General features: G+C 34.9%; 1 long non-coding RNA gene across 1 annotated transcript; it reads right to left on the reverse strand.

Annotated features, from left to right (window-relative positions):
• LOC110256451 lies at nucleotides 176,563-192,016 on the reverse strand. The gene is made up of 4 exons (XR_002337962.1): nucleotides 190,167-192,016; nucleotides 187,731-187,889; nucleotides 183,008-183,093; nucleotides 176,563-178,420 (listed from the first exon to the last, which is right to left on the reverse strand). It is a non-coding gene; the product is annotated as an uncharacterized LOC110256451 (long non-coding RNA).

Genomic DNA, 288,358 nt, shown 5'->3' on the forward strand with positions numbered 1-288,358 from the left:
AAATGGCAGCTCTTTTCTCCCTTAGGTTAAAAACTTGAAGGCATAAGGAAATATGTCATTTTGTTAAGTGATAAATGACTATTATTGTGGCATTGCATTAATGTTTATCAGGCTGCCTACTTGGCAAAAATATGACATAAAATTTGAAAAGGAAATGAAAATGACTTTGGACTACAGTAGCTAATAATTTGTGATCTTATTTAGACAGAAACCATAATTTGAAATTATTGAAAATACACATCTACTTTTGGACATGTGTATTTTTCTTCCAAACTTTTGTCTCTGTTGTAGACGCTTAGTGGAATTAGGGTGGAAACCCCACAAATGTGTTTTAGATGTCAAGCCTGGTGAGGCTCCACATATACCAAGAGGGTATGAAAAGGTTCATCACCTGCGTAATGAGGCTTTCTAGGAAGAACAGGGCAGACCCCCAAGGCTTATCCAAAAGTTGTTTGAGAGAGCAAAGAGATGATAATGGCTTTAGGGTTTTTATGGTAATTAGGTGATGGGTTCATAGTGGGGATTCTCTGTGTGGCAGAGGTTTGATTTGTGTGAATCTCCTGTCATTATCAAAAGAGGAAGCACTGTGATTTCCTACCAAGTTGCCCAGATGTAGAGCAGGAGAGGGCAGGGGGAGGAGTAAGAATTAAAATCCATCAGCAGTTAAATATCAAAATGTGGAATCAGATTGTCAGCAGTCTCTATAGAATTATTAAATGTTATAAATATTGATTGCTACTCTCTGTCTATTCCTTTTGCTATAGTGATGGGTTTGTTTTCCCTCTCCACTTCAACTTCCTTAGTATATTTTCTTCTGACTATGGATTAAGACATCCACAGCTACTGGCATTTTAATTAAGAAATTGAGGCTGAAGGAGATCTTGACTTTGCTTCTAAGCGATAAGCACTGCTTCCCCAGAATCAGGAGGTCTTTGACTTCCTCATGCTTACTCATGCATGTTTACACTCCTTTCATGCACTTATCAAAAATACAAGTAATCTGGTAATCTGTAATTATCTGGCAGACTAAAGCTTTCTGTCCTATCTTGAAAGTAAGTATTGCAAGGTGGCATAAATATGTACCTGATCAAGTGAAAGGTCTTCTGAGTGTAGGATTCCAATTTTATATAATGATGTTCAGTCATTATCTGATGCCACTCTATATTTTATCAGCCTCAGAAGATGCCTGAGGTGCTTTACTGTCTTCTCTAATAGCTATCCCATCAGACAAATGATTGTATCTCATTGGGGAAGTAGAAATGAAGGAACCAACCCTGTATTCCTCAAAGATTGAGAAATTGTCTGATTTAGAATAAACCAGATGGTTAGGCTATCTTGCTCACCATAATGATGCTGCAGAGGAGAGCTTCTAGTAGAACATTGTTGAGAGAAATGAGTTAAACTGATTGCTCATGGAGTAGTTTCTGTAGTTTCATGATGTGCGTATCAGAATGGGTTTATGCATTGTATTGCATATCACCGTTCTTTTTCCTGTAAAAACATTTTATTAACCTAAAAGCAAATAACTGACATGTTAATGCCCAACGTCACAGTCAATGACATTTATAATAATACACAATAAATCTATAAAACTCTTCACTACAGTAACATAATTAAATTGGAAGGAAGTAGCAGCAGTACAATGCAGGATATCTATTAATTTCATCCATTTAGAAACAAGGATACTTTCCAATTTTAGGACTACCAGCAAAAAAAATATAAATACACATGCAAGTATATATGCTTTTAAAAGCATATATATTTTAAAACATTTACTTTTGTGGTAACAATGGGAATTAACTATTACTCAGTATTCAGAAATAGAGGAAAGGACATCAATAACATACTTTTAAATTTTTGTATGTTCTCTTTTAGTAGATTGTTGATCTGCAGTTTTTTTGTCATTGTATAATCTTTATAGAGGTAAAACCTCTACTTTGTTTCATCTTTTAATTTTATATATTATTTTGTTATTTTATCTTACTGCTTTCATATTTTTGTTTTAGTGTTTCTTGAAGTTTATTCCAAAGAATATTTTGCTTCTCAGAGGTAAAGTCAGAAAAGATGAATAAAGGAATCCACAGTAGATAGTCAGAGGGCTTTATAATTACATATAATTGAGAGAAAAATTAGAAATTTCATAAATCATACTAAAACTATGGGCCATTGAATGCATAGGTTTTAAAAGACACATATACATCAATTCAGTGTAGGTGTAGCCGCTTAGGAAATTATATATAATTTGGTAGAGTCTGTGGTATAGACAGAGTACTCTCTCCTTCTTACCTTTTATTGGTTATATCTGAAATGACCAATTAAGTACTGGGCACTTTGATTATATTTTGTTTAAACACAGATATATTATGTCAGAAGTAAAAGTACTGATAATGATATGTCAAATATTCTAGACTTATATACTCGTGAAATTTTAGAACTAGAATGAAATTAGCAACCATGTAATTTAGGAGACTAATTTAGAAAAAGGTATAGTGACTTGGTGAATGTTAACACAGTGATTAGGTGGCACAGCTAGGATTTGAAATCTTGTGGTTTAACTTTATTGCTGTTTTAATAACTTGGAGTTATCTATTTAAACATATTGAAATTCTGTGCTATTGTAGTTCATTCGTCAAGGAAATAAGTTAAAAAATAATGTTTATGGGAGTTCCCATTGCGGCGCAGTAGAAACGATTCTGACTAGCATCCATGAGGATGCAGGTTCGATCCCTGGACTTGCTCAGTGGGTTAAGGATCCAGTATTGCCATGAGCTGTGGTGTAGTTCGAAGACGCACCTTGCATCTGATGTTGCTTGGATCTGGTGTTGCTTTGGCTGTGGCTGTGGTGTAGGCCAGTGGCTATAGCTATGATTTGACCCCAAGCCTGGGAACCTCCGTATGCCATGGGTGCAGCCCTAAAAAGACAAAAAAAAAATGTTTTTGACTGTATAAATATTTGAAGAAGATGACTGGAATACACTTGAAGCTAGAATATCCTACTGGTAATTAATATGCAGTGCAGACAATTATATGCAGAACTTAAGTTCAAAGTGCTAAATATTATTCAGGTTATTTCATTTAAAATTTTTCTAAAAATGTGCTGTGTGTCCCTTTTTTTTTTTCTAATCTTGTGCAAATCAAGCAGGAATGTGGCTTAGAAACCGGATAATAATTAAAGGATGGTGGGTAGAAGGTAGAAAGAGATGGAGAGAAGGAAGGATGGAGGGAGAGAGGGAGGAAGGGGTGATGGGAAAATATAGGAATAGTAAGCCTATCTCCAGAAAAACTCACAGGCAGTTATATAAACATTTGGATAAAATTAAGGCTGTTGATATAAACCCATAAATCACAGATTAAGAGACTCTTTTATCTTAATCCCATAATCAAAAATCTCAGTGATTCAGACATTTAAGAATTGTATGATAATTTAGAGTGCACTAGCCATTTTCCTACCTATTCAAATCTAAATCTCTTATTTCAGCATTCAAGAGTCTCTACCATCTGTCCCAATTTCTCTATTTCTAATTGTGATTGTGTAATATTTTATATTAATTAAAAAGTGCGATTCTAGGAGAAAGTTCCTCTTTCTCATTTTATTACTGTTCTTAACCCAAAGGTTTCTCAATGTTTAGAGTGCCTGACGTATAGTAGTGTGGTTTTGTTTTGTTTTGCATCTTCACGCTGAATACCTCAATAAGTTGAGCTAACATGTAGGTATTAGACTATTTTACATATATATCTATATTCTAGTTTCTTTCTTTTTTTAAGGATACTATTTAAAACATTTTAGGAAGGAAGGCAGGATATATGTATCCTACTTCACTGTAGTCTTTACAGTCCATTTTATATCCAAATTTGTAAACTGCACCCACATTTGGTTGCAGAGACTCAAAAAGAATCAAAAATTTTATTGCTCTTGATCTCTTTCTTAACTGAGCTTTCAAAGTTTGGTCTGATTGGCTCTTGTTCACAGCAGCATGGCTCTCGGAGATTTTTGAGTTTGCAACCTCTTTTCTTTAGTAATTTTCATAGAATAGGAACCAAATGCATGATTGTTCAAGGTGAATCTGGTATGATTTGTATGGTATGATGTGCAGGCCTCAAGGAAACCTTTTTTCTCTGCCATAAAATCCTGCTTAAATAGGGAATTCTGCTACCTGTGGATTCATTCTGTTAATTTAACAGTTTGATCCCCATTATATTGCAAATATCACAGGGAAAAACAGTGCTTAGTTTTCAATAATTTGGGTAGTAAAGCTAATAATAAGTATTGAGTTCCATATTCATTGTGACATTTGATTCACAAAACTGTTCTTTGTAATACTTAAGACATTTCTTTTTAATTGGCTGACTTCTGTGACATTTGGATCCAGGGGATCATACATATCATCAAAATATGCTGTCCTTTCACTGCTCAGGTCAGCTTTCCTCTGTTTAAGTACCATTCTCAGATATTTTTGCTCTGGGCCCCAGGAAGCATCATGCTTACAGCCTTTCGGATTTCAACTTCCAGTGGGAGGAAGATGCCATTTTTCTCTTATCTCATAGGGTTATTAGGAGGATTACAAAACAGAAAGAAGGAAAAACACTTAGGATGGAGCCTGACATTCAGTAAGTACATATGTGCTGTTATTATCACTGCAGCAAAAATCTCAGCCTCAGTGGTACTGGCCTGACTAGTACCATATGTATATATCCATGTACTTAAGTTCTTATTGGTCAGATTTCTTTTCTTTTTCTTTCTTTTTTTTTTTTTTTTAAGGCTGCACCCATGGCACATGGAGGTTCCCAGGCTAAGGGTTTAATCAGAGCTGTAGCTGCCGGCCTACACCACAGCCACAGCAACCCCAGATCTGAACCATGTCTGCAACCTACGCCACAGCTCACAGCAATGCCAGATCCTTAACACACTGAGCAAGGTCAGGAATCAAACCTGCATCCTCATGGATGCTAGTCATATTCCTTTCCACTGAGCCACAATGGGAACTCCTGGTCAGATTTTATCTCAGTTACTGAGAAGTGGGATCCAGCATCCAAAACCTTCTGGAATAGGAAAAGTGAGAAGATTGGACATCAGAGTCATGTTATTAAAAAAAGAGAGGAAGTCATGAAAGAAAAAAAATATACATAGATATGTATGTTAAACCTCCAACAAAAAGAGGAAACTAATTCTAGCATTTGTTCAGTCCTTAAAAACAGGTCCTCAATAAAAGAGAAACTTACTGTCTTTATGAAATATTGACAGAAATACTAACATGCCTAGATGACTATTTACAATAGTTTTTGTACTTTTTGTAGCAACACTGCACTTATTGCTATTCCACTTTAAGAAGACTGTCATTACATATGCAGGTAATGAGATTTCAGGGAATTCCATTATCTTTTGGCAGCCAAAATGAGTTACACATTTCATCACCACCTTAAATCTGGAGAAAGCTAATATCTGGATCCTGACCTTTTGTGCTTGATGCGGAGATATGCAACATCCTTTATACAACATGAATTAGTATTTTGGGAATATATTTAATGGTAGTAAGAATCAGAACACATACTGTATAGTTCTGTTAGGTGCAGAGGTATTTTAGAATCAGTAGTGATTTATGAAACAGAAGCAAAAACTTCCTTAATGGTTAAACTACATCTTTCATAGGCATAAACTCTTACTCTTCTGCAGATACTGGAAAAAGTTACTTGTATTTCTGTCAAGCAAGCAATTGAAAGCAGTATTGATTCTGAATCTGACATTATTGTGGCCAGAAAAAAAAGTGTAAGTGCACCCTGTATCTATTTGGCATGTGGTTTAAACTGTTACGTGACTTTCTGTATACTATCATGGGAAATGAGTAGCTATTTATAGATCTTGAATATTAGTAAGTTTTACTTGAGTTTATTTTAAGATTTTAACATATCTATATGTCATGTTTTATTGTTCAAGGCTGCTACCACGTTTGAGCTTAGTTATTTCTATTTTATCAAAATAAAAATATTACTAAGTATACACTTGATAAAAATGTATAATGGATTAAGAATATAGTTGATACAAGTATCAGGTTGATATATATGTTGGAGTTGAAAACAAATCCGACTAGGAACCATAAGGTTGTGGGTTTGATCCCTGCCCCTTCTCAGTGGGTTAAGGATGCTGTGAGCTGTGGTGTAGGTCTCAGATGCGGCTCGGATCTGGTGTTGCTGTGGCCATGGCATAGGCCGGCAGCAACAGCTCCGATTGGACCCCTAGCCTGAGAACCTCCATATGCTGTGAATGCAGCCCTTAAAAAAGAAAAAAAAAAAAAAAAAGATATACACTAAAAAATTAAAGTTGTTTTTTTATACCAAAATAGGATTTTATCGTAGCCACTGATTCCTATTTCAAGTAGCATTAGGGAAACAAGATTTATTTTATCCTTTCCTATAAGGCAAAATTGCAGTGGAGATAATATGTGCATGTTAGGGAAATTATTTAGTTACAGATTCTCTTTGATTAGGAGTTATTTTATTTAAAATACTTTTTCATTTTTCATCTGTTCTGAATTATTTTCAAGTATGTAACATACTATCCTAAAAATTTATAAATCCTCTCGAAAAGCAAGTCAAAACCATGTTTTAAATCATTGAAATAAAAATTTTCACCATTAACTCCTACCCAGTCTAACATATGGACCCTCAGCATAAAACATTTTTATTAACAGTTTGTAGAGCCCTTGTATCTGCTGGTTTTAGGCTGAATAACCCCTTTCACATAGGTCTATAGTTCTTTATAGATTATAAAACATTTTTATATGTGTAATTTCTCCAGAACCTGTGTCAGTTCTGTGGAATTAAGGAAGTATTTGAAGGGGCATATTGCAGGCTTTATATTCCAAATTACAGTTTGCTGCCAGCCATGCACCCTCATGATTACAAGAATCCATGTGTCTGCCTAAGCATCTACCACACTGTTAGACAGTGATGTAAAATGGGACTCAACCATCAATTAATACACCCATAAGATATTCTGTTATTTTAGTCATGTAGTTTAATTCTAATTTATGTATAAATTATTCATGAGGAAACATTGTTTTTCAAAACTTACTCATGTGTCTGTGAAACATTAATCTATATAACTACACTCTTTATATTACTCTATTAAGTGACTAGTGCTGTTTACAAGTAAACTATCATTTCACATATTTATTGTAAATATTTTCAACAATTTTGATTATTCAGTTCTGTCTAGATATTTAAACCTAAGGAAACATGTGTCTGTTTCCTCCACTGCATGAAGAATACAGAGCTTGCTTATATTTGGCAGCACAGGCATTACCAGTTTTCTCTTTCATTGCTCATTAATAAGATAAAATATAGATAAATATACAGCAATAATGTATGAATCTTATCTGAGCTTCAATGTTAAAATGATCAAATAGGAAAAAGAAAAAAACCTTGCAAGCTAAACTCATCTGCCATTAATAAACCCCATCTGCCATTTTATGGCACATAACACAAACTGCTATAGGAAGATGCCAAGACAATTTAGAATTTCCTTCTACAAGGGCCTGAGCCAGAACTAATTTCATCCAAAGGATAAATGAGCAAAGTATTCCTTTGCCAACTGACAAAACGTAATGATTCATGATTAATGGATCCTTGTTTTTTTCTTCGAAGACCTCTTCTTTCTGCATGGCAATACTGTAATCAGTGCAGGAGGAGAACCTGAAACTTTAAATGTGAGGGCAGCAAATCTGATTTATATTTTATGGTTAGGATTGGCTCATTATTAGCAGAGAGAATGATTGATGATAGAAAAGGCAGTCTTTTGAACCTTATAGGGTATATGCTAAAAATATTTTAAAACATTTGTCTGCTGTAGATGAGACAACATTAAGTTTTCTTAGGAAACAAGTTTTTGCTGTTAAAATGTTTTTGCTCTGACGATAAAATCTAATTACTTAAAAAAACCATTAAGAGTTGTTGACTCAATCACTTATGATTTTTTTAAATTAGAAAATTAGAATCACTGATAGAAGTAGCATTATTTTTAATGTCAACTCTAGGGTTAAATAGTAGCTTATATGTTGTTAAATAATTTAGGAAAAACACTTCTGGTGGAAAACAAGAAGATGTTCTATTTTTACCCATAACAATGCATGTAAAATAAGTGTATTTCAGAAAAAAATTTAATCAGCACCCATTTCTTTACAGTCCTTATTGTCAATGATATTCATGCCTGAAGCATATGAGAATATTTCGCACAACTCTCTCAGAACAACAAGGCAAACAACATTGGTAATGTACTTGTGTTTCTCCTTCAACTCTGGGCAAATATTTAGTGACAAAAGTGCCAGATGATAGCCAGTATAATTCACAGACATCTTTCTCCTGAGTAATAGGGAGATTTGGTAAACCTGAGATCAATAAAAATGTAAAAATGTGTTGCTCACATTGTAAAAGGATCATGAAAGGATAATTAGTGTTTAATAAAGTTATATTAATAAGCAGTGTACACAGTCTGATTAAAAGTCAATAAAATGGCCACTTTTTAAAATATCACATGAAACAAAATTATAACATACATACAAAAATTTTATTGGCCAATAAAATTCTTGTCTGAATAACTTCTGTGGTTATAAAATTTACATGGATATATATTTGCCTATGATGTGCTTAAATGTTGTCATCATTAAAAGTCAAATAAAACTAAAACATACTATGTATTAGAATAAACCATATGAAGTTTAGTAATTCCAGATTTTTCACTACAATAATGAGAATTTGATTGATTTAAATTATAAAAGGACCAATAAGAGTTCCAGCTGTCTCTTCTAGTTCCAATAATGAAGACTCAAATTATCCAATATGTGTTTAATAAATTGTTTGGAATAGTAACTGGCACAAATTATATGCTGAATATACTTAATATATGATAACAAATTGTATACTTGACATTGGTTCTTATTATTTTATCATCACCATTACTATTATTATTATCAAAGAGAACAAGTGACAGGATTTCCAATATAAATAGCGGTGGATTCAATGGGAAAATCTCAGAAGTTATACAGTGGCAATAAAAAAAACAATTACCCACAACTGGTAGATCTAGAGAGAAATGGTAGGATGAAGGCTAATTTACTCCTCAGTAACATAGGACAGTAGTGTCTACCTTTAAGGTTCTTCTTTTGATACAATGAGATCATGTATAAAAAGCTATCAGGGAGTTCCTGTCATGGTGCAGGAGTTAACATCGTGGAGCAGTGGAAATGAATCCGATAGGAACCATGTGGTTTCGGGTTCGATCCCTGGCCTCTCTCAGTGGGTTAAGGATCCGGTGTTGCCATGAGCTGTGGTGTAGGTCTTAGACGTGGCTCGGATCTAGTGTTTCTCTGGCTCTGGAGTAGGCTGGCAGCAACAGCTCCAATTGGACCCCTAGCCTGAGAACCTAGGGCCACAGGTGCGGCCCTAAAAAAGGACAAAAGACAAAAAAAAAGAAAGAAAGATTACCTGTTCTTTTGTTTGTAATGATGTCCATTAATTTTTTTTTTTCCTTCAGGACACAGACAAACGTTATGTTTTTTGTTACGATAAGTGACATGCCAACTTAATTTAGTATATTTTGAAAATTAAAGACATTCTTATTAGAAAAATAAAAGGGAAAATTCATATTAAAATTCATATTGGGAAGCTGTTGTTAAAGATTTTGCATTGGGTTGCTGGTATTAATAATGATCATTACACTGATGTTATGATGTATATCAGGAAAAACTATTTAAATTTGTAAGTTAAGATGGACACTGCTGCCAAGTTAACAGTGAGGCTTATTCAGATACAACTAATTTTCCTGTTTTGTCTTGGTAGTTACTGTGTTCTAATTTGAGACAAGAAGTGGATAGGTTCTCAGTACTTTTTTCAGAATTGTAGGACATCTCAAAATATTACACTATGGGTAATCATTTTAAACCCTGATGCTTTCTACAAGGCTTTTTGAGGGATTTTTTCATATGCGTTTTTTATTTTGTTCTTAGGTGTTTGTTCATAATATATAAAAAGAGAAGTTATTATTTTGCAATCCAGCAGTATATTTAGAGGGCTTCACGGAGCAAAAGTACACTTTGTGCATGTTTAGGTAAAATAATAAAAAAAAATTTCCTTTACCTTTATTTTTCCATTGCTTCACTTCCATTCCTTACTACACAGAAAAAGGGTTTAATTTTGTATTAAACATTCTGACATTCTTCTCATTCACCCAATAGGTTAAATACATTAAACTGTTATTAGCAGCTTTAAATTCATTGTTGAATCAAATGAATTTTAATTATTCTATTTCAAATTTTCTGTTTTCAACTACTTATTTAAGGCTTAATAACTATGATGGCATAAAATGTATTCATTGTGAATGTAAGAAAAACAAGAAAGAAAGGAAAACTTTGATCTGATAGTTGAATTGTAAATATAAAGTTTCTCAAGACATGTAGTTCTATTTGGTTCATGGTGCAAATGAGTTAAGTCAGTACTTCGGTTCTGAGAGTATTTGTTGGGTGAGAATCTTTTGAGAGACATTATGTATCGTATTAATTCATAAAATTTCAGAGAGTTCATTTCATTTTTCCAACTGCAAGTAGGATAAACACTGACTGCAGTACCTAGTAGTACCCAGTAAAAAAAGGTTTTCCTTTCTGTGTGGGCTATGGTATTTTATTTTTTCACTTTTTCGTTTAAATTTTTTTCACAGTAAATGTAAATTGAACACAATGGCATAATGTTGATTCAATTTAATCTTGACTCATCTGTTTAATTGTTTTTCATGTTTTCACTATAAATGTATTTCCCTATTTCCTTCACAAGAATAGCTAAAGGCAAAATACAAACCTGTTCCCGTTCATACCCATGATATTTCATTAGAAGAAGCCTTTTCCTTTTGCTCATTGAGAGTTGTATAGCTGATTTGTAAAGAAATATATAACACTGTGATAGATGTGAAAAGCCTCCAATATGTAGCCCTAGAATTTCATGCTGAATAATTAATGACAAAGTCCTCTTAAAACCTTTTTCCCCCGTCAGAAAATGTTTCCAAAATGCATTCCTAAATAAAACCTCCCTCAGGGCACTTCTTTCCCACAGACATCAAAAATGTACAAAACTTTCCTTTATAAGAGATTCTCAGATTGGGCCTAATGCATTCTGAAAAAGAGGATGGAGATTAAGAAGAAAAGAATTACAAAGAGCATGGGGGTGTCTACCCATTTAGCAAAACCCACAAGGCCCTGACACCTATCTTCTTGCTTTTTTTCCAAACTATATTCTTTTTTCCCTGTGATTTCCATCAGAAACCCCTCCTCTCTTCTGAGGATGTCTCTTTTGTTCACATGCGTGGTTGACCACATAACTGAGATTTAGGCTGAAGCCAAGTGACAGTGCAACTAAGTCTGGATTTTCCATCTTCCATTTTCCACCTCCTGTTGCCAGGTCTTTGATATTTGGAAATTTGGAAAGAGAAATGAATTGCTTTTCAGTATTTACTTTCTCAAAAATTCTTTCGCTTGTGGGACCAAGGTAAAAATATTAAACAGAGGAAAAATAAAAATTTGTGGATATAAAATAAAACTGTAATAAGTGAAGAAAAAATAATTTCTATGAAATTTCATAAAACTTTTGTTGCTTAATCCTTCAGAAGCTGCTAAGTATTCATTTGTTCTAAATGTATCACATGGCAGGATATTATGCTATATCTAAAATATACAAATTAAGCCTCTGCAGAACTAACAGTACTCAAGGAGCACCTGATGGGACCATCATAATTAATAAACAATATGCTCATTAATACACAGGACTTTTGTTTATTTCAACAAAACTCCTTCATTAAAAGCACTTTAGTGAATTGAAATCTGTGAAAAAATGCTTTCTGTACAGCCCTAGGAGGAAAAATTAACTTTTATTTATTTATTTACTTATTTATTTTTTATTTTTTTAAGGCTGCTCCTATGATGTGTGGAAGTTTCCGGGCCAGGGGTTGAATCAAAGCTGCATTCAGGGCCTTCACCACAGCCATGGCAATACCGGATGCGAGCCACACCTGCAGCCTACTGCAGCATACAGCAACACCTGATCCTTAACCCACTGAGCGGGGCCAGGGATCGAACCTGCATCATCACAGAGACAGTGTTGGGTCCTTAACCAACTGAGCCACAATGGGAACTCTTATTTTTATTTTTAAAACTAAGGTTGAACTAGGAGACCAAACATTCCCAAAACAGTTTATCAAGGAATGGTATAAATAGTGCTAAACATTTGTGTTTGTTCACTCATTTAGTCATTCACTGAAGAGATATGGGTAGAGTATCTACTGAATGACAGATGTTGTATTAAGATGCTGAGCAAGGTGCATAGATTTTTATCTAATTTCAAAAGTACTTCCTTAGACATTCTGTCGTTTGATACTAATAATATTTTCTAGTAATGCAGCAGATGGCATCCATTTGCATTTACTTTTTCAAAGCAGGGGGAGGTCCATGACTCCATAGAGCTTGGACGGATGACGGTAAAGTTCGAACTAGAAACTAGAGCTCTTCTGTCTTGGTCCAGTGTCATTTTTACTTACTTGGTAACCTTGAGACATTGTGAATTTGGACTTTCTGATTACATAAGTGTTCAAGGCCACCAGACAAATTATCCTATATAAAAAAAGTAGAAAGCCCTGAGGATTTGTTAAAGAACATACCCATGAATAAATGATCAAAAATCATTGATGTACCCTGCATTTCCAGTTCTTGGATGATATTAATCATAATTTTAATATTCATTGTAATTTGTGCCACCCTTCTCCACTCAAAATATAAGCTCTAAGATGTGAATGCTTAGTATATTATTCAGTGATGTATCTCAATTTCCTAGAAAGACACCTGCGACTTAGAAAGAACTAAATAAATATTTATGGAATAAAAGTTGAACTCATTTGCGAGCTTTGATGCAAGTGATAGGGCATGGTGGGTTTAGCATTTTTATTCTCTTAAGGGATAAGAAATAAGAATTTAAGCCACCAATTCTTTTCTTCATACCAAATGGTAGTAAAAAAATACCTTTATGTCCTGTAATGCCAATTTAGTAAAATCAAACTAGTTCATTGTTAATCATCTTCTTTAATAATAGAACAGAGAGAAGAAAAACAGTTCATGTATAGGACAATTCAGAATCTTATTTTAAGCTCTGTTGTTAAAGTCCTCCTAATTCTTTTATACAGATAACACAAGCTGACTCTAGTTCATTTCTTTCTATAACCCTTTGTACCTTCTCTGGGACAGCTGATTAAGGAAAAGAAACGGTTATAGATCATGTCAGAGGAGAAGAAGCAAAGAATGAAAAACCCCTACAATTTTATCATTAGATCTTGGATAAGTTTTGTATCAAACCCTAGCAGAGAAGGCTGTGGAGATGAACAGGTTTAATTTACATTGGTAGTGTGTTTGTGTGTGACTGTGTGTGTATCTGTAGACATTCCTTAAACATTTGACCTATCCATTTTGGAATGTTGTCTCTGTCTTACACTGTCAGAGGGGGGTATTTTTGTTTACCAGGCTTCCTAAAGAAAATATGTTCCATTTGGTAAAGAAAAAGTGAAAATTCAAAGCAAATGTAAGTAGGAGGACAGCTTAGCCAGGAAAATTGAAAAACACACCAAGGCTATCATTTACTTGTTACTCTCTTCCCCACCCCCCTTTTTTGCAGTGATTTATTTTCTCTTGCATAATGTTTCTTATGTTATGTTAGGGTATGTTCTTGTGGAGGCCCCCTGCCTTCAACCCGCAGGCATAGAAACTTAGCTAACTCTTCAAACAAAGTATATACATTTTTAAGAAGATTTATAGATTGCTTCTTTTTTGAAAATATAAATTATATTTCTTCTCTATTTTGGGTGTATTTAAATAAATTCATTAATCCTATAAATAGCTCTCATTAACACATTTCAGAAGAATTAATGATCCTTTAGTATCTTTCCATATGCTATAGATGTAATAGTTTTAGGAATATGCTAATCAGATTTTAAAAAGCAAACACAAAAATAAAGGAAATAACATTTTAACTGTGGAACTTATTGTTCAAGTAAATTTTTGTTAATGGACAAGATAAGTAATCATAAGGGTCTCAATCTTTGCATCATTAGGCTGTAACATGTCCTATTATGTGTTTGTGTTTGTTTTGTTATTTCTTCTTTGCTTTTAGTACTGCATAATTACAACAATCCTTATTTTGTGCAGGTGTTATTCATTTTCAATATTTGTATCTTTGAATGTGTTTATTCTGTGGCTGTGATTTTAGGTGTATACACAGGCATTTTAAAGTCATGACTTGTAAACAGGAAGTTTTCTTGTTTGAAGGATACTTGAAGTTTCAGAACAGTAATGGAAGAACTGTATACATGAAAAAAAATTCTGTAGAGAAAAAGTTATATAAATCCTTACTTTTGGAATAAAATAATTCATTTGTCTTTTAAGTATGGGAGAAAAAAGAAAAAACATTTTCTAGGGGATCGAGAGATACAATATCTGTGAAGCCGCTTTAAATAGATCTGTTGCGTTTATTCTCCTCTCATTCACACAAGTATTTCAGAAAGTTTTCTGACTGATTTTTATTAAAGTGAAAAACAAACCACAGTGCTTAGAAATGTATACCTACACTCAAATCCTAAATCCAATATATGAATTTAGATTTCAGTTTTTTTTTCTTTCTTTCCTTCCTTCCTTCCTCTCTCCATCACTCCATTACTGCTACATTCCATCTATCCATAGATATTTTGGAGCTAAGTATTATGTTCTAGGAGTTGAGGAATATGTAACTGAGTAAGTCAATTAGGCTCACTTCTGTAATGGAGCTTATTTTTTTCAGTGAAATACGAATAATAATATCTATCTGACATGGTTCTTTTCCATAATAAAATAAGTATGTTGCTTGAAAGAATTTAGCTAAATACCTATCATCCAGAATAAGTCTTGAAAGAGTGGTAGATTCTTTAATAAATTAGTTCCTGTTTTCCAGTTGGCCTGTTATGGGAATTGCTAATATCCCCTATTCCTACTCTACTTTCAAACCTAAGAAACTAGATGGATCCTTGACCACTCCCTGGTCCAGACCAGTGGGACCGTTGAAACAAGGCTCTTTATAATTCTCAGTCTTTAGATCTACTGAGAATGGCTGACTTACTATATGAATGAAATATAGTTGGATCCCCTTCCTGTTCAGTTCTCAGGCTTCACAATGCTCAGCGGGCTGTAGTCAATTTAGTAAGGTCTTATCCATCACAACTGAAAAGATACCAGGCATTGACTTGATGAATGGAAGATAAATCATGAGAGGGTTATCCATTCAGGCAAAGCTGAATGACACTGACAGAGCCCTGCGTGAGAGCTCATTTTCTGTTTGTCTGTACTGTTGTGAGCTTCACTTGCCAGTGATATCAGTGGCTTCCGCTGTATGAAGCCTTCTCTCTTTATTCCCTTCAACAAGTCACCCAGTTGGTAAAATGAAAGAAACGCTAAGGAGACAAGATGATATTATGATCTAAAAATTCAAGTTCAAAATTATATTTTGTCTTTGTTCTTTGCTGTAACAAAAACCAAGTGCACAATTTTTGTTGTTGTTATGTGGAAACAGATGAAACAGCTCCAGTAAGTGAGACTTAGAATGTTAATAGGGCCCAGAGGAATTACTCCATATTTAACCTTAAAATTCTCACTAATGCATTTGATCACCATGCTATTCTATTTGGAAAATGTTATAATTTTCTTTATTTGTTAAAGCTTTCAGAAACAGAGGGCTAATTTTGGGAAATTAAACATTTTGAGCATTTCACTAAATAGGATAATTTTCATGTATGATATTAAAATGGAATGAGTAAAGTTATTCTGTGTTTTCTTACACATTTTATAGCTGTCTGTTGAATATTGAAAATTAGTGGACTATTCTATAATACGTACATATCATGTTAAAAATCAAGTTAATTTTATATAGTAATTTGGTACCAAAAAATCATCACATCATGATACAGGAATTTGTAGAGACCTCACTAAAGGCACCTCAGGTGTTAAGCCAATCAATGTAGGCCTGCTATTTTGTATTCTTAATAGTATTCGAAAGAATTAAAATGACTTAAAATGTCAGTTATCAGTGATTCTTCCATACATTCTGATAATGTAGATGAGGAATTTGAGTCATATAAGATTTAGCCATTTTTCTCCAAGATGTTGGTAAATCTGTAAAATACTCATTAAAAATTAAAATAAGGGAAACTTCAGTTTATTACTGCAATTTTTATATTAATCATTGCTACAGTGCCAGAAACACTAAGGCAAATATAAATATATACCACTCTAGGGTAAATTTAGATGGGATTAAATTGAGATTATCTTCAGGAGTTCTCTTGTATTAATCAGAATAAAAGAGAAAACTTAAAAAAAAAATCAAGTATGCAAATTGGCACTATATTTTCTATATCTTGCTTAACCGTAAGTGTAACAAATAGTATAAAAACCCCTTTAAATGATCACTCGTCTCTGAATTTGGGAAAGAATAAAAAGAGTTAAAAATTTTTATGACTTCATTCTAAAATACATAAATAATTACTTCATTTCAATATAGAAAGAATGAACAAAAGTCTTTTTAAAATGTCATTTTAACAATTTTGAAGATTTTTATTTATATGCTAACATCTTGAATAAAGGAACTAAAACATGGCCTTTCAGTTGAGTGAAATAACAGTGGATCGATAGTTATGTCAAAGTATTCATTAAAAAAAACCTTTTTTTCTGTTTCAGAATGCCTATGGTATTTTCCCTATGGAAAGTTTGATGATAATCTTCTCATCTCTTATTCTACTTCCCATAGTGTCAAAATTGTAGTTTTTATAAATTTATTAAGATGATGTGTGTTGTATTAATCTGATATATTATTATAAGAAATGTCATATTCTATATAAAAATAGAAGTATTATTTCTTTATGGAAGGACAACATAAAGAAAACTAATCTTTAAAGACATACTGCAAAGGCTAGTTTATAGTATGTTTGTATTTATCTGTATTTCTAGTGCAGGCTTTATTAAAATCTAAGGAATTTTTTCATTTTCTGATTTTTCAAATATTAACTTGGAAATAAATCCCTCAGTGTAATAAATTATATTCTTTACTGAAAATGACCAGTTGATTTAAAAGATATATTGATTTTTGTCATTAAAGGCAATTTAACTATTTTTGAAAAAGGTGTAAAAAGTTTTTTCTCTTGATAATCTACCTCTCTAACATTATAAGTACCTTTTTTCATGGTTGTTATTAGGTTAAAACAGTTGGTACCTCTCTCTGTTCCTGTGTATTCAATTGATTCAATATTAATTTAGTGTTAGTATGAGAAGGAAATTTATTATGTACTCTTGGGAATTAAAATACATAATTTAATCATGCATGTATTATATGAAGTACAGGCTTGTTTAGCATAAAAGACAATGAACGTTCAGAAGGCACTGCTTGCAGATGAGATCTGGGCAGATGTCTTAATAGAAATCATATTTGGAAGTAAGTAGAGATGCAGAGAGGAAGAGAAAACTTCAAATAAAACAAGATGGTCAGATTTGGAACATATTTGTGGTACTAACAAAACCATGGAATAGAAATCCTCTTTTGTAAAGATGTTAGGTTTGTGCAAAAGAACGGAGAATAAGTTTGGAAAGGACATTTGGTGTGGGTTTTGAAGAGCTTTGATTACTTGCTTGAGATGAAACATTTTTAGAAGGTGATAGGGAGATGGGAACATTTTTGAGTATGAGTATGACCTGAACGTTAGTATAATTAGTGTATGCAGAGTGGAATGTTCAGGTAAACAGTGGAAAGAGGGAGCGATTTCAAGCCTGCAGCTGTTGTCAGATGAAGGGGAGTGAAATGGAACTGAAGCAACAGACACAAGAGACAGGAAAAATCTACAGAGATTAACATCAAGTAGTAGAGAGAGGAAGGAAAAATAAAGGTGTCAAAAGGGAGCAGCACTTTCAAAAACAGACGAAATGGTAGCACACAGTATATAGAATTAAATGATTACAAATTCCATTTAAGAATTAGTGTGACTGAAGGTCTCAGGATGCTCCCATTTTCAGTGACTTATCTTATCAGCTGATCATTTCCCAGCTTCTAAATTATATGTAAAAAAATTACTTTAAAAATATGCATTATATAGGAGTTATATATATATATATATATAAACTTTAGACACTTCTGCAGAATAAGGTATTTGAAAGCAGTTTCCTCATTCACTTTCATAAACTAGTACTTACCTTATTTTTTCTCTAGGACACTCTTAAAATTGCCTGACTAAATAAATATGATGATTCATCAAATTGATTTGCATAGGTTTTTTTTCAAACTCTTTATAGTCTATTCATAAAGTTTGCAATTTTTTCTCCATATAAGTGTATGAATTGATCTTTGAAAAGTTCATTTTCTCATACAGTTTATTTTCAGCTACAGGCTTTCCTTGTGATAAAACAAAATGCCTTAGAAGAGGCTTAAGATGAAGACTTAAATGGGAATATGAATTAGATGAAATGAATCACTGACAAAACTTGGAATTTCTCTGTAACTATACTAGTGAATATAGAATTATGAAAATCATGGCTGTTCATATTTGTGAAGCATAAGTTTTCTTTCTGTCTCTTCCCCTTTATTTCTTTAAGTCCCCCTCCCCCACCCCTCAGCCACATCTGCTTCTCCCACCCTATCAGCCTCTCTACCCATTTCTCACTTATCCTCTAATCCTCTGACTTCTCTCTCACCCACTTTCCCTCATTTCTCCATTCCTTTGCTTTATATGTTTAATATTTTTTGCCATGATTTGTCAATAAGAACATATTCTTACTGCAACATCAATATCCTATGCAGTTGAATATAGGACAGCAATTATATGAATTAATATAACTTTCATTATCAGTCAAAAAGTATATTACTAAATGTTCACATTTTACTCAAGGTGAAGCTGGTGTCTTAAAATGCACACACATACAACCTATCTGCAAACATTTACAATGATTTAACATAGCCTTTCCTCAGCTTTTTTTTTATTTATTCATTTTTTAGCTTCATCTTTAGTATTCCCAGGCATAGTTTTCTTTTCATTGATTGTGGAATCGGACAGAAGAGAGACTTCTTTACCATAGCACATTATAAAATGATTATCAACATTTGAAAATTAAATTGGGGTTTTTTTTAAACGACAAATAAATCATATTTTGCAAAATTTACTTTGGTGATTATAAACAACATTCCTTTGAACTATTTCCCTTTAAGATATTTTAAACCACGTTTGGTCTAGCTCAGGTGGGCACAGTCCTTTATAAGTAGTAGGTTGTCATTACTATTTTTTTAGCTCTGCTTGTGGCTTGTGGAAGTTCCTGGGCCAGGGATCAAACCCATGCCACAGCAGCAACCCAAGCCACTGAGTGACAATGCTGGATCTTTAACCCACTGTGCCACAAGAGGACTCTCTCTCTCTCTTTTTTTAATTAGTAAATGAAGGAATTATTTGATTAAATTTATTTACCATCTTAATAGAGAAGGGTAGGAGACAAGCCATATGAAGATTTATTTAAAATAAATTTTATGTTATAAAAACTGTCATAGCTAAGCAAACATCTTAATAAAAGGAAAAGCATGTTCATGGTTTTGCAACAGCACAGAAATAGTAAAATAAATAATTCTACATAAAAATCAATTGGATGTGAGAACAGTATGTTTAATTGAGAACAGTATGTTTAATTATAAGCTTGTAAATTATCTTGAGTTAATGACTTAAGTTTAATACATAAAATTTTAGCAATGTTGATTTTTAACATTTATAGTATTTAGTTTTATCTAAAGAAATGTTAGAAATGTACTGCATTCATTAGAGTTTTCATTATCTTGATTGTTGAATAAATGGCTTGACCATAATATGCTGCACTAATCCTGTGTATATATATGAACATTATAAAACACAAGAGTTTTAGAACTAAACATGTATTTTTCAAAGTGAATAATCAGACAAATATGTAACTCCTTGGTTTTTTATATTTAAAACTATTTGCAAAATAGTCATGTCATAAAAATACAGATTAAGGGTCTGTGTTAACTCTTAAATTATAGAGTGTACAACATACCATAATATTGCCACATAACCAATGTTATTAGGTGACAGGAAAACAAATTGCTAAAAATATTCAAATGGTACATTCAAGAAATGAACAAATGGATTATTAGGAAGTCAAAATTACTTTGGAAAGTTTAAAATTAAGTTATAATTGAGCCCTTTAATGACTACAGTAACATATGTTTTTGTTTTTCTCATTTAAATGAGTTTATACTTAAAATTTGTTGTTTGCTGGATAATAAAAGTACCATTTACATCGGGGAGTCAATGTATTATTTAAAAAAAATCTGAAAATATTAGTGTGTAAAGATTATGGATATGCCAGTAATTCTAATGGAATTCAATTCCAAATACTTAAGCATTTATCTTTCACATAATTATTACTGAACACAAGAAATACTCACCTCCAAACAAATGCCTGTGTCCTAAAAAGGGAAGAATATGATATTTTCCTGTGTGTAGTAAATATCATAAAGAATAGAATACCTTTCTTTTAATCTCCTACTCATTTTTACTCATGAAACATGAGTTTACTCTCAAAGCAAAATATTTCATTGATATAATAATTAGTAGATGTTATAATTTCATAAGATCACTTTCTCGTAATTAAAGCAATTTTAAAGTTGGTGAAATGAACATTCCTGTGTCAAATCACACCAAATTTAACATTAAGATCATGAATAAATCATGAACATGTTTGATCCAGATTCTATTGCCTTGTTTCAGACTATGATCATTTTCTTTTTTTAAAAAAATCTCCTCAAGAAAAATGTTTTGCTAGGTTATCTCCCAGGCATCAAACATGAAAGGTTTCCCCAGTGGTTCCTTGCATGAAGTAGAAGATTAAGTACCGACAATATTTTGTTTGAAACTGAGCATACATGTTTAGGAAACCAAGGATATTCAAGATTATAGTTGTTTGGGATTAGGGCACCATACTGAATTAAATCCAAGAAGGATTTTAAATATTACAGCACCATTTTTCTGTTTTACGGAATAATTGGTAACACTAGATTACAAGATTTGCAAGCTCACAAGCTGCTGTATTTTCACAGGGAAAAGGTTCCTTTCATTCAAGCTTAATAAGCTTGGCCTATATCAGCTTTTCTCACATCAGCCCAAGTGTCACATTTGGGCTGGGGGAAGCTTGTTAGCAGTAATTACCAGCAGTAGGTTCTATTATTTGCCAAAGTAATTTTCACTGCTAAGTACCACCAAAACTGCCTCAAGCCTTTAATTTTTTTCCCTTCCTCTTGCCTTCCTTTGCTTTCTTTTAAGTTAGTGCATTTTCCCATGATACTGCTCTCTGTGGTGTGGGACAAGGCAGAGGGACGGCCCTGGGTATCAATGTGCTCTTGAGACACGGGGTCAGGTCTAGCGAAAGCCTTTCACAAACAGAGCCTGAACTCTATTAGAGATGCAAATCCACTTTCTGAGTAAGGATTGTTTCAGCCACATAATGGAGGCCAAGGAATTCCACTGTAGCCTGCCTTTCAGCATGGGCCCTTTGTCTTCGTCTTAGCAAATTTCAGCAGCCTGTTTAAACTCCAGCTATTGTCCCCTTGGCTTCATTGATTTCTCTGCCTGCCACCAACTCACAATGGCCTGATATGAACATCTTTGTTACTGCTTTTGTACTGTATATCAGAGTAATGTTTCAGCAGATTGAGGCCTAGGAGGAAGAATTAAACCTGTACTACACAGAGCATGATGAATTGCAGGATTTACATATCATTTTGAGACTTTGGGGGTTGGAAGGGAGAGGTTGTTGGTGAATGCTGTTGTGTCTCAAAGGATGTTGTCCAAAGACAAAGTGACAGAAAAGGAAGTGATTTAGATAGTCCCTGACAGCTTAATACACAGAATACAGACAAATTGTGGAAATTCACAAGCATCCTTCCTTTTCCTATATGTAACAGATTTGGATTCTGAATCTCAGTGTGGTTCACATAAAGGAGCTTTATGTGGTTGTCTCATTTTACTCTTTCAGAACTTAGGTGGTAGTAATACTGATATTTTAGATCTTCTTATTCTTGGTTGATGTAAAAACTTCCATTATTTGGAGACTTCTTCACATTTTGGAAGCAAATCTTTCAATGTTAGCAGCAGTAATAATTTCCAAAACGTACTATCACTTTATTAAAGCATTTATGTGATCCTTATTTATTTTTAAGCTTTTCTAACTATGTAGGTTTTTAAAGATGTATTCAAGTGGTCCATAAGCTATAGAATAATTTTCCTCCCAATATTGAAAGAGAAAGAAATATCTAGTTGTGTGCTAATAAATGATTAATAACTGGTTCTCCCAGGGGAAAATGAAACTGATTTGTTGCATTTGCTGATTTCCCTGATGTACATACTTCCACCATGGCCAATTTCTCTTGCCAATGTGACATCACTAAATGTAGAGTTGAAAAAGGAATATACTTGGTTGGCTTCTGTGACCTTTATAAGGTAGCTACAGTATAAAACTGGGAGTATCTGATTGCTTTTACTATTTTGTTATAAAACAATGGCCTTCTCAATAATCTTAATAACTTGGATAAATGGTGCTATAGAAATGCATAGATAGCAGTGTTTAAAATACTATAATTATGGTGGGTTACCATCTAAGAGATATCTCTGGTATGGTTGACCTAATATATGTGTAAATTATGTTTTTTTCTCTAACTTTTTTAACCAGTGTCTGTGTCTATAAGATATGTGATTGGCATCAAAATGAAGGGGTAGAAATGAATCTGAATAGACTCATTTTATATGCTTCAACTTTTCAAGAAGTACATAGGACAGAAGGAAGTTTTCATGTCTTGATTATAAGAATCATTTATTTGATGGATTCTATAATTAAAGAATAAAATATCATAATTTCTATTCATATGCACATTAGGATCACAATACCCCACAGGGATATCTGCATATTAAAATATGAGATTAAGAAAATTTAAAAAAATCTCATGTCATATCTCCCAAATTACTGAATTGCCTATAAATCCCGGAATACACAATGCAGTTTCACACTTTTATACTATTCCATCTGCTGTTCTTTCTACTTTGAGTGCTCTTATATAACATTTATAAATTCTTTAGTGAGCTTTCACCTATTTTGTACATGTCTATTTTGATATACATCTTACGTTTGAACACTTACCTCTCTTCAATTAAGTCTAAGCTCTTTTAAGAGAAGCCCAATGTGTTATGGAGCTTTCTGTCACCAATACACACAGCAGAATGTCTTAACAAATTGTGTTTGAATCAAAATTAATTTAATCATAAAGTACTGGCCTTTTTTTCCCCATGTCTAGGCCTTTACACATTTTGTATTGATGCCTGTTTTATTTTCTCTTTGCAATTCAGAATTTTAAATATTCTCTCCAATTTGCTCTCACAGTGATTTTTGTCTAAATAAATGATAACAGGGTTCATCCAGCCTATTTTTATCATCCATGTTTCCAGTTTTCTCAATTTGCATTTTCTTATATGACACAATATGTTAAGTCCACCCAAAGCCTATAAAAGCAATTTTCCTAACTTCCTTACATTCATACCTTTAACCCTATCATTGATTAGCATCAAGATATGTTTCTTTTTGGTAATCATTGTTTATATATCACTTTGCACAGTTTAAAAATATTATACTATGCAGTCATTTTTGTTACTTTTTTGTCTTATTTCATGATTTCTTTAAAGTATACCAAATCATTCGTAACATCTAGACATGCAAAATTCACATTTTATATTATACCCTATAACCTCCCATTAAAGAAAGAACTCTACACAGAGATCTTATAGTCAGAGTTCAGTAATGTTTGTGCCAACTAATTTTATTATATGCCCCACTACTTTCTAAACATTCCATCATGGGAGTTCCTGTTGTGGCTCAGCAGAAATGAATCCAACTAGTATCCATGAAGATGCGGGTTCGATCCCTTGCCTTGCTCGGTGAGTTGGGGATCTGGTTTGCCATGAGCTGAGGTGTAGGTAGCAGGTGGAGCTTGGAACCCGCACTGCTGTGCCTGTGGTGTAGGCCTGCAGCTATAGCTCTGATTCGGCCCCTAGTCTGGAACTCCCATATGCTGCACGTCCGACCCTAAAAAAACAAACAAAAAAATTCCATTGTGAATCTCTTTGTTGATCATTTAAACTTTATCTCATATGCCATTTGCAACCGATGTTTAAAAAGAATCTTGATGCAGGCTTTACATAGTACACAAGAGTTGACTCAAAATGGATTATAGTGTTAAAATATAAAATGAAAAATTATAAAATATCCAGAGGAAAACATATGATGATATCTATGTGAACTTGGGCTTAAAAATTAGCTCTTAGATATAATACCGAAAGAATGGTCCTTGAAAGAAAAAATAAAGTTGGACTTAAGTAAAATTAAAAATTTCTGTTAAGAGGATACTATTAAAAGAAGGAAAATTCAAGCCACAGACTAGGAGAAAATAAAAAAATCTGAAAAAAGGAATTGCTTCTAAAATAGACAACCCATAAAATTCAATATTAAAGAAACCAATTTTAAAAAGGAAAAGTTCTGAGCAAATATCTCTCCATAGAAGACATATAGATGACAAATAAGCATAAAAAATTTCAACGTCATTTGTCATTAGGAAAAGACAATTTTTTTTTTTTTTTTGGTCTTTTTGCCTTTTCTAGGGCCACTTTCTGTGGCATATGGAGGTTCCCAGGCTAGGGGTCGAATCGAAGCTGTAGCCCCTGGCCTACACCAGAGCCACAGCAACACAGGATCCGAGCACGACAACCTACACCACAGGTCAAGGCAACACTGGATCCTTAATCCACTGAGCAAGGCCAGAGATCGAACCCGCAAACTCATGGCTCCTAGTCAGATCCGTTAACCACTGCGCCACGACAGGAACTCTAGGAAAAGACAAATTTAAAGAACAAGGCAACACTATAGACCTATTCTGATATGTAAAATTCAAAAAAATCCGACAATAAAAATTGCTGGAGAGGGTGCAAAGCAACAGGAACTCTCATTTATTGCTGGTGGGAATGAAAAATGATACATTCATTTTGGAAAAAGTAATTTCTTACAAGCCTAAACATTGTCCTGTCATACAGCTTAGCAAATGCACTACTAGATATTTGCTCATCTGATTTAAAAACTTAGTATGCCCCGCCCATACAAATAGAACTTGAAAGACATAGAAGATTTATTCATTACAGTCCCAAACTGGAAGCAACTAAGTGTTCTTCAACAATGCATGGAAAAATAAAATGTAGCACATCAATACAATAAAATGCTATTTGGTGATAAAAGGTATGTGCCATAAAATTCATGAAAAAAATGTATAAATCTTGAATGCATCTTGCTAAGCAAAGGAAACTACTCTGAAAAAAATGCATACTGCATTATTTCAATTATATGACATTCTGGAACAGGCAAAACTCAACAGAGGTTAAAAAGATCAGTATCTCAGTAGTTTAGGGAGTGGGAAGAATTGAAGAGTTGTAGCATGGGAACTTTGTAGGATAATGGCAATATTTTGTACAATATGTTAATGGTAGATACATGACATAATGCATTTATTAAAAGTGTTGGAACTTTATGGCACAAACACTGAATCTTAATGTATGCAAATTTTTAAAAAATCATATGGAAGTTGAGAGGCTCCAGGGTGGAAGGCATATTGAGACAAGAAATCTAACTGTAAAAGTAATACCTCAGAGATATTGCAGGTTCAGTTCCAGATAACTGAAATAAAGCAAACATCAAAACAATGCAAATCACAAATATTTTTTAGATTCCCCGTGCATATAAAACTCATGTTTATACTACACTATGCTATAGTAATATTAAATGTACAAAAAGCATTATGTCTTAAAAAATACATACCTTAATTAAAAATACTTTATTCCTAAAAATACTGAAATAATTACAACATTAGCATCAAAGATCACTGGTCATAGACCACTATAACAAACATAATGATAATAATAATGAAAAATTTTGAAATACTGCAGTTACCCAAATGTGATACAGAGACACGAAGTGAGCAAATGCTGTTGGAAAAATGGTGCCAAAAGACTTGCTCAAAGAGGTTGCCACAAATCTTCAATTTGTAACAAACAGTATTTGCAAAGCACAATAAAGCAAAACACAATGAAACAAGGTATGTTTGTATAAAAACTGTATTAAATAACTTCATTGATGAGATTGGGTGGAGGGGAGGAGTTGTGGTGCTAACCTAACATTAGAAATGAGTACAGACTATAGTACTGAGGGCAAAAGTAAATGTATATAAGAACTGTATTTTAGTTGATAAAACTATTTCCCGTGGAGTAAGTTAACAATTCTAATACCTACACAAGTGTGTTAAACAATTAAGTAAATATATGACAAGTGACAGTGGCCACGTTTCTTAGAGTGGAAGGTTATGGACAAGCAGGAAGAGAAAACTAGAATAATTCATGGAATACAGAAAGTTGAAGACATGGATATGAATTCATGTTTAATATAGATACAAATCTAATTCTAAAATATATATGAACATAAGTTAGTCTACACACATGTATTTCCTTGCTCTGTCAACAGAGAGGGTGAAAATGCAGTAACACTCTGGTATCGATGAGTACACTTAAGTCATAGATCTTGATTTTTTTAATACTAGTCTATAAGAAAAGGAACCAAGGCTCCTTGGAGATGTGGCTAATTCTAGGACTGAAGAAGAGTATATAAAAGATAAATCTAGAGAATTATATAGTTCTAGGTAGTAAGGGACCTCTGAATAATAATGATAATAATAATAGCTATACATCAAAGAGATAGAGGAGCCAACTGAAAGAGTTCTCCATGGTAAAAACTGGAACAATTTTAGCAGCCATATCAATGGATTACCGTTAAAGCTATAAAATTAATATACATCATGCCATACCAATAAATGATCAAATAAGCAAATGAGTAGGGGAGAAAACACAAATATCCAGTGCAGAAGAATTCCAAGTAAGTTACAGAGATAGTTTCCTCAAGGAGGTGCAGGATTACTCCTCACTCAAGTGTGATCTGTGCAGTGAATTCCTTCCAAGTATAGAATGGAAGAAAGAGAAAAAGCATAACTTTCAGAAGAGAAACTTGACAAACACTATCTCATCCGGGTGATCATTCAATCATGAGAAAAATGCTAGGCAAATCTCAATTGAGTTACCTTCTGCAAAATGCCCACTGGGTACTTTTCAAAATTGTTAGGGTCATTAAAAACAAGCAAAATCTAAGAAGTTCTCACAGCAAAGACTCTAAGGAGACATCGCAGTTGCTATGATTTGAATATTTATGTCCCCGCTCCCTCCACAAAATTTGAAATTTTAACCACTGATGGTGATGGATTAATAGGTGGGGGCTTTTGGAGGTACTTAAGTCTTGAGGTGGAGCCATCACGAGTGGGATTAGTGCTTTATAAAAGTTTCCTAGCCCCTTCCATTTTGTAAGGAGATAGTGAGAAGGCACCAGCTATGGACCAGGAAGAGGATCTTCACCAGAAAGTGACTGTGTTGTTGCCTGCATTTTGGCATTAGACTCTAGAACTCCCAGCAGTAAATTTCAGTAAATCTACCCAGTTAGTGGTATTTTGTTATCACAACCCAAAGGCATTAAGACAGGAAATAAATGTGTTGTGGTATTGTGTACCGGATCCTGAAACATAAAAAGGAAATAGGTAAAAACTATGAAAACCTTAATAAATTACGAACTTTCGTTAATAATAGTACATCATTGGTGGTTCATTAATTATGACAAATATACCATGGTACTATAAGCTTATAATAATAAAAGAAACTTGAGGTGGGTACATGCAAACTCTCTAATATATTCTTAAACAGTATATGCAAATTATCTTCTTAAATCTCTGTAAATCTGGAACTATTCTGAATTTAAAAGCTTATTTAAAATACAAACAGAAAAAAACTTCCTCAATATTTGGCCAAAATATAGAATCTTGTAAAAGTTTATGTGAACCTGAGATACAGAATTTTCTGTCCCACTTCCTTTGCCTCCTCACAAAGTAATCCTTTCATTCCATTTTGAACAGTGACATAATTGTAATATTCTTTATCCGATATCCTCCCTTATGCTTTTTTTTTGTTAGATGTGGTTCTGTAATGATGTCTTTGATTTTGTATTTTTTCCTTATATTTTCTAAGATAGTATTTTTTATTTTTTATTCTGTGGACCATTTTTTTTAATGATTTTAATTTTTTTCCATTATAGTTGGTTACAGTGCTCTGTCAATTCTATTGTACAGCAAAGTGACCCAGTCACACATATATATGGTTCCTAGTCGGATTCTTTTCCATTGCGCCACGACGGGAACTCCAGATCTTTGTGGCTTTTAAAGTATATTCCTGAATTTAAATTATTTCTCTTGTATTTGCTTTTTTTTTCTCTTTTGAAAGAAATTTACTCAATTATTGATCCATCTTCTGGATTTCTAGTATTTTAATCACACTATGTCATTTACAAGGAACTTCCGACCATTTCTACCTAATAATATACTAATGTTTCAAATTAGATTGTGAAATATTGACTCAACCTTTTTCTTTTTCAACTCTTCTCTTTTTCTGGTGTTTATATTTCAGTTGATGGCCACGCTAGTCTCTTAGCCCGAAGTCTCAAAACCATTTTTGTGATATTCCTTTTCCCTTGTCCTAAATATCAAGCTCAGTACCAAAGTATAACACAGCTTTCTCACCTTACTCTTCTTTTCCTTGATGGGCAGTATTATAACTCAACTACTTATTTCTTATCTAAATTTTCTTGATATCATATCCATTCCCAAAACATAATAACTCTGATCTGTCATCACTCATAATGAACACTGTAAATTGTAAATAATAGGTAGTGTTGACATGGTTTATTAAGAAAGTGACAACTGTAGGGATTTGTAGAACTTGGTGAACTGCATCATCACCTTTCCCAATTCAAAATCAGCCAAATACCAGCTTGAACTACTGGTTTAATGATGGCTAACCTATCCAATTATCCAGTCAGGATATGCACAAATATACATAAATATGTAATACATATTATGTTAGCTATGGCTGCCATAATAAAGTACCATGGATTGAGTGACTTAAGCAACAGAACATTTACTTTCTCACTTCTGGAGACCAGAAGTTCTAAACTAAGATGTCAATATGATTTGTTTATTCTAAGGCCTCTCTCCTTGGCTGTCTTCTACTTGTGTCCTCATGCGTCTTCCTTCTATACCTTTCTGTGTCCTAATATTCTTTTCTTATAGCACACCTATCATATTGGGAAGAGGCCATCCTAATGACCTCACTTTAACCTAATTACGTCCTTATCTCTAACTAGTCACTTTCTGAAGTTCTAGGGATTAGGACTTCAATATATAAATTTCAGAGACACAATCCAGCAGATACAAATGCAGGAAATGATTGAATGGCTATGCATACAGGGAGGGTGAAAATATCTGTTGAGTGTTGGTCTTGTTAAGTACTTGGAAAATCTAGTTAAATAAGGGACTAAGACATGGTGTTAGTGTAAAAAGGCACAAACCTTTTGAAATGAAAGTAACATAGGCACTATCCTTGAGGTAAATGTAATGTATCGTGAAACACACACATGAGGAAACTACCTGAGAAGTTCAGGCAGGATCATCCGGACTGAAATCTTCTCCTTGTCTCTATCTTTCTACACAATTGTTGCAGAAGCTGTCCACTGTGACACCCTCTGACTGTCCCATTACATTTTGCCTGCTAACTCTTACTCTAGTTTAAGAATCCTCGTCTCTGGTAATGTACCTTGTGTGTCCCCTGGCACCTACCTTTTCACTTCTTCTATAAAACACTCATTGAACTTTATTGTAATTTTAAGAATGAGTTTCCCTCTTATCTGAAATGTAAAATTCATTGTTTTACTTATTTATTTATTTATTTATGGCCATACATGCAGCATATAGAAGTTTCTGGGCTAGAGGTCGAGTTGGCATAGTGGCTGCTGGCCACAGCAATGCTGCAACTTGAAGCAATACTGAATCCTTAACCTACTGAATGAGGTCAACGATTGAACCTGCATCCTCAGGGACACTATTTAAGGTTCTTAACCTAGTGAGCCACAACAGGAATTCCATAAAATTATTTTAATGGTGTGTTTTTATTAATGTGTGTCAATAATGATTTTGTACCCAATAGTTGGCAGTTCAGGTGGAAGAAATGGTGCTTAGAGAGTATTTGTGAAATAAACATGAACAAGTGTGAGTGATTTCATGAAAACCGCCACTGGATAACAAATTGACCCTTTTCATATTTAACAGAACTTTATGTCAAGTTTTCTGAATGCTAAAACTTGAATAGCAAATAACAGCCACAGTGTTTTTCTCTCTTGAACATACTTCATGACTCCTTCAATGTTATAACTCCTTTGTGCTTTTAAGGAGATAGTGGCACTTATTTTCTGTTCAAATGTGTGTATGAATCTCTATTTAGATATGTACTATACTTGGATTTCAAAATTTATATTTAAATATATTTTTAAAACATGGAGTATCACTCTTTTGAAGTTTGTTTCCTTCTGGGTAAAAAGGCCTTCCTTCCTAGGGTATATCTCAAAAAAAATCTGTGGAAAGATGGGATTGGAGGGTATGAAATATGCTCTATCTACAAATAGATCTATATATGGTTTCTACTCTTACCAACACAGAGCTCCTAAAACCTTTGTAGTGTGTCCTGAGTGATAAAGGTGCTGGGAGCATGTTACACAGAACATCTAAATCCTTTGAAGTTCCCTGAGTGATAGGACTATCTTTTGTTCCAGAGAGGATTCTTGGTGGGCTCCTGAATGGGAGCTGGTCACCAGAAAGAGCAAGACATGATTAGAAGCTTGGAATTCTCAGCCCCACCCCACTTCCCCAGGGAGGGGAGAAGGACTTGCGATTAGTCATGCCTTTGTGATGAAGTTTTCATAAAAAACCCTAAAATCCAGGGTTCAGAGAGCTTCCGGATTGTTTGGCATATCCATGTGCTGGGGGAAGTCACACCCCAACTCCACAGAGACAAAAGCTTTTTGTGTTTAGGACTTTTCATATCTTTCCTTATGTATCTCTTCATTGGACTTTTCCTATGTATCTTTTTTTTTTTTTTTTTTTTTTTTTTTTGTCTTTTTTGCCATTTCTTGAGGCCATTCTTATGGCATATGGAGGTTCCCAGGCTAGGGGGCTAATCGGAGCTGTAGCTGCTGGCCTACACCACAGCCACAGCAATGCTGGAGCCAGGCCACGTCTGTGACCTACACCACAGCTCACGGCCAACACTAGATCCTTAACCCACTGAGCGAGGCCAGGGATTGAACCTGCAACCTCCTGGTTCCTAGTTGGATTCATTAACCACTAAGCCATGACGGGAACTCCCCTATGTATCCTTTATTATATATTTTATTACGTAATAAACTAGTAAACACAACTGAGTATATCCCTGAGTTCTGTGAGCCATTCTAGGAAATGAAATTATCAAACTTAAGGAGAAGGTCTTGGGAACTTTTTACTTAAAAAAGCTTGAGAGGCCTGTACCTTCTACTGACTTCTGAAGTCAAGGCAGTCTTAGGGGATCTGATGCCAACTCTAGGTGGTGTCAGAATCAAAATGAACTGGAGGGCACACAGCTTGTGTTGGAGACCACCAGGTTGATGTGGGAAAAATCCCACACATTTGGTGGCACAGGTGTTGTGAGTAGTAGAGAATATAAAAGAAACACAGCTTTGTTTGAGTTCATTTAATCTTTTGGTTCATTGTAGAGTTGGTTGTGGGGGTTGCAGGATTACATTTATGTGTAAAGAAGAAATTGTAAAAATAAATGTCTTAAGAATTGATTTGTGTAGATTTCTGCTTTCTGGTAAGTTTCCTTCATTTCTTGCAATTTGCAAATCATTAGTAATCAGGGCATGCTTCAGATTTTTTTGTCTGTAGGCTTTATCCACAACACACTCATCATTAATGTCTTCTCTTTTTATTATAAACTTGAGTAACTCTAGTGATTAGAATTCCCAGATATTTTGTCTCCTAGAGGAGGGACAACCTGGTTCTTGACCTATGTTTTAATACCTCCAGTTTAGCCCCAGTTTTCTGTAATCTCATTCAGGCTAAATATTTCTTGCTCAAATCATCAACTTCAAAGTACTTGTAACTAAAGGTCTCAAGGTGAGACATTAAAGAAACAATCCTACTTGCAAACGGCAATCCCGTTTGCCCCCAAAATGAAAGTTTATAGAAAAAGAGATTGAAAAATTCTGCATTTCAGAAACATTATCTTATATGCTTGCAGTAAATTTTTCACTCCTTCAATTCTAACTAAAAAAATTCTGTGGTATACTATATATATCATCAAGGTTTAAACTAAACTACTCCATGGTATTGCTGCTTCAACATCTATTGTGTTTGGCCAGGTGGCCACCAGGGACCTTGAATTGACCCTAGCCCCTCCTGTGATAACAACACACAGAATCACAAGCAAAAATGTTTATGGTATGTCTCCCCCACAGCCCTTGCAATGAACAGCCTTCCCTTCTTCCAGTGCCTTCTCCTCATGTGCCCCTTAAGTAAGTCTGCAGTGGGGCTTACGAAAACCCCACACTTTAGGTTGAATTGACTGATGTGGTCTTAACCTGAGACACCCCAATGCTCTTCACCCACAGACTCTAATAAAAGCACAAACCCTAGGTCCTATAGCTCCCTCTGTCTGCATCCTGCCTTAACTTCCCTGTGTGAAACCCTCAAGGCATGCATGTGCTTCATGCAGAACCTGTGAGTAATAAGCTTCTCTGTTTTTTTTTTTTTTTTTTTTTGGTGGAGGGGGTGATTTGTTGTTGAACCACAGCTTACAATTTAGCTCCTTGGGCTCCACTTTACAAGTATTAATTTTGATACATTTATAACACATCATAAATATAATTATGTTATAGGTAATAATCAAAGACAAGGTAGACATATATGGCACTATGATTACTCATTATTGTTTCTTGATCATGTTAGCTTTAAAAACATTCTGTAAAGTTCTTAAGGATAAGAACTTCTGAAATATTTGTGTAGATTTCTATCCTGCAACAACCTCACAGCCCCTACCTGTAGCATATATAATGGTGTGAGGCATGAATTGGTTAAATGTTTAAAAAATATATTAAAAGATGATTTTTATTATATCAAGCCAGATAAGTTGTGAGCATGTGGAATAGTCCCTTCGTAGGGAAGGAAGTTACTGATTACCTTCAGCTTTAGATAGTTTTAAAGAATTTGAACAGCCTGTAGAACTTTATTCTACAGACACTGCTAATATTTGCATTACTTGATGTCTTAATGGAAATCCCTTCATTCTTTGTCTTTTGAGTTCATTTTCCTTTTTGTTAGCATTTCCTGATGCTTCCTTTTTAGCAGTATTTTATGTGGCTGTCTTGGCACCTGATCAGAAGAGGAAGGCATAAAATTTATACAATCTTCTAACCTTGTTCTCATTCCAGAGACAAATCTTCCCTTAAGGACCAATTTCTGAGAATTTAGACACCTGGTTTCTTGAAGTGAACCCTGGAGGAGAGCTCCTAATCATCATTTTTCAGTGTTCATATAAATGGAGTATGATTTTAAACTTTTAAAAATGACATTAGTATTCACACACATAGTTGACTTTTTATATAATATTCTGAACAAACCTAGGCTCTTTTTGACCAGAATATGCAGTAGAATCCTGGAACTGAAAGAAAAGGAAAATAATGCCTCTTTAATAATGGTTAGTACCTCAATATTGTCCCTGCTTTGGGACCAAATAGGCCATGTATTACAAAGGTTTATATCAAATACCTTTGCAAAGTATAAGACCACATAATTATAACCTCATAAGCATTTATTAATTAAGTGGCTACTATAGGTGAGGTACTATAGATGACACCATGAATGTCAGAAATGAACACAGTTGGTAAAAACAATTTGTCTAGAAAATTATTTCATTTTGTGTTAATGACAATATTTATGAAAATTTTAGAATCTCTATTTCCAGTTCAAAATGAATTGTATGTCAAGACATTAAAATTAAATGCCAGTTTTTTGTTGTTACATGTGAAAGAAAGGATGGATGGCACACAATTTTCACAGTCACTCAGTAGATAATTAACCTGCATTTGATTATTTCTCTACCTCTCTTCTGAACAGGTACTATAATCAGACTGAAATTCCATAACATTCCAAACAGATCCCCAAATCTTGATATTGTTCTATCTGATATAAATACTCTTCTGGTTTTCCTGTTTATGTTTTCCAACTTCTTCTGGCAAATCTCAGAGGTAGTGGGTTAGTATGAAATTGTTTCTTACAGTCGGATTACTGAAGTTCATATAAAAACAAAGTCAGTGCCCTACATATTGACAGCACTTCCACCTTTTGCTTTTCTGTGTATAATATATAAAAAATAAGAAAATTTCTGAGGAAATTAAATTCTTAACCTTTGGGCTTCATGATAGGTACACCATTGGTCTACCCAGGGTTCTTAGGGAACTTCTCAGCTCTGTGTCAGGAAATTAACACAAAAACTTTAAGTAAAATAAACTTTTTTCCTTTTGCTATGAGAACATTTTCTTTCTGCTTTCTGTCCCTTGGACAAATGTATTTCCTGTGATGCTTACCACAATAGGATATTTTGTTGTAAGTTTCTAAATTTCATTTGATCTCTTCAAATAAATAGTGCTGAGGACACTATTATAATAACTAGCACCATCTTCATCATATTGTAATTATACAGAGGATCAACTAAAAAGAAAACCAATCATTTTAAATGCAGGCATTTAAGTCCACTTAAATTCTTTGTGAGTATATTCATGTACTATACCAGCTTTCTTCAGGAAGAATCACTTTCAATTATAGGCATGCATATACTTCTTCATCAGTTCAAAAAAAAGCTACCAGATAGGTTAACCAGTAAATGACATTTTCTTTTTTTGGGATATATAAATAAACCTCTCATGAAAAGACCTGCTCAGACATTTATGATGGATTTCCTTGTCATTCTGTAGCTGTATCACCATCTTTTTGTGAACATGACATACCAACGTTATACTACCATTAAAGACTCATGCTTTGCTGTGATGGTACTCACATGGTTGGCCTCAGAATTCTAACTTTGAAAATCCCCAAATTACAATGAGTTTGTTAACAGCTAAATATTGTATATTGACAGGGACATAATTCATAAGCATTATTCCTGAGATAGAGACAACAATTACTTTTTTTAATTACTCAATGAATTTTTATTACATTTATAGTCATATAATGTTCATCACAACCTAATTTTATAGCACTTCCATCCCAAACCCCCAGCACATACCCCTACCCCCCAACCTGTCTCATTTGGAAAATGTAAGTTTTTCAAAGACTGTGAGTCAGTATCTGTTCTGCAAAGAAGTTCAATGTGTCCTTTTTTTAGATTCCACATGTAAGTGATAGCGTATGATGTTGGTGTATTGCTGTCTGACTGATTTCACTTAACATAATTTCTAGGTCCATCCGTGTTGCTAAAAATGCCGGTATTTCTTTCCTTTTAATGGCCGAGTAATATTCCATTGTGTATATGTATCACCTCTTCTTTAGCCACTCCTCTGTTGATAGACATTTAGGTTGTTTCCATGTCTTGGCTATTGCAAATAGTGCTGCAATGACATTGGATTACATGTGTCTTTGTGAGTCATGGTTTTCTCTGGATAGATGCCCAGGAGTCATCTATCCAGAGAAAACCAGTCATCTATTGCTGGATCAAATGGTAGTTCTATTTCTAGTTTTCTGAGGACTCTCCATACTGTTTCCACAGTGGTTGCACCAAATTACCTTCCCACCAGCAGTGTAATAGGGTTCCTTTTTCTCCACACCCTCTCCAGCACTTATTATTTGTAGACTTTGATGATGGCCATTCTGGCTGGTGTAAGGTGCGGTAGTGGTTTTGATTTGCATTTCTGTAATAATGAGTGATGTTGCACATCTTTTCATGTGTTTTTTTGCCATCCATATGTCTTCTTTGGAGAACTGTCATTTTAGATCTTCTCATTTTTTGATGAGGTTCTTTGTTTTTTTAGTATCGAGCTGCAGAAGGTGTTTATAAATTTTGGAGATGAATACCTTGTCAATCGCTTCATTTGCAAATATTTTCTCCTATTCTTTGGGTTGTCTTTTCGTTTTGTTTAGGGTTTCCTTTGCTGTGCAAAAACTTTTAAGTTTGATTAGGTCCTATTTGTTTATTTTTGTTTTTACTGTCATTACTCTAGGAGGTGGATTCTGAGAAGATATTGCTGTGGTTTATGTCAGAGAGTGTTTGGCCTATATTTTCCTCTAAGAGTTTTATAGTAGCTATGGAGTTCCCATTGTGGCTCAGTGGTTAATGAATCTGCCTAGGAACCATGAGGTTTTGGGTTCAATCCCTGGCCTCACTCAATGGGTTAAGGATCTGGTGTTGCTGTGAGCTGTGGTGTAGGTTGCAGATGCGGCTCTAATCCCGCATTGCTGTGGCTCCGGCGTAGGTTGGCGGCTACAGCTCTGATTCAACCCCTAGCCTAAAGACACAAAAGACCTATACTCCGAAAACGAAAGTTTCTCTTTTGGAGTGGACAGAAATGTGAGAAGGACGAACAGGAAAGAGTTATTTTCCTTCTTTTTAAACACACTGTAGATTATCTTAAATCTATTTTGTCTTTTTTTTTTTTTTCTTTTCCTTTTCTAGGGCTGCTTCCCACGGCATATGGAGGTTCCCAGTCTAGGGGTCAAATCAGAGCTGTAGCCACCGGCCTACACCAGAGCCACAGCAACGGAGGATCCGAGCCGCGTCTGCAGCCTAGACCACAGCTCATGGCAATGCTGGATCCTTAACCCACTGAGCAAGGGATCGAACCCGCAACCTCATGGTTCCTAGTCGGATGCGTTAAGTACTGCACCATGATGGGAAGTCCGTGCAACACTTAATATTTTAAAAGCAGTTCCATAAAATTACACATTTGTATATTGCTTCTGATACAAAGTATAATGTGTTTTCAGAGGGTCAAATAATTTATTTATTTATTTTTATTTATTTATTTTTTTGTCTTTTTGCTTTTTGCTTGAGCTGCTCCTGCGGCATACGGAATTTCCCAGGCTAGGGGTCAAATCGGAGCTGTAGCCACTGGCCTACGCCACAGCCACAGCCACATGAGATCCGAGCTGCATCTGCAACCTACACCACAGCTCACAGCAACGCTGGATCCTTAACCCACTAAGCAAGACCAGGGATTGAACCTGCAACCTCATGGTTCCTAGTAGGATTTGTTAACCACTACGCCACGACAGGAACGCCAATCAAATATTTTAATCACCAGGTTTAAAATGTAAGAAGTAGGTACAGCTGTCCTTGTATTGAGATAAGAAGCACTTAATAATGATTGTACATAAGTTAATATTTTATGAAAAATTAAAACATCAAAGACATTAGAAATAATGCAACAGCTTAAATAGAAAAATATTAAATAAGATAAAAAGCAATTATACCAATATTCCAGAAAGAAGGAAGGAATGAAGGAAAGGGGGAGAAGGAAAGAAAGCGACAAGAAGAAAGAAAGAGTAAGAAAGAAGTCCTTATAACAGATGCTTCTTTTTATAAGGTAGAGTGTTGACTGGGTCAGTAATTAGGAGAAGCTACTCTATGAGCTGGGAGGTGCTCCTGACATGCCATGTGTGTCATGATACTCCGATGTGCTGGTACAAGGACCCCGTTATTTGTAGAGAGAAACAATGCTGTGGACACAGGAGAGAGATCTCAGTGTCTCTCCCAACCTTCTCATTTGAGTGAGGAAGCCAAGGCTCCTGGAAGTTAACTGTCTTAGGAAACATGTTCTTAATCAATGGCAAAGAGTAGAGGTGGTGAGGCGGTAGAGAGAAGCTGTCTTCTCTTGACCTCCTAAATGTGTTGAGCATTGTACCAAGTACTACTTATGTTTCATTTTATGGAATTGTTACAACTCTAAAAATAAAGGTTTTAATTCTGATTTTATAGGTGAGGACAATCTACAGACAGGGTCAGCAACATAATTCGTGGGCCCCAGTACAATATAAAAATGCTAGGCCCATTGTTCAAAGAGGAGGAGAAATTTTTTCTTTCTCCTGCAGTTTCTTGGTTGACCAGTCACAGTCACGGTGTTTTTGTATTTGCTGTTTAGTGTCACCTTCCCTTGGGGACAGGCATTAATGCTTCTTTTCATTTAATTGTTTAATGTCTGAATTAATTCTCTAGTATATAAATTTCGGGAGATCACAGACCAAGTTAACATGAGTGGGACATTTTGATTTTTTATAAACAGATTCAGAGTAAACAAATTAGTCACATTTACCAAGTTCTGATAAACATACACCAAACGTAAGCATTGCCTCCCTGGTGGTAATGTTGGCATTCGTCACTTACGATATAGTTTCTCAAATGTGTCTGATCATAAGACTCACTTAATTCATTTGTAAAAATCATTCTTATTTTCCATCTCCCAATTCAGGACATTTTCTTAAAATTAGTCAACCAGAAGGATTCTTTATGAATGGAAATCCTGTCATATTATTCCTCTGCCTAAGGCAATCCAGTGGCTTTTTATTCTACACAAAACAAAATTTAAATCCCTGTTCTGGCATATATATCAGTTTTTAACTTTAACTTAGTTTTTTAAATCTATCATTCCTGCTTGTGTGCTCAGTCTACAGCTTTTTAAATGTTCTGTGCTTTGTAGATACCAAGCTTATTTCTGCTTTTGTATTAGCAGTTCCATGTGGCTGGAATATCCTTCCTCTTGACACTCTCCTGGAAGCGGTTTCTGGTCATTTGGGTCCCCTCTCATCTTACCTCTTTGTAGAGATCCTCCCAACCACACAAACTTGAGGTTTCTTAGAACTCTTATCACATCACTCTTTCATGTTCTCTTGTTAACTCTTTAACATATAATTATCTGAATTTATCTTGTTATTGCTTATTTACTGTTATTGTTATGATTATCCTTCTAAAAAATAAGCTCCAGGATCTCCTGGACCTAGTTAGTCTTATTCTCTTTTCTGGCCCCAGTACCTGGATTGTGTCAGTCAGTCAATAAAAAATATGAACTCATACTTCGTCTCATTCTTGAGCTTCACTACATCCTTTACATTCACCCTGATAATTCCTGAGGATGCATTTGAGGAAGATTATGACATTTCTTGACCACCCTCTCACCCCCACATGGCTCTGGTCAGAATATTTAAACAGTACTGAATGGTATAAAATATTGACAAGTTTTGCTCTAAAACTATCATACCCCAGGTAAAATATTCAGTGTCCTCTGTTACCATGACTAAGTTTTTGAAAGGGATAAATTGGAGAGTAGAGTTTGAGTGAAGACCAAATATTTAATCAGATTATCCACTGCATAAATTACTTACTCTTAACTACACTAGTTAGTGTTGGTAGTCAAGAAATGGTTGAATTCTTTTTACTATTGTAGAATTTATATCTTTTGCATATTAAATGCCAAAAGTTTCAAAATTTTTAAGATATATAAAAACAACATATATAAACTATGCTTCATTAATAGGTAGGAAGACTCTCAAAATCTAAATATGGTCTTGGCATTAGAACTTGAAAAGCTTAGCTTTGGAATACAGCATATTTATTCAGAGTTTTCCAAAATCTGGAATATGTTATCGCTACATAATGTAATGCTACCATTCATTTCCTGGAAGTACTCACTTGCAATATTTTACAGTTTGGTTAAACTACATCTAAAAACTTCAACAACTGCTCTTTTGTATTATATAATTAGTACTTTTAGTTATGTAAAACAATACAGTTAAGCCTAAACATTATTCTCACCAATGTCATTGATATTTTCATATATATACCCATACTGGACATATTTTATAACTCATTTTTATTTAACAATATATATATTAATATATGATTTATTTTCTCATTTAAGTAATTATTATTTTTAATATTTGCATAGAAATCTGCTAGATAAATACAGCTATAAGAAGTCTACTCCCACTTGATTGTTTACTTCAATTTATTTGACTTATTTATTTATTACTATGTTGAGTCTTCTCCATATTAGTCTACTTGGGCTGTGATATAATAAAATACCACAGATTGGGTAACTTAAAAATTTATTTACTCACAGTTCTGGGGATGGGAGTCTGAGATCTAAGTGCCAGCACATTTAGGTTCTGATGAGACTCTCTTCCTGGCTTGCAGATGCCTGCCTTCTTGTTTTGTCTTCACATGAAAGAGAGGGCAACAGAGAGATTGAGGTAACAGACAAGGACCTTGGTGTCTCTTAAAGCATATTAACCTATTGGATCAGAGCCCCACCCTTAAAACCTCATCTAAACTTAATAACCTGATAAAGCCTTATCTCTAAATCTCTAAATAATCACATTGCGGGGGTGTGGGGCTTCAATGTATGAATTTGGGGGCAAGGTAATTTGGTCTTCAGAAGTCTCATGACAAGCAAAATTAAACTAATGCATCTCACTACTACTTTAAAATCTCAGAAGTTGAAACTTAACATTATTTTCTAATAGCTTGAAAGCATATTAAGGGTAGGTTAATAAAACTTCTCTAACAAGGAACAAGTACATAAGATTTATAGGAGTCTTGTAGGTAAAACAGAGGTTTAGAAGCCACAGAGGTTTGCCAAATTCACACACTAAACACATAGATTTACATATTCTGAGTCCAGGGTCTGTACAATAGTATCTAGTTTTCACATTTATTGAGTAGCTAAATAACAAGTTTGTAAAGTGAAATCAAAGAAATAAAATATACCTATACCTTTATGGAATATTACATTGGTTTAAAATATAATAGTCTATTTTCACCCAAAAATATAATCTTTCTTAAAGATTAGATTAGATTAATTAGATTAGATTTCTTATCTAATCTTTTTTCATTTTTTATTTTTTTGTCTTTTTGCCTTTTTTTCTAAGCCGCTGCTCACAGCAATGCTGGATCCTTAACCCACTGAGCAAGGCCAGGGATCGAACCCGCAACCTCGTGGTTCCTAGTCGGATTAGTTAACCACTGAGCCACGATGGGAACTCCAAATCTTTAATATTATTAAAATATCCAAGAGTCTTTTTTTAAAAATGTATCTTCTGAGGTACTCTGTTGAACTTAGTCATGATTTCAAACTTTGGTGTTAGAAAGTGAGATTTGGATGTGTGTATGTTGTACCTGATTTAAATTAATACAGATAATTTTTAATTTTCTCAAAAGTTATCCTGTACAAAATACTGTGCTGATTCCATGAAATAGTTGCAACCTTTGTCCTGTATTCCCTTGTGTCTCTGTATCCCTAAGCCAGAGATGAGCATGGTATAACATCCAATTAGCCACCCTCATCATTCTTGGCAAGTACCAGACCACCAAAGGGAAGAAAGTTTCCTGACACATCATTATAGTACCAAACGGCCAGCATCAAGGTTTAACGTAATATTGCAAGTATGAATATACCAAACCTGTGTGATATAATTTGGCCTATGCACTTCATGGTTTTCTTTAAAAAAAAAAAAAAAAAAAAAAAAAAAAAAAAGCTTCTCTCTTTATTAGTCTTCAGTGATACCTTTAATGCTATAATTCTCAAATGACGTACAAAATAGAATATGTGATTTCTTCACACAAAGTAAATCTTCAGAAAAAAATCAAAAGGTTCTAAAAAGCCTCTAAATTTAGTAAGCTCAAATATGATGGTTGTTGATTATTGGTTCTGCCCTAAAGAAGATGAGCTTATTTTGAGGGAAGACATAATCCTCTTTATATGTTTGCTAAATGGAATTCTAAGTATATTTAAATGGCATCATTTTAAACTAGAGAGCAACTGAGAATTTGAATGGATTTTGTCTAGTACCTTTCTTCTAAAGAATAAGACTTTGAGTTGAAAATTAAAAAAAGAAAATTCTTTCCATTCTGAAATAGTAAAAAATAGAAATAAGCATGATTTGACAGGTCTTTGAGGATTATATTCCTTATAATTATATCCTTTCTCATGAAAATGTTACTAATTTTATTTTTCTTAAGAGGAACTAGTTGTGAACACTCATAGCAAGCAGCACTGAGTTGATGTAGTAGCTAGCATTTATACAGATTCTTCAAATGATTAAAGGACAAGCATTTTCTATCATTAGCTTGTCTTATTTGCTAAAAGTGTTTGGTGTGTAATTATTCTATATAAATCATTAAGTACAAAATACAGTAGGAGAACATACATCAAACAAATGGAGATTCCCTCTCTGTGAATATTCTAGGATAGTTGGAGATCTATTTCATGAATATTAACTATACTAAGTAGAAAATAATACCTGTCATAGGAAGTTTAAGAATTAAATACGATGATGTAGAGGAAGGAGAGGGATTATCTAGCTTGGAGAATAGGACAGTTTGTGGAATAAGTGACATTTATATTTGTATTTTCCATTAAAAATGGACAAAATGAGGACATGTAGGGATTGTGGAGGATATGGGGCATACATGTGAAGAATGAAAATTGAAAAAAAGAAGGTAATTGTTCATTTATATGAAATAAAACTATAAAAATGAATGGTTCCACATTCTTGATTTTAGAGTGACTTAGAGAAGTTATGTGAACTATGGGGACAGAAAAGATAATTTTTGGCCTGGGTGAAGGAGGAAATTGAATCCAAATATTGGTGGTTCTGCCATTTGTGAGCAAAGAATAATGTGAAGATTTTTTTGCTACTGGGGGGCGGATATCCAGTAGGTGACTTCTGGGTGGCATTTTATTACTTGAGTGAATTTTGCAGATGCAGTATCTGGCCTTAAGTTTTGGATACTCAGAAGCTGGGTTAATGCCTTCCTTAAGAAAGGGAGAGGGACACATATTAACCAAACCCAAGAGATTTTTTACGTGAAATTAGAATTCCCAATCATTAACTAATTTCTCATTATTAGTCATTATTAGCTATTTCATGACTTTATTTTCCTGGTAGAGAGTTGTAAAGAAAAAGTCTTAAGTTTAATTCTGTAAGCCATAGGATCAGAATTCAGGGAGTTTAATATTTTAAATAATTAGTAATATTTATTAACATAACTTGGTATAGCTGTTTCACAAAGGAAGGTTCTGCCAAGGAAACCCAATTTTAAAAAGCAAAAAGCTTCCCCATCAGTGTCTTATTGATACTGGAAAGTTTTATTTTTCTGATTTTTTCCCCCCGTTCTATGCTTGCTTTCTTGACGTACCAGTCTTCCTTCAGACATTACATGTCGATCTTTTCAGTCATCTCTTAATGGAGTCTAGGTGGAGATTCCATGTTGATTTTACTAGAAAGCTCAGATTTCAGTTCTTTAGTATGTTATAAAATAGACTGTACAACCTGATTTAATACATATGCTGCAACTTTCCATTACCTGCATTAAGCTTTATACTGTACTATTTGGTTTGTTAAGAAAGGGTACAAGCTCTATTTGGATGTATCAAAGGAATTTCAAGCTCAAGTACAAGGAAAAAAATTTTTGTAGACCCAGCTGCTCAAGATTTCCATTGTGTATCTCACCAGTGAATGAACCACTGTCTATCCAATTGCACATATCTTAAAACCAGGAGTCTTTGTCGACAATTCCTCTTCTTTCATCCTTAACCACCCCCCCCCAATTTATCCAGCAAATGTATCTTCTTTTTTTGTCTTTTTAGGGCCGCACCCACAGCTTATGGAAATTCCCAGGCTAGGGGTCGAGTAGGAGCTGCAGCTGCCGGCCAACACCACAGAATGTAGTTGGGGAGGAGTGTAGACAGGTAGCCAATAAAGAATTAAAACATGTGAAAATTTACTATGTCAGAAATTGGTAAATGACAGTCCCTAAAATAAAGCTGTATGAGAGAAGGGGCTTATGTGGGAGAAGAAAGGTGCTTTTATAGACAGAGTGGTCAAGGAAGGCATTTGTGATAAGTTGGCATTTATACGTTTTAGAAATCTATAAATGTATAAGATTTTAGAAATCTATATAATCTATCTTTATAAATCTATATAAATCTATATAAATCTATATATAGTGATGTTGATTTTAATTCTTGAATCTTAATCATATCTGTCTTTCCTTCTTCAAAGTCAGCACAGTGTGTAGCATCCATGAAAACGAACCTCTCAGATCTTCTATGTGTATTTGACCAAAGAGCACAGTTGCTGTACTGCGAAATTCATCACGCAGTTATGCTTAGGCCCGACTTCTCACGAATTGCTCCCAGCCAGCAACTGAACACAACAGGGATGCCAAGATAGGCCTATTCCTGGGCGATATTAAGACTTACTTTGAAGATTAGCTCAAGAATTTCCCATCGGTGTGCTGAATGATGGACTAAGACTTTCCCATTCAAATGTCTTCCTTCCCTCTCTCCCTCACAAAGGTGGGTAGTCTGACGACTATCACAGCCTTTTTCAATTCTCTCGCATTTCTTTGCACTAGATCTGATCTTTGCTTCTCTGAGGACTCATGCTTCTTGAGCCCTCTCACATTCTCTCTGCCCTCTATCCTTCTCCCCATACTTAGAATATTTCATACAGTGAAAATCTCATCATGTCATCACTCCTGCTTAGAACCCTGTAGTTTCATTCTGTTGCTCTTCAAAACTCAAATCCATAGAGTAATCAAAACTCAGAATGTCTGTCTATCCCAGGCTACCTTCCTGACTCCACCTCATACTCATACTCCTCTCCCTCTCACTTTCCCTGTAACAATTAATGTGTCTTTTGTTCTGGGAAGGTGTCTTGCTTTCACTCGGCTGACACAAACCTCTATACATTTTGTTCCTTTTCCAGGAGTACTCTGATCCCCTCTTTCTCTTTCCAGTTTTGAGCAGGTAACTCTTGTCTATGCTATAATTTACCTATACAGACTTGCTCTGATCACCATTCTTTTTTATCTAAATCAGGTTCCTTTTTTTAACTTTTCAACTTACCTAAAGAACATTTAAACCTTCATTAGTGTGATTACCTTCAGAGACTTGGTCTCAGTTTGCAATCACGCATTTATTAGTATGATTATTTGATTAATACTCTCTCCCCCTACTGGGCTATAAATTCACCTTTTTATCACCATTGCATCCCACTATTTAGCTCAGTGTCTGTCCTGGAGTAGACATAAAATAAATATGTATTAAATGAAAGACTAAATCTTTTTTCCTAGGAAGTCTGATTAAGCAGCACACTTTCTGAAGCTTGATTTTTCTCAATTCTAAATAATTACAAATATTCTATATTAAATCAAAACCTACATAATGGGAATATAGTAATACAAAATTGACATTTTTAAGATTGTATATCATACTGAAAAGACATAAAACACATTTACTGTGTATTAAATACTTAACACATGGTAGACACTACTGAGGACTCCATAAGCATTAACTTACTTAATTCTCACAATAGCCCAAGGCAGTGCTCCCATAATTTCCTCCTTGATGAATAGCCTGAGGCTGAGAGGCCCTAAGTCATTGAACAGTGGTTACTATGTGAAGAAGCCAGGGTTCAATGGCTCCAGAGCATTTGACTCCAGAGCACATTCTCCTCATTGCTGTATTATGGACCATTTAAAAGGAATTTTTAACTTTCCAATTATACTTTCAGACTTTTAAGGAATATAAAATACATTTATGCTTTGTGAACAACTTGGAAAAGCACTATATACTTTAAATTGCTTTTGAATTCTGGAACACACTGTAAGATGCTTCACACTGCCACTCTGTGAAAATCAGCTTGAATTTTGTAACTTCTGCAAACCTCCCCTGAACCTATGGGTGTCTGAGACCCTCCCTATCTGATTTGCACAGCATCCTGGACATAAGTCTAATTTAGCTTTTGACACATGTTTTTAGTACTTTTGGTTAACTTGTCTGCCCTTCCTTAGACTATAAATTCCTTGAGAGGGTAGCAGTGTCTTAATGAACGTGAATATTTATTGAGGTTTTTGTTTGGCCAAATGCCACATTAAATGCTTTAATAAACTCAGTCAGCTCTAATGACAAAACCACCTATGAAGTAAGTACTGTCATATCCACAATTTATAAACCTAAGACAAAATAACTAGAAAGTAGCTGGGTTTAATTTCAAGTCTGTCCAATTTGAAGATCATTCTCTCATCCACTCAACAGAGCAGAGCAGTTCTTTGGATTTTCAAAAATAACCACATATACCTGGTATTTACTAAGGTCACAGTAGTCTCTCATTCCTTCCCTCTCCCTCCCTCCGTCCTTCTGTTTCTCTCCTCTAACCTGATGGGTGTATGTGCATGTGTGAAAGAGACAGAGACAGAAGAAAGGGGAAAAGAAAATATAGTTTTAATTAAACTTTTGTTTCTCAAATACACTTATAATTTCCTACCAAGGAAATTAATTTTTTGGGAAATTTCTTTTTTTGATAGGGAAGAAATAGATTTATTAACATAGGATGCTTGGAAGAGAAGAAACAGGCAGGCAAGGAGGCTCTGCCGATTTTAGGAAATTTCTATTAGAGGAGAACTGATGGAGAATGGGCACATATAAAAAGAAAAAATCATATGAGATACGAACTTGAAAGATGGAACATGTTGCTAGGATTTGGAAAGGAGCACAGATTGATCAAAAAAATACCTGGGAGTTCCCGTCGTGGCGCAGTGGTTAACGAATCCGACTAGGAACCATGAGGTTGCGGGTTCGGTCCCTGCCCTTGCTCGGTGGGTTAACGATCCGGCGTTGCCGTGAGCTGTGGTGTAGGTTGCAGACGCGGCTCGGATCCCGCGTTGCTGTGGCTCTGGTGTAGGCCGGTGGCTACAGCTCCGATTCAACCCCTAGCCTGGGAACCTCCATATGCCACGGGAGCGGCCCAAGAAATAGCAAAAAGCCAAAAAAAAAAAAAAAAAAAATCTGAGTATTTAAAATTAGTAGGCAGATTATCTATAGGAAAAAACGCCGTTTTTTTTCCTGGTAAGATTGTCTCTTCATCAATGAAAACTGTAGAAAACCACTGAAATGCATTTTTTAACCTTTTAATTAAAATATAGTTGATTTAAAATATTGTATTAGTTTTAGGTTTATAGCATAGTGAATCAGTATTTTATAGGTCATATTCCTTTAAAGGAATCATGTATGATTTAAAAATTATAGTTGTATTTCCCTGTGCTGTATAATGTATCCTTGTTGCTTATCTATTTTACACAACATAGTTTGTATTTCTTAATCCCATACCTTTTTCATAACCCTCACTCTTTCCTCCCCCTGGTATCCAATAGTTTGTTTTCTATATTTGTGAGCCTGTTTCTATTTTATTTTTTAGATTCCACTCATAAGTGGTAACATACACTGTCTGTATTTCTCTATCTGACTTATTTCACTAGGCACAGTAATTTCTAGGTTCATCCATGTTATTACAAATGTGCAGAATGCCATTCATATTTATGGCTGAATGATATTCCTGAGTTATTTATATATATACACTATATGTATATACATATATAATGTATTATATGTATTTTATATACAATATACACATATAATGTATTATATATATACTTATATACATATACACATATATGTATCACATCTTCTTTATCCATCAATTTGTTTGATGGACCCTTGGTTTGTGTTCATATTTTGACTATTATAAATAATGCTGCTGTGAACATTGGGGTGAATGAAACTTTTCAAATTAGTATTTCATTTTCATCAAATATATACCTAGCAGTGGGAATACTGGATCATATGGTACTTTTATTTTTGGTGTTTTGAGGAAATTCTGTACTATTTTCCATAGTGGTTATATCAATTTACATCCCAACCAACAGTGTACAAATATTTTTTCTCCACATCCTTGCCAACATTTGTTTTGGTAGACTTTTTAATGTTAGCCATTCTGATATCCCACTGTGGTTTCAATCTGCATATTTCTAATAATTAGTGGTGTCAGGTACCTTTCCATGTGCCTGTCAGCCTCTTTATATCTTTTTTATGTCTTCTTTGGAAAATTGTCTATTCAAGTTTTCTCTCCATTTTTCAATCAGGTTGTTTTTTTGTTATTGACTTGTATGAGCTGTTCAAACATTTTGAATATAAACCCCTATCTGTTTGTTATATCATTTGTAAATATCTTCTTCCATTCAGTAGCTTATCTTTTCATTTTCTTTTCTTTTATTGATGGTTTCTTTTGTCGCACCAAAGCTTTTAAGTTTAATTAGGTCCTTTTGTTTAATCTTTGCTTTTATTTCTTTTGCCTTAGGAGACATATCCAAAAAAATACTGCTACAATTTATGTCAAGGAGTGTTCTGCATATGTTCTCTGTTAGGATTTTTATGGTTTTAGTTAGGTCCATCTTGAGTTTATTTTTCTATATGATGTGAGGAAATGTTCTAATCTCAGTGTTCTTTGGTTTTTTGGTTTTTGAGGGTTTGGTGGTTTTTTTTTTTTTTTTTTTTTTTTTTTTTGGCTTTACCTATGGCATATGGAAGTTCCTGGGCCTGGAATAGAATATGAGAAATGGCTGGGACTTATGGCACATATATGGCAATGCCAAATCTTCAACCTACTGCAATGGGCCAAGGATTGAACCAGTGCCTTGATGCCTCAGCAGTGACCCAAGTCACTGCAGAGACAATGCTAGATCCTTAATCTGCTCCACCACAGCAGGAACTCCATAATCTCATTGTTATTTGATTGAAAGAATTAATATTATTTAAATGTCCATACAGCACAAAGCAATCTACAGATTCAATCTTTATCCCTATAAAAATACCAATTATTTATCACAAAACTGGAACAAATCCAAAAATTTATATGGAACCACAAAAGACCCTGAATTGCCAAAGCAATTTTGAGAAAAAAGAACAAAGCTTGAGGTATCACATTTCCTGGCTTCAGATTAAACTATAAAGCTATAGTCATCAAAACAGCATGGTATTGACACAAAAACAGACACATGGATCAATGGACAGACTAGAGAGCCTAGAAATAAACCCACATGTTTTTGTTCAATTAACTTTTTGGCAAAGGAGACAATATATAATAGATAAAAGATAGTCTTTTCAATATGTTATACTGGGAAAACTGGACAGCTGCTTTTGTTTTTACTTTAAGATCAAATTTAGTGTAGAAATTTGTTTTGAATTAAATGTTTATTGAAATGTATAACTTCTCATGGTGTGTTGATAATTTTCAACCTTCTTAGCGTGTCTCTGATTTTCATTACATTTCAACCTATCTGTAGAAAATTAAATATGTGGACATGAAGACAGAGGGAAAGAGATTTCGCATGATGTCCTTTATCTCCTCCTAGAAACAAATGTAATTGATATAACTACATTAGCAGAAAACAAAAACAGACACTCAAATGTTCCTATGCTAACATGTCATGTTCTTTATATCGTTATGACTGGTGGAATCAATAGTTTATTGCAGGAAGAATTTCTCATCAATGTCATTTACAAATGACAATTTATGACATGTGAAGCATAGAGATATTTCCTGTGTCCTTCATTTATTAGTGAGCCAATTCTAAGATGAACAGTTTTAGTAAGAAATAAATTTTTCCTCATAAATTTTGGAGTTTAAATAAATCATTTTATTATGTATCTAATTATGAGGTATATTTATGTGGTTTTCTCTCAGAAGTGGCATTACTGATCAGTGGCAGACTAAAGGCAGAGAAATGCTCTACATTTCTAAAAATATAAAAGCCATAAAATTTTCCTCTGAGGGAACTTGTATCAAAAAGGATTATAATACAAGTCAGTCAGAGTAAGTGAGAACAAATGAAATAGTAGACTTGGAATGTCATGTTATATGATAATGACATACACAGAACCACTCCTATGTGAAGGTTGGGTATCAATCCTTGACAGAGATAGTCACAGAAATCATGTCACTCGGTTGAGAGATGTTGAATTAGACTATTCTATATATTTTCAGTGTATTTCTAGGTTGATGCATTTCCAGGGAAATTAATAGCTATAAAAGAATAGTAAGTGGTGAGTTTATTTGCCTGTTTGAGAGGTCAAGCAGACAAAGTTTGTAATGCTGAAGCTGAATTCTCACGAGTTGTAATTATCATAATTTTTATTTTTTTTTTCATGGCAGTGTATGAATATTTTAAATCCCAGTAAGATGAGCTTCATAGGACTGTCCATGTACACTTAGCAGGGGTAGGTGATTCCACAGGGTAAATACTGTAAATACCAGAGTAGATAGTGGTTATCTGCAGTCTTTTGACTCGAAACTCCTTAGGAGGTAGGCAAAATTTCTAAGTGATTGGTATGAAAAACTTCCCAGGGGAGTAGCAACAAGGGAAATTTTCATTTTTTGTGGAGGTCATATGATCCAGCCACTTAGAATAAGGGGGCACAATATGAAAAATAGGAATAGATGTGTCAAGTAAAAACACTGCAAAGTAATACAGGTACTGTGCTTTTTCATGTGTCAAGTACATATTCAAATGCCCAGAAATTTCATTCTTCCTGTTGAACTGTCAAATCATTCTAGAAAGAAAGCTTCCAAAGACAAAATGTCAAGAAGTGATGGTATAATACTAGCAATGGTATTCATCCAGAAAGAACCAAATATGTTGTCAGTACCCTTTAGGTGCATCTATAAGCAAGTTGAAAAATTACTTCCAATATTGTCATGAAAATTGGACAGCATAACCTTTCCTCTCTCTATGATTGGCAAATAAATATTTATAGCTCTATAGTGATGTATCATGGATAATAGAAGTTTTTCATTATAAATGACCTTAGGAATGACCAAATCCTCGTTTATGAGTTGGGAAAAAAAAAAAAAGAAAAAGAAAGAGAAATCAAACGACTCATTCAAGGTCATCACACAAATTTTTAGAGGTGTGGGCAGAAAGCAGTAGTATTTTTTTCACTTTAAGTTCTGTGCTTCTTTTTGTAATACTTATGCCAAAGTTAATTTTTCAAAAGGGAAAGTGATTTTGGTCATTTAAGAATGTAAAATATATTGAGGTTAACACAAAACTATCTTCCTATTTAAATTGTTTACAGTGCCCCAAACAAGTGAAATGGATAATTGTGGGAACATAGAAACATAAAGTATGTGGCCAAGTATTTGATACAAAGGACCTAGCTTGCTCCAGTGATTTGTAGATAAAAATACATCCTTTATTTTTTATTTTAAAAAATGCATAAATAAGTATAGAGATAGAAATTTGCTTAGGCAGGTGTGTTGATCAGCAGTGTTCCAGTTTAAAAGTAGTTATTGTTTGGAGTCTTCACAGGAAAAAAACTATTGAAAGGTCAAGTTTGGGTAACATAGGCTGTATTTATTTCTGTCTAAAATAATTACAGTAGACTAGAGAGTACTACGGTCTTGAATTCCTCAAAAATTTATAAAATCTCTATAATATTTCTCATTTTTATTCTAAGATATGTGTACAGATTTCCCTTTGATTTATTTAGTTACTGAGTGGCTCCATACAATAGTGAGCTAATGTTTTGTTTTTATCTTCTCTTGACCAGTGTAGAATATGCTTTAAGAAAAGCATTTGAACTAAGATATTGATATCAGACTACAAAAATATACTATAATTTATAAAGAACCAGAACATAGATAAATTAATAATACAGTTCTTCTCTCAAGAGACTCTGCATTTCTCTTTGAAGGATCATCCTCTGGGGGGTCAAGGTCATAGACAAAGCAGCATGGGAGAAATTCCTTTGCAGCTGCTTGCTCTGAGCCAGCATGTGGAAAGTAAGCAGATGACTTCAATTTGCAGTGTCATTACTCACCTCATTCTTGACATTGTCCTAGCATACACACACGTACAGAGCTATAGTCCCAGGTGCCTGATATTTTAACTATGCTATGTCAAAATAGATTTGGAGAAGAAGGTGTTTGCTGATAGATTGTGTATATTCATTTTACATAAAGATGGGTAGGTCTTCACCTCAGTTTCCCAAGGTACCTAGATACCCTGGTTTCTATTTTTTTTTTCTTTTTCATTTTTTAAAGTTTTATTGGCATATGATTAATTTACAATGTTGTGATAATTTCTGCTATATACCAAAGTGATTTGGTTATACATATACACATATCTGTTCTTTTTTTTTTTTTTTTTTTTTTTGTCTTTTTGCCATTTCTTGGGCCGCTTCTGTGGCATATGGAGGTTCCCAGGCTAGGGGTCAAATCGGAGCTGTAGCCACCGGCCTATGCCAGACCCGCAGCACCGCGGGATCCAAGCCACATCTGCAACCAACACCACAGCTCACAGCAATGCTGGATCCTTAACCCACTGAGCAAGACCAGGGATCAAACCTGCAACCTCATGGTTCCTAGTCAGATTCGTTAACCATGGAGCCACGACAGGAACTCCCATATATCCATTCTTTTTCAGACTTTTTTTCGTGTCTAGATTATCACAGAATAGAGACACTATCCAAACTGCATAATATATGGGATTTGGCCAATCAACCACATCAATGATGTTAACTATTTGACAAGGAAAAATTTTTTTACTTTTAATACTTTTGAACAGTTTTTTTTGTTTTTTTTGTTTGTTTGTTTGTTTGTTTCGTCTTTTTAGGGCTGCACTTGTGGCATATGAAAGTTCTCAGGCTAGAGGTCAAATCAAAGCTACAGCTGCAGGCCTACACCACAGCCACAGCAACACTGGATCTGAGCCGCGTCTGCAACCTACACCACAGCTTGGACACCAGATTCTTAACCCACTGAGTGAGGCCAGGGACTGAACTCAAGTCCTCATGGATACTAGTCAGATTCTTTACCGTTAATCCACGATGGGCACTCCTTAAGTAGATTTTTGACAAAATTTATCTACATATGAGTAAGTACGGCATTGGGAATTTAGAAAAATTCTCCATGAAAATATAACAGAGAAGATTTTAGACCTGAAACATCAAGCTTTCTTTTACATGCTCTGGTTATGTATCACAAAATGTAAGCCATTCCATGGCTCTACACTTATATTACAGAATTGTTTTCATCTCAGTTCAGAACAGGGTCCATTAGAGGCCTTCATCCTAACTAGCAACGGGTTTTTTTGTTAATATAAATTAGAAACTCTCCATGATGTCAAACAGCATGCTCAAGATACCTGTTTTTATGAGAGTAGTTTCTCAACTACATATTTATGGACTTTTAAAGAACTGGTTGTTTTTAAAGTAAATTTCACTGATGTAAATTTCACAATAAATAGCATGCACTTTGAGCATACAATTTTAAAAGCTTTAAATGTACGCATTCCCTATAACCACCACTACAATTAAGACATAAATTATTTCATGATCATTTGCAACAGAGAAATCTATTTAGCTCTAAGGGCTAGGATGTATATTCATATCTTAGAATGTTAAAAACTTAAGGCAAAAGGATCAAGATTTCTTAATCTAGGGAGTTCCTGTCATGACTCAGCAGTAATGAACCTAATATTCATGAGGACAAGGGTGTGATCCTTGGCCTCCCTCAGTGGGCTAAGGATTCAGCATTGCCATGAGCTATGGTGTAAGCTGCAGATGCAGTTCAGATCCAGTGTTGCTGTGGATGTGGTGTAGACCACCAGCTACAACTCTGATTCGACCCTTAGCTTGAGAACTTCCCTATGCCACAGGCGCAGCCCTAAAAAGACAAAAAAAAAGAGAGAGAGAGAGAGAAAGAGAATTCTTCATCTAGGGCCCTTTCACCCAGAGATATATCCATGGAGACAATTAAGAGTGTCTGAATGGAGTTCCCGTCGTGGCGCAGTGGTTAATGAATCCGACTAGGAACCATGAGGTTGCGGGTTCGGTCCCTGCCCTTGCTCAGTGGGTTAACGATCCGGCGTTGCCGTGAGCTGTGGTATAGGTTGCAGACGCGGCTCGGATCCCGCGTTGCTGTGGCTCTGGCGTAGGCCGGTGGCTACAGCTCCGATTCGACCCCTAGCCTGGGAACCTCCATATGCCGCGGGAGCGGCCCAAGAAATAGCAACAACAACAACAAAAAGACAAAAGCCAAAAAAAAAAAGAGTGTCTGAAGACTCCCTGAAATTATATGAAGAAATATTATGCAAATGTACATATGTGAATTTTTCAGGCAAAATCTTTCGTAATTTCAATCATAATCTCAATGATGACTCCAACCTACCAAAATTTAAAACTTACTATAATTACCTTAAAGCCATCATAAAAAGAAATACATTTCCAACTCTTTACATTTCTCCTTTATGTTCTGGCCTAATGTAGTTTTTCTCTCCTTGGATTTTTTTTTTTTTTTTTTTCATTTTTTTTTGGCTGCACTCACAGCATGTGGAATTTCCAGGCCTAGGGACTAAACCCTTGCCACAGCAGCAGCTCAAGCTGCTTCAGTGACAATACTGGATCCTTAACCTGCTGCACCACAAGAGAACTCCTGGAATTGATTTCTTAATACCACTCAAGTAATAATAATTTATTTATCCATAAACACATATTAACTTTCTATTATATGCAAAGCACAGTGCTTTAAGATCTGAAAGATATAAAGAGAAATAGCTGCATCTCTAAAAACCTCATAGCCTAGTAAACCTTATAGCATCTTTTATTGCATTATAACAAATTTATTAATTGGGGGAAGTTTTAGATTATAAGTTTTCCTACAGTGGGTATAAATTGACCAAGATAGTAATGATTCTAAAAATGGTTTCAGATACTCATCTGAAATATTTTACATATCTATATGTTTTTCTACTTTTATATAATTGCCAATAAAATAGAATAATAACTCAGTCATTTTGGAAAGATGAATTAAAAGAAGATCTCCAAATTCTGTAATGTCTTGAATTAGCACCCAAAAACAGAAAAACTACACATGGAACAGATTTTATTTGTCAATAAAACCATGAAATCAATGGGGATAACTATGATAAAAAATCCTAATTTGCAAGTGTGGTTTCTTTTAATCCATCTGAGATAAGCTGTCTTCTCTTTGGGAAAGATCTTGTACATATAATTACTTTCAGACGCTCTTCTAACTTCTTATTTTTTCAAGACAGAAAAAGTTCTGCTACTAGTCAGAGTAGTGGTTTAATTGATGTAATTGAGTTAGGAAACTTTTCAATCTGTGTGCTTCCTCAGTAAATTTTTCATTCAATATCAATAGTTATTATTGTTATTTCTATACTAGAGGAATTTCAGACACAGCAGACAGAATGAAAACAGAATATGAAGAGGAATGGGCAAGATTATAAGGCATTTTGACAAGTGCCTAAAGAGAAAACACATTCTAATTTTTATCTTTCTTTATCATTTCAAACCTTGTTCAGTATATAGTAGCATCAGAGAGCATAGCACTGGACCTGGTGTGGTCCAGTTAAAAGAAAGTCTCAAGTGATGAATATCACTATTCCGGACTTTCCTACATCAGAATTTTCACAGATAAAACCAGACATATATATCTTTATAGAAATTTGCAAATAGATTTGATTCAAACTCATTAAGAAACACTGAGTGATATGTGCACTGCATTACATTCAGACCACACCTATATTGTGAATGAAAATGAGACATATAATTTGCTAAATTGTTGTTGTGATGTCTAGTAGTTTTCAATTCTGGCTGCTTTTAAAAAATTCTGGTGATCAGATACTAGTCTTTCATAAAAGATTCCAAATGGTCTAACGTAAAGGCAAGGCTGAGAATCATTTATATAGACAAACTATTTATCATATAATTAATAATACAGTTCTTTTGTTTTTCTTCATTCTACTTAGATAATTCTGATTATTCATGAGAGTAAAAAATTTATTTCTGTATTCCTCTTTAAGATAAATGAATAATGTATGCACTATTTGGTCATATTTCCCTTAACACAGTACTTAATAGGAGTTTATTGTTCATATTAAGAAAATTCTTAGGAGTTCCCGTCGTGGCGCAGTGGTTAACGAATCCGACTAGGAACCATGAGGTTGCGGGTTCGGTCTCTGCCCTTGCTCAGTGGGTTAACATCCGGCGTTGCCGTGAGCTGTGGTGTAGGTTGCAGACGCGGCTCGGATCCCGTGTTGCTGTGGCTCTGGTGTAGGCTGGTGGCTACAGCTCCGATTCAACCCCTAGCCTGGGAACCTCCATATGCCACGGGAGCGGCCCAAGAAATAGCAACAACAACAACAACAACAACAACAAAAGACAAAAAGACAAAAGACAAAAAAAAAAGAAAGAAAATTCTTACAAATTTTATCTATGTGTAATATATATACTTTCATTGAATTAATTACTTGGATTTTCTGTCTCATTTTTAGTAAGTAGACAAAGAGGATAATGCTATTACAATTAGGCCAAAGGTATATAAAAGCTCAACCATGATAGAACTTTATTCTTACTTCTGTAAAAGTACAGAGTGAGTTTTCAAGTTAGCTTGGTAGTGCTACTTTATGTAGTCATCCAAGGACTTAGGCTAATGGAGACTCTGTCGATTTCAACATTTGATTTCTAAGACGATTCTGGGTATCCGGGTATACCAGTTCTCAATAACGGGAAAAAATGTTTGGGATGACTTTATATTTTAGGCCTAGAAAAGGTACACATAAACTTCACCCACATTCTGTTAGCTAGAATCAGTGACTATCACTAACCAAAATGGAGGCCGAGATATAGTTTCTCTGTGTAACCAAAAACAAGATGTAATAACTAATATTGTCTGCCATGGTCTGAGCTTGTGCTTTCTTAATAACAATTTGCACTTTTTGCACTTTCTTCCTGTAAAAATAACACATCATAAACCTGTTTTCATGAGAGAGAACTCATAGCCCCATCTACATGTTTTTTAACTCAGTGTATGGGATCTCTGCTGGGCACCCTTCATATGATCCATATGTGCTTCCCAGGAGCTAAATTGCAAATTCTCTGCCCACCCCAGGAGACACACACAGTGAACATTGATGGAGTAGGTGTAGTGGGAGCCTAACCTGAGAAAAAACCTTTTTTTCAGAAAATGATGAAAAAAAGACATTCAGCAGTCACTGGTCAACAGCAATGATGAGTTAATATGTATATGTTTGTGTGTGTGTGTGTTATGTACACACACCACAAGAGCTTCAAGTGCTGTTCTCTCTGCAGCATCACATCCATTATATTCAATCCATGTTGATTCATAGATCTGATCTCAGAATTTGGTCAAATTCTAGACATTGAAATTGGGCACAAGTCCTAATACAGGCCAAGCCAGGGTATCAGAACATATTATAAATAACAAAAACCTTCATCTAACTGAGAAGTGACTTGGTAGTTCCTAGGTGATAGTGTAATTTTTTACGGTATAACTACTGTTTATCACATTTTAATCCATCAAAGAACATTTTTATCATAGAGTAAAAACTCATTACATAGTCCATTCTATTTACTCATTTATAATGCATTGTCTGTTTATTTTCTAAAATTTCAGCAATGGTCAGGTTATGTGTATCTCTGATAGCATTTTATTTTGACTGCCAGAAAGTATGTTCTCACATCTGACTCATGTTCAGAATAAGGAATCTTAAAATAATACCAACACATGAGCCAAAACTGTGTTCTTATTTCAAATACCACTCAACTTGATTGATGACAGCTATAATAAAGCTCCTTATTGTTAACTAATTATCTTGCATCTGATTTTGAATTATATAGAAATATTCTAAAATATTTCAGAAATATTATTATGTTTAGAACAAATAATGCTTGGGAGTCTCTCAAATAATTTGTACACAATTTATTTATTTATTTTTGTACACAATTTAAAACTGAAATTTGTGTTCTAAGACATAGATGTGTTTAAGCAGTGAAAGAGTTGCATTTTTCCCAAAAATTAAAAATAAGAATTGATATTCTCATACTTAGACAATAACATTCCCCTAATAAATGTGTTGTCTCTATCACTTTATCTTACTTTAATTTGAACTTCAGTGACTTAATGGAAGTTAGTACAAAAACATTTTTGAGATTCATGTATGTTAGAATTACCATATTTCAAAAATAAATGTTTACTTTTAGTATTTGTTTAAAAAGAAGAACATGAATCCCAAAATAGAACTACTCTTCTAACTGGTCTTACTTAACTCTGCATGTATTATGATTTATTTCACTTAGAATTCATTCTGATTCTCTGGACAACCATGTTTACAATATTATTTCATCTTCATACACTTATTAAAGTTGAAGTTGGCTTGACTAGACTGAACTCTGAATAGACAGGATTCACAGTATTATATAACTTGCTTAGAAATCATCTTCAGTCATATCTACACAGTAAAATTAATTCTGGCACCATTCTAATTTTTCTTTTTTATGATTTTTATTTTTTCCATTATATTTGGTTTACAGTATTCTGTCAACTTTCTACTGTACAGCAAAGTGACCCAATCATATATTTATATACATATATATATAATTCTAATTTTTCTGATAATCAAATTGTATAGCCTCAGCAAAATTATATTACTTTTGAGGGTATATGGTGAATGCTTGCATAGGTGACAAAATTCATAAGGAATTATCAAAATCCTCTTGTAAATAAAAATGGGAAATTTAAATTTCAATAAAATGACAACATATAGTAAGCTTCTATTCAGAAAAAATCTATTTTGCAGTTTGAGTTTTCCATTGATGTATTCATTTATTTTCAGATAATACAAAACATACTGAGTCTATGCGATGTTCCAAGCATTGTTGTAGGCTCTAGAATATAAATAGTGAACAAAAATAAATGACTCTCTTTTAAAGTTCAAATTATGTAGATAAGACAGGTAGGAAACAAAATACAATATAGTATCAAATTGTTACTGAAATTTATTTGAGTTATGAAGGACAAGGAGCACTTATCCAAGTAAAGACTAAGGCTGTAGACATTTCAGGAAGTGGGAATACAGAGGAGTAAAATACTTTCTGGAAGAAATGAGTTTGGTGATATCAAAATACTTAAATAAGTTGGCATCACTGGCTGACGTGAAAGAGGGAGAGGAGTGAAATGAAGATGCAGAGATATTGTTAGACAAAATTGGGCTTCTACAGGTCATTGTAATAATTTGCCATCCTGCTCTAAGTACAATAGGTGATTATTAAAGATTTTTCTTTATTTCTTTTTAAGAAGAGAAATTACATGATGACTTCTATATTTTAAGGATCATTGTGACATTTGAAGTATTGAAAAAATGATAACTGGACCAGAAGAGAGAAAGTCAACTAAGGAGTAAAAGGTTATTATTGAATAGAGTAAACAGAGATATGGTAGCATAGACAAAGATGGTGAAATGAAGAGAGATCATAGTAGACAAATTGCAGTGTATATTTGATCAATGTGACATTGATGATACTTTGTACTGCATTGCATAAGTGTAGGCAAATAGAGGTGAAAGGAAAGTACAAGACATCTGAGGTTAGCAAATGAGTTAATGTCACTTACTAAAATGTAATACATGGTGGGCTGCTTATGATGCAGTGATTGAGCAAGTCATGTTAATTTTGTGATGTATGTGAGATAGTCATGTGAGGAGGTGTATGAAATAGTAGTCTGGAATTCAGGGACGATATTGAGATTACACAATATAAAATATTAATTAAAGCTCTGTGACTGAATAAAGTAATCAGAGTAAAAATTGTAGGGAATAAAAAGAACTTTAAGCCTAAACTCTAAAAAAAAAAAATGTGATATGTGGCACTCCTATTGAGGGAAGAACCTAGTAATTGAGTCTCAAATATGTACTAATAATGATACAAGGGAAACTAGGAAAGCATGATGTCATGAAATCCAAGAACATATTTTGAAGGACTTTTAAAAACTATCTTCAGTGCTAGAAAACAACTTAGGAATATAATAAAGCTGAAATATTTGCATTTTATTTAGACAGTATAGAAGTTCTTGGTGATTTACATAGAATATTTCCTGAAGGCAGCATGATTAGACCGTAAAGAGTTATGGATAGAAAAGTGCATTGAGATTAGGAATGTGTAAGTTCATAATTATAGAAAGTAGGAAAGTAAATTTAATTGAGAAACAACATGTTGGAAGAATGATTACTTAGAGGTTATGGATCATGAATTCATAATGATACCAATCTACATAGTTGTATAATTTTCTTTAGAAATCAGTTGTATCCCAAACAGGCTGATACTTCCAAGGTTAGAGCACAAAAGTAAGATGATCAGACACACTTAAAGGAAATAAGTTAATGTATTATGGAAATAATTACATTGATAAATTTTAGTATTTAAACTGGTAAGAGCAGAATTGTTGAGAGAAGGTGACAAATTGTCAATTGTCAGTGCATAAGCCTTAATAATGTTTAAGAGCTGTTTTACTGAAATACTGTAGCCAGCAAACATTAGGGCACTTTCAGCAGAGAAATGAATATTTGAATTTGAATTATTTTAGATTAGTAGAGTCTCTGTTAATGAAAAGGTGTGGTTGAAGAAGTGGATAAATTAGAAGGTGTAAAGTATGCCATCACTGGACAAAGGAAGTCAAGTAATAGGCAAAAATGACAGATTGGGAGTTCCCACTGTGGCTCAAGGGTTAAGCACCCAATATAGTATCTGTGAGGATGGAGACTGGATCCCTGGCCTCAGTGGGTTAAGGATCTAGCATTGCTGCAAGCTGCAGGGTAAATCACAGGTGCAGTTCAGACTTAGTGTTGCTCTTGGCTGTGGCATAGGATCCAACTGCAGTTCTGATTCGACCCCTAGCCTGGAAACTTTCATATGATGCATGTGTGGCCATAAAAAAGAAAAGAAAAAATACTGATAGGTTTTCATGATTGTTGTTGAAATTACCCAGAATGATGGCACAAGTAAGTGTGGACAGGGAGCATGAGAAAGAAGTCAAAGCCTTCACTTATTTAAGTTGGATGAACCGAAAGTTGGAATGTGAGATCAATGAGAAGAGAGGGTGTTGTAGCATCATAGTGTGAGCTCAAGGGAGCAGAGTGTTTTAAAAAGCTAACATAATGAGTTCTCTATTCCTTTTTGATTATCAGTTCATGATATAATTTATTGTAATTATAAGATAATAGTTAATATTTAAAACTTTAAATAAACTAGGTTTTTAAGATATAGAAAATACTTAAAAGGGTTCCTCATTTACATTCATAATATTTTAAATAAACATTTTTAAATGTTTTACTTTAAATAGGGCTTTGTTAGTTTGGGGCATCTAGGAAAAGAAAAAAAATAAGTCAAAGTAAAAGTATCCTCAGTGTACTTATTTCAAAGTGAAAAATGACTGTAGTCATTCTATCAGTATTTAACTTTGCAATAAGAACACATTCTGACTACTGCATTTAATTCTTCCTACTGTATTTATAGGAAGGACACCACCATGATTGAAAAGGTCAAGCAAAATGACAGTAACTAATTCAGAAATGAGATGTCAAGATTGAAGCTATAAAGCAGGGATTAACCTATAAGTAATTCAAGTACGTTTATATAGAAACACACACACATAGGCACATACAAAACCTAGTTTAAAAAGTATTTGAAAATAAATTGACAAGGTCAACAAAAACAGCAAATTATGTGAACTGAAGAATGAACTTTTGTAAAAAAGGGAAAGTGAAGGTAAACTCTAAGACAGGAAACTATTTGTATGTTTTAGAAATACATTTATATTATATGCACTACTATTGAGCTATACTTATATTTAGGAAAAATACGTATTTATACCATTGATATAGATTAAGAACTTAATTACACAGTTAATTTTTTAATTATTCTATATTTGTGATAGTTATTTTTATGAGTGCTAGACTGTGTTGCAGTTTGGGCTTAAAAATGATATTTCACATTAAAAAAGCATTTGTTAGAACATAGGTAAGTATTTTCTAATACCATCTGAAACTAAGATTTAGAGAAAGAGCTGAAAAAGAAAGTAATATATTTTCAAGTGATTCATAAAATCGCAATAATTTATTAAAACATTTTCAAAGTACTAAACATTGTTCTGGCAATTTATCTCCTTTAATCATCACCCTATAAAATTAGTGCTGTTATCATCCCCTTTGACATACTAAAAAAGCGAGGCATGGTAACTCAAGTTTAAATGTACATAATATTAAATATTGTACCTGGGTTTCCAACCCTTTTACCAAGCTTTATAAATATCTTGGATTTCAATGAAACACAGAGAATGAATAAAATTGGGCCTCTCACCTAAAATATGAAGGTAGACTGAAAAAAAAAATTTATAATGAAGCATGTTCTAATATTGTGCCTTTTCCAGTCTGTGACAGAAATTTTATATCAGTAGCAACAAGTATATCAGTATTGGTAAAATTACAAGGTTAAGACCCAAAAGGCAGCTCAACAGAGGGCTTAGAAACTACCATCAACAGGCGGAAGTTAACCTTTGAGATGAAACACTTGAAGACCACAAAGATAACTCCAAGCTTTCTATCTCCAGAGTCAGACACATTTCTTAGCACAATTTTAGTATTCATTGGTGTCTCTAATGTGATCAAAATTTGTGACCATGTTATAGACATGTAACTAATAGTAATCACCAAGAATATTTATTTAAAGCATCTATGTGATAATACTTCTGTAGTAGGAAAGGCATTGCAACTGAAAACTCAGATAAGAAAGAATTATTGCCTTTATTTTTATTTTTTTAACAAATCAGCCTATATCTGATTCTGAACGGGAATTTTATTATGTTGGAATGATATTTATTTAATCTTAAACATAATCAGATGCTAAGATCAGGAACAAGGCAAGCATATCCTATTCACCACTCCTTTTCAGCATTATCCTGGAAGTCCTAGCTAATTCAATAACACAAGAAAAACAAATAAAATATACACAGATTGGGAAGGAAGAAATAAAACTGTGTTTATTCATAAGTGGCAACATTGTCTATATACAAAATCTGAAAGAAGCAACACAAATTATAGAACTAATAAGCAATTATACCATGGTTTCAGGATAAAAAAGTCAATCACAAGTCTAAATACCAAAAATAAGCAAGGGGGGATTTGAAATTAAAAACAGTAGCATTTACATCAGAACCTCTTAAATGAAATATTTAGGTATAAGTCTAACAAAATGTGTACAAGATCTGTATGAAGAAAACTGTAAAACTCTGATGATTAAAATCAAAAAACTGTAATACATGGATAGATATTCCATGTTCATGAATAAGAAGGTTCAGTATTGTCAAGATGTCTGTTCTTCTCAAGTTGATCTATAGATTCAATGCAATTACATTAAAAATCTCAACAAATTATTTAATGGATTTTGACAACATTCCAAAATTTGTATGGAGAGGCAAAAGACTAGCATAGCCAAAGCAATATTGAGAAAGAAATTTGAGGACTGACGCTACCTGACTTCATGAATGTTATAAGGCTGCAGTGATCAAGATAGTGCTAAAATAATGAACAAATAGATCAGTAGAACAAAATAGAGAGCCAAGAAATAGACCCACTGAAAATATAGTTAAATGGTCTTTGACAAAGTAGCAAAGTCAATATAGTGATGCAAAGACAGTCTTTTCAAGAAATGGTGGACATAAGCATCCATATCCAAAAAAAGAAAAAGAAAATCTAGACACATACTTTATACCCTTTACAAAACTTAGCTCAAAATGGATCACAGACTTAAATTTAAAACACAAAACTATAAAATACCTAGAAGATAACATAGGAGAAAATCTAGATGACTTTGGGATTGGTGATTATGTAATTTAATTAGATATAACTCTGAAGACATGATCAATGAAAGAAATAATTAATAAGCTGAACTCCAATTAAAAACTTCTGCTCTGTATAAGACAGTACCAAGCAAATAAAAAGACTGCCACAGACCTGCAGGAAATATTTTCAAAAGATATATCTGAGAAAAGACTCTTCTAAAACATAAAAAGAACTCTTAAAAACTCAACAATAAGAAAAAAACATTTAAAAATTGGACACTATGTGAGAAAACTTTATACCTTCTGCTCAGTATTACTGTAAACCTAAAACTACAAGATAAAGATTATTTTTTAAACTGGGCAAAGGGTATATTTAAGATATATTTAAACTGGGCAAAAGGTATGAATATATATATATCTCCAAAGAAATCACACAGATGTCTGGTGAGCACATGAAAGAATATTCAGCATTTTCTCATCATTAAATGAATGGTGAAACAAGGAAGGAAACTAGATAGTGCAGTAGGAAAATCCTGGGTTTGCCTCCTCTTGCAACTGAGAATAACCTGAAGACTAGCAGAAAAGATTTTCTATAACTCAGGACAAAAACAGCAAGACACATTGAAAAAAAGTAAGAGTAGTGGAGATGGAATATGACTGGGACCCATACTCCCAGTGCAGCAACACACAGGTGGGAAGAATATCACAATCATGGCAGTCTTCCCTGAAGAGAAAATGCTTCGGACTTCCCAGTGGGCTCCCCAGCTTGAGCGATATGCACTGAGAAGATGAGCTGGTATAAAAACCAGCTTTGAAAAACAATAGGGCTTACTCCTGGAGAGCCAGAAGTCTGTAGGAAAATGAGACTCTGTTCTAAAAGAACACGCACAAAAACTCATTCGCTCCAAGTTTTAGTGCAAAGGCAGCCGCATAAGTGAAGGAGATGCACTGATGGATTTTAGAGTATGTGCTTGAAGGTCAGGGATTTGCTGGAACTTGATTCAGGTTTTGAGGAACTGGCTTATGCCAGTTATTTTACTCATCTTTTACAGACCTGGCCTGATGCTTTTAGGTACATTTGTCATTCTCCCCACCTACCTTATTTGCATTTTGCCTTAATCCCAGGTTGCCTGTGGACCTATCCCACTTGGTGCTTCTGCAAAGCAGCTACCCACTATAGGGGCTGGCTTGACAGGCCAGACCTCCCACAACAGTTGCAGTTAGGACTTTCAGCCATCCATGCCAGGACTAGCACCACACTAGCGTATTTGCAGCAATCATGGACCAGCAAGAATAGGAGCGCATATGCAGCAGACACAGAGGACATACCTAGAGCACATGGCTCTTGCAAACCAGGGGGTATACTTTTTACATAAAGCCACTCCTTCAAAACTTGGAGATGTAGCTGATCATCTAAAAACAGAAACAAACATGGAGAGTTGGACAAAATGAGAGACAATAGAATACATTCCACTCCAGAGAACAAGACAAAACCTCAGAAAAAGAATGAAACAAAGTGGAGTTAAATGATTTAACAAAGAGTTCCAAATAATGGTCACAAAAATGCTAACCCAAATCAGGAGAAGAATGAAGGAACTTAGGGAGAACTCCAAAAAAGAGATAGAAATATTTTTTAAAAAGAACCGATCAGAGCTGAAGAAAAATACACTGGCAGGAACCTACAGCAGATTAGAAAATGCAGAAGAATGGATCAGTTGGAACATAGGTTAGTGGAAATCACCCAAATGTGACAGCAAAAAAGAAAAAAAAGATGATGCTACTTTAAGGGACCTCCAAGACAATATCAAACTTATTATCATCTGCATTATAATGATCCCAGGAGAAAGGAGAGAAGGAAAAGGGACAGAAGATATATTTGAAGAAATAATGACAGAAAATTTATCTAACTGGGCACAGTAAAGAGACTTCTAAGTTAAGAAATTGTGTGCACGCACTCACACACACAGACACACACAGACACACACAAAAGAGCCCCCAAATACCCACACCACGACATTATAATTAAAGTGTCAAAAATTACAAAGAGAGAATGGTAAAAGCTAAAAGAGTAAAACACCTAGTTACATATATGGGAGCCCACATAAGAAATTTTTATTTTTATTTATTTTCTTTTTTTTTTTTTTTATTTTTTGCTTTTCAGAGCTACACCCATGGCATATGTTTCCCAGGCTAAGGGTCGGGTCACAGCTACAGCTGCCAGCGTATGCTGCAACCTCAGCACAGCAACACCAGATCTGAGCCGTGTCTAAAACCTACACTGCAGCTCATGGCAGTGAAACTGGATCCAGCCCACCAAGATCACCCCTGGGTCCAACCCCCTGCATCACCAACCCAGTAAGCAAGGCCAGGGATCGAACCTGCATCTTCGTGGATATCAGTTGGGTTCATTTCTGCTGTGCTACAACAGGGACTCCTTCAGCATAGCTTTTACAGGCCAGAAGGTACAACATAATCAAAGTGCTGAGAGGGAAAAAAAAAAAACTTAAAATCAGGAATACTCTATCTGGCAAAGATATTATTTAGAATTGAAGGAGATACAGAGTTTCCCAGACAACCAAAATCTAAGGGAGTTAATCACCACCAAACTGACCTTACCAGAAATAGTAAATGCATTTCTTTAAACAGAAAAAAAATGCTATAACTAGAAATAAAAATTATGAAAGAAAAATTCTTACTGATAAAGGCAAACAGACAATAAGGGTAAAGAGTCAACCACCTACATAGCTAGTATGAAGGCTAAAAGACAAAAGCAGTAAAATCATCTATATGATACTTGGTTTAGGGATGCATAAAATTTAAAAATATGTTTATAAAATATAATAGTGATTAGAAATTACACTGAAATTTAAGAGACCATCAACTTGAAACAGACTGCTGTATACATAGGTGGTTATATCAGAACCTTATGGTAAATACAAACCAAAAAGTAATAGTAGATGCATAAAAAATAAATAGAAAGGAATACAAACATAACAATAAAAAAGTCATTAAATAAAAAGGGAAAAGAGCAAAAGAAAAAGAGAACAGAGGAACAACCAGAAAAAAATAACAAAATGGCAATAATTACATACCTATCAATAATTACTTTAAATGTAGATGGATTAAAAATCAATCCAAAGACATGAGTTGGTTGAATGGATAATATAAATATGGCTATATGAGAATCCCTTCAGATTTAAGATACAAACAGACTCAAAGTGATGGGATGCATAAAGATATTCCATACAAATGTAAATGAAAAGAAATCTGGGTTAGCAATATTTTAACAGACAAAATAGACTTTAAACAAAGACTGTAATAAGGTTTAAGAAGAGTATTACATAATGGCTAAGTGATCAATCCAACAAGAAAATATAACAGTAGTAAATATATGTGCACACCGCATAAGAGAACATAAATAGCTAAGCAAATATTGACTAACATAAAGGAAGAAAATGACAATAAAACAATAATAGTAGGAGACTTTAACACTGCACTCACATCGATATATACATCATGTAGACAGAAAATTGATAAGGAAACAGTGGCCTTAAAGGACATTAGTTTCGATGGACTTAATAGACATAAACAGAACATTCCACCCACAAACAGTAGTATAAACTTTTTTTCAAGTGCCCATGGAACATTCTGCAGAACAGACCACATGTTAGGTCATGAAACAAGTCCCAATAAATTTAAGAATATTGAAATCATATCAAACTTTTTTTCCAGGTGCAATACTGTGAGACTAGAAATCAACTGTAAGATTAGAAATCAACTACAAGAAAAAAAGCTGAAAAACACAAACACATGGAGTTTAAACATGCTACTAAACAACCAGTGCCTCATTAACAAAATGAAAGAAAAAATGTTAAAAATTCCATGAGACAAATAGAAGTGGAAACACAGTATTCCCAAGTCTATAGGATGCAGTAAAAGCAGTTCTAAGAGCAAGTGTATAGAGATACAGCCCTATCTTAGGAAATTAAAAACAAAACCAAACAATTGAAACTTATACCTAAGGGAATTACATAAAAAGAACAAACAAAATTATAAAAGGAAAAAAATATTAAATATTGGGGTGGAAATAAATGAAGTAGAAATTAAAATAAAAAGTAGAAGATATTAATAAACCTCAGAGCTGGTTCTTTGAAAACAGATAAAATTGATAAACTATAGCCAGACATCTAGGAAAAAATAGTAGAAAATGCCCAAATCAATAAAATCAGAAATGAAAGAGAAGTTACAACTGATATCACAGAAAAACAAAGGATTGTAAGAGATTGCTATGAATAATTATGTGCCAACAAATGGGTCAAACTAGAAAAAATAGTTTCCCAGAAATGTACAATTTCTAAAGCCTGTGTTAAGACTGAAAAAGAAAATATGAGAAGACAAGTCACTGGTAATTTAATTTAATTATCAGTCAAAAACTCCCAACAGATGAAAGTCCAGGACCAGGTGGCTTCACAGGCAAATTCTACCAAAAGAAGAGTTAATACCTATCTTTCTCAAATTATTCCAGAATTGTAAAGAGGAAAGAATGCTTCCAAATTAATTTTATAAAGCCAGCGTTACCCTGACACCAAAAAGAGAAAGACACTACAAAAAAAAAAAAAAAAAAAGAAAGAAAGAAATGAAGAAAGAAATTACACATCAATATCTCTGATAAATATGGATGCAAAAGTCCTCAATCAAATATTAGCAAACCAAATTAAACAACAAATTGAAATGATCATATTCCATGATCAAGTGGGATCTATCCCATGGATGTAAGGATAGTTTGACATCCAAAAATCAATCAAGGTGACTGTGACACCACATTAACACTGCAAAGATTGACAATCATAAGATCATCTCAATGGATAGAGAAAAAGCTTTTCACAAAATTAAACATTTATAATAAAAATTATCAACAAAGGTATAGAGGGTACATACTTGAATATAGTAGAAGCTATATCCGACAAACCCATAGCTAACATCACATGCAATGGTGAAAAGCTGAAAGCATCTCCTCAGAGATCAGAAATAAGACAAAGATACCCACCATGGCCACTTTTATTCAATGTGGTATTGAAAGTTCTAGTCACAGCAGTCGTATAAGGAAGAGAAATAAAGTGTATCCAAAATGCAAAGGAAGTAAAATGTTCACTGTTTGCGGTTGGCATGATATTATAAATAAAAAACTCAAAAGATTGCACAAAAAAACCTGTTAGAACTAACACAATAATCCAATAAGCATGCAGGATCCAAACTTAATATACAGAAATTTGTTGTTTCCATACCCTAAAAATGATCTATCAGAAAAAGAAATTAAGAAAACAATCCCATTTACATTGCATCAAACAGAATAAAATCCCTAAGAATAAATTTAATCAAGGAAAAGGAAGACCTGTATTTTGAAAACTGTAAGACACTAATGAAAGAAATTGAAAAGGATACAAATAAATAGATAAAACATGCTCATGGATTGGAAGAATTAATATTGTTGAAATGTCCATATTATCCAAAGTAGTGTGTAGATTCAGTGTAATCCTGACATTTTTCACAGAACTGGAATAAATAATCCTAAATTTTGCATGAACCACAAAATATCTCAAATAGCTAAAGCAATCCAGTGAAAGGACAAACCTGGTGGTATTTGAAGTATCCTTTCAACATCCCCTGATTTCAAACTATACTACAACACTATCATATTCAAAACACTGTGGTACTGAAACAAAATTAGACACAGATCAATGGAAAAATAGCCCAGAAATGAATCCACATTTATAGGGTCAATTAATCTATGACAAAGGAGGAAGAATATACAGTGGGAAAAGACAGTCTCTTCAATAAAGATCACTGGGAAAACTGGACAGCTACATGCAGAATAACCAGCCCGAACTACTACTGTTTTTATACCATGCACACAAAAAGATTCAAAATGGATTAAAGGGAGTTCCTGTTGTGGCGCAGTGGTTAATGAATCTGACTAGGAACCATGAGGTTGCGGGTTCAGTCCCTGCCCTTGCTCAGTGGGTTAACGATCCGGCATTGCCGTGAGCTGTGATGTAGGTTGCAGACACGGTTCGGATCCCGCGTTGCTGTGGCTCTGGCGTAGGCCGGTGGCTACAGCTCCGATTGGACCCCTAGCCTGGGAACCTCCATATGCCGCTGGAGTGGCCCAAGAAATAGCAAAAAGACCAAAAAAAAAAAAAAATGGATTAAAGACTTAAATGTAAGACTAGAAATTATAAAACTTCTAGAAGAAAACATAGGCAGTATGCTCTATGATATCATCTTAGTAATTTGTTTTTTTTAATATGCTTCTCAGGCAAGGGAAACAAGAGCAAAAATACACCAAAGATTACATCAAACTAAAATGCCTTTGCACTGTAAAGGAAACTATCAACAAAATGACAGACCACCTACTGAATAGGAGATATTTGCCAACAATATATCTGATACAGGGTTAATATAAAAAGCACATAAAAAACTAATCCAACTGAAAGTTAAAAAAAAAACCTGATTTAAAAATATGTAGAGGATCTGATAGACATTTTTCTCCGGAAAACATACAGATGGCCAACAGGCGCATGAGAAGAGGATTAACATCACCAGCCATCAGGGAGATGAAAATCACAACTACAATAAGCTATCACCTCACACCTCTCAGACTGTTTATCAACAGAGACAACAAATAACGTTTTGACAAGGATGTGGAGATAAAGGAACCTTCATACATTGTTGGTAGGGTTATAAACTTGTAGTGAGATTGTAATTAGGTATAATATTACTGTGTCAAACAGCATGAAATTTCCTCAAATAATAAAAAATAGAACTATCGTATGATCTAGAAATTCCACTTCTGGGTATTTACCTGAAAGGAAAAAAAACCCAATAATTTGAAAATGTATGTGCACCCCTGTATTCACTTCAATATTATTCACAATAGCAAAGATATGGAAGCATTTTAAGTATCGATTGATAGATGATTGGATAAAGAAGATGTGGTGTATATTATATATTATGTATGTATATAAATATTGCCCAGCCATAAAAAAGAAAGAAATCTTGCCATTTTCAATAACATAGATGGATCTAATGGTGTTAGGCTAAGCAAAATAAGTCAGACAAAGACAAATACCATATGATTTCACTTATATGTGGAATCTAAAAAGCAAAACTAATGAACAAACAAAATAAAACAGAAACTTAACCATAGAGAGAACAAACTCGTGGGTGAGGGTTGTGCCAAATAGGTGAAGGGTTAAGATGTACATACTTCCAAATAGATGAAGGGTTAAGAGGTCACAAGGATGTAATATGCAATATAAGGAATATAGCTGATAATACCATAATAACTTTGTATGTTTACAAATGGTACCTAGACTTATTGTGATAGTCCTTTCAAAATGTACTTAAATTTTGAATCACTATGTTATACAATTGAAACTAACCTAGTATTTTATGTCCATTACACTTCAGTTAAATAATCAGTAGGTTAGTAGATGCAAACTGTTAACATTAAGAATAAGCAATGAGGTCCTGCTGTATAGCACCGGGAATTATGTCCAATCATTTGTGATGGAACATGATGAAAGGTAATATGAGAAAGAGAAAGAGAGTGTATAAATGTACGACTAAGTCATTTTTCTATACATCAGAAATTGACAGAACGATGTAAATAAACTATAAAAACATTTTATAAAATCAGGGCACTGGAAATCAAAATGGCAATGAGATACCCAATAGGATGAGTGTAATCAAAAAATAAAAATAATGTTTTTGAGTTGTGAAGAAATGAATCTTCATGTATTTCTAGTGATAATATAAAATTGGGGCCCTCTGCAGAACTTTTTGGCAGTTCCTCAAAATGTTAACCATAGAATTACTATTATTACTCAGCATTTCACTTTTAGGTAAATACTCAAAAATGATGAAACAGTATCTATGCAAACGCTCATACAAGAATGCTTACACTGTCATTATTTATAGTAGCCAAAGAGTAAAAATAATCCAAATGTCCAACAAATGATGAAAAAATAAATAAAATGTGGTATATCCATATACTGGAATATTATCTGGCAAAAAATTAAATGAAGTATTTGTACATGCTACAACATGGATGAATCTTGAAAACATAATGCTAAGTGAAAAAAGCTAGTCACAATAGACTATATTTTATATGATTCCATTCATATGAAATGACCAAAGAATACAAATCTGAAGAAAGTAGATTGGTTATCGCCAGAGACTATAGTTGGGGTTAGGAATTGGGAATGACTAATAGATATAGGATTTCTTTTTGGGTGATGGAAATATTCTGAAATTAGATTGTGATAATTGTTTCACAACTCTGTGAACAAACTAAAAACCATTAAACTGTAAATGGGTGAACTTATGGTATGTGAATTATATCTCAATAAAGGTATTAATTAAAAAAAAGATCCAAAGACTTTAGACACTTGACCAAAAATAATTTATAGTTGACAGATAAGCATATCAAAAAGATGCTCCCTCTGCATCATATGTTATCAAGGAAATGCAAATTAAAACAGCAGTGAAATACTACTACACACCTATTGGAATAACCCAAATCTGGAACACCAACTTTCCAGACCAAAGCTGGTAAAGATGTGGAGCAGCAGGAACCCTCATTCACTGATAGTGGGGTTACAAAATGGTAGAGCCACTTTGGAATATGGTTTGGCAGTTTCTTATAAAACTAAATATATTTTTTTTACCATATGATCCAGTAATGGCACTCAAAGGAATTGAACTTATGTCCACACAAAAACCTGCAGGTAAATGTTTATAAGATCTTTACTCATAATTGCCAAAATCTGTAAGCAACCAAGATATTTTTCAGTAGGTGAATGGATAAATAGAATGTGGTACATCCAACAATGAAATAGTATTAATCAGTAACAAGAAATGAGCTGTCAAGCCATGAAAAGAGATGGAGGAAGCTTAAATGCATTGTTACTCAGTGAAAGAGGCCAATTCAAAAAGGCTACATACTGTATGATTCCAATTATATGACATTCTGGGAAAGCAAAACTATGGAGGCAGTAAAAACATCAGTGGTTGCCAGGTGCTAGGGGAGAGAGACAGATGAATAAGTGAAGCACAGAGAATTTTTATGGAAGCGAAACTCACTGTATGATATTGTAATGTTGGATACCTGTCATTATACATATTTCCAAATCCATAGAATGTACATCAAGTGTGAACACTTTGGGTGATAATGATGTGCCAGTGTAAGTCCATCAATTTCAACAAAGGTGCCTTCTGGCAGCAGATGTTAATCATGAGGGAGGCTGTGCATGTGTGGGAGCAAAAGATATATGGGAAATCTCTATACCTTATGTTCAATTTTACTGTAAACCTAAAACTGCTCTAAAAAATGAAGTCTATTAAACCATTAACAAATAATCAGAATTATTTTTATGTAATACGGCAACCACAGTGCTATACACAAGTCCCAACATTTTGTTGTCCAGTGACAAGCAGTGGAGAGATTTCTCTAGCTTTAGGTTATAGAGGTTACTGGTGTTAGAGCACTCATGGCTCTCTGGCCTGAACTTATAGGGTTTTGCCTGGGCTGTAAGAATCTTGGGTGAGCTTCACATGCTCTGGATTTGGGGGTCTAGCTTCTCTAGGTCTTGTCTCTTTTCAGGTCTTTCCATTCTCATAGGATTCCCCAGTGGGACATTTTACCTTGATCTTTTGGATTCCTTTCCTAACACTGAAGTACACTGCTGTTGCCCTGCTTTGTCTGTGTTGTCCATCATAGAGCTCAGTGAGCTCAGGCATTTCTAAAAGGGGACAAGTGCATTTGATTACAAGGGGCATTTTTTTATTTCCCCTTCTAAATTTCCTAAGGAAAAAAAAAATTAAACCTGTGTGTTTGCTTGAGTCTCTTTTCTCAGCAGGTCTTTGATTAAAAAAAAAAAACAAAAACAAACCCAAACAATAGGGAGTTTCTGTTGTGGTGCAGCGGAAACAAATCCGACTAGTATCCATGAGGATGCAGGTTAGAATCCTGCCCTCTCTCAGTGGATCAGGACCCAGCATTGCTATGAGCTGTGATGTAGGTAGGTCACATACCCGGCTTGGATCTGGCATTTCTGTGGCTCTGGCATAGGCTGGCAGCTGTAGCTTCCATCCAACCCCTAGCATAGGCCAGGAGTGCAGCCCTAAAAAGTAAAAAACAAAACAAAACAAAAAAACAATGTCAACAGTGTTTGAAAGCCAGAGCTCAATATACAAAATGAAGAGATCACTTGACTTGACTTGACTTGACAATTATTCAAACAAAACCGTAAAGAATTCTGAATGGATTGAACTTTTAAGTTTGACTATCCTTGCTAATCAAACCTGACTAAATTAAACCACATAATTTTCAAAGACATTTTGGGATGATCTCATATTAATTCTTAAAAAAAAATGAAGAGTCATATTTTACAGATGGAAGGGATTGCAGAGATTTGATTCCCAACATTTGAACCTGTGTTTTCTACATCTTTCTAAAGTAGTTATAATAACTCTCACTGCCTTTGAATTACAAATAAAATCTACTCTTTAGATTAAAAAAATCAAAATAGCTCCAAATATTTCCTTGTTGTTCCTCTAAAATATTCGTTAACCCAATCCTTCTTTTAGCATATCAGGCATTCAGCCTTAAAGTCACTCATTTCAGAATCTCTTCAGTCAGTCTACAAGCTTGCATTAGGAACAGACTTTTCTTGTTTAGAATTTTAGATTCTGGGTGGGAAAATTTTTTCTACTGTGATCTCTATTTTACAGCTATGAGAGAGCCTCAATTCCCACACCATCCTGTATGGAAGATAAGTGGATACTCCTTGTATGTAAGCAACATCTGGAAATCATTGTGTGACTATTATTAGCTAATCATTTGAAGATCCGTGGTAGGAAAAAGGGAAACACTTTCTATTACCAAACTAAGCATTCTGTCCAAACCATTGGGAGCAATGGATAAAATTCTTAATAATGAGAAACAGGTTGTATTATTACTAAAGGGTTAGGTTAGTATTCAGTTGAGCCTACTTATAAATAAAGAAGTCCTCTTTCTTGTTCTCTCTTTCTTTGCTTTGCTTTTTGGTTTCAAGGCCAATTTATCAAAAGTGAATATAAATATTAATGATAATTAAACATAATTTGCATATTACAGGGGTTTTTTTGAGTTATGCAATGATAAATAATAATGTTGTATTTGGTGTTAAAGTTAAATTTGATTATCAGAATAGCAACTCTTAGAAATTCAACTGACAATGAAAGCTTAAAGACAATAATATGTATTTTATAGTTTTTGACTGAAGTTATAAAAGATAACATCATGTGTTTATCCACATACATTGTTTTTTTCTATTAAATCTATTGATTTTATTCATATTTACAATTGAGACATTGCCAAAAGCACAGGATTGTTGAGGTTTTGTAGTTTTGCCAACGATTCATAAATCATATATATCAATCTTTTGATAATGAGGACTTTCATTTTTTCCCATTGAATGATGTATAAAATTTTGAAACTTACTGTTGGGATTGTAACTATATGATCTAAGTAGGTCAAAGAAAAAGTAACAGTCGCAACACATAATGTGATGGTTTGATTCATAAATACAAGTACATCAGTCATTCTATGGTTGAAGATTTCTAGGTTTATTAGAATTATTTTTATACAGATTTTAAGACATACAAGTAAAGTAAGTAAATGTGATAAGTGAGAAAATGTTTTCATTTATAAGTGGTTTATTTAGTAAAACAATGAAATTCACAATTCCAAAGTCTTCCAACATTGTGGACATTTTGAATCTTTTGCACTAGAACTGTAATCTACTTGATTTTATACATTTTAAACTATAAACATTTAAATTTAATATTTTATAACTGGGGGAATAGATCTCTTTTTTACATACTGAGCATGTCAATATACATTTCTCAAATGTCTAGAACTTATATGACCACTAGAAAATGGTACATGCATGAAGTTTAAAAGTCAGCCAAATATTTATTAAATTATACTATAAAAAATAGGATGTTTAGCATAGTAGTTTTATTTATAGTCTTCAAAAATATATTTTGGGTCAAATAAATTATTCAAAAGCCAGTAACTCTCATATTTCTTTAATGTTACCTGAAATACATTCAGTGTGAGGTGAATCTGAGTAATTGCTTTGGGATGTATGTTTTTGCTGAGCAATGATTTAGGAAGGCAGTCAATTGGGAAGAAGGGTATTCCTATGCCTGCTATTTCTGTAATTGATTGAAAGCACATATTCATGCAATACACACACATGTAAATGTGTGCATGTATATGTATATGTGTATGTATACACACACATCCACACACAAACACATACTTATCTTCCCTAGTGCAGATAAAAATTCACTGTGTTTATTTTCCTTTACTGAGTCATCAAGGCTTTATATTTAGATATGCTTTTTTCCCTTTAAATCTGTCTTTGGCATAATTTTTCTTTCTTCAAATATTGTCAGCATAAGTGAACAAATTTTGTTATACTCCAGGTTCTCTGCCCTCTTGAGCACTGTACTGAATGTAATAATTTCTTAGATGTGGATACTGTGTCTTAGCCAAAGTTTTTCCTTGCTCTCCCTCAAATATTTTAAGGATGGTTATAATTCTAGAGTTTCTCATTCTCTAAGTGGGGAATTTCATTATTGTATAATTTAATTAGCTTGCTGTTGTTTCTTCTATTTCTCCAGTATGTGATATGATCACACCCAGATATATTGCTTCAGCTATGCTTCCACATTGCTTCAACATATAAACAGGTGATTCCCAATTCTTTAACTCCAAGATCTCAGTCTTAATTTCCTGTCCTTTATATCTAATAACATTCAGAATTTATTCAGTCAGATGTTCCAGGCACTTGAAACACAAATCATCACAATCTACCCATGTCCTTCCCTCTTTCAGATGTTTTCTTCCTTTTATCATTCTAAATCAGTGAACAGAACTGAGTTATCACTCAGTTGCTCAAGTAGGAAGGCTAAGTTTTAGCTTTTACTTCTTTCTGACCATCATTATTCATATGCCATCAGTTTTTGAATGTCTTTTAATTCTCTGTTGGAAAAGTTTTTTTTTTTAAACTGTGTATTCACCATTCCTATTATCACTGTCATTGGATGAAGCATAGAAATAACCTCATATTTTGTCTCCTTGACAGTGGTTTTCTACATTGTGTTCAGAACGGTACTTTTAAAGTATAAACCTGATCATTAACCTTAAAAATACTTCCATTTTTCCCTTTGTCTATAGAATATATTCCAGATTTCTTAACATATAAAGTGTTTCTGCGTGTTCAGGATCCTGAATTAGGGATTCAAGTAGGTGATTTATAAAATTTACTGTAATAATTTTATTTCTTATTGTGAATACCACTGCTGACCATCACTCCCTGACTTAGTTTAATGGTCACTTACACTCAGATAAACTCAAACACTTTAGGATTTAAGCATGGTAAACTAAGTTTTGTTTATTTGTTTTTTAATTTAAAAAATTTTATTTATTTATTTTATTTTTTGGCCACATTCACAGTATATGGAAATTCCTCAGCCAGGGATTGGATCTGAGCCACAGCTGCGACCTACACCACAGCTACAGCAATATTGCATCCTTTAACCTGCTGCTCCTGGCCCAGGATCAAACTTGCACCTCCACTGCAACCCTAGTGGCTGCAGTCAGATTCTTAACCCACTGTACCACAGCAGGATCTCCTAACCAAGTACTTAAACTCTCAACTTTAGATACATATTTATTTCTGAAAAAATTTTGCATCAAGAACAAATCTACTTATGATATAAATTGGCTTTTCGCTTGCAGTGGAAATGCAAATAAAATTTCTTTGAAATCTTTAAATTCAGCTTACAGTTTTTTCTTTTTCTTTATGAGAAAGTTGGAAACTCTTTGAACAGCCAGATACATTTAGTGTATAAGGAGTTAGGTACAGATGTAAAATATTTGTGAGTCTACTTTTATTAGATAAATTTGTAACCAGTATATAAATTTCAATCTTGTAATTGGGTACAAACATTTGCTTTAATAATCAAGCAATATGTATTTACCTGTGCCTGTTTTGATAGTAAATAAGTAGATTTTATATTTTTTTGCTTTAATAATCAAGCAATATGTATTTACCTGTGCCTGTTTTGATGGTAAATAAGTAGATTTTATATTTTATCAAGCTGTAGGAAGATTTTATATTTTATCAAGCTGTAGGAAGCTTATATTTAGAGAAAAATAAGTTCCAGCTGTGGTGGTTAGTAAAAAATTCACTGGAAATGCAGTATTTGATCCATCTTTGGAATGTAAGTGGGAATTGGGCCAATAGGTATGGGAAAATGGATTTTGTGTTTTTATGAATGTGGAAAAATTACCAACAGCCATTAAAAGGCTATAACTAGGGCTGGACAGGTTAGCAAAGAGTTAAAAAGTTGACAAAAGCAAAGAAAGCTTTGCTTAGTATAGATTCTTCAACTTGCTACTAAGGAAACTTCAAAATATGACCACCTCCTATCTTCCACTGCTCTAGATATTGTAGGAACACACCAGGAGACTTACTACCTCAAAACCCTTGTTGTTTCATTTCTTCCTCTGAAATGCTTTATCCCCTCTTTGTCCTTCAATACCAACTATGCTGCAAGCCATATGTTCTTTCACCATTAGGTAAACATTGACTTTTGTGGTAGTCACTGTGCTCAGCAAGGGGCATGATAAGTTATGAAGAGGTAAGTGCTATGTCAAGTGCTTCAAATCTATTATATCCCAAAAGCATACTAAAAGGATGATGATGAGAGAATTCTGTTCTCCAGTAACTTGTCTCCTATAGAAAAAAAAAAAGCAAATGCATAAAATTTCTACGTAATAAGGTGATATTATATCAAATACTGCATCTTTGTGATATCGTCCTGATATTCAAAGTAGATGTGATGCATTTCACATCCATATACATCTATACCATAGATTCTGCCAGCAGTAGATCTGGTCACACCCTTAATTTATCCCTTTCTATCAGGCAAAGAGTATACTTATTTATCTTTCCACCCAATGTTAATTTAAATAAAGGCCATCTTTAAATAAAGATGTTAACTAATGTATTGGTTTAAAAAAAAAAAAACTTCAAGGATGTGCTCAGCAGCATCAAATAATTTTGAAAGGTTACGGAGACTGAGAATGTAGACAAGACCTTCAGAATCAGAGTGTCCATTGGTAACTTTAGAGGTAGAAATTTCAATGAAATAGTGGACACCTATATCAGATCACGAAGAACTAAAGACAAAGTACAATCCATTCTATCATAATCCACTTCATGCATTCCTGAAAAATCACTACACCAGACAAAACAGCAATACATTCTGTAGCACTTACAGAGTAAATGAAGATAGGATCATGACACTCAAACTCTGTCAATGAGACAGTAAAACAAAACAGAGGAAGTCAGAAACTGCAGGAAACTAGTAAAAACTGTGGTGCAGTTTTAAACCTATTAAATAAGCCAGAACTATGTAAACTATAATATATAAATATATAGCACATACTACAATAAATATGGCAGTAAGCCTTGAAAAAGACCTGAAGTTGCTTGTGGAAGTGGGTGTAGTGGGATGTGGGTGGTAGGTAGCCTGAGTATAATAGTGAAGTGATGGCAAAAAGATTATCTGAAATAGTACATTAAGTTTTAACAGTATAGGAGGCCAGATATGCTCGTAATCTACGTGGTAGATGGAGGTGTTCATAGATGTTTGAGGTGAGCGCATTGTGTTGTATATGGCTCTGTTGCTGTGTTCAGCTTGGTGAAGTTTTTTGCACTCACCTAGTGTTTCTCCTGGACAAGGTCACATATGCATAAGCAAACACAAAATCTGTGTTTTGCTCAAACTGTTCCTTAAAATATCAATCTTATTGGAAAACATTGCCATTTTTAAAACAAGCATTATAACAGAATCAACTGTGGGTGGTGAGAAAGTATGATGGCTTTGGCAGTGAAAGGAAGGAATGAGAATGATTGTTGCAAAAGTGTCAAGAGAATGAGAAAGTTAGCATTTAGAACCAGATGAGACCAAATTAAGAAGTATATGATTGATAAGGTTTTAAAATAACCTATCCAGGGGAATTTGTGTTCTGTCAAAAATCAAAACTTAAAGTGTACAAACCAAGTTCTATTGATTGCATATTAAGGAGAAGGGAAGATTATGCTTGGAGGCCATCAGGATTCTTTCTGGGGTCCCTACAATTCCATTCTAACTTAGCACCCTGCTATACTCACAAGCAAAACTCTTTCTGTAATCGAAAGATGATTAAATTAAAATGTAATATTTTTTTCACAACTTTTTGAAATTCTTTTTATGGGAATATTTCATTTTCTTTATTGTCAAAAGGTGCTAAATATTGGCAAGTTTAGAATATTTTATTTAGCAGGACAAGCTATATTCATTCAGTTTTCGTCTGACTGCTTTCAGATCTGTTTGGGCAGGAAAATAATGTGTTATCATTCCCACATCTAGCGTTCTGTTGATTTCTGTTTTAACAAGGATAAAACCTTTACTCAAAATGGGTGAAGTGTAATTTCTGAGATTTTTTTTTTTTTTTTTTGGAAGAATTGGGAATCACTAAGTCTTCTGGAATAAAGAGTTTCCTTTGTTGTTGTTGTTGTTGTTGTTGTTTAACCGAGGCCAGTGCAGGGAACATTCCTTTTTAGCTCCCCGTAGGAACTTATTTATCTGGAACTAAATAGCATAGAAAAGAGAAGCAGAGTGAGGCTGACAAAACTTTTTTCACAAATTTGACTGACTCATTTCTTATGAATGTATTTTGAGTTTTAAAGAAGATAAAGGGAGATCAGGTCTCTATTTTAAGCTAATGGGGTCTTTTGTTCCTCTTTCTAAAATATATCCTTTAACAAAAGTTACTCAGACATAGCTACAACATAGTATTCTGTGAGCAAAGCAATATTTTCATGTAGGAAAATTGTGAAAACTGACATACGTAGTTCAGTTGAATGAAGAAAGACACGAGGATCAAATAAATTTTGATTTTGTAGAACAAGAGACTGCAAACATGTATATGTATCCTCAGGTCTCACACAAAACCCAACATGACATTTCTGTTGTACTTAAACTCCAGCATTGTATCCCTAGCACCTTCAACGATCAAGTTAGGAAAGCTCTCTGACCCCACCTGATTTTCATATTTTGCTTAAGAGACTCAGGAAAGTCAGTGAAATTTCACTTCTAGTTTAATTTCTAATGCTTCATTAAGAAGCCCTCATTCATTCATTCATTCATGAAAGCGGTTGACTTTTCTCTTTTCATAGCAATAATTGAGCATTTATTCTTTTTTCTTTTTCATTTGAGTATTTTGGTTTAGGAATATATATATATATATATATATGCACACACACATACATACATAGAAGATGATATCATGGCAAGCATAGGTGGAGTATATGTATATATGATATATATAAAATTTCATATATATACATAAAAGATGTATAAATTTTTTCAAAATCGTATCCCTAGAAAATATGAAAATGAGATCATGAAGCCCAGGGACTATTAAGTTTAGTTATACAAAGGCAAACTTCTGCTCTTATAAAATTGAGCAAAGCTGTGAGCAGGCACATTTGCATACCCAAATCCCCTGGCAATATAATTCAACCACACTATAGTTATTAGAAATGAACAAGGGCATATGCTTATCAGAGTATGTTAAATTCTTTTATACTGATAGTCTGTTTCAGCAAAAGCTTAATTTCAGATTACTGTAAATTGCATATGGAATGTATCTGGTGGTGTATTATGGTAATGACAGAATAAGAGAAATATGCAAAGAAACATTTCTCACAAACTGAAAGACACCATGGGTGATTGGTACTCTTTTCAGTTGAAATGTATTTTTAAGAAGACCGTAAGTTTGTTTTCATTATTTCTTTAAAACCTCATGCTATTTTGTAGACCAAAAAATCAAATTTCCACTGCTAGGGAATTATTACTAATTCAAATGATAATAACATCAATTTCAAATGATTTTTACACAAAAAATTGCAAGTAGGCTTTATTATATATCATAATGTGAGAGAGAGAAGGGAACACATCTTAGGTAATAGAGCTACATCATGAAAAGTTATAGTAATTGTATCTATTTTGTATCTGAAACATAGTGCATAACATTCAATTATGAGTTAAATATAGTGAAAATTAGCAAATGAAATTATGAAAACTGCTTATAGTTACCCTCAACATGGTTGTTTTCTTGTTTCTCAGTTATGATTTTCTCTATTACACATAATAATCCTCTTTTAGAAATACCATCTCTAATACTCCTATATGAAGAGAAAACCTTAGGTCAGGTTATATCATTATCTATACTGTTTTTAAACTCTATTTCTTATGAATCCAGTTGTATTCTGTGGTAAACTAAGCATTTTTATGAACTCCCAAGTAGGAAAGTAAAAAGCTGGAATTATTTGAGGCTGGAAAAATGTTTGAGTTGAGTGGAACCTGAAACATAATCTGCAAACCACGGTTCCTTTTCATTTTATGTATATTTTAAGGGAAATTTAATTCAGATGTTTCTGATTAATGTACACTTAGCTCATCAAACTTGTTGTGCAAGAGATATTTGATTTCCAGGAAGATTTTTTTCTTTGTAAGACATTTTCCCCTGTACAAGGAAGTCTAGTAGATGTTATGTAAAACTGGAAACAGTTCTGTTGATCTCTTTTTTGATGTATCAGAGTTAATACTTTTATTTGACAGAAACTTTTAAAGCATCCACGTCTCTTGTATTATAAAAGTAGTAACAAAAAATGACTGATATACCAGAGGTGACATAATCAAACTCCACAAATTAGAAAAATAATTTGTGAATTTATATTACATCGACCCATACAATCTTTGACTGCAAAATGGTTAACATATGTCAGAAATAGTAATGGAAAAAAATTTAACCAAAAGTCAAAGTATCTGGTTTCTAACCTCAATTTTGCCACACACTTTCTAAGTGATTTTAGAAGAATCACATTATTTTTCTTTATCTTTATTTCTAAAATGAGGGAGTTGGATAAAATTATTTCCCCAGATGTAATTTTTAAAGGTCTGATGAATTTCTGAGTTCAGCGTACATGTTTTTTTAATATGAGTTTTATTTTTTTCCATTATAGCTGTTTTACAGTGTTTTAGCCCCGTATAGCTTGCAGCAGTGTACGTTTTATCAGTATTATCAAAATATATTTTTATGTATGATCTTATTGTGTATAAAATAGATATATTTTATGCCCATAAAATATAGCTGTCTCTAAAGTATCACACACAAAAAAGATTTACCTAAAGTAATGATCTTAATTCATTTAAGTTTATAGCAAAATATATTTTATTCAAAATTCAGTTAATTATAATCTCAAAAATAATTTCTTTGATTTTTTTCTGTTACATAAGAATCAAAAGATATAATAGTGACTGAATTATCTGTTGTTATTAACATTTTTCCAGATTAGATTATGGTGTTTACAAGTAACCACGTATAGCTATTACATCAATTTTTTTTTTTTACATGAGAAATAGTATAACAATGAAAACTTTGAGATTGTTTTCATTAGTTGTGATGGTTTGTTCTCTCCTGCAATAGCAGATAGCCCCCATACCTCAGTGGCTTAAAAACAATCATAGGTTATTTCTTGCTGACATTATATGACTTTTGTGAATTGTCTGGAAGTATATATTTCATGTCATCACTCAGGGATCCAAACTTATGGATACTTCATCTCAAGGTTTATTTCACAAACATGGCATCAATCCAAGGGACATGACAAATCATTAATTGGTTCTCAAACTTTTGTAGAAGGTGACACATAATTTCTGCTCACATATTAGTGACCATTGCAAGTTATCTAGCTACCAATGACTTTCAAAATGACGAGGAAGCATAAGTCTAGCCTGTACCTAGGAAGTAAATGAGAAATGAATGGTAGAGGAGTTCCCATTTTGGCTTAGTGAGTTAAGAACCTGACTAGTCTCCATGAAGATGCAGATTTGATCCCTGGCCTCGCAGTAGGTTAAGGATCCAGTGTTGTCACAAGCTGAGGTGTAGGTTGCAGATGGGGTTCAGATCTGGCATTGCTGTGGCTGTAGTGTAGGCTGGCAGCTGCAGCTCCAATTTGACACCTAGCCCGGGAACTTTCATATGCCACTGGTGCAGCCCAAAAAGAAAAGAAAAAAAAAAAAGTAAATGATAGACAGTATTAATAACCTTCACAGTCGCACATATAAAATGTTAAGTAATATTTATTGTAGCAGGCTAAGTAAGAAAATAAAGTTGACTGACTTATCCTTAGGCCTTTGAAAACAAGATGTTAAAGGTTTTTTTCTAACTGAAATAATTTTAAAAATTATACAATTAAATATCCCCTAAACTTAATTTATTCAAAATGCTAATTTGAATTATTACACTCAAAACATAAAATTTCATTCCTTTTAATGCTAAAAACTACTTTTTCCTCATATTTCTATAAAATCCTTTTTTTCACTTAGTAGTGATATCTATGGGTGTAGAAAAGTATATAACAATTTTAAATAATTATAAATATGACATTTATTTTATACATATCTTATGTACTCTGTTTCAACAGTCAATGTTATTACCAATCTTTGCCCCCCAAAGAATCAGTTTATTTGTATTGCCTTTACTTATATATCTTAAAAATATTTATTTATTAGCATTCTAGATATATCAATTTTAGACATGACTTACCAGAGTCTTCCCTTAATAGAAGAATTGCTAACTCAAGACACCCTTTATCCTTCCCTCAAACCTTTTCAACATACCTAGTGCTCAGTTTTCAGTCCCTATCCTATTTAATTATTATAACTAAAAATTAATAATATTTATATTGTTTGGACTATTTTAAATAGACTGTTTACCGTAGAGTTAAACAGTGTAATTCTATTAATCTTTTGATTATATTTTTCTTTTTGTACAATTTATTAAGTCTCAATTTAGGTAGCTAGAGTGGATTATCTAAACTAACATGATTCTTAGAACATCGAGTTTTCTAAATGAGCACTTGTAGTCTGTTGAGTTTAGGGGGAAACATCTAAAGTGTTATCTATTAATTTGGTTTGTCTATTTATTTGCTTGTTTGTAGGGTGGAAAAGGGTCTTGGATCAATCCCATATGGACTAATGGTATATGAAAAAAATGTGACTTCAAAGGTATTCATTCCCTTCTGCATATTGTATTGCTTCCTCTTCTGTGCTACCACAGTGCATAAGTATTGATACACTATTTGTTTTGTTGAAATTAGAGGTTCTGTACTACATTGAAAAATTATTGGAGACAGGGAGAATATCTTACACATCTCAATAGCTCTAGAACTTAACCCCAAATTGGCTGAAATTTAATCTTATTGAGCATGAAGCATGCGCCAAGCACTTCATAAAGTACTTTAATTTATTTCATATATATATATATATATATTTAACCTCTTCAAATGCTCAGGAAAGATGAGCAATTTTACCCCCATTTTACATATGAGAATATTAAATCTTAGATGATGTAACTGAAAATATCCAGTGTTGCAACAGGAGCAGAGATAGGATTTAGACCTGGTTATTCTGACACCAAATCTGATCATCTCTCCCGATAACCTGCTGTTTCACATATAAGGAATATGGTACAGAATAAGTGGTCAGTAAATATGTGTTAAATGCACCAACATGATTTTTTATTATAGAATTTTTATGCATAAGAAATATAACTGCTGGGGAGTTCCCGTCGTGGCGCAGTGGTTAACGAATCCGACTAGGAAACTAGGAACCATGAGGTTGCGGGTTCGGTCCCTGCCCTTGCTCAGTGGGTTAACGATCTGGCGTTGCAGTGAGCTGTGGTGTAGGTTGCAGACGCGGCTGGGATCCCGCGTTGCTGTGGCTCTGGCGTAGGCTGGTGGCTACAGCTCCGATTAGACCCCTAGTCTGGGAACCTCCATATGCCGCGGGAGCGGCCCAAGAAATAGCAAAAAAAGACAAAAAAAAACCACAAAAAACAAAATATATATATATATATAACTGCTGGTAGGGAGTTATAAAAAGTTACTGAGTGGGATCCAAGGCACCAAGAACAGAGAGCATTGTTACTTCTAGTTAATCACAGAAGGTTCCGGAAGAAAGGGAATCTACCAAAAATGAGGATTCTAAAGAGCAAAGCAGCTATATAACCATTAGCTAATTTGTCATGAAAAAAAAGTCAGTCATGTTAGCAGTGAATTACTCTGATAACCTCAGAGTATTTAGAGGTAAGTGATTCCTCCTGTTAATGATATTTTGCTCTTCTATTCTTTCCTTCTGTATAGCTACTTTTCAAAAATACTGATGTAATTCCTGTCACCTTTCTAACCTAACCATGACAATAAATGTATATATTTCTTACCTAATGATAATCAGAGTGTGTCTAATAGAAATTAGAAACCAAACACATAAAAGAAAACCAGTGCATTGCACTTAGATTTTTCTTTGCAGTATTTCTGGTTTCTTTTTCATGAGTCTTCCTTTTGGTGGAAAACAATAATATTTACATTCTTTTAATTTAGTAAACTAAGGGCTTAGCATAACGATAATAAGCAATAAGAAAGACAGAAAGATGGATGCCTCTCTGATGTATTTTGATCCTTATTTTCTTCTGGTTGGAATGTTTTTATATTTTCTATAGCAGGGATTATGACAGCATATAATTCTCCTATACTTACGTCTGTACAATTCCCGTTTATATTAGAGTCTGTTTTTTTAATATAACTATCACTTTGATATATTTTGTTGTGTTTCTCATGTAAGTTTTTGACATGGTCTGCTCCCTTAGTTTTTTTATGCATATTCTCCTATATTTAAGAATGTTTCTGCTCACCTCAAGCTCATTTTGAATTCCGAACTCATTTTCCAGAAGGAAAACAAGTATCTCCTCTATGAAACATCCTCTCTCGCTTCTCTCAACAGCAAACTTAATAAGCTTACTTCTAAGACATCACTTAGAACACTGATGAAAATGCTAAATAGCTTGTATTGTTGATCCTGGAAGCATTATAAAATCAACTCTGCAAGGCTGTATTTCTGTCATCTTTAAGCTCATCACTGTGACTCTTAGATGACATTTAATTGCCTTTACTAGGTGGCGACAGATACATCTGTTTATTACATAACACAAATGTGGTCTTACCTTACATCACTCTGTTTCCAGGACAATGTAAAGTGTACCTGTATTCCTCAAGCCATTTATTTCAAGACTTTCAAACTGTAACTAATAAGAGGCAAAATTATTACTTATATGAATTCAACATTTTTCAAATGAACTTAAAACATATTTTGATAGTCTTTAAAGGAACCAAAGAAATTTGTAGAAACACATCATAAATGAGCTAAGAGGAACCTATCTTGATTTATTCATAATAATTTTTCAGATTTTTTTAGTTGGTATTGTAGATCAAATGTTTGTGTTTCCCCAAAATTCATATATAGAAGCCCTAACTCCAGGTGTGTTGATTTTAAGACATGGAGATTTTGAGAGGTAATTAGTTTCAGATAAGCTAATCAGAGTAGAGCCCCATGATGGGAATAGTGCCCTTAAAGGAAGAAGAGACAACAGAGCATCCTCTCTTCGCCATATGAAGATTCAGTGAGAAGGTGCTGTCTGCAAACCAGGAAAGGAACCGTCACTGGAGAACTGAATTGGCTAGCACACTGATCTTAGATTTCCCAGCCTCCAGAACTGTAACATATGCATTGCTATTATTTTAGTCATCTAATCTATGATTTTTTTCTAATGACAGCCTAAGTGGACTAAGAGAGTTGACAGAGTGTTTTATGACTCAGTCATAGGCTAAAAGAAATACTAAAAAAAAATAATAATAATAAAGGCAGGGCCTTAGTAAATGACATTTTAAATGAAAACTCAAGTAATATGGCAGAGTGAAAAGAGCCCTGATCAAGGAGATAGTGGACTTGACTTCTTACGTCTTTCTCTGCCACTAGCAAGCCACATGATCTTGTATCATCTAATTTATCCTTACCTCAATTTCCTTTTTTAAATAAATAAAGTGGTTAGGGAGTTCCCTTCGTGGCTCAGCAGTTAATGAACCCGACTAGGATCCATGGGCATCTGGGTACAATCCCTGGCCTCACTCAGTGGGTTAAGGATCCAGTGCTGCCATGAGCTATGGTGTAGGTCGCAGACGCAGCTCAGATCCCATGTTGCTGTGGCTGTGGTATAGGCCAGCAGCTGTAGCTCTGATTTGGTCCCTAGCCTGGGAACTTCCATATGCCACAGGTGTGGCCCTAAAAAGCAAAAAAGAAAAAAAAAAAGTGGTTGGAGGAAATAATTTTTAGATTCTTTTCAGTGCAAAAGCCTTACTATTTCAAAAGATTAAAATAAAAGCAGAGCACTTAGTTATATGCATTTGCATACAGCTACACGCATTTAAATTTATGTACTTGATAGGTATACGGTATAATGTATAATATTTCTGCTTTCTCCTATTTATTTATTTATTTATTTTTGCTTTTTAGGGCCACACCCATGGCATATGGAGGTTCCCAGGCTAGGGGTCTAATCGGAGCTACAGTTGCCAGTCACAGCCACAGCCACAGCCACAGCAATGCCAGATCCGAGCCATGTCTGTGACCTGCGCCACAACTCACAGCAACACCGGATCCTTAACCCACTGATCGAGGCCAGGGATCGAACCCACAGCCTCATGGCTCCTAGTCAGATTCATTTCTGCTGCACTATGACAGGAACTCCACTGTCTCCTCTTTAAACAAAACTATAAAGATCAATGGCAAGAGAATATATATACATATATATATATGTATATATATAATATGATAAGAATATGAAATGCATTTCACGATGGATTCAAGAATCAAGAATTTGTATGATAAGCAAATGACATTAAACCAAGTAAAGAAATTAAATAAATCTCCAGACATAACAGAATGTACATATTGATGGTGGGAAATTTTTGGAGAGATGGGCATGAGAAGGAGGATACTACATTACCATATCACATCTTTCAAAAAGATGACTGATTAATGTAATCTAATTTTAGATTGAATATCCTTTATTTTTCACCTGACTTAAAGATCTCTTGGTATAAGGACTTACAGCTACCTTTCCTCACAAAATATGTACATATTTCATGAGTTGGTGAACTGGAAAATAATTCTTAATAAATATGTATTTGTCCATCCCAACTTTAAGGTGTGGCTGCAGCATTTTGAGGGCCATTGCTTGCTAAAGTGGCATGTGGATCACACACCTACTTTTCTGCTTTGGCATCAACTGATGGAGTAGGCAAAGTGAATTTTCCTCATTCATGTCAGTCTGCAGAATAATCACTACAGTTGTTTTTTATTTTATAGCATTTACAGTTTTAGCAACCTAGCCTTCCTGTCACCCCGTCTAAGCTTCTTTGAATGGTAGAAAAATTGTCTTTTTCATTAAAAAAACTCTCTTAGGAGTTCCCGTCGTGGCGCAGCGGAAATGAATCCGACTAGGAACCACGAGGTTGTGGGTTCGATCCCTGGCCTTGCTCAGTGGGTTAAGGATTCAGCTTTGCCGTGAGCTGTGGTGTAGGTCACAGATGCCACTCGGATCTGGCGTTGCTGTGGCTCTGGTGTAGGCTAGCAGCAGCAACTCTGATTAGACTCCTATGCTGGGAACCTCCATATGCTACGGGTGCAGCCCTCAAAAGACAAAAGACAAAGACCAAAAAAAAAAACAAAAAAAAAAACAACACTGTCTTAAATTCGTTTTCCAGTTTTGAGGAAGAGAGAGCAAGGAGAGAGAAAGATTGCTAGTGAGAGGAATAAAGACAAGCAGAAACAGGGAAGTAAGGAAGGAAAGGAGGGAAGAAAGGAGGAAGAAAAAAAGAAGTCAGATACTAAAAATAGCATATCAGATGGATAGGAAAGATGGATGCCACTGACATGGATAGTTTGGAACAAGATCAGTTCTACCAACCACAGGAACTATGATACCAGTTTACTCACAAAATTGGTTGTAATTTTGAGTTTAATGAGGACAAAGTATCTGAAAAGTTATGGCATGTAAATTTGGTATTTATTTCAACTTTTGTCTGTCATCATTCTTTTTTGTGTGTGAAATCTATTTCCCCACTGAGTGCTTTTCCACATTGACCACATATACCCACCCGCTCCTACCCTGGAACCTATGGTGTATTTTTCTTTTACAAACTTTGACAGAAAAATTGGAGACTTTTTTACCAATTAGATAATAAAATTAACTTCCTCTGTTGCTCTCTATTACTCAGGGAAATCTCAATTGTGCTGTTTTCTTATTTCCTCAAGTTATATATGATCTTAATATATGCTCATTAATTCAGACACACTGAACATTTATTTTATTTACTATTTTTGCTCCTTGGTATTCTCAGGAGATGCACATCTCAATTTTATGAGAGACGTGGGGGTACGTTGTTATGCAGTCTTGCTCCAGCCTGCTTCAGTGTCACACATGCATAATGTTGAACACTCAATCTACAAACCCGCAGCAACACATCACAGTCACAGTTCCAATCACACAATTTCTTACTGCAATATTTCATGTCATACCTCTGAGACAGGCAATTCCTGATTAGTCCCTGATTTCCCCTGCTTTTAATGTCTGGACCCATTTGGCTGCTAACCTAGAATAAATAGGGATGGCGAGTATGTCTTTGGTCTCCTATAGCTGCAGAGGGCTCAGAGCAGACATAAAACAGGCCTACAGCCCTACAACATCTGAACAGTGTTTCCTGTCTGTAGTTCTCATTTTTACACTTGGCATGAGCTGAAGTGACCTTTACCCTATTCTTTAAAGGATGCCTTTTATGGAGGTTAAGAGTGACTTGGCCCCCAAGTGAACAAAGTCCTAGGCTCCCACTGAACTCCAACTGTGCCATATGTGCATGGTGCTGCGAATGCTGATTTAGTGGTATGGGCAACAGTCCACCAGAACGGAGCACACTGAGATCACCACAATTATGTGACTTGAAGATATTTGTGTACCCCAGTGATCATTACCAGAGTTATGAGAGTTAGGCTTTGGGCTGCTCTTATCTGCCAGCTCGGCAGCATTTTGACCACATGAATTAATGATAGCACAGAACATACATTCTACAGCTACTTGTAACTACTCTTTTAAAGTCGAACATGGGATTTGTACTGAAAATAGAGTCTCAACTGCTTGCATCTGGGTAGAGCTATACAGAGTTACTGTATCCTGTTCTGTACAGTTTTCACTGCACATGTATCACCACACATGCTGGGTCATTTGACCTAAAAATTTTTAAGCTGAATGGTATGTTTCTGCAGCTTATTACTTAGGAATTCCATTTGTGAGAGATGGTGAGAAAAAGAAACATTTCCCTTTACTTTCCATTAATATGATAGTTTGGGTACTCCTAAAAAACTTTTGTAGGACAAAATCCCTAAGAAATAAGTGTAATGTGTATTAAGTAAAGAATTCTCACTTTTACAAAGCTGCAGTGTAATAGTTTACTATACAAACTCTTTATTGAGTTTGTAAGGGTATTTGTTATAAACTTATTTGATTCAACTTTATTTTTTTATATAATGATTTTTATTTTTTCCATCATAGCTGGTTTACAGTGTTCTGTCAATTTTCTACTATACAGCAAGGTGACCCAGTCACGCATATATATGTACATTCTTTTTCTCACATTATTATGCTCCATCATAAGTGATCAGACATAGTTCCCAGTGCTACACAGCAAGATCTCTTTGCTAATCCATTCCAAAGGCAATAGTCACTGTATACAGATGACGTGACACTATATATAGAAAACCCCAAGGACTCAACCCAAAAACTACTTGAACTGATCAACAAATTCAGCAAAGTAGCAGAATATAAGATTGACATTCAGAAATCAGTCACATTTCTGTATACTAACAATGAAATATTAGAAAAGGAATACAAAAATACAATACCTTTTAAAATCGCACCCCAAAAATCAAATAGCTAGGAATACATCTGACCAAGGAGGTAAAAGACTTATATGCTGAGAACTATAAAACATTAATCAAGGAAATTAAAGAAGATGTAATGAAATGGAGAGATATTCCATGTTCCTGGGTTGGAAAAATTAATATTGTAAAAATGGCCATACTACCCAGAGCAATCTACAGATTCAATGCAATCTCTCTCCAATTACCCATGATGTTTTTCACAGAACTAGAACAAACCATCCGAAAATTTATATGGAATCACAAAAGACCCAGAATTGCCAAAGCAATTCTGAAGAACAAAAACCAAGCAGGAAGCATAACTCTCCCAGACTTCGAGCAATGTTACAAAGCCACAGTCATCAAGACAGTGTGGTACTGGTACCAAAACAGACAGACCAATGGAACAGAATAGAGAACCCAGAAATAAACCCAGACACCTATGGTCAATTAATCTTTGACAAGGGAGGCAAGAACATAAAATGGGAAAAAAGACAGTCTTTTCAGCAAGAATTGCTGGGAAACCTGGACAGCTGCATGCAAATCAATGAAACTAGAACACACCACCACACCATGCACTAAAATAACCTCAGAATGGCTTAAAGACTTAAATATAAGACAAGACACCATCAAACTCCAGGAAGAGAACATAGGCAAAACATTCTCTCATTCTACTTTAAATGGAAGTCAACTGGATACATATAAAACTTTTCTCACCTTACACATTTATCTCAATTTCTAGTTATTTTGAAGATGTTATTTTAATAAAGCCATTTCAGAAAATAAGAGACATTGTTATTTACTCTGATAACTGTTAATCCATTATAGACAATTTAAAAATATACTTTTGTCTGCTTTGTCTTTACTTTTATCCTTCAAGCAAAGCCTTTAAAATAATAGAAACAATTCTTAAGCTAATTAGACCATCGTGGCCAAAAGCATCTATCTGTGCTAAAGAAGTACTAAATGAATGAGCATAACAGAACACTATGCCACCTCTGTTTTCCCTCCCATTGACACTATTTGGGCTTACTTAATTAGTTGCTGCACCCAGTCATGAACACTGCAAGAAGTAGGGTTGAGGATGTGGCTTTATTGCTTCTGATATACTGTCAAAAATAAAGTCTCAACACCCAGTATCATTGAGGTCAAAAAAATGAAAAACTGACAAGAAATTTTTATTCCGTAATTTAGATTTCTGAAATCTACTTAGATAAATGTTTAAGAAAAGAAAGAAATATGAAACCCTGGAATTTGGTATTTATCTGAAGGATTTTTTGTTTGTTTGTTTTTTCAAGGGCTGCACTGGCGGAATATTGGAAGTTCCCAAGCTAGTGTTGACTTGGAGCTGTAGCTGCTGGCCTATGCCACAGCCACAGCAATGCTAGATCTGAGCCACCTCTGTGACCAACATCTCATCTCACGGCAACACCAGAACCTTAACCCATTGAGCAAGGCCAAGTATTGCACCCGTGTCCTCTTGGACACTAGTCGGGTTCATTACCACTGAGCCGCTATGGGAACTCCCTACCCAAAGGATTTTAAAATGTGTGCCCACAAAAACCCTAGACTTCCATGCTTACAGAAGCTTTATTCATCATTGCCAAAACTTGTAAGTAACCAAGATGTCCTTAAATAGATGAATTGATAAAAAAAACTGTAGTCCATTCACACAATGGAATATTATCCAGTGCTAAAAACAAATGAGTCATCAAGCCATGAAATGATATGGAGGAAACTTAAGTACCAAGTGAAAGAAACCAGTCTGAAAAGGCTATATACTGTATGATTCTAACTATATGATGTTCTGGAAAGGGCAATTCTGTGGAGACAGTGAGAAGATCAGCAGTTCCTAGAGGCTGAGGAGGGTGAGGTAGAGATTTCAATAGGCTGAGCACAGATCTTTAGGGCAGTGAAAATACTTTGTATGATACTATAATGATGGATACATGTCATTGTACATTTAACCAAATCCATAAAATGTGTAACACAGAGAAAACCCTAATGTAAGGTATGAACTTCAGGTAGTTATGATGTGCTAACATAGGTTCATGAATTGTAGCAAATACACCACTCTGACGGGGGATGTTGATAATTGGGGAGGCTGTGTATGTTTGGGGGCAGGGAGTATACAGAAAATCTCTGTACCTTCACCTCTATTATGCTATGAATCTAAAAGTGCCCTTAAAATTGTGTATTTAATAAAAAAGTAAAAATTGGCAGAAGTTCCCATTGTGACTTAGTGGTAAAGAACCAAACTAGTATCCATGAGGATGTGGGTTTGATCCCTGGCCTTGCTCATTTGGTTAAGGACCTGGTGTTGCCATGAGCTGTGGTGTGTGTCACAGATGTGGCTCTGATCCTGTGTTGCTGTGGCTGTGGCATAGGCTGGTGGCTGCAGCTCAGAATGGAAATTCCATATGCCACAGGTGCGGCCCTGAAAAGAAAAAAAAAGTTAAAAAAAAAATGTAAAACTTGGTAGTGATGTCCAAGATATATTATCACAGTATTCAGATTTATTTTGGAGGTAGACTATGAGCAACTTGAGAACAGGTGTGGATTTTATTTGTTCCCTATACCCAATATCTAATTAATAAAGTGTCTGACACAAAGAAGGTGCTCAATATATACTTGTTAAACTAAATTGAATAAAGAAAAATAGGGGGAGGGAGTGGGGTGGATTGGGAGCTTGGGGTTTAAAAGATGCAAACTATTGCCTTTGGGATGGATTAGCAATGAGGTCCTGCTGTGTAGCACTGGGAACTATGTCTAGTCACTTATGATGAGGCATGATAATGGGAGAAAATAGAATGTGTAAATGTATGTGTAACTGGGTCACCATGCTGTAAAGTAGAAAAAAAAAATTGTATTGGGGAAATAACAATTAAATAAAAATATTTGGACATGACAGTAACATTGAAAGGACTTAAAATTCTCTGATCAAATGGGAACTACTAATAAAAATAGAATGAGAAATAAGACAGATAAAAAAATAATTGCTATTAACTCCTTAAAATGAAGGAAAAAGTAAATTTTATTTTTTCTTTTACATTTATCTTTACCTTTGCAAGTTTTTTCCTTTATAGATATATTTCCTGTAAATTGGTATCTGCATTCTTCTTTACTTGCCCAGAATAAATTATCAATAGCCATGAAATCCAATTTTTATTTTTACTATCTTTATTTTATTTCATTTTATTTTTATTTTTTTGCTTTTCAGGGCCACACCTGCAGCATATGGAAGTTCCCAGGCTAAGGGTCAAATTGGAGTTGTAGCTGCTGGCCTATACCACAGCCACAGCAACATGAGATCCAAGCTGTGTCTTCAGCCTACATCACAGCTCATGGCAATGCAGGATCCTTGACCCACTGAGTGAGGCCAGGAATTGAACCCTCATCCTCAAGGATACTAGTTGGATTCGTTTCCACTGCAGCACAACAGGAACTTCCTTACTATCTGATTTAGTAGATCATTCTTACTTTCTCTTAAACAACATATGTTCTCGACATAGAAAATATGTGGTATATGCCTCTGTGTGTGTGTGTGTGTGTGTGTGTGTGTGTGTGTGTGTGTGTGTGTCTGTCTGTCTGTTTTTGTGTGTGTGAGAGAGAGATGGAGGGAGGGAGATCTGTGAGGTATAATGCCCTAGACAGAATATTTAACTAGTACTTTAATTTGTCGCATTTTGTCATCAAATTATGAGAGACTTTATAATACAATAGCAAAGAATGAAAAGTATTCTCTCTACCCTTGATTCACTTAAAATCTAACAGTGGACAAACCCAAATTGTAAGTGACTTAGAATCCATCTGTAGCAATATTTTTAAAAGGTTACACTGATTGCATAAATATGGAGAAGCATTAAAGAGATTCTGGCAATGTAAATCCAAAATTAAATTGCTCTGCATTATTGGGAAAAACTAACTCTTCTCTTAGCTATCAACCTCAACATTTTAAGTTTTAACATATAGATTCTATAGGTACTTTGCTACCTACACAAACTCAGAAAGGAAGATGGAACAGAGTATAATCAATATGCTCAATAAACTGTTTGCTCACCTAATTGAGGGGAGGGCAAAAACAATGTAGGGCATTTCATTTTGTTGACAGCAAGCCTTGAATATATAGCCTGCTTGCCTTTTTTAAGTAGAGGGCCCTATACTGTCTCCCCTGGATGATCTTTTCAAGGGTTGTATAAATAGGTTTCTCTCCAAATCCTTAACCCCAACTGAACTGTGAGAATAAAGGAGAAAACATGTTGCTTTCTTAATTCTTTCAGAGAATAGTGATGTGCACATTCATGCTTTTTTTATTAGAAGCCCTAAGCATTGCTTCTCATTATATAGCATGTCTCTTTCAAGTTGTATCATTTTACATTTTCTTTATGAGCATATCTTAGAGAAGTAGGGACAGCGGAAGGGCTTCCCATGACACCCTGTGCCGCTGAGATTATGATTGATTAGTGAGTAGAATTTTTTTTCTCTATCACTGCTTATTATAGGAAAAAGTGTTGTGTGTTATTGAATGTCCTAGGATAAGGTGCTGTCACCTCAGTTATTCAAAGCCATAAGGCATGAAAAACAATCATCACATTTTTTTCACAAATATAAAATGATGGGACATCAAAAACTTTACTTACAGGCCATTAATAATGCTGTAGTAAATTTTTAATACTTGTTTTATTCTGGCTTCACTTGACCATTAGAAACGTATCACCAGTGTGTCTGGTACATTTCAATTCAAGAACCTCATCTGAATGGGCACCATTTTACCTCATTATCCTCCAACCAAAAAAAAAAAAAAAAAAAATGGTACTATTGCTAGGATATGTCCAAAAGTGGTTTGGAGAAGTTTAGGCAACAAGTCTTGTTTGTTTTCTTCCTTATTTCTCCACATTGTGTGATCTTTGGCACATAAGCCCTTCTTGGGCAACAAATTGTCACTGCAAATTCAGAGGGTATTATACGTATCCTACTTTACACTTTAACTTCCATTTTTCATTGTTACTTTAAGAAACCAAATCAGCCCTTTTTATTGATGTATGTATTTATTTATTATTAAAGTGTAATTGATTGACAGTGTTTGCCAATTTATGCTGTACAGCAAAGTGACCCAGTCATATATATATGTGTGTGTGTGTATGTGTGTATATATATATATACATTCTTTTCTTCACATTATCTCCCATCAAATTCCATCAAGTTCTGTCCCAAGAGATTAGATATAGTTCCTTGTGCTGTACAGTAGAACCTCATTGCTTATCCGTTCTTTTTTTTTTTTTTTTTTTTTGGCATTTTAGGGCCACACTCATGGCATATGGAGGTGCCCAGGCTAGGGGTCGAATCAGAGCTGTAGCCTCTGGGCTACTCCACAGCCACGGTGATGCCAGATCCGAGCCAAGTCAGCAACCTACACCACAGCTCATGGGAACACCAGATCCTTAACCCACTGAGCGAGGCCAGGGTTGAAACCCGCATCCTCATGGATCATGGTCAGATTCATTTCCACTGAGCCACAACACGAACTCCCCGATTATCCATTCTAAATGTAATGGTTTGCATCTACTAACCCCAAGTTTCCAGTCCACTCCACTCCATCCCCCCCCCCCATTTCTGTTTCAATTGTTAATAGAGAAGAATTTCAGGACTGTCCACCAAGCATAACTAAAGATCAAGGGCTATATTGCTTCTGTATAATCTTGGTGCATACCCAAAGTAAAATGCTTTGAGGCACTCTTCTCAAAGCCTTGTGGCAATTGATTTCAGCTCTACCTCAAGTAATATTTACCAGAGTTGCAAAACATAAATAGTAATTGTTTTTTTCCTAGATACCAAATATGCTGAAATAGTCTTACCCTGTCTTATGAAACAAGATAAAATATTTTATAATTGAGTTTTATGTTTTATAACATTTTATATTTTATATTTAATAACATGTCTGTGCTCTGAGAAATGGGAGAATACTAATATAGTAGTACTAGCAACAGAGAGCTGTAGATAAAAGTCTGAAGTTAACTCATATTCCTTGGATTTACTTAAGGGTTGTTTTAACTGTTTTCTGTATCCCAGCTGATCTGCCAGCACAGAATTCTGGGAATGTGACTTAATTCCATCCCACTAAGAGTTTTGTTTTTTACCTTGTGACAAGAAATGGAAGCTTCTTCATAAGAATATTTGTGAGGCATGTTTGCAAGGCAGATTTCAATTTGACCATAATATCAATTTTTTGCTTATTATAGTCTTTGAGAACTCATAAGGATGTCATTCAGTAAGTACTTTGGCAATCAATTTGGATAACAACTCCATTGACATAGCACGGCTGTAATTGACTTCTTGCATTTACAAATATTAATGAATATTGGTGCTTTTATGAAAATGTTTGAAGAAAGAGTTTGGAATATATGAACTTCTTGCTTCTTTGGCTTGTACACAATCAAGGACCCCTGAGTCATGCAAAGAGACAATTAAAAAATAAGAAATACAATGACTGTGAAATTATGAATTTTTATATGTAATTAATAAATTCAAGTGCAAGCAAAGATATTATTGTTCACCTCTGTAATTGATATACATTATATCTTAAAGAAGGATATCTGGTATTAGAAAAGATTACTTGCGTACTATGCTAATAAAGCTTAAATTGATATAGGTGCTTTTGAAAGCAATTTAGACTAATTCTAATCATTTGAAATACTTAACTCGGCATTCACAACTCAGCATTCACCTTTAGAAATTTCAGAGGAAACGAATTTAATTTGCTATAAAAGTAATCTATAATTGTGAAAGCATAGAAACAAAATAAGCAATGATAAAATGGTTGATTGAATTTTGTAACATCCATATGATGCAGCACTAAAAGTTAAAATTTTCAAGTTTTAGGGTGAGAAAATGCTTATGCTTATAACAAATTCACATATAAAACTGCCTTCAGATTTTAACTCATAGTATGTAAAATATTTCTTTATCAATATCATCTAGATGACAACTGAAGTGACCCTGTCATTTAATATATAAGTTAAATTGTTGGTGTCACTTCAACATCAAGTTCGAATCTCTCCAAGATTTTTTGGCTTCCAAGAGATTTAAGTCTTTTTTTGGCCAGGGGTGGGGAATAGGTTACATATATGGAAAAGTATTTTTGTAAATAATTCAGTGAATTTTATTATATGTATTGTTGTATAATCATCACAACCTAATTTTAGAATGTTTCCATCCCAGACCCCCAGTCCACCTCTCTCTCCTCCTACCTGTCCCTTTTGGTAACCATACATTTTTCAAAGTCTGTGAGTTAGATGTAGAATCTAAAAAAAAAAAAAAAAAAAAAAAAGGTAGAAATGAACTTATTTGCAGAACAGAAGAGGTTTAAGTCTTAATATTCCTCAAGCTGTTTCTCCTCTCAATATACTGTCATAAAGTAATTAATAATATTCCCTATTTCCCTTTAATTTAGCAATATATTAGTAATACTCATTTTTTACTTATGATACTGGTCAGTTGTATTTTCTGTTTTTTATCTAAATTGTGTTTTTTATATTTATCAAGTCTATAGTTTTTTCAATGAACCAGTATTTGTTCATTTTCTATTTCACTGATTTATGTTATCTTATTATTTTCTTTGTATTTACTGGGGTTTTTTATTCATCTTCTTTAGAATTTCCTAATTATTAATTTAAATTAATGATGTTACACCTTTCTTCTTTTCAAATATAGACAAAGTATAAATTTCCACTATGCATTATTAGGTGCATTCCACAAATATGCTCTACTTTCATTACCATTCAATATAATATATTTTCTAACTTTCATTATGTAATTCTCTTTGACCCTTGGTGATTTAGAAGTAATTTATTTGATTTCAAATGGGCTGTCCAGGCCCCCTTTCAAGGATGAACTTGCTGGGAGTGCCGTCCATGGAGAATGCTTAGATGTCAGATCCTTCAGTTCTGCCTCAACTGCAGGAGTCACCTCCCCAGCGGTCACACGTTTCCTGGGGAAGCTCACATGCGGTAACTAAAAGAGGTGTAGGGATAAAGGCACCTCTGTTTCAGTCTGATGTGGGCAACTCTTACAGGAAATATTTTCTCCAGAGCCTCTCATTAAGCTGAGAATTTGCCAGACCTGTGCCAAAGCTTGACTTCTACTTTTACCCCATTTTGTCTCCTTCTTCCTAGCATGGGTGTTGATACCAAATGCTGTCTAGCACCCCAAACCCCTGCTCAGAGTTTGCTTTGAAAGGCCTAATCTGAGAGTATTGTTTGTATGGTTTCTGATTTTTTGTCAGCTATTATTTATTTATTAATTTTTGTTTTTTTGCCATTTCTTGGGCCACTCCCACAGCATATGGAGGTTCCCAGGCTAGGGGTCAAATCAGAGCCTGTGCCAGAGCCACAGCAACGCAGGATCTGAGCCATGTCTGCAACCTACACCACAGCTCATGGCAATGCCGGATCCTTAACTCACTGAGCAACGCCAGGGATCGAACCCGCAACCTCATGTTTCCTAGTCGGATTCGTTAACCACTGTGCCACAATGGGAACTCCATTGTCAGCTATTTTTATCAATATTCAGAAGGGACTGTTAAAAATCTTTAGCTATGGTTGTAGATTTCTCCATTTCTCATTTTTATTCTGTCAGCATTTCTTCATGAATGTTGAAACTCTGTTATTAAGTCATACATATTTAGGATTATTGTGTCTTCCTGATAAATTGCCCCTTTAGTCATTATTAAAAGCCCCTCTTTCTTTCTTATATTCTTTGGCTTGAGTCTAACTTCTCTGATATTAATACAGACAGAACATCTTTTTATGTGTGCAGTTAATATGACAGATCTTTTCCCACCGCTTTAATTTCAACTTTTTTTTTTCTTTATGTTTAACATCTATTTCTTTCAGAGACATTAGAGTTAGGTCTTGTCTTTTACCAACTCAGTGCATTCTATTCCCTTCGATTAAAGTGTTGTGTTCATCTGCATTTAATATAATTATTAATTTAGTTGGGTTTAAATATATCACCTTGTTATTTGTTTTGTATTTTTTCCCCCTATGTTTGGCTTTCCCCTAGCTCTTTTCCTAATTTCTCTCTGGACAATAGAACATTTTTAAGCATTCCATATTATTAGCTCTATTAGATTATTGCTTATAAGTTAAAAATTTTTATCTTGATGGTTGCTTTAAATATGCATTCATAAATTTTCATTGAAAATAAAATCAACTCAGAGGCTGAAGGATCTCAGGAAGGAATGCAGGTGGAGACAAAATAATCTAGCCATGGTAAATGTATTATGTACCTCCACTAAAGATGTTGTGGAGGAAATACTGATTGAAGTAATTTTGGAAGAGTAGAAATTATAAGAGTAAAAACAAAAGAAATTGTACGTGAGCATTATACTTTAATTGGGAAATTTGCTTCTCATTGAGGTATAGGTTAACAATTCTGAAACCACTGTGCATTTTACTAGGAATGAACAAATAAGAGAATGGGTATGGTCAATGGGAGGAGCCAGGACCATTGGAGAGGAAAGTAACAGATAAACAAAGGGGAGAAGCTAAAATGAAATATCCTGTGTTGGGTTAGAGACAGAGACATCAATATGAGCCCAGGTATTGCTTAATATAGATGTAGGTGCGTAGAAAGAGAATTATAGATGCATGTGTATACATGTGTTGGTATTCATACAAATATCTGCAGAGAGGGCCTATAACAACCACAATGAGCCCACCTAGGGCCCAGAGACTGGAAGGAACCAGGCCTCCTTGAAGAAATACTTGGAATAAGATAGGAAATGTACAGGATATGCCTGGATCATTTTATGGTGCCAGAAAACAAGACAGTTCTGAAATGAAAAATGGAGATTTTTCAAGGGGATGTAGGAGCCAAGTGGAAGAACTCCCAGTGGATAAATCTGAAAAATATGAATAAGAAAGTAATGTAGAGTTGTGTTATAACCCCCAATATAAAACAAATATCCATAAACCCAAGCTAATATAAGTAAATTATTGAATAAATAAGTAGATAAAGTGAAGAGATACATCACCCATCAAGAGAAGACAGTCAACCCTCAAAAAAAGAAAAAAAAAAAATAGAATTGAAACCACCACTGTCTTTAAGTGCAGCAGCACAGAGTGAATTCCTTCCAAAGAGTACTGTATGAGACTCCTATTGTTAAATACTGCTTCAGCTACTATATTATAAAGTTACTGAGATGATACCTGGTTTATCTTTGTATTCCTCTGGACTAATACAATACTTCACATAGAGTATGTAGCTTATAAGCTGTCTTGCATTTTTTGTTGTTGTTGTTGTTGTTGTTGTTGTTGTTGCTATTTCTTGGGCCGCTCCTGCGGCATATGGAGGTTCCCAGGCTAGGGGTTGAATCGGAGCTGTAGCCACCGGCCTACGCCAGAGCCACAGCAACGCGGGATCCAAGCCGCGTCTGCAACCTACACCACAGCTCACGGCAACACCGGATCGTTAACCCACTGAGCAAGGGCAGGGACCGAACCCGCAACCTCATGGTTCCTAGTCGGATTCGTTAACCACTGCGCCACGACGGGAACTCCTGTCTTGCATTTTTTTAATGACTGTTCTTTAGACTGTGTAATGACTACTTGTTTCCTTAAATTCCTAAATGACCCTGAATTTCTCTGTGCTAAGCCAGTCCCCCCACAGCTGTTGATTCTGCCTAACCTCTAGGAGCTCAATCCCATTTTTAAACCCAGTGGAAACTGTTTACAGATAACCAGCCCTGCCTATGTGCAAGCCAGCTCTCTGCCCAGAATGCAGGAAAGAAGTTTGTACCTCCTCCTGCACAGTTCCTGCTCCAGTCACATCCATTGTCCCAACCTCTGATCTCATCTCAACAGGATGTATCTGCCCTTCTTGGATTCCAGGTTAATGTACTGCGCATAGGGAACTGGCCAGGGGAGACATGGGGCTTTCCTTGTGGGCTTCATTCTGTCAGAGATCAGAGAGGTTCACTGTTGTCAGCACTTGTTGTCTCTATGCGAGCCCAGACAAAAACCCTCAGTAATTACACTTTGAGTATTTGTTTCATATGTTTTGTCCAGTTTTATGACTATTTGCTGTTAAGATAGTTGATCCAGTACCAGTAACTCCATAATATCCAGAATTTGAAATTCTGTTAATAAACTATTAATCTCCATGTCATCTCATCTCATATGTCATGATTATTCTCGTCACTCCTTTATGTTGACCCATAAATGAATTCAGACACTTTTATTTGGATTTTTCAATGAAAAGACAAGATATTTGCATTTGTTAAAGAATTTACTAGGTTTTAGAAATAGGTGGCTTTTACATCACACAAATGCAAGTAATTTTAAATTATTTATTAGGAACTCTTGGTATTTAACACATTTTTGGTCACTCTGCCATTGTGAAATTATGCCCAGGTATCATTCTGTCTAGTCTCCAGTCTCCTCACACATCTCCCCACAACATTCATTCTCTCTCCTTTCTCTACTCTTCCAGTCCCAAGTTTTTCATCTTCATTTTTTTTTATGTAGGGAAGTTTAGCTGTTAGTTTTAGTTTGCTGTTTATTGTTATAGTACAGCCTTAAGGTCTCATTTACTACATCAAAGGAACTTAATTTTCTAAACAACATTCCCTCCTTCTGAAGAACTTTGGTGCCAGTTGATAAAATAATTATATCTATAAATGCATATTTGCATAAATTAAAAATATGAATATTCAAATACATTGCACAGTTATCATTTTAAGTTGTTTATTCATTTGACAGAATTTCTATATTTCATGTGCTGAGATTCAAAGACAAAAAATATATAGCCCATCCTGCCTCTGAAACTCCCCATTCAAATCTGGAAGTCAGATCAGCAAAAAAACAATTGATCAAGTTCTGTGACTGATGCATACAACATGGTTAGATAGTAAGTCAGACAGAAAGAAAGATTGTGACTGATTTTGCAAAGTGAAAAATGATCTGAATTCAAATCTCTTTCTCTCTGAAGTTTTTCTTGACTCTCAGTTTGTACAGCTATGGAATTTGCCTTCATCCCTTTATATTTTTCTTTGAGATTTTAATAACATTTATATATTTGCCTCTACCACAACAACCCACAACTTAGTAAGTTCTGGGTTGTTGGCTCTGTGTTCTCAACATTTGCACAGTGTCTAGCATACAGTAAATTACCAGTGATTGTATTTTGAGTTAATAAGTAAATGAATGGAAAGGCTTACAATGTGGATCTTTTGATCTTAAAATGTGGACTTATTAGCTATTTGGGGTAAATCATGACTTTAAAATACAGTCTTATTTTTTTAAACATGTTCTTAATTTCTTCTCCCAAAATCAAATGCATTTTCTTTGCTTTTCTTAGTATTTGTGTAGATAAAATCATGGTCTTAATTTATTGCACTTTTTTTGTGAAGAGATATACATGCTTTTGTTCTCAATTTTTGGTGTGTGACTTAAAAAAAAAATTTATCCTTTGTATAAATGTTCATTCTGTCTCAATATAGGCAGTGTTTTAGGTCTTTGAGGACACTGCTCATTGGTGTATACAGCAGATAGATTATGTGTCTCCTCAGCTGACTTAATGCCTATGATTGCAGCAGCAGGAGGAAAAAAAGTATTTTTAGGTGTGTTAGAAATAAGTGTTAAAGCACCTCAGGCTGAGCAGACAGTCCAAGATAACACTCTTGCCTGATGTTAAAGACAATCTGTTCTTACCTTCTCCCCACTCTGATTAGAACTTATGCACCTCGATGTTTTGACCTGAGAAACTTCAACACTGATAGGCTCATATTTAGATAAGTAAATAAGGTAATAGGAAAGCTGTTATTTTTTTTTTTTTTTTTTTGCTATTCCTTGGGCCGCTCCCGTGGCATATGGAGGTTCCCAGGCTAGGAGTCTAATCGGAGCTGTAGCCACCAGCCTATGCCTGAGCCACAGCAACGCAGGATCCGAGCCGCGTCTGTGACCTACACCTCAGCTCACGGCAACGCCAGATCGTTAACCCACTGAGCAAGGGCAGGGATCGAACCCGCAACCTCATGGTTCCTAGTCGGATTCGTTAACCACTGCGCCACGACGGGAACTCCTGTTATTTTTGAAAATTATGATAGTGAAGGTGCACTCTCTGCTTCTATAACAAATGAATGTTTAACTGTTCAAAACCTGTTTAGAGGACTGTATATCTTGGAAGATTTATAATGATACAGAATTGTCAGCAGGAAGAAACACCAAGACTCATTAGTTAGTTCCCCAGTTTCTAGGCAGGACTGGATCCAAGCCCACCCCGACATATGGATAGCCTTAGGAAAGAAGACTTCTCAGATCATTTCCTTACCAAGTTAAAGTGCCTTGAAATGTGTTGTGGAAAGAATACTCTGTAAGAAGTCACAAGATCTGACTTCTGTTTTTAACAGTTATCTGCTCCATAATGTCATGCTTACAAAACCAACTTGCATTTATTTATTTTTTAATCTATAAGAGTAGTAGGCTACAAGTTTTTGAAAAAATTCCCTGGAAAAAAGGTGAGTCTGGAAGAATGTTATCACATTCAGCATTTGTGAAAAATAATCCTGGAAATTATAAACAACAAATAGCAGACACTTTTAATATTAGGATATCATGATTTCACTTTCACAATCCTTCTTAACATTGATGTTCAAAGGTGTTTTTATTTTGTAAAATTATGAATTTTGAAATTGAAAATTAATTTTGAAGTGTGAATAATATTCTTGTTTCTTCTACGAGGGGATTCATTATACCTCTGGGCATTTAGTAAGAAGAGAGAAACCTTGAAACTTTCAGAAGAAAGAAAATAAGCAAATACAAATTATTATTATATCTAATGCACCCAGGAATAGAAGGAAATGTTTTCTGCATGGAAAGAAAATTTGCCCCTTTTAAGGTGATATTTAGTATATTGAAACACTCAGGGCTGACCTTGAGTTTTGCAAATTCAGTTTGGCACCACACACTCTTGCTCTGTAGAGCTGTGTTTCTTGTTTATAGAATAATGTGGGATGGTTGTTACAGATCATATTACTCACTACCATCTTTGTCTTTCTGAGTCAAAGCCTCTGAGAGTGGGACTGGGGAAGCTGCATTTGTCACAAACATCTGGGATATCATCGAAGTACCACCACAGTTGGTCCAGAGATTGTATTTGCAAAATACGGTATCTGGATGGTATAAGTAAGAAAAAGAGGTTGGTCATCTGTCACTATAGTAGAAAGCATAAAAAATACAATGAACACATTCAAGGAATCCAGTCAACCTGAAAGCCTCTCACACTGCTTTGCCCTTCTCTGATACTTCATCCCTGACATTTGTATTTTGGCTAGATCAATCAAGCTGCTACTTATGCTCATTTTTCTCCTCTGCAAAACATGGAAGTTTAAAAAAGGAGGTCTCTTCAGAAAAATGTAAGTCTTTGGGGATGATCTTTGTGGTATTGTTCAAAAGAGATCACAGATGTGCCCCCTCTTCTGCATCCATGCTCATCGTAGGGCTCTCCCACTCTGAATCCAGGTTTGGGTATGTGACTACTGTTAGCCAATGGGGCTGTAGCAAACGTGACACTAGCAGGGACTTGAAAGTGCCTGTCTCCTTTCTGCTACTGGAATCCTGTGACCACCGTGTGGAATGCCTGATAGCCACCTGTAGAGAGATATGTGGCCTCGTAACCCCGTTTACCCCACACCTACAGCTTTCAAATGCTACCCATGTGAAAGAGGCCATCTTCTGTCACCCAGCTTCTAAGAGATTCAAAAGAAAAGTTGCTTTGTATATTTAGGATGAAATTACAACACTAGGCATTAGATTCATTCATTCATTCATTTAAATAATTAAGATGTTCAAATAATTAAAGTTGTATGAGACGAGTTATTGAGGTATTTTCAAAAAACAGAAATGGTTTCTTTTGGCTTCTGGTTGTGAAGTAGTCTGACATCCTGCTGTGATTGTGTTTATAATTGAATAATTTATATATTTAAATTAAATAATTGATCATCCCATTGCATAATTCCTAAATCTCCAACTAGGGAATATGAATGCCTGCAAAACAAGTGATATGTATGACAAAGAAGCTTATGTATGTGTATTTTCTTAAGTACTTACATAATAAGTTTATGCATACTCTATATGAGGTGAATACATTGGAAAATGAGCATGCGTATGGTTAATAAGGTTTTTAAATGTGTCAAAGGGTATAATTACTAAAACGATTCAAGTTAGGATATTTTCTATGCTGTATAAATAATACATATAAATTATATATTAAAATTCTAAAAATGTACTTCACAGTAAATACTACATCTTTGCCAATGCCTTTACTTAGTAATAAAGACAATGTAGCCCCACTAAATGCACCTCTTAATGCTTAAATTATTGTGCTGTTGTAAATTTAATACTTGGGCATTACATTTGCTAAAGCAGTTGTAAAGGCAGGTAGCTTAGCTGCCTAATGTTCAAATAGTGGATTCTTTGGTGCTTGGGAAAATTATCTAATTAGAAGAAAATGTGCTTTTGCGTAAATGTTTGCATATGTGTATGCGTGCACTAATATATCAGATATTATTTATAATAAATAGTTGTAATATTTATGTCATTTACTAATTATGCAGCAGCAGGAGCAAAAATGTTTTTTAAGTGTGTTAGAAAGAAGTGGCAAAGCATTTTTGGTTGAGCAAACCTGAATTCACATATCTATTTTAGTGTATAGATCTTGTACATCAAACCATATATATTTGAGTTGGCCTCTCTTTAGTGCTTACTAAAAAATCTTACCAACCAATAAACAGTTCCTAAATTGACCAGAGCTTGTCTAACTCCCAAAACATATGTCAAATCCATATCCTTATATGTCACACTCCTATCCCAAATCCCTTGAAAATATTGAGTATGGCCAGTAACATATGTATGGAAACAAATTATAGAACAACTATTATTTCTACATACCAAAGAAAAGTATGACAATAACTTTTCCTTTTTAAATAAATCAACTCTCTCTCTGGCTTCATAAAATTTTAATTCACACTGGGACATGTGGACACCTGTTTATTTACAAAGCCTTCAGTCATGGAGACATAGATTTGGAGAATTGAGACAAGAATAAAATGAACTGGATGGCCTCCTTTTAAATCCAACTGTGACTTTCATCTTTGTCACAAAATAAGCACAACACTTGGCAAGGTTGGAAGTTTCAACTCCAGGCAGGTCCAAGTTGGCACAGAATCACCTTGACAGGTTCCCAGATCAGCAAGAAATCTGCTCTGAAAGGCTCCTTTTGCTAAATTTAACTTTCCCTGTATAAAATGAATGAGACACTCCTGATGAGAAGAAAAAGCTTCAAGATCAAGTAAAGAAGGGTTCAGGCTAAGTCAACTCATCCAGGTATATACGATAATAACAACCTGCACAAGAGAAATACAGAGTGTACATAAATGATATTCCTCTAAATTTGGAAAGATAAATGATTCATTCTGTTCCATTTCTCTAGTGGGTACACATCATTTCCATTTTTTTTGGAGGCATTTGGGCTCAACAGTGGAAAGATGTTAATTATGTTGTGTCTCAGTGTTAGCAATTCTGGATGTGAAGGCCATTTTCAATGTTAGGTTTTATGATTGGAAAGGACTCTAACTTTCTGCTTAAATTAAATCTCTTCCTAAAACAGAACCCAAAGAAATACCTGTAATAAAAAAGTTGCAATGCTGGCAAGCTGTGACACTACCAGGCTGAGTCATGTACACAGCACGAACTTTGAAGTCAGTGATTTTTTGGTCTTTATTTAGTTCATGATTTGCACAGAGGGCTTTATCTCTTCCCACGTCACACAAAGTATGTTGGAAAAACCTTGATGAGATGGTATAGCATAAGTGTGGTTATTTTAGGAATCATTTTGGCTCATGTCATTGTAGAGTCAACCAAGCTGTCAAGCAGCATAAGAAAGTAGGTTAAATGAATGTGTTTTAGTAAATTAAATATTGATGAGAAAGAGTCCTTAATTTCCTTCTGCCTCTGGATGTTCATTTACTTAATTCCAGCTTTATTTACTTAAATTCTCAGTCCCCTTTTCTTTATTAGATATCAGAAACAGAGAAGTTTATTATCCTGCCAGAGACAGAATTCTGTGCCATATAATGTAACTAGTTCTCTTCTCCTGGGCAAGTATAGTTCATTATATGAGCCCAGCTTTAATATCTTTAGTCTATATTAATGGACCTTTTCCTAGGTTTCATTCCTGTATCAATAAAATACTGTTTTTCAGCATTGAAAATGCTGTAGAATTCTACAGTGAATTTCTTACATACTTTACCAGCTGGCATTTTTCTCTTGTTCATTTTACTCTTCAGAATGCAATAGTCAGAGAAACTTAGGAAGCATGTGTTCTAAGCTGTTCATTTTGCAATTGAGGGAATCAAACCTCCAAGATGCAGAAAAACTTATCCATATACAGCTAATCAGTAAAATCAAATCGGAAATCAAGACTACTGACTCCTGGGGATTTTTCTCTGATAAATCTTCTCCCTGGAAGCACCCAGGGCTTTTAAAATTTGCTTTCTATGCTCCACATCAAAAAATGGAGGTACATCCTATTTATCATCCCCTGACCATGCATGAAACTCTCTGCTAAAAAGATAATGTTAAAGAATGATAAACACCTGCTATTGATATCTCCAGGCCTATTACCTTTCAGAAGGTGACTTGAACACTGAATGTTTAGATTTTACATTATTTCATGTTTTAATAATTTTTATTCTTTCGTTTGTAGGGCCTATTCCAAAAGAGAAAAAATAGGAAAAAAGAAAGCATGAATGTTTAATGTTATTTTTTAAGAAACTTTTTTATTTATCTTAAACATTTTTCATTTGGGGGGGAAATTTAGTTAACAAAAATTCAGTTCATTTTAAAATTGAGAAAAAAATATGTTGAAAATATATAATGTAAAATATATTCTATCAGAATTTTCCATTCTGTGAGGTTATAACTTTCCCAAAGGATTGAAAGTTCCCTTTAGATTGTAAAGTAGTCTAAGAATAAAGGTATTGTCCCCAGTTTTTGTTTTCCTATGGAGAAGAAAGCCTCACATATCCAAATTTTCCTGCAGTATTAAATTCTAACTTTCTTAGTCTCCACATTTTAAAATCATTAGACAGTAAAAGCCTCTGTACTTTGAAAGTCGAAAGCCCCAAAAGTTTAGAGGTACAGATGAGGTGTGGGGTCCAGGAATCATCGTTTTCACCTTACACATCCTAATTGGCACAGATTTTTCAAAGGCTTATCTTTTATCAAGTATGGACATAGATGGTACTTACGTAACAGGAAACATTGAATTAAGCCAGTGGCAATACCCAGAACTCGGATATTTTGTGGATTTTAAGTCACATGAATGATTTGTATGTAAAGCATTTCAGGTATGAAGCAATTTCTTTTGTACCCTGAAAACACTATGTATAGTGTCAGAACCAAAGATTTGAGATCTAGTAAGCCTGAATTTTAAACATTAGTTTTGGTATTTATTAAGAATAAGGTTTTGAGAAATTTATCTGACCAATTTTAAATATCCTTCTCTGCCAATAAAGGCATGATAAGTTAGTTATTAGTGGTTGAGAGGAATGATGCAACACATGCAAACTGCCTCTCTTAGTATCTGTTTCATAAAATACAATTAAACAAATTAGGTGGCTGTTGTTCTCCTTACATGAAAAGCCATTTGTATAGAAGTATTGTGCTAATCACAATTCTTTTGGTTCAACTCTAAAAATTTAAACTGCCAGGCTCTAATCTCTCTTAATGTGTATGTTTTGGGTATCTAATCCTAATATATCTTCTTCCACCTTCTCCTCCATGTGCCCAGTCTTCATAATTGATCCTCAGTCCACCTAGAATATACCTTGCCTATCAGTCTTGCTCTCCTATCAGGCCTGTATATGGACTATAATCACGAACTTTCAGAAGGCTTGGCAATCTCATTATACTTGCTCTGAAGATCAATTTTGCAACATTTTCCTTGGACCAACTCAATAGGCAAGGCTAGATGTCACCCTCAGGACCACAAACAGTAGACCCAGTGGCCAGCAACAAACTCTATTTAGGAGAAAGCACTGACACATGTAATAAAAACAATCAGGTTTATTGGAAGTATTATGCCTGCATCCCAGGCCATGCTATCCAATCAATAGATGAAGGAGATGTTCTTTTCTTTGCTGTTCAATGTGACAGCTTTGGCTGTCAAGCATTTGGCTATACAACTTGACTATTATGCACTGGAAAAAAAGTTATTGCAACTAAAGACTAGCTCTTATTAATTTTAATACATGATGTTTAAATTTAGATAATTATATGCAGCTAGTACCTACTGCATTGAACATTATAGTTCTAGACTTACTTTTTAAAATAGCAATTTTTTTGAGCTTTAAAAGGCTTTTGTTATTTAAAGTATCATGATCTGTGTTCCTTAGATAGGAATTAAAACAATTCAAGATCTAAAGTTAAAATTATAAATAGTATTTTATGTTGTTATAATTCATGTATCTTTTTCTCTCTTTCTCTGAAGTTTTCTTTGCCTGGAAATAATATTGTCTATTCTCTCTTGACTTTTTTCTTCTCTGTTTCTTGTCCAGGATGCTACTTTCTACAGTAGTGAAGAAAGTGAGAAATTCTAATTCAGGCATTTTAAAGTATCATCTATAAGAATAAAAGTACATAATAACCAAGGCTACATGAATTAGGAACTCCTAAACTCAAATTAAATGGAAAAATTGTCTTAAGTGTAAAGGGTCAGAGTTAATAAACTGAACATAATCTCCTGTGTTCTGTCCCTAAAGAAAATTAAATTTTAATGATCCTGAGAACCCATTGTTCAGGAATGTCACTCTAACTAATCACATAAATGACAGTTGAACTCCGAAATTGCGTTAGAAGTTAAACATCCTCTACAATTTCTACTTAAGTCCAGAGTGTACCAGTTACTTCACGCGAGCTCTTAGGAAAGTCAGAATATTGACAGGTTATACCATGATACAAGAAGAAGCCTTGAGATCTGCAAAATCAGTCACTGCTAAATGCCTTAATGAGTCGCATCTTTGCAAAACATTACACTAAAAAGTATGTTACACGCTGCAGATTGATTGATTGATTGATTTTTTGCCTTTTTATCTTTTTAGGGCTGCACCCACGGCATATGGAGGTTCTCAGGCTAGGGGTTGAATCAGAGCTGTAACCGCTGGCCTATGCCACAGCCACAGCAACGTATCCAAGCTGCGTCTGTGACCTACATCACAGCTCCTGGCAATGCTGGATCCTTAACCCACTGAGTGAGGCAGGGATCAAACCCACGTCCTCATAGATGCTACTTGGGTTTGTTAACCGCCAAGCCATGATGGGAGCTCCAGACACTGCAAATTTATATTGTCCGTCTCTAGTTGTATATTTCAGGCACCATTATGCTCAATGATGGGGAAAATTGTGTCAAAGACTTCAGAAATTGATTCAGAGATAGATTCTTAGAGTTCTCATTTTCTCTGTGATTATGGGAGAGAGTATCTGAATGAGAGAGGGAGACAGAGAGAGAGAGTTATCATCAGATAATCTCTGGAACTAAACTCCTAGAAGGTTCTCAAAATTTCCCAGACTGGACATTACCGTGGGGTCTGTCTGCTCTCTGTACTTCAGCACAGTACAGAGCTCTGGATTTTCTAGTTGAGTCTAGAAAGAAGTGAGTATTACAGAAATATTCCAGGGGTTGGTTATTGCTGTTTTCAACAAATCTTTTGACTAACTTGGATAAAGTTTTTTTTCTGGTGTTGTGAGTTTATGTGTTTAAAAGGAAAACATTAATATAGCATACTGTCACTGAACTTTATAAGGAAAATTAAAGGAAAAGAAGAAAATACTTGGTCCATTAAAAAAAAGTGTTAATGGCAAGATTATATAAAAGAGACTAAGATGGCAATAAACCCAATAAAACCATTTTACGTCATCAAAATTATATAAATTTAGATTGATATACTTACCTAAATGTAGCATTCTATGAACTTAGAAGTTAAAAATAAATTAAAAAGAAAAATGAGGGAAAACATTTGAAAATGTAGTTAGTAAAATAGACACTCAGTTTTGGAATCATTGTTTCAGAGTTGAGAGCTAATAAAAATATTTTTAAGATACAAAAATATAAAGAACTATGCACATGAGCTGAATTTGTAATTAACAGGTGATTTGAGGCATTGAACTTGGAAGAAGGAAAACTCTGTAGGGCAAGGGAAGGGAAGGGTTCTCTATTGGAGGCCCTCAATGATCAACTGTCCTGCTGGCAACAGCGGTAAGTAGACTTACTGCCCACAGAGTCCTTGCATTAGCTGTAATTTTAGATCATCTTTTATCTGACAAAAATCTTTAGGGAAAGCAACAAAATAACAAACTGGAGTGTAAAATAATTAGGACATCTAACAAGACATCTAAAATACATATATTAAATGATTGCATGAATGAAATAGGAACATCATGTTTTTCAAATAAATGCATATATTGTATGACTATGCTGTTCCATAGTCTATATAAAGACTGTGCTATTCCACAATAAACTTTACATCTGAGAGTAGAAAATAATTTATTTAAAAAGTTAATTATAGTGATTAGGGAGAAATTGTAAAATATTTCTAAGAGTTTATTTTTTCTGAATGTTTCCTTTCTTTCAGTTGAATGTAGAAGAAACCTTTACCCTCTGTATCCAGAACTCTGTACCATTTGATCAGAATATATTTTATAGAAATTATTTTACCATATACATTCAAGTGATGAGAAACAAGACTTTCTAAGTTTCTTGGCTTCAAATAGAAAAGCCACTAGAGAGGACATAATCAGTGTAATTTCATATGAGTCTTTTTTTACAAGTAAGACTATAACCGTATTCTTTTCAGTAATTTCTACTTGGGGTTGGAGTAGAAATGGGCCAATAACACTCTCATTTTGACTTAAGAGAATAAAACTTGCCTTTAAAGGCATAGTGGTCAGAACACTGAGCTCTGTTTTAGGTTCAGTTAGGTTCAGGCTGCACTGGGTTCAAACTCTGGCTCTTCCTGGCAGTTGTCTGGGGGTCTTAGGCAGGTTACTTAATCCCTCTGTTCCACAGATAACCTCATTTTCATTTGCAGGTAATAATAGTACCTATTTCCTGAAATTACAATGAAAATAACATGAGTTAATATTTCTAAAGTTCTTAGCTCAGTTTCTGGCACATCTACTATATTACTATTTTTTAACCAAATTTTTCCTTTTAGAGTCTTTCATTTTAACCAGATATTTACCTAGCTAAACTATCTGACTTGGAAAGCACATCTGAACTTCACATTTATAACACACTGCTCCCTAATTGCACCACCAAAAGTCATACCTAAGAAAATAATCTAATTCAGTTAACCGAAGTGGGAAACTAGGTACACTACATGCTTGAGAGCCTAATAGCCCCTTCAGTTCTGAACTTACTGAAGTAGTCCCAGCCTGGATGGTACACTAGACCACTAAGCTGTTTGCTTCTTTTCTTTAAAACCATTGACATTTGTGGCATTGAGAGTCACGGTTGCCCAGCAGCCTAAATGTAGTGAATGCCTATAATGATATTTCCTGCTAATAATGAACATCTTTATCCAGGTCCCAAATCAGTTCGCTGTTTTGTTTTAATAGCTTCCTGAAATAGGTAGTATCAATCGAATCAAAGGAAAAATCTTTGAAACTGAAATATTTCCTCTAAAGTTGGAATTTGATTTAATATGATGCTTTTGCCAAACATCCCTAAATAAGTAGTGTTTATATTGCAACTTATTTCTTTGCCTCAGTTTTTTTGCAGTGAAGCAATAATAAACTGATCACAGACAATGTGAAATTAATTCTGCTTTTTCAGAGTCATAGCAGAGAACATACTATATTTGCTCATGTAGTTTTCTTGTTTTGATATAAATAATTTTAATAACCAAGATCTCATATATCTGACAAAGTGGAGACAGTTCTAAATATCAACTCATATTCTTTTTTCTGAAGAACACTATAATTAGAGCAATTTTTTTTCTTTTTTAAAATAATACTTGGATACCCAATTTGCTTGAGCTTTTTTTTTTTTCCCCTGGACCTGAAGAAGACACATTGTTTAGTAAATGAATGGAGAAACATTTTTGGCATTATGGTCAAATTGATGCCTCATCCTGAATTCATCCAGTTTTCAGGAAGTTTATTGTCCATCCTTATTCTCTCTCATTAAGAGTAATAGATTTAACAATGCCCATCTGTGAAAGAGAGTCTTCAGTTTTACAGCCTTGCTCAAACCATTGACCCTTATAATCTACCAGTAATTCTTTTTCAGAAGATTTCAGTAATTCTTTTTCAGAAGATTTGAACAAGTTTTCTCAAGTTCCTCTTGTTCAAGTCTGGCAACCAGTGGTAACTGGTCAGATATTGGGAAACATGACCAAAAACAGGCAGATGTCACAGCTTTTCAAATAGTAAATTTATATAACTATAAGATAATAAATTTAACATTGATAAAAAATATTTAACACTTTAAAAATACATGAGTGTTATGAACCAGAATAGACTCTGTAAGAAGATATGGTTCTAAAATAAATTTATTTCCTTTTTATTCATTTTACTATACTGATTGATCAAAATAACAGTGCATATGCATTTGAATTTTACATCAATATTACACAAACACATGGATTTCCTTTTTCTAACTGCAAAGAATCCTAGTATCTGTTTTCATCCTGTTAGAGATATTATCCCTATTACAGATGAGTAAATTGAAGCTCAGAGACATCAAAGTTTCCCAATATGACAATGGATGCATTTGGATTGAAATCAAGATAGACAAGATGGAAAAATAAATGCTTTTAATATAAAATATAGTTTAGCAAATACATAGATGATAGAAACTTTAGCCCCAGATTATTATGCTGAGCCTGAATTTATTCAGTCTGAGAACATGATCTCTTTAACAAAGGAAAAAATTAATCCAAACTCCCTTCCATACGTATTCTCTGCGATGTGCTTTATGATTTAGAAATAGAAATTTTGTATTCTCTACACATATTCCTTTTTTATTTATGGAAAATTTGACTAATCCCTCCCCCTAAATACATATTGTATGCTTTTTTTAAAAAAAAAGTTAATACATACCAGAATTAAATCAATTGTCTATTTTCCGTTCTAATGAATCAGGTCACATAGATCATTTGTTATCATCAATAGAAATAGGAGTATCTCAGAGTTCCCTCTGTGGCTCAGCAGTTAATGAACCCGACTAGGATCCATGAGGATGCAGGTTCGATATCTGGTCTTGCTCAGTATCAGTGGGTTATGGATCCGGCGTTGCCATGAGCTGTGGTGTAGGTCACAGAATGGCTCGGATCCCGCATTGCTATGGCTGTGGTGTAGGCCGGCTGTAGCTCGGATTAGACCCATAGTCTGGGAACCTCCTTATGCTGTGGGTGTGGCCCTGAAAAAAAAAAAAAAAAGAAAGGAGTATTTGATTCTAAATCTTATTCCATATTAGATGACAGAAAATAACATACTTTTTAAACAAGCTTCCTTTAAAAATTGCCCATGTCTGTCAGAATCTCTTACTCTATGGATATTTCAGAAGTAGAAGCTATCTGAGTTCTCTTTCTCTTTCACTTCTGATCATGCTATCAGATAGATTATCCCATACCCAGTCAGTTCTTCTTTGACAGTAATTCTTAAATCTGACCATTCCTCTCTCCTTGCTTACTGGCTGGTGCAAACAATCCCATCTATAGTTTAACAAAAGTTTATTTCTTGGTCACAGTCTGATTAAGATGGTATGGCTTTTCTGGAAAGTTCTCCTTTAGGGGTATATATAAGAATCGGGTGTTTCTAGAGTCTTTGAAAAACTGCTACTTTCATGGGAAGGTGGAAAAATGCATGACCCAGTGGAACATTTTATATTCAACACTAGAAAATCACATCTTCATTATTCCAATTATTCCACTGCCCAGAAATCTGTCACAAAATCCAAACTGATAATTGATATTTGGCCTAAGAAATTATAGTTGATTTGTTTCTAGGAGACACAGATAAAGAAAATAAGTTTGTTGAGCCATGAAGTTACCTTGGCCACCCTACCCCAAGATATATTTAATACTTCCTGGATTACTGTGTTGTTATTGCTGTTGATTTTATTTTTAATTGATCATTTAATTTTGCAGCAATGTTCATAATGATTTATTTCTCCATTCAAATTTTTTTCCTGGTAATTACCTATTTGTATATGCAATAAAGTATATCGCCCTACTTTAATTACATCCCAGTAACAGTTGTATCTAATGTATATGCAAGTTACTTAACTACCACTATAATCATGCACTATATAGGTGGCAATAATTGAAAAATCCAACTATTTATATATGTAACTATATACATTTACATATGTACAAATATATATTACTAATAATTATTTTAGTATAAATGTGCCCACACCTAACTTAGCATTCAGAAAGAGGTCAATATTAAGCCTTTCTGAAGTATCACAAATGCTTATTTTGAACTTTTTGAATATTTTCACGCTAGGGAAAGTCTCTAGACAAAAAGAAAAAATAGAATGTTGCCTATATCATTTGATTTAAGATGGAAATTAACTCTTCTATCTGCCTAAAATAACTTAGGAATGACTCCTAATTCTCGCTGCTAAAATCCTTATGTTGAAATAAGATTTTGTTTTCCCAAAATAAGCATTTTTCTTTGGAAAGTTTAGTGTATTAATTTGTTATCACTCATGCTTAAGTTAGCATGATGTACAAGAACATCATGCAGAGGTGTGAGGTCATGGGGATGCGGAAAGTGCAGGAAACTGATAGGAAGTGCCAAGAGCACTTGACCATCCTGTGAATCTCTGGACAGCCAGGCTCAAGGGTAGTACATTTTATCAATGGAAATATGAAGTGAAGTTGTGAATGGGAAGAGACATACCATTTAATCCAAATCTTTTTTATATGACCGAGATGGGTAATTTGTGTGTTAAATTAATGACTGTCTTAGCATTTACCTCTTTTTTCTCTACATACTTTCACTTCTCTATAAAAAGATGTATGCCACATGCAAATAGTAAAATCTCCAGTATGTTAATATATTAGCCATGGGTTCCTGAGAAAAAAGAGCCCAAGGCACAGATCACATGTTAATGCTTTACTGGAAGAAGGGAAGAGGGAACAAAAAGTTTCAGACGATGGAAGTGAGGGAAGAAGGAAAATCCAAGGACAAGATGCTGCATTCCCGAGAAAATACAGAGACGATTCAGTCAATGAGAATGTCTCCTGAGGGGACACGGGGGAACACCTTCCTCCCAGAGAATCCATTCATGAAGTGGAAGGATCAAAAATTGATCTGCTGACCGCTTCTCGTTTAAGTCTCTTATTTAGTCAAAGTTTGCCACATTTCTGAGTTGTGTTATTGCTAAGGTAGTGGCTGCATGTGTCCAGCAGGTGCAAAAGCTGTGCAATGGCAAGTGCAAAGGAGAGGGTGCCACCCTCCCACTTTGGGAAGGCAAATAAAGGGCATGTACTGGGAGAACAAGATGACTGGTAGCAGCCACAGCTTTTGAACCATAATAGCGGGGTTAGTATCTGGGATCACTCTGACCAAAAAACTTTTGAATGACAATTCTCTATGGATTTCTCCTATTTCTGCCCGCCTGCTTTGCACTTTTGGAGTAAAGGTACATTTGAATAATAATAATGCCTTGGAAACTAGTTTCTCCCTAAAGATAGAGATGCCAGGATATCCTAGGATAATAAACCACCTACCCAACCCTGGAAACATTTTGTTACATTCCAGAGGCAAGGAGTAATTGATTTCTTTGGAGAGGTGGATGGGCAGATGTGCCAACACAGATAAAATCTTCAGTCTTTTAACTGTGGGGTTCCTTTCCGGTGTTACAACCCCCTGCATGTGCAGCTAAGCACCTGGCCTTTTTGAAATGCCCTGTGGGAATGAGGGCTTAAGAATGTGGCTGTTACTCTGGCTGCTGTCCTGTACTGTAATGTATTATCTGTGTCTCTCACCAAGGTTTGGTGTTCTTTTGTCAGTATGTGTATATGAATCTGTAGTAGGCTTACTTATTAGTTTGCAAACCGTATAAATTCTTAGGAACTTAATGGTTCCTAACTCCATAAGAACAAGGGAAGAGAACAAGGCCTTGGGGAATCCAGATGTATGTATAAACATAGACGAATACAGTTAATTATGGATCAGGCTGTGTTAATAAATAACACATTATAATTAAAATTAAAAGGAAAATGTTACATCTATGCACTAATTTTATAATTTTACAATCATTTTGTATTTACTTGGGTCTTTTTTTCTTTTCTTATTACTCCATTATGGGTTTCACTTGTTCAACGCAATTTATTAAATGTTACTTTAACAACCCATGCTACGGATTATGTGCTTTTAAAAACTGGCAAACCACAATTCAAATATGTATTAGTATGTATTGGTGTGCAAGGTATTATTCTCTTTGAATTATTTGATTGTTGAGGCTCTCATAGTAGAATTGTTCTTATCTGCATTTTAAGGAAGGAAAAACAGAGCATCATAGAATTTAAGCATATTGCCCAGGGTCCCCTAGTCAGTAAAGGATAATGTCTTAATTTGAATCCAATATTGCTTAGATGTAAAGCTTTGCAATTTTTATCTTAATTCTGTCACATGATTTTAAAATTAAAGGAGAGATAATGAGATATTTCTACAAATATCTATAATGCATTTTAACTCACAAAAGGTTATTTTGGGAGATTCTGAAGTCTCAGAATTTGCACCTCTTCTCACTTCTAACACTCTCCACAGGCATCTCATCAACACTTATAGCTTCATTTGTCATCTGTCAGCCAATGACTTCCTAATGTGCTCAACAGCCCAAAGCTTTCTTCTGAACACATGTATTTGGTCTGTTTAAAAGTCTGTGAATATCTCTTAAGGTACAAATCAAAACCCTAAAAAAGACCTGTAATATTCTAAAGGATGGTATACTTGCCTATCTTTTCCAGACTCCTCCCTGTTTTCTCACCTTTGCTTTTCAAAATTCTATGGGTTCCTAGCCTGTGCTGTGTTACTTTCCAACATCAGTTACTATGCCAGGAACTCAATCCATTCTGTCTGTATCCTCCACCAACATCCTCCCCCCACACACACATGCCTTCAGATAGTTAAATTTTATTTTCAGACCTCAATTCTAATAACACATTCTCAGGGGATTTCCCACTAATTCATCCAAGATGAGACCAGATCCGCTTGTTATGGCAGTATTACAGCATCAGTAATTTTTCAGAGTACTAACTAGTTTATAACTGAGCATAATTTCTTCATAATTGTCATAGTGGAATGAAAATTCATGAGGGTTGAGACTTGCTTTTTGCCCCATTATTGTGGGCCTTGCATTGATCACATGCTTGACACATGCAATAGTGCTTGAATGAATGAATGATTTAAATAAGCAAATGATACAAAATACTATATTTTTTCAAAGGTGAAAGTGATTTACTTACTCCTGACTTGAGTGATTTGAAAGTTTGATGGAACAGGTGACAATTGATACCATCTTTAAAAGGTGTTGAGAATTTTGACAGAGATAGATGAAGTGCATTTCAGTTTGATCAAAGTCTTAATTTGGCAAAAACGAAAAGTACTGCAATAAGAGTTCCTATTGTGGCTCAGCAGTAACTAGTATCCATGAGGATGGGGTTTGATCCCTGGCCTTAGCAAATCCAGCATTGCCATGAGCTGTGGTATAGGTTGCAGATGCGTCTCAGATCTGTCCTTGCTGTGACTGGTGGCATAGACTGGCAGCTGTAGCTCTGATTCAGCCCCTGGCGTGGAAACCTCCATATGCCACAGGTGCACCACCCACCGCCAGAAAAAGAAGCAAATAAATAAATAAAAGTACTGCAGCAAAGCAGTGAGAGATTAGTTAGGAGATCTTATCAAATGCACACTCACTTTAGATTAATACTGAAAAGCTAACATCAAGGAGAGAAGAAAGCATAACTTTGTTATCTAACAACTGAACTGAAGATAATACTTGTTAGCTTAAGATAAATGAATTTGCTAATAATTTAGAGACAGTTCTTTATTGAATCAATAGTCAATTTCTAAACAACCATGAAGAACAGAATATGTGATTTGAAATAGATTCTGAGATCATCTACTACTGGTTTTTAATTGGATAGAGGAGTATGAGCTCTACCTTGTTGGAGAGACATGCATTAATTTGCAAAATAAATGGGTGATAGAATTGGAACTAGAATTTAGGTCTCTTTGTCAGTCAACTGCCTTTAGGGAAAAATACTCTGCAAGAAAAACACTTGTCAATTGTAAGTTCATATCATGCTTAGCAATACTCATCAATAAAAATAATTGTCTACTGCCCTCTGCAAGTCATGAATAAATCTCAAACATTATGTCGAATAATAGACCCCACAGAAAAGTGGATATAATGCATGATTCCCTACATAGGAAGTTCTACACAGCAAAAACAAATCTATAATAATGTAAATGAGAACAGTTGTGTGTAGAGTTAGGATAGAGGTATTAAATGGCGAGAGAAGTAGTGAAATACCTGGGGTAATGAAATCTTGCATAGGTTGATTGCTGTGGTTGTTACGCAGGTTTATACATTTTTTAAACTTGTGGAACTGAAATATTAAAATGTATGCTTTATAGGTATGTAACTTATACTTCAATAAAAATATTCTATCGCCATAATAATGTAATATACTAATTCAATTTAAATAAAGGCTAAAAGAAAAATGAACTGATTTGCCTGACTGTGACTAGTTTAGCCAAATATTATTCAGATAGATGATAGACATGGAAAATATAAATATGTGAGTATATATAATAATATATTTATAATTTCTATTTCTGTACTTCTAGTTTATATTTTAACCTTATTACAAGCAATGGTCCATTTTGATAGGTGGGTTATTAAGTATTTAAATTATAAAAAATAATTTAAATGATAAAATTATAAATAATTTATAAACTATTTAACTATTTAGTCTTTTTAAAAACTTAAGATTCACTTCTTATTCCTGTTTGGACCAATGATGGTTCTTCTCTTGTGTAGTAAAAGACAATTCAAATAAAACATAATCTTCCTTTGTACTCCATGTCTGATAAAATTCTTGATTTTCCATTCACTTGAGAATGAGCTCATCAAAAATGTTTGTGTAGATTTCTAGACTACTCAGAAAACTTCCTTCTACTCTAAACATGGTGTTGTATGTATTTCTCCCCTTACTGTATCAAATCTATTCACCCGCCCCCCCAAAGTATAATCAAGATAGAGGAGATATAACAGAGGAGGAGGCAGGCTTCTCTTCACCATTTGTGAGCATAATGAACCCACTCATTTGACTTTATTATAATTATGCCACCTCTGGCACTGATCTTTGGATCTTTCCCCAGTTGTGGCAACATCAATTTCTGGGCACACTGATGCTTCATCTCTGTTGGCAAATCTCTCCATTTCGGGCTTCTATTTATTGTAATATTTATGAGGTATTCTTTTCATAGCTTCTTTTCATCAGAGGTAAACAAATTAAGGAGAAATATAAAAGAGACTATTAATTAGCATCTTTCTAAAAAGAAAGCTATTTTATGCTGCTTTTTAATTCTCTGATGTATACCACTCTTTCTCCCACTGCCTCTTTTTATTTCCATGAGTGTTTTTGTAAAATTCACGCCTGTTAACACAGATTATAACAAGAGATAAATGTCTTCTGTGTGTTTTTTTTTTTTTTTTGAAGCTCATTCTGACATTCAAGAATATGTTCTATCAGTTGAGCACAGTTCTTCCTTTTATCAGGCTCAGTGTTAGAAATGGTATTTATCAGTTACTAAATCACAGACATCGGTGTAGGCATTTAACTAAAAAAAAAAAAGTGTGCTGAGTAGCATGCTCACAAAGACATCTCCAGCTCAGTAAAATGATAGGTCATTGTTGCCTCCTGTGTGGGAGGAAAGATAATTTTGCCTTTCCTGTTTTTTAAGATGAAATGTCTAGGATAGTCTGTAGAGTTTCCTCCCTGGATATGTAAAACAATTTTCCAAAGGCAAGAGGTAGGGGAGAAATTTATGTAAATAAAATAACTATTTGACAGTTCTGTCTATTTTAGTTATCCTTGATTTTGGCTTGTCACTCTGTTGCTAATCAGTTGCAGAGATTTTTAGTTGTTTAGATCAGTGACTGAAGTTTAGAGTAGTCCTTAGGCATATTACTGACTTCCAAATTACAGGAAAAAAAATGTATGTCATTTGCTTCTCCCATGTAAATTCAATGAATACTTTCTTACTATAGCTTTAAATTATTCATCTAACAGTGAGGAGAAGAATCCCACAATTCATTAAAGAGACTGTTCCTTGACATTAGTGAAGTAGTTCCTAAATAACTTTTTCTTCACAGTTTGGGCATATATGCACAGTACTTAACAACTTAGGTACACCCAGAAGGAAAGTATCTAAAATGTCATAAGTAAGCACATTTCTAAGTTGATGCACAATTGGAATCTGTATTTGTTCAGTGAAAAGTACTGGACAATTAATTTGGGCTTAAATAGGCAATATTTTCATTGCTCATTTTAATTCACTTTAGGTGCTAATTTGGAAAATAGACCATATTAACCTACTGCTCAGAGATAATTGTTGAATGTATTCCAACAGTTTGAAATTACCCCCTTATGTACAGTTCTATTTTCTTATTTCCATGTGAGTCGGTGAAAGGTAAAATGTTAAGTACGGTGAACTAATTATTCCTGAACATTTAAAAATATGTTTGTCCGCACATAGTCAAGTGTCCTGCACGTAATGCAATAACAGACTGCTTTCTGATGGCTTTGATTATTATAATCAGATTGAATGGTGTGGTATTTCTAAAACGTTTCTGGAAAAGGTTGCTGTAAGGAAAGGTATAGGTAAAAATAAATCATGATTCAAAAGGTTGTCTGGCTAGTAAACTACCATGTGATAGCTATTTATTCAAAGGTGCAAATTGTTTTTTTTCCTAAATCTTTAGTGACTCCTTGTCAGTTCTTTACCTTCTCCAGTTAACATTTTATGTTTCATCATATTAAAATATTAAGAGTTAAAACATCATTCAATTCAGATTGAAATATGTTTTTTGCTGATACCGATCTTTGCAATGGTTTCTTACTTTAAAGTTTTAAAACAAGCTTGCCAAAGTGAAAGAGACCATATGCCCCAGGGGTATAAGCAATAAAACAATTAACTTTCTCATTAACAAGTTTCACAAGGCATGTGAGTTAAAAAACAACAGTAATAACAAATCCTTATTTCTGAAATGTTAAATCATACTGTGTTGCCTGTCATTTCAAGTTATAACCTGTACCAAATTCACAGAATCTCAAACATGCCCTGAAAATTGAAAATAAAAATGGCTTTGAGAAAGTAAATTGGACTTCAGATGTCTAAGCAATCATATTACTTAGATTTTAAGCAACAAAACATAAAATACATGATCAATACCTTATATTACTTAGAAATTATCCTTAATCAAGTTATATTAGAATCTAAAATTTAAGAAGAGTAGTATAGAAATCAACAGTTGTCCCTAACCCTCACCTTAAATTCATTTGGGTGCAATTATCAGATTTTAAAAACTGTGTGAAATAGGAAAGGAACGAGTCTTAACAATTGGCAGCTCAATAGATGGACAATGAAGGTAGGGATAGCTGGAAGCCAAAACCTAAAGTCCAAGATAAATTTGATTAGCAATTGATATTATGCAGGAAAAAATCAAGAAAGAGTAGCTAAGCAGTTAGAGAAATGGAGGTCATCATATATGGTTACCAGTTGAAAGCAAGCAGGTAAGCAGAAGTATATAAAAATATTCAAGATTCTTATTAAATGGAGTTACTTGAAATTCAGAGAACAGCTACTATTCAGACTGAAATGTTCATTGATTGTTTTCTATGTAATAATGCTGGGAATAACAATGAGTAAATTAGACTTTCTGCCCTACAAATATCTCACGATTTAACAGATAACTAACATGTGTATGACTCTTTAAAATTCAGTGAACGAGTGTGGCTTTACTGCTTCTTGTGTTGGCTGATCAGATTAATCAGAAACAATCATCTTACTGAAGATAGTAAGAAAACTTAACATTAAAAAAATGTGTACTTGGAGACCTAAAAAGGCAAAGGAAAATAACAGGACCAATATCCAAGGGAACGCAGAAAACCAGAGATGTGAACCCAGCATTTGGAGCTAATTTTCCCTTAAGACATCTTTGAATTCCAGAAAGAGTGTTCTGGAGGTTGGTGAGTTCAGTCAGAGTTTATAAGATAGAAAGTAATAAACCTTCCTGCTTTGAATGGGACTGAAGTGAACTGAGAAAGAAAGGTTCTTGAAGGACTTCCCAGAGCCAGGTCATTATTTTAGACCACAAATTCTTTTATTAAAAAAATAACAAAGAGAAAACTAATGTAAAACAGCTTCAGAAAATGAGTTATTAGACATAATACTGAGCTAGTTCTGACATAGAGATAAATAAGATTGGAAATTTTAGCAGAAAATTGGAAATTATAAAAATGAAACAAATGAAGATCATAGAACTGAGTAAATACAGTGAATCAAAATCTTAATGGATGGACTTAGTAGATTAAACAGAGCAGAAGAAAAAATGGTAAACAAATATTCAAAAGAAGAAAATGTCTAGAAAGTATCAAATATAAGGGGAAGTTGGAAAACAGGGTAAGATACATAGAGAAGAGAGTAAAAAAAACTATATGAAAATAGAATCTCAAAAATAAAAGGAAAAAGGATGGTAATATAGAAGGTATGTAAAGAAATAATGGTTAAGTATTTTCCAAATCAGTGAAAGACATCATGCTTCAGATTCAAAAAGTGGGGCAAACTTCAAGCAAGGTAAACAAAAAGAAAGCTATATCCTGGCATTTGATAGTGGATTTGCTGAGAATCACAGTTTAGTTTGCTAAGAAAAAAAAAAGTTTTTGGTGCACGTTAATAGCATAAACATAAAGTATGTGAGCAAAAATTCACAGAACTAACAATAGATGTAAATGCACAGTTAGAGTCAGAGATTTTAACATATCTTTTCCTGTTCCTGATAGGAAAAAAAAAAAAAAAAAGGCTAATGAAGAGCAATTTATAATTTGCTTGTGTAACTACTACCCATGCCGACAAATATTTAGTGAAGGGACCAGCCTAGATAAATGCTTGATACTTACCAGAGAGTAATTAAAATTTAGGCACGGATTATTAAAAAGTATGCGTGTTTTATTTTTATTATTCCATTGGTTTTTATCATTTACATCTCTATCTATACAATACTATTCCTACTTCCATTTTTTTCTGATTTTCTTTGACAATATATTGCTGTCCTCATCTAGACTATTTTTCATCTAAATACCTCTCTCATTTTCACAGTCATCACCTTCAAAAAACTATCAAGGATTGCTATTCTTCACCGTCATCTTATTAACCCTTTAGTTTCTGATTATGTCCTTCCCACTCTACTAGAACTCCTCCTTCAGAAATTCCCAGTGACCTAAAACACACTAAATCCTTTCCCTCACTAGCCTCCTCCTGATATACCCACTGTATATCACATTATAGATCATTTCAGTGATGAAATTCCTTCATTTTCCTAGAGATCTGTTGGCTTTTCTGACATTAAATTGTGCTGATTATCTTGGAATCCTCTTAGTGTCCCCACTCTTACTCATACATACTCATCTCTTACCTCTATTTTTCTATTATACTAATTTCCAGAAATCAACTGATAGCCTTTTTTTTTTTTAATGTGCATTTTCTCCTTTGGAAATCCTAGCTAATTTACAATTTCAGCTAACTCCAAATCAGTGGTTTCCAATTGTTTTCCAAGAAATAGCTGACTCTCTAATTTTCTAATTGTATATTTATTGCTATCCTAAAGTTGATAAGCCAAAAATTAAGTAATCTATCACCACCTTTTACACAGTTCTCATGGGTTTTATATTTTTCTTACTGCACTTATATTTTCAGTCTCTCTAACTAAAAATCCATTAATTATTCTTATTTTTTTCTCTCCATTGTCTCTACTCATGTATTAATCATACGTATATGATTGATATATATATACATATAGTATATATACAATTATGTAATTTTTCTGCAAGGAATACTTGATCCCAACCTTTTAGTAAAAATAATCACTATCATTTGAAGCCATTGTTAGTCTTTTTGAAATACTTTCGGTCATATTCACTTCAAGCACTTGGTAGGAATGTCCTTCCCTGTGTCCTCTGAAGATGGACCTCATCATAGGACTTCCTTTGATGTATGAGGTGTAACAAAAGTGTTATGTGCAAATTCTGGTTGGAAATTTTACAAGCCAGGGCATGTTTCACCCTGTCTCCCCTTTCCCTACTGCAATGACACTGGGTAGCATTCTGCATAAAGTATTCATCACCCTGGATCCATGGGTGACAACAATTAGCAGAGCCTGCTGATGCATGCTGGATAAGTTGTGTGAGTGAGAAATAGACTTTAAAGATCCTAAAATCTAGGACATTATTTCTTTGCAAATTAACTTTTTGACCCAAAACTTCTCATCTAAACTTTGTTTAATATAAATGTTTTTCTCATTATGAAAAAAATGCTTCTGGTGGACTACTAAGTAATAAAAATATAGAGAAGAAAAAATTCACATGTGATGTCACCAATGAAAATCCCATGTTATTATTTTAATATTTATAAAATCTTTGAATGTACCTATAAATATTATTTTTATTATTTTACTCTCATTCAAATAAATGATGAATTTTCCCTGAGAACATATAAAGGCAAAAATATGTTAAATATAGAAATCAATCAAAATAAGGATAAAATAAAGTGAGAACATAAACTGTAGCTAGAAACAAAACTAAAGTATTTAGAGGACTGATCGGTTGGTTTATAGTGGGGAAGGTGTTTTTAAAATCTAATATGTAAAAAGCAACTCAATAAGTTGTATAACATATTTCCTTTTTTTCTTTCTTTTCTTTTTTTTTGGGGGGGGTGGCATATGGAAATTTCCAGGCTAGGGGTCAAATTGGAGCTATAGCTACCCATCTATGCCACAGTCATAGCAATGCAGGATCTGAGCCGCATCTGCAACCTACACCACAGCTCACGGCAATGTCAAATTGCCAACCCACTGAGTGAAGCTAGGGATCAAACCCACATCCCCATGGATACTAGTTGGATTTGTTTCTGCTGTGCCACAATGAGAACTCCCTAATTTATATTTTCTGATACACAAAATCTGTTCAATTGCTCAAAGTTTATCTTTGGGTATATAAAATAGATAATTTCTTTCCCCATTCAAAGTGATGCTTTATTTAATGTGGTATGTGTAACTCTTAGATAATTTAGTGATTTATTGGCAGCAGTTTTTCAAGATCACAGGTCCCCTATTGAGGATCATGAGAATGGGGGGTATCAAATCTATAACTAAGTCTTACATGGGTTCCTTTATTGACTTTTAATTTTTAACATGGTAACCTATCTGCTAAATAATGGTATAACAAAGAAGTAATATTAGGTGGGAAAGGCAAGGTGATGAGTTGGCGCACTTTGGTTTTATTATTGGATTGTTACTTGGAGCTTTTCACTAAATATACTGTTTCCTCCATCCCAGGACATATCTTCACTCAATTTCAACATTCATAATGTAAGTCAAATTCATATTTCGTGATCATTGTATCCTCATTCTCTACCCTTTATGTCACCTTCAGAAGTCTCCCTCAGATAGGTTATTAGTTGGTAAACAATAAACAGTGGTGCATCAATGTGATTTATCCTTCAACTCTACATCACCACCTTTCAGTGATATCACTTGGTTTTCCAAATGTACTTTGGCTTCACTTTTGGCTCACAGCCTCGCCAGATCCCCTTGCTCGTACCCTATCTGTGACAACTTTCTTTAACTTCTTTTTCTATTCAAGTTTTAAAGTATGAATCAGATTTCAATATTCTCTTTCATTTGGATCATGAGATACACATGCAATTTATAATTTTGGATTGTAGTTGATTCCTTATGGAATGAGCACATCTTTTACAAGTAACAAAATTCAGATGTACAATAAAGACAGCTTTTTTTTTCTATAACAATTTTTATTTCAAGTTTAAACTTAGTTCTAAAAGTTAATCTACTTACTTTAGGTGTATTCATAACATCAGGCTTTAAACAATGTTTTTCACTCACCTAGTCCTCTTCTCTACATAGTGACATTTAAATTCTTCCTGGGAATGGGCATCTCCAGGGCTTATAAGGCTTCCTTGTCATATCTGTAGCAGGCATTCTTCTGCCTGCCACCTCTCCATGTATGTCCAAACTCTGCCTGGTTGCTCAAGTTGGGCAGTCTGTAGCCTAGGAAGCTTTATGTGAAGACTGGATGAACTGGATGCCACGCCCTGGAGCTGCCAAACTAGAGGGCAAATGGGGGAATTCCTAAGATGGCAGAGAAGTAGGATGTGAAGCTTTCTACTCCCACACATACATCAAAAATACATCTACATGTGGAATAATTCACACAGATAATTTACTAAATGATGGCAAAAGACCTCACGATTATGATAGAATAAGAAAATCTCCACATAATGAGGTAGGACAGAAGAAAGAAAGGAAAAAAATAAAATGAAAAAAAAAAAAGGTGGATGGGACCTGGGCCCCTAGGAGGGAGCTGGGAAAGAAGAAAAGTTCCTACACCCTGAGACATCCCCCTACTGGTGGGGAGGTTAGCCAGGGCAGAGGAAGAACTTCCTCCGAGGAACACAACAGAGAACACAATAATTGCTTTGTGACAATTAAAACAGAAAGAGTCTTGCACAAATGGTCAGTGCTACTGCCCTGCACTTCCCACCCCAAGATGACCAGCTGCTAGTACAGGCAGGGGCTGAAAACCAAAACTCAGGCTTTGGAGCAGACTAGGGGAGAGAACTGGGGATGGCTGTGTGGGAAAAAAATGGGTAGGCAGTGTGGACACAACCTGGATTGACTAGATAAGATGAGGAAACTTGGACAGGCTTAGAGGCCAGTTACCATTGTTTGAGGGTGCTGGAGGGAAGTGATCAGATCTGCCATGACAGCCCTATCGCCTGCACATGCTCTCAGGTGGCAGGATACCACCATAACCAGCTCCAAGAGCTCTAGCCCTGGCAGTGGCCACCTGGCAAATGGAGGGGCTGCAGAAGCAGTTGCCAACATTGCCAGCTACAGGGAGCAGTCCCAAGATCTGCTTGGTAATGAGAGGGGTCATGGGAGAAACTGCTAGCTACCCCCTGCTCCGGAAGTCCTGTGAACTGTGAACTGCTGCCACCTCTCTCATGGACCTTGTTCCTAGCAGCCACCTGGCTCCAGGAGAGGTAGGCATGATGCTGCTGCTCCCATCACATGCTCTAGTTACATGAGAGCTGCCACCACCCTTGAGAACTCCAGATGCTGCAACTGTATACCTGCTCTCAAGGGAAGCACAAACAGAAAGTTAGACATGTGAGATGTCAAAGAAATATGTTTTGGACAAAGAAACAAGATAAAAATACACAAAAACATCTAAATGAAGAGTAAATAGACAATCTACCTAAAAAAAGAAGTCAAAATTATGGTAGTAAAAATAATCCAAGATTTAAGAAAAAGAATGGAGGTACAGATCGAGAAGTTACAAGAAATATTTACCAAAGAGCTAGAAGATTTAAAGAACAACAAAAAAAAGAGATGAATAGCAAAATACCTGAAATGAAAAAAATACACCAGAAGGAATCAATGGTAAGATAAAAGATGCAGAAGAAAAATAAGGGAGGTTGAAGACTGAGTGGTAGAAATCATTGCCACAGAAAAGAATGAAGAAAAAAGAATGGAAAGAATTTTGAGAACAGTCTAAGGTACATGTGGGACAACATTAATCATACCAACATTTGAATCACAGGGGCCAGAAGGAGAAGAGAGAGAGAGAAAGGTCCAGACAAAATATTTGAAGAGATTATAACTGAAAACATCCCTAATATGGGAAAGGAAACACTGAAGTTGAGGAAGCACAGATAGACATAATTGATATTTATAGATACTTCATCTGAAAGCAGAAGAATACACATTCTTCTCAGGTACACATGGAACATTCTCTAGGATCATATCTTTAGCCATAAATCAAGCCTCAGTAAATTAAAAAAAAATTAAAATCATATCAAGCATTTTTTCCCCAACCACAATGCTATGAGGCTGGAATCACCCACAGGAAAAAAAAGTTGCAAAAAATACAAACCCATGGAGGCTAAATAATATGTGAAGAAATCACAAAACAAATTAAAAAAATACCTGGAGATAAATGACAAAACATGACATCGAAACCTATGTGACAAAACAAAACAAATCTAAGAAGGAGGTTTTTGCAATACAATTTCACCTCAGAAAACAAGAAAAATTCCAAAGAAATAACCTGGCCTTACATTTAAAGTAACTAGAGAAAGAACAACAAACAAAATCCAAAGTTAGTAGAAGGAAAGAAATCACAAAGATGAAAGCCTAAATAAGTGAGATAGAGACAAAGAAACAATAGAAAAAAATCAAACTAAAAGCTGCTTTTTCGAAAAGATAAACAAGGAGTACCCATCGTGGCTCAGTGGATACAAATCTAACTAGCATCCATGAGGACTCAGGTTTGGTCCCTGGCCTTGCTCAGTGAGTTAAGGATCTGGCATTGCCATGAGCTGTGGTGTAGGTTGCACATGTGGCTTGGATCCTGAGTTGCTGTGGTCGTGGTGTGGGCCAGAAGCTACAGCTCTGATTCCATCCCTAGCCTGGGAACCTCCATATACTGTGAGTCTGGCCCTAAAAAGACAAAAAAATAAAAAATAAAAGGTAAACAAAATTGATTAAACTTTAGCCAGATCCTTGAAGAAAAAAGGGAAAAGGGCTCAAATCAATAAAATTAGAGATGAAAAAGGAGAAGTTACAAAGGACATCACAGAAATACAAAGGATCATAAGAAATTACTACAAGCAACCATATGCCAGTAAAATGGACAATCTAGAAAAATGGACAAATTCTCAAGAAAGGCTAAACCTTCCAAAACTGAACAAGGAAGAAATAGAAAATATGAATAGGCCAGTCACAGGTACTGAAATTGAAAATGTAATTCAAAAAGTTTCCAAAAAACAGACTCTGCTGGTACAAGGGAACATATAAAACTCTGGTGCCACCAGGGTGCTGTAGGATTCTAATGGGAATTGCTTAAGAGTTTCCTGCACTCTCAGATTTACCCCCACGCATTCAGGTAGCTCCTTCATCATATCCTCTCTTTGGAACTAGTTCCTTCCCAGAACCCACATCTCTAAGACTTTCTTTTCTCCGTTCATGGGATCTTTATTCTGTTTATGTTGGGAAAACTGGCACTTACATTGGTATCCATTATTCGCACATCTGTATTTATTCTGTAGATATTGGGTCCTACATAGTTCAAAATATTTTGTAACTAAAAAACAACATTTGACAAATTCTTTCAAATTATATTTTTTACAGTAAATTTCAGAAGACAATTTGTGAGCTCAAAGTCAAGAACTTGACACCTTTTCTATGTTGTTCAACTGTTCAGTCTCTGTTGCTTTGTCAGTGTTCCTGAACTCACATAACTGTTTGGTAAAAGGGGGAGAGATGGTAGGAGCAAAAAGAATACCAGTAATGGAAAACACATTGATGAATATCCAAATATCACTCTGATATTCTAGTTTTATTAAAGATAGAATTGTTCTCTGCTTGTATTGCTTTTGTGATTTTATTCTTGTTTTTGGTGGTTGTGATAATGGGGAATAAACTAAAAATACTTTTCTTTCAGTATCGTTAGCCACAAATCCCATTGGATGGGAAATATGCTGATGTCTCTGCCAATCGAAAATACTTCTCATCACACTGGTAGTACCTTCCAGCTACTACTGCTTTGGTTCCTTTCTTTTACTGCCAGATTTCTCCAAGGACTCTTCAACACTGTGTTCATGTCTTTGCCGCCCTTATCTTTTGAAACAAAGTATTTACCCTCAGAGCAATTTTTTTTTTTTTTTTTTTTTTTTTTTTTTTTTTTTTTTTTTAGGGCTGCTCGGTGGCACATGGAGATTTCCAGGCTAGGGGTCTAATCAGAGCTACAGCTGCCAGCCTATGCCACAGCCACAGCTCACGGCAAAACTGGATTGTTTACCCAATGAGCGAGGCCAGGGATCGAACCCTCAACCTCATGGTTCCTAGTTGGTTTCGTTTCTGCTGCGCCACAGTGGGAACTTCATCCTCAGAGCAATATTAAATAAGTAAAGTATTTAACACTGCAAAATTAAATACTTCAAAATGACCTACTCAGTCCTGTGTGGTCTGGTTATCTACCTCTTTGGTTGTATTTCATATCATGTTTCCTCTTGTGCTAAATGTCTAGACACATATCCTCCTTCACCTTTTAAATTTCCTTCCTACCCTTGGCCTATGCATATCCAGTTCCCTCTGTCCAAAATGCTCTTTCTCTCCTTGCTTCTCTAATTTAAATAGTAGTTGAACTGACACTCTTTTGTGTAACCTATTTCTAATATATGATCTCTTAAAACCACATCTCTCTTTAATACCACTATCACAGTGTCCATTTTGTATGCATTTGTAATTATTTGATTAAGGTCTAACCTTCCTAGACCAAGAAACATGCCTGCCAGGTGTCCTGTTTTATTCCTGGAAGTTTGTGTGTTTATTGCTTCGTTACAGACATGCAGTAAATGTGCTGAAAGAAAGAATGAGTCTTTTCTAAGTGGTCCTATGAGAAGAATTCCTCTGGCATAGTAAAGTGACTATTCAGTGGATACAGATGTTATTGTTCTTTCATATTACAGACTGTATTTTTTATTTCAACTACACACTACCTAAAATTTGTAATGTAAAATTCATTACTATTTTGTTTTATTTTATATTATTTTATCATTCTTCGTAGTAATTCTGTATTTCCCTTTCCATAAATCTAATGGATAGAAAGAGAAACTGTTCGGTTACCAAGCCCAATGGACAGTATCAGTTCTCTTCAACTTAGCCCAAATTGCCACACCACTGCAGAACAATGGAAAACATTATAAAAAAACCTCCATGGTGAATAGTTTACAACATTAATTTTATGTTAAAATGAACAGATGTGTTTTGCAATAACAAATAATTGTCCAAGATTTTTTGACAAATTATAGTCTTCAAAAACTACATCAACTTCTACTTATGATTGTCTCATCATTTATCTAACTTCTACTGTTGTTGAATATTTAGATGATTTTCCAGCTTTTATTAATATTAATGATGGCTTTAATAAATACATAGGTATACCAAGTACATTGAACAACTAGTACTCAGAGTGTAATGAAAAGCAGCTATATTTTCTCCTATTTTCCATCTAAAACTGCTCGGTGGTGAAAGTTCTTGACTTTTCCAGTCACTTTTAGGTAAGAGAAAGTCCTATTGCTACTTTATTTATTGTCTTTTTGCCTTTTCTAGGGCCGCTCCCATGGCATATGGAGGTTCCCAGGCTAGGGGTCGAATCAGAGCTATAGCTGCTGGCCTACAGCATAGCCACAGCAACACGGGATCTGAATCGCTTCTGCAACCTACACCACAGCTCACGGCAACACTGGATCCTTAACCCACTGAACAAGGCCAGGTATTGAACCCGCAACCTCATGGTTCCTACTTGAAATGTCAACCACTGCACCACGACGGGAACTCCTCCCCTATTGCTACTTTAAACTGCTAAAGACACCCTCAGTTCAGTAACTGAATGCATGCAGCCTCGGGTAATTATAGAAAACATTGAAGTTTATTCATAGGTAAATATTCTCTCCAGCTTTTTCAGATCTTGCCGATTATAGGTGGATCTTCTGACTTTAGAAATAGAAGGTGGTTGGATCTTTTTTCTGAATCTCGTCCTTCACTGAGTGAATTCTGTTGAATGTTTTTCCTTTGTTGTCTGTTTATTTGTTTTATATTATTTTGTTTAATTATCCTCTGGGATTGAAGCAGAAAGAGAAATAAGAAGTAAGGAAAATAAGACATTCTTCACTTGCTTGGCATTTTTTGTAAACTAGCTTGTTACTCTCAAGACCTGAAAGATATTTGAAGACTAATCTTCAGTGAATATTTTTCTAAATTTACTAGAGGCCACTACTGGGTAATTTCATTGCATTTTGCATAATGTGTCTCTGTTGTCTCTTTTATTATGCACCACTATGAATATGCCTAGCTCCCCTCCAGCTTACAAAATGGTGAGGTTTCATTACCTATTGAGATGAACTGCTGGATAGTATCCGACATGACCCACGGCAGTTCTTTATTTCTCGTGGCCCATTTATAGATCACAACAATTACATATTTCATTGCTTTAATTGTTTTTATTTGTCGCTTCTGATTGTAAATATATATTTGAAACATTTGTTTTCAATCAGTGATTCTTTTTCAGAGAATTTTCATCACATTCTTGCCCAGTTTTCTATTGGAATAATACTGTTTTCCTATTAACTTTCAGACCCTCTAAAAATCTTGAGAATATTTATTCTGCACCTATCACATACACTGCAAGTATTTGTAATTTGTCCTATAGTCCCCATAAGTAGTTATACTGCCCCTAACCCCTGAGAGTGCCCTAAGTCTCCAGTTTCTGTATAGAAATTTCATGACCCTCGACATTGGCATATCAAGTTATGACAGTGTAACCTTGCTCTTCAAATGGTCAGGTTTTCATTGCCAAATAAGATTGGTAAAACTCAACCTGGTATTCAGAACCCTCAAAATGATAACACCATTAACAGCACCAGCAGTGGTAATAACAATTTTTATTAAGTGCATGCTAATTTTTTTTTTTTTTTTTTTTTTTTTGTCTTTTTGCTATTTCTTGGGCCGCTCCCACGGCATATGGAGGTTCCCAGGCTAGGGGTCGAATCGGAGCCGTAGCCACAGGCCTACGCCAGAGCCACAGCAACGCGGGATCTGAGCCGCGTCTGCGACCTACACCACAGCTCACGGCAACGCCAGATCGTTAACCCACTGAGCAAGGGCAGGGACCGAACCCGCAACCTCATGGTTCCTATTTGGATTCGTTAACCACTGCGCCATGACGGGAACTCCGCCATGCTAATTTTTAATGCTCTTTTTCTCATTTGATCCCCAGAACAACAGTGTGAAATATTATCTCTATCTTACAGTAAGAAAAAAGTTAGGCTTTAGAAATTAGGTGATGTTCCCCAGGGCATAGTAGGTTAAAAACAGTCCCTCAAGGATGTTCACATCCTAATCCCCCCAAAATGTATTTTTTTATTTACCTTATATGGCAAGGGGACTCTGTTGATGTGATTAAGTTAAGGATATTGATGGGTAGATGATCCTGAATTATGCAAGTAGGACTAATGCATTCACAGGGGTCCTTATAACAGGGAGACAAAGGGTCATAATCATAGAAGATGTGGTGACAGAAGCAGAAATTTGAAGATGCTGTACTTTGCCTTGCAGATGAAGAAAGAGGACGTGAACCAAGGAATGAAGTAGCATCTGCCAGCTGGAAATGGCAAAGAAATAGATTTTCCCCTAGCACCTCTAGAAGGAATACAACTCTGTGATCCATTTTGGACTTCTGACCTCCAAAATGCCAAATAATACATTTGTGTTGTTTTAAGCCACTAATGATGGCAATTTGTTAGAGCAGCAATAGGAAACTAATACACAGAGCCACAGGTCTGATAAGTACTGAAGCAGTGACTTTAGCTCTTTGTTTTATTTCCAATTTTCTGATTTTCCTTCTTTATATTGCCAGCCTATCTTTACAACTACAAGTGAATCAATGACATGAAAGTTATACTTTCAGTATTTTAAATTATCTTCTTCTAAAAATATGCAGCTTAGAATCCTACTAAAATGTTGCTCCCTGAAATGCTAACTTCAGTTTTTTAAATATATTCTGAATTTACTAATTTTTTGAGCTGGAATCCTCTACCCCTCCCCTAGCTTTACACATACACTGGTCATGCATAATTTCATCAGCACCCAGCTCAAAATGCTACTTTCCCCATAAATGTAGTCCTGATTGTTTCAGTATCTGTAACTCCCAGTTGCATTGTATACCAATTTTACAATCTTTTATCATATAATGCCATGGGCTACAGTTATTTATATCTGCCTTCTTTCTCTACTAGATTGAGAGTTGCCTGAGTCTATAAATGATATTTGTCCCTTTTTTATAATTATGAGTTCCTAGCCTAGGATATGGCTCCAGGTAGGTGATCAGTAAAACTAAGTCTAACTATGACTTCTTAGAACTGTGTCTTTATAAAGCCAGCTCTCACCCATTTAATAACCTCTAGGTCCGCCACAAGGCTTTAATAAATATGGTGCAAGCCCCAAAAATGCACTTTTGGGTCAAATATATTGAGTTCAATCCTCTTCTCCACAAATATTGCTGAAATGAGCCTGGATTCCATCCCAGTTGCTGTCAAAGAGAACTTTATAGGCAACTCCTGGCTTTGGCTGAAGCCTTTATCCCAGGGACTCAAAGGCCATTACAGCTGCAAATGCTTCAAATCATAACAGAAAAGGAGGTTGTATTACTAAATTATGTGAACTTTTTTCAAATTCAACACATCAATCATTCTCCTTAAAACTGTAAAATCTCTGTACAGTACAACACATTTCTGAAGTAAAGAAAAATTATTTTGTATTTTGCTGGTTAACATTGGAAACCTATAACTATTTTTAAAATTTCCTATCTAGTATCCTTACATTATTAGGTTTTGATTGGAAATGGCTTGTTAGCAGATAACTTTATTCTTAGTTGTTATAGGTGCTCCTTTGCCTCTTCTCAAAGTAGACATCTACATTCAGCTATTTTGGAATTTTATTTGAATTCTTCTAAAAGTGAATATATGAAACTCTGGATCAAATCCTAATAGGTGTTTTATTTGTCTTATACTTTAACATATAGTTTCCTTATACTACGTTAGTGCTTGTTGAAAAAACTTAAACATGTATGATCCTTATGAGATGTCTGAAAGTCTGCATCTAGATACAGTAGATAAAATTTTCTATATGGAGTTATCTTGATTAATGTATATGTCAACTGAAGAATTCCAAAAATATAGCTAGACCAGTATAGACACTTTATAATTGTGAAAGGGTTCTGTCATGTTGCAATTTTATATTTCAGTGACTCGGGTAATTTTTAAAATACTTGATATTAGTCATTTCTTTTTATACTTCAAGCATCCTATTCAATTTGCCGTCCTAGGCCACTGATGGACTCATCTCTAAAATCTTCTGATTTGAAGAGTTTCCACTGTGGCTCAGCGGAAATGAATCTGACTAGTATCCATGAGGATGCGGGTTCCATCCCTATCTTTGCTTAGTTAGCTAAGGATCTCCTGTTGCTGTGAGCTGTGGTGTAGGTCACAGACATGGCTCAAATCCGACAATGCGGTGTAGAGTGGCAGCTGCAGATCTGATTTGACCCCTAGCCTGGAAACTTCCATATGCTGCAGGTGCAGCCCTTAACAAAACAAAACAAAACAAAACCAACTTCTGATTTGAGTGTTTGTGATGGAGTGTTTATGTAATGGCATGTTAAGAAATCATATCTTCAAAGCTCATTTTTCCCTAAATGGTAACTAAAGGTTGCTGGTCCTTCACAAGCACAAGATTTCCAGGTGAAAGCAATGGATGCTGTCTTGGACATTTTGGCATTCAGCAATTGGGGATTATTCCTAAATTGACTATTTTAGGATATAAAGGCACCATTTTTTGTGGGGCGGGAAGAGAAAATAGTCAAACATATTTTGTGGCCTTGGAACTTTGTTGTTAGTATTGTTGTTGGCCAACTTATTTTCAAGTGCCTGTGCTCACATATTCAAAATATGCTGTTGTTACTGCTTTATGTAAAATCATTATAATGTAGTGAAAAAAGCTAGAGTCAGACAAACTTGGTTTAAATTCTCATCTCTATTCTTAAGTATGTCAACTTCTTTGTTTGTTAAAATAAAGAAAAGTTTAAAGTTTACCTACTCTGATATTGTGAGGATCACAAGTGATATTTTACCCTCAGTTCCTCATGTGTAATGAGCATTTCACAAAGTTATTATTATTGCCTAATTACATATAAAGAGAAAAATCACGTATATAAAGAGAAAAATTAGACAAACACTTTTCCATTATCATTTGGGAATTCACAAGTGAATTAAGGTTCTTCATATCATGCTTGACTGACAAAGAGAAGTCCAAGCTTTAATGAAAGGCCAGGTTTGAATATTGTCAAACACTTTTTCACTAATTTTTAAATTGTGGTGTTGGATGTATTGCAGGATTGTGGAGTGGGATTATGGGTATGTTTCAAATGGAAACATTAAGGGAATAAGGACAAAGGACAAGATGGAGAAGCTGAAAAGCAGAAAAATTTAGATGGGAGTTTCAAAAACATGTGCAGTGTATCCTCAATATTAACTTCCCCTCCCCCAGATAAAACTCCAGAAAAGTCTACATCATTTCTCAATGTATTTTATTTTAATTTGTTTGTGTGCATGTGTGTGTATGCCCACAGGCAATTGTGTCTGTTTTCTTCACTATAATAAAATACTAATGTAGGATCTAGTGTAGTTCAAAGACATCCAATTCCATGTAGGTTATACTTCTTGGACCCACCTAAAATGATTTTATTATATATTCGTACTTCAATAATGTTCAATGTACTATTATTAAAAATCAAAAAGTAGAGTTCCCTTGTGGCACAGCAGGTTAAGGAACTGATGTTACTGCAGTGGCTCTGGTCATTGCTGTGATGCAGGTTTTATCCCTGGCCTGGGAACTTCTGTGTACCGCAGAAGAAGCCAATAAAGAAAAAAAAAAAAAAAAAAGCATAAAGACAGGTAAAGAGGGAAAGGCAAACAGTTAATTTGGTGATCCACTTCTAATGAAGTTCAACTGAATCAGTGTATGCTAACTAAACCCATGAAGAAAAACCATCCTTTGAAGTAGAAATGTCACCTCATGTAGGAACCCATCAGTGGACAAACCCAGACAAATCAGTGTTCTCTCCCATCTGCATTGCAACCATCAGGACACAAACATATCATGTAGAAGAGCTGCTTATTTCCATCCTTTCAGATTGTGAATTTCCTCAATGTGGAGACTGTGTGTTATTCATTTTTATATGTTTAGTTCAACGAATATTTGTAGAATTATTTGCTTTAACAAAAGTTTAGTTTATGAAATACAATACCAATTTTTCACATAGAACAGAATTTTTTAACATTCCTTTCTAGTTCCTGGAATAATTATATTTGCAAACTGTGGCATCTTTTTCTTTCTGTAAAAATATATGCTGAGCATGCAATCCAGGCAAAAGATCTGTGTGGTCTTGAGGCATATTTCATTCAGGCTGTGGTGGAGTTTGGAAAATCATCTTTGCTTTTCTATAGAATAGAGCTTTCTAATGTCTCAAGTGCTGATGCCTCACAAATAATGTCTTGTTCTCATTTCAGTAGTACTAGGAAAATACTGATTTCTTTTTAAATTTATTTTCCCAAAATTCCATACAGAATGCCATGCTCCTGACATTAATAAATTAAAATTAATTAAATCATGAATTTCTTGATTTACAGCAAAGTTACAAACCATCTCTTTGGGTGGGTTACTTGCATAAATTATTAATCTCTTTACTCTGAATTTATTTTTGTCCTAAGAGAATGATGTTTGATGACCTTGTCCTCAGATTCCAAGTGCATGCTTCTTGGAGTCTGCAGATGCTTTCCTAATCATGAAGACAGTATCAGATGAAAGGTGATGTTATAGGACTTTGGCTGTCTTCTAGATTTGGAAAAGAAATTGTTAAGAAATCAATCTCAGAGCTCCTATTGTGGATTAGCAGAAACGAATCTGACTAGCATCCACAAGGACGCATGTTCTATCCCTGGCCTCAATCACTGGGTTAAGGATCTGGTGTTGCCTTGAGCTATGATATAGGTTGCAGACATGGCTCGGATCTGGCTTGCTGTGACTGTGGTGTAGGCCAGAGGCTACACCTCTGATCCAACCCCTAGCCTGGAAACCTCCTTATGCCATGGGTGCAGCCCTTAAAAAAAAAAAAAAAAAGAAAGAAAAGAATTCAATGTCTTGTATGTGTGTGTGATGTGTATGTTCATCTTAAAAATCAGGCAATGAAATAGTTATTTTCATGTATTAAAAAAACTAAATTGAATGAGTTTACTAGTCATTATAGTTTCATGTAAATTTAAGTTAAGGGGAAATAAAATTTGGGGTACCTACTGAGTTAATTTCCATATTCCCGTTAGATCTTGGTTTTATGCCTTCCAGCACTTTTCAGAACATCTGTAACTAGTGAATTGGGACAAAATAGTGAAATGCAGCATCCAAATGGAGCTATGGAGGTTTGGATTTCCTAATGGAAAACTAAAAAATACATTTTTCATACTTAGCAAACTCTCTTTCATTTGGCAGAATATTATACTTTAGGTCATAAATGAAAGAATTAAATACTGCATCAGCAAATGGTGACAGGGAAAAAACACACAGACATAAACATATTCTTACAAGAAGCTTTTGGGTGGCCCAAGCAAAAAAAATTCAATTAAAACCAAATGTTTAATGTGTATCCAAACTATAAAACTTACCTGTCAAAGTTAACCCCATGCTTAGTCATTTAAAAACTTCAACTCTGACAACAAAAAAATAATTAATTCCAACTTCAAACCATGTAATAGTAGACTATTAAGTTGCCTTATCTTTTTATCATCTTAGTGATTCTGTAATATCTCTGAACAGCAGCAATATTTATGCCTTTAGTTTATTAAAACATTTCTATTTATGTCATTACTGTGAGAAACACAAGAAGAGCAAAGATGCTTAAAATCTCACTCCTTTTATTTAGAGAATCATAATCCTGCAGGGTAGGAGGGGGTGGGGTTGCAATTTACTTTTTTAAATCAATGAGATTGATTGTAGTTTCTAAATACAGTGTTTTTTTTTTCTTTTCTTATGCTTATTGGGTTTTAATAAGATGTGGAAGAGATTATTTAATGAATAAATTATTTGAAAATGAAATTACTCTCACAGCTAGTCTTAGATTGTGCTTACATGCATGAGAGAACAGAGTAGATCTGTCACCTAACTAAGTCCAATTTACCTCTTTTCCAGAGGCATACTGTTAGCAAGAATACACTATGTACATGAAGAGCAACCTATCTCGTAGTTTATTCAGATTTCCAAGCTTTGTCTTTAACTCACACCAAAACCGTGACTGTCCTCAAATTAAAGCTGCAAATCAAATGGCCAGACCTCAGTCTGCAACAGATGTTAGCACCTAGGTATTTTGCATTCAAAATCTTTATCTCTAAAAGAGGCATTATATTTCTTTTATATTTCTTTTAAAAAAAAATACCTTAATAGCAGCTACATTCCAATTGATTTGGTGAGATGAATGTCATTTACACTTCAGTTTGCACCTTTTTGAAAATGCTCATAAGGGAATAAATCTACACTTTCCAGAATGATTGTGCATAAGGAAGTCTGGGGCTGTTAAGGAGAGGTGTTAGACACGTATGGGAATGTATTAGTTACAATCACACCTAAACCTCAGTGATTTCCAAAGTGATAGAGCTAAAGCATACAAGAGAGCTGAGAGTTGGCCAAGATTAATTATACTTTACTTTTGTTAATTATAAATAGCAAAAACTTCATAAATTTTATTGGTAGGACATTTGATTGTAAAGCTTTGTGGAAACAGATCTGAGAGATATCATGCAATTATATATTAAACACATTTAACTTGCTTCTTTGTACAAAGGAATATATGGTTTATAGTATCTTGGCATTAAAATAGAGTGAGTTTATAAGTAAGCAGGTTATCTAAACTTATCAAGAAGTTGATATGAATCTTCAACCTTTGTGACAATCACATGATTGTCCCAGCTGCTTTCCTATAGTGACTTGCAGAGCAAAGTGTTCAAACAACAATACAAAAAAAAAAAAAAAAAAGTAGTGAACTTGAAAGACTATGTGCTACTCAAAACTAGGCATGTATGAGGTGAAAGATAAAAAACATAATGGGTAGAATATAGATTACGTATGGGTGGAAGTATCCCTCAAGAACAAAGGAAAGCTGCTGATCTGATCAGGGAAAGAGACAAGCCTCAGAGCGGCCCCAGCTGTGGTTCAGCAAGGCAAAGTGTGGATTTAAAAATTCTGATTTTGGAGACATATAGATTCAATTCAAATCCTAGCCCTTGATGTTTATTATTTATGTAATCTTAAGGCATCTTCAGAGCCATCGTTTCTAAACTAGTAGAAATAATACCTGCTCAATGGAATTGTCATAAAGAACTAATAAAATGAAACTCATGTATAGGAGAAACTAACATAAAAGATGAGAAGCAGTGGTCAGTTAATATAGGGGAGATAATCATGATGAATGCTGAAAAATACAGAAAAAAATGCAGTGTCTAATAATGAGTACATAATCAACCAGGGAGCATCTTATGATGTAATAGAATGTTGTTGAATGTTATAGAAACTGGAAGGTATCCATAGGATTTGGTATTAGATGAGTGAAGATGCTACAGTCTATAGTCCTCCCTTAGTATTCACTGGGAACTGGTTTTGGAACCCCTTGCAGATACGAAAAACCCACAGATCCTTAAGTCCCTTATATCCAACGATGTGGTACATTGAGTACAGTCAGCTCTTCATATCTGAGGGTTTCAATTCTGCATATATGAAGGGCAGACTGTAAAAGTCTTCCTGTAAATAAGGGCTAACAGAGGAGGGGCTGTGGATCCAATCCAGTCTATAGTGGAAAGGACAGGGAAGTGGGCATGAAAGGGACCAATGTTAGTCAGAGTAAAGGAGTGGCTGACGGGCTAGATGATCAGTAAGAATGTTATATGATCCCTGCATTTATTTTATCATTCTACTTTGAGTGTTCTATTACAGTATAACAACTTTTTATGAGACAAACTCTTTTAAATAATCTAAAGACAGTGTTAGTAATTATTATATGAAATTATTATGTGAAATCCTTTGGGAAAGCATTGGAGATTTGGAACCCACATAAATATGCTACATTTGGACAGTGATAAGTTTGGCATTGTATATTTTGTTATATTCACTTTGGTATTCTTTGTAGAAATGCAATTTATATTTGAATATTAAGGCAATCAATTTTTTTCAGTGAGTAAATGGAGTTAATGATAGGCAATGAGGCAGTTCATTTGGGATAAAATGTTGATAAAACATTTAATTTCTATTTTTACTTTTGAATAATCTCAATAAACTAAGAAATTATGTATAACAAAGTAATTATGATTCATATAACATTTATATATAGAGCGATTGGGTAATTATTTTCTCCAGGCTTCTAACAGAAGACTGTATAAAATGGAGATTCAAAAAGGGTCATCTTAGAATAGGATTGATTGTAATAGCAATGTATATAAAGGAAAATTGCAATGAAATGCAACATTCATGTGGCAGGAAGTAATTTTGAACATAGCCTTCCTCGAAATCCGTAAGTATGTCCTAAAGAGAAAATTGGGAGTTCCTGTGGCACTGCGGAAATGAATCTGACAAGTATCCATGAGGATGCAGGTTCAATCCCCGGCCTTGCTCAGTGAGCCGGATATCTGGCATTGTTGTGAGCTCTAGCGTAGATTGCAGATGCTGCTCAGATCCTTCTCTGCTGTGGCTGAGGTGTAGGCTGACAGCTGTAACTGATTCTAACCTAAACTTGGAAATTTCCGTATGCCACAGATGCACCACTAAAATGCAATAAATTAATAGATAAAATAAAAGCTATAAAAAAAAAGTGAAAGAGAAAATTGGATATATCTGTCTCACACTCTTTCTTATGAAGCCATCATGATACTCCACCTGTATATCATCCTTTGAATTCAGGAGAAGTTCCAAAGGAAGAATTGTAGCTTGGTGTAAAGGAAGGAACTCAGCTCTACATGAATAAACTCCAATCAATGTTCTAAAAACATCTTCACAAAGAAACTTCCAAAGCACCTACTATATGCTTTAGGGATAGGAGAAGAGAGACTGCCAAGTTTTAACATCAATTTCTAAGAGGTTTCTAGCTTTGCAGCACCCTTGAAGTTTAACCAATGAGACATCTTCACTTAGTGGTGGGGGGGGGAATGAATAAACTCTCTCACAAGGATTTTGGATAGCTCTTATGAAACTATATTTTGATGATCTAATTTTAAATGGATTAGAAACATGCAGATTAAATTTCTCTAGAAAGAAGCTACTTAGGAATCGAGAGTAAGTTGCTAGGCCAAGGATAGCTTGGCACTGGACAGCCGAAATGGCAGCCAAGTTCCCCAGAAGTATTGAGTGGATAGTGGTTGCTCAAAAGTAAGGTAAATCTACTAGTGGATTTACAATCACTAGGATTAACTATGAAATAGGGAAGGGAAGTAAGAAATACAAATAGGGCTAGATGTTCTTTTGTTTTATACTCAATTCCTAATTGACTTTGTCCCTCATGCAATACAATGTGTATGTGTGTGTGTGTTTCTTTGAATCCAGCATGCATGTTGGACTTGGTTCACTATTCATAGTACAGTACCCTATATTCATGTTTTGACTCGCATTATTATTTTTGTTTTGCAGCCTAAGTTTTTGAAAGAATAAAATGTAACTTATAGTTCTTTGAAAGCTTATAAAAGTTTCAATCCATTTTAATTTTATTTTTATATTGTGAAATACATAAAGAAGGGCAGAAATGACATGCAGAAAGAATGGGAAACCATATGAGGTGAAATACCAAAGATCCTTTGAATTTCCTGCATAATCTACCATCTCTACCTCCCTCCTCTTATGTTTCTTCATCTGTTAACTAGCTTCTGAGCCTCTAATGTCTTCAAATGTGTTATATCCTGTTTTAGTGGTAGTTTTTCTAAATAATAGTTTATGTCCCCTCCAAAACATCATTCAGTTGAACATATCGCTCATCTTTCAGCCAGCTCTCCATACCTGTGCCCCAGCCTTTTGGAATTACCTGGCTTTAATACCTCTGCAAATCATAGTCACTTTTTAGAATATGATAATTTTCCTTTTGTGTTGGTGAACTGTGCTCATTTATGATGCATCTGTGGTGTCCACATCCTCTTTAAGACATTACTTGACCTCCCCAGACTTAATGAAGTACTTCGTCTCTTGGTTTTTAGCCTGTGTACCCATGATTTCCTGGATAGATTAGAGTAGGTCTTAGGTTCTTCCCTGTGTCATTGTGTAAAAGAAGTGGCTAACCATACAACAAAAGTTGTTCTCCTTCTTCTGTAGGATAAAGTTGTTTTTCACAGCCACTACACATACTCTATTTTTATTTCCCACCTCTTCTTGCATTTGGATGGAAACTTGTCAATTAAAAAAAGTTGTGGAATTTTTCATTTTCAGAACAAAGAAATTGACATGCAGTGTTGCCATATCTACTCTTTTCTATTCCATCTTGTGATTAGAAGCATAGTACTTTGAGGCCCAGGGAATAGTGGAGCCACAGATGTAAAGGACCTAAATCCTTGAACTACCACTTGAGAAAACCTGTGTGCCAACAGGAGCATCATCATTGGATAGTTGCATGAGCCAAAAAAATCAAACATGTATTTTCTTACACCATTGAAACTCTGAACTTTATTTGTTATAGCAACCAGAATTACCCTATCTAGCATGCACAGGAAGGGCAGGTAACTAAATCATTGCTGAGAGAATAATGAGTAATTGAATAGGGTAATGAATAAAACTGCCCAGCTCTCCAAGAGCTCTCCTCTACTAGGTGCAAGAAACATCAGGCAGAGAGTTTATTTATTTATCTTTAATATTTGATCTTGCTAAAAACACAAATAGCATGAAAGAAGGCAGACCTGTTATCGAATGCTGTCAGTTAAAAATTTTAATTATGCCTCTTAAGGCTTCTTGGAATTTTCCATTTTCTCCATGTTCCAGTATGTAGCATGCTACTGGGACACTACTACTACTACCGCCACCACCACTACTGGTGTGCATTTCCAATGTACTAGACCCTGTTGTAAAATTTAATATGTATTCAGTCGCTTAATCTCACAACAATCCTATGAAGACTATAGTAGATAATGAAATTGAAGCACTGAAAGGTTAATTCCAGCAATCAGGCTCCAGAGATTATATTGCTCAAAAAGTCTTAGTTTGAATTTGTACAACAATGTATTAAGGGTTGCAACTGGAGAAGGGCATGGCACTAAAAAGCTAGTGACAAGGAAGACAAATGCAGTATATGACAGCTCAATCTAGGGTATAAACTGAGGCATAAAGTTAAAATTACCTTTTACTGAATAATATTCTAGATATTTACCAGTAAATAATGAAGGGATTTTAAGGCATGCTAACTCTGTTTTCAAGCAGTATATAGTCTCTTTTGCCAGTTGGTGGGGCCCGACGGATTCCATTTATTTAAAGAGTTTTCTGAGAGGGTGCATGGATCACTGCGCCCTCCAGAACTGAAAATAGAAGCACCCCGAAGATATGTGCACCTTTGCAGAGACTCCTTTGAAATGTTAGCAATTAAAACACAAAGTAAAAGAAAAAAGAACAGCAATGGTAGGAAGAAAACAGTTTCCATATCTTTAGAATTCAATGCTTTTATCCCTTTATTTCAATTTCAACAAGAACCATTAGTTAAAAGCCTTAGTTCTCAAGCGCTCTAAGCATCTACAAATGCAACTCAGGTGGTTTCCTCTCTGGGGGCTCAAAATCAAGTAAAGGAGAGAAGCGCCAGGCCAGCAGGTCTCGTGGTTTCCATTGTTGCGTTTGGCTACAGTTTCAGCCTTTGGCTTGTTCCATACACTTATGGAAAGGCAAACCTCAAAGATTTGGCTAGAACTTTACAAGTTGTTTGTGAAATTCCCAAAGACAGAAAAATAAACCACAGAGCTTTGGGTGAAAAATGTAGCACTGTGTTTTTAATGGAAACACTCATAATAACTATCCTCCTTCAAGTATACAATTTCCACCCTGAAGACCTGTTGCTTCACAGTATGCATTTTCATATATGTCCCTCTTTTTTTCTCTGAAAGAGGCTTTCAGCACAAAAAGGAGAAAATTAAAACCTGAAAGTAAGTATGCAACTGTAGCAAGAGTCATTGGTATGGCTTGTAGTTCAAGAGATCAGGGTTTTGGTGCTAATTTGCCACTAAGAATATGTTTAAACTTTAATAGGTCACATAATTTTAGTCTTATACACATAGATTTTTAATTTGTCATCCAAGATGATCAGAATTCATTATACCCTTTTATTTATAGTACTTTCTCTTCAAGCTCCATCTTTTGTATTACCTTATAGTTTTCCTCTTCTATTCTGATACGCTCTCTAGTTATTATCTCCCACATAGTAGAACCTCACTATAATTTGTGTAGATTATATATTTGGGTATATATTGTATAAGTCAATAGCTTTTCAGGACAATGGAAGCCATCTAGTGTTTCAAATAGAGGGAATTTCCTGTAAGGAAATTGCTCTGTGGGTGGATAAGCCAGACAAAGCTGAAACAAACAGAATTAGGCAATAGCCAAAAGCCGTCACATTATTCAGTAACTTCCTTGGAGCAACACAGCATATGTGGCATATTTTGCCTCCAAAATCTAAAGTGATCTTTCAATTTAGAAGAATTATCTCAACATGCCCCAGTCTACAAGATCCATAGAGACATCATCGAAGTAGCTAGGATCTAAGTGTTGATGGTGTTTATCTCCCAATATAACACTGTATCTCATTAAGGCATATGAGGTGCTTGCTTCTTTCTTTCTGCATCCCAGGAACAACCTGAATATCATCAATATAACTGACCTGTGGGATGTTCTGTGGAATGTGCTGATAATTAAAGTCTCTGAATGCCACATTGTGACAGAGAGCAGGAAAGATAACACAACTGTGAGTTTCTCCTTTTCTTTCAGTAAGCCCTTGATCACAGTTAGAAAACCTGCAGTCCTGTAGCCGTCACTGTTATCAAGATAGTTACTGCATCCATTACTTAATCCTCCAAATATTTCCTTTCAACCAGTGTTACACTTCAAGTAACTGTATTTTGTGCCTCTGCATTACGATTATTTCAGTTTCCATCCGCAGGGAGATTATCACTTTGTTAAAGATGAAGCAGATGAATCTCTCCTACATTAGGGTCTGTTTCCTAGGAACACTTCCAATATCAGATATATCAGATTCCAGTCAGGAAATGGAAATCATTCTGGTATTTTGAGTAAGACACTCAGCATTCTGAAAACAGGACAGTGAAGCAAATTGGAGATTAGCAGGAGGAGACCATTAGGAAAGGAGAAAGCAGGAGACCACTATACCGCCATGGACTGGAATGAGTGTAAGAAAAGAGAGGTATTCACACAGAATCCAGATGTCAAGGAAGTCTTAATGATTCCAGAACCATGTCAGGAATTGCTCTAACTAGCGCCACAGAAATAGGTCCTGTTTAGTGAAGAGTGAGGACCATGGAAAAGATATGGCTAATGTTTAAAAATGCCCACACAAAATGGAGGGGGGAGAGAGAGAGAACTAGAGGGGAATGCTAAGGAGAGGAATAATTTTCTGATTCCCTTCTTCCTCTGCAAATTTAACCAGTTCTTCCATTAGCCAAACCTAAACAGAGAACACTCAGCAAGAGACCTGTGGAAATGTGGCTTGTAGCTGAAGGATGGGGCATGGATCTGAGACCAAATAACAAAAACAATGGCCTATGTGTGTCCTTACAAAATAGTGCCAAGTAGAATAAGTGTAGAAAAAATTTAAACGTTTAAAATTTTAAATGTTGTAGTATAGATTTTACTCTCTTATTTGCTTTTCTTAGTATCTATTTTAATGTTTGTCTCTGTGGTGACATATACACTGCTGTACTGTCTAGTGTACTATGGAGCCACAAAAGTTTACATATTCATTTTCTGAGTGACGATTACCTAAACTATCTTCACATATCTGATACCATAATCAGTGCTACAAATAGCTTCCCTTTTGGACTTTGTGACAGTTAATTTATGAAGGGTGGATTTTGGGAATGTTAGGCTATGTGAATAATAATCTCATCAAGTATAGCACATTTCTCCAGAATGGACCACTCCACTTTATATTGCACCAGAACTAAATATGGTTTTCCCATGTTCTCACCAGTAATTAGTTCTGATCAACTTGAAGGTTTTTGCTAATCTGAGCTGTAGAAGATATACTCATCACTGTTTTAATTGCATGGCTCTATTTACTTATAAGAATATATCTGTTAACCATGGTTTTCCTTCTGTATGTTGCTTAGTCATATCTTTATTTCTATTTTGTTACCTGTCTTTTGGTTTTGTTGTTTATTTTACACATTCCTTTAGTATTCTAGATATTAATATCTAGTTGGTTCAATTCATGGAAAAATCTTCTATTGTGATACTTATCGAAAGTAAATATTTGGATATATATATAGTAAAAACTGTTTTTATGGTTTTTGTGTTCTTTGGTCTTAAAGAAAATTTTCTCTAACATGGATGTACAGAAATATTCTCCTGTATGCCTTTCTTTAAATTTTATTATTTTGTTTTTACTCAATCTATCATATTTTACCTTTGTTTTGTTTAAACATAAACCCACTTTCACTCTAATTGCTATGTGCCATTGCCCCACATCATATGCAAAACACTCCATCAGTTCCCAAATGACTGGCATTTGCACCTCAAGTTTCTCTACTTATAAGACCTTTCATTCTGTCCTCTTGATTTTGTTCCACATGTATATTTGCCTATAACTGGCACAGTATTACATTGTTTTAAAATGTAATAGATATGTAGTATGTTTTATAACATCTGATAAGGTAGATAATGACTCCTTGGCCTTTTTCTTTTATTTTTAGTAATTGATTTAGCTATTTATGGATCTTTGTTACTATACTTACATTTTACGATATGTTTCCTAGAGTACAAAATATATGCCCATAACACAGTGACTTCTTGTGTAAACATTGCAGTAGCACTTTTCATATTATACACTCCTAGAAACTGGTTAAAAGACCAACCACATATTCAGATAATCAGCAAACTGGAAAACAAGCTTATGGGCTTAAGAGATAAAAAGAGGACTTAGTTTATTATCTCTTCTTCATTCTTAAATACACACTTACCTTAAAAAAATTTAAAGCACTGCACATTAATGCTCAATGTCAAACAGAAATAAGATAAAGCCTGCCTCATACTGAAATAAAAACTTGAAGGGAGTCACTGAAAAAGCTGGAAAATGTTAGGTCTACTACCAAAACTTTAATGGTGGCAAAGACAGTTAAACAAAATAGTCAAATGAAAGCACCCTGTTACCCCCAGAAAAGACTATAAAGGTCTTATAACAGCAGTTCTGTCAAGCTGGTGCTCTGACTGAGGCAGTTCTATGCCTTTGTTTCAAAGGTCCCCCAAATAAAAATAATGACAATGTAATAGGGATATACATGTGCATGTAGATGTAACTGACAACACCTACTATTTCTTCTTAAGAAAGTCTGTTTTTTAGATTACATCTTTTTGTTGTCCAAAAAATCCTCATGTTTCTGAAACAAATTATGGTTGAAAATATTTTTAGTGTTTTTTTTTTCTTTTCTTAAAAAATGGCTATCCTTATTTGGCAAAATAAAAATGTCTTAATTTCAAAAATTCCTTAAAATTTTACTTGTATTTCAGAAATAAAAAATTCTGAAAACTGTTGCTGTTTCTTTGCTATGCCCGTGAGTGTATCCAAACACCTCCTTCTCCTGGGCTATTACACTAAATCTTCAGCAATGTTAACCTGAGGCTGAGTGGAGCTGTGGTCACATCCAGGGTGACTGGCCTAATTTTATCAATTCTTATGATCGCTTTACTTAATATCCATTGTCTATTAGGAAAGGTAAACTTTTGACCTGTATCTGAGCTGCTTTTCTCCTCTGTGGCTTCTGGCTCCTTTGATGCCTTTTTATTAAATTATTTTCTGAATTGATATTTAGTTCATATTTTCTCAAAAGAAAATAAAGAATAGAACTATCAAACTGTTCAATTCTTGGATAGAATTTTGAAAACAATCTATTAATTTTACACATTTTTTTGACTGAAGCAAATGGTTCTAACAAACCTAACATGTAAGCTCTTTCAAAATGATGAATTTCTCATTGATTTGCTAGGCCGCTAGCCCTGGAAAGGTGGAGTGATAAGTAATCAGCTACCATGAAAATAAATCCCTGGCACTGTATTTTTGGAAATTCACAGTGAAAAATAGCAAATGAAGAGATGATTATCAATTGCTGTAGGTTTCTGTATTTGAAAAGAATTTATAGAAAATTAATTAAAATGGTGATTTATTAAATATAATAAATGTTAACATTCATCTGTATAACAAAAGCACTAGCCATATATTTTGGATTACTAGACAAGGAACACTACAAATGCATTTCCAATATATTCATATTTCATGAAATATAACACATCATTTCATCCATTTTATATAGATTTTAGCACATATAAATGTAACGCATATCTTTTTCTCTTCATCAAGATTTGAATATTTAAAAATATATGTATTTGCTCTGGGTTTACTTGATGTTAAGCTAAATCATTCTAAGTTTATCATTCTAAGTATATCATTAAAAATAACTAATACAAATTCACAAAAAATTTAATATTTGAGAAGGAACCTGGTGTGCAGATGGAATGTATTTTCTTGGGATACATCCATGCATGTTATATTTTCTGGATATTTATTTCTTCTCTGTCATCATTCAAAACTTATTACATATATCATGAAAATGTCACTGATCTTGTAAATGTGGATTAGTGAACAGTCAAAAATATGACCTTTTGATAAACCAAGAGAGAGAGAAGAGAAAGAACCAACATTTCTTATTTCATTATTATTTGCCAGGTTTTCTACTATGAGATTTTATATACATATTATATATGGGTACACACACGTATATTTAGATCATTATAACAATCTCATACACTATCATTATTATCCTCATTCAAGAAACAAAAACCTGTGTTGAGAGATTTTTTAAATGCCTAACCAAACACATTTATTACTGTAGATAGAAATTCAAACCTATTTTCATTTTCTAGTCTTCTACTTCTGTCTGTGATTAACTTTTATCAGTCAGACTCTTTTGCCAAGAAGCTATTAAAACTCACTAAAATTAAAACAAGCAAGCATATAACAGTTTGAAGGATTTTTTTTTTTTTGACTACACCCACGGTGTAAGGAAGTTCTCGGGCTATGGATCAAACTCGTACCATGTTAGCAGCCAGAGCCACTACAGTGGAAATACAGGGTACTTAACCTTCTGAGCCTCACAGGAACTACTGAAGGAATCTTTGAGTAGACAAGGAAGGAGCCATAATCCTGAAGAGAAGGAAAATATAATTTTAAAAAATTCTTCCATTCATCTTTTTTTTTTTCACTTTGGACATTTGCAACTCCTGTGATTGGATAAAGAGGCTGAACAGAAAACAGCATCACAGATTTTGAACCAGCTCACTAAGATGGCATGGGAAAAAATAGTAGGGAACATGATTACCATGGCAGCAAGAATTAGAGGAACCAAACTGGGAGAAAAGGGAATTGTGGAGAAATGAAGTGACTTTTGGTGTACATTTCCCCTCAAGTCTGAACCAAGTCCATCTTTGCAAGAAGGGGTGAAAAATTAAGAAACTAGAAGGAAAATGTTGGTGAGAGCTGAAACACTCAAGAGTGCTCACCAATCTAGAGTGCTAGGCTGCTCACCAAAAAAGGAGGAGCTCTGAAAAGTCCCATACTCTCATTTAAGACCACTGGGAAAGAATAGAGTAGAAGTAGATCAGTCCTGCCAAAGCCTGAAAATAGTTTAGAAAAATTTTAGTCTCCAAATGGATCAAGGTGTTCTGCCCATCTGTTACTTTCCAAACAGATGAATTCTAAACTTTCTCTGAAGAAAAGTAACATCACTCAGGGTCTTCATCATTTTTTACACACAAAGATTGACACTGAGTCAAAAATTAGCAGGCATAACAGAGACAGAAATAAACTATCAAAAACCAAGAGGGAAAAACAGACAATAGAAATAAACCACTACTGATCATGATTTTGGAGTAATCAGAAACCAATTTGAGTACAACTTTTATTAAAATGTTCAAAGTCATTACAAAAATAGAAAAAATGACGAACTTTATTAGAGATATGACATCTAAAAAGAAAGCAGATGAGTGTTTTTTTTTTACTAAAAGTGCAATTTCTGAAACTTAAAACAATGAATACATGTAACAACAGAAAAAAAAGAGGTAATGACTAGAATATTGCTCAGTAAAATGGAGAGCAACACCTATTTCTCTTGTTTAACATTATTACACTTGAGGTTACTTTTCTGTGAAAAATCTGTTGAGTTCCTTATGACTGACCCTTCACTTTAGGTCTCAACATAAATAACATTTTCAGAGGGGCTTTCTAATCACCCTGTTTAGCAGATCTTCTCCCACTCTGCCTACTTATTCATCACACTTTACTCTTCTTTCCTTCAAAACACTTCTCAATGAAAAAGACCTTTGCTAATGAAATTGATGTGGTAAGAAATATATTTTTTTTCTGTATAAGTTTAAGCAAGTTTCTCAACTTCTTTGAATCCAACATTTTCCTCACATAATAATAATACTAAGGCACAAGTTAGATATTGTTAAAGAGTAAATGAGATAATGTATGTAAAGCACCTAGCTCAATGTGAAGGCAGTTTTCACTTTATCAAAGAGTGAAACAATGTTTTGAAGATTTGAGGCTATTTGGGACACTAACTAAAATTAATAGTTAATTTGAAAATAGCTTCATCACCGTAGAAACCATAATGAACCTGATGTCAGATGCCTTAGTCCCAGTCCTCATTCAACAGCTTTCCTGTGTGGTGGCACTATTCTGTCAATTTTGAGAGTTATAAGTTGGGAGTAATGTTGTACATATCATAAGCCTGAGGAATAAGGGGGGGAATGTTCAGTGTAAACTGCATATTATAATTAAATCTGCCCACCGCATAAACTTCTGACCATTCCCTGATATAGCAAACATTCCAAATGCTTCATTAATTGATCATCATTTCTGTTTTGATGTTTGGTAATTTATATTTGGATAATATCTTTCTGTTTTACTCCATCTTGATCATGTCTTTCTGCTGTACTCCATCTTGATCAACTGGAGAAAAATATAGACATGAGGCTCCTGTCTGGGAGTTTGCCAAAATTACATTGATTTTATAATTAAATGCTATTTCCTACAAGAAGTGTTTAATTCTAGGATGCTCAGGTATTAAAAATGATGTTGTCAAGTTAAAAAGAAAGTACATCATCATTTGCTTCCTTAAATAAAATATTATTGAGGTTGGCTTGAGATCAATGAAGAAATCATTTATGGAGAGTGCAACATTTTTTCATTCACTATCTAAAGCAGATATATATATATCTGTGTGTATATATATATATGATATTTAAATCAGGAGTGTGCAAGCTTTTCCTAAAGTAAATATTTTAGGCTTGCTGACCATAAGGTCTCTGGTAGAACTACTTAACTTTGCCATTGTATTTTAAAAGCAGTCACAGATAATAAGTAAACAAATGGAAATAGCTATGATCCAATAACACTTTATTTAGAAAAATAGACAGCTACCAATGGAATATAATTTGCTGACCTTTTTTAACTGATTAAAAAATTGCTATGATGGAAAATAAATGTATAGACAAGGAAATACTTTGCCTTTTTAAGAAAAATAATTTATCATAAATTTATGACAGAAATTTTTCAGATAGCCCAAGCTCTAATGTAGAAAAGTAAGAGGTCAGAGTTCTCTCATAGCCCAGAGGGTTAAGGATCCAGCTTTGTCACTTCAGGGGCTTGGGTTGCTGCTGTGGTGTGAGTTTGATCCCTGGCCAGGAGAACTTCCATATGTGGCAGGTGTGCCCCCCCCCCCGAAAAAAAAATAGAAAAATACAGGGCTAATTCTTACTTGCAGCAGAAACTTAACAACTGTACATACAATTTGCTCTTTTTCTTCCTGGACACATAGCATTCCTTGCAGTGAAGTATAGCCTGCATTTTGGCCTGTGGAATTGGGAAAACGTTTTTAATATGTTTCATTTCTAGATTTGGATCATAAACTCCCTAAGTTTTATCTTTACATACTTCTCCATCTGTCAGCCAGATGCAGAGGATCCACGAAAACATGAGGACTCCAGGAAATGGAGGAGCTTGAATCGCTAAGTGACTATATGAAATAAAACCTCTAGCCCATTTGTGCCATCAACTGAACACTATATGCGTGACAATTAAATTCCACTTTACAGATTCACTGAAACATCAAAACTGACATTTTACCAGCTAGTATTAACAATCATAAGGCATAAATTGGTACAAGAAAACCTAAATGCATAGAACTGACAATGTGTTGGCAGCAGGTGGTTAAGGACACAGATGTGGTAGACCTTTGAGTAGAGACCCTTGCTCGGCCACGTGAAACACATAAAACGGGGAGCCTAAGATACTTTAGATGTAAGACCATGTGACATCCAGAGCTCTGATTTTAGAGGAAGTTGCTGAAGATTCAGAATGTGCCTTGATTACTCTTAGCTGCCTCTAACAAGGTATTATAAGATAGAGATGAACTCAGACAATGACTGGTTGACTTTCATGATGAGATGAAGGCCTTTAGAGTTTGAAAAAGATGATGTTGATGGTCAAAAATGGATACAACTGAAAAAAATAATTTGGGTACCACAGGCTCAGTAAGACTTCTCAGTGGATCTAAGTACTCAGTCTTGTAGCAAAGATTAGATGATTAGATTAAGGATGTTACCTTCCCTCTCAAGACCAGTTTTTTTTTTTTTTTTTTTTTTTTTTTTTTTAAGAATCTTTAACTGTTTCCTGTTATGGGGAGGAAGAGAGGGAAAGGGGGTGAGGAGTGAAAGAGAGAAACGGGGATGAGAATGAAATAAATAAATCATGCTTGAGAATTTTGTCTTGAAAAACTTGGATGTGATTACTGGCACGTAAAACTGGATGGCAGGAAATAACTTCCAAGTTCTCCTAGTTTTGAGGGGGTTTTATTTCCAAAGAAACCACAAACCTGGACCAAAAAATGTTTTTGTATCCATGCCTTAAAACAACCTGTGGGCTCAAAGGCAGGAAGGAGATGTGAAAGCTCTCCAGTCCCCAAGGGTGATGGTGATGAATAAAAGAGGACAATGCTGAGTATGGGGCTAGAAGGCCCAGAGAACTTTGCTCAGAAAGCAGAATCTAAGTTTGGATTTGTTGCCCATTCCTCTCTTTTCCAAATGGGAAACGTCCACAAATCTTTGAAATGAAAAGGAAGGTTTCAAATAGATGCAGTTCAAACAAAGGAAAAGAAAAAGGCATTTTCATCATTACTGCATAGAACAATGATACACCTTACAAAAATATGTATCTGTATGTGGGTGCATGCATGTATACATGTGTATACATACATACATAGCTTTTAAAAGAAACAATATTTGCTTGTAATTTTTGTAGCTCATAGTCCATGATCCTAATCTCAGTAAGTGTAGCAAATGCCTTGGGTGTATGTCCTTGCCTTTGGCACATCGCGGGTGAATTCCCTCTTTGGTCCCCGTACCTTCTCGAACAGTACTCTCTTAGGATCTGCTATTGGACCTTTTCTACTTCTGACAATATTCTGTGAGGTGAGTAGGGCAAAATATATTCATCAATTTTGCTTTGTCATTTTTAACACAAAACTACCTTCTGAGTGACTGCTGAGTTATTTCATTATAGATTGCAATACTTAAAATCTATTCTTCATAAAAATAATGTGTATGCATTTAATATGTTTGTAAGTAGAAGCAAAACAATAATATCAGTGTTTTATTTCCTCGCATGTAATAGAAAAAATATCCCCTCTACTAGTGTATAGTAAAGAATATATCTCATCTCACCTACTGACTTTTAGTGTGGAAGAGCACTTTTTATATTACCAGTTACTCAGATATAGTACATTTGTAATTCCTTTATAGTGACTGAACATCTCAGATAATTAAAAGTTAATGACCTGAAAAAACAGCAGAAGCTTAAGTAAATGTATTATTTGTTTTCTACCGTATTTGGATTGCATAATCCAAATTACTTATAAATGGTACTATTATTTATCATAAAAAAGGTGATTTTCACTTCAAAATTATTATGTTCAAAAGCCATGATAGAGGAAAGCCAGGGAGGCCATAGCATATATTATACTTTGTGGTGACATGATTCAGAAAATAATTGCAAAATGCTTATGTATTTCTATAAAATTTTAGTGTAAAGTATGTTTATATTGTTTCATTACATATGCAATTATAAATGCAAATAAAACCTCTTTAAATCTGTCACTAAGAAAAGTACAACTGATTCTGAGAAATTTATTGTTGCATATACTGCTCTTTTCATTTAGATATTCTCACAAACCAATAAGCCAATTCATATGATTATTAAGTCATGTTGGAACAAGGGCTAAGATTTAATCCACAAAAGCACATACTTAATATTTACCAGTTGCATTGATTCAGAATACTCCAGGACGCGAATTATGGGAGTTTTCAACATTGTCTCTTGGAGCTTTGAGCAGAAAACACTGGAACTGGTTTCAGAATTCACTCTTTCTCTCATCTTTATTCTTTGCTTTGGTTGTGGTTTGATGTGCTTGAAAAGCAAAACACAGCTAAGTGGCAGTGAAAATAAAGTAGATTCATTTTTTGGTTTCAGATTTTTAGGTGGCTTTTAAAAGTCACCATGTTTGAAAAAGAAAATTAAAAAATAGAAACATCACATGGACTCAACACTCATCTCATACAAGAGATGACAAAGGCCAGTGAAAGAAAGGATTTATAAATAGAGTGCAATAAGAAAAGTAAAGGCAAGAATAAATGCATACTTACCTTAGATGCCATATGACAGTGCACTGAGATCTTTGACAGCTGATAAAGACACAACTTGGCACAATCAGCAATTATTTTTGGCACCCACAAAAGAAGTAGTGAAGCAGAAAAATCTGTCCAAGAATTAATCTGTGGTTGCACAACCCAGTGCTTCATCAGCTCCTGGCTGTGATACAAAGCACAGTCAGGTATGTGAAAGTTTTTTAAATATCAGGCCATCAAAATAAAGTTTTAACAATTGAGTTACAGATATTAATAAGTAGATGCTGTATATAAACACAGATACATTTTTTCATATATTTTAATAGCCTTAATTGTAACATTAAATTTATTAGCAAAACAATTTTAAGAAATCTTATTGTGTACAAACCCTAATAATTTCATCTTTTTTCAGCACCACAGCTTTTATTGCAACAGGATTCACTGCCATAAGGAGATTCTGTGCACCCAGGTCAGGCATTTGGTGAAGCCCTTGCTTGAAACACAGGCATGGATGCCAAATCATGGGTACCAGTCACTCTTGTCACGATTAATTAGATATTGCCTCCATTTTCCAGCTTACACAAAAGCACATACTTATATACGTGCACAGGATATCCTGCCCATAGTGCTATCCTGTATACATTAAAACTCACCATCATTTCAGGAGGAATGATCAAATTACTTCCTATGGACAATAACCCTTGGCCTAGTTTTAACCAAGTAGTTGATGCTTCAGCTTGATATCTTGTAACACTTTTTAAGAAAATGGGAAAAATCAGAACTACTATTAGTAAGAATTTGTAGAATCTCAAATATACAGTAAATTGATTTTTAAGTAAGTGAAAAGGATATGGCATTGGTATGATTTTTTTTGTATTATAATTGAATCATGCTTCACTAAAAGTAATTTCCTTTTGCAAAAACTAATCAAGTATTATATCCTTTTGGTTTCTTGTTTTTTCCTAGTGAATCATTATTGTTTTAGGCAACCTGACAATATCCATATCTCAGGATTAAATCCAATGATGAATTCATACCAAGTTGTCACGTCATGCATTTAAATGCACCGATAAATCCTGGTAGCTCTGCTGCACTTGATTTTTCTTAAAATCATGTAAAAAGTTCAAATGGCTTAACAATTGATATTCAAGAGAGTAAATGTTTTCAGATTTTTTTTTCATCTGCATAGTTTTAAGTTGGCACATTGATACTTTATTTCCAAATTTACTTTTCTTTGTTTTTCTCAACAAACCATAATATAAAATTATTTATAAATATAAGAAACCAACAACTCAAAAAATACTTCAATGTTACCTAATTCCTTGGACTTGCACTTTAGTGTTTGTGTGAGGACTATAAACTGAGCCAAAAATGCAGGATAATATCTCAAATTTCATCATATGTGAGTCTTACTCAAATCAATTGAAATTGCTCAAGGGTAATCAAGTGTACAACTGGAGTTAATAATTTTCATTTAGCCTTAATATCATTGCTTTTTGAGTGCTGGCTTCTTGCCTTGTGCATTATGTATTTTTGTTATGCTTAGTTTGCTTAAAATCATAAATTTGAATCACTTGCAACTGAATATCTTAACTAGAAAATATTCACTCTTCATTCTCATCTTGACCCCAATCTCAGACTTCTTATATTCAGGCTTCATTTGTCTTTCCAAGTCATTAGAATCATATTTTAAATAAAATTTACAACCACTCTAAGATGCCTTATCTCTGAATCAGTGGTTTCTTCACCAAACCCCTTAGGAAGCACCACAGGCCTCTCCTTCCCCAATAGGAAGCTGCTGAGCATTGTTGAAGCAGTTATAATGTTAGCTAATTGGGCCTTCTAGAAATTCATGCTATATAAAAAATACTACTGTTTGACAGTTTTAATGATGCTCCATAAGGGGAGGGTTCGAGGTTGACCTCTCTGTTCTCTTCACTGTTGTAGCCCCTATTGCCTGGAACAGAAAGTCCTATTTGGCAGATACTCAGGAAATACCTGATAAATGGATATATTGCAGCTGTTGAGATCATCTCAGATATTTTCTATCCCCACTGCCCTTCACTCTCAGGACCATTTTTAACTACTCCCATTTCTTCCTCCTGTCTTAAAATCGTAAGCATTTTGCTTCCAATTTCTGAGAAACTTTTCTCAGCACAGCCTCACTACCTACATATTTTTTTCTCTTTTTCATCTCTGGTCTCTTAAGAAAGGCTGGAGTTTGAGACTGCATTTTTCTATCCCATTCTGGTTCCCCCCCCCCCATTTTTTTCCTCCTTACTCTTCATAGAAGCAGATGGCCATAAACATTAAAATATAATTTATAGGTCATCTGATTCATCTGTCCCATTTAATCAATGATGTAACCAAGACAGAGAGGAAGAGTAGCATTTTGAAAATCACAGAAAAAAATAGTCACAGAACTAAAATTATAAAGAGTGTACCTGACACCTGTCCTAAATTCTTTTTACTAATCCACTACGATTTTCCCTTTTCACCCTCTTATGTTTCTCTTCTTTCCAATAAGCATCTAATGATGTCTACAACAGACAAAGACGGCTCAGCCTAAGAAGTAATTTTACACGTATCCTCAAAGAATAAAGAAGACTTACCTAGTTAGTGAAGTCACAAAACAACTTATATAAAAGCAAGCAGTCCAGAAGGTCTGAAAAGTATAAAGAAATAGACCACCAGAAATTTCTTTAGTAAAGTTGGGTTTGTTTAGGATTGGCAGAGAATTGCAATTTGGGGTCTGCAATTATGGTGAGCCACATGCAAGTGTCATCACAGCAAAGGAAGAAGGCTTTTAAGGAAAGGAAAAGGAAAGTGGGAAGTCTTTGGTAAATAAGAAGTTAGTCATGGCTTTTCATTGGCTGAGTCCTTGCCAGGAAAAAAGAGTTTTCTTCCATTGGGCTCATCTATGGTAGGGAGACATGAGAGCCCCCAACCCCCACTTCTGGTCTCCCACTCCATCTAGTTGAAATTTCTGCTTATTACAATTTTTTTCAAACTGGGTGATGAAGGAGATAAGTGGGAAATGAAACAGCCAAATTTTAAAGTCCTTTTATGCCATGCTAAATAAATTGACAATTTTGTTGAATACATTAGAAAGGCATTGACGTATTTAGAGAAAGGTAGTAACAAGATCATATTTATGTTTAGAGACATGCCCGTGAGAGCTCTGTGAAAGAAGATTGGTAGAGACTGGGAAAAAGAAAAAAAAAAAAAAACTATGTTACTTATATGTGTATCCAAGTTACTTGGCACTACTTTAATAGGTTGTCACAATTTTAATTATCCCCAGATAAATTTAAAAACTTTAGAAATTGTTTCCTTTGTCAAAAATATTCAAACATTTCGAAGTTTTTTTCTTTTTAAATTATGAAACACATTTAATTATCTGTAGAAAATGATGCTGAAATAATTAGAACAAGAGTGTGTGAAACTTTTCAATGTTTTGCTTCTTTGGTTACTTTGGAAATAATCTGGTTTCATATAGCTATAATAATATGTAAATTTATTTTGAACAGTTCAAGTAAACAGATCCATCTGCTTCTTCCATGATATACAGTAAAAGCTTGCTAATTTTCTTCTCTTCTTATGAGATTGCTTTATTTCTAAGAAACTTTTATGTGGCTTCTCTTTAAGGTCCACCTCTGACAACGAATCCTGAATTATTTCTTCATTCCTTCTTTCAAATTCTCAGTCTCTTATAGGAAGTAAGGTGTTAAGTCTTTGTATTTTTTAAGTTGCTAATCCCTGCTGAATTCTGCTTTCAAATAATAGAAAGATGGAATAGCATATTTATTAAACTGTAGGTTATGTCAACTCCCAAAAAAAGATAAAGAATCAGAAAATACTCTCATCTCAGATGCCCATTTAAAGTAATTCGAAAAATCAGACCTTCTCTGAACTAACTCCTGTATTTGCCTCTAGACCTCAAATTCATGAGTAAAAGATCACTCCCAAATGTGGCTGCACATCAAAATCATTTCTAGAATTTCTTCAGCATGTGTATTTCTGGGTCCCAAGAAAGACTTAATCAGAATCTCCATGAACAGGCACACGAATCTCTGTTTAACAATATAGGAGGCTATGGTGTATGTTGGGTGTGAGCTCTCCCTAGTGGGCATGGCATGGCCATCTTCACCCAGGCTTAGCAGTACCATAGGTGTTAGGTGGTTGACTCTCACTCATTCCCAAAGCAGGTAGCAAAGTGTCCTGGCTTCAAGGTTGCAACCCCTTGGGGGTTTCCCAACCTCTGTGGATTGGGGTGGCTGGCCATGGGAGGGGAAATGGATTCCCTTACTACATGAAGACACGTACGTGGGGTCAGGAGTTAGAGCCAGGAAGATGCCTGAGAGTGTGCACTCGCTCACCAAGATTATCCAATACAGGGAGAGAGGACATTAAATAGCAAATAAAAATTACCATGACAAGATGAAGGATAGAGGACTGTGGGAAAAAGAAATGTTTTATACTCTAGTACTTTGACATTTTTTTTCACTTGTCTTTTGAACAATGGTCCCTTCATTTTCCCCTTTTGGTGGATCCCACAGTTTGGGTAGACACCTCTGCCTGGCATTGATCCTGGGTGATTTCCAAGTTGGCCTTTCATTAGCCTAAATTCCAAAGATATGGCAATAGGGTTTTATTTGGGTGTGTGTGTGTGGAAATTTTCACATATATTATTAATGAGAGAATAACGTTCTACTGGTCAGTTAACTCAATTGCCTATTGAGCAGGCTATATTCTTTTTATTTCTGACAACTTATATAAGTAAACTGTACTTCTCTAAAATGGCTTCTTTAAAAATGCTTCTCAGCTAATATTATAGCAATAAATTCTTCAAAGTTCTAGAACTCATAAGTCTTCTCTTAGTGTGTGTTGCACAAAAAAATATTGCCTTAAGAAGTGTACACTCACTGGAGTTCCTGTTGTGGCTCAGGAGAAATGAATCTGACTGGTATCCATGAGGATGCGGGTTCAATCCCTGGCCTAGCTCAGTGGGTTGCCATGTGCTATGGTGTAGGTCATAGGTGCAGCTCGGATCCCACATTGCTGTGGCTGTGGTGTAGGCTAACAGCTATTGCTTTAATTTGACCTGTAGACTGGGAACTTCCAAGTGCTATGAGTGCGGCCCTAAAATGCAAAACAAAACACAACAAAAAACCAAAAAAAATTGTACACTCACAAAAAGAGTCCCTAGATTTTCTTCATTCAGAACAATCAGAGTCTTTAACACATTAATGTGCTTTGTGATTCTCCAAAATGGAGACAGTCTCAGTATATCTTCAGTTCAAAAATATACCTTCTATACCTAATTTATTGATGTTTTGAAATCAAGATCTACCTAAAAATTACATGTATTTTTACTGTAATATTTCCATGTTTTAAAACAAACAAAAAAATCTGTTCTTAAATCTGCGATGTATCATGATGAGCTTAATTTTATTCATTTAGACAAATATATATAGTTGGAAAACAGACAAGCAATCAAGGTATAGAACAGATTAACTTCATATCCCTTTGGAGTTAACCCCTCCCCCCACAACCAGGCACTTACAACCATGGATCTACTAACTTTCCCTACAATTTTGCCTTTTGAAGATGTGATATAAAGGGAATCACATAGTATCTAACCTTTTACATCTAGCATAAAGAATTTGAGATTCACCCACATTTTTTTGTAAAAGAGTAGACACTGAAGTAAATAGTGTTGTACCTGGAAATGGCCACACATGTTCTGCCAGGCCTGCAGTGTGGGGTTTGTGTTAATCTAGTAAGGAACTGCACTGAGTGCAGATTGTATTATTATGTTTGCCTTCAGTGTACCACAATTTTTAAATTTCCCTCTTTCACTTGTATTTTGGATAGGAACTGTGTTAACCAGAGGATTTTTGTCAATGTCTGCTCAACACTCAGGGTCAGATCTTTATCAGGCACTTTGTCTTCTTTCTCTTGTCCCTCTCATCAAACTAGGCTGTGGTTACTTATTCAGTGCTTACTGTCCTCACAGTAGAGGGTGCAGGGGGAGGAAATTCTCTGCTGATCTGATTTGGCCTCAGTCTTAAGCAGGTACATACAGTGTCTGGGTTTTAGGAATGAAGAATTCTCAGTGATGTTTCCTTTCCCAACCTTTCATTGTCTAGGCCCAGGGTGTATCCATAAGCTCTGCCCCTCACAGAGAGGATGCTTTTCTTTTCCCTCCCTGCAGCTGCCATGGTCTTTTCCCAGCATCACAAGATCACAGTGTTGGCCATCTTTCCTCCAGCATGGTGAGGCTCTTGTTCTCAGAGAGGAGAAAGGTAGATAGATTGACATGGGACTTTTGCCTTACCAGCAACAGTTTCTGTTCCTGTCCACAGGAGGAATACCTGTACCATGAGGGATGCTTACTCAGGACTCTTATGTTGCCCAGTTGTTTCTTATGAGCACCAGCTGAGGTCAGTGGAAAAGAGCCCTAAGTGAGAGTTAATTTGCCTTGTGAATTACCTGGTTTAGCTCTTAGGGCTTCTAGATTCTCATGCTCATCCACACTCAGACTTTAATAATTTGCTAAAATTTTAGCTGAATTCTTCTTACAGCTTGTATGGCACCTGGAAGAATCTGCAGTACTCCCTCCTTTACTCTGTGGGGGGACTATTTTCATGGTTTCAGAGTTATTTGGTCATCCTGCATCCTCAGCCCTCTGTTGCTGTAAAGATGAAAGCAATGTGTGTTTTAGCTTGCTAACAACTTTGAAGAAGCCAGAAGCCTCAAGTGAGTTTTATAACTAAGACAAATAGTAGAAGTTTGTATTTTCTTAATATTTCTACCATTGAAATAACTTTGAGAGACTAATGTGCTGAGGAATATATTTTAGAATTTGTTTTACTATCTATAGTGTTTTTTTATTAGAGAAAATATTTTAGTGGCAGCTTATCCTAATAATAACTCATATAAATTTTATTTTAGGTGTAAAAGCATTATTTTAAAAAGTTATATGTACAATTTTTCAATTTATCCAAGGGGAAGGAGGGGAAAAGTTTGTAGGAGAGAGCAATTTAAGAAAAATCTGGTATTTGGAAAAGAGATAACATCCTGCTGGCTTGTAGCTCTTGATAAGCTCTGGCCAGGCCAGCTGCACTAATGCCTGCCATAGGGCAGGTATCTACGTGGAGAGGGCATGGTAGCTATAAAGTAACTTTGGCATAACAAGAATGTCCATTTGTTGCAATCAGGTGAACTTCTGGTTTAGGATTCCTTAGTCCTGATGGACTCCTCAGACCAAGCACAGCCCTGAGCCCCTGGAATTACTTGTGCCTCCCTAGGGTAAAAACGATGGGGGCATGAGTGATACTGCTTACTGTATCCTTGATCTTGTGTTTGTTCCCTGCACAGCTTGTTGTAAGTTTGATGATAAACAAAGGAGATAATCAAATCATCATCTAAGCTTGTCCTCAACCCAAATCACATGCATATTTATATGGAAATATTTTTGTCTTTGAATTTTAGTAGATTTGGGGGTACATTATCAGTTTTAACAGTCTCTGTATATTTAGTAGTATATAATAGACTATATCAGTATAGAATATATTTATCAGTATATCATATCAGTATATATATACATTAGTATAGATTTGGGGGTACATTATCAGTTATAAATATATATAATATATGTATTTAAGCAAAATATTGAGAGGTTAATAAAATACCACATTATCAGTTATAAATATTATATATAATATACATATTTAAACAAAATATTGAGAGTAGCTTAATAAAATATTTAAGGGTTATAAATGTCTTTTCTCTAATTTCCTTGCAAGAGTTTCACTGATACTTAAATATTTGAATGTAAAAAAAATTGAGTCCAGTTTTATTTCTTTTCTACCTTTTTCAGCACCTTAGCATAATAAAATACTTTTAAATTCTTGGTCTTCTCTTGTACCTGATAGGACTAAGAAGAAAAAAAGAAAAGATATAGAAATATATATTAATTATATAAAATATTAAAATATTTTATATAATTAATATATTAATTAAATGCTATTTAATATTTTAATTAAACTATTTTATATATTTAGTACAATAAATATATAAAAATATGAATGTATAAGAAAAGAAAAATATATACACATATATTGACAGATGCTCAGTATAATTTCTGTATCTCTTTTTCTTATATAAACAACATGAGTTGAAAACACTAATCCATGGCAGGTAAAGTGACCCAAAATCATACTCCAGAAAAGCCTTACAGAAGAAATCTTTGATAGAGGGTGAGTTTATGGTGTAGAATTAGCTTGTTACCAGAATCCAGAGCAAATATTTGGATACCAATAAAGCAGAAAAATGGCTACTTTCAAGGTAAGTTCATATACTGTACTCTCAAACTATTAATTATTTTGAGATGATTTCCAAAGTAATATGTTCTTTCTGCACATTTATCCATCCTCGTTGAGCCCTTAGACTTTAAGGAATGATTGATCTATACGCATCGTGGGCTTTTTCTTGTAGTGTATGGATAAACATTAAATCCCACACTGGCATTCTGGTTTTCAGTGGTGAAACTGAGTAACAGACATAATTCCAAGTTCCTTATAATGACAGCACCTTCTCTCCAAATTTGGTGAGTGGAAGCACTTTTACAACTCTGCTTAAGCATCCAGTAGTACATAGCAGTTTGTTTTTGCTTCGCAAATTAATATGGCAGCTTCTGAGCATAGAGTTCTAGAGGCATTTGCTTCTTGTTGTAATAAAGCCACAAACAGTTTTCTTTGGCTGGTATTCAAAAATAAAAAAAAATTGTTTCTGTTGATTATGCCTTCAGCACAAGCCCAAAGAGTGATTATTCATTCACACACACACACACAGTTACTCATGTGGATATAAATGACAACAGTAAGTGCTAGGAAGAAAATTGTAAAAGACAGCAGTAGAAACAGAGTGCCATCTATTATGCACAATTTTTAATTCTCAGCTATTTGAGTAGTTTTGTGTGCTAGGCATTGATCTAGATGTAATAGTGTCCATTGTGTCCTTTTATCATCACAAAATTCCATTGAGTGACTATTGTTTCCATTTTAATGGCTGAGCCATATTAAGCTTGGAGAGAGAAAACTATTTGCTTAAAAACACACAAATCTTAAATGACATTGCTGACATTTATTCAGCTTCTCTAAGTCTGAGCCACAACCCTACTCAAGGTCATTTGAGGAAAGCAGTCACACCAGACAGAAAAACAAATGTGTCTTTCAGTTAAAATAGTATGAGGTGTTTTTTCTCTATTTTTATATAACCAAAATTTATTGTGATATTTATCCCATCCAGATAGCTGTATAAGATAATACAGAAATAATGTTTTAACTGTGAATATATCAGAAGTGTTACAAAACCTTCTAGGAACCAAGTTCTGTGATGAGAACTGCAAATAACATATGTGTAAAATGAATTATAGAAGATATGTAATAGATTTTGTCATCCATCTTTGGCTCCTCATCACAAATCCTTGATGATAATCTTTACTCAGTAAGAATCAGAAAGTAATTTATTTCCAGTTGTACCCTCTTCTGACTAGTCTGCCAAGATCTCCCATTTTTGCTCCAAGGCCTGTAGAACTTATTACTAGTAGTTCTTACTTTTTGCTTATTAATCCTGGTTTTGCTTCTCTGACTCTATAAGTGGAGCATGCTGTTATGTTACCCTACCAGGGCAGTAACATTTTTTCCCTTTTTGACATCTGGATCTGAACCACATTTGAGGCTATCTGTGGGTTTCTACATAGAAGAAAGAGGTTTTTTCCCTTTGGGGGAAGGAGTCACTTTCTTTTTGAGTACCATGTCATGCCCTAAGTAACCCTGTGTACACCCTTGAAATAGTTAAGGAATTTGTCATTCATGCCCTTGAGTATGTGAATCGGAAAGTTTACATAGCTTTGTCTTCTAATAAGATCAGTGTCACAGGAACAATCTTGATCCCAATAATGCTTTCCCATAACTGTACATTTTTTTTCTATGATCTTAATAAGATGAAAAGACTGCAGACTCCAGTTACCAAAAAAAAAAAAAAATTCTACTATTAATTCACATATCTTACAAGATTATAAGATTGTATGTATCTTTTCACAGGTCATATTTGGTAGATTTGAGTCTGTTGTTTGCTTTTCATATATTCTGAACTTCTGCTAATGTCTAAATGTTGGCTATGAAATCCTTGGGGCTAGCACTTGGGCTTTTATATTTCATGCCTAAAATGAGGAGTGTGTTTATGGGAGTTCTACAAATTAAAGAATATATTTTAGCAAACAACAAACAAAAAACTGACATTATTGTTCATTGAAGCTGTCTTGTGAAAAAACTTCCTGATGGCAAAGATGATAAAGCTACAAAGGGAGATCACGTAGTCTCTGTAATTAAAAACAGGCAATGCATCTGTCTTGTAGTGTTCTTTGCTTGTAAGCAAGTAGACGACTTGATTGTATAATTGCTTTAGGTCCTTAAAAGTATATACTCTATGATTTGGTTTATATCACAGCCTCTGTCATTTCAAGCTTTTTTAAAAAATGTTCTACTAAATCTGCTTCTTTCCATTTGCCTTAATTTTTTATATTGGGTTTACATAAATACCAGTGGTCTAATATTTAATAATGCACCAAGATTCATGAGTAATGTATTATGTCAAATTAACACCAAAATCTAACACTATTTATACTTCCCCATAGTTCATTTTAATTAAAAATGTATTACTAAATACTTCCTTGATTAGGAGCTAATGCTCTATTAATTTGAAACACATCTACTGAGAACAGAGTAAATTCAGAGAGAGGAACTGACATTACATGAAACATAACTTATCACCCTGAAGAATACATTATGCCGCTATTCACAATGCATGCAGGTTTTCCATTATGCATTAAAATGCACAGTGCAAGCATAATGAAAGATATGGGGAAAGGGCTGTAGCAAAGGAAACTCATGAGGGATACTGTGCAGGTATGTATGCTAATAGTAGAAAAATATTTGCAGTTTGCAATACCAAGAGAAACACAAGCAAGATAGATGAACAGACATCCCACTGAAATGTTTCCTAAAATGTAGTCATTGATTTCTTAGTGACTGAAAACTTATACCAATTTATCAGGGACTCTCTTAAGATTTGTTAATCATCAATTGTGCATTAAACACTTAAAACTTTGAAAAAAGTTTTTACAAAACCCTGTAAAATCAGTTTCATCCAGCAAGTGTTTACAATCAAACCAAAGAGGCAAACAGCAACATTCAACAACCTTTAATATCTACAAATAATAATTTTTCAGAACAGGAGATTAAGAAAAGAATATTTACTAGCAATAAGAGTAAAGAGATAGGTTTTAAATTAGAAAATGAAATTCAGTGAGAGCTTTCTATTAAGTGAGAAGAGGAACTAAGCTATTCCACTTATAGTATCATGTCCAAATCAGATTAAGAATTTAGCAGATTTGTGAGTGAGTAAAGTGAAAAGACATTTCATGGAAAATATGCTTTATAAAATGAAAAAAAAGTGAGTATCAGCAGAAATAGGCAAAATGATGTGGAGAATGAGTAACTGAGGAGTCAGTGATAACTGGTGATATTGGGCTTTAATTTCAGACTAAATACCATACTAAAACTGATATACCACTACCATACTTTCTAGGTTTTTATTTACTTTTTCAAAGTTTTAAGTGTTTAATACAAAATTAGCATTTAATAAATCTTAGCAGAGTCACTGACAGATTGATGCAAGCTGCTTTTTTGTGAGCCGCATATAGTTTTCTTGCTTGTTTTTTGATTGAAGTATAATTGCTATATGATATTATATAAGTTATAGGTGGACAATATAGTGATTCACAATTTTAAAAGCTATACTTCATTTATAGTTATTATAAAATATTGGCTATATTCCCAGTGTTGTGAAATATATTCTTACAGCTTATCCTATACAAAATTGTTTATACTTCTTAATCCCATACTCCTTTATTTCTCCTCCTTCCTTCCTTCTCCCCACTTATAACCACTAGTTTGTTCTCTGTGTCTGTGAGTCTGCTTCTTTTTTGTTTTATTCATTAGTTTGTGTATTTTTTAGATTCTACATATAAATATCATACAATATTTGTCTTTGTCTGACCTATTTCACTTACCAAAATGTCCCCCAAGTCCATCCATGTTGCTGCAGGTGACAAAATTTCCTTCTTTTTATGGCTGAGTAGTATTCCATTCTATGTATGTGTTGTGTTACATCTTCTTCATCCATTTATCTGTTGATAGTCAATTGGATTGCTCCATATCTTGGTGGTTATAAATAATGCTGCTATGAACAATGGGGTGCACATATTTTTTTTTAATTAGTGTTTTCATTTTTTTCAGATATATACCCAGGAGTGGAATTGCTGGGTAATATGGTAGTCATTTTTCATTTTTTCAAAAATCTCCATACCATTTTTCCATACATTTTCCACAGTGACTACACCAATTTATGTTCCCACTAACAGTATAGAAGGGTTCTCTTTTTTCCACATTTTTACAAAGATTTGTTATTTGTGTTCTTTTTGATGTCAGCCATTCTGACAAGTGTGAGGCTTTATCATTGTGGTTTTGATTTGCATTTCCCTGATGGTTACTGATGTTGAGCATCTTTTAATGTGTTAGTTGACCATCTGCAAATCCTCATTGGAAAAAATGTCTATTTGGTTATGTCCATTTTTTAATCAGGATGGGGTTTTTTTGGATTGTTTTGTTTTGTTTTGTTTTGTTTTTTGGACCACACGTGTGGTATATGGAAGTCACCAGGGTAGGGGTTGAATTGGAGCTACAGCTGCTGGTCTACGTCACAGTTACAGCAACATGGGATCCGAGCCAAGTCTGTGACCTACACCAAGAACTCAAGGCAGTGGGGTGTTGCAAGGCCCACTGAGTGAGGCCAGGGATCCAACCCACATCCTCATGAATATTAGTGGGGTTATCACTGAGCCACAATGGGAACTCCTGATTTTTTTTATTTTGAGTTGTATGACCTGTGATATGACTGATAAGGGGCTCATTGCCTTTTTAAAAATCCATACTGTCAGATATTCATCTTTTAATTATTATGTTTACATTGTTTATGTCTAATGTAATTTTTGATATGACTAGGTTTAAATCTATAATCCTAAAATTTATTTTCTACTTGGTTCATTTTTCCTTCATTCCCTTTGTGCACTTACAGGTTATTAAGTTTATTTTATGATTTCATGCTGTATCTGATAATAGCCAATTTCTATAACTATTATATTTATTTTCATTTGCCCTTGTGTTTACAGTATTTATCTTTAATTACAGCCTAATTTCAAATGATATTATATCACATAATTATAATATGAAGGAATACACAACAGTGTACTTCCTTTTTTTTTTTTTTTTTTTTTTTTTTTAACTGCGTTCACAGCATGTGGAAGTTTCCAGGCCAGAGACTGAACCCGCACCACAGCAGTGACCTGAGCCCACTGAAGTGACAAGGCCAGATCCTTAACCTGCTGTCCCAAAAGGCGACTCCACAACAGTGTATTTCTAATTCCTTTCTCTCTAAGTTTATACTATTGCAGCTATGCATTTTACTTTTACATATTATGCAGATCCACATTGCTATAATTATTGAATTAGGCACAATTATTTTTAGAGGTATTTAAAACTCTCTGTGTCTATTATTATTAAGGATTCTATGCTCTAGCAATCATTTCCATTCAGCCTTGAGCACTTCCCTAAACATTTTACCTGTATTCTTACATGACTGTATGATACCTAGAATATTTTCCTAAACTTTGTCAGAGGTGAGGCAAAGCTCACTTCCTATTTCTTCTTAGAGAAGTTTGTCTTTTCTTAGCTTTAAGACTTCTTATTTACTCTGCATCCTGTCTCTGACAGGTTTATGAAAAGTTACTTCTCCATTTTTTTGTAAGATTGGTAGCAATGCTGTCTTCTTTTTGACATTTTACATGGAAGCAGACCACCTACAACTGAAATTTAAGAAAGAAGTGTTGCAAAGGTAAAAGGTATACATTTTGAGCTTATTATGAGTGCATTATGTATACGCTGTAGAGGAAATGAGTTAATTTGTTACTCTTATATTTTATGGAATATTCAATTTTAAACTGAATGCTATATTGCTTTGTCATTTAATTATCTGTGTTCTATAACTTGAATAGATCATTCAATTGATGGAGATTATTGAGATGAATTGTCGGTATGGTATAAAAAGATAGACAAGAAATCCATTTCAAATGTGTATTCAGCTAATAATTATTCAACTCACTATTGAAACTTAGGATGTTAATGTGATAAAGATTATTCACACTCCTCTAGATATACCTATAATTTCTACTTAGAGATTATATTGGCAATAAAGGAATGATAGACCAGATATATTTTTTTAAGTTGTGGATACAAAATACAGAATGGAAGATTTCCTGACATTCGTGACATTCTGAACAAAAGAAAGTAAGACACTTGAGCATCATCTACAAAAAAGTAAACCGAATGTTATATCTTAAGTGAATGCTAGAGACAGAGAAATAATGTGTAATAAATATAATAAATATTTTCAAAGAAATAAAAATTAGTATTAGTACATAAGAGCCAACAGAAAAGCACTGTGTGTTAGTTTTAGAGCAATAGTTGAAAATGAAAAGCATGTTGAGCAATTCTCTAGTAGGTGGGTACAAGGGTTCTAGTTGGGCTGGGACAAGGATTCTAAAAAGGATGGAGAGGTCTATTAACTAGCAGTTTTTTGAAACAGACCAGCAAAAATTCCCTTCTAGGACATGACTCCACATTGAGAAGAAATTCATGAAAATAAAATTTTTAAAAAGTAGAACAGAAAATATAGAAGGGATGAAAGGAAACTTTCAAGAGGAATGTGAAGAACCAGAGCAGACAAATCTCAGAAATCAAATCATCATATTTCTGAAATCTGTATAAAGACAATATAAGGCAACTCAAGTGAGAAAAGATGTCCTGAACCAGCCTGCTTTTAAATATTAAAAAAAAACAACAACTGATTTCACATAACAGTAAGCAGTAGGAAATGGTTATGGGCCAAACCCCATATAAAGTTGTTACAAGGAAAAAGAAAGGTAGCAGAATAGCATGCCTACAGAAAATAAAGGTATACCTTAAAGATAGGAGTAGAAAACTAGTCAAAACTATGTTTAATCAATGGTTTCACCATGATACTATATGAAAAAACATCTCACTCTTGAGGTGAAAATTTTATTACCTTGTGAATGCATAAGGAAAGGGAAAATATCTGTATTTTCTTTGCTAGATGAACTTTTCCACTGGGTAACAAACTATTGCAAGGAAAAAATAATCATCATTTTTTCCAACTCAATCTAAATAGATGGATCTAGGCATTAAGCAGCAACAGACACTAACATAGTAAAAAGGGAGACAACCAGATATGCAATGCCTCCTGATGAAAGAACACAACCCCATCTAAAGTTGCTAAAGTGATCAGACCTAAAACACTTTATTTCTGGATCCATCTGCAGAAGATGCAAAGGAGAAGCAGCATGCAATCATCAATGTCTAGACTTTTGGAAACTCTGCAAGTCAGATAATCTGGGTTCTTCAGCAAATTAATCATAAGGAAAAGGAAGACATAGAGGAAGATTTTGGCATAATGGAGACCCCACAAAGTAAAAAATAGAAAGGGATGGACTGAAATATGAATCTTGGGATGTATATTTGACTTGTTAAACTATGAAGAAACATAAGGAATGATAAATATGAATTTCAGAAGATTAAATGATTTTTAGGGGACAAGGTAGTTGTGATTAAGATGTACATGGAAGACTCTTAGGATTATACTAAGCAAATAACTATATTATAGACACACCATTACTAAAATTCAGAGTTAGGGTGGAGTTGGTTAAGGAGGTAAGGTTGCAGTATATTACAAAGTCTGTGGCAGCTTTAAATGTGGTAGTTTAGTGATTGGATGGACTGTGGAGCCAGACTGCTGTTGGGTTCAAAAACCAGGAACCTTCTGGCAGCAGAACTTTGAACTAGTTTCCTCATCTGTAAAATGGAGATAGCTGCCCTCACAAGTTGGCCACGAGGATTCAAATAAATCTTGTGAAAAAAATTAGTTTTACATTTTGTAGATGAGATACTTGTTGAATCTTTGTGTGTTTATTCAGAAGTGAACATGTACATGTTTTTTTGACCATACCTGCAGCACATGGAAGTTCCTGGGCCAGGGATCGAACCCATGCCACAGAAGCAACCCAAGCCACCACGGTGACAACACTGGTTGTTCAACACACCGCACCAAAAAAGAACTCCGGTACATTTTTTAAAATTGTCATTCCAGCAAGGATCTCAATGTTTTTTCCTAAGTAAAATTCTGAAAGTAAGATTTAAATCTTATGAGTTGAAATTTGAAATGCTCATTGATTGAATTAAATTCATAAAGCATAATGTATCTTCCAGGTGAAGTGGCAAATATTTCTCAAATGCTATTGAATTCTTTAGACTCTATCAGTTTCAGTACTAATTTTTGTTCAATATTATTATTGCCGGGTCCTTCTCTTTCTCTCTTTTGCTCTTTCTCTCTCTTGCTTTTTTTCAGGATCACTTACTTGAAAAGTTTTCAAGAAATATTTTAGAAAAGGAAAACTATTGCTCTGGCTGCTATTATTTGTTGGGTCAAATAAGTATGCAATATTTTTGATTTTTAAAGAATATTTTTGTAAAAGCTATGTTGAATAAACAAAAACCCAAATTCGATGAAACTGATTCTCTTGAAGATGAAATTGAGCTTTTCATAGTTACTTTTTAGATTAAATTTAGGTATAATTGTTGTATCAAATATGTAGAAAATTGGCACATTTGGCTATAGTTTTATTTATAGGTTCATTCTTTTCAAATAGTATTTCCAAAACAGGTTTCATATTTATGGTATTTTTTTTTGCAAATCAAACATTTAAACTTAGTATCTTTTACCTTATTATCTTTGAAAATATTAATTACGTCCTGATCTGAAAGATAAGAGCTTAGATACTATTTTCATATTTTAAAAATTATTTTGTGGAGGTAAATTTTTATTATTTATTTTTTTATTTCCCCAATATGTTATTATTATTTTTTCTACTGTATAGCATGGTGACCCAGTTACACATACACGTATACATTCTTTTTTCTCATATTATCATGATCTATCATAAGGGACTAAACATAGTTCCCAGTGCTACACAGCAGGATCTCATTGCTTATCCATTCCAAAGGCAATAGTCTGCATCTATTAACCCCAAGCTCCCAGTTCATCTCACTCCCTCCTGCTCCCACTTGGCAACCACAAGTCTATTCGCCAAGTCCATGATTTTCTTTTCTGTGGAAAGTTTCGTTTGTGCCATATATTAGATTCCAGATGTTAGTGATATCATATGGTATTTGCCTTTCTCTTTCTGACCTACTTCACTCAGTGTGAGAGTCTCTAGTTCCATCCATGTTGCTGCAGATGGCATTATTTCATTCTTTTTTTATAGCTGAGTAGTATTCCATTGTGTGTATATAAACCACATCTTCCTAATTCAATCATCTGTCGATGGACATTTGGGTTGTTTCCATGTTTTGGCTATTGTGAATAGTGCTGTAATGAACATGCGGGTGCATGTGTCTTTTTTAAGGAAAGCTTTGTCTGGATATATGCCTAAGAGTAGGCTTGTTCTGTCATATGGTAGTTCTGTGTATAGTTTTCGAAGAAAACTCCATACTGTTCTCCATAGTGGTTGTACCAGCTTACATTCCCACCAACAGTGCAGGAGGGTTCCCTTTTGTGGAGGTAAATTTTTTAATGTTAAAAACTTTGGGGATTTTTGTGTTTCGGCATAATTCCTTCACTCTGTCACAAATGGTTAAACGATCCATCATCATAAAGACCTACTGCTTTAGAGTTCCCATAGTGGCTCAGTGGTAACGAGCTTGACTAGTATCCATGGGGTTGCAAATTCCATCCCTGAGGGTTAAGGATCTGGTGTTGCCATGAGCTGTGGTGTAGGTCTCAGACAGCATTGCTCTGGCTACTAAAAGTTGCTCTATTTTGAGATATTTTTTATTGCCATTTCCTTATAGACAGAGTTATGAAGAATGGAGATATTGGAATACATTTATTCATTCAAAGTATTAATTTATCCAATAAATATCCCTCTAACAACCACTATGTGCTGAGCACTAGATAGCCACAAGAGACACAGCACTGAGTAAAGACACTAGACCTGCTCTCAGATATGTTTATTTTTGAGAGAAACAAACATATCAAAAAATCACAAATGAATGTTTAAAGATGAATGATATACCAGGTACCTGCTAATACAGAGGAAATTTAAAAGATTAGTCTCAATCAAAAATATTTACTACCTAATGCCTGCATGAAAGGAATAGCGACATTGCAAAAACACCTGCCCTCCATTACCCCAGAGTCTCTGAAGGGAAGTAAGGAGTAAAAAGATAATGACTAAGCAAGACAATATGTTGGTACCACATAAGCCCTGAGAGCTGAATGGGCGTATCATAGGCATGACTAAACCTGCCAAATGGTTTTCTAATGTAATGACAGATGTAATGCAAAACAATACACTGCTTCATTATGTGTATACCTCCTAATATAAAACATCTACATCTGAGCTATGAGAAAAATACATTGAAGTTGTATCAAGCTACACATACTCTTTTCTTTTTCACATAAGCATTGATTACAAGTCTTTCTGACTAGTGGTTTCAGTCACAATTTGAAATGATTTGACTTAAATTATATCTTTCCTAGAGAAGATTTGTCCAAACACATAGAGAAAATCTTCCCAAAATATTCCAGGTTTTAAACCAATCAGTAAATGGAATTTTAACAGAAGTAACCACATAACTTAGATTTCCAAAGTCCAACTTATTATTGTGAAGAAATTGCTGAATACTCAGGATAAGTTCAATCAAAGCTTGACTGAGTTCATTCTAAGGTTTGTTAATCTTTTGGGGAAAATCTTATTGTGATTGTAGAATGCACTGGAAAACAAAGAAAGTCTTGTTCACCCCTCTCTAGGAATGATGGTACAGAGAGATAACTTGACTTTTAATCCAATGGTAAGGGTTTGAACTTTAGGATGTGGTAAATTTGTATTTAGTGGCATGTGAAAACTCTTGTCCTAACCTCCAGAGAACTGGAGAGCTGGAATTCTGGAAAGTAAATAAGACATTCATATATAAAGATATATATGTAATTATATATATATATTATATAGGCACATATATATAATTTAGTGGTTTCAATAGTGGTTTTACAGATATTTAGTGTTGAAAAGTTGGTTAAATTAAGATGTCTCAATTTTCAAGGCTCATGATATTAAATCATGATGCTATGGACTGAACATTTATGTCTCTTCCAATCCATATGTTGATTTGGAGGTGGGTCTTTTGGAAGGTGATTAGGTCAAAAGGGTGGAGCTCTCATTAATAAGAAATACTCACATACAAGAGACTTCAGGAGCTCCCCTAGCCCCTTCTTCCATATGAGGACACAGCAAGAAGATAGCCTTGGTATGAACAAGGAAGAAGATCCCCACCAGATACCAAATCTGACAACACCTTGACTTTGAAATTCTTAGTCTCTAAAATCATAAGAAATAAAATAAATCTTTGTTGTTTAAGACACCCATCTATAGTATTTTTTTTATTACAGCAATCCTAAGGGACTAAGGTGCATGCCACTAGGAAGAATGCCTGTTTTTCTCCCAATCAGCCACTGATTTTCAAAATAGTCTTTGTGGCATACCTCTTTATGCAAATTTTCAGTCATCCACATAAAGCATAATTGAAGAATGTACATTTTCCAAGCCCTCTCAGAAATTTCTGAAACACATTACTTACCAAGTTACACTGATAAATTTAGTTCTAAAAAGTAAATGTTACATAACATATATGTTAAGATTGCACCTATACCTACAGTGTTACTGTTAAATCTCAGCCTTAGGTTGGAATTTTTTTTTTTTTTTTTTTTTTTTTTTTTTTTTTGCTTTTTAGGGCCACTCCTGTGGCATATGTAGGTTCCCAGGCTAGGGGTTGAATCTGAGCTGTAGCCGCTGGCCTACACCCCAGCCACAGCAACATCAGATCTGAGCCACTTCTGCTACCTACACCACAGCTCACGGCAATGCCAGATCCTTAACCCACTGAGCGAGGCCAGGGATCAAACCTGTGTCCTCATGGATGCTAGTCAGATTCATTTCCGCTGAGCCACAATGGAACTCCCTTTACGCTGGACTTTATTCCTTTTTCTAGGTGGACCTGTGAGATCTTGGTGTGCATACCTCACAACCCATATTTTCTACATGCACTGATTATTAGAGATGGCCAAGAATTCTCTCCCAGGTCTGACTTGGTTACCATATCTTATTGCCTGCCAGCAGAGCTGATCTTTTCTAGTTTCCACACATATTAACAAGCCCTCACTTTTTTCCCCATTTTTTTAAATGTCTAATTGAAGTAAAGTTGGTATAAAATGTTGTGATAATTTCTACTGTACAACAAAGAGATTCATTTATATACATACATATAACCCTTTATTTTTCAGATTCTTTTCCCACATAGGTTATCACAGAATATTGGGTAGTGTTCCCTGTGCTATACGGCAGGTCTCTATTGACCATCCATTACATATACAATAGTGTGCATATGCCAATCCCAAACCACCAATCCATCCCTCCCCCAGCCTGTCCGCTTTGTACCATAAGTTTGTTTTCTGAAGTCTTTGAGTCTATTTCTGTTTCGTAAATAAGTTCATTAGTATCATTTTTTTTTAGATTCCACATATAAGTGATATCCTATGATGTTTGTCTTTCTCTGTCTGACTTACTTCATTTAGTATGTTAATAATCTCTAGGAATCAATACCAGAATTCATGGGGCAGAGGAACGAATCAGTGAAATGGAAGACAGACTGGTAGAAGCCCTCACTTTTTTCTGGTTTTGGAGAGTAACTTCTTTAGGGGTCCTTTACAACCACTAAACAATGCCCGCATACTAATTCCTTTATCACTATCTAGGTATATATTATTGGCTCACTTAATTTTGTTATTATATTTACTCATTTTGTTGAATCAAACTTAATTTCTTATTTAATTCCTTATCTTTGGAAATTCTATATCTATGCTTTAAAAAAAGGAAAAAGTAGATTGATTAATTTCTAATTTGGAGTAGATAAACAGTTTTTCTGGACTTCTGTATGAAATAAAACAAAAACACAGAAATCTTTCACTGTACATTGTGGTCTATTCCAAAAGGCTATGTAAATCAATGCTATTCCTAGTCAATTAAAATTTAGTGCTTGAATAGTTCATGATTTGTTCTCTAACCTTGATGGACCAACTTGAGAGATGTCAAAAGTAGCTGCCAAGTTTAGGGAGGAAAGCAAGATAAGCATTATCCAGTCTCATAGATCTCTCAACATGTCTGTTTTTTATCACTTGCATTGCCAAACAATTCTATGTTCTAGAATGATCTCAGTGAATAAAAGAATGAAAAGATGCACTCTGCCTCTTTTTGCCAACACTGTTATATATCGGATTATCTGGACTTTAAAATTATGGCAGGGCATAAATAATGACAAGTATAACTACATGTCAGAAACATATATTATGTAGTCCAGGTGGATTATCATAGAACTATGGAATTTTAGTACTTCAAAGAACTTTAGAGACAATGTAACTGTTCACCTTTCAACGTATTTCCAAAATTTATTTTCTCTACCAATCAGTTGTAATACATCCTTTGTATAGACAATGTTAAGTGTAAAACATTTTTACATGTCATTTCTTTTAGGTGAACAATTGCTAGTTATACTTTAAGGAGAATGACTGAAATGCCTCAAGTAGGCTGTATATTCCGTAGATATAAATACCAAATCCTTCGGATTTGAAGCTGCTGCTGGAGCGTTCTATGTCCATGTTAGAGTACATACTTTTAGGAAACAAGACCCTCTGTCACTTACCATAATTTCAAAATTCATGTTAGTGATAAACATTCTAACCATATTAGAAATTTAAGGAAAAATATTTCTCAGTGTAGGTTAAAATATTAACTTCATCAACCAAACAGTCTGGGTCCTAGCACATTCTTCTGGTACTGAGGGACAATTGCAAAATAGATTATTCAGTTGCTCCCCTTTGACTTTAATTTGGTAAATTTCCACTCCATTAATACCTACAAATTTTTATCTATTTGCTCTCTTCCATTTTGTCAATAAGCATACATGTTGGAAGAAACACAGATATGTGATGTAAAGATTTTTTGAGCACAATTAATCAGTAAGCACAAATTAACAATTTTAATAATGCCAATTCTACCTAATTTTAATGAAAATTGTTTTGTGGGGTGTTCTTTATCAAAGTGTTAAGCAACCTTCATCAAATCACACAGCCTTTGCTTTGCCAAAACATTTTGCCTAATTGAATTAGCTGCTATAAGTTTAGCTACCTTCACTGCAAGTTGTCATAGGCATGGCTTTGTTTGAAAAGGAGTGCAGCTTCACAACTTCCACCTTGGCTGGCAGAAGGATGAATACACTTTTTTTAATGAATCTTTTTTTTTCTAGGAGACCAGTGGAAGTTTAAATTCAAAATGCTTCCAAAGTCTGAAAAAATATTTAATGTTTAAATATATTACATTGATGCTATACTTTGAAGAAAACAGAAATTAACACAAATCTAAAGTGTACCTATAATCCTTTTTTAGCAAGGTATATTTTAGTTTTTAAATTGACAAATTTTTTGTCTAATTATAAATTTGATTGAAATCTGTGTCATTTTAGAAAATACTATTTTATAGCAAAATTTAGAAATTTCAGCAGAATGTTTCCTGTATTATTATTATGGCATATTTGACTAATGACAACTGTAACTATACTGCCAAAAAACTTTGATTCTGTAGCTCATTTATTTAACAGAAGTCGAATTTGAGAAATCAAAATTAAAGTGAGACAATAAGCTTCTATATTCACTTTCAGCACTAAAAAAAATTTATGCTTTAGTATCAGGTGGCCCTTTTTAATGTGAGAATACTCAAATGTGAAATAACTAGGGTTATCTTTCTTCTGGCAGAGTAAATTAATTAATATATTATGAGCACATTCTATGAATGCTGTTTCTAGACATCTTCCACCCCATTCTTCCACCTTTCCCCATAAAAGTTCAGAAGAAAAGGCAAAAAATTACAGTGGAAACTAAGTAAACTCTGTCAGACGTAACTTTTCTTTTGTGTGACAAGCCGACTTCCAGAGGAGCTGAGGCTTATTAAGTTCCAGTACCTGTTATCTTATTGTAGTGAACACTTCATTCCATTTTTACATTCAGACCCTGTTCACCAAGTTTAGCTTCCAGCTCAGGTTATTTACTTATTTATTTTCTCATTTAGAGTGAAATATATATCCTTTACTTTAATTAGCCTGTGATTACAAGTTCCTTTTCAGCAAACTGTCCTCCTCCCTTTACATGCATCTTTATGCAAGGACCATTATTATGGCTGTAGTTTAAGTCATCCTCTCTCTGGAGTGAGTGTAGATATCAATGGTTTTAACTAGTTACTTGGAAAAAGGGATATTACCAATTTCCATGCTAGCCTTAACAGATACTATATCTTTTTAAGCTAATTTCAGGGCAATTTCATTTTCCCCAAATTAAAGCTTCTGAAGATCAGGGAATGCTAGCTATTAGGCTTGGGTTATGTATGTAGTATTCTTTCCCTGCTGTTTATGACTAAATTTTCTGGAAGAAAATAACTAGATATATCAACTAGTCACTCTTCTTTCTCTTGAAAGAAAGAAGCAAATGCTCAAGTTATCTTCCCCCCCATCACTTTTGTGAAAGAATTTTTAGATGAAACTGCACTTGAAGAATATTTCAGTATTTTGTTCAACACACTCTTTGAAGGAAAGCGAAAGAAAATTAAGCTCACACTGTTTCTTCCTTTGCTATTAACAGAAGTTTTGAGAATTTCAAGCATACTTATAGTCTACTCATTGAAAAAAGTTTTTTAAAAAAAATCGAAGTTTTCCTGGATATCAAATATTTCCTTGTCTCTGGATATATTTGTTTATGTAAAAAACAAAACTTTTGGCAATCTGGACATATTTAGGATTTTTTTTTCCTTTTCCTTTAAGTTTAAAAACACATGACAAACATTTGTCATAAATCATAAGCTTACCTTACGTTCTTGGTTTTGATCCAGCAAGTGTTCTCCATCACAAACTCTTCATCTGGCATATTTAACTGATGACTCTACAGATAAAGCTGAAAGAAGATGATTAATAATTCCTTTCATGTTCTAGTCTCAGGTTAAGTTGCCTTTATTTTACATTTATTTCAAACATTTTTCCCTTATTTATAAGCACTTATAAGTTTTCCTTCCTTTTCATATGGGGGAAAAAAGTGCTTTTACAAAGAATTATTTCGTGTTTATTTTTATTTTCCAGTATTATCTTTAATCTCTTTAAGAGCTTTTGCTTTCCTTCTAAACAAAATTTTGAAGGCAATTCTAATTAACACCTATTTAAGAAACAAACTCTATTAATGCTTAGTACATCCTAAGTACTAGGCATAAAAAATGATAGAAACTGATCTTTATGTAAAGAGCTTATGATTCATTTACAGTGAAAAGCAAAGGGGCTGTTCTGTTCAAGGAAGATCATGTAGTAAAAGAAAAAGAAAATACTGGCTTGGAATCTCACAGGCCTGGTTAAAAATCAAGGCTCAGTCATTATCAAGGTATATGACATTGGTCAAGTTCTTTACTCTCTCTGAATTTTTAGTGTAACCTTTAAAATAGCTTCCTGGAAACAAAAGAGTGTAAGAATCCTAAGCTAAAGGTGGTGTTTTGTCTGTTATCTATAATTCTCAGATACATATTCCAAAGATACCACCATACAGAAGGCAAAGTAGTTTCAAAATCTCTATTTCTAAAGGAGGGCGTGAGAGAAATGGAAACCACCTGCAAATGTGATGAATGAAACAGAACAGTACAATGCACAATTCCACCATCTGCCCAAATGGAGTCTCCAAGGTTCTCTCTCCTACAACTAGGAATACGCTGGCCATAATACACAAACAGGTATATGATCTAAAAGGTGGAAGCAAGAATGTGGACTGTCTAGGGACCTTGAGACTTGAGGAATAACAGAGTGGTGGATTCCCTGGGTTTCCTTTTTGCCTCCCATGTATCCTGGGCAGAGTGCCGAGAAAGAGTCTAGCTTAGAATCTCCAAGAGGCAAAGAAAAAACCAAAGAAACAGACAAACAAATCCTCCAGGGACAGCCATTTCCTAAAGGGACCTAACAGAATAAAATACAATTTTGGAAATAACCCCCCTACTATAGCCAAATACCAAGAGAACCCCTCTTCTGCATGGTTTCAGTGATGCAGATCAAGCAGCTGATCTTCCATCCTTTCCTATCAAAATAGGGAGCAGCACTCTGACTCCCCAGGCCAGTGGTGTTAACTGGAACAAACACTAAGCTATGCTTCCATCCTCCACCTGGTGGAAGAAGGTACTGCTCCGATCTCCTGCCAGCAGGTGCTGATCTTCCTTTCCCACCCATTCATTTTTCCCCCCTATAGAACTAAAATAATAGACCAGAGGCTGGATACTTTTTTTTTTTTTTGTCTTTTGTCTTTTTAGGGCCGCACCCGCAGCATATGGAGGTTCCCAGGCTAGGGGTCTAATCAGAGCTGCAGCTGCCGGCCTACACCACAGCCACAGCCACAGCAATGCCGGATCCAAGCCATGTCTGCGACCTACACCGCAGGTCATGGCAATGCCAGATCCTTAACCCACTGAAAGAGGCCAGGGATTGAACCTGAAACCTCATGGTTTCTAATTGGATTCGTTTCCGCTGCGCCATGATGGAAACTCCTGGATACTTTTTTAATACAGTACTTTTCCACTGCCTGTAACCAGCTTGTTTAACTTTTTAAAATCCATTTCTTCTGGTTTCATCACTTAGGACTCAAGTTTTTATACTAGGTTCTGGCATTCATGCTTTCTAAAATGTTATTTTATTTCCTTCTGCTAGACAACTTCTTAATTCTTTCTATTCCAGAAAAAAAAAATCTTCTCTAAGGAAAGTGAAGCGTGGTGATAATTTTCATGTAAGCACACTTCCAAAATACCGATTACAATTTATTTCTGTATTTGTAATAATTTTAACTTCAAGTTTACTGCATTTTAGAAATGGATGAATATTTTTATTTTCTTTTATTCTATAAAATGTTATTTATATCAGAATTAAGTTTATAAGCATAACAAGATATCAGAGCAACATTGAGAATTTAAAAATTAATGTTTGATACTATCAAGAATAAACAAGCATATCTATCATTAATTTGGGGGCAGGAGCTATACAATTTTACATTCCCACCAACAGTTTACAAGTGTTCCCTTATCTCCATATCTGCTCCAGCACTTATACTATTTTTAATAATGGGCATCCCGAGAGGTCTGAGGTGGTATCATGTTGTGGTTTTGATTTTCATTTCCCTGTTGATGAGTGATGTTGTTCATCTTTTCATGTATTTAATACACAATAAAAAATTAATAAGGGCATAGTTTAAAAAATAACTTAAATTGTAATTCTAAAGCTGTGGATGTGCCATTTTGGCAATATCATTTTACCTTAAACTCAGAAATGCTTGAGAAAAATGTTTCTAATAATTTTCAGTTTTTTTGTGTCCTTTTCATATTACTTTTTCATTTTCATAGTGGGGTAGTTAATTAACACTGAGAAATTAGTAGATACTGACAATGTCATCTTCCTCATAAAGATCTCTTTGTTTTTGAAAAACATCATTTCAAAAACATGTTGGTTTTTATTTTTTTAAGTGATATGATTTGGGGACTGTTTCATCTGTTCTGAAATTTTACTGAAGATTGAAAAAGATTGTGCTCAGCTTATAGCATTTTTTTCACATAAATAAATTACTGTGGAAATCTAAACATGTAAATAATTTATAATGTGATGAGTTGTTTGCAGGCTGATAAGTTTGCGAAATCCAAAATTGGATTTCCTTGGCTTCCCTCAGTTGACTTTACGGTGTCTCATATCAAGGCACACAGCTTTTTATCTCACCCCTATTTCACAGGGTCAAGAATTGATATTAACCCTTTTCCAAACGAACAGCTACAAATGAAAAATCACATAGCAAAAATATGGCCGCAGGATATAAAGAAGAGTAGAAGGGTAAAAGGGTAGAAGTGTGGCTTTTTTGAGAAATAACCAAGTGAAAAAAAAATGATATTTTTAGATTCCTAAGTATCTTGAAAGAGAAAAAAAAAAATGAAAGAACAAATGATAGGCTTTTTCCTGGAACTGACACTGTACCAAAAGGAAAATGCAATGAAGGAAATGAAAAGCTGCTCAGTGACCTTTCCTTTAATGTACTGAAGATAAGGTTTGCTTGTTCTTTCTAATAATGTGGCTGGTAAAATAAGGATTCTTATACTTTACACTCTCCAGTCCCCCCTATTGTACAGAAAATCACATATTGCCCTTTAAGGCTTCAAATATAAAATACAAAAAACTACTAAGGTACTCATGGCTTTAGCCACTTAAATTCCATTCACTTATAAATCTTATTACACACAAGCTGTTTTCATACCAGAGTGAACCGAAGGGCTTAGATATATGTATACAATGAGCGCTCCCTGGGGAAAAAAAATACATGGATCAATGCTGGAGGCCCTAGAGCTCCAGTAACAGTGCAGAATGTGGCAAAGAATGAATGCAGTAACAGTGCAGAATGTGGCAAAGGATTCAGAAGGAATCAAGAGACAGTATTCCTCGGTTACACTTGATTCAAGATTTCACCAACACTCCAGGGATGAGTGAATAAATATAATGTAATTATAATATTAGCACCAAAGGTAATAACTTGAATAGTAACAACAACTGCTAACAAATATTAAGCACTCAATTCCTGGTAGGCACTGTGTCCTAAATGATTTGCTTGTAGTATTTGATTTAATTCTTTTAATAATTCTGATCCTAGGATTTCAAATGATAAAATTGAGGCATGGAAAAGATTTTTTAAAAATATCTAAGATGACATAATTCCCAGGTAGAAGCAATAGGCTCCAAAGTAATGTAATCTGATATATTTTTTTTTATTTTAATTTTTTTCTTTTTATGGCCTCACCTGCAGTATACGGAAGTGCCTAGGCCAGGAGTTGAATTGAAGCTGCAGCTGCAGGCCTATGCTACAGCCATTGCAACACCAGATCTGAGACACATCTGTGACCTAAACCACAGCTTGTGGCAGTGCCAGATCCTTAACCCACTGAGGCCAAGTAGTGAACCTGCATCCTCACAGAGACAACCCTGAGTCTTTAACCTGCTGAGCCATAGCAGGAACATCAGCAATCTGGTCTTTTAATCTATGTTATCACTATATTATATTGTATGTACTTATATCTAAATATGAAAATGTTTATTTATTTTTGTTCAGTAAATGCTAATTAAATCCATAGTGTGGGTGCATTTTTTTTTCCATTTGCTTTATATATGAATGTAAAGTTACAAGCAAAATAATCTTCCAGTTTATGCAAGGCAGATTTTTCTAGATTTGGATCTGTATAAAGTCAACCGAGGTCAAGATATTCTGGTTCCCACGTAATTAAGTGGTTTTTTACAGAACACCTGAAGGGGATATCTTCCTTTAAGACAATATTACACATATAGATTTGCTCCCATGGGAAATTGCTATTGACCCAGTGAAAACTGTGGAAATATATAGTCAATTTTTAGGAAATGTTCCATTTTTATGTAGTCGATCTCCAACTATTTGCAACAGGTTTGCAAGTCTATCAATAGTAGTTTATGTAAATTTTTAATGTTTATCCTTATTATACACAGATGAATGCATTTCTTAGTACCTACCATTTGAAACAAAACCAATAAGTTGCTGAAGCCTTCTGATATATATTCCCTTTGGTATTTTATTAATGTTTCTTCCATTCATATTATGCAAAATAAAAATGATTGCTTATTATATGAAGATATTCTTTGTTGCTTATTTTTCTTGAACGCTTACTCATCCTGTGCAAATGAATAAAAAATATTATTTATCACAAGTACCACATTAAAATAATTGCTGCTTTTCTCATAGAAGAAAAAAAATTAAGTATCTGAAATATTTAGATTTTAATTCCTTCATATTCATTTTTCTCCTCTTCAAAAGAAAAATTAAAACATAATCAAGGGCTTACTGTCCAGGACTCAGGGATTCTGCAGGCTGTCATGTTTCATCTACATTATTACATTGAACTTTTCCAACATACTTTCACATTATGACATGTTTTGCACTAATAAACATTCAGCCTGATAGTTTAAGATTATCAATAGCACTACAATCCATGTATTTTCTACACTTAAAATGTCTGATAGCAGTAACATAAACTCGTATGTCATTTTACATTTTACAAAGCACTTTTGCAACCTGTTCTAGGTAGATCAGGTGTGATTTTCAAGCTTTCACAATTGCATCCTCTGCTATGCTTACAAACTAATCTTCCTGAATTCTTACCTCAGTTGCATTGGACTGCAGAATATTCTTTTTATAAAGCTACAAGCTTGCCTTTCATTTGCTATTTTTAATTTTCATGTAATAGAATCTTTCCTGTCACTGAAGACCCAGTTCAAATATTTCCTCCTCCATTAGAATTTGCTCATTTCCTCCACCTGATAGTTCTATATTTCCCCTTCTAGTTTCCTAGAGCACATTATTATCTCTTACATTTCCCTTCTCTCTTACTTACAATCAATTAAACAAATATATTATCTCTCCCTTGACATGGTAGGCTTATTGATGTTTGTTGTTGTTGTTTGTTTTATTTTTGTTTTTTCCTCTAGCAGCCCCTAACATAGCTAGATGAATTCCCTATTAGTATTTTACGTGGAAAGAATGAATAAACCTTAGAAGAGAATGCAACAAACCTTAGAAGAGAATAAACCTTAGAAGAGAATTCTGATACAAGACACTTAAGGTATTCAGCATAGGCATTCTGTCTCAAGCCAGTACACGGAAAGAAGATAATATTAGATAAATCCTAAAAGCACATTAAAGTTTTAGCACCTTCTAAAATCAAATCACTCTACCCTCAAGCATAGTTCACTCCTTTTATCTGGAACTCATCAGGATCTCATGATTTATAACTGTGAATTCATGTTTTGCTTGTCCTCCTTAGTCATGTGCTCATCATTTGTCACATACTTTCTTAGATTTCTGTGGGGAGAGGTATTTTTTCATTATTTCACCTTAAATTCTGCATGTTAATCTAAAACTCTCTTTGAATGGCTGAATTAAGAACAAGCAAATGCACAAAAATGAAAAATAACAAAAATTGATTTCTAAAAACTTAAGTCATTGTATATATTTTAATCGAAAACAGAGACATCAAGGTAATTATCTTGACCTTAATACTGGTTTTCAATGTATTACATGAGTGTAGTGTGTATTTCTTTTAAAGAGTACAGAAATTTGAAATTTCATAAAATCTTTAGGCTATAACAAAATCGTAAAGAAATGATGATATAATAGTAGGCAAAAATGTTATGAACTGGGCATCTACCAGGCTTTTGTGCTTGAGTTGCAAACCCCATTTTGTATATAATTATCAGGAGTGTGTGTTAGCTTAACCCTTTTCCTAGCCTCCTTTTTTCCTAGGTACCATTGGTGCTTTTAAATCATTCTTTTCAAAGAACTCCCGTGATTGCCTCACTTTGTAGGCAATGCCTGTAATTCCAAAATGTGTCAAAATCTGTCACAGATCTGCTTCATTATTTAAACTTGGAAAAAAAAAGAAGATATTTTATCTCTATCCAAAGGCATTTTTGTAGAAGAAATTACATACAAACACACAGCACAAAAGAAACTGAACGAGAAAAGAAAATTGACATTTTGATTTGTGGACTCTCCAGTGGGTCTATCATTCATCTACAGAAATATCACTATTGTCACTCTTCTCAGGCAGGGAGACTAATTGGTGCAGCTGTGGCAGAACACAGACTTTCTTCGGGGAAAGCCGCCTCACAAAGACACAGAAGTGCTAAAGGACCTGCAGGTGTTAAGAATTGAGTCTAAAAGAGGAGACTGGGTTTGATTAGAAAGAGTGAAAGACGTATAGATGTGTCTTTCTGAACACCAAGTTACTAATATGCTTTTTTGTGTGAAAGACAGTTCATTCGTTGAGCAAATATTTTTGATGTGTGCTCTGGATAAAGCATTGTAGTAATCACTTCCTTTAGCTTAAAAAACAAATAGAATCGGACACAATGGAAAAGATGGCAAAGAATCAACATAGAAAATGAACTTACTCTGAGGTCATGCAGTGCCTTGTTTGGGTTTTCTTTTTCCGAATGTGACGCCCATCCAAGTCATTCTAGAAACCACAAAGGTGATAGTGATAGCTAACATTTACCAAGATGCAGAGAAATGCAATCATTTGCCCAAGGTCGTATCCACGTTTCCCAGTTCTCAGGTGAAACATTGACTTTAGTCTACTCTTCTGTGAACCAGTCAGACAAGAGTTCATGGCCACAATATCCATTTGCACCACCTTGGTGTTTTCATAAGATTATTATTTGTAATTTTAGGATAATGAGATCTTGCGCACCAGGCTGGAGACCAGGTGAGGGAAGGAGGAATAAGATCAGTCATTTGCTGCAATGCAAGGAGAAGCTGGGGTTTTCCCTGCAGCAAGAAAATGCCTCAGAGCTCATACCCCCAACCCCCGCCGTCTCACAGGACTACTTTATCTACCATTCCTCCCAGTGTTTAAGGGGAAAACTCTCAATGGAGAGTGAGAAGACTCATTATTTGGGCACTCTTGAGCAGGTTTTTTTAACCTCTGTAGGTTTCAGTTTTCTCGCATCCTCAGGCTGCATTTTTCAAAGCATTTATTCCACTGTATTTTCTTTCTTATCTGGGTGTTCTTGGGCATAAAGATTGTGTTTTCTTTTTATCTGTATAAGCTTAAAGCCTAGACTAGGACATAGCAAACATTAAATGATAAATAACTAGCAAATCAAAGACTAACCTGGGGATAAATATTCTCCTTATCTACCTCATGAAATTGCTATGAATATTAAATAATGGAAACACTGTGAAAAGACTGTATATCTTTAAAATGTTGTGTAATGCAAAGAAGCATAGCACTTGTGCTTATATTATCATTATTCTAAATGTTATTTACTTACGCTAGTTTACTTCATTCGTATGAAGACTGACATGGGAGGGATAATTGTTATCCACTTTTTATGGATGTGAAAACTGAGCCATGGAGAGATAAACAAAAATGCCCAAGGAAACTTAACCCTTACTTGTATGAGCAGGGTGTGCACCCATGCAGTCCAGTACTAGAATCTGGGCTCTGAACCTATTTTTGCAGTCAGTTAATTTATATATTAACCTTATCAATATGCCTCTATGTTTCCTAATTGAAATATCAAATGACTGAAAAAGAGTGAATTACCATTGGAGAGTAGTTTATGAAGGCAGGACTGAGATAATAGACAACTGTGAGTCAGACACACCTGTTAAACCCTCATTCTGCTACTCTCTTTTACATTATCTTAAGCTTCGTACCAGAGACTTAGTCTCCTTATCTGTGAAATGGATGCATTTTTTCACCCATAGGATTGTTCTAAATGTTGTATTCTGTAGCACCAAGTAGGACGTCAGTAATGTATAGCAGTTATTAATATCATTGATGCCATTACAAATGTTTCTCTTTTTTTTCTAGCTTCCCTTATTTTATTTTTTATATAATCATCCTTTCAACACATGGATTGGGCCTCTACTATGAGACAGGTACTGCTGTAAGGGCTGGGGATACATTAGGGGATAAAATATTCAGAGAGAGCTATGCATATAAAGTTTACCTTCTAATGGGAATAAAAAGGTAATGCACAGATTATGTAAATGAAACTTATACTAGAAGATAATAAGGGCTGTAGAGAAAAAAAAAAAATGAAGCATTGAGTTGTATAGGATATCCCAGAGGAGGGGGAGGGTTTATCATTTTAATGTAGTGGTAAGAAATGACCACATTTAAAAAGTGACAATTCACAGAACACTTGCAAAGGTAAGAGAGGAACTGGAGTTCCCGTCGTGGCGCAGTGGTTAACGAATCTGACTAGGAACCATGAGGTTGCAGGTTCAAGCCCTGGCCTTGTTCAGTGGGTTAAGGATCTGGTGTTGTGGTGAGCTGTGGTGTAGGTCGCAGACGCGGCTCAGATCCCATGTTGCTGTGGCTCTGGCGTAGTCCAGTGGCTACAGCTCTGATTAGACCCCTAGCCTGGGAACCTTCATATGCCACAGGAGCAGCTTAAGAAAAGGCAAAAAGACAAAAAAAAAAAAAAAAAAAAAAAGAGAGAGAGAGATAAGAGAGGAACCAGGTGAATATCTCAAGGAATAGCATTTTGAGTAGATGGTACAACTAGTCTAAGAGGCTGGAAATGAGATTGTGCTGGTTTATTTGAGGAACAGCAAGAAAGTCCCTGTGGATAGAGCTGACTGAGGGAGGAGGAGAGAAATAAGAGTGAGATGGGGTCATCAAAGGAAGGGCACTTTCTAGGGCCCACTGTAAGCATTTTGAGTTTTATTCTGAGTGAGATGGAACACCTCTGGTAATTTTGAGATGAGCAGAGTCATAAGCTGAGATCTCAGGCTGGTGTGTTGAGCAGAAATGGTAGAAAGGGGAGGATGAGAGCCAAAATCAGTCTAAAAGCCTTTATAATAAACATGCTGAGAGATAATAATGTCTTGGGTCAGAGTATTTGGCAATGGTGAAGTTGAGGACATCTGTGTCGTGTTATCATCTGATTCCCTTTATTAGCCCCCAAACACTGGCAAAAGATGGAGGCAGATTTTGAAGAAGGCAAGATGCCTCAAGCGTCACCTCAAATGCAGACTTGGCATGGTCTACAGGCAAGAGGAGGTTATTCTCTAACTGGGAGAAGTAGGTCGACTTTACTGTTTAAAGCGTTCAGAAGAATTTGGAGGTTCTAGTTAGGATGTCAAGTTAGGTTTTCCAAAGCCAGTCCCAGTGCCACACTCTTTCTCTCTGAGGAGCCTGAATTTAGCATAGGACACTCCCCAAGATTAAAATTCAGCCTATTTCAAAACTCCATTATTCTCAAAATTTGGCTCCAGACCTCATTTTCAACACAACCTGCTCTCTGGCTGAAGATACAGGCCCTTTACACATCACATCAAAGCCTTCTGGCTTTCACTTTGTGCCCTGCGTTAATAGTTGACTGATTTGGTCCTATTAGTTTCTTCCTTCAGTGCATCACTTAAAAACAACCAATCACCAGCAAAGTCCCTATAATTACCACTTCTCTCCCAAGAGTAGCTTATTGAGGAGTAATAGCAATAATTATAAGGACTGGCGTGATGGACAGAGATTCTACTAGGAAAACAAAGAAGTAAAGTAGAGAGAGAGAGCTGTTAACAAGCAGGTTTTCACGGAGTTCCCGTTGTGGTGCAGTGGTTAACAATTCCGACTAAGAACAATGAGGTTGCAGGTTTGGTCCCTGTCCTTGCTCAGTGGGTTAACGATCCGGTGTTGCCTGAGCTGTGGTGTAGGTTGCAGACGCGGCTCGGATCCCGCGTTGCTGTGGCTCTGGCGTAGGCCGGTGGCTACGGCTCCGATTCGACCCCTAGCCTGGGAACCTCCATATGCCGAGGAAGCGGCCCAAGAAATGGCAGAAAGACAAAACAACAACAACAACAACAACAACAACAACAAAAACCAAGCAGGTTTTCACTACAGGTAACCGGAGTTTAATCTCCCTAGGAGTCTGGAAGTTAAGGTAGAACTGAGGCCTCAGAGTGAGCCCAGCAGAACAAAAGCTGAGGTTTTTATATGTACATTCCCAATAGTCACTGCTTTCAGCCTACTCCCAGAGAGCTCTATTTCTTGGCACTTAATTCTGGAGATACCCATGGTAGAGGGAGGTCCAGCCGCTAGGGAAGGGCCTCAGGCAATGAATTACAGATGCTAGCAGCTGGAAGTCAGTCTGGTGTGCACTACAATTGAGAGTCCTGACCACGATGTATGTTCAGGTCATCAACAGTGTCTAGCGTATCATTCTACTGTGGAAGAACGTGTGGGTAGCTTCTAGGTTTTGGCTTTTATGATTAGTGCTGCTGAGAACATCCTTGTACATGCTTTTTTTTTTTTGTGAACACATGTATGTGTTTATATTTGGTATATACCTAGGACAGGAATTTCTGGGTCATGGAGTACACATGTTCAGCCTATTAGATACTTGAATATTTCTCTAAAAGTGTCATACTCTCATCATGGATTCTGAGGATGGCAAGTGTTCCATGTTGTTGTTAATAGTTAATATTTTCTGTCCTTTCTCAATTTAGCGATTCTGTGAATGTTATTGTACATGTATGGTTCTAATTTACTCTTCACTGATGAGTGAAATTGTACATCTTTTGAGAATCAAATATCCTCTCTTCTAAAGTGCCTGTTCTAATATGTATTTTTAATGAAATGATATACTATAAACTTGATTTTGTTTCTTCTTTTTTCATTCGTATTTTTGATGTTTTTTGAAATCTATCAGTTTTACATGTAAACTCAATTCATTTATTTTACCTATTCAGTATTATGCTTATACAACATAGCATTTATCTATTCCCCTAGAGATGAATACCAATTTAGCTTCCAGTTTTTTTCTCAGTGAAAACGCTATGAAAACCATCCTTTTTCATGTTTTCTTTTGGTTAGTGTGAGCATTCCTTTGGGTTATGTATCAAGAATAGGGACATCTATATTGTGGATATATATCAACTAAAGTTCAAAACCTATTGCAAGATTAAGAGTAACAATTTATATTCTCATGAAGTACCTGAGTGGTAATCTGTTCTCATACCTTGGCTACGATCTTGCTATTTTTCAGCATTCTCATTGGTGCTTCAGTTGTTTTTTCTGATTGCTAGTAAACTTGAGCATCCCTCCCCATAATTATTAGTAGGTTATTAGTAGATTAGCCCCATAGTAGAGATGATGTACAGACAATAAGAATATGAAGCAGAGTTACTGGGGAAGCTCTTAGGTAGAAGTTATTTATACTCAGTCCTCTGAGTCTTACTTTACCACTGACCTGGTACAACTGGGCCTAATGTAGATGGACATGTTGTAGTTTGTACTCTAGGAAAGGTACTCCACTAACTGTCTTCTTTACATGTTTACTGGGAAATTGGAAAGAGACAGGGAACACCAGATTAATTGCATAATCTGGGAATCAAAAAATTTTGACCTTCCCACTCCTAAAAGTGTCTTTGCTGATGAAAGGAACATCTGACTTCTTGAGTTGTCTGCAGAAATTTGCTTCTCAGGGCCAGTATCAAGTGGCCATCTTCCAGATCTTCACACTGAGCCAGTTCATATTCTAGGCTACCCAAACAGGGAGCTGCCTGAGGCACCCATCCATCCATCCAACAGAGGGCTCTGCATCTTCTTCGTCACCTACTAGTTCTTAGGAGGAGAACTGATTAAATATGAGTCTTCCCATCAGAGGTAGAATTTAACTGGACCTTCACTGAAGTTTCTAGCATCTCTTGAAAATGATGGAGAAGCTACTACATAACTATAGAGTCAGAAAAATTAGCAAAATTCTCATTAGAAGGACTTGTGGAGATCATCTAAACCACTTGTCTAAGAAGCTCAGGGTAAGAAAATAAGAGAAACTCCTGGGATCTAACTGAAGAATGGTTCAGAGTCTTTTTTTAAAAGGTCTAGGTGAAAGCTTATATATCCTTTCTTAGCCCAGGAATGCCACTGATAGTGCAAGAAACCTGTGTAGATAATGTGGTCTGTCTGTCCCTCCTCACTCTTGGTTCTTGTGTCATCATGAAGAATTATATGACTCCCTCCAGAATACAAATCATATTCTATCTAAGTGAAATGCAATAGATAGTCTGCCTGCTTCAGCGAAAAACAGGCCCCGGGGGAAAGAAAGTATTGTAATAATAGTTCATTCTGAGGTAAAATCATACATCCAACTAGTATTGACTATCTCCTGCTGTGGGCATATAGCTTGTCTGCCCATTTAAGGTGGTGCCAAGGTTTGGTTACATTGAGAAGGTGGAGAAAAATTGCAACCAAGACTTTTGCTGTAAGAACTACTATATGCAGTAGTTGCAAAGAGCCAAGATATCAAAAGAAATTCATGCGTTCTGTGTCAGAGGGAACAAAGAAAGTTCCCTTTTTTTTAAGGAAATATTTACATAAAGTGAAATGGAATGATCTAGATATGCTAGGTGAAAAAAGAAAGATGCTGAACAGTAGGTGTAGCATATTCTATTTTCGTTAAGTATATAAAACTCCTTATATTATGATATAGAAATGTGCTTTATTACATGAACCTTCCATGTGACTGACATCTAGGGCCTGAAGATCTTCACTCAGGCAGAAAATCCTTGCAGAGCATGGCAGTGTTCAACTGTTTCAGAGTTCAGTCTTCAAAGATAGCTGAAACAGACGTTATTGTAGAAGTCATTCCTGGAGAGACTGTTGTCGATAATCTTTGAGAAGGTCATTCCATTGCTCAGTGGCATTTGCTATCCAAGTACGATAGTGGCATCAAGCATCAAATGACACACTGGGAGAGGTCTCCTGTGTGACAGACATAGTTAGGATCCCACTGAAAAAATTTATTATGTAAAAAATTCCATAATTCCCATTGTGGCTCAGAAGTTAATGAACCTGACTAGTATCCCTGGCCTCGCTGAGTGGGTTAAGGCTCCAGCATTGCTGTGAGCTGTGGTGTAGGTTGCAGATGTGGCTCAGATCCTGAGTTTCTGTGCTGTGTAGGCCCGCAGCTACAACTCCAATTCAACCCTTAGCCCCCTAGCCTGGGAGCCTCTATATGCCATGGGTGTGGCACTGAAAAAAAAAAAAAAGAAAAAAAAATTCCAATGTCCTGCAAATATTGTCAATCACATACCTGCTAATATGTCTTCTATCTGCTCCAGGAGCAACAAAGCAGCTCCATATTCCACAAATGTGTCTCTGGTAATTTTTGTTACTATTGTGGGTCAGGTGCATCTTCCAATTACAAGTTGGTCCAGGTGCATGTGGCTTTTGTCTGATTCATTTTAAGTTATGCCTCTTGCTGCTGCCAAATGGGAGCCAGCACCAGAGAGCGTAATTTAGCAGGGCTTGCTTTCAAGGAGGAGTGGCTTTGTCAAAGAGAAATATCCAGCCTCAGAAATCAGGCAACTTGTGGAGTTTGGGTACCAGAGTCTTTCTCATTTAGGAGATCTTACAGATTCTTTTATTTATTTTTTTTTACTCAAATGAATTTATCACATTGTAGTTATATAATGATCATAACATTGTGATCATTATCCTGTGGCATTTGGAAGTTCCTGGGCTAGGGTTTGAATTGGAGATGCAGCTGCCAACCTACCACCACAGCCACAGCAGGGCACGATCTGATCTGTGTCTGAAGCCTACACCGCAGGTCATGGCAATGCCAGATCCTTAGCCCACTGAGCGAGGCCAGAGATCAAATCCCCATCCTCACGGATACTAGTTGTATTTGTTTCCTCCAAGCTGCAACGGGAAATCTGATTGCAAACTATTTTTAATTAATGGATATTGGTTTTATATTGCTTTGCTCTGAATAGTCATTTAGTGGTCTAAGAGAGATGGAAAATTTTCAAATGTGCCTTATAAAGTAAGCAGTGGCATGATCACTGCACTGCTTATATTAGAGAAATCTGTTATTTAAGGTTGTATTGGTTGGGACTAGAAAAAAAAAACTGATTCTTAGAAATACTTAAAGAAATGACATTTAAAATGTAGGTTTTTCAAAGCTTGTGGTGATGTCATTAAAAGAAACCTAAACTTTCTTTTAAAATTTGGTGTCTGAACGATTGACTTGCAACACTGGAAAATCTCCATGCGGAAGTTACATGATCATATAAAGCATTATCATAATTATTTGACCTGCTGTCAGTGGTTTTTTACATAATGAAAAGTAATTCAAACATGGACTTGAACATCAACACAGTGTTATTGACAGTGCTGTATCATTTCTCAGCTGGTGAATTGCTTTATTTTGACAAGAGCCTGTTTTACCACTACATGCAAAGAACCCTATAAGGAAGGGTTAATAATCATGAATAAAATACATTCCAAGAATTAATTGGGTTTGCAGGACAAAAGGACAGGTTTATAAACAAAAGCCAGAATACAGTGTAAGTTTATTTATCATATTAATTTGCTAAGAATCTATGAGAGGACAGAGGAAGAACCACCCAATTTAATCAAAAAATAGGGTGTGGAGTCAGGGAATGAATACTTTTCAGAGATAACTTAGAACTAAATCTTGAGAAAGGAATAAAAGTTCAGAAAGCAGTAAAGAATAGAAAGATGTTTTTATTTATATTTAAAAAAATTATTTTTACTTCTTGAAAGAAATATTATACTTGTGATAGAAAACCAAAGACATATTTGGGAAAATAATAAATAAAACTTTTTTTAAATGTATACATTTTGTTTACTTCTAGTCAGAGAGTTACATATTGACTGTGTAAAGATGCAATTCACTATAACAGCACTGATTAGGCTTTCTGCTATTTCTGAGCGTTGTTCTGCCCATAGAATATCAAGTGATCATAACATAGCCTAGAGAATTTGAACAATATTTTTACTTCTACCTAATTTTAGAAAATCTTTCTACCACAGGGAGAACAAAGGGGACTTTCATGTGTCTGGTTTTTGACAAGGGGTTTTCTCTCACTTCTGTGCTCCATTCAAAAATTGTACAATATTGATTATAGAGCTCTTATGTGATCTTTAGCATTGCTTTATTCCATTGAAAAACCATCTCTTAGTTTGTATAGTTATTTTAGCACTGCAGAAGTCTTCATGGATGCAATTATCCATGCATTGTTACAGAGTAAATGCTGCAAGGGGAAAAATAACTACACAAAACAACTGAACCAGATGGATATTTGAAAATAAAACACTTAAGATATATGTAGTTTATGTGGTTAACAACTGTTCACCAGAAAAAAAACAACACAATGTAAACAAACCTTTGCAATTCTTATAGCCTAAGGTGTTTTTGTTGGTGGTGGTGGTGTTTTTAATTCTCATTTGCATGTCTTTAGTTACTTTCAAAGGAAAGAGCCAACAAATATTTCCCTGTTGCCTTAGTGGTTAAGGGGAAAAATAGTTTATCATTTGCTAGGGCAATGCCAGATGACAGGATAGAGTCAAGCCCCGGGAGTCTATGGGAAAATTACCAGTTATAGAAAAATGGTAAATACCACATTTGAGACACTGTGACCTCCAAAGTCTAAAATTAGAGTTTAAATTGGGCATGACTTCACCGGATATATTACTGTCTTTGGAACAATGTGGAGATAAAGTAAGTCAGACTCCAGGTGGAGAGATCAAGAGCAGGGCTTCATGTCCTCAAAGCTGGAAGAAAGTTGCACTACAGGACCCCAAAGGGCCAAGCAGTGTTTGAATAATACAGACTGCCTGATAGCAGACAGAGTCACCCTGCACTCCTACCCCGTCCCCAACACTGCAATCCCACATGTGACCTCACTGATCACCAATGGAAATGAGTTTGCATTATGCAGTAGAATGGTGACTTGGTAGATGCCATTTTTAGCAGCGACATCATAGTAAAGTGAGTTGTGTTATTACTATTTGAAAACACTGATTAAGTGCAAATGTTGAGGTAAATGTGTGTGCCCTGGGGTCAGTTTGCCAATATTCATTCACTGTTTCTATTTCATCTCTGTGTATCACCTTCCTTCACTATAAAGTAGAGGTCAAAATAGCACCTTTCTCAAGTTAAGTTGCATGTAAAGGGATTAGTCTACTGCCCTACTGACAGAATGCAACCATATTAACACTTATGAATACTGATGCTATTATGATCAATAAACAAAACGGTTTTTTCTAAATTCTGCATCATAAGGGGTTAGGATTTTAGGAAGAAATATTATTACAATGGAAATCATCACTTTGGCCTTAAATATAATTTCTCTCCTTTTGTTTTGGTCTTCATAGATAAAAGAATTTGATCTTTTTAGTTATTATATGATGTACTTATAGTAACTTTGAAAAGTAAGCTTTTCAACAGTGAGGATATTTTTAGTCTCCTTGGGGCCTCCTGACATTTCATGCTTATTTCTGGTGGCTAGTACTTACATTTAAAGAGATCCATAGACTGACAATGCAACATTAGACATTGGATTCAAGTGTTCTTCATGTCTGATACAGGATGCTGATGAAATAGAGCTCCTTTAGAATCAATGGATGAATGAATAATGAATCAAGAACATCCTACTCATGTATTATAGTGTATAGGTTTTTAAGAAGCATAATGTTTGCCCATTCCTCTAGGCATTTTAAGTCATATTCATTCATAATTTGACCATTAAAGCCTAATGATTTTCTTTCTTTCTTTTTTTTCTTTTTTTTTTTGTCTTTTTGCCTTTTCTAGGGCCGCTCCCATGGCATATGGCGGTTCCCAGGCTAGGGGTCCAATCGGAGCTGTAGCTGCCAGCCTACACCAGAGCCACAGCAACGCGGGATCCGAGCCGCGTCTGCAACCTACACCACAGCTCACGGCAACGCTGGATCCTTAACCCACTGAGCAAGGCCAGGGACCGAACCCGCAACCTCCTAGTCGGTTTTGCTAGTCGGATTTGCTAACCACTGTGCCACGACAGGAACTCCATAATGAGGGCTTTCAATCTCTCTCTCTCTTTTTTTTTTTTTTTTTTTGCTTTTTAGGGCTGCACCCTGGCATATGGAGGTTCCCAGGCTAGGCTAGGGGTCAGATCAGAGCTACAGCTGCTGGCCTACAGCATAGCCACAGCAGCATGGGGTCTGAGCCACATCTGTGACCTACATCACAGCTCATGGCAACGCTGGGTCCTTAACCCACTGAGCAAGGCCAGGGATTGCACCCTCATCCTCATGGATCCTAGTTGAGTTCATTAACTGCTGAGCCATGAAGGGAACTCCTTTCAATCTTCTTATGTAGATAAAATACTTCTATTCAGTTGTCATCTACAACTTATATTCAGATCTGAACAAGTGTCATGTTGTTGAAGATGTTCTCAACTATATGACTCAGTGGTATTTACCTAATTCACCAAATTTGATGTTTCTTTCAGAATTCAGTGCTAATATAAGTTTTGTTTACCCAGAATTCAATCTCTCAAGGCAAAAAATAAGAAATATCTAATGTAACATGGCTGATTTTCTCTCATCTGGCAAGAAGCTTAGACAAAAGTTTTATACTGAATCATAGTAAGAATTTAAAAATTGGAATCTTTTTTTTTCCCCCTCCAGCCCTATTTTCTTCTATTTCTATTTCAGTGTTCTCAAACTCTTCTTTAGAATATACTGTTGTCCACAGAAAAAAATGACAACAAAATGTTCTTCAGGGGAGAAAAAAATGTTAGTTTAGGACACACTGTCTAGACAACGTTCAAAATATATTTGGCTGCAGGGTACCTCTTGATTCTAATGTGCATGTGTATAATTCGAATTTTAAAGAATTATTTTGGATTAATTTTTAAACTTCTTTAATTGAAGAATCTCTCTTCAAGAATATGAAAAACAAAATTTAGGGCATAATATTGGGTATTATCTGTGGAAGATAGAGATGGATAAGCAGATAGTCTTTTTTAGTTACACAAAAATATGCATGAACACCACACATGCAAAATACAAGAAGACACACTATTTTTTTGCATCTATATATAAAAATAGTCTGTCTTATAACAGTTGTTTTAGCATAATGGGTATCATACTATATGGATGCTTTGGTGATTGGTGTGGTTCACAATAATATGTTAAGTAAAATATATCCATGTCCCTACTTATGAGTCAACTTTATTATTTATAGTTATATGTTATTACATAGTCCATATATATCTCAACTTATTTAGCAACAGGAATTTGTGAAGATTTGATTATACTTAATTTGTCTCCTGTGCAAACAAGCTATAATAAATACACTTGTCCTATGCCATGTTAAGGGTAGCTCATGGAAGTTGAGTAGTTCATTACTTAGCTTTTGCTGCAGTTAAAAAAAAAATTCTCTAAAACATGTGTTTTAAATATTTCAATATAACTAAAGCCTACTCTTCCAAAGGCTGTGTTAATATTCATTCTAATCATCACCGCATGAAATTAATAATTCCCTCACACCCCTTGAGTCCTTGATATTATCCACCACTTTCCTTAACTTCTTCCATTCTTATAGGTGAATAATTATATATCATTGAGTTAATATTTATTATTAATTTATTTTGAAGAGATCACAGATTCAAAGACTTGAGTTCATCAAGCTCTTTTGTGGCATATGACAGATCCATGCAAGGCTTTTTACCTTATTTATTATTTTTTCATTTTCTCCATCATCATTGTTTCTTGGCTTTTAGCTACAGTCCTCCTGCCCCCCCCCCACCAATGTATTTCAATAGGTGTCTTTGGATTTGTAAACATCTATGAAAAACATGTTTTTGCTTTTATATGTAGGTGCTTTAATTTATATAAAAATAGCATATTACAGAACACATCTGTCTCCTAATTTTTTATTATGCATGAAGTTGTAAGATCACTGTTGCTGCATGTCACCTAGTCAACAGTTTCTAACTGCTGCATAGTATGCAAGGTTAAGCAGCCACCACATTGCACTTACCCATTAGCCACGGAGGCTGCCTCCAGGCTATGCTTTCACAAACACACTGTCATGAACAGCCTTGTGCATATCCCCTTGTGGACCTGAATATGAAGTTCACAGGGATATATCCACAGGCACAGAATTGCTGTGTCACAGTAGATGCACATAATTAATTTTACTTAGCACTGCCAAACTGCTCTCCAGAAAGTCATAGTAGTGCACACTGCAGGAGCAGTTCTCAAAGATCTTCATTTTCCCACATCCTTGTTGATACTACTTTTATCTAACATTTTTAGTCTTTTCTTACCTGGAAGGTGGAAGATATAGCTCATTGTTTTAATTTGACTTTCTGTGGTTACCAGTAAATGGGAGCATCTTTTTTATTCTTTAGGTAAGCCATTCGGATGTCTCCTGTAGAACTATCTAAAGCCTTCATAATTTTTTAAGTTGAGTTTACAATTGTTCACTAGTTGCTAAAGCAGCAATTTCTTAGGTAGCCTATAAAATATTCCTTTGTAAATCTTAAATATTTTAAATATATTTTCAATATGTCATTTGTATTTTTGTTGGTATCCTTCAGTGAACCTTAAACATCAGTTTTAATTTTATCAAATCTATCACTTTTTAAAGCTATGTATTCTATATTTAGGACTTTATGTACCTTTTCCCCACTCCCTTGATAAATGATAAAAAGATACTCTGCTACATGCCTTCTTTTTGTATTATTCAATATGAAGTATTTCATGCCTGTATTGTTAATCATCTTTATTTAAATAAGATACAAGGAGTCATGTTAATTTTTGTTTTCATTGAGAAGGCTGGTTTCCCCATTTCTTGTACTAATTCATTTTTATTTGTAGATTTATAGTGTACCTCTATTATATGCTAACTTGACATACATATATGAATCTATTTCTGAGCTCATTGTTCTCTTCCATAGTTTATTTATTTTTTTGTTCCTTCAGATTATTTTGCTTTTCAGTATACTTGCTATCAATGTAATTCAGAGGATAACTATTGAAAAAAAACATGTAGGATTCTTTTTTTTTTTTTTTTTTTTTGTCTTTTTAGGGCCACACCCATGGCTATGGAGATTCCCAGTCTAGGGGTCAAATTGGAGCTGTAGCCACTGGCCTACACCTCACACCTCATTAATGCAGGATCCAAGACACATCTGCAACCTACACCACAGCTCATGGCAACGTCAGATTCTTAACTTTCTGAACAAGCCCAGGGATCGAACCTGCGTCCTCATGGATGCTAGTCAGATTCGTTTCTGCTGAGCCATGGTAGGAACTCCTGGGTACTAAAATTTTGGATAAAGGTTACTTCAGTTTATGGCTGGGTTTACTGATACACTTTGATTTAACACTTCTGAAAATTCAGCAGTGTATAAAGAGTGCTTCATAATGACTTGTGTTTATTTTATAAATACAGGGTCGATTTCACATAAAATATGCTAGTCTAATCCATAAAATGAATAATATAAGTAGAACATAAAGTATAATCTCAAGAGTGGAAGATACCATACATACAGTTTCCTCTCCCCACCTCCCTCACTGGATACTCTGCTTCAACCTACTTTGTTGTTTCTGTATTATCTCTGCAATTACATAACACTGAAGTAACCTGGGGTTCAATCTCTGGAATACTTTTCTAAACAGTGATCAATTCTTTAATAATGGCCTTGAGTCTTACAGTTTAAAATGTCATTTATAAGCTCAAGACTCTCAAATGTGTGTCTCCAACCTGTACCATTACCCTAAACTCTACGTTCATCTACCCAATTGCTGACATAACATTTCCATGGAAATAAAAAATAGATATTTCAAATATTTTTAAGTTTGGTTTCAAACCTAGACCAAATCCACCAAAACTTGCATTTCTGTAGCTTTTCCACCTCAGCAAATATCATCCCCCCCTTTTTTCATATCTTTGAGATAAATGCACAATATTGCAATTGCTAGGTTATATAGTTATTGTATGCTTATTTTAATAAAAAATGCCAAATTGTTTTTCAAAATGGCTTTACCATTTTACATTCCCACCAGCATTACATAACTGATCAAATTTTCCCACATTCTCACTAGTATTTGTTATTGTCCCGTTTTAAATAATGTTTTTAACAATTCGGATAGACATAGAGTATTACCTATTTATATCATTTCCCATGATGGCTAATGATGTTGAACATTTCTTCATGTGTTTATTTGTCATCTTAGGTCATCTTTGATGAAATATCTATTCCTGTCTATTGCCCAGTTTCTAATTGAATTATTTAGGTTTTTACTGTTGAATTTTGAGTTATTTACATTACTAGATAGATTCTAGCCCTTTGTTGGATATGTGGTTTGCAAATATTTTCTCCCAGTTGTTAGCTTGTCTTTGCATCCTTTTCACATGAGCTTTCACAGAGCAAAAACTTTCTATTTTAAAGAGGTCCGATTTATCCATTTTTCCTGTTGATGAGTGTCATGTCTAAAGACTTTTAGGCTAGCCCTAGATTCTGAATATTTTTCTCTTAATTTTTTTCTAAATCTCCTATATTTTTAATTTTACATTTAAGTCTGTGATCTACTTTTAGTTAATTTTTGTATGTGGTATGAAGTTTATTCAAAGTTCTTGTTTTATTTTGTTGTGCCTCTGGATGTGCATTTAATGCAGCATCATTTGTTGAAAAGGTTATCCTTTCTTCAAGGACTTTCTTTTGCACCTTATAAAAAAAAAATCAGTTGAGATATTTTTGTGCGCCTATTTCTAAGCTGTCTGCTCTGTTTCACTGATATATGTGACTGTCCCTTCACATTATCTTGATTTTTGTAGCTATAGACAAAGCCTAAATATCAGAATATTTCCTCCGACTATATTCTTTTTAGTCAATATTGTTTTACCTATTCCAGGATGTGTGTCGTTCTATGTAGACATTAGAAAAAGCATGATAAAATTAAACATACTTGCTATGTTCCCAGTAACAGGGGAAAAACTTTCAGTCTTTAATTATTAAATATAATGTTAGGAGTTCCCATCGTGGCACAGTGGTTAACGAATCCAACTAGGAACCATGAGGTTGCAGGTTCGAACCTGGCCTTGCTCAGTGGGTTAAGGATCTGGCATTGCCGTGAGCTGTGGTGTAGGTTGCAGACGTGGCTCGGATCCCGCATTGCTGTGGCTCTGGTGTATATATATATATATATATATATATATATATATATATAATGTTAGCTGTAGGTTTTCTGTAGATATTCTTTGTCAAGTTAAGATAATTCTGTATTCCTAGCTGAGAGTTTTTGTTGGGTTTTTATGGTGATGAGTGTTAGTTTTTCTCTCGTGCTTTTTTTGTGTCCATTGATATTGTTATATTTTTCCCTAAGACTGTGGTTATGAAGGTTTACACTGTTTGATTTTTTTATTAATCATTTCCTTTACTGAAAATAATTTTTCCAAACTAGGTTTTGTTTTTTTTCTTAGTTTTTGATAATTCATTTTTATTGAATGAATGATTCTTTAAGTTCTACAGTGCTTTATAATTTTCAAAAGTTTCACACAAGATTTCATATAATTTCATAATAACACTTTTCCCCCCTTACTCCTATATCTGATTGTGTGGAAGAGATTTGTGTAAAATCAGTGATAATTCTTTAAATATTTGGTAGATTTTTCAGTAAGACCATATGAGACTAAAGATTTTTTTGAAAAGTATTTTTTAATTAAAAATTCAAGTTTTTTATTGGTTATAGGTCTATTCAGATTATCAGTTTCATATTGGTTGAGTTTGGTAGTTTTCAGTTTTTGAGAAAGTTGTCACGTATGAAATCAAAGTCTTTTATATTATTTCTTATTATATTTAATGGACCTAGAATCTGTAGCGTTATCCCCTATTTAATTCTTGATATTGGTGATTTTGTCTTCTGTCTTTTCATTTTTCTCAGCTTCACTCTAGCTTTATCGATTTTATTTTTTATTTTTAGAGAATCCACTTCTTGTTTCATTGATATCTCTATTGTTTCCTGATCCTAATATCTTTAATTCCTACTCTTCCCTTTATTATTTCCTTCCTTAAAATTTTGCTTTGGATTTTTCTCTTCTTTTTCTGCTTTCTTGGGGTAAGACTTAGGTCACTTATTGGAGACCTTTCCTTATTTTTAACATAAGCATTTAGTGCCATAAATTACCCTTTCAACACTGTTTTGGCTGCATTCCACCTATTTCGATATATTACTTTTTCATTCAGCTATACCTAATTTTTAAAATCTTTTGAGACATCCAATAGATTATTTAAAAGTGTGTGAATTTCAATAAATTTAGAGATTTTTCTGTTGTCTTTCTGATAATGATTTCTAATTTGATTCCATTTCTTTCAGAAAATACTCAGTGTACTATTTCAATCTATTATGTTTGTTGAGCTTTGTTAATGGGGAATGTTCAGCCAAATTACTTTAAATACTCTTTCAGCCACTTTCTTTTTCTTCTCCATCTGTTGGACCTTTTATTATTGTCTCATAGGTCTCTGAGACTCTGCTTATTTTTTTTTTTTTTGAGACTGTTTTCTCTGTTGTAAATATCAGATGAATTCTGTTGATATGTCCTCAAGTTTACTGAGTCTATCTTTTGTCATTCCACTTTACTATTGAAATGATCCAGTGAATTTTTATCTATGTTACTGTATTTTTTATTTTTATAATTTTCATTAGGTTCTTTAACTTCTATTTATTTTTCCATTTATTTCAAGATAATTTGTAGTTGATTATTGAAGCATTATTATGCAGGCTGCCTTAAAATCCTTGTCAGATATTTTCAACATCAAATCTATCTCAGTGTTGACTTCAGTTGATTATTATTTATTTCATTCAAGTTGTGATTTTCTTGACTCTTGATCTGACCAGTGATTTTTGTATTGAGTCCTGGACATTTAGTTTGTTATGTTAGGAGACTCTTGGTCCCACTTATTTTACTAGGCAGACGTCCCATTTAAGGTTAGTATTTGATCTTGGCCTGTGGGCTCTAGTATCAACAGCAGCTTAGCTTTCAGCACTTCTGCAGTGTTATTTCAGTTTGCTTAGTTTATCTGGTGTCACCTGGGGCTCCCATGGTCCCCACTGGTGCTAGATGAGTGGCAGAAGGGTTTCCCTGAGGCAGGAAGCCAGGTGTCTCTTAGAGGTGAAGTGGTACAGTGGGTCCTCTCCTCCCCTCCCACCGGTGCTGTCCAAGATACCCCAGTATCTTGAGATGCCCAGATCAGTGGGGACAATGAAGATTTCTGGACTACTCAGTTTGCTATGAGGGTTTCCTTTTGCTGGTTCCATGCACAGGCCTGATGTCTCTTGATGGAGGAAGAGGCTTCTTAAACTGGGGTACTTGCAGGGACTGGGTCACATATAGTTGTCTTCCCTGCCCACTTCACTGTCTCTGTGTGGTGAAGACATGTCTCAGACCTGTGGAGATATAAATATAAAGGCTTTCTGGACCAGGCCACTACATGTGATTTCATTCCTTTTCCTATTCTACCTGCCCACTCTGTTATCTCTGGGTAAAAGAGGAGAATATCAGATCCATGGGAACAAAGAGGCTGCCCAGATCAGAGTGCATGCTGCAGCTGAGTCTCTCTTATGGTTCTACCTGTCACTGTAGTATCTTTCCTTGAAAAAGGAAAGTGTTCTCCCACCAAATTCTCCTTGCCAATGGATTCTCCTTGCCAATGGAGTCAGGCTCACCTGATATTGCTGGGGAGGAATGAGTCTGCCTGGCCTCCTTCTTTTGCAGGGTCAAGGTTCAGGAAATGCAGAGTCAGTCTCACCTTCTTCTTAGGTGGGAGGAAGCAAGACATAGGGTGCTGTGTGGTTCCTCCAGTCCTGGTGTCCTAAACCAGCTCACTTTCTTCTTACAGACTTTCAGAGTTTTTATTTAGTTATCTTGTGCACCATTTCCTGGGTTTAGAGTTGTGCTTTGGGGAGAAGCAGGAAAAAAAATATCTGTCTACACCATCTTGTCAGGATCAGAAATCTTGAATCAAATTAATTCTTTTAATCCTAATATTAGTTATGTTACTCATATGCTCAAAACTTTCCAGTGGTTTTCCCTATCATTCAGAGAAAAAAAATTCACAATGGTCTGTTAGGTTGTGTATTTATTACCTGGTTTCCCCATAAACTTTTTCCCTCCTATCTCTCTGTCCCTGACACTTTGGCCTCCCTGCTACTCTTCAAACATTCCAGACATGTGGCACAAGGCAGAAGTTTGTTGCTTGATGTTGCCTTTAGCTGAAATTCTCTTTCCTCACTATCAGCATGACCACCTCACTCATTTATTTTATTCAGTTCTCCATGCCAATGTCGTTCTACCAGAGGACCTCTCCTATCCTTAATTTTTCTTCATAACATTATTGCCACTTGGCCTTCTTTTTCATTTACTTTATCTTTTTTTTTTTTTTCTGTCTTTTTGCCTTTTCTAGGGCCCCTCCTGTGGCACATGGAGGTTGCCAGGCTAGGGGTCTAATCAGAGCTGTAGCCGCTGGCCTACGGCAGAGCCACAGCAATGCGGGATCCAAGCTGTATCTGCAACCTACACCATAGCTCATGGCAATGCCGGATCCTTAACCCACTGAGCAAGGCCAGGGTTCGAACCTGCAACCTCATGGTTCCTAATCGGATTCGTTACCCCACTGAGCCATGACAGGAACTCCAACATTTGCTTATTTTTTTAGCTCTATAGGTTAGAGATTATTTTATTCACTGCTTCATATCCAGCTCTTCAGTTAGTGCCTGGCAGATAGTAGGTACACACAGTAACATTTATTAAATTTATGATTCAATTTATTAAAAGCCAACTTCCCTTCAAATTTCTTAACTTCTCAACTACCTCTCTTGTCTCCATTCCTTGCCCTGCCTACTCTACCTTCTTGGTGATATTCTGTTTGAATTTTAATAATTATGAAAAAGAAAGAAAAGATTTAAAGATACATATTTCTACAGGAGCATGTGGGTATATAGTTACAAATTTTTAAGTCATTTACTTATTCTTCCTTACCTTTGAGCATTTTTCTGATTTTTTTTTCCTTTTAACTGATACATTTCTTACAATAATGATGTCTGAGGTGATATTTATATGGGGAAACTTCTGAGACCTTGCAAAATTAGAATTTAACTCACTTTACCTTTGCATTTAAATGAAGGATATAAATATTGAGGTGTGAAGGTTTTTGTCTCCTTACAATTTTTAAATTATTACTCCATTATCTTCCTGCATGAAGTTTTAACATTGAGAAGTCCAATGGCTCTGCTTCTGTTGTTAATTTTCTTAAATATATTACACTGTCATCAGGGAATATATCCTGTAAAATTATAGGCAGTTTCTAGTTTATTGATTTTTCTTTTTGACCAAAGTTGCTCTATAAGATTTCAAATGATTCATGTGTTTTTAAAAATAAAGTATATTTCCCAGCTATTGGCTATAAAGTTCACATATACCAATTATGATATTTAAATTTGTTATGTTTTATCTGCTTTATTATAGATTTAATTTTTTTTAAAGGTGTTTAACTCTCAACTTGTGATTAGGAAATATCCCATTACTCTTTGAAATTTTGTTGAGTTTTTGGCATGTATTTAAATTTACTCAGTAAACCCCTATAGACTAATAAATGATAGGTACTTTTGTGGATTGTTATTCTTATTCCTATTATGGCCTTCTGGGCTTGAAATTTCTAGTATCTACTGATGTACTTTTTATTAGAATCCCCTCCTTACCCATATTATTTTAATTGTTTATTTTCAACCTTATTTTATCATTTTATTTTAGGTAGGGCTATCGGTATATAGCAAGATTTTTGTCTAATCAAAAATTTCGTTTTAATTAGAGGTATTTTAAGAGTTCCTGTTGTGGCTCAATGGGTTAAGGACCCAATGTCCCTGTGAAGATGTTGTTTCAGTCCCTGGCCTCACTCAGTGGGTTAAAGATCCAGCATTGCCATGAGCTGTGGTATAGGTCACAGATGCAGCTCAGATCTGGTGTTGCTGAGGCTGTAGCGTAGGACACTGCTATAGCTCCAAATAGACCCATGGCCTGAGAACTTCCATATGCCACAGGTGCAGTTGTAAAAAGGACATTTTTGAGTTCCCTTATGGCTCAGAGGATTAAAGATCTGGCCTTGTCACTGCTGTGGTACGAGTTTGATCCCTGGCACAGGAACTTCTGCATACTGCAGGCATGGCCAAAAAATAAATAAGTGGAGAAAGTTTACTATTAACTTTCACTGAAAATATTTTCATTTATTTCTACATTTTGTTTCAAGAAAGCATTCTCTTCTTTTATCTCTTTCTGTACATGTATTATATTTCTTTCAAAATTTTTCTCCATTTTTGTGTTTTGGAAAACACATAACTCCTATTTGTGTGTTAGCTGAAAGCTTGGATGTTTAATATTCTGATTCTTATACTTTATACCTCTCATTCTTTGTATTGGTTTCCTTCAAACATTTAAGATGACATTTGTCTTTACCTTACCTTGCTCCCAGAATTTGGGGTCTATGGGGTAACTTGGGCCTGAGAGAAGTTTGTTACTACATGATGTTCTAGATACTGGAGAAATTCATTCCTCCTATAGGTCACCACCATAGAGGGCTGATGGGCATTGCCTTTCCTTCTCTACCCTATATATTCCACTCAATGCATCTGTGTGAAAACAACGCCTAGTGCTGAGTACAAATGGATTTAAGAGGGAAAAGTAAGGGAAAAATAACTCTCAGTGTGACTATTCTAAATTCAATTTCTGAAACAATCCCCTGTAGCATTGCCACTGCTCATGAAGCATTCACAAATTAACTCCCACCTTTCCCCAAAATGTTCTATATATCGTGTATTCTAGATTGTTTTTCCTACTTCAATTTAGTCACATCAGTTTTCAATTTTTTAAAAACATTTCTCAAAATCTCTGGTTCTTTGACTGATTACTAATTTTCTAATATTTTAAGCATTATAATGTTTTTCTGAGTTCCTATTATGGCTCAGTGGGCTAAGAAACCAACATAATGTCCGCAGAGATGCAGGTTCAACCCCTGACCCTGTTCAGTGGGTCAAAGATCTGGTGTTGCTGCAGACTGTGGTATAGGTCACAGATGCAGCTCGGATCTGGCGTTGCTGTGACTGTGGCGTATGCCAGCAGCTGCAGCTCTGATTTGACCTCTAGTCCAGGAACACCCATATGCCGCTGTGGCCTAAACAGGAAAAAAAAAAAAAAATGTTTTTCTATTATAAGACAAGTAAGAAAACTTTCAGAAGAGAGATGTAGGCACCTGTGTATTGTTTTCTGTTCGATCCAATCTTAGATGCTGACTTGTGTAAAAACAGATTACTTACATGTGGATGTTCACTACCTCTACTTAGAAAGCTGAAAGATTACAGAGGGAAGCAGCCAAAGAGATTGTCTGTGCCTGTGTGTCCCCATAAGAGCTGACTGTGCTTGGTTCTCACTTTTCTAATGTGTGACTAAAAGGGCTGTTTCATTACACTTTGGGTTTGTACATCTGTCACTGCAATCAAAGCCAAGCATCCAACTTCCCCCAGTATAACAGCCCTACTTCAAATAAGAACAAATTTTCTTCAGTTCTACATGTTTGAAATAGTTTTTGCTTATTGCTTATTTCTCCACTGCTCATGTTTTCAATTAAGGAAGACAAGAATATATAAGAATTAGTTTATTATGGAATTTAAATATGTATATAGACAAGTACTCAATGCTTACATAGTTTGAAATGTAAAAAAAAAATTAGATAAATCTCTGTTTCTGGCAAAAAATAAAAGCATACCAGCTAAGAGCAAGTGAGAAGATGATTAAGATGCACAATGAATGACAATAGGGTAAAAATCATTCTAAACCAAAGCAAAATTAGAGTGTTCTTTTCCTTTGGTCCCATTAATATTTAAAGTTACATTTTATTTGAACTCCCCTATGCGATTTCAAAGACATTTTAAAAATTTACTGAAAAAAATTGTAATAAAAATATACATACAAAAATAGCACCTGAAAATTCCTCCTTCATTTATTTTGCTCCAGTCCTTTCCATCCCCTTGACTCTCTCATCCTTTTCTACTCAACACTGTGGATCTTTATTTAAAGCTCTGGTGACATTGGGACAATGAAGTGAGCTGCTGGGAATGATATGCATGAAAATTATTCCTAATGAAACCTTGGAGTAGAATAGAACACATAGGTATAAATGGATGAATGTACTCAAAGCTGCAGTTCTGCCTTTCCTTAGAGAACATAGTATTGTTACACCATTATCTGAAAAGGGTTTAATTATATTCACATTATATCCATCTGCCTTAAAACCCTTATCATGCCAGAACATGCTGAGAAATCTACTTTCTAAACACTCACCATGCAGAATCCCTTGTGTAAATCTGCAACTTCCAATGGCTTTATGGAACCCAACAGTGCCTCTTGAGGTTTTCCTTTGATTTTTCTCTGCCCTGCCTACATTGAGTAAACAGAAAGGCCATTAACTCTCAGTTATCTGGAAACCCATTTTACACTTTATGATTTTTTGCAGAAAGGTTTTTTAATCCCTGGTGACCTTGGTCTGCCTCTGGGCTATTATTGCTTTTCACTTAGATATGTTAACATTAGTAAGATCTAAGCATTTTTTTTTTTTTGAAAGGGAAAACCAGCTGTATTCCAAATCATAATAAGCAAATCAAAACACAATATAGTCAAAAATAAAAACAGCATCGGTTTTAGATTTTATGTCCTTTCAAAGAGTGAGTGTGTGGTTGATAACAGTAGTATTTATTTAAATAAAATGGCAAAGGACCTTTTTAACAAGGAGAATGATGACATTGATGCCATTTACACAACATGACTAATTTTTTCAACCTCACATGTTCATTGAAAATGAAATGAAAATTCTCTCCACATTATAAAATCTTTAAAAATTATGCAGTTCTAAACATGTGAATTAACATATCTTAAATATCTTTTTTTTAAAATAAGAGCTTTCTCTCCCTAGACTTGGAGGGTATTATATTAAGTGAAATAAGTTAGACAAAGACAAATACGGTATGATATCACTTGTATGTGGAATTTAAAAAATAAGATAGACTGGTGATATAACAAAAAAGAAACAGACTCACAGATATAGAGAACAATCTAGCTGTTAACAGTAGGGAGAAGGGAAGGGAAGGGCAAGATAGTGGTAGGGGACTAACAGGTACAAACTACTATGTATAAAATATTGTACAACAAAGGGAATATAGATAACATTTTATAATAACTATAAGTGAAATATAACTTTTAAAAATTGTGAATCACAATAGTGTACACCTGAAATATAAAATATTATACTTCAACACACATCAATTTTTTTCTAAAGCTTTCTCCTAGTATCAAAAGGCCTTTTTTTTTTCCTGTACCACATGCCTTTTAATATAGGAAGTATTTTGGATGATTAAAAAAATGAACATTAAGAATTACAAGGCTATCTACTAAGTTAGACATACATGTGTGTAATATGTCTATAGTAGCCCTTAATTTTCCTTACAGAAAAATGTTTGCAGACAGTTTTCTTTCCTATACCCAATGATTTTTTTTCTCTATCCTCTTTATCTCTTTTATTTATTTTATGTACTAATATATGATATATATTGTTTGGTTTTAAAATAGACTATCAAGTTTCCAGTGGTAAGAAATGTTGAAAAAAACTCAGCCTTTGCTTATTTTCTTCTACCTTTTTCTTTATACTCTACTGATTTCCTGGTTCCTATAAGGCCACACAGGTGGTTAAAGGTTGCATTTATGTTAAAAGTTTTGGTGGGTGTCTACTGTTTGTTGCTTGAAATCCATTCCTGATCATTCTCCACCCCACTCCTTCTTTCCAGGAGGCTGACTTTGTTAGTGCACATCAATAGGCTCCCTTAAACTCTGCCGGCTTCCTATTGATTCTGGCAATGGGAAATTCTACAGGTGATCAAAGGGTGAGAGAAAGATGAGGACACAGATTTTATTCTTCTAGTTCCACCTCTGCAGGGTCACCCTGTACGGGGACTGTCCTTCAACTAAAGGTCAATGGTTCTCTTGAGGAAGCCCTTTCTACACTATTCTCTCATTCTAGGTTCCTGTAACTGGTACCACTCTGCACCCATCCTTCCTTCCTTAGAAGTGCTAACAGATCTGCTGATACACCCACTGGTTTGGCATTATTCTTTGTGACTTCTTTGCATCCTGCCCATATCTTTGTAAATAATTTTTATAAGTCCTTCTTAAAAATAGTATACTATTTTGTGTGCGCCATCTGTTTTCTACTGGGAACCTGACTTGGATAAGTACGTTTTTATCTTGGCTCTTTTGATTACAGATTTTCTATCCCTACTCCCAGTCCCAGTGCTTCCTAATAAATTTAGATTACTCATGTGTGTTTCCTTTTTGTTTTGAGATATGCTTCAGTGACTCCCAATAGGCATAACTTTTATCATTCTCTACCAATTTCCTATTTTTACATCCAAAAAAAAATTGTATGCATCAGTAAAATAAATTGAACTTCAAGTGTTGTTTTGAAATGTATTAAGAAAAGGTCTGTGAATGAAACCTTCACAAAGTGAGCAATTTGCAGTTGAAAAGCAATTCCAATTACTGGTAGCCAGGTTCTCAGGCTTCTTTGTGGTGGTATTTGTAGCTGATTAAATTTCTTCTAATTATATGTACAGGCACACAACATGAAAATTAAATGAAACATATTACTTCTTTGGGAAATAACAATGTATTCCTCAAATAGCATCCCGAATATGACATTCTGCTCCAAATAAATGAAATCACAGATAGCATTTAGTATTTAGATCAAATTAATTCCTATTGGGTTTATATAAAATGATAAGTGGAAAATTAACTATAAAAAGCTAGACTAAAATTTCTAAATTTTTAAACATCATCCACCTTTTATTTTTTTCTTCATTTTTAAGGAACATTTTTAAAGGAATATTTTTTAAGGAACATTTTCCTATGGTAAGAATATTAGACATTTTGAAGGTGTTTCTGAAAGAAAACACATCAAAAGGAGCATATCAGTAATAATCTAGTCAAAAGTAAATGAAGAAAATGTAGATGATCTCTGTAATTTTAATAGACTTTATTAGAGCAGTTTTAGGTTCCCAGCAATATTAAGTAGAAGGGACAGAGATTTCCCATACACCTCTTTCCCTAACATGTGCCTAGCTTCCAGAATTATCAATATCCTCACCAGAGTGGTATATTTGTTATAACTGATGAAACTACATTGACCTATCTTAATCACCCCAAATCCATAGTTTACATTAGGCTTGACTCAGTGTTGTATATTCTATGGGTTTGGACAAATATATAATGACCTATAACCAATCATTATAGTATCACACTGTAATGTATTTTCACTTCCCTGAAAATCCCTTTTGCATGGCCTATTGGGCACTCCCTTTCTCCTAGCCCCTAGCAATCGCTTACCCTTTTACTGATTCCATAGCTTTTCCTTTTCCAGAATATTATATACTTGGAATCATATGGCATGTAACTTTTTCAGATTGATTTCTTTCACTTGGTATTAGGCATTTATTCCTCCATGTCTTTTCATGGCTTGTTGCTTTTTTATTTATTTTCTTTTTTTAATTTTAATTTTTTTTTTTTTTTTTTTTTTGCTTTTTAGGGCTTCATCCATAGCATATGCAAGTTCCTAGGCTAGGGGTTGAATAGGAGTTATAGCTGCCAGCCATAGCCACAGCCACAGCAAGCAAGATCTGAGCTACATCCACAACTTACACCACAGCTCACAGCAATGCCAGATCCCCAACCCACAGAGCAAAGGCAGGGATCGAACACATTTCCTCATGGATACTACTTGGATTAATTTCCATTGTGCCATAATGGGAACTCCTCATGGCTTTTTTTAAAGCTACAAAATATTCCATTTTAAGTATGTACGAGAGTTTATTCATTCACCCACTGAAGGATATCTTGATTGCTTCCCAAGTTTGACAAGGATGAATAAAACTGCTAATAACATGGGTATGAAGATTTTTGTGCAGACTTAATTTTTTTTTTTTTTTTTTTAGGGCCACACATGGGCCATATCAAGTTCCCAGGCTATGGGTCAAATCGAAGCTGCAGCTATTGCCTATGCCAGAGCCACAGCAACACTGGATCTGAGCCACATCTATAACCTATGCCACAGCTTATGGCAATCAGATCCTGAACCCACTGGGCAAGGCCAGGGATCAAACCCAGATCCTCATGGATACTAGTTGGGTTCGTAAACTGCTGAGCCACAACAGGAACTCTATATGTAGACCTAAGTTTTTAGTTCCTCTGGGTAGATACCAAGAAGCATTATTGCTGGATCATTTGGTAAGAAATTGTTTAGTTTAGTGAGAAACTGCCAAACTGTCTTCCAAAATGGCTGTATGATTCTGCATTCTCACCAACAATATAGGAGAGTCCCGTCACTCCACATCTTTGCCACCATTTTGTGTTGTCACTGATCTTGACTTTGGTCATTCTAACAAGTGTGTAGTGGTATCTTACTGTTGTTTCTTTTTTTTTTTTTTTTTTGTCTTTTGTCTTTTTTTGTTGTTGTTGTTGTTGTTGTTGCTATTTCTTGGGCCGCTCCCGCGGCATATGGAGGTTCCCAGGCTAGGGGTCTAATCGGAGCTGTAGACTCCGGCCTACGCCAGAGCCACAGCAACGCGTGATCCAAGCCGCGTCTGCAACCTACACCACAGCTCACGGCAACGCCGGATCGTTAACCCACTGAGCAAGGGCAGGGACCGAACCCGCAACCTCATGGTTCCTAGTCGGATTCGTTAACCACTGCGCCACGACGGGAACTCCTTACTGTTGTTTCTTAATGCAATTTTCCGTCAAAGTTGTATACCTTGTCCAGCTCTGTCAGTAGTATTGGTAGATATAAGGCTACACATCTAAACATATCATCTTGCCACACTCCAAAACCAAGACAAAAGACAACTGGGAAAGAAAAGACAATTTTAAATAAAAATAAATTGTCTAATATCAAAAGAAATTTTCATTCCTTAGGATTTACTAAGGATTGCCATTGTGGTCATTCCTTAGTAATTATAGTTAGCATTTATTGAGCATTTAATATATAATTTAAACCTTTCAACAGCCTCTCAAAAGGGAATATTTTAATCCAACTGTTTGGTCAGAGTCCATCAAAAACTTACTAGTATTTAAAGAGAGAAAAATTAACTATAAAGAATTATTCAGCAGAAAGGCATAGTTAATGACAAGGGTAAAAAGAAAACTTTAAAGAGTATAGGAGTAGCTAAAGTAGGGAGCAACCACCCCTGAAAGAATGAACGTGCAAAGTACTTCCCTAAGGCTGAAGGGGATTCATACTTCAAGGAAGAGGACTGCAGAGAAGCCCCAGCTCCAGAGCTGGTCTGCAGCAGGCAGGCCAAAATTGGTGACCAGAAGGATGAGCACTGGGTTTCTGCGGAACAGAAGCTGGTAAAGAGAAAACTATTCCCTTAGTGCTGACAAACACATGGGAGAGCAAGTGCCACTGGGTCTCCCTCAGGGTCCAGACTGCTGGGACATAGGAGCAAGATGAAAAGCACACCAGCACCAGGAAGAGAAGCCCCTCTTCTGTTGTGTCTGTTCGTGTCCCTCCAGTGCTTTCTCCTGGTAAAGCCTAACACTGCTCTAGCAGGAAAAGAGAGAGGTTCTAGGACCCAGCTCCAGAAACAGGAAGCTGAGCACAGAATGGCAGATTTTGAGCTGAGAGGCAAAAAACTGGTAGCTGCACATCCTGTTAGTGGATGAGAAAACTAGAGCTTGTTGAACCCTCTGACTAGTACATGCAAAAGGAAGAGTCAAACTCATTCTGAATAAAACACTCTTAATCTGTAATCACTGTGTTGCTTTAGTAACAAGCCGCCTGACCACAGGATCCCTATTTCATGTACAATCATGAATGTTTCCAGTTTCTATAAATTTGGGACAAAATTTATTCAGTTCTAATTGTAACTGTATTTTTTTAACTTTTGCTTGATTTCAGTCATAAAGCAGCTTGCAGAGGGAATTCAAATGTGCCACCACATGAAGGCAGGACTAACTACAGAGAGTAAAGGAAACACTCATTCCGTGGAAATCTCTTGACTAATTTAGGATCATTTGAAGCTGTTTCCTCTTTGGCCTCATGGTCTATATTTTCTGCCACCAGACTTAAATGCCCCATGGATGAAATTCTACTACTGGACAGTCCAACTTTGTAATGTAAATTATAACTTTCTCCTCTTAACTCTCCTGGGTTTGTATTAAATCTACTCCTGACTTTGTTTGGAAAGACACCTTGGTTTTAATATCTATTCTTGCCTGGCTTATTAGTTTGGCTTATATGTTTTAACTTTATATTTAAAATTATTCATATTATTTAAATATTATTTGCTCAAAGTTAGTCATTTTAAATATATGGGGATATCTAAATTTAAAATAACATTCTCATTCAACTTTCAAAATGTAAGATGTCTATGATGTAAATACTGGAGTTGCTATATCTGGCTTAAAATGCAGTCAGTATGAATGATAGTACATCAAAGAGAGAGAGAGTGGGATAGTTCATTTTATGTATCAACCTGACTAGGCTAAGGGATGCCCAGATAGCTGATAAAACATTATTCCTAGGTGTGCCTGTATGGATGTATCTGGGAGAGATCAGAATTTGAATTGGTAGACTGAGTAAAGAAGACTGCCTTCATCAGTGCTGGTGGGCATCAGCCAATAGTTGAAGGCCTGAATAGAAAGAAAAGGCAGGGAGCTCCTACTGTGGCACAGGGGAAACAAATCCAATTAGTATCCTTAAGGATGCAGATTTGATCCCTGGCCTTGCTCGGGAGGTTAAGGATCCGGTGTTGTCGTGAGCTGTGGTGTAGGTCACAGACACAGCTTGGATCCCAGGTTGATGTGGCTGTGGCATAGGCGAGCAGCTGTAGATCCAATTCGACCCCTAGCCTGGAACCTCCATGTGCCACAGGTGTGGCCCTAACAGCGCTCCTGGTTCTTCAGCCTTTGGACCCAGACTGGATTGCACTGAAAATTACATTTTCTTCTCAAATTTTTTTTTGGGGAGTTTCTTTTGTATTTGAAACAAAACCGCAATAAACTTCCCTGTTCATCTATTTTTTTCTCACTTTCTCTCTAGCTGAACCCATGGCATATGGGGGTTCAGGGGTGTAGCTGCTGGCTTATACCACAGCCAGAGCAACACTGGATCCCAGCTGCATTCGCATACTGTGCCACAGCTGGATTCTTAACCCACTGAATGAGGCCAAGGATCCAACCCATATCTTCATGTATACTATGGTGGGTTCTTAAGTCGCTGAGCCTCCTATTCCATCTATTTTTACACTTTGACATTTAAACACTGATAAACAGAGTCTGGAAGTGTATTTCTGTACACAAGAAGAATGTGGAGATATACCTTTTTTAGAAAATTATCACTCAACCTTTTGATAATCACACCTAAATTTCTTTCTGAGGAACTATTTGTGGCAGAGTTTATGTGGTTTTTGTGGGGCTGCTTCTGCTCATATTCCATAATGCTGTATGTCCAGAAATCCCTGATCAGGTATTATTATTTTTATTACTATTATTATTATTATTATTATTGTCATAGAGTGTATTTAAGATATGAACATGGGAATCCAACTGAATAATAAGATCCTGTGAAGTTTTTACTGAGACTTCTGGGACCAGATGCTGGTACTCTTTTGCTTATATTATGACACTGCCAGAATGTAAGTCCAGAGATCCTACACCATTCTTGGAATTGATTCAACGTAAAAGATGGAAATAAAAGTGACAGAAAGGGAGAGAGAAATATGTTGATCATTACTGGTATTGTTTGGGTCCTGAATCAAGCTGAACCTGAAATCCTTGCCTTTTCATCTCACAAGCCAATACATTTTCTTTAGGACTTCACTGAATTTGAATTAATTTTGCTCACTTGCTATCACAGGAATCCTATGTGATAAAAAGGGTATAACTATTTTAAAAAATAAATAATAGCAGCTTTCTCCAAAATTTCAGTAATTTATAGATCCATAATAAACTAATGGGAGTATCCATTTCTTCATATTTTTGCTAGCTCAAATTCTATTAATCAGTTCAATTATTGTCAATACTCTGGGAAGAAAATAGTATCTTACTGTTAATTTAATTTGTATTTTCTTTTTTGTTGATAAAATTGAATATTTTTTCTTATACACCAATTGTTAGGATTTCGTATTTAAATTGCCTCTTCATACATTTTTCTATCCCCTTCCTTTCTGTTTCTAAATCACCAAGTATTATACTTGTGACTTTAAATGTAGTTAAATCTATCCAGCAAACCAGGCAAATACATTTTCCAAGAATTTTTCTCAGGAATACCCCCTTATTAACTATCTTAGAGTTATTAACCCTCTATTCTTATCTTCCTGCTTCTTTCTCCTGTGCAATAATTCGTAAAATGTTCATTTTGCAGTATCTAATTGGACTTTGCCTGATGTCCTATTAACTATTAACATACAAATGAGAGAAATATATAATTTATTTGCACATTTTAATAGCCTGGAGCTTTTAAGTACAGTTCCAATTGACTGAAGAATAATAAATGACCAAAAGGCATGTTTTATAGGAATAGAGAAATAGTATATTTAGCTAAAACAATGTCTATTATACCATTTCCTCAAAAGTCATTTGGAAACCTATTTTCATGAAATCTGCTTTAACTTCTAACCTGAAAGCAATAAATACAACACTTCTTGTGAAATATTTTCTACGAAATAGATTAGTCTGAGAGAGTATTATTACATATTTTTTGGCAGCCACCATAAGAGTACACTAGTACAGTATAGTACAGTATAGTATAGTATAGTATAGTATACCATAACACTTCAGCAGCATTAGCGCAGCTCAGGAAAGCATTCTCTAAAATCAACCACCCTGTCACCTAGCTGAGCATAATTTAGTCACATGTTATTTAATTCAGTGTTTCCAAAATATGAGTCATTTCTATCCTGTTTTCATGGCTTTTGCATGAAACTGACATAAAAGCCATGATGAACATAGGGAAGCTGAGCTGGAAGCAGTGGTGGTGGGTGGAGGCCCTGAGGCTGTGTCATGGTGAGCTAAGGACCCCAGGATGGACTTGGAAAGAAGCCAAGAGACACATGTCCCCACTACACGTGGCCACACAGTTGGTTTTCCTGAGACTCTACTGTAGGCAGCTATTCTTAAAAAACTAAAAATGAGCTTGAAGTGTCACCATATACTAAACATCTTATGAATATGTCACATTTGGCCTATTGCTTATATTTTTATGGCCCACAAGGTAAGAATGTGTTTTATATTTTTGAATGATTACTTTATAAAAGGTTATGCAAGAACCAATATGTTATTCTCTATTTTTACCTCTTGGATTCCCCAAATATTTGCTTTTTTTGGCATTTTATGAAAAAGTTAGATGCTCTAAAACATTTCAGTAATTTTACTCAACATCCAATAAAAATGGAAATTTCATGCTATTGTGTTATGGTCAGATTTTTCAAGACAGCCCAGGCAGATCTAAGCACTGTAGAGATGCCTTTCATTCTGATGAAAGATTATGTGATTTTCAAATATTATTAGGGTATAATTAATGGACATGAGGAATTAGTATTGAAAATATTTACACTAATGGGCCCTTTATGACCTGTGTTCTCTGAAGTGCCAGTATTCTCAGCACTTCTTAAGTTTTCTGTTCAACATTTAAAAAATGCTTTTATTGATTTCTTTACTTGGAGTGTAGAATGGGGAAGGGCATTTTATTGTAATAACAATATCAAGCTAAAAGAGAAGGTCAAGGTTAAGGAATAAAACAAATGCTTATGAAAGCAGGTTATAAGTCAGTTAATAAATTAGAAGTGGCGGATGACATCTATAGGTGCCTGTCCTCTGGATATTCTTAGAAGAATAAGTTCCTACCATGGTTGTCAAAGATTATGCATCACTCGAAGATGTTCATGCTAATCAGTCTATGACTGACATTCTCCTTGGATCTGTTCAAGTCCTTCATGTGAGGCTAAGTCATCACTGAAGAAACATAAATGGAAATAAATTAAATTGATTCTTTCAGCAAATTGCTTTGCAAAAAGCACATCAGCTAAGTGTCCTTTAGAAAAGTGAATAAAAAGGAAAATATTTTGAACATATTTGCCTTGAGTCATAAAAATAGAAACATTAATAAAGTTTAAAAATTGCAGTGAAATTTCTCCCCAATGATGTTCTATTGATAGTAATCAATGAACCACAGCTTTACTGAGTGTTGCCTCGGCAAAATACATATACTTTGAATTTTATGGCAAAATGTCAGACGTAAAAAAAGTGATATAAGAATGCTTTCACACCTGTAGATTAGTTTAACAAGAAACATTGAAAAAAACATAGACCTCCATTAATGATTTCCCTAACCCCTCTACTATAAAACTACAATCTTAAAAAGATTTTTTTTGTCCATTCCCAGGCATGTCATCAGATTAAAATTATCTATGTCCAAAATAATATATATTACAGGATTATGGTAATATAATATCTTGCATTGTTTACCTTCAAATTTTATATGAATGGTGTCATGTTGGATATTTCCTTCTGCTTCTCATTTTTTCATTCAGCATTGTATTTTAGAGATATTAACACAAATAGCTCCAGTCCGTTAACTTTTACTGTGCAATAATCTATATAATGGTGTAGATAAAAATTCACATCCTGGTACATATCTCTCTACGTACTTGTTCAAGAGTTTCTCTGGGGTATATTATACGGATTTACATTTCTGTGTTTATGATTATGTAAATTCCATCCAAGATATTTCCTGTTAAAATTGTCTTCAATGTGGTTGTTATACTTCATTTTTTCCCACCCTTCTTTAGTAAAATAAAGTTTTTATTTTTCCACATCATTGCTAGCCTGTAATGTTACTAGACTTTTCAGTATTTGCAAGGCTTTTTGTGATTTTTAATTCTCTGAGTTTAAGCCTGTGTGTGTGTGTGTGTGTGTGTGTGTGTGTGTGTGTGTGTGTGTGTGTGGTTTCTTACCATTGGTATCCCTTCTTTAAATTCTCAGTTCATATTTTTTTTTGTCATTTGTGTTTTTGAATTATCTTATTAGCATGTTCAGTTCTTTATCTGAACAACTAAATTTGAGTTGTCTGATGACCATACCTACTCCTCAGTTTGCTTGTCTTTTTCCCATTTAAACATACCTTCTGAGAAAATAGAAGGTTGTAATTTCAATGTACTCAAATTTATCATAATTTTCCTTTTCATCCATGCTTTTGGGGTTTAGGAAAACTTTTCCTTTCCTGAGTACAAAAATATCCTTCAATATGTTCTTGTAAACATCTCAAAGTTGTGTTTTTCGATTTTAGGTCTATATTCTACTCAGATTTATGTATACAGTATGAACTAGAAATTTAATTTCATTTTTTTCCAGCTAGATATTCATATTGCTCATGGTTTCATAAAGGATGATTTTTTTCAAAATGTTTTATTTAGCGTGTTTAGTTGCTATTAATGATGACATTAGTCCAGGTGCACAATAAGCATTACAGCCAGAAATGACAAGTAGCTAAAAATGAGTTAACAAATCTTAAAACAGTAGGACTATAGATTTCATCTATTTATTCTATGTAAATGACTTTTCATCTTCTAGTGTAGTAATAAGTTCTTAAAAACAATGGCCAAAATTGTATAGTTTTTCATCGCTATTTTGTCAACTTTCCATCAAAATGTCTGTGAAGATTCTTCCTCTTTGAGGGTTATAGTCTTGGGTGAGAGAGTTGACTAATTAGAATTTGGGAAGTTGAAGTTTTCAACCAAGGTAGCATCTGACTTGGGTTCTAAATCATGAATGCAAATGAATAGACTCAGAATGGAGGACCATCGTGGACAGAAGGAACAGCAGCTGGGGAAACACAAAGGCAGCAGTTACAGGGAGCCCTGAGTGAGGGGACGAAGAGGCAGAGTGAGGCTGCCACCTTGCAGGGCCAGGGATCAAACCTGTGTCCCAGCACTCCCAAGAAACCACAGATTCCATTGCACCATAGTGGGAACTCCATGTCTGATTTTTCTGTAAGCAAACAGTTCTTTTTCTTTAGGTTAAATTCAAAGCGCAATACTCTAATTTGCCTATGTATATCTTCACATGGTCTTTTATTATGAACTTTTAGTTACTATTTTCAGCAGCTGTTGTTTTGAGAAATAATTACAGAATAGATATTCTCTGAGTCAACCATTGACTTGTCACTCACCTATCTCTTTATGAAGATATAAATGAATACTTCGCTTTGAATTAATTTCATAAATCCTCATTCATAAAATGATACGGACTTGAATACCTGAAACAACCTGTTAATCACCACTTATGAAAAATGCCTAATGCTATCCTGGGAGACTGCCATCTGTCAACACCTGATCTTAAATTACTCCTAATGAGAAATATATGATGCCACACTGTTGTCTAGAGGTGGGCTTACCTTCTTCCCCTTGCTGAATCCAGAAGCTGACAGAGATGACTGGACATTGCTCATGCCATTAGCTATCCTCTTCCCCCTTTAATTTGCTCTGCTAGATGAAGAAGTGGCTGCTTAAAAACCACTCGATGCACACTTTATACCCACAGGCACAGAGCCAAAAATAACTCTTGTTTCCCACCTACTGTGCAAGTTATATTAAAGGTGTACTGTCTCATGACTTTGTGGAAGGCGGTCCTGCTAAAGCTGGGAGCTCCATGCTCTTCTTAATCAAGAGCCCACTGTGAGCTGGGCTATAAAGTCACTGGGCAGCCCCTGCCAGCAATTAACACATGGCATGCTGACCATTCTTGGCAGCTGTGAATATGAGTCTGGTGCCAGTAAGGCAAGATCAGTCTTGAAGTGTGTAGCCATCTATTGGCACTGCCCATTCTTCCTGCTGGGATTTGACATGGCACTAACACCCATGGTGCCTGCTTGAATGGATAGCCTTGTATATCAATTCTTAATTATGAAGAAAAGTTTTCTCCATCCTGAGATTTTGCTCCACCTCACTTCTACAAGGTGAAAGTCTAGAATTAATGAATTAAACTCCATAAAAGGAAAGTTTTCTTCCTACTTAATATTAGCAAGAAAAATGTTATTCGATTGTGAGAAATGAATCCATTAGGATTTATCTGGCAATAGCAATAGAAGTCAAAGTGATACACATCCAGTGGAGTATTTCTTGACCCCCAGCTTCACCTCAGGCCAAGGTTACCAAACTTAGCAAATAAAAGCATAGAATGTCCAGTTAGATGTGAATTTGAGGTAAACAACAAATTTGGGTGACTATGTGGAGAGACATACTAATTTATTTTCTTACTTCAAAATTGATTTAGAATCCTATGTTTTATCTACAACTCTATTCTAAGCTGACCGTCTAAGTTCTGTTTAATGCTCCATGGTACCCTGCCATGCTCCTGTCTCACTGTGCTTAAAAATTATTCAGAGTTCCCACTGTGGTGCAATGAGTTAGAAACCTGACTGCAGTGGTTTGGGTCACTACAGAGGTGCAGGTTCGATCCCGGCCCAACGCAGTGGGTTAAAGGATCCAGTATTGCTGCAGTTGTTGTGCACCTGCCCCAGATGCTTCCCATGTGCCATAGGTGCAACCATTACAAAAAATATTCAGAAAAATTCTTAAAATTATCAACACATACACAGGCCTTGTAGTCAAGTACAATGGCATTAAATTTGCATATGAGCTCAATGAAATTTTTCATATATATGCACCTATGTGACATCTTGCAGATTAAGATCTAGAATAGCTCCATCATCCTGTGAAGCACCCCAGTGCTCCTTCTGAGTCTTTGTCTTCCCCCACTGAGTAACCTCTCTTCTTTGAACCCCAAGGGTTGATTTCTTTTCTTTTTGTGAGCTTTGTATAGATTAAATCAACTGCTTTAGATACTTTTGTCAGTTTCTTTCATGTAACAAAAGTATTTACGAAATTCTGGCATGCTATTGTGTGCAGTGATATTTTGTTATTTTAAAATGTATTTAATTGTATGCGTATACTACAGTTTACTTGTTTATTTACCCATTGATGAGCATTTGTATTGTTTTTGGTTTGGGAATAACTTCATATTTTCCACTCTGAAAGTGACATTGTTCTGGGCAGTATTTTTAAAAATGAAAGAAGACAAATTTCCACAAAGCCATATCCTATAATTCAGACATTGTAAATGACATTGTTTCCTTCATCCACTGCAGGTGTAATAAGAGTGAAACAATTTCTCTTAGACTTTATATCTCATTTCGAAGGTATTAATTAAGTTGACAATTATAATAATGGATATGGAATCACAAGTATCTTTTCCCGCTGAATTTGACTGAAACGACCAATTATTTCCCACTAATCAGCCTAATGTTAATTGTACTGATGGAGCTTTTCCCGTCCTTGACTCTTAATGTACATTTCAATGTATTTTTTAAAAGATAATAGATTTTCCAAGAAAGTCTATGATTCATGCAGTTTCCTAGAGGGCGGTGAAACTCAGAACAACATACAGAAGTGCTCAGATTAATGCAGTCAGCATGCCCTCTAAAGTTGGGGAATTTTTCAGAGTATTATACATCAGAACTATGCATACACACACACACACACACACACACACACACACACTCACTCACTCAAGATGATTAGGAAGATGTCCCTACACTTATTTTACTATTTATTTGAAGGCCTATTTTGATAAAACACCACTTTGATACCTTGCTTTAATTTATTTACATTTCCTACCTCATCATTTTTCTGAGTCCCAAAAAGTGCAGCTGCATGTTCAGCAGAGAGTTTCACACCTATCCCATCATCCAAACCAGTGTCCTATGGCAGAATGATAAGGGCAAGTTTTGCTGAGTCAACAAAGTCAGCAGAGTCAGAATTTTTGCTTTATTTTTTTTCATTACTCAGAAATGATAAAAAATATCCTGATGATACAAAATAAAACACTGTAAATTTTTTTCCACAGTAGGAGTATGTGCCATTTACATTGTGCTAATATGTTTTGTGATATAATATTTTGATATAATGCACCAACCATCCACAATACAGCTCTTCCGCACAAAGTTTTGGGTTTATTCAGAAGTGGACTGGGCAGAAATGGTCTAAGGAAGGTGATTCTCTCCATGAACTCCAGGGAATAAATCATGATTGGTTTTTAAACCAATAGTGTCATTCCTGTCTCCCTTTGCCAATGATGGGTTTTGGTTTGGTAAATACTCTCTTACCCAATGAGACATGGAAAAAAGTCTCCTGGCACCTTATAGAAAAGACTCTCTTCCTTGATAAAAGGCAAAATGCCTAAGGAGTATGTCTTTCTTCTTGCTCTTAGATATATTTAGTTATCTGAGGATACATGGCTTCCATTTCATCAGACGTTTTACAACAATGAAGGACAGCCAAGAGATTTACAGTGAAGTCAGCCAGAAACTTCATATTGCCCAGCTACCAAATTTAACTATAGTACAAAATAGCAATACCTGATTTTCATCAGTAAATCTATTATTTGCAGCTAGAAACACCCAAACTGATAAAATACCACTTCCCACTAATGTTTTAAGATTATAAACTTACGGGAATTCCTGTCATGGCTCAGTGGCTAATGAATCCAACTAGGAACCATGAGATTGCACGTTCGATCCCTGGCTTTGCTCAGTGGGTTAAGGATCCAGCGTTGCCGTGAGCTGTGGTGTAGGTTGCAGACATGGCTTGGATCCACGTTGCTGTGGCTCTGGCGTAGACCGGAGGCTAGAGCTCTGATTCGACCCGTAGCCTGGGAACCTCCATATGCCATGGGAGTGGCCCAAGAAATGGCAAAAAGACCAAAAAAAAAAAAATTATAAACTTATTATTTTTCTATGTTATGGGAGAAGAAAACATGAATTTTCAGTGATTTAAAGGTAAGAAACCTATGTTTCCAGTTAGTCTTGTGAATTTGGGCAAATAGAAGGAAAAAACTGAAAAGGGATGATTTTTTTTTTTTTCTCCACAGCAATCATGTTAGTGCTCATAATTTTGTTAAAACAAAACATTGAAGCAGCAAAACTGGGCTCAACTACAAAACAAACTGTAATCTACCCACAGTTGAAATCTTGGTTTTTAAATATAATTCTCTAATAACTTATCAAAGCTTCTTGGAGAAATGGTTAATTCTAAGGTGGAGGCATAAAATACGCAAGATAAGCATGGAGCATTTTGCAGTGCTAGAAAACAAGGAAAGCCTCCAAAATCAATAGGACGAGGTCAGAGTCCAGAGTGCTAACCATTACACCATGGAACCCCTCTTGGCATCCATCAACAGATGAATGGATTAGAAGACATGGTATATATACACAATGGAATACTACTCAGCCTTAAAAAAGAACAAAATAATGCCATTTGCAGCAACATGGATGGAACTAGAGACTCTCATACTAAGTGAAGTAAGTCGGAAAGAGAAAGACAAATACCATAGGATATCACTTATATCTGGAATCTAATATACAGCGCAAATGAACCTTTCAACAAAGAAGAAACTCATGCACTTGGAAAACAGACTTGTGGTTGCCATGGGGGTGGGGGAGGGAGTGGGACGGACTGGGAATCTGGGGTTAATAGATGCAAACTATTGCCTGTGGAGTAAATAAGCAATGAGATCCTGTTGTATAGCACCTGGAACCATATCTAGTCACTTATGATTGAGCATGATGGTGTATAATGTGAGAAAAAAAATGTGTATATGTATGTGTGACCGGGTTACCTTGCTATACAAGAAAATTGACAGAACACTGTAAACCAACTATAATGGAAAAAAAACCATTTTTTATAAAAAGGACAAGGTCATGTCAAAGACACTCAGATGTCAACCCAAAAGAACCTCCAATGGCTAAAATGGGAATAATTGGAGTAGCAAAATAAATAACCTGGCTCTGGATTGCAACATGCCCAAATCCATATGCTATAAAAATACATGGGGAAGAAAGGTATTCCAAATAATATAAGTAGGCATTTCCCTCTTCTAGAGGTGGAATTTAAGCTCTATTCCTTTGGGTTATGGGCTGAGCTTTGTAATTTGCTTCTAAAGAATAGATGATGGAATGGGAAAAACAATATAGAGGAGAAAACTGGTGAACACTACCTTGCTCAAGTATTCAGATTAATACATATACTGCTAAGGCATGTTGATACCATGACATGATATGGTGAAAGGGGTACTTAAACTCAGTGATATTCTTCCCAACACCCATCACACCAGTCTAATCATCAGCCAGTCCCTGATTGAAGGGGTTTCTTTACAATCCTCCTTAAGACTGAAAATCAAGGAAAGGCTGATAAACTCTCACAGACATGAAGAGATACAAGAGACATGAAAAAATATCCTGAATTAGATCTTGGAACATAAACAAGGACAGTTGTAGAATCACTGGTGAAACTCAAATATAGAGTAATATACCAATGATATTTTATCAGTTTTGACAAATATACATAGTAGTATGAAATGAAAATATTAAAGGAAATTGAAATGGGTGAGGGGTATATGAAAGCTATCTGTTTTAACTTTGTAGCTTTTCTGTAAATTTGAAATTATTACCCAGTTTTTCAATTTAAAAAAAAAAAAAAAAAAGGCAGATCATGACCTGTAGCCATAGCAAAGAAACTAGGGAAAGGGATCCTGACACGTTTCGGCTTAAAGTGATTCGAGTATGATATTTTCCCACTGCTTAGAGAGGGGCTGCAGCCCCAAATATCTACATTCTTCCATGGAAACCTACCCAGATCACACAAGCAAGGATGGTACCCACAAAACCAGACCAGTTTTAGCCTTATCTGACACTATCTTCATAGCTTTTGAATGATTCACTCTAAGTATTAGACAAGTTTAACTTTGATATTAGTAATGATTTACTCGAAATGATTGCTAGGGCAAAGTTAAAAAATAAAGATATGTGTAAACTGGGAGAACTTCTTTTCTTTAATATACTTTAATAACATTTCTTACATTTGCACATCCTAGACATGGAAGGAGCATAGTAATAACTAATTCTGTTTCTTAAGTTGGTTGCTATGGTTACTCTGCAGCTGTACATAACAAAGAAAATTATTAAGAATTTTTATGAAGAGGCAGATATAGCTTAGCTTTGCAAAAGTGTCATTAATAATTTTAAGGGGGAGAGATGAATGTATTTATATTGGAAATTCAAAAACATATATGAAGGGGCAAAACTAAGTGCCCTTGAGGAATAGAATTTTCTTTCTGAAATGGAAACACTTTCAGAATCATTATGATAATCTTCCTTTTCCATGCAAAGGGGGAATATATTTGCATAGGAAGGCACTTAATGATATATGTATATATAAAGATAGAGCAGAAGCAGCAGATGTATTACATGCAATGAACAAAAAGTATTACCCAAACATTGCCCTCAAGGTTGTTGAATGTACCAAATCCTTCTATATACTTGCCAGTGTGTATTTAGACACTCCACCCCAGGACGAAAAAATACTATGCTTTGAGCTGAAGTTCTTGTTCCCTGGTACTCTTTAGTAAATTGCCTTAGGAAGAGCAGGTACCCAATATCTGAAAAGTCTGACTTTTAATGAATCTTTCATTTTGCCCTCTTCAAACTTCAACAAAAAGCCCTTTGACAGGTGATATCCCAGCATGTTAATCACAGTAAGCTACTGCACACTAGATGTCGAATGTTAGGACCTTAATATGCAAAATATACTCTTCCTGTTTAAATGGGAACTTGACTCTGGTTGTCTTTAAGTTCCTCTTTGTCTCAAGTTCCTTGAGAGGGCTGATGTCATAATTTGACTATAAAGGAAAATAATGCAAATACAGCTATTTAATGAGTAACAAGGGTAAAATCCTTCTAATACAACCTGATCAGAGGTCAGTTTGGGGTCCTTCTCATAGAACAAGCAGATTTGAGGGACTGGCTTAATACTGATCTCAAGACTTGAATTTCTGACTAATAAAGGGTAATATAATGTAGTATAAGACTTTTTATTTGTTCAGATCTTTTAACTCCTGAGGAACTAATATGCAACAACTGAATAAATAACTCCTCGTTCTGTTTTAGCAGCACAGATGACCTCTGATGGAGCAAAGGATCAACCATGTCCAGAATCAGAGATGGAAACGAGCCATTACCCTTTAGAGAATCAAAAGCAGAAAGCATTTTCTACTTGATTATTGGTTGATTTGCATATGACTATGAAATGTATAAGCAGCAACTGTGACTAATTTTTAATCTTACGTTGGAGGAAAATACTATATTTTTTGCAAAAGTAAGTAAATGAAGATAATAAATAGGACATGAAAGGAAGCTAAGAATTTGAAAGTTCCAGCTTTCAAAGAAAAAAGTTTAATTCACAAATTTTCTTTTCTAAAGAGACTGCTATAGCCTGACTTTGTATTACTTTCTAGAATTTTTTTGAAGGCATTACAGGTCACCTTTTATTTTCAGTTTTCTTTGTGCCCCTATAGCTAGACTGAAAAATGTGGTATTCAGAATCAAGCTTTAGATAGTCGTGTTTTGCCTGTACTGAGCAAATTTCCAAGTGTTTATAGAGCATTGAAGTTTATGACATAAAATGAAGGAGCTAAGTTGAGCTCATATAAATTGTTTCAGTGTATTTGTGATAGGAGCTGTTTTAATTCAAGGAGTTAACTGTTTTAACATTACTGTGTTTTTAATTCAGAAATCTTCTGAGGAAGTGTTGATATACCTGATATTATATGCTGGCCTTTAGAACTATTTTCACCTCTTTTCTCAAATGCTGTTATTTGAAGACCTGAACTCATATCCTGGAAACTTTGGCCTCTGACTTCTTATTTCCCTGAATAAACATCATAATGGCAACTTCCATTTTCAAATTTAAGCCCTCTCTTTCAGAATTTTAATCTGGTTAGTCCTTTCCCTGAAGTGTGTAATCAATACTAAGGGCTTATTCTGTCTTTTTCAAAGAGTTTTCATTATGAAATTTAGTAGCTTTGTAGTCTCACTTCACAAACTCTATTTCCAGGAAAATAGATGAGAAAAACTTCTTCAGTTATGCCCAATTAATTGACATTACTTCCTGTGCTGTGATTAATTTCATTTGATGATTAGTATTAAGCCATTTGGCTTTAGCTAACACAACCTGTGTCAAAGTTAGGGATTAGATAAAAGGATCTACATTTTAATTTTAGAGGAGGAATTGAATTGTGCAAATATACTACTCAGGAGAAAATATCATCATACTGTTTGGAGAAGTGTTTAAAGTAAAACTTATACAACTTATAGTTTTATGCATGTATTATTCTTATATGCACGATATTCCCTGCCCAACTAAACAGTCTTTTTAAGGACTTCTGACTTTACATTACTGCTGTGAAAACCTCATCTGATTTTTGAAGATTCTTGTGTGAAGATGATTCACATGGCTTCAAATGCATGACATTATTGATTGGTGACTCAGCTTTCTGAGAGTTTCACCTACAAAGTCTAGTTTCCTTTTGCTGCCATAATTGGATGCAATCATTATTGATGTCAATTTTAGCAGCACAACTGATAGCGCTTTGTGGAGTTCCTGTGTCTGAGTGATGAGATTTTCTTGGTCATATTTGTGTTCCAGCTAAAATGCCCTCCAAGTGTCACCTATCTTGTCTAGTTTGATCACTTAAGGAAAAAGAATGAATCAAAAATATTGACTGTATATTAATGGCCCATGGGAAATCTGAGACCTCTCTTTTATATCTTCTACAAAGGAAGCATTTTTTTAAATTTATTAACTTACTATTTAAACAGGCAATTGCTTTGTTTAATTAATATTGTATTTTCTCTTAACAAAAAGTGGATTAACAGGAACTTATGAAAATATCATGCACATATTTTATTATTAAGTTGATATTTATACAGGGAAAGCTTTCTCTAGCTTAGTACACCTATTTGAAAAGTTTGACATAGGAAAAGACAATGAAAAAAGCCAGAATTTCATTAAAAATATATGGAATTTTATTGTAGAACGAGCATTTTCATTAACTCTTCCATACTCTACTTGAAAAAAACTTATGAGCAAATTTAAGAAAAAATATGTTGGAAAGAGAAGGAAAGGATAGTTATACGTAATCCTTGTATCTATAACTCATTTGTTAAGGAAAAAAATTCTCTTTGAACATAAAACTCGATTGAATAATCTATTCGAAAATGATAATTGGACTTCCTGTCATGGCACAGTGGAAATGAATCTGACTAGGAACCATGAGGTTGTGGGTTCGATCCCTGGCCTTGATCAGTGGGTTAAGGATCCTGCATTGCCATGAGCTGTGGTGTAGGTCGCAGATGCAGCTCACATCTGGCATTGCTGTGGCTGTGGCATAGGCTGGCAGCAGTAGCTCCGATTAGACCCCTGGCCTGGGAACCTCCGTATGCAGCAGGTTTGGCCCTAAAAAAACAAAAAAGCAAAGATAATAGGAACATATTCTTAAATTTACAACACGAAATAAAATTGCTTGAGGAAATTAAAGAATTCCAGACAGTATGCCTTCACACCAACAGAAGAAGCATCATTGGCGGCCCTCATATTTAAAAATTAAGATCTGCACCACAGCCAGGGGCTTCACTCATTCAACAACCAAGAAAAGGCAGCTATAACTGCTGGGAAAATATAAATTGCTGAGGAAAGCATGTGACAAAAGCGAATAAAAACTCTTCTTTTTCTAACCACGAAATGTTCTGCCACAGAAAAATGTAGAACCTGTTTCCCGTAGGAAACGGAGTGGAGAAGATTGTGCTAGAAAGTAACTGTTTTTCTTCCTCTGACATCAGCCTGAAAAATCTTTCTCTTTTCCTAGGGACGTATTTATGTATGATTTTATTGTGTTAAAAGCTTGATTCAAATGTAGCTGCTAACAAGGCCTATTTTTGTCTGTTGAAGCTCTCACAGACTCTCTCCTGTTCTAATTGCCCAGGGAAAGTGCAGCATCAAGATCTGTGGGTATCAGCTAATTGCTCATAAGTGCTGGAAGCCACAGAGCTCTTACAGAATGAACAGCGATCAGATATGGTGAACAGATGGCTGCTCCACATTGTCAGGGCTACTACTGAAGACATCCTTCATTTAGGGTGTGCCAAAAAGCCATGGATGGCTCTATTAACACAGTGGCTTTTTTTTTTATTAGTTAAATGGCTTTTGATATATTTAACTGAAATTTTAGAGAGCTTGCACAGGCGTATTTTGTCCTAAGAGCAATCAGTCTTCTCAATGAAAGATCCTTACTACTGACTGCCTCTCAGATTCCTTTTGCATTCTCAGTAACTCACTGTATGACTTCAAGTTTTAGCTGATTATTAAGTATAAATGAGTGCTTGCAATCAGAGAGAGCCACACTTAATGCAGTCATCACTATTTTGAAAGAACTCTACAACTTTATAGTTTGAATACTCTTGTCGACTTAAAAATATATGTACAACCTAAAAGTTCAGATTTAAGTTTTATTTGGGGAAAATGAGAACTATAGCCAGGGAGGCAGCATTTCAGGTAGCTCTTAAATACCACTCTGAAAGGGCAGTGGGAATGTTGGTTATATATGTGATTTTGGTGAAGGCGGAGGTACATGCACCCAAGTACACATTTTATAGAAAGTTGCTGCTGGTTTCGTAAAGGTTATTGCTAGTCATGAGAAGCAGACATCACCATGAAGGATTTTGGTGCTTTTCTAGATATGAGGAGATGCAAGAATTGGGCTCATAAAAATCTTCTGCTGAAAATATCTGAAGACCTGTTCTGCCAGTTTTCCTAGAGCACAGAGTGCTTCACTCCTGATCTCCACCCTGAGCTCTTTCAGGGGGTGTTGAGGACCTGCAGGTGTAGCGGCTCATGATTCAGTCTGTGTAGAGCCAGAAAGCAAGTGTCAAATGCCAGTTCACACTTTCATGAAGTCAAAAAAAAATCATAAAACAAAGGATTTTTTAATTTTATTTTTAATTAAGCTTTTTAAAATGCAGTCTCATTTATTTAAATTGTCATGCTTTAATTTTTCTCTACTTCTTTCCATACCAATTTATAGGTAGTAGCTGAAGGTGATCTGCTAGTAGCCTGATACCTGCACCAAAGCATGCCCTTTTATTTTTTGACTGAGGACTAGAAGTAGATAGAGCCTTTGAGCAAACTTTAAAAAAAGAATTATTCCATTGTAGTCTGATGGGTTAGCGCCAAAGAGTGCAGGCAGGAACTTGGATAAGATTAGCCTTTGGTAAGTCATTCCTTGGGCCTAGGATTTGTCTTTATAAGAATGTATTTGATATTTCTGATAAAAAGCCTTTTGAATTATTAGATTCACAATACTGTTTATTTTGTTTTCACTGTAAGTCGTAAGAAGATTCATCTGGCTATGAGATTAACTTGACTAGAGACTCAAAGGAAAATAGAGACCCCATGAGCTGAATGAATTCTTTCCTTGTGAGAGCTTACATGGTACTCTATTTACAACAGTTTAAGGAACTACATTGTTAAAAATATGTGGTTGAAACAGTAGGCTGTCTTTGGCCTTTCTGTTTTCTCTATTGAGAAGAAATTCAGTAACTTAGAGCATAAAAACAAAGACTGCATATTGGTGAGGTACATATTTATTCAGCCTTCCTATTATGAATCCTAGACTTTGAACATAAATCTTAAAGAACATAAAACTATTCTTTCAGGTAGACATTTACATAGCACCTTTCTTTTAACCTCCCATTCCCAGTCCTTAAAAAAGGTCATCGGTTTGCTAATTGCTCTCTACAACCTAGGTTTTAATCACCTGATCCATCAACAGGCCTTCTCACACTTTCTTTATTCATCTTGTCAGTAAGTGACATTCTTGGTAATGAAAACAACAAATCTATTGATAGCTTCCCTCAATGGAGTGGAAGGTACCCTACATTAGCTCTGTCTTGGAAACCCGTCTATTCTATTACAATTGACCTTCTCTTGCTGATTACCACACAAATCATAGGCCTTTACCCCCCTCCCCATCTATTAGAGTATTTCTCCTGCAGCCTTTCAATTGCCTGACTGCAGTTGGTAATTGGATTCATGTTTGAAGCACAGCATTATAAGGAAAAGCCTAGAATAATTCAAATGGAACACCCTGGCCTAAGGCTGACACCATATGTTACGCTCAGATTTGTATCAGTGAAGCTTATTGCTTTAGCAACAAGGAAACCTATTCAGATGTCATAAAATTGTTTTATTTTAGAAGTAAATTTATTTAGAGCTGTCAATATAATCTAATGTCTACAAAATTGTAATGTTAGAGGGAAAAATTACTTGACTTTGTAAAATATTTAAAAGAAAGAAAAAACACTTGGTGAATTACCCTGTCTCTCCTCCTGAAGCTCATATTCTGCTACAAGTAGCTTTGAATTAAGTAATATAAAAATAAGAGACCATCCAAAAGTCAATAATTTGGCAGCTATCTTTCTTTAGCACTTACTGCTCAATACATGCCTACGAGCATTCTAGTTTTGTATTTCTTATCTCAAAGCGATGTGTTATTTCTATTCTATTATTTAAAGAGGCAGATATTTCCTAATAAATTCATAGTTTATGACAAAATAATGAAAATATATCTAGAAAAACATATGAAAGTGACTAAACACTCCTTTAAACATGTTTGTCCCTGATAGGTTTGGGTGTCTTGCCAAGCTTCATGGCTTACCCCCTCCCTTATGTTCCTTAAAATAGATCTTAAGGGATTTCCCATTGTGGGAAGGTTATGAACCTGACTTAGTGACCACAAGGGTGCAGATTGCATCCCTGGCCTCATTCAGTAGGTTGGGGACCCAGTGTTGCTGTGAGCTGTAGTTAAGGTCACAGATATGGCATGGATCCCTCGTTGCTATGGCTGTGGCGTAGGCCAGCAGCTGCAGCTCCTGGGAACTTCCATATGCTATAGGTGCAGCCAAAAAAAGCAATAATAAAAATAATAATAATAATAATAATAAAATATATAAAAAACAAAAATAAAATAGATCTTAAGAAACACTTTATAAATTCCAAAGTGCTAGAGAGAGTTTTACCTTGAGAGAGAGAAAACTGCTCTCAGGAGAAAAATCTGTTTCTTAAAATCACTAAATTATGATTTCATGTAACCTGGCTATTTTATTTACATAAACCTTAGTGGTATACCTGAATTCATATGAATTACTCCAACAGTAATTGACCTACTAGTGGATTATCCAAACGTCCACCTCATCCCATCTTGGGGCAAAAAAGCTGTGGGAAATATCTCATCTGTCCCATTTTACAGATGGACAAGTTGAAAGATGCAAGCAAAAGCTTGAAACAATTCAACAAAAAGGTTCTTAAGACATATTTATAAAGCATTTTATCTTAACATAAACATAGCCTACGGCAATAATTACTGATTACCCTGTAGATGCAAAGAAGTAAATGGGTCTTTTCTATTTACATATGACTTTTAAACTATTTTTGTATTTTTATTTAATTATGGATAGAACTAATTTTAGGAGATCAAAACAGTTAAAACTAATAGTTATACAAATATGTACAACTTCACAAAATTTTTAGTGCATATGTCTAGGTGCTAGAAATATGTGTAATTTTATAAATATGCTAAAAAGAAAATCAGCTACTACCTGCAATCCATTTCTTTCTGGGAATGAGGAAGCATCAGTTTTCAGAGTGGAGAAGAATTCACTTTCTAAGTTTAATTTTTTTCTGATTCATAAAATAATTTCTCATTTAAGCTCTTGAGTGTCAGGGCTTAAAAAGCTTCTGTTTTTAGGTCTGGTGTTCAGTAAGCAAAATAAAATTAATAAAATTAATACCTAACAAATACTAAATTAACTAGATTTGGTTAGCACAAAAAGAACTTTTGAAATAAAAATTATCAGGTAATTATAACAAAAATCAGTGCTCTCAGAAACTAAACAAGCTAATATTTTGCAATGTATGCTTCTAAAATGACTATCAAAGGGAGGAGGTTGGATATACTTACCTACTTTGAAATTAGAATTTTTTCTTGTTAATTTTTTTGTGAGACAAAAAAAATATGTGAAGTTTATCACCACTTTTTTATACAAGTTTTTTTTTTAATATATTTGTATTTTTTGTTTATTATTACATAACACAATCAAGATGTAAAATGTCTATATTGGTCTCAGTAAGAGGTATATGCATTTCAGTTTCATGCATAACATTACAATGAGGTAATCAGATAATCACAAAGTAATTATTCTTCAAGTCTATTCCACAGCCAATGTCTTCATTTACTCTTCTATCATGATCTTGGGTACTCCACATTTGCATTAAATATAAAAAATTCAACTTTCTATAAATATATTCAGTCAAATTGAACTCTAAATATATATTTAAAGAGCACATTTACCCTCTGTTTTTTACCCCTAGGAATTTCTTTTTACACTTAAGTATTTTAAACTACTAAAATACTATATTTAATTTCAGATATCTAGATCTGACTTGATGTTTTGTAGAATCTAGTGGAAAGTAAGATCATTTTCATTTCTCTCTCTTAAAATTAATGGGGCTCACTCAACAAAGTGTAAAGCAATGTGGAAGTTTCAACTCTGTGCTTCTCTGGACTTGAAACTTACAAATAAAATTAGAATGACTCTTTAGGCTTCCAAAAATAAGCATGTTGCTTGTGGCTGAATTTTCAAGAAGTTAGGAAAAATGCTTGTAAATGAAATTTGAGTATTTCAATAACATAACTTTTGAGGCACATTCAAACTTTTGCTTCAAATGTCCTATAGTTCTAAATTATGCCAAACCATAGTGCAGACATGTTGGGTAATTGGTGTCTATACTAATGTATACAGCTTAAAATCTAACTCTAATTCTTCTCTTCTGGAATCATGCTTTAAAGTGGAACTAACTTCCTTTTCTGAGAATCTTCCATTTGTGAAAGTTGAGATTAGCATTCTCATTTTCCCTTTATCTGAAATTCTTTTGTTCAGAAATTTATAAAAATTTGGAGTGTTTTCTGAGAGATGAAATTTACAACAATGTTCACTGGTTTAAAAATAATAAGAGAGAAAAGGTGAATAGTAACCTTACTGAAGTATCCACAAGATCTAACTGAAATAGACCTCAGCTTGAAAATTTGGAGTTTGGTATTCTTCCATTGATCACGTGTGGCCTCCCTGGATATGTTACTTGATATCTCTGTTCCTCAAAATCCTCATCTATGAAATGGCCAAAAGAGGCAGAAGTATAATTTTTTCACTGGAACTTTATTAAAAATAATACAAGATATGTGAAACACAAGGATTTTTGTCTGCTATCTGAAATAGTGTGTAGTTAGGATCCCTGATATGGAGGAAATCAAAAGACTATAGAAGTTTTTTAATGTCTATTCTAAGTCAGACAGTAGTAGTGAAAAAATAAGGGACGTTCAGAAGTTACACAAATTGATGACTTCAAACCTCATTTGGATTCGAGACGAATTAGGTCTTGCTTTGGAGACTTAATGAAGTGAGTAATTTCTAGGGAAAATTACAGATTGAACATATCCCTTACCTAGAGGAAGTGAAGAATACAAAGGAATGCTATGATTTGCTTTGCATGATAAATAACTACAGTACGAAAAATAAAAGCATAAGGGTAATCAAAGAGTTGCCTACAAATAAATAGGTGGTTTGAATTCTTTATTATAATTGACTAAATATACAAAAAATATGATCATTATAACTCACAATTTGAAGCTTACCCCATTGCCAAATCAGTGGCAGCTTACATCAATAGGAAGGAAAATAGGAATTACGAACCATATCTGGAAAGTTAGTCCTAAAGTGAAAAACTGCAAAACAGTGGTTGATGCTACCCACATATTGTGCTACTTGGTCATGTATTAATTTCTCAAACAGCATCAAATCTACCCTGAATATAGTAAACACATGTTATTTATTTAATTAGTTCATATTTGCCTTTGAGCAGCAAAATCGCGTAGCATAAACCACTTAAGGCCACTGTTGGGGCAATAATCCTTCACAATTACCCAATAAATATTTACCAATACTGTTAGTATTACAACACTTAAATACCTTCTTGTTCTGAATAATGTATCAGTACTTGAACTCTCATCAAAAGAGCATTTTGTGCTGAATTAACGTTTGACTGAAAGAAAATGACATCATTTCCAAAATTATAACTTTTGGGGGTAATTTTTTAAAGTTTACACAACCAGAAATAATATTCATATAAAACCTTAATTGAATATTTGTAATTAAGAATCAAAATGACCAATCCAGGCACACATTTTTAAATGTATACAGTTTTGAGACAGTTAAAAGTTAGAAATGCAGGACAGTCACCAAAGGAATTCCAAAGACCGAGATATTATTTTTGGTTCATAATTGCTGAGATTTTCTGATTTTAAATGCAGACATAACACTTTCATAGACCTTCAACTGAGCAAGGTAAATGGTGTTGGAATAAAATCACAATATCATAGTAATTTATAAATTGTCAATATGGTATCTAGTCAAATATCTACTTCAGAGAAATACACATATACTCACACACAACACACACACACACACACACACATTCCTAGGACGATTCCATAACCTCGCTTAATAGGACATTCCAGTGTATACATTCCCCTCCAATAAGTTAATAAATAAATCAATATGACAAAGAGGTCAAGCAGTATTATTAAATTATCTACCAGTTCAGTTATATCTCTCCAAAGACCAAGTTGAATAACATGCTCTTTATCTTCTGGCAGAAATCCAAAATGAAGGAAAAGCAAAGAGCGCTCTTTGAAGGGATAGGATAGGAGACTTAGCCATGTAGTTAGTAGGTTGTCTAAAGACAATCTTTCTTTCTAATGTTTGTAACAACATCAGCATTTATCAAAATATATCTGTGGCTCTTCCAACTCATTTGAGGATATCTAGTGCAGAGTTTTGTTATTGGTATATGAAAGATGATAAAAGTAAAAATATTTGTTTTATATATGAAGGAGAAATATTTCTACTGATTAAGCTAATTTAGCCTGAATGGGCAATGAGAATGTATGTTGAAGTTGAAAATGATAAAATTCAAATATCAGGCTGCTTTTAATTATTATCTGTGAAATTTTTAAGGAGACACCATAGTACCCAAGATCAAGTAGAGTGTTAAAACTATAAGTAGGTATGAATAAATGTTGCAAATAAACAGAACTATGAGAACAGAAAGAGTACATGGTTCAAGAGAGAAGCTAGAGTGAAAAATTGGTATGTAAGCATGTGCCTTTGGTAAAGTCAGCTAGCTGCTGGCATTGGTTTCTTCATGCATTTAGGTACAAACTAGGCTATATTTCCCAACATCCCTTGCAGTTCGATGGATATGGCCAAAGGAAGGTTAGCTAAAGTAATGCTCTTCTCATGCCAGGAGACTGCAATGGAAATGACCCCCAAGATATATGGAGTCATGTGGTAAATTTGCCTAGACACAAGTGGATAACTGTATCCTAGAAAGATAGCTTCTCAAGACACCACACCAGCCTTGAGATCTTCTCTAAGCATAAATGAATTCTCATTGAGAGAATTCTATTGTGATTGGGATTTTGTCTGCTATAGCACCTAGTGTTACCTTAACCCAGTGTATTGCATATTTCAGCATATATCCCAATCACTTGGAGAACTTGTTAAATTACATGGAATAGTCAGACTTGAGAGTTTCCGATTTAGAGAGTCTAGGATGGGACCCAAACATTTGCATTAGTAAACAGTTCCCAGATGCTGCTGCTCTTGGTGTCCCATTTTAAGAATTTGCTTCCGTAACAAATACATTGTGGTAAAAGTAAATATAAATTATTATCTTTTATGGGCTGCTGGAACTTTGAGATATAAAAGAGTTTCTTTTTATCTTTCTGCTCCCCATAGTTATTTTGATGGCACTCGTGTAAGAATTTGACCTACTGTCTAAAATGGGTAGAATGCTTCAAAAATCTGGAAGCAATCTTAATTTCCCCATTTCTGCTCTTCCTTCCATAAACAATTCTTTTTTTAAGCTAACTGATACATTTTCAGAGAATATCAATGAGGAATTATGATTATAAAAAGCACTTTAAATTCCTAATTGGATAGAATTTGTCAGCATTCCTATTTTGTTTTTCTTGATAGCCTACACCCTGGTCACATGTTGGTTCCTGTAACACACCTTAAACTTTGTGAGTCTTTCCAATATCTGCTTGCCTTCTTCCTTTTGATTGCTGTCTCTTTTTAACTTTAAGGCCCTTTAAATCTTCTCTGTGGTCTCTTGGGCATTTGTAATGACAGGGAACCCAGTTACTGCCTTTCAGAAACTTTAAGTTCCTCAGAAACTAAAATATCCAATTATCGCTTGAGTTCTTGTTTATTGCTTTCTTAGAATTTCCTCTGCTATCCCATAAATATTTGAACACAATACAGTCATTTAAGATTCCAACATTTGGTTTGTCAGCTTCTTTGGGAAGTTTCGAAAGGAGCTACATTTTTAACTAAATTAAACTACAGAAGCAGAAAGAAAGTATATAGTTTTTTTTCCTCTCTCAAAGATGCTCTACTACAGGTGATGAAACTACATTCTAAGAGTGTCCACAAACTCTTCAGTTAAAAATGTATATGTACAAGTCTATCTATCTATACATACATACACATACTTATATATAGAGAGAGATAAATGTAAATATAGGTACAATACAAAGCACCAAATTTCTCTAAAGAAGATGCTTCAAAATCAACTATCTTCTCTGTAAAATTGGGACCATATAGCACTAAATCAGAATTTTGTATTAATTTAATGAGAGAAAGCCTATAAAATAATGCCTAACAAAATGCTAAAGAATGCTAACTGCTATTCCTACCATTTCTATTATTACTTTGAATTCCCTAATGGGCATTTTAAGAAGCAGTAATCTCTACTGAACACTTGCTCTGTCCTATGGCTCCCGCATATTCTAGAAATCACTCAGTCTTTGGGGTTATTGTTAGTCTGAGATTGGGTGTATGGAACTACCTCTTTGGAGACTTCTGGTTCCTATTCCTTACAGCAGATAAGAAAAGAATGAGCTTAATTTCTCAAGGTCTGGGTGGCATTGTTACAATAAGAAGTTGGGCCATCATTAATCCAAAATACTTAGAAAAAGGAGCCATACTCTCCTTACCTTTTATTTCCTTGACTTTTTTTCTTTCTTTTTTTTTTTTTTTTGTTGTTGTCTTTTTTTGTCCTTTCAGGGCCTCTCCCATGGCATATGGAGGTTCCCATGCTAGGGGTCTAATCAGAGCTACAGCTGCCGGCCTGAGCTACAGCCATAGCAACGCCAGATCCGAGCCACATCTGCAGACTACACCACAGCTCACTGCAATGCCAGATCCTTAACCCACTGAGTGAGGCCAGGGATTGAACCTACAACCTTATGGTTCCTAGTCGGTTTTGACTGTGCCATGACAGGAACTCCTTTATTTCCTTGACTTTCTTAAAGAGGTTCCAAAAGCTTCTCAACTACTAAACAGGTCTAATTGTATATATTTTAATATAATATATGAATTATGGTCATATAAATCTAATTAAATTTGCCATAAAATATCCACATGGGCATAAAATGCAAAAGTATTAAAAATCATATTTTACATTCTTCCTAATATAAAACATTTGAAAAAATAATTCAAAGCAATAATTCAAAAAATATTTCCATTCTAATATATGCCTAGGTTCATTGACCCCTTATGTATGTGCACAAGAATGGAAAAGAAACACCTGGGCCATGCCAGAAATGAAATAAAACTGTACCACCTGGAAAAAAAATGCACATATCTCTAATACCTCAACATACCAGGAAACCTAACAAAATTCATATGTGTAACAAAATAGTATTCTTGCAAGTAATCATTGGCTTTTGCCTCTGTGAGCCTGCTGGAATATAGAAAACATTCTGGAAGTCACTTGGCAGAGGCTGGTACTTGTGTGCCTCACACACGAACAAAATGCAAACCAAAGTCCTTGTCATGAGTTGGTGTAAATTCTACTATCAACATGGCTCAGTTCAATTCTGTATAATTCCTTACTAAATCCTCCTGTCTTTGTAGTTTGAAACTTTTAGTAGTACCAGGAAACTTTATCTCCAATGCAATACAAATTAAAATAGGACCCATTTTCTAGAAAAAAAGTTAAACAATACCCATATTAACCCAAATTAAATAGTATTTGCTGTCACTCCAAATAACTATGAAAATCATCCGTTTATTTGAAATCATTTCATCATAATGGATATTTTGTACCATCTTCAAGGATCAGAAGTATCATAAGCTAGAGTTTTAAGTCATGATCATGACTAGAATTCTAAGAACATTTAAATTTCATGAAATCCTATTGCTCTCAATTGATGTGGTCATCCCAGAATGTTTATCAACTCTGAACTCCCCTGGTGATTTAACTTAGGGTATTTGGGGTTAACTCATTACCTACTTGATAAAAGATTAAATTCCCCTCTTTCTTCTACTTTTCTTCTTAAAGTTCTTATTGCAATGGCCCATTCCTCCTCAGTAAATCACATTGATAGGGTGTTTTGTTTGTTTGTTTTAACTCTGCACTTGCTATGAAGACAGACCCAGGCTGTTACCAGATTTTCTGCTAAATAGCTTCTAACCTCTCCCCAATCTTCTCTCTACTTCTACCCTTACAGTAATCTCTGGGGCTGCTGCAGCCTCCTGCTGACTCGATTTTATGCTTCAACATGATTCTCTTTCCTCTTAAGAATTCGCCTTACAGGATCTTTCATATTATTGCCAACGCTGTCTGCAGGACAGGACACTTTAACCACGACTCCCTCCCTGCATACTCATGTTGACTGATCTCTGTTGCTCCCTCCAGTTTTCCAGGGTTCACCCTTTTTTTTTTTCTAAAAAATGTTTTTTGCTAAGCCTATTTAACAGTAGTTACTCAGACAACTATATTAATCCTGTTTTTTTTAATGAATTCTTTTTTTTTTGTCTTTATTTTATTTTACTTTTTTTTTTTTAGAGCCACGCTTGTGGCATATGGAGGTTCCCAGGCTAGGGGTCAAATCAGAGCTGTAAATGCTGGCCTATGCCACAGCAATGCCAGATCCAAGCCACTTCTGCAGTCTACACCACAGCTCATGGCAAGGCCAGATCCTCAACCCACTGAGTGAGGCCAGGGATCAAACTTGCATCCTCATGGATACTAGTCAGATTCGTTTCCACTGAACCACTAGGGGAACTCCCCTGAATTATTTTTTAAGTAAAAGACCAAACTTTATTTCATTTTGGTCTCATCACTTATATTGTTGGATTTATTCTGTCCTTCAAATTCAAATTTTATATTTTTAAATTGTACACGCACACCTCCATTTCACACAGATTTTAAACATATAACTATGATATTACCGCAAACATTAAGAAAGATTATATCTGTATAAATCTTCAAAGGAGAAGTGAAACCTTACGTCCAGACAGGAATTTGGATATTGATGCAATATCAGCAAAGACGTTCATAATAAGTACTAGAAGTAAAACATATGTGACACACTTCTAAAATTACATGATAAGCTATATTTTTAAAAATGTGATCAATTATAGCTCACATAATACTACTTAAGTAACCTTAATAAACTGTTGAACACTTGGAAGTTCCCTTCCAAATGAGGCTTACGAATATAGCATTGCTACAGCTGTGGCACAGACCGTAACTGTGATGTAGGTTCAGTCACAGTCCTGGGAACTTCCACATGCCATGGGTGCAGCCCCCCAAAATAATAAAATGTAGATAAACTGTTGAATATTAGAATTTTCAAAATGTGTTCAACATTAGCTATAATCAAAATATTAATGTAAAATTTTAGAATGGATAAACAAGGTCCTACTGCATAGCACAGGAAACTATATCTAGGCTCCTACAATGTAACATGATGGAAAAGAATGGAAAAGAATGTAAAAAAGACACATATATACATACTGAGTATTTATATATTATATATACTATATACTGAATTCATACATACACACACACACACACACACACACACACACACATAGAGTCTTTGCTATACAGAGGAAATTGGCACAACATGGTAAATCAACCATACTTTAATAAAAATTTAAAAAGAAAGAAATATTAATGTAAAGAAAAATAGGATGGCTAAAAATATACACAATAAAATAAAGGGGAATATTAAATCAATTATTTGCCAAAAAGTAAGCATAAACAAAATTTGATTTATACTATTCCTAAATATTAATAGCTATCCAAAATTCATGACCTAGATCATACATAACATCAACAGTTTGGAGTTATTATCAGTAAAAATTTGGTTTGCTATTGAATTACCCAAAATAATGGTAACTTAAGATAGAAGTTTATATCTTAGATATAGCTCAAATCAGTCTAACATGAAAGTTTCTTAATCATCAGATTTTCAGATTCCTTTGATAATATTATCCTTGCTCCACCACACAAAACCATGACACTTCATGGTCAAAAAACACTGCTTAGGGAGTTCCCGTTGCAGCACAGTGTCAACCAATCCAACTAGTATCCATGAGGATGTGTGTTCGATCCCTGGCCTCGCTCAGTGGGTTAAGGATCTGGCAGTGCCTTGACCTGTGGTTTAGGTCACGGATGAGGCTCAGATCTCATGTTACTGTGGCTGTGGTGTAGTCCAGAAGCTGTATCTCCGATTTGACCCCTGGCCTGGGAACTTTCACATGCTGTAGGTATGTCCCTAAAAATAAAAAAAAAAAGAGGCTGCTTAAACTCAGCCATTACATATGCTTTTCAGCCTAAAGAAAGGAAACAAAGATGAAGGAGGATGCTCATTTCTGTTGAGAATTTTTTTTGGAGTATTTACTTATTTATTTATTTATTTTACTATTATTTCCCCAACACATTTTTTTTCCCACTGAACAGCATGGGGACCCAGTTACACATACACGTATACATACATTTTTCTCCCATTATCATGCTCCATTGTAAGTAACTAGACATAGTTCTTGGTGCTACACAGCAGGATCTCATTGTTAATCCATTCCAAAAGCAATAGTTTGCATCTGTTAACCCCAATCTCCCAATCCATCCCACTCCCTCCCTGTCCCCCTGGGCAACCACAAGTCTGTTCTCCAAGTCCCTGATTTTCTTTTCTGTGGAAAGATTCATTTGTGCTGTATATTAGATACCAGATATAAGTAATATCCTATGGTATTTGTCTTTCTCTTTCTGACTTACTTCACTCAGTATGAGAGTCTCTAGTTCCATTCATGTTGCTGCAAATGGCATTATTTGTTCTTTTTTAAGATTGAGAAGTATTCATTGTGTATATATACCACATCTTCCGAATCCAATCATCTGTTGATGGACATTTGGGTTGTTTCCATGTCTTGGCTACTGTAAATAGAGCTGCAATGAACCTGCATGTGCATATGTATTTTTTAAGGGAAGTTTTGTCTGGATATATGCCCAAGAGTGGGATTGCTGGGTCATATGGTAGTTCTATGTATAGATTTCTAAGGTACCTCCATACTGTTCTCCATAGTGGTTATACCAGCTTACATTCCCACCAACAGTGCAGGAGGGTTCCCTTTTCTCCACACCCCCTCCAGCACTTGTCATTTGTGGACTTATTAATGATTGCCATTTGACTGGGATGGTATCTCATGGTAGTTTTGATTTGCATATCTCTAATAATCAGGGATGTTGAGCATTTTTTCATGTACTTGTTGGCCATCTGTACATCTTCCTTGGAGAAATGTCTATTCAGGTCTTTTGACAATTTTTCCATTGGGTTTTTGGTTTTTTTGCTGTTGAGTTGGGTAAGTTGTTTGTATATTTTAGAGATTAGGCCCTGTCAGTTGCATCATTTGAAACTATTTTCTCCTGTTCTATAAGTCATCTTTTAGTTTTCTTCTTGGTTTCCTTTGCTGTGCAAAAGCTTGTCAGTTTGATTAGGTCCCATTGGTTTATTTTTGCCAGAAGTCAAAAGATCTGATTGACTAGAATTAAACATCTCTACTCACCTAGCTGCAAGGGTCTCTGGGAAATATGTTTATTGTGTCTGATAAAAATCAATGTGCCATTATTAGGAAAGAAATGGATAACTAGCAGTCTCTGGTACAAGGTCATAAAAACAAGTTTTATATTTGAACACAAAATCAGTCTTCTACATTCTTCTACAAAGGATGAATATTACCCAGTTCAGGTCAGTGTTAGAAAATAACTCCCAGGACTTAATGGGATCCAGAATATGAGAACTCCCATCTCCTAGAGTTGGAGTTGTCATCCTCTGAGCCTGAATCTAATAGGGTCACTGATTGGAATCTGAGAACAGGGCTAACCAGGAGCTAAGATATGGACCTGGTAATAACATTTTAACTTTGAAACAAACTGTGCTTAGAACCAATCCTAGCAACATATATTAGTAAATATTTTTCTGTAATAACAAGTCATTTTGTGTCAAGATTTTCAAACTCCTGCTAGGCCCAGTATACACAAGATAGTAGTCCATATTCACTGCATGTCTGCATGTTTATTTTAAATTCTTATTGAGAATTTATTCTTTATAAATTAAGGTGATGCTATATTTGGAAAATCACAATTAACATAAATATGAAGAAAAATGCCCTATTCTTTTACTAAAATTAAAAAATTTTCCTTTTTATATACTCTAGGGTAATACTGTTTAGTGTAAATATAAGGCAAGCTGCAAATGGAAGCCACATATACAATTTAAAATTTTCTCAGTTGTCATACTTAGAAGGTAAAAAGAATCACATGAAATTAACTTAATATGTTTTGTTTAACCCAGCAAGTCAAAATACTAACATTTCAACATCCATTCAATATAAAAATTCTGTAAAAATATATTGCATTTCTTTTCTTGATTCCATGTCTTTGAAATCCAGTGTGTATATTATACTTAGAGTCCATCTTAATTCAGACTAGATATATTTCAAGTGCTCAATAGCCACATGTAGCCAGTGGTTGCCATACTGAATGGCATAGCTTAAATACAAATTAATCCATAGGAATTATCCATTCCTTGCAAAGAGTAGAAAGAACTTATAAACCAATTGATCTTGATAAGTTTTATGGGAAAGTATGGTTACATGTGGGAAATTTGATTATCTTTTAAAATTTTTGAATTTCCTTAAATCTATATTGATCCTTTTGTCCTATGTATAGAGTTGAAAAATTATTGGTATGAACACACATATAAGCTAAAAAATTGTCAGAACTGTTTTGGTTGAAAGTAACTACAAACCCAGTTGTAACTGTCTTAGGGCTAAATAAAAGAATGCATTGGGAAGTGTAATTATCAAATCCATGAGCAGTGGTAAGATGCATAAAATTTAAGATGCAGAGGCTCAGCTGTACTATGATATATGTTGCTTTCAGTTTCAGTACAGAAGGAAATTCTGTATTGTATGTCTATTTGGTTCAAATTTAGCAGAAACAAGCACTGTTTCCTATGTCCATAAAAACCCCAGCTTGATTCACCCTGGCCTAATTCACATGCCTATCTCCTAAAACAGAGTTTAGGGCTCAGATGGAAATTAAGGTAGATTAAAATGTGTATTGTCTTAGGTCATGTGTCAAAAGCTGGAGCTGCAGATGGAAACTGTCCCATCATGAATGAAATATGGGCAATGGGTATTTTGTCAATGAAAAATTGGAAGAAATAGATGTGAGACTGAAGAAAAGTAGCAGCTGTCTACTCCATCTCATTTAACCATTTTTATGTCCTCTATAGCTATGCTTGCATTCATTTTCTCAATCACAATATTATGCAGCTGATATTTTCTCCTTTTTTTTCTGCCTAGGTTAATAAATTCTAAGTCCTTTATCTTAGTTTTTTCTGTTTTCTTTTGTATTTAGTGCATTCTGCTTCATGTTTATTAGTCCCTTCCTTGTTATGTTTTGTTTTTTCAATTACTTCTGTAATTGCCTAAAATTGTAGTAGGAATCAGATAGGGATTTGTTGGCTTTTCCCCCACGTTAAGTCATGTAATTATTTTCCGCATGTTTACTGTGTCATCCTAAAGTTATGTGTGGCCTTCTGCCTTACTGCCTCTGTTCTGTATACTTCACAATACTAATATTAGGAGACTTTCATGGCAAATCCTGGTTTTAGTTGTAAATTAATTATCTTTATGTGGGATTAAATTATCACCATTGTTTTTATTTCCTTCTTTGTTCTCTTGACTTTAGCTTTTACAGTGATTGTGTATGCAGCTGTAGCCAGAAGACAATAAATGTTATTAAAAAAAAAAACATTTATTTTTAGTCATTCAATAATAGTCTTCTGACTTTTGAGATAGCCTCTTCTACTAAGTCTAGGATATGGGTTTATAAAATTGATCTCTTATTTAAGACTTCTTTCTGATAAAAATAAAAAATAAAAATTAAAAACCCAACTTTTTTTCTATCATTTTGTGTCTGGTAAGCACTTAGGAAAGAGATTTTTTCCTCAGGGTTCTTTTCATTTTTATCTTAATCCCTTGCCCCAAATTGGGAATCAATGGATTCAACCACCTGAGGTCCCAGCCAGTTTTTAATCTATTGAATTCTTATGTTTCCTTATTTTGCTCCTGAACCTGCAGTTTTCACATTTTGTGTGTATTGCTGATTTAGAAAAAATCACTCCTGTGTTGAAACAAATTTTCTAATGTATATGTCTCCTGTAGTGTTTACTCTTTTAGTAAGCCAAATAGTCCTTTTCCCAATTTTTTTTTCTAATGCTTTTTAGTTGAAAGAAAAACAACCATACACTCCATCAGTTAATAGGTTTTTTAAAATAACTCTGTTTATACAAGTGTAGCATTTGCAGATTTTTCTTTATGTGACTTTCTTATTATATTTAGGTATCTTATGGGAACTGCTTTCTATGTCCACTTTATCAAGGAGAAGCTCTTTAAGATACTTATTCAATTTCATTTTAAACAATAGCTTGCTTTATTCTGTTGAGAACTAGAGGTCATACCCAGCTCCTTTGGAATAATCTATAAAATGCTATTCAAATCTCTACTTCTTGGAAAGAACCACTGTTTCTATAGAGTTTGAGAAAAACCCTATCTGTGTAAAGTTATATTCACATACATTCCTTCAATTATATGATTTGCAGACAATGAAATTAGAAGTAATTTCATTTATAAAGTGAGAATGGGAATTCTAATATCCTTACTGTAATCAAATAATAATCTAGCTCAATTTGAGTGAGAGAACTTTGTTCAATCTGAAATAATTTTTCAATTCTCCACAACTTCTTAGCCAATAAATTTTATATAGTAATAATTCACAATGGATTGGCATGAGGTTTTCATAATGGTGAATTTTCATAATTGCATATTTTAAAACACTTGGCATTTTTGTGCTAATTCACTGAATCAACCATTCAAAGCATCTGCTTTTTGCCAGTGGCTCTCTCTTAAGTTCTAGAAATTTTGCAGTGAAAAAAATTTTTAAAAATAAATAAATAAAACAACTCTCATGTGTCCTGCCTTTGCATGGCTTAGAGAGAATGAGGAAGATGTTGAGTGTATGATTAAGACAAATGATGACTTAATTAAATTTTCTGTAGAGAAAAAGTACACACACAGTACTACGAAAACAATTCAAAGGGGGAATAACTTGGAAGTGTCATTTTAACTGAGAACATGACTAGAAATTATCCAAGATAATGAGAAGAAAGAGTGTTACTGCCAAAAGAAATGGCATGTGCGAAGGGCCTGGGGCAAGAAGAAACACGTCTAAGAAGTTGAAAGAAGGGCTAGGTTACTGAAATAAATTAAGTAATAGGAGAAGTGGAGTGAGATATAGTAACGTTATGCCTTCTAAATCCAAATGTTTTTCTCCCAAGATAATTTTCCAGTTGTATCTTTTTAGTGCCTCCTGGTATCTCAGCCTCTAAGAAATCACCAATCAATATACTATATATAAAGCTTAGCTTCCCAACATACCTACTATTATTTAGCCAGCAGTCTCCTGTATTCCCACTACCTCTCCTCTGACCCTGAATACTGTCCATCTCCCAAAGAGAAAAATCCTCTGCAAAATTTGGGCCAGTCCCAGAGCAGAACACAGAAGAAGCCATCTGATGCTTTATCCCTTTCCCTAGTCCTCCTTTTACCCAATTGCTCCCTCAATCCTATATCCTACATAAAATTTTTAACTCTAGGTGGCTCACTTTCTCCTATCTACAGAAAAATTCTGTTCATAACAGGAAAGACAATTAACACATTGATCAGAAATAACTGATTACCAGAGGCCCAGAATCAACCTTTGTTCACTTTTCATGAGTAAACCGCCCCAGTAATCTGTTCTTTACTTTGTTCTCACCCTCTGCTCTTTCTTTTGAATTGAACACACCATCTTATTTCACCTCACTGCTTCTAAATCTTTCCATATCTTGATTAACACACTACCTACTTCCTTATGCTAAGTGTTCCTTCTTAGAATACTCTACCTACAAATGGGACTTCAGTGAAACCAGGCTTTCCCTGAAGATATAACCTCACATTCTCATATACACACTGCTTGATCTCCAGATGCCTCTCACCTCAGCATCAATGCACTCCACTATCTGTACTAAGATGGAGAGCTCTATACTCCTCCATCTTTTATGTAGGAGGCCGTTGCTTCCTTTTAGAGGACTCAGATTCTAGTCAGAACACTTTACGTATCAGCTTCTCTGCACTTTGATCCCAGATTTCCTCACCTCAAATCCTGCAATCATTGTGGATTACTTACTGTCCAGGAAGTTGATGGATTTGATATTCTAGCCTCTAACTTTTCTACTTACTCTCCTGGCTTTTACCACATCACCACCATGTATGACTGCCTTTTGTGAGCCCCTTCTGTTTTCATTCGTCTTAGATCCCATGGTGCACAGCTTCAGCTATTCTTTCTTCAATGTCCACAACTTCCTTCACCCATTGTCTTTCTGTCAAATTTTCGTTGAAGATCCCAACCATGATAAATTCAACTTCATCTAGCTTGTTGGATAGAGAAGGGGAAGAACTTTCCAGTTGTTCCAACGAAGATCATGACAGCTGTATGGTATCCAAAATCAAGGATGCCTGACCACTCTATGATCTTTCTCTGAGATGATTACATTTACACCTTCATTTTCCAGGGTGGTTATTTGCAAGTTCCCCTATGTTTTTGAAACTCCAACTTCATCAACTTTTCTCTTTCAGCACATAGCTGTGTTTTCTGCTTTAAGACAAAAATAAAGCCATCAGAAAAGAACTCACAAAACTGCATTTACGTTTGTGCCCGACATTTTCTCTTTTGTTGCAGTTGCAATAGAATCTCTATAGTGCCATCTCCTTTCTGCAAGTTCCATGATCTTGCCCCATCAACTCTTCTTTCTCTTGCATCTTCAAACCTCACTGCTAAAACATGGAAAAGTTTATGTTTTATTTATGCTTTCCACTAGCCTACCACTCTCCTTTCTCCTTTACAGCAAAAAAGTGTTGAATACACTTACTGTTTTTAATTCTTGACATACCATTTATTTTCAAATCATGGCATCCTTATTCTTGCCCACAACACTCCATATTCCTTAAAACTTGTCTCAAAATTCACCTGATTCTCTTGTCCTGCAAGCAAGTGGAAACTCTTTAAGCATTAATTTACTTCTGAGACGCATTCGACTATTGTTTCCTAACACAGTCACTTTCTTTAACTCCTAGGATTGGGTAATGTCCTAGGTGCTTTAAATTTTTTTTTTTAAGTAACTAACTAAACTTATAAAATTGTTTTTTTCATTTACTATGCCAAGTAAATATCTATATATCAATAATTAATACATCAATATTTAGTGAATATTTATGTAATTGCTATTTTTATTATCTTCCATTATTAATTTTGTTATTTCTCTTTAATTCATTATACTTCTAGCTTCTTGTATTTAACACTCAGAATATGTATTTTCAGTCATCCTTCTTGCACTTTAAAGCTGTGTCTATGTCATCCCACAGGCTGTGACACCAATATATTCATTGACATTTTGTAGTAAACATACATTATTTTCAATCTTGTTTTCTATCTCAAAGTTAGTTAAGAAAATACTTTTTAAGTTTCCCAAACATATAGAAAGAGTAACTTTTTTTTTAATTTTTGTGACTGAAATCTAATTTAATTTCTAATATGTTCCCTTGTTTTCTTCCTTTTTCCCTAGTCACTTCTTTCAAATTAATTTTTAGCTAATTCTTCATATCCTGATTTTAAAGTTTCCTCTCTTTGAAAAGATTTTGATCCTTCGCATGCTTTTGTCTATCTACAGGTTTGCCCTAAGTAGTAAACTCATTCTTACAGGTTCCAATAAATATTTTCAGATGAATAGGTCTTTTAAATGTCTAACTTTGAGAAGACTGAATAAAATTTAGATACAGACAGGTTGACAAAATAACATTTTAATGGTTGAGCTATTATTTCTTCATTAATTCAACTATTGAAATATAACATTAATTTTAATCCTAACTTTGATGGCACACTTTTAAAAGACAGCCTAATAATTTCTTTTAATATTCAAAATATGCCACCTTCAATAAAATGGCAGTTAATATCTACATTTAATAATAACTATTGTTAATGAGAACAATTTGGCCAGATCTTTCTGAAGTAGTATTTTACAATCATTTCTAGTCACCTAGATATTTTTATCAACAGACAAGTGAAAATTTTCAACTCAATGATATTTTTTCTATTACCCCACATACTTTTTTTTGGCCTGAACTACAAAATTCAAAATTTTTGTGACTTTGGACTATTCCAGACAGCTCAGGAATGAAAAGAACAAAGTTGGCAAATAAGCTAGGCATTAGATCATTTTTCTTACAATGTTGTCCAAGGAAATCTAACATCATCCAGGGTAATTAAAAAAAATACAGATTCCTGGATGTCAATCTCAACTAATAGAACAGACATATCTGGGGATGGGGCCCAAGGCTCTACACTTTATTAACTCCACAGTTATTCTTAAGCATGATTAATTTGAGGAAAAAACTATAATAAATTATTACCTAGCGGAAAACTGTGCATGTTTACAATGTTTTCAGAACATGCACTGTTCAAATCCTCAATTGCTTTATAGGAGCTCTTTCTGTGTTGTAAGGAGAAAATGTATACATTTATCAGAAATAGTAGATTTCTATGCCCTAAGGAATCATGACAAAATTCTATATAAAATAGAATATTGTAAGAAAATCCTGGCCTCAGAAGTGGCTTAATTCTAATGCTTAGAGTTTGTTTCAGTGTTACAGAAAGTGCTTTTCCAACTCTATGTACATAAAAATCAGCTGTGGAATTTGGAAATATGTACACTTAGAAGGAGTGAGACATGGATGAGATTCTGTGTTTCTAACAAGTTCCCAGGTGAGGCCACTCTGAGTAACAAGGTTAGAAAGAACATCTGGCTTATGGTGATGAAAATAACACCTCTTCTAATATTATTGGTCTTTCTTTCAAAGAAATTTTTGAATTCTTTTTATCCCATAAGATTAAGACAAGGATCTTTAATTAAAGGAAAAAAGATACAATTTAGATGTTCTTGAAATTCTTGTTGATTTTGAAATACCTGTATACAGTGTCCTCTTATTTCTACAAAAAAAGATGTCCTTTATCTACTTATAAAGTCATATAACAATATAATTAGATACTCAGCAGTGCATATCAGTATTATATTACCAGGAGCAAATACTTCAGGAACGAGAACACAGAACACAGATAACTGTTTTAGAAAATTTTGCCTGAAAGGAATGGTACCTCTAGCTGTGTATCTAGAGAAAGCACATAGATAAGTTAATACATTTTTTATGATTCAAATAAAGATAAATATTTCAAATAAATCCCCAAAAGTTTTTTTCAATGCCTAATGAGTATTACTGCTTCAACATAAAAAATGTAAGGTAAAAACATAAATATTAAACAGTTTGGGAGTTTAAATTTCGTTCCAGTGGACAAAAGTGAGTAACATATGGGAGCATTCAGATTTGAAGATAGTACAGGCTATTTGTAAAACTTGAAATCCCAGAGTTGCCAACTATAGTAGCTGGGGCTTGGTTTGGAGTAACCAGAGGGACTGGCGATTATTCAGGCTAATGATACTTTTAAAAGGTAAAGACCCAGAAAACCTAGTAATGCTGACTCATAAGCACACATTTGTTCTGGCTTCTAAGGGAATCAGCCATGCAACTCCCATTAACATTAACAGGAGACAGGAGTTCTATATCTAATTTCCCTCCCAGCAGGCTGGAAACCAACCCCATAATTTGGAGGATTTGCAGCTTTAAGCAAGCTACCTTGTGATCAAGAATTGCATATACTGAAATAGAAATGATGGGAAAAATGCCTTATCCTTAATTTTAAATGACCTTGTGTTTTACAAAGCATCTCAGGCACAATTAAAATAAAGAACAGTTGTACTGCAGAATAGCCTATATTTTTAAACATGAGAGTTAGTGCGCAGAGTCCTGATCTGTTAAAAATGGTGAGTTGAGCTTCTTGAAATACCACTTTGAAAATCTGTTTTGTTTGATTTATATAGTTTTTCAGGAAAACAGCTCAATCTGGGTTTACTCTATAGCGTGGAAAATAAGGTTCAAGAGAATTGCAATGCCTCTCCTTGAATGGGAAAACCACACATACATGGAATTACTAAATATTCACTTCTAGTGTCATGATTTTAATGGACATCTGTGGGCCTATTTTTGTTGAGTTGCATTGTGATAGAGGAGAGTTTTTCCCTTCCTCTTTGGCACAGATAACAATCATTAGATATGCACAGGAGTCCATGAAAACTAAGGCAAAGGTAATATTACTTCAAAAATCACAGGATCCAAGAAACAAAAAGGCAAAGCCACTGCAAAAACAAACAAACAAACAAAAAGTTTAAGGTCCTTGTTCCTTTAACACCTTTGCTTAAAAACAGGGAAAAGAATCTCACTACTTTGAAGAACAGTATGTATAGAAATTGGGACTCAGTGACAACTGTTTAAGGTTGCAGGACAGAGTGGCATAACTTATATTTGTGCCTTCACTAAAGAAGTCCCAGCATCAAATATTAAAATATAAAAAGAAGATGTTTCAGGAAGGGAGTGTTATAACATGTTGACTGCTGAGATTTTGCCAGATTTGGAAGTTTTTGCTCACTCATCATCTTCACTGATTTCTCATCTCCTTTTGTAGTTACCTATCACTCTTACAACAGGTAAATACTCTTTTTGTCTTTGCATGGAGCCCCTCCTCCTCCCTTTTTTTCTTGTTGCTTTTTCTCCCAAAGGAGAGATGTATATGGCCTTCCAAATAGCGTCATCAAGGATGTGGCTACCTGTTACCAGGAGCATACCTTGCACATGTTGATTCACCCCTCCCACAATCTAATATGGCAATTACTTTGATCAAGATGCTTCGTTTCTCAGGAAGCCTCTCTTACTGGCCGTTTGCTAACACCATAACATACACTAATTAATCTGACTCTTCTGTCCACTCATAATGGGATCCTCTCTACATATCCTGTGCTTCAGACAAAGCAAACTAGTCTTGCAGAAAATAATTTTCCTCATGGTTTTCCTCATCCTGAGACCTTCCCAGTGCTCTTCCTTCTTCCTGCATTGTCCAAAACCTTCCCCTATTATGTCTTTGGGTCTCATGTGACCTCTCTAGACTCTCCTAATTATTACTTTCATCTCAAATCATATTTTCCCTTGTTTCTGAGTATTGATTTACTGCTTAATTCTGCCTGTTGGATTCTGTTTCTGGAATACACACTAAGTATTATTATTCTCTGAAGTTTCTAGTCCAAAGCCTGGTAAATAGTAGACATCCAACAAAGATATATTGCAAGGTAAATACACGAGGTGACAGCTGTGTTTATCAACTAATTTGTGGGAATAAGTATATATGAATATAAATATATACGAAATCCTCGCATTGTACACTTTAAGCATATTCCAATTTGATCTGTTGATTATACCTCAATCAAGCTGAAAAAGATATGTTTGTCAAATGTACTTTTTTTTTTAGTCTGTTTAGGGCCACACTCATGGCATATGGAGGTTCCCAGGCTAGAGGTCTAATTGGAGCTGTAGCTGCCAGCCTACACAAGAGCCACAGCAACACGGGATCCGAGCTGCGTCTGCGACCTACTCCACAGCTCGCTGCAATGCTGGATCCTTAACCCACTGAGCGAGGCCAAGGATCGAACCTGCAACCTCATGGTTCCTAGTCGGATTCGTTTCCGCTGCACCATGACGGGAACTCCCGTCAAATGTACTTTAAAAATTTTTAATACATCTAAATATTTAAAAGTCATTTATTAGAATATTTTATGTGGAAATCTAAATGATTCACTGGGAAAATCTCAGAGCTTAGAAGAGTGTTGGCCAGTAGTAGACACACAATTAAAATGGAGTAAGTGAATGAATGTATGATAAAATCCACATAATTCCCAACATTCTTTTTTTAATATCACAATTTATATTTCTTAATATATAATTTGGGCCAGCCTGACTGAAAAATCTAAGCTTATAGAAGAACCTTTTTCCAGATAGATAAAAAAGTAAATATATAGAAAAACAAGCGAAAGTTTAGATGAAAGAGTATTTTCATTACCATACAGACCAGTTGTTAGTATTACTAATAATACGGATGATGATTTTAATAGTTGTGTTATTACCATTCCTAAATTAATTTTTAATTAAATTAATTTTGCCAGTGTTCAGTAAAGAATGTTAATTTTAAAGAACATATAAAAAAAGAGGTGTTTTTAAAAAATCTTCTTAGATGCTATAAGTCCAAAATCATAAAATGTGTAATTTTATATGGAAAAATGTCTACTGTGTAAAATGTTTTACATATTACTTCTGGAGATAGAATGTCAATTGGATAACATGAAATTCTCTGTATCTTCCAGCAGCAAACACAAGCTGGCACCTTGCCATGGGGATCCTGCAGATATTCTTAAGAAGACACCATGGCTGGAAGCAGACAGAACAGAAATTTTTTGTTATCACCCCTTTCATGCTTTGAAATACAGCAGATTTATCAAAACCCTTAGATAGAGCCATAAAAGAACTTCATGTTATTTTACTAGAGTCACAGAAAAGAAATCTAAAAATAAAATTTCCTCACTGTTCCTAGGGTGTGAACAACTTCATGTGACTTTGTGATTTGACATCACAAGAAATTCCAGGGGAGGCCTTGCAAGCCAGGAGGAAGCCTAGGTCAAGGAGCAGTGGGTTCTGAACCTGTGCTTGACTTCCTTTGATGATCTTATTTGTTATATCAAACAGAGCAGAAAAAAAGGCTCTCCGATGAGCATAAGAAGCTACTCTCCGTTTTAATTCACTCTCTTTCATTTCCCTCAGCAGCACAGATTAAAGATGTGTCTTTCTTTTCGCCTGGTGTGTCTCACTGTGGTTACTCACTAGGAGAAAGAAAGAGCCAGCTTTAAAGGCTTCTTTGTCCAACACGGTCTCTTTAACTACCAAAACATCTTCCAAGGTAAGTGCCGAGGTGTTTGATGGTAGCTGAACTAGAAATCACTTTCTGTCAATCAAATGCAAACCCAGTACCTGGCAGTCATCTTATGAAAACCAGATAAAATGATATAGAAGAGGGGGAGGGAAACTCCACATTGAACATTCAGGTCCAAACTACCTTACTCCATTCATTTACATAAATATAGAAGTGCCAAATGGAAGAAATAATTAAAACAACTCAACTGAAATGAACAGGATCAGGATTGCTATTAGAGTATGGTCTCCAGCTCCCCTGCCACGTCTTCCATAAAGACACTCAGTGGTGAAGTCGTAGCCCAGCAACCTATCAGTTGAGAAGGGCGAGGCTTATGTTTCTGAATCAGCAGCCGTCATCAGCCCACAAGAGCAAACATGTTTTAAACATATGTTTTACATGGTACAATCAATCCAAATGTGACCAGTGCATCTAACACTATGAATATGGCACTGATGTATCCCGAGAGTTGTGCTACAGAGAGATAAGACATTTCCCAGATCATTGGAGGGTCTAATTCGCCACTTCTGCCTCTCAGCACTTCCCAAGAACTGTGTTATCTTGAAGTAACATACCCTTGGCTTGTGCCTTATTGCTTAATTATAATCCTCAAAAGTCAGATCAGAATAATTGCCATCCCAATTTGCCATCACCCATTGTAGGCTTTCTGACTTAACCCCAGTGAACGTTGAAACAAAGTGTTCAAGTTTCATTGACCTTGGAGGCAGAGATTCCTATACTCTTTCCTACAATTACGTTGTGAGCAGAGAATGCCTGGGGAGAGAAGCAGAGAAGCAAGGAATTAGTTGCTTCTTTGCTTTTTGTTTTTGACATAGTCCAGCTTCATCACTTTACCGGCATTCCAGAGAGCACGCTTTCCGCTAATCAACATGCAGCCATGAATGCTGCTCTATTTGGCAAACAGATTTTTTTTTGCCTTTCACTGGCAGATCAGAAGACTCTTGAGTCAACTTATATCTCTAAGATACACTTTATCCTCATCCATCCTTCTATACATACCATTTATTTGTGCTAAGCTAAGTTCAGTACACCTTATGATAAGTGTAAGTGTTTTGCCTGCCAACACCCCAATTGAGTAAAACATCTCTTAACGCTTTGGCTTGGTGGTATTAATGTTTCCTTTTGCCGAATAAAAGAGTTTCCCAACCAGATTCCCTACCACCGGGAATCATCTCTGCCACACATCCCAGCCATCTCTGCTAGAGTAATTTTTGAAGCCCAGTTCTGTGTCATTTATACTTAAAAAAAAAAATATATTCTTAAGGCTGCTTCTTTTGGAATAAATATCTCAATTCCTAATCTAGAATTAAAATTTCTAAACAATAGGACCTCAACCTATTTCCTCAAACGGCTTTCCAGTTCATCACCCTCACTCATTTCATGATTTAACCAAACTCAAAAACGTGCCCTCATCTTGTGCTCACCCACATCTACCCTTTCCTTGTGCTGTTTCCACTTGAAGAATCCCTTGTCCCTATTTCTCTCAATCCACATTCTTTTCCTTTTTCCTTCCTAAATCCAATTGTCCTCATTCCTCATATTCCTATGAGTCACTCACTACCTCCACTCTGTCAGACCCTGTATCAGATGTCCTGTGAGACAGTGAGCTCAAGCAATCCCATTATGTAGTGGAAGAAGTGCTATAAATTAGGCAACCCAGAAGTAGTAGATGGCCAGATGAGTGTTCCCTACCTTAGCCTGCGTGGTCAAGGAAGTCTTCCTGAAGGAGGTAGTCTTTAGAGGAAGAGTATGAGCTTGGTCAAGGGGATAAAGTAGAAGGGCTTTCCAAGTGGAGGGAATGGTGAGTACTGTGAACTCAAATTCTGTCCATGTCTAGGGCTTTTGGTCCTGCTCAGGAACTGTCTCTTACCTGACCTCCTTCTATAGTCACCTTGCCTCCACTCCAGTCACAACATTACTATCAGAGACGTAACCCACTTACATTTGTTCATGAGATCACATCTTATGGACCTTTTCTTATCTTCCCTTGCTTCACTGGATGCATTCACATCTCAATTGCATACAATAGAACAGTATGCCTTTGCCATTATTTTTTGTAGAGTTAGTTCAATGTAGTTCCTTCCTTGTACTTCACAAAGCACAATTTGTTGATCCCTCCTCAGTGACCTTATACAAGATGTATATTCACTTATCAAAACTATTGCTATTTTCGGAGTTCCCGTCGTGGCGCAGTGGTTAACGAATCCGACTAGGAACCATGAGGTTGCGGGTTCGGTCCCTGCCCTTGCTCAGTGGGTTAACGATCCGGCATTGCCGTGAGCTGTGGTGTAGGTTGCAGACGCGGCTCGGATCCCGCATTGCTGTGGCTCTGGCGTAGGCCAGTGGCTACAGCTCCGATTCAACCCCTAGCCTGGGAACCTCCATATGCCGCGGAGCGGCCCAAGAAATAGCAAAAACAAAAACAAAACAAACAAACAAACAAACAAACAAACAAAAAAAACTAAAAAGAAAAACTATTGCTATTTTCAAGTTAAATGGGAATATTTCCTTTAAGTACCTCCAGTGTATATAAGTTTATCCTTTAATGTGTTGCCTGGCTCAAAAAACACGAACAGCCACACATTCAAACTCTGTGAAGAAAAGTCAATTCAATGATTTTTTATTTTATTTTATTGATATTGTGGCATAATAGGTGAATAGATATTTGGATACCATTAAACTCTTTTTCTGAGGTTAAAGGGGAAATTACCTGACTTGTATTGAAGGTGAGTGACTACATTCCAGGCACTTTGTCAACACATGACCATAATATCTCTGATTCCCTCTCTCTCAATCTCTCTCCCACACTCACACCACCAAAAACGATAACCACAAAGACAAAGACTATCCAATCTCCTTACCATGGATAGTAATATTTCCTTGCCATCCATAATATGAAAAGATGGAAGACTGTCCTTTGGGTTCTGCAGTTGCATCATAAAACCCATCATCTTATGCTTAAGAAACAGTTTACTTCTTATAAAAATCTAGATACTTGAGGTATCCTGTTTCAAAGACAATATAGCGCACATTTTAATACCCCCAGTTTAAATTTGGATGGCAATTTTGACCTCTACTAAAATAATTGTGGCCTTTTTTAGTTCGGGTAACACTAATTACTATATTTCAAAGGCTTAAAAGGAGAGAAGTTTATTTCCCGCTCATACAGCAGTCCAACGAGAGTGTTCCTACTGTTGAGGAAGGTGATGAGTCTCTACATCCTAGAATCATTCCGATTGATGGAGGCCCCAGAATCAGCATCCTCCCAGGAGAAGAGAGGAGAGCAGCATAGAGAAACACAACTCCCTTATTAAAAGTCCAGCTCCAAATTGCAAACACGCCTTCAAACATCATCTTCTGACAAGAACTAGTTGTGTGTCATGTGTCACGTAACCATACCTAGATGTGAGAGGAGGCTGCAGTCACCAAATACTGCAGGTTCCAAAGCTTATATAGTGCCAGAGCTCCTTTTTAAGATTAAAAAAAAAAATTACTGATACAACATAAGCTATATGGCTTTGAAATAGACCTTTGGACGTGAGGAATCTTAAAACGCATATGTCTTTAGTGTCACAGCAAGTCAGCCTCAGGAGACTGAAAATCTAACCTATGACTTGGCAGCTACTGGCCAGTGGCAACTCCCTCTATCACAGGAGAGGCCAGCACTTGGTGGACAGCTACCTCCTCCTGACACATAAACCAAACTACAATACTCTGGGAAGGTAAAGCATACAAACAAATCGTATCTATTATTATCTAATAAAGAAAGCATACTTGGTCCCCATGATGTACAGCGGAAAAAATATATAAATAAAAAAATATGTATATTTAAAAAAAAAAGAAGGCATTTTTTTAACTGCCACACCTGCGACGTATGGAAGTTCCCAAATCAGAGCTACAGGAGGCAGCAACGCCAGATCTGAGCCGCATCTGCTACCTAGACTGCAGCTTGCAGCAATGCCAGAAACTTAACCCACTGAGCAAGGCCAGGGATCAAACTTGTATCCTCATGGACATCATGTCACGTTCTTAACCCTCTGAGCCACAACAGGAGCTCCATACTAAGCATTTCTAAACAACTAAAGTTAGATAGCACAATTTCCTAAAGCTACTGAGCTCAGATGAATCCAATGGGTCATAAGTGAAATAAAAGACCTACATAGTATGTTTGTTAGTTTTGTTTCATTTTAACACTACTTTGAGAGCTCAGAGCTTTCTCTGACTTATTTTTTAAGAGATTACATGCTAAATTTTAGTCACAGCAATTATGTCCATGGAACTACACTGCATTATTACTTAACTGTATGTTCAATACATATCACACACTAAATAGTTATTGTAATTTATTTTCACTTGTAGTTTCTTAAGGTGTGTGTGTATATGTGTGAGTGTGAGAGAGATTTAATGAGATGATTTTTTTTTTTTTTTGTCTTTTTTTGCCTTTTCTAGGGCCACTCCTGCGGCATATGGAGGTTCCCAGGCTAGGGGTCTAATCAGAGCTGTAGCCACCAGCCTACACCAGAGCCACAGCAATGCAGGATCCGAGCAGCTGTGATCTGAGATCTACACCACAGCTCACAGCAATGCCAGATCCTTAACCCACTGAGCAAGGGCAGGGACCGAACCCTCAACCTCATGGTTCCTAGTTGGATTCATTAACCACTGAGCCACAATGGGAACTCCAAGATTTAATGAGATTTTTTTAAGTAAGTAGTTTTACTGCACTAACACAGCTATCTGAGTTCTGTAAACCATCTCGGACTGGGATGTCACAAAACCTGTGTCTCCTGCTCTGACTCTTCTGTTTCCTACATGAGACACATGACTTACCTGCCCCCATTCTCTAAAATGGGAATAATACTTAGCCTATTCAATTGGAAAGTTTCTTTAAAACAAAAACAAAAAACAGGAGTTCCCCTTATGGCACAGAGGAAAGGAATCCAGCTAGTATCCAAGAGGATATGGTTTGGCTCCCTGGCCTTGCTCATTGGGTTGGGCATCCGGTGTTGCCATGAGCTGTGGTGTAGGTCACAGATGTGGCTCGGATTCCACATTGCTGTGGCTGTGTCATAGGTCGGTAGCTGCAGCTCCGATTTAACCCCTCACCTGGGGATCTCCATTTGGTAATTAAATAGCATTCAATAATGTAATATATTACTTATTATAATAGCATTGATAACAATGATAGAGTATTAACCTTAGTAGACAACACTTATTGAGTGCACGGTGTAAAGTCTATGTCACAGGGCTCCACTCATGAGTTATAGGATTTTTGAACAAGACACATAATTTTTTCTGTATCTCAGATTCTTCCTCTTTAAAAGGATCATTATATAGTATATTCTTGCAGAGCTGCTATGAGCATTAAAGGAACATATAAAGGACTTAAATCAGCATCTGACTCAGAGAACATACAATATAAGTATTCATCAGATAAAACAATCATTTTACAGGCAATTTTATTTCCTTTCAAAATCATCTCAGTTTTTTAAGAATAATTCAAATTCGATTTTGCATTAATTATATCTACATATCTACTTTAAACTATCCTTCAAATATATTTTTTTATATTGTTCAGTAGTTTCTAGAATCATCTGTAGTGTACATTCATCATCTCGGAAGGATGAATACAGTTTGGAATCTATTTACTCATTCTGGAGAATGTAGATTTGGTGATTTTCAGGTGTGAGGTTGAAATAAATATAACTTCAAAGTCTCTTTCACTTGTTCCATGTAAATATATTTATAACTATATTCCATTTCTTCTGATTTCTGAACCATAGATTTCCTAAAACAATGCTTTCCCTATCAGACCTCAGCAGGTGTTTTTAGACAGCATTATAAATTCCATAATTTTTCTAAAGCGATGTCAATAATAACCAAGGCAATTGTTCCATCTTTGTTCAGATTCTCTTACTGGAAAATTATTTCCTTTCTGTTGATTTATGCCTGCCTTCATAATTTCATGTTTTTGAATTCTAATACCCTCATTTTTCTCTGAATCCTTTTCAGTAGATTCCTATTATTGAGACAGTAGAACATGCCTGTTATTATTTTTGATTTATTAATTTATAGTCTTCATATTGTACTTGTGACATAGAGGAAGTATACTATCATTCTCTTCCCATATTTATAACACTAAGTAGAAACAGCTGATTTTAAAAGCAGCAATTACGAGTTCTTGCTGTGGAGCCGCAGGTTAAGGACCTGGCATAGTCTCTGTTGCAGTGCGGGTTCAATCTCAGTGGGTTAAGGATCCAGCGTTGCTGTAGTTGAGGCGTAGGTGGCAGCCATGGCTTGGATTTGATTCCTAACCCAGGAACTTTCACATGCCATGGGTGCAGCCAAAATAATAATAATAATAATAATAACATAAAAATGCAGCACTTAAAACAGATTTAGCTTATGCTTCTAGAAAAAGCTGTACTTCATTTTGTTTTTATTTTTATACTGATACTGATCTTTTTTATTAAACACTTAAAACTCCTTTGTAGTTCTGAAGTGCAATGTGAACATAGAGTTCAAACTACTGACTGTGTATTTTATATTCTTGTCTTTCAAATTACTTTTTAAAATGTAAGTTACATTATCAGCCATGGGCGGGGTCATGGAGTAATGAGATGAAAAATGTGAAGCCACTTTTGCATGTATTTGATCTATAAAGAATTTACACTCCACACTAGAAATAACAAAGAGTAAATTTATTATGTGAAATCATTAATTTGTAATGAACTAAATAATTGCCCATAAGATATTCACTGATAGAAAATCTTTATGTATTTATATATGCTCACATATTTACATGAATATAGTTAATTTTTCTAATGTTTCACATTTTATTTTTAGCACAAACCAATTATTAACAAACATGTGTTATGACTATATTAATCAGGTCACATTTACATAACACTTTTTTAAATGCTCAAATGCATGCTAGGTTATATACACTTCTTTCATTTTTGTGTTTCTAGACTCTGTCATCTGTAAGATTTGAAATTTGGGGCAAGGGCATGGATCCATCTGAATATCTGTTTCTACATTTGTAAAATTTTGAGGACGATATCTCCTTTCAGAGTTGTAATGAACATTACTTGACATAACACACTGAGCATAGAGGCTGGAAGAGTCAATGTTCTCTAACTGCTATTTTTATTTTCATACTTATCCATAGCATTATAATTTTAAACCTTATGTTGAGGTAGGTATTAACAAAATTGTTTTTCAAGAGAACCTAAAAACTAAGTTAAAGATGTAGTCACAACAAACCCTAAATCATGTGGGATTTTTCTGTGTTCTTTCTGCAATAACAAGCACTAACCCTTAATATCCTGATATTTACGAGATGCTCTGGTCAGCATGTTCATCCCTTAGTTCATTTAACCCCCTGTGAAAGCATGGTGAGTAGGTATTATGCCCACTGTATAGATCCAGACAAATTTGTAATAATTAGTAATAATTCTTGGTGGAAATAATCACAATATTTATGATAATTAGATATACACTTACCAAATGGTAAATAATGAATTTACAACTTTGTATACCTGGCTTTAATGTTCTTCATATTTGACTATACTGTAATTGTACGGTTCTACATTTAGAAATGTCAATTAGCAAAAATTTCTTCGTGGCAATTTTTATATCTACGACAGTCATAAAATCTAATATTTTGGTGCCAGATCCTATTTCATTTACTTTCGTATAATACGAAGGATTTAACATAGTGACCCATAAATATATTTACAGAATGAAGATTGCATGAATGAGAATATTGAAAATTAATTATGAGGTAAGAGGTAGGGTAAAATTTTACATGTTTGTCCCTGTTTTTATTTATTTTCCTATTAATTATGACTGGTAGGGACAAGTTCTTGATAGCCTGACTTAAATAGAAACCACACACATGATTAAGACTTTTCTGAAATATAAATATTCAAAGGGAAATCCATATTTACATTAATCCTCTTTAGGAGCCAGAGAAACGATCATGGGTCCACAAAGACCAAATTTCAATGTATGACAACATCTGACAAGTCCAAATTCAGATGTATGAAGCAGGACATTTACTCAGGATGCTATTAAGTTTCCTGAATAAGATACATATATAACCCTACCTAATCCAGAAGTGACACAACTACAAATACTATAGTGTGTAAAAAATAGATTCTAATGTCAACTTTTGGTTTCTCCAAACGATAGAGTAACTGCACTTGTTTTTTTTAAGGTACTCTCTAGCTTTCTCTCCTGGTTTGGACAGATTTTCCATTTGGTCACGTGCTGATATTTCCTTCTCCCTCTGTTAAAATTAATCAATTTCCTAAGCAAGCACCCTCTTAGTCCTTGAAAATTTGGCTTAGTCTCAGATTGGGCTAATCTAGTTGCCAAGATTTGCTTCAAGTATCAAGTCTCTAGAAATTTTTTTTTGTCAGTAATGTTTTCTTTTGAGGTTTGTTTCTGTTGATAAATTGCAAAATGTCTGCTGCTGTCAACCCCAGAGTACACTCCTGTCTCTATTCTGGATACTCCTGGTAGAGTCTGTGTGCTTTCCCTCCTCCCTGCCATGTTTGCATTTTGTCCTGTTATGGAATTACTGTTTCCTCCGTGTAAATGTCGCTCTCTAACTCAGATCAAAACAGCAAATAAATCTTCATTCTCTGAGCAGTAACATGGGTCTCCATCAACATACTTCTTCCTTTCTAATGAAGAGAGGTGTGGAGTGCATTTTTATTTAATCGTATAATGACTAAGCTTATGTTGGTTATCCTAAGAACACTTAAATTACATTAAAGCGTCCTTGACTAGAGCATCTCAGGCTTATGTAGATCCAGTATTTGCTCTGCTATCCAGCTCTGTTAAGTTGCTGAAAATCTGCTAAGAGTATTAGCCTCCTGCTAGGAAATTTACAGGAACAATTTGTGAACAAGTAGTAGCGACCTTCATTGAAAGGTACTATACCTAAATTGAATATGCCTTCTTAAATATTAAATATTCTTGATAACACATAAATATGGCAAAACAAAACTGCAAAGACATAGCACACTGTATCATTTTGAACTTTTGCTATTAATCTATAACATACTGTAAGGAATATGTTAAAAATAGCACCCACTTATTACTTTATAAAAAAAAATATCTATTAGTTTAATTTGACTCAGTTTGTGGATATGTTGAAATTTCTCCTTGTAAAGCATGAGTTCCCTTAAATTTAGCTGTAGGTGGGAATCTTAATTGAAGAGTAAAAGCTTGCTTTTTCTCTTTTTTTATTATACATAGGCAAGCCGTCGAGGCTTCCAGGGCGCCATTGTTCCATAATAACCATACTTTGGGTTTGACATGTGCTGACAAAGATTCAAAATAATGCTAAGCTGGTAAAAATTTCCTATTCTTTAAAGGGAAGTAAAAATTAGACAAAAGTACAATATTTTTGCAATTATTTCCATTTATTCATTATTTTTCCTACTTGAAAGCATTTCTACCATTATATTTCTTTCTATATAAACTTTTAAAATAACACCACCATCCAGAGAGTTCACTGAAATAAAACTAAAGTGCTGAGTGTATGAAATTATATGAGTGTGGGTAACATACCCCTAAATCTATTATGCTAAAATATAGCAAAAACCATCTTTTTAATGTATCCCTGTGCTATAACACGAAGTTCCACCTCATTTTCAAAAATGTTAAAAAAACATTATTTTATGGAAAAATAGAAGTTTCCCTTTCTCTTAAAACCTACATATTTCAAGTGTTCTTATACCTTGTTGCTTCTCACAGAAACTAAACACTGCAGATTCTAGAAATTATGTAATGGTACATTTTCATTTGATAAGAAAACTGAAAAAGGTTATAGGTTACTTTTGCCTCAGGGCCTTGGCGCTGACTATTTGCTCTGCCTGGAGCATTCTTCCCCTTTTCTTTGAATAAACTTTGTCTTTTTTAGATCTTAGCTCAAATGTCATCACTAGAGAGGTCTGCACTGACCACAGTATTTAATAGTACTATACCCTATCCATCCTTTCAATCTCTGTCTTGTTACCTTGCCTTTTTAATCTTCTTTGCAGGTAACCCCACTTGATATGTATATACTTTCTGATTCATTTATTTTCTGTCTCCATCTACTAAAATGTTAAATTGATGGAAAAGAAGAAATATATTTTTTCACTGCTGCATCCCCATCCCTAAAAACAACCTATCCTATGGCAGGATCTCAAAAGATATTTGTTTTAAAAAATAACTGAATGTGTGTAAGTGAATAAGTTTTAAAATTATAATTATATATACAATGTTTATACCTCGCAGAGTATGTTATCAGTTCTATTTTATTTACTAACTCTACTGCATGATCATTTCCCTCCCTGCTCCATACACACTCACAGAGCCATGAATTAATTCTCTTTTTTCCTAACTTACCAAGTGTTTATAACCTTAGTCTTCATACCAATTTCTCAATATGAAGCACTTTTCTTACTTACCCCCACCCCAATTCCAACTACAGACATTCTGACCATCTTTCAAAACTCAGATTAAAAGACATTTCTTTCACAAAGCTCTCTATTTTTCCAACCACAATTAATCAATTATTTGTTCCCAACTGCTGCTGCTATGTTTCCGTTATAGTTCTTACCTTAGTTTTTGTGTCTCTCAGTCCCCATCTAGATACTAGAATTTAAACTCTTGGTTACTAAAGAACTTATCTCTCAATACCATGAGGTACACCACATCTTTAAGACATTTAAAATATTTTGTGGTAGAAAAGAAAGAATAAATGAATCCAATTTAATGTTTTCAGTAAATGTTCTAATAATATTGAGGCATAGAGAGGTTATGCTAAAGTCATCTCAAATTGTATTTAATTAATTTGATATACCTTTTAAAAAGCACAAGACCAATTTAAACTCACTGACTTGTTTGGAATAGGAATTAAACCTGCAAATTGTATATTCCCTCCAAAAAAAACTGTCCATATATGAATTTGAGGGAAATGTGTTCATAGACTGAGCGGTGCTTACTTTAAACAGGAGAAACTATGTCATCTGCAGAAATCAACAGCCTGATGTTTCTGTCTCTATAATAATTCATGTGTTATAAAATGTTGAAGCTATAATGTGATGCCCTTAGTCTGCAATTGCAATAGATCAATAATGTAGACAACTCAATATCTAGACCAATTAATACATTTTGAGTGTATGTCTAGTCTCTCTCTCTCTTTCATATATATATATATATATATATATATATATATATGAAACCTGGTGATAATGAGAAAACTTCAAGAAAGAAGATGAAATGGTGTCCTTTTCATTTAAGGCTTCTCACTTTCTAAAGACGGTTCCTGTTGGGTTGGGAAGCCAGTGAATATCTATACTGCCAACGTCCTGACACAGCATCAGATCCTGCTCTTTGTGGTCATTTCTTAACATTAGTGGGAAGCAGCACATATTGACACTGAAATCTATTTAAAAGTGAGGTTCCTGACAACTAAACTTCAAGAAGGCAGAGCCTTTAAAAATGCAATAGGCACATTGTGTTGACAGCAGGCGCTATTGACTTTTCCCACTGAACAATCCCATGCCATGGGCTTAGTTAAAGGTGTGAGAGCCTGAGGGAGAAAAGTAGCTGGTTTTTCCTTAGAAACTACCTGCTGTCAGTCAGTTTGGCATCATTTGGGGCAGCAGGTGCTCCACAAGATAAAAAGGAAGATCGTTAGAGAATCTTTTTCTTTTTTCTTTCTTTCTTTCTTTTTTTTTCCTTGACAATTCATTGATGGTGGGACCTAGTTGTGATGAAAGTTCAGTTTACCTTGACAAGATAGCTTTTTCTCCAGGCCATTAACCTGATCATCAGCCTGTGACAGATTAGGGAAAGGGAAAACAAAAATTTGTCTTTCCCTATCTTGACTCTTTTTTTTTTTTTTTTTTTTTCTGCACATGCAAGCTATAGCTGGATAAAGAAAACCCATGCCCGCATTTCAAATACAGCTTTGCCAAACCAATTGCTATCTGTTTTATTTTTGTTAGTTTTAAAAAATCTCTTCCTTTTGACATCTGTGATTTCCGGGGAGAATATAATAGGCATGGTGTTACTATGCTGTATTGCCTGAGGTGGATGAATTAATTGTAAGGTCAGTAGATTAAATGCATGTAACTCTGTGTTATGGTATTGGTCATAATTTACTGACAGGAACAAGTGACAGTGTACAATGCCATGCTTTCACAACTTGATTTCCTAGTCTGTGGTGATAATATATCTGCTTTGTGTTTGGATTAGCAGCCAATATTGTATCTGTCTGCAGAGAGGTTACAGAAAAAATCGTGAACGATGCTAAAGGTTATCACATGTCACATGTGATAATGTCAAATGTTACTACCAGTAGGAAACAGCAAATTGGATGCAATTGGAAATGCACGTGAATGTTATATATTAAAAATAACAGATGATGGAGGTAGGTAGTTGGTTTAAGCAATGAATTAATTTTAAGTCAAAGCTGTCACTATTACAACTGAAGAAAAAAGAGAAAGATTTTAAAATGTTCTTGTTGAAAGTAACATGGGGGAAAGAAGCAAGGAGCCATGTGTAATAAGCAAAATCAAGAAAAAGATTAGATTTGAAGCCAAATTTATATTAATTTAACTATGCTACAATATATATAACTGTGAATATTTATTTACAATAAAAAATTCACTACAAATTGCTAAATTTAAAATGCTGATAAATACTATAACAATACCAAATGAAACATACCATAACATTCTGAATAATTAGTTTCCTAATTATTTTCCTAATAATTTTTTCTACATTATCAGGCTACATAATCTTTGGTTACTTTTTCATAGTTTTGTAATATCTGTTCCTACTAGAGAAGAGAAAACATTACTTCCTCTAGCAGAGTTGATAAAAATTTGTTTTTTAGAATCAACAATTTAGAACAGACTTCTCAGACTTCACTGCTTGAATTTGATCTGACCTGCTGGGATGCATAAAACATGGAGCGTCACACACGGGCATCCTCAGTGTTTGTCATACTGCTGCAGGGTTGTGCTCTAAACACAGGGGTCCTGAATAATTCCCATCATAGGCGAAAACAAATGAATGGTGTATTTTTAATTATTTATAGTGCATTATCCAAAGTATCCCTCACATGAAGTACCTTTGCCCAGGCAACCATGGGGACCAAATTCTTTCTGAAATTGTCTAATGATCAGACGAATATTTAACAGACCGGTTTAGGCTTCTGTGTCTGTGCTGTGTGTGTTGACAAAGTGGCAGGCTGGCCAATTTCCTGGGGCTCTGGACTAGGAAGCCAAAAGGTCAGGCTGAGGAGTTGGGCTTATTATGGTTGCAGAGGACTGGTTAGGAAGTTTTGTTTTTTATAAATAGTTTTATGGAAATATAATTCTTATACCATATAGCATTCCTGTTTAAAGTATACATTTCATTGGTCTTTAGTATATTCAGCATCTTGAGTCATTATCACGATTTAATCTCAGAACCTTTCCATCATGCCCAAAAGACACCGCAGACCATTTAGCACCTCCATCCCATAGCAGTCACTAAGTTACTTTCTGTCTCTATAGATTTGCTTATGATAAACTTTCCATATAAATGGAATTATATGATATTTTCTCTTGTGTCTGGTTTCTTTCAATTAGCATAATGTTTTCAAAATTTATCCACATTGCAGTATGTATTAATGCTTCATTCCTTTTTAGTGCTGAATAATATTTCATTATATAGACATACTGTGTTTCATTTAAACATTGACAGTTGATGGACATTGGGTGATGTCTTGGAAAAAGTCCCTGCTTTTTTCTTTATTCCACTCTCAATATTCAGAATATCTCACCTCTGGTCCCAAATGTGTGTGGGTGGTTTCCCACATCATACAATTCTCTGTGACATTCTGGCACTCATTGAATTAGTGAAGACTCCATAGGTTAAGGGCTCAGTCCTATAAGACAGCTTGCTTCCACCCTACCTCCTTCTTCAGGTCACAACTGTGAACCTATGCTTCAGGCTATGAATTGGAGGGACCTCCTCACATTCAATTAATTTGCTACAGCACCCCACAGAACTCAGGAAAACAATTACATTTACTGATTTATAATATAGTAAAGGACATGATAAAGGATACACATGAAGAGTCAGATGAAGAGATACACTGGGTGAGATCTGGAAAGGTCCTGAGAGCCAGGGTTTCTATCCCCATAGAGTTGGGGTGCGCTGCGCAACCCTCCCAGCACCTGGGTGTGTCACTAACACAAGAGCTATTCAATACCACCATACCCTGCATTGTAAATTTTCATGGAGTTTTTATCCTGTAGGTGTGATCAATCATGAACTCAAGATCCAGCCCCTTTCCCCTTCTCAAAAGTAGAGGGCAGAGCTGAAATTTCCAAGCTTCTAATCATGGCTTGGTCTTTCTGGTGCATGGCCCCCTTCCGAGAGTCACTTGGGAGCTCACCCAGAGTCACCTCATTAGAACAGAAGACATTTTATCAACCAGTGATATCATTCCAAGGGATGAGGGGGCCTGTGTCAGGAACGGGGGTCAAAGTCCAAATGTTAGGACAAAATATGCTCCTAGTGTTCTTATCGTTTAGGAAATTATAAGAGGTGTAGGAGCTCTGTGACAAAAAACAGAAGCAGAGGACAATATGTATATTTTCTGCTATTTCACAGGTGGTTTCCACTTTTGGATGTTATGAATTTTGCCTGGATGTGTGTTTTCATTTCTCTCATGTATGTACTGAGGAGTAGAATTGCTAGTTCATATGGAAACACTCTATTTTAGCATTTGAAGCACTGCCAGATTGTTTTCCAAATTAGCAGCACCATTTGCGACTTCTACCACCATGGCAAGACAGCTGTGATTTCTCTATATTCCCACTTACACCTGTTATTATCTCCTTTTTCTTATATTCACCCTACTGGGTGTTCCATCAGAAAGTTCCATCATGTTCTCCTGTTAAGTTTCCTCTCTTAATCACAGTAAGAACTCTCTGATTTCTATCCCCATGTGTCTGTTCTTAGATTTTATATACATGGAATCCTACAATCCATACTCTTTTGTTTCTGGCTATTTTCACTCCACATTATGGTTGTGAGATTAATTCATGCTGTTGCAAGTATCAGTAGTTCTTTTTATTTTACTACTAAGAGCACTTAGGAATATGCTATGTTTTATGTACTCACTATCCTGTAGTGAAAAGTTGGGCTCTTTCCTAAATATAAGACAGTTATCAACATTCTTACACAAATCATTTTGTGGACATATATTTTCATTTCTCTAGTAATGAAATTGTTTGGTCATTGTATGGATGTTCTCCAAAAGTGATTTTAGCACTTCACTGCCTCCCCCATCAGTAATATATAAGGTTCCAGTTGTTCCACACTCTCAGCATTTCATTTTTTTTAGTCTTTATGATTCATGCCATGCAATTGTGTGTGAAAGTAGCTTGTTGTGATTTCAATGAGTATTTCTCTGAGGACTGTGATGTGCTTGTTGAATATTATGTGTCTTTTTATTTAACGAAGTGTCTATTAAGTCTTTTTCCCACTTATATTGGACTGTCTCTTCTTTTTTCTTTGTGTAGTATGGGCATAAGTCTTTATATATGATATCAGATAAATAGATAGATAGACAGGCCGATAGATAGATAGCTTTGTGTTACTCAGGATGAAAAATGATTTTCTCTTAGCTCTCTAGCCCTCCCCAACCTCCATGCATTAGAGATGGCCCCATGAAAAAGTTTGCAGTTGGAGGTAGAGTTGCTTTGACGTAGAGCTCCTTGGAATTCTAATTTCAGTCCATTCTCTGTGCCAGTTCTCAAAGTTTTGACATGTTCTGCTGGATTTCGTTTTCTAACCTTCTACCAGACATGAACACACCCATAGTTTTCTTCTCCCACTGGAAAGGTTCATATTTTTCAACAATTTAGTTTGTTTTTGTCCCTTTGATACTCAGATATTTTCAGGTTAAAAAAAAAACTACAATTGTACTTTTAAAGCTTGTCTAGTCTGTTCTTATTGTCAGAAAGTGACCAGCAATCTCTTGTGACTTATGTCCTAATCAAAAGCAGAATTCTCCAAAGATTTATTTTTAAAAGTGTTGAATTATTATCCACTTAAAATAAATAACATTGTGTTTTATCAGCCTATATATTCTTCTTAATACTAGTTTTTCTAGTTTTGCACCTCTGCTCAATTATTTTAGTCAAATTATTATGCTAATAACTATACATTGCTATTCTAATGATATGAAGTCATTTTTTACCTTCTGTGCAGTATAGGTTAATCCAAATAACTGGCAATATTTTTCTGAATCTCTTAGTGTGTCAGTAATCTAAACATTATCTCTGGAAGAATCTGTCTCATGCTAGAATAGAATATGAATAAATGCTGTTATGAACTGACTGCTTATGCAACCCCCTATTCATTTATTTTAAGCCCTGATACCTAATGTGTTTGGAGATGGGGACTTTGGAAGATAATTTGGTTATGAGGATAGGGTCTGATCTGATGGGCCTAGGGTTCTTATAAGCAGAAACTCCAGAGAACTTGATTTTTTTTTTTTCTCATCAGATTCACCAAGAAGGTATCAAGTGAGCATACAGCAAGATAATGGCAATCTATGAGCCAGGAAGAAACTTCTCACCAAAATCCTACTATTCTGATACCCTATTCATGGGTTTCTATCCTTCAGAACCGCAAGAAAATAAATCTCGATTTTTTAAGTGGCCCAGCCTGTGGTATGTTGTTATAGAAGCCCAAGCTGACTGATACAAATGGACAGTAACTTCTCACGTCTGAGTTACATGGGTCTCATCCTTAGAGACATTCGTCATTTGATCAGTGGCAGCGTCATGAGTTTTATGAGTAATGCTGCATAGCTTTGATCTGAATTACATTTACATACATGAAAATTACATGGCATTTTCAGGCATGGCAAGCCCCTAAGATGTTTAAACCAAATATTTGCCGAGTTCTCCATTGAATGAGGTGAAATTGGATCAAATTCCTATTTTAGACCCCCATATGTACATATTTATCTCAAATTTCTAGAAATGTCTTTGAGGCTATATTCTCATCACCACTTTTACTTTCACTGATGTCACCATGCTTATGGATTATTTTTCATTTTTCCCGCAACACAAGGAGCCAATTGCAGTTCTCAGGCCATTCATTTTACTCAATGTACCTAAGCATACAAATGCACATACACCCTTTTGTATGTATGATTGATATCTATTCCTATCCAAGTGCTGTTATTTGTAGCAGTACTGATTAAGAATATAAGGAGAAAAAAAATATAAGGAGAAGTAGAATATTAACTTTATGGTAATGCTGACCGTTATCAGTTAAATATTAGTCATTCACAGAGGAGAGTTTGACACTAACATTCACCACTGTAATTAACAAGCTACTAGTTCTGTCAGTAACAACCCACTCTGGATATCTGGTGAAACGATTAGCAAACCATAGGCCCTAGATTCTGAATTTGCTGATAGATATGAGCTGACTCAGAGCTTTCTTGTTTATAACCTAGATATTGGCTTAAATAGGAATACAGAATTTTCTTACATATAAATGTGATGGCAGAGCAACGGCTCCCTAAAGATGTTCAAGTCTTAATTCTAAAACTCAGGAATAAATATGTTACCTTTCATGCCAAAATGCATTTTGCAGAGATGATGAAGCTTAGGAAACTTGAAATGGGGAGAGTATCCTGTATTATCCAGCTGCATCCAAACTAATCCCATGGGTCCTTTAAAAAAAAAAAAAAATGGAGTTTGTAAACTCTTTTATTTTTCACTTTTTATTTTAATTTTTTAAAATTTTCTGTTGGAGTATAATTGATTTACAATATTACATTAGTTTCAGATGTACAGCAAAATGATTCAGTTATACACATACCTATGTCCATTCTTTTTCAAATTATCTTCTCATTCCAAGAGTCCTTAAAACTGAAAAATCTGTCTTCAATGCGGTTAGAGAGAAGAATAGTCTACAGAAGGATGGATATGTGTATATGTATAACTGAATGTATATGTATAATGACAGAAGAAGGATCAGAGAGATGAAATGTTCCTGGCTTTAAAGATGGAGGAAGGCTGTCACAAGCGAAGGACTGTGGGTGGCCTCTAGAATCTGGAAAACAGGTTTTCCCCTAGAGCCCCAGAGGAGAGCACATCCCTGACAACATCTTAACTTTGGCTCACTGAGACTCTTGTTTAACTTCCAACCTAGAGTACTGTAAGCTAATAGAGTTAATCCATTAAAGTTGTGATAATTTGTTTCATTAGTGAGAGAAAATACAATAAAGTGTTTTACAATAAATTATAGGCACTGTAAAAACAAGGGTTGTTTGTAGCAGTACTGCTTCTCTAGCTGAACAATCAGAGACCATAAATGGTCAACAATAGGGAATTAATCGAATAAATAATGTGATATCCAAATAATTGAATAATAATCATCAAAGATAGTCATACAATTACATATTTTTAAAACTAGTAGGAGACTATATATAACACATTGCAAAGTTTAAAAATGAGTTCAACTCATTATGCTTAGTTTGGTTATTTTGGTCATTTTTTTCCTTCCGATACCCTTGTACGTTTTTATGATTATATTATTTCCCTGACAATTATAGATGCAATACTGAAATTAAAGTGAAAGATGAGAAAGTTGTGTAGTCAATAATTACTGAGGAAGAATTAACAAACAGAACTCATATGTTTGCACAACATTCTAATCTAGTTATCACATGCTAATCAGTTTAGTTGTTCTAATAGTTTTATGTTCATGGATAGATGAGTTAGATGATTTCGTAATTAATTATGTTCTAACGCAATCCATGAAGTCTAGGATACTTAATAGATACTTGCTTGAAAAGATAGAATTTGATGTTGGTTTGAAGGACAGACAAGATTTAGATATACTGAATGATTGCTTTCAGGATTTTCTTTCATTTTATTTTCTGTTATCAAAATCCTTTGATATATCCCTAAATCTAAATTCACACATCTTGTGATTTTAGAATGTATGTTGGGGACAAATGCAGAACTTGCAATATATTTATTCAACAGTGTATGAAAGGGTCAGATGTACACTGCATGTTCTAAAAGTGTCAAGCAACAAAATGACTACAACTCTCTTCACCATAATGCTGTGGTTGTTAGGGGGATAAAAGTATGCCAAATAATGAGGAAAAAATGATGCAGAGTTTTTACCGCACAACTTAAAATACATCTTTAAAAAACAACAAACAATAAAGATTCTCGAGAGTGGGGATTATGGAATTTTATGGCAATTATCTTCATACTAACTCAATTTTGAAGTTCTGGCTTCAGACTAGACTGAAATCCACTTGTGGCCAAGGAAAATATTTCATGTTTCCTGTTAATACTGACATCACACAATAGCATAATAAGAAAATAATTAAATAAGTGCTTAATTGGCATTACTTTAATGTTTGGCTTAGCTTTTCTGTCTCGCTTTCTCTAATAAGCCAGCACAAAAGAGCTATAACTAGTCTGATTTTTTTTTCAGACACAACTCTAATTATTTTATTGTTACACTGCAGGTTTTAGTACATGTTATATTATTGTATTATACTACTTGGGATAAAACATTTTCAAAGATTTTTCTAATTGTCATAGTTACTTAGGAACTAACAATAATCTAGGTCATGAGTTGGCAAACTATGGCGTACATGCCAAGTCCAGCCGTAAATAAAGCTTTATTGGAATACAGCCATCCTTGTTCATTTATGTATTGTCTATGTCTGGTTTTGCACTAGGCTAATAAAGTTGAGTAGTTGGGACAGAGACTCTAGAACTTGCAAATTCTTTGAAATATTTAACATTTTGCTTTTTATAGAAAAAAGTTTGCTGACCCCTGGTTTAGTTGCAAAATCCACATAAATATTGTTAAATCCCCTTCCCTGTAGACATTCATCAATGGAAACAAATGAAGAGAGCTAAGTGAATAATGAGTGGAAAGTTTTCATTAGGAAAAGTCATTGGGTAGCTTGATAGTAAATTGTACTGTAGTTCAAGAAATCACTGGATTATTGACTATTAATAGATTTTGCTGGAATAGCATTTTCAAAATACTTATATACCTACAAAGTAAGAAAGTGTAATATCAATCAAAATCAGACAACAATGAGAATTCAAATCCATCACTTGATTTATTATTTAGTATCACGATGATAATCCCTCTCTGTTGATACAATTATTTTCAAAAGCAGGTACTACTATTTTCTACTATAACTAAATAAGCTTAATGTATATTGACTATTTAAGAATTAATCAAATACCGAAGTCAGTTTGCTATGTAAATGGATTATTTTAATTGTTTCTTTTTGGACCACATCCCAATATTAGAATAAAATTTATTTTCAGGTTTAGTCTCAAGATTATAACAACAGGAGTTCCTGTCGTGGCTCAGTGGTTAACGAATCCGACTAGAAACTATGAGGTTGCCTGTTCGATCCCTGGCCTTGCTCAGTGGGTTAAGGATCAGGCGTTACAGTGAGCTGTGGTGTAGGCTGCAGACATGGATCGGATCCCCGCGTTGCTGTGGCTCTGGCATAGGCCAGCGGCTACAACTCTGATTAGACCCCTAGCCTGGGATCCTCCATATGCCGCAGGTGCGGCCCTAGAAAAGGCAAAAAGGCAAAAAAAAAAGATTATAAAAACAAAATAAACTCATCAAAAATAATAGATGTCTCTTTACTCACATGAAGTATGTGGATGTGCCAAAAAGGGTCCTTTTGCGGGAATACTGTTAACACCAGTTCTGATTTGTTTCTACTGTACTTTACAAACACATTTATGTTGCTTCAGGTGAAACGACAAGTTTTATAGAATATTTGTTTCCATTGAATATTTTTTGGGCTTCATTTCATTTTATTTTTCAAATGCACTAATGCATATTTTCTTATCATTAGAATCTCATTGTACTGGTTCCCTGAAGTAAATTGCTGTCTATCTGCATTTCTTTAGGATTCGACTAGCTTTAATACCATCTTCCATTTGAGAAATATCTGCTGGTTGTAGTAGTTTCCTTAATTGTGAAGATAATAAAGAAGGTAACACTTAACTTGGATCTCAGTGAAAATCTTCTATTATTCATCCACCTATTATTCCAGTTCAGTTAATTTTTCATCCTTTTAGCAGCTTCTGTGCAATTAATTTAAAATAACAGTGAAAGAGTGTAAAAAATTATTAAATCGTGTTTTACACCTGAAAATTTTTTAGAAACAATATTTAACCACATTAAAATAAAAATCAGATGAATTTATGTTTTTAATCTTAGATGTAATACTTTTAAATTTTTTAATTTTAAAATTCAATTTAATTTTTATTTTTTGGCTTTTTAGGGCTGGAGGATCCCAGGCGAGGGGTAAAATTGGAGCTACATCTGCTGGCCTATACCACAGCCACAGCAGCATAGGATCCGAGCCGCATCTGCAACCTACACCACAGCTCACGGCAACATCAGATCCTTAACCCACTGAGCAAGGCCAGGGATTGAACCCACAACCTCATGGTTCCTAGTTGGATTGTTTCTGCTGTGCCATGACGGGAACTCCTGTAATGCTTTTTATACTCTCTTATTTTGAAAGTACATGAATACATATATTTTCTGCTATATGATTAATATACAAAATATCCTTTTTTCTATTTTTAGTTACCTTTTTCTATTTTCTTATCTATGACTCTGAGTCTCACATATAAAAAGTAGAAAGTAATATTTAACTTAAGGTTGTTGAAACATAATGTATGTAAAAGATTTTACCTATAAGACAGAGAAAAAACTATTATTTGGCATTTTTACGACCATCCACTAGTCATTTCACTGCATCTAGTATTTACAACACAGGAGTTATTAAATTCCAACATTGTAACTTACTATTATTAAATATTCTTATTCAGTACAATTGATTTTATTGAATGTTATTCTTTTAATTATATTAAAAAGAAAAGTATCAACATTGACGATAAACAATTTTACTAAATACCTACTATGCTAGGCGTTACGTATGGAACATTATATAAGAAATATAAATATTTCAGTTCTTACTAGTTTATGACCATATGATTAATGCCATAGTAGCCATTAAATCCAACACCACAAGTTCTTTGTCGTGCAGAAACTCTAGCCTCGTGAAAAATGCTCCTTCATATTTGTAATAGATATTTTGACAATATCCAAGGAGTGTCTTTGCTGTGTTTATAAATTAACCCTGATTCTAACATGGGAAAACCATTGCTATCTCTACTGAACTAAAATTCTGCTAAGCAGAAGTTCTGCATACCTGGAAATCCACAGCCTTAACTATAATTCAAGCTACAGATTTGCCAAGGCCAATGGGCTGGAATGCCCTGTCATTAACCCTCCCTGACTACTAATGGATTTGACCTTCATAGTATATAAGATTAAAATAAAGATGTCTCTTACACAAGAATTCTTGGGCCTAGGAAATTTCTGGTTTACACATAGTCTCTGTCAAACTTAATAACAGGTAGTGACACCAGGATGTGTCAGACCAGATCCAAATTTGAGCATTTTTTTTTAATCTTTTATAATAGTTGATTTACAATGTTCTGTCAATTTCTGCTGTAAGCAAAGTGACTCAGTCATACATATATATATATACATTTTTTTTTTTTTTTGTCTTTTTTTTTTGCCATTTCTTGGGCTGCTCTTGCGGCATATGGCAGTTCCCAGGCTAAGGGTCAAATCGGAGCTGTAGCCACCGGCCTACGCCAGAGCCACAGCAACGCGGGATCCAAGCCGAGTCTGCAACCTACATCACAGGTCACGGCAAGGCCGGATCGTTAACCCACTGAGCAAGGGCAGGGACAGAACCCGCAACCTCATGGCTCCTAGTCGGATTCGTTAACCACTGCGCTACGACGGGAACTCCCAAAATTTGAGCATTTTTTTCTCCTTCTCTCCTTCCTTCTCTTTCTCTTTTTCTTTCTCTTTATTTTTACAGCTGCACTTGCAGCATATGGAATTTCCCAGGCCTGATGTTGAAACAGAGCTGCAGCTGCTGATCTATGCCATAGCAACAGCAACACCAGTTCTGAGGCACATCTGGCACCTACACCAAAGGTTGTGGTAATGCCATATCCTTTAACCCACTGAGCAAGGCCAGGGATCAAACTTGCATCCTCAGGACACTACATCAGGTTCTTAATCCACTAAGCCATAATGGGAACTCCCAAATTTGAGCTTATAGGTACAACTTAAACCTTTACATCCATCTGACCTCCTGGTCTTTTGAGTCTAGTTCATTATGAGAGAATTAATTTCTTGTAACTGTGAAGGGTGAGAGTGTCTTATATCATATAAAACTTTTTCCTTTACCAACTTACCATTTAGACTCATGAAGTAGGTCTAGTAAGAATTACTATTTCAAAGATAACAAAATTGAAGTTTAGAAAACAATAAATCATGAGTTCCAAGTTACATCATATGGGGATTAAAATTAAAACTCAGACTTATCTGAATTCATTGCCTTTCATTTTTATCACATCAGAGAAGTATAATATATACCATACATACATGTAGCATACACATATATGTATAATATTAGACATATATCATTATTATTACTAGATAATTTAGGAGCACTAAGTACTCTCTGCTCCCTGTACCATGATTTTCTGGAGTGTTTTTTGTTGTGGGGTAGTGGTGAGTGTGTGGGGGAGGGGCTCTGTGTCTCTTCCTGGCTGCACGTGTTCTTTTGTAGCAAGATGAGATAGGAGAGGGTGCTAAAGAATAGATGCTAACTCTTCAGGGAAGGGGAGAGAGCATACAGAGTGACATAGAGTAGCTCATTGCTAATCTTCTCCACAGTATCTCTTAACATCTCCCCACAGCCTACTTATATTATGCATGAGTCCAAGTTAATACCTGATTGCTTCTTCTCTGAAAACTTTAACTTAAAAAGCATGTTACCATGATGTCAGCATCTAGCATTAACAACTGATTTTCTTTTAAGGTACCTGGCCAGTTTTTAAATACACAAAGTGTACTATAATAAATTTATCCTGAAATATGAATTTCCCCTAAAATAAAATGCTTAAAAGAGAAAATAAAAACATAAGGTATCTGAGATATCTTCAAATCCAAGGGAGCTGTCAGTAATCAGCAAGACTTGTTGCAAATGTCTTCATCAAATAAACCCTCAGTAGCACAGTACAAAATAGCATGGGACTCTCATTAAACTAGCTGTGATGGAGGCATAGGTTACATGTGGACATGTGGGTGGTATTTGTCATAATATTATGCCACATGCTTTTGAATAGTCAAGTACTAGGCACATTCCACATAACTAGGCTTTGACATATTCAGAATCCAAGCATTCCAATATGATTCCCAGGGACAAATAACATAAACCTTCTTCCTTTCAAATCTCAAGCAAGTAGACCCCATGGCTCAGAGGACCAATGACCTCTGGCTTAAAATTGGCCAGAGTGTCATCAAACCTATTAACATATTTCCATCGTGTTTTCCTTTCCAGAAGCTCTGTTGTAAAGAATACTCATTCACTTTGGGATAGCTCTTTCTCCCAGTGGTCTTCAGACTTACAACTCCTACAATTGTGCATGACCTCAGAAACATGAAAGTAAGTTTATCCATCCCGAAGATGTTTTCCTTACGGTTCCTCACTAAAACGAAATAGAACACAAACGCTCTAAAGAAAAAATACTTTAAAAATGGCCACCAGGAGTTCCAGCTGTGGCTCAGCGGAAACAAACCCAGCTAGTATCCATGAGGTGCACATTTGATCCCTGGCCTCACTCAGTGGATGTTTAAGGATTCAGCATTGCTGTGAGCTACAGTATAGGCTGCAGCTCAGATCTGGCATTGCTGTGGCTGTGGCATAGGATGACAGCTGCAGATCTGATGAGACCCCCAGCCTGGGAATTTCCATATGCTGCAAGTGTGGCTCTAAAAACAACAACAACAACAACAAAACTGGCTACCAGTCATAATGAAACATATTGATTTTATTACACTAATCAGAGAAAAAATTTGAAAAAAATCATGTTTTTGTCAAATTATTTATAAAGTATAAGATTTTAATTCAAACATGCTTTGCCTGTTTAAATAAAAATGTTCTTCTAAATAAAAATGGATGCTCCTCTGTTCTGAGTTCTAATCTTGTATACCTTTATTTTTTACAAATGTGAACTATTGGTGATGCAGTATACTCTAAAGTATACTCAAAACACCTGGAAATCTGCTACAATGTAAATTCTGACTCGGTTGTGCTGGGGTGGGTCCTGCTCATTTGTATGATGACAATGTTCTTGGTCCATGAATCATACTTTAAATAATGAGGCTCTGGTATAGAAATTGCACCTGCTCTGGATAAACATTATCTATCAGATCATGGTATGTAATTGGAGACTTGTGTTTTGCAGAGTAGTTCTTAATTGAGAAACACAAAACATAAAAGCTTACATTGATGAACAGTTTCATTACACCATAGATTTATCAAAAGGGTAATGTAACCTCTACCTTATTTAATTAATTAATTCATTTAACAAATCCTTATATAATGCTTATGTAATCATACAAAAGCTTATACATAATATAATCTTTATATAAAACATATTATTATATAATGCATACTTCAGGCCCTACTACATATTATTTATGTTTAGAAACCTCCTTTCTTCCTTATAATAACCCTATGAGGTAGACATTATCTTTTTCTCTCACTTTACCAGTGAGGAAACTAAGATATAGAGTGGTTAAGTGACTTATTTAATATCACAGATATTAACTCTAGCGTCTCAGTGGCTAAAATATTTCTGTATTTTCTTTATAGGAGTGAAAATCCCACTTGCTAAAATTTTCTCACATCATTTGCCAAATATTAATTTAAAAAGTCATATTCAACTTAAAAAAAAAAAAAGAACTAATACATGCCTTGCGCTCTGCTAGGGTTTTTTTCCCCTAACTTAATTTTTCTAGTAACTGTGAGATATGTGCTGTTATTATCAGTTCGCAGGAAAAGCTGCAAAAACCAGAATGAGTAAAGAAACTTGATATAAGTTAGAAATCATTGGCAGTGCCACATTCATGTCTACAGAATTTAAGCAGGCTTCCTTTTAATGTGTTATGTTGACCTCCAAGTAAAAATCACCCAACAATTATGCAAATCGTGTAAAAAAATAGAGTTCTATGAAAACTGGATATTTCTTCAAATATATGTAATGTTTGAATTAACATTTTGTATTTCATCTCAATTTAAATAAGTTGATATTTTTATTTATACTAAATAGTACCTAATTCAAAATCTAGTAATTTATTATTTTTTAAAATACAATTATTTGCTGTTAATTTTTAAATATTTTAAAATAATTTTAAAGATAAAGATATTTCAAATTATTAATAAAGTGGTTTTTAAGTACTTAGACTAGTTTTAAATTTAATGAAAATTAGGAATGGAGAATTACATGTATATTTTCTCTTTTAGGGTTCTATTTGAATGCTCTTGATATTTAATTAATCAAATGCAGTAATTATATAGCTGTATTCCTTCCTACTAATTTAATTATCAAAGTTTTCTGAAAATTTTCAGGAGGAAGAGACACTAGGAAAAAGCAACTAAAGAAAACATGACCAGTTGGTTCTAAAAATGATAGAATAAATAAAATTGTATACATAAGCACACAAGGTAAGAGGTTAAAAAGCCCTGGGGACGCCAGTGACACTAATGGAACAGCCAGAGTGGGGAGGGACAGCTGCCAGATATCTTTTACTAAGAGATGGCATCACTGTAGACAAACCAATCTGCAACTGTCAGTCAAAGGCATAACCTTCACACTCACCTTTTGCAAATTATCAGGGCCATATCCTCCCCAAAACGGGCAAGTGTGTCCATGGATATGGATTGAGAGTGACACCTGACTTAAAAGGTTAATCTACCTCTTAAAATAAATGTCTCATGATGACATTATAAACAATGAATTATTTTAGCTCTTACTTTTCCCTTTTTTATAGTTTTTCCCAACATGAAAGCTGGATTTTGATTTCATTCATTCATTTCCTTTCTTTCTCTCCCCTACCTCTCCTTTCTTCTTTTTCTTTTTCTTTATTCTTTTCTTCTCTTGCACCTTTCCCCAGGGTCCCAGGGTAGGGAGCAGGACAGGACCAAGCAAGGGGACACCCAAGCAAATACACAATTTTAGAGCTTTTGCAAACAGTTCAACTTTACCCCAACATTCCTGGGTGGGACTTGGGAGCAGTTATTTTCTGTCAAAATGAAAACCTTCTTACATGGTGTAACCCATACACAGGCTGTATCCTTATGCTTTGGCTCCTCCCAAACAAAGCTTCACTTTGTAAGAACAGTCACAAGTGATAGCAAAGTGAATTGCTATCAATTGTGACTGTTCTTACACTTTGCATTCTGTAAAAAAACTGGATGAGGAAATTTACTTAGAAAAAATACAATTTTCCTTTTTTTAAAAGTCCATTACTCTCTGTCCTCAGCATCCAGCCAACAAGCCTCTGTTTTTTCCCCTCTAGCACTCAGTTTTCTGGGCTCCCCATTCCCACTTTTTAGGTCTCACCTACTCTGGGGCTTCTCGATCCTTTTGGCTTTCTATTCCCACCTTAATCTCTACATCACAACTTATTGTTTTTAAGAATGTGAAAGCCAGCAGAGGAAAATTAAGGTGTTAGAAAATAAACACTGACATATCTATCAAACTCTCAGGAATTTGTTCTGAGGAACAGGCAGTAGGGAGATGGAAACATCTGGCAATTCCAAATTTTAGGGAGAGTGGTGGACTATTCTGGGTCAGATTGATTTCTTTCGTAATAATCCTGCCTTCTACAACTGTATACAAGACTGACTCTGTTTTATATCATATCTATTCAAATAATCTGTATGCATAAAATGTAGATATCACCCCAAGTAAATAAAGAGACTAATTTTAAATTAATAAATAAATATTGCATTTCTTTAACTGTTTTGTAATTAGCAAGATGCATTCCTTTCTCGTAGCATCAGTGAGTCCTAGTCTTAGACCAAAGTGCTTCTGTACTTCTATAACTTTGTGATGCCTACTAGAAGAAATAAAAGTATTCTATAACCTTTCAAAGTTTGCTCTTTTTTACAGCAAGAAAGACTTTGCTTTGTAAATCCTAGTAAGGACTCTAAGATTTTGGGGTGGGCCATGGTCTTGCAGTTTGATG

The sequence above is a fragment of the Sus scrofa genome, chromosome 13 (genome assembly GCF_000003025.6).
Source record: "Sus scrofa isolate TJ Tabasco breed Duroc chromosome 13, Sscrofa11.1, whole genome shotgun sequence".
In the NCBI taxonomy this organism is placed as follows: Eukaryota; Metazoa; Chordata; class Mammalia; order Artiodactyla; family Suidae; genus Sus; species Sus scrofa.